At 39.8% G+C, this 206,463-nt stretch overlaps 2 protein-coding genes and 1 long non-coding RNA gene across 8 annotated transcripts; all 3 read right to left on the bottom strand.

The window, feature by feature from the left end:
• Positions 1–7,856: 7,856 nt before the first annotated feature.
• On the bottom strand, positions 7,857–29,446 carry ankrd13d (ankyrin repeat domain 13 family, member D). Of its 2 annotated transcripts, XM_035425412.1 has the most exons (16): positions 28,310–29,445; positions 27,960–28,095; positions 26,975–27,099; positions 26,614–26,659; positions 20,626–20,769; positions 19,786–19,975; positions 15,802–15,868; positions 15,516–15,597; positions 15,270–15,331; positions 12,854–12,984; positions 12,169–12,326; positions 11,191–11,304; positions 10,547–10,719; positions 9,744–9,823; positions 9,230–9,469; positions 7,857–8,500 (listed from the first exon to the last, which is right to left on the bottom strand). In XM_035425412.1, the coding sequence occupies exons 1-16, from the start codon at positions 28,391–28,393 to the stop codon at positions 8,437–8,439; spliced, it is 1,896 nt and encodes a 631-aa protein (XP_035281303.1). In that variant the 5' UTR covers positions 28,394–29,445; the 3' UTR covers positions 7,857–8,436. The 2 variants fall into 2 exon arrangements, with proteins under 2 accessions (XP_035281303.1, XP_035281304.1); XM_035425413.1 differs by lacking the exon at positions 11,191–11,304 and having other exon boundaries at positions 28,310–29,446.
• Positions 29,447–64,340: 34,894 nt separating this feature from the next.
• slc38a4 (solute carrier family 38 member 4) lies at positions 64,341–195,118 on the bottom strand. 5 transcript variants are annotated; one of them, XM_035425415.1, is made up of 18 exons: positions 194,989–195,035; positions 178,129–178,203; positions 177,683–177,768; positions 165,942–166,140; positions 165,444–165,534; positions 139,947–140,062; positions 133,345–133,418; positions 128,392–128,484; positions 103,784–103,865; positions 103,488–103,570; positions 103,343–103,401; positions 86,573–86,821; positions 86,394–86,473; positions 86,202–86,302; positions 84,294–84,418; positions 68,541–68,685; positions 68,214–68,311; positions 64,341–67,821 (listed from the first exon to the last, which is right to left on the bottom strand). In XM_035425415.1, exons 4-18 carry the CDS (start codon positions 166,052–166,054, stop codon positions 67,720–67,722), a joined length of 1,611 nt encoding a protein of 536 aa, XP_035281306.1. In that variant the 5' UTR covers positions 166,055–166,140; positions 177,683–177,768; positions 178,129–178,203; positions 194,989–195,035; the 3' UTR covers positions 64,341–67,719. The 5 variants fall into 5 exon arrangements, 4 of the variants coding, with proteins under 4 accessions (XP_035281306.1, XP_035281308.1, XP_035281307.1 ...); XM_035425417.1 differs by lacking the exon at positions 177,683–177,768 and having other exon boundaries at positions 194,989–195,045; XM_035425416.1 differs by lacking the exons at positions 177,683–177,768; positions 178,129–178,203 and having other exon boundaries at positions 194,989–195,118.
• LOC118231536 lies at positions 96,754–101,549 on the bottom strand. Its single transcript, XR_004766090.1, has 2 exons — positions 98,886–101,549; positions 96,754–97,988 (listed from the first exon to the last, which is right to left on the bottom strand). It is a non-coding gene; the product is annotated as an uncharacterized LOC118231536 (long non-coding RNA).
• Positions 195,119–206,463: the final 11,345 nt, after the last annotated feature.

The following is a 206,463-nucleotide window of genomic DNA, read 5'->3' on the forward strand; positions in this document are numbered from 1 at the left end:
ATCACCTATGTCGGCCAGATGGTAGCGCTATAACAAAGGGTCATGCTTAAAAGGCCATAACTCCCACACCATAAGTCAGATTAACACAAAACTTAATCGACCTATGCATCTGTATGTGCTCTACAGCTACATCTGATATTGGGACCACCTATGTCCGCCATATTGTTTGCCTGCCATTTTGACTTTTTTATTAGTTGCAGCGTGGAAGCGCTGCAGCTCTACATACGCGCCGGGCCATCTAAGTGTTACGACATACCATCTACGTGTTACGACATAGTAACGGCCTTTATGGCAAGCGGCTAGGAGACATCCATGGCGACGCAACTAAGTAATCCGACACCGTTGGGTCTAGTTTGAAAAACTAAATTTTTCCTACAGGGCCTTTTTCAATTTTGGCCCAATCAGCACCAAATCGGATACAGAGCCTCAGGGGAACAACCTACATAAACGCAATATAAATAGGCCCAATCGAATAAACGGTATGGCCGCTGTCAACCAACAAACTTCTTGAACTTCGACGAAGCGTGTCTCTTAGCACAAAATTGGCCATAAGTCATCAATATTTTATACAATCATCATGAAGGTATATGATCATGAGGACAAAACCATTTAAAAATCGCTCCATAGGGGGCGCAATAGTGCCAATGCTTGGACCCCTCCCAATGCTGCTAGCGGCTTTAATTTATCATTAAAACTGCAGGCTTCAAAATGTAAGCCTGTTATTAAAAGTATTGATATCGAAATGAGGCCAACTTACAACAAACAATAGTGGCTATCTTAGCTCACACTAATTAAACACAAAATCTATTCCAAAGCAATGCTGCCCAATGTTTCCTGAATGATTTCAAGTAACTTCACCACGAATGACAAATAAATTAAAGTGCTTGTCATATTTTTAAATGGAAGTGTTTGTAATGGTGTATTGTATACACAATAGACCTACTAATTGTTTGCATGTTGGTAGAAGACCTATGGTCTAGCTAACATTCATTTATAAATGTGGAATTTGCAATGTAGCTACAGTAGCTTAGTTAAAAAGTAGTTAACAGCAGAAATGCTACAGTGGTCAATTTGACTCATGTCACTTTAAGAAAATCGATAAACCTGCCATCATGAAGTCTGTAGTCTATGGCTGCGTCCGAATAGTCAAAAAAAATCACGTCCTATGTCTTTTCCTAACCACTTTTCCTTGACCTCGATGGAAAACGTCATGAGGTTAAGGAAAGATGTGAAGGAGAATTCATAAGGACTTAGGGAAAAGACAATCGCGGTCCTAAGAGAATCCGACTGCACTTACAGTAGGCTACGTAATTATGCGACGGCGGATGTTATTGACGTGAGTCTGGCGTGGTGAAACTACAATGTTCCGAAGATGGACTACTAAAAGCGCATTAGATACTTCGCCCCGTGCGTTCTTGCATTAAATTTAACAATTATTTTCATACAATCATACTAATTGGGATTCATGTCGATAAATATGAGTGGACAGGAAGATGAGCGTGAGCAACCATTCTCAATGTGACAACCATTTCTTTTCACTTTTGTGACTGGTAGCCTATATTCCTTTTTTATTTCAATTCCAACCTTCGTAATGAAGTAATATTTTTCACCGAGTTGTCCACGTTTATATAGCCTGCATGACGCAACACGGTAAGAACACACGGGGCGAAATATCTAAGACGCGCTTTTAGTAGCCTAGTCCATCTTCGGAACATTGTAGTTTTACCACGGCAGACCCACGTCAATAACATCCGCCGTCGCAAAATTACGTAGCATAGTGTAAGTGCAGTCTGGTTCTCTTAGCACCCCGGTTGTCTTTTCCTAAGTCCTTTTGAATTCTCCTTCACATCTCCTTAACCTCATGACGCTTTCCATCGAGGTCAAGGAAAAGTGGTTAGGAAGAGACATAGGCCTACTACGTAATTTTTTGACTATTCGGACGCAGCCATAGGCTCATATTGAACGATCGGATATAATTAGAATACCAATATCGCACAAGGAAATAAAGTTATAAACACTTACTTAAATGGCCATGAATGGTAAAATTGACCATCATTTATATTGCCTGTATGGTTTTTGATAGTTTAAATCGCTGTGTGTGTTTTGTTGTTGCTGCAGCCCGCAGAACAAGCCCCTGGCTGGGCGAAGGCTACAATAGTAGTCTGAGGTTTTAGGGCCTAACTTGCGGTCATGACAGCTGTCCGAGTCATGAATAACGTTTGGTACCAAAAGCTGGTAGCAGGCACCGGTTCCCATACGACCGGTAACGTTACCCAACGTTACCCAAAGGACCGAATCTGTAGGCTACTAATGTCACACTTGCTGTCGACTCGTTAGCAAGCTAACATTACACTCGGTCAAAATGCCGAAAGCGAAACTGTCTAAAGTGTGACTGTATTTTACCAAGAAGGATTCAAACAATGGGATGTGCCTTCACAATAAAAAAAGACATCCTTTAATGTAATCGTTTGCTCATTCTTTTAAAGAAGGTGCTACCGGTTCAGGTTTGAAGTTATCGGTCTAGCAAGGGTATCGTCCAAATATTGTAGCGATCTTGCCTGTGTATAGTGTAAATCTCATAAAAAACACGTTTTCAACGTACAAAAATGCCAAGTTACTAAAAAGTATTGATATCAAAATGACGCCAAGTTACGATACTACAAACAATATAGGCTATCTTGCCTCACCGAAATGACATAAGATGTATCTCAAAGCAATGCTACCCAATATTTCCTCAGTTCTTTCAAGTCACTTGGCCCTGTGTATAAGCATGCACTACATGAACAGGCCAAATATATGTGTGGATGACTCTCTCACAGTCAAGATTGATTGAATAGGTGTGTGTATGTCCAATTTGTATTGGTATGTAGGCCTATGTATTTCGCTGCCCAGGCTTTCTGTTGCGTGAATGATAGTATGTTTCTTGGTACAAGTGTGTTCGTGAATGTGAATGTAAGATGCTGCCAGGGAAATGTCCCCATGCGGATAAAGAAGTTCTCTATGTATGTATGTACAATATGTGTTTCACATGCAGTATTTATTGTACGTAGCAAATATACAATAACTTGCACATGTACTCAAATTCAGTTCAGAAGCAAGTATAAACATGTTTTCTGGCGAAATGTGCTTCCTGTCGTTGCTCAGCAGCAGTTCTGTACATTAATAAATTTATACATTAATTTCAATGTACAATGTTCAATGTGTTCCATGAGGCAATTCGAAATATTTATCTCTTTGATCTGACAGAAAGTTTGCATGACATTGTGAAATGGTAAGATTAGAAAACACAGGGCCAAGTGACTTGAAAGAACTGAGGAAATATTGGGTAGCATTGCTTTGAGATACATCTTATGTCATTTCGGTGAGGCAAGATAGCCTATATTGTTTGTAGTATCGTAACTTGGCGTCATTTTGATATCAATACTTTTTAGTAACTTGGCATTTTTGTACGTTGAAAACGTGTTTTTTATGAGATATCAGTTCTTTTTGCAAAGCGTTTTATTATGAGAGTGAGAAATGCGACCCTGCAAGAAACGGTTGTGGATTATGGCTATCGTTGTGTGAATCTGTACAGTCTGATGAGCGTGTACCGTTCAGCAGTTTCGGTTTGCTATATATGTAAAACAGTAGCTGTGAGAAAGGATGCAGTGACGTAAGCGTAAACGCATCAGAAACGCAGATGGAATATGGTATGTACTCACGGATTTGACGTCCATCCAACGAGCCTTGACTGACAAAGTAATCAACACGCCCATAGAATTATAACTCCCTAGGTCGCAACTTGTGTAGCCTTCTGTCCTGCTCCGTTGTCTGTTATTTCGTGGAGATGCACTGTTAGTGTTTGTAAGGTTTATCCTTCTGTCCTGCTCCATTGTCTGTTATTTCGTGGAGATGCACTTTTAGTGTTCGTAAGGTTTATAAGGCATTTTGATAGGCTAATCTGCAGGTAGGAATCCTCTTCGCCGTTTTGCTAAACTAGAACCGGAAAACATGATAGTGGAGAATAGGAGCAGACGCATATGTCCCAGCAGGCTTTGCATATGAGAGAATAACAACAGTGTGAGAGAAATTAAAATGAAATTACGAAATTCCGTAGTTGAAACAATATGTTTTTAGCAGAATGGGCATGTAGGTGAAGGTTGACATGATCACGGAGTATAGTGCGAAGTAAATGGAGTGACCATGAGCGAGCTTATATTCCTTTTCAAATGGTATATATAACAGTCGGTATTGAACAATAGTTGTTGAAGTGGAGGGTTAAATAACATTGCACACATTATTTGCCTGTAATGTAATGTAATCTATTGCACGAATGTGTTTTTCTCATGTTCAGTGGTAGTAGTTATACTTATGAGTGAATCATGATTTTAAATGTAATGTTTTAATGCGGAGTTGCAGAACGTACATACGTAGTAATTGTGTGTAGCCTATGTGGCTAGATAGAGAACAGGGCGAGGTAACATGAATGTAGAAACGTGGCGTTTGCTGATATTAAGGTTTTGTACGGTAGCCAAGTGAAGAAATATAGTTAGTAGAAATGGCACAGTGGTGAACCGGTGTAACTTTTAAATAAAAGGAATACATTTGCGTCATGAAATGCATATGGGTGGCCGTGAGTGAGTGAGGTTTACCAGTCTGTGACTTCGTTAGCTAATGCCATAGCTATGCAATGCGTGAAATATCATTAGCGAACCTGCCGGTGGTTTTAAAGAAGAACACAAGCCAGTAAGCACAGAAGAGCTTCCGTTGAATCCATATGGCTTAGCAATATTGTAGCCGGTCAATAACTGAACGTACAGACGGTAAGTCATAATGCATATATCTTAGCAATATTGTAGCCGGTTAATAACTGAACGGTGAACGGAGGGTAGATATGGTGCAAAAGCAATAATTAAGAGGTAGTAGACAATTATTAGTGAGGGTCGAAGCAAGTTAAAGAAACGGGTTCCAAGCTGGGCTTGAACATACGACCCTGTGATCCCAAGCCTGTAACCTTACCCACTAGGCCACAGACGGATTAGCTGTTCAACCTGCGGAGTTGCGGAATGTACATAAGTAGTAATTGTTTGTAGCGTATGTGGGTAGATAGAGAACAGGGCGAGGTAACAGGAATGTAGAAATAGAAACGTGGCGTTTGCTGATATGAAAGTTTTGTACGGTAGCCAAGTGAAGAAATATAGTTAATAGAAATGGCACAGTGGTGAACTGGTGTAACTTTTTAATGAAAGGAATACATTTGCCGTGACTTCGTTAGCTAATGCCATAGCTATGCAATGCGTGAAATATCATTAGCAAACCTGCCCGTGGTTTTAAAGATCACAGGCCAGTAAGCACAGAAGAGGTCTCGTTGAATCCATGTGGCTTAGCAATATTGTAGCCGGTTAATAACTGAACGGTGAACGGCGGGTAAATATGGTGCAAAAGCAATAATTGATAAGTAGGCTAGTAGACAATTATTAGTGAGGGTTGAAGCAGGATAAAGAAACGTGTTCCAAGCTGGGCTTGAACCTACGACCCCATGTTCCCAAGACTGTAACCTTACCCACTAGGCCACAGGCGGACTAGCTGTTTGAACGGGAAATGTTTTTCAGAATAAAAATGTATGGGTATTTTGCGTGTGTATGCGCGTTTTTGATTGGGTCGTGTAGGGCAGATTTGGCTGGTGTCAGTGAAATGTCCAATGGGGAGACATGTTGTTAGTGGGATAGGCGGCAGGAAAAATAAGAATGAGAAGAAGAAGAAGAAGGAGAAAACGCAAAATCCCCTTAGTTTGGGGCTTTATTGTGTGGACATGTGAAGTTGTTTATGAATTCTGTCTGTTGAAATGGGGTCAGAATGTACAGAATTTAATGTTTTTAAGGGCTGAGTGTCTGTGGCTGTTGTGGTTATTTCTGTGGGGAACCCTGAAAAGTGCCAAACTCTCGGTGCTGTATAGGTATGGGGGCATGCCCCCGCCAAGGCGTAACTTGGCGGGATGGCATACCTGCCATCCCAATAATTGTGTTAACTTGTTAGCGGTTAACTTGTCCCGCTCCGCGATCGTGTAAATACTCGTTTGTCATTTTAAATGTGTAGCCTGCTAGGAATCGCTTACGTAGAACTAGCAGCCCCTCGGGTTTATGATTTATACCGTCATGTTTCTGTCCTTAGCCACCTAGCCACTACTGCTGTGTTGTATTCCTTGCCTGTCTCCCCTGTTTTGCGCGTGTCTCGCGCTGCTGTTACCCGCTGTATGCAAACTGTCCAACCTTTGTGTGATGTGACGTTAAGGCTGTGTGATTGGTTCGTCTATGGTGCTTCGGTAGCCAATCACGGCGACCCGGGTTTTGATAAACACAGGCTTCGCCCAGCTATGATGGTCAGTCTACGAATTGTTGTTTGGAAGAGATGTTACAAATAAAGCGAAGCTCCCCGGGAGCGATTCGAAAACAGCCAAGCCCGTTTCCGTCTCTGCTTCCTGGCGAAACCGCCACAATATGAACAATACCCATTCCTAGGGTTTGCATGTGAAATGATAAAGAATGCACTTCAGAAATATGAGTTTCCCACTAAGACTATACAACTGTAAAAGCAAGTCTTTTTTTTTTGTGGCAAATATCAGTTAGCTAGCAAGCTAGTTCCACCAAGGGTGGCATCCGCTGAGTTTTAAAACGTGTGCTCTTCCTTATATGTCCATTTTGTGTGTGTATCCTGCAAGGAATTGGCTACTTGCAAGATCTGAACTTGTTATTGGCTGATGTAGCTAAATGTTCAATGGAGGGAATTATTGATTGTGGTACTGGAGCATTAGTGATAATGTAATTGGCAAGAAAACACAAAATCACCCAGGGGCTTTATTGTGTGGACGTTTTAAGTTGTTTGTGAATTATGTCTGTTCACATAGGTCAGAAATTACAGAAACTAACGTTCTTGACGGCTGAGAATCTGTGGTCATTGTGGTTATTATGTCTGTAGGAAACCCTAAAAAGTGCCAGCCTCTCTGTCCTGCATAAGTATGGGGCATGCCCCACCAAGGCATAACTTGACGGATGGCATACCTACCATCCCAATCTACTGTCGGCAGAAACTTAGAGCATCATTACAACGGGCTAAAAAGAGAAAATCCGGAAGAAAGTATTCAGCAACCAAATTAAACTGTTTGAATGTTTTGGTACGTAATATGCTGTCCCAGCACGAATGCTTAACATTTTATAAAACGAATACTAAAGCAAGAAAAGAACAGAAGAGCACACGTTATAATTCCAAGACGTTGGCAGGCTATAACCAAAAGTAGGCTACTGCGCCGCATAACATACAAGTCTGATGCCAAGTTATTATGAAAATAAATCGGTTTGCGGCTGCAGATTTTTAAAAATGGCGGTTGAAATAAAACACTGCTAGTAAGCGACCAATCAGAAATTTTCAGCGCTTGTGCCCCACCCCAAAAGTTCCGGTACTTTTGGAAAGTACTACACCCCGAGCAGGGACTTTTTGGGGGTAAAATAAAGTCCCCGGAACTTAATTTAGACCCTCGTTCCTGCGGTCGAAACGCACTGAGTTCCTCAAAAGGTTCCTAGTTCCGGGGTAAAGTTCCTGCGGTGGAAACGCGGCTTTAGTGACTGACTGAGAGATCAAAGGCAAGAGGAGCTGAAATTGACAGCATTCTATTTATTTATATATTGTTTGTTCTTTTAGGTCACACAACAGAATCCACACAAGGATTTCAGGATTTTTTGAGTTCCTCAAAAGGTTCCTAGTTCCGGGGTAAAGTTCCTGCGGTGGAAATGCAGCTTAACAGTTACAGTTTTGAGAAAACTATAAATGGAAATGCGATGTTGTGACATGCACACAAATACAGATCTGTTACAAAGACACAATTTAAAACATTCAACACATTTAATAACTTTATTTTCCATATCATACATTAGCCAACCAACATACTCTTCAAACATAAGTACGATTTATAATTATGTCAGCATCGTCATCATTATTATCATCTTTTTTAGGTTTAAGGTTAGATTTTTTTTTCACTCAAATTATCAAGACAGCAGGATTGTTATTTTTCAAAAAACAAAACAATGTCATCTTCACTTTTCTCCACCATTCTCTCATTCACTCACTATGTAAAGTAGCGTCTTGTCCGTTGCTGTAGCTGCACCACACTAACGCTCTCACTCCCCCCTCTGGGAAATGATTTCTACATTTCTGTCACTGTGCTGGGACAGACACTATTCAACGCACTTTCTCAGCCTGTGTTTGTGACTATCTTAGTGCGGCGTTTGTCAGATCAGTCAGTACTGTATTGCACCGTCTGCTCTATTGTATCCCTTAATAGAACAAATAATAATTATAATAATTTAACATTTAAGGAAAAAACAAAAAATAAACCAGTTTGTTCCCCTGTTGAAACCACGCCCATACATGCCTCCTCTTCCCACTCCTCTGCATTTTGAGCGGCTACTTCTCTGTGAGTGACAGCTGCAGTATTCTCTCCAGCTCCTCTTCCTCCTCGCGCCTTTTCCTGTTATGGGTCCAATGGAAAATACTTTGTTAGCACAACCTGAAGAAGACTGGGTAGAGAGAGAAGCCTACATAGCATCATTGCTGGATTCTTCTGGCCAAACTGCTGAAATTTTTACCGATTCAACACAGAATGGAAGAATGGACACTGAAAAGCCAACCAGTATTTCTATCCGTTAAACAATGTAACATGGCAATTACTCATGATAAGTATGCTTTACTCATAAAGCATACTTTACACTTTATTACCAATTTCATAAGATGGACACACTCTCAAACAGAAATGGCCATATTTACGTATATACCCCACCCCCCACCCCCCCAGAGTGGATGGAATTAGAGAGATTTGCCTTATTCTGATTGTTGCAGAGAGATTTCAGCTTCCCTGGCAGAGATTACATCACTTTGGCTGGGGTTTCAAGATCACCCGGCAACCCTTTGACGTCTTCCATATAGCATGTGGTAAAACCATACAGCATCCCACAATACCATTTCACCTCAATACCATTTTTCCTTTTAGTGAACTATTGGTCCGACTGAGCTCTGAAGATTCAGAGTCAAATACAGTTTTTTCTGTATTTCACTCTGCAATCACACCTCTTCAGCAAGTTCCACCTCTCTTACCTGCCCACGTCAACACCCTCCGTAACATAGCATACCAGCTTCTCCCCTCTCTCCCCTATTCCTCCTCTTTCTCTTTCTCTCCCTTCCTCCCACATTCCTCACCAACCTGTCCATCTCATCTTGTTCCCTGCAGGAGAGCTCCATGGCAAGGCGCAACTGCTCGTCAAAGCTGCTACTTAGTGCCCCTGAAACCCGGGGCTCGACCAATGAGGTGTAAGCAGGAGGGGAATGAACAGCTGGGTCTGATGGGGACAGCTGCTGGAGTTTGGCAGGCTCTGCTGGTCCCACTAACTCCTCCCGTCCCTCACTGTTAGCCAATGAGAGTGAGAGGGACTCCTGGATTGCCCTATTAGGAAGAACACAGACAGAATGAAAGAGACACAGAGAGGGAGATAAGACTGATGCTGTAGGACAAAAAACCTGGAGGACTGCAGGTTTAACTCTTTATAAAGCTCTTTTAATTACTCAAGTGAAACACACCAAAAGCCTGTAGGCGCTGTGGCCCCCCAGGACTACGGCTTGAAATCCTAGCTGTAGAGACACAGTTAGCTTCCTAACTCGCTGCTGTGTTACACTGAAGTACTTACAGGTCAACACAAACACACCTGGTACACACTCACCTCTCAAGCTGAGAGTCCTCTTCATATAGGTGAGTCTGAGACACAGGGCGGCTGTTAGTAAGAGCCTCCCATATGGTCACCTAATGGGAAAGGCGCAGTGCTGAATTCACTTAAATATTAATTAAAGATACAATGTTTGCTTTCAGAATATCAGGGCAGATTCCCAAAGGGACACATTTATGGGAATCAGAGCTGGCTGAGTTTGGGAATCACAGCTGCATGCGTTTTGGAATCAGAGCAGGCTGCATTTGGGAATCAGAGCAAGATGATCTTGGGAATCACAGAAGGCTAAGTTTGGGAATCAGAGCTGACTGAGGTAGAGACCGCCCTGCAAAGGAAGCTCAGTTGTCCTTTCACCGCATGTAATCAATGATGCTTTTTTTCAGGCCTTTGCAAATGCGTGCTACAAACAAGCCAGCCAACCCTGCTCTTCTAGCCCCACCCCAGACCAATACAATGTGGCAAGCAGCTTTGGAATGTGCGTGCCTGTGTGTGTGTGTGCTGTGCATGTGTGTGTGTGCATGTGCGTGCATATGTACGTGGGTGTGCATACATGTGTGTGCAAGTGTGTGTGTTTGCGTATGTGTAAGCATGTGTGTGTGAAGCCCTTCTCTCCTGGGTGATGAAACAGCCAATAATGCTCTGCCCTGTGGAAATGTGGCGCTGTCATGGACAAGATTTAAATTTGGCCCATGGGGCAAGTCATTGCACCAACAGCTTGTGCTTTGGCGAGAACACCCTGTGGGCCTGCAGGCCCTCGAGGCACAGGGCACAGGTGTGCATGGGGTGGGGCAGGGCCTCACCTGGTCGCTCTCAGTGCCTGCGTCCAGTAGGCTCTGCTGGATGGCAAACTGCAGCAGGTTGTCATCCTCATCCCTCATTGGCTCACTGCGGCCTGGCCCCAGGGTGGTGTAGTCAGGGGGGGGCTCAAAAACGCAGGGGTCCACCTCACACTGCAGGAGAGCTGGGGTCTGCCCTGGAGAGACAGGGTAGAAGTAAGGAAAAAAGAATAAAGAATGGAATTTTAGTACATCGGTCATCACAATAAACGTTACCTTAAGTACAGCACTTAAGAACTACCACAAAGCCTGAGAGCACAGTGTACAGCAGTGTGCTTGTGGGTTGTGGGTTCAAATCCCAGGTGGAGCTCTACCATTGTAACTGTGAGGAAGGTGCATAGCCTGAACTGCTTCCATAAATGTAAAGCTGCAGAAACAGATTTGTAAGTGATAACATTAGTCACTCTAGATAAGGAATATTATTGAATCCCTTATCTGTTATATTCATTATCTAGAAATAGTATTCTCCCTAAGCAAATAAATAGTAGTAAATAAAAAGGAGGATTATAATCATCAGCAGCACTGTAATAGTCATGCACTACAGTAAGTGTTTAAATGGTATCTGGGGTTCATTGGGAGAAACGGTAAGGTGATTAACTGTTGATTACCGGGCTCACTGCTGCCCTCTGGTGTCAGGACAGTAACAGAACTGACAGGCTCATCGCAGCCACACAAGTTACTGAAGGTCACTCGTGCGTTGAGCACATGGAACAGAGGTATCTCTGAAAAAAAAACATAGTTTTTGGTATTCGCCATCAGGTACAGACAAAGACTAGGAGTCCATTTTATATTTTTTAAATTCCATTATTTCATCCAACATACATACTGCAATCAATCTGGAATAATAGTTTAAGCCATACCACCATGCACCCTTCTCCTGCCGAATGGCTGAAGCTAAGTAAGTGTATGCTTGTTTAGTACTTGGATGGGAGACCACCTGGGAAAAATAAGTTGCTGCTGGAAGTGGTGTTGGTGGGCTAGCAGGGGGCACTCTCCCCCCTGGTCAAATAAACCCCAATGCCCCAGTGCAGAGATGGGGATACTGTGCTGTAGGAGATGCTCTCTTTTGGATGAGACATTAAACTGAGGTCCTGACTCACTGTGGTCATTAAAGACCCCATGACACTTGTCGCAAAGAGTAGGGGGTTCCTCTGTGTCCTGGCTAATTTCCCAATCTGGCTCTCTCAAAACTTGCCACCTAATCTTCCCCTGATTTAATTGGCTAAAAAATGTTCTCTCCCTCTCCACCTTAGCTAATGTGTGGTGAGCGTTCTGCCGAAAAATGGCTGCCGTGAATCACCTAGCTGGGTGCTACACATTGGTGGTGGGTGAGGTGAGTTCCCACTCATCACAGTAAAGCACTTCAGAAAAGCGATATATAAATGAAATGACACACATTTTTCACATTTTCCTATCATATCCAAAAATACTGTATTTTTTTCAGATTAATGTTTTTCATTGCATTTAAATGTAATGTTTCTTCTTCAGGTTAGACATTCCTTTGGATGCCGGAAAGTCGCATAGACGAAGCACTGATCCCTAATCACCCCCCCACCCCGCCCCCCCTCAGGCGAGTGCTTGTTCACCTATCTTTACAGGAAAGCCGGGGGGCAGACGTAGTGTGATGAAGTCACGAAGTTTGGCAAAGTGGGCATTCGAAATGGCCATGAGGTCGATGATGGGCGTGACCTGCTCCGCCAGAGACAGAGGATGGACCTCACTGAGCCAGAGGGTTGCTTTGAATCTGTAAACCATGAAAATACTGACAATCACTCTACTGCTGTAAATAACTGAGAGACTGACACTATTGCTGTAAATAACACAGAGACTGACACTCACTCTATGGCTGTAAATACCAGAGAGACGGACACGCTACTTCTGTAAATAACTGTGGGACTGACACGATTGCTGTAAATAACAGAGACTGATACTCACTCTACTGCTGTGTAAGTGACAGAGAGACTGACAGACAAGACAGAATACCTTACTAGAGAGACAAGTTCTCAGTAATTTCAGTATACAGTACCTGTTTTGCTGGTGACAGAAAATTGGAACTTTGTCAAAGACTTCTGTAGTTCACTGGTGAGAGACAGTACGTATGTACTTCACTGATAGGAGACAGTACGTCTATACCTTACTGATGAGAGACAGTACTTGTACTTCTATACTACTGAAATACAGTACTTATGTACTGTACTTCACTGGTGAGAGACAGAACTTCTGTACTGATGAAAGACAGTACTTCTGTACTTCCCTGGAGAGAGACAGTACCTTTGTACTTTGCTGGTTAGCTCGACCGGTCTCCCTATGTCACGGCTGTTAAGGGGGAACTCAGGGTCGAAGTACTCCTCGGCTGTGATAGCGGTGGGATTGTGAGGGCTAGCACACTGCGATATGTGACTCTGCAACACATCAATCAATCAGCATCAATACTGAGAAGAACACACAAGTGGAATGTGCTTAGTTTGAAAAAGACTTAGGAGTAATGGTTGATCACTGCCTTTATGGTTCTAGGTACTGTGCTGTAGCAGTAAAAAAGGCAAACAGGATGCTGGGATATACAGTATAGCCAAAAGCATTGAGTATAAATACAAGAAAGTTATACTTAGTAATACACTTAGAGTATTGTGTGCAGTTCTGCGGGTTGTACTATAAGAAAGACATAGAGGCTTTCAAAAAAGAGCAACCAAATTGATTCCTAGTATGAAAGATAAAAGCTATAAGGAAAGACTTAAGATGCTTAACTTCTTCAAGCTTAGTAAAGAAGACTCAGGGATGATTTGATTGAGGCTTTTAAATATATAAAAGGGATCAACTTAGTGAACTACAAGAAATTCTTCAGGTTGAGTTCTGTTAGTAGAACAAGGGGACGTAAATGGAAATTAGCACAAAAATTCCGTACAGACATCAGGACAAATTTTTTCACGCAGAGAGTAGTCAATGTGTGGAATAGCCTGCCAGGTTACGTAGTAGAGGCAGTTATGTTATTTTAAAGGGAAGTTACGCTCGGGAATTTTGCACAGTTTCAATATAAAAATCTTACCTTTTAATAGTGAACTTATTTGGGGGGGGGGGATACACACAAAAAAGCAATACTAGGTCTTATGGCATGTTTTGGTTAAAAGTATGCCCATTTAATTGAATTGTAACCATGCACTGCTTTCAGCAGCGCACATGTACTCGCCAGCATCCCTTTGAATAGGAATTCAGTAAAATTACAACCCTCTGCATGCACAGTGCATTCTCCCATCACGTGTACAGCCCACATTACTGCCAACACTACCGCACTGTCTGAGCCAAAGGACTACATGCTATCAGGTAAGTTTTGATTATATAACTGGAGTGAATATATTTTATATGATATTTCAGTTAACCGGCAGATAGTACCCTAATGCAAAATACACAGTTTATACCTTGTTAACACCTTCTGCTCGCTAGCTGTTACCATGTGATAGCTTGATTGAGCATGCTAATTGAGGAGTTTTAATTCATCTATTTCCATTCATTCTTTATTGTAAAACATTTATTTTATAAATGAGGTGTTCACTTTAAACCCTAAGGCGTATTCTGACAGCGGTATTCATTCGGTTTATCATTTAGTTTATATTCGCCAATGAAAATAATACAATTTGTCATGTTTTTGTTTACAAAAGTGAATTTTTATTTCATTATGTTTTGTTTTCGTCATGGAAAAAGGGGTCGTAATGAATATTTTTTGTGGACGAAATTAACGCCGTCTGATAAGTAGGCTATTTTTATCACTGTGAAGCGGCATGGAGACGTTGTATAAATATTGGTAATTTTGGACAAGCAGTTAGCTTCTCTTCAAAACTGTCGGTTTTTGGTCACGTAGTGTGCAGCCGACGTCACTTGACACTACTCACAGTATACTGCTCGTCACTAGAACCGCGGGGTCAACGGACCCCTTGGCAGTAAAATGGGATGTATTTTGTTAATGTTTATTCCACATGTCTGTCATTCCTTGACTTTTTCTAAAAACCCGCGCTTCAACTATCAATGTAAATAGAATTCTAACACTCGGAAGACTGTTTTTAGGGGGTTTTTTTAGGTGTTAAGAGAAAAGTCTTTTTTTTTTGGAGGGGTGTCATAGGGAATGTTTGCAATTATGTCTGCTTATGATATAGTGAAAGGTTTGTTTCTATCTGCATATGACATGGTAAATGCAGCCTGAGCTAATAGGGCTATATTTCCATTTTATTCCCGTTATTTCCCGTTAATTCCCATAAATTCCCTTTAATTCCCATGAAAGGTTTCCACCTTGAATATTCCCGGAATTTTGCAACCCTAGTCACACTATGTGAAATTATATAAAATTGCAGTGCCCTCTATGTAGCCTGGGTAGGTACAAAAACATCTGTTCAATACTTTGAACACACCAACTTTAATATTGAAACGTTGAATTGAAACAATAAGGTTTATGCAAAAGTGATTTCTTTGCTAAAAGTCTTTCCTCTAAAGGCTGTTTGTTTTTGATAAACTTCAGGAAATTTTGGAAACATCAACCCAAATTCACATAGATTTCACATGAAATTACCCTTTCTACAAACACACCGATGTCAAATGAAGACAGAAAAAAGGGCAGAGACAGCCATAATGATGACACTACTTACATCATTATGAGGTCAGTACAGAGGGTGGAGTCAGTCATGATGATGACAGCACTCACCCCATTATGAGCGACATGCTGCTCTGCGATTCCCAGAAATGACTGCAGCGGAGTCTTTGAGCCTAGGAGATGAAGATGTAAATGTGATGGTCATTACTGTACACTTCACACAAACTTTCCCATCCAACTTACTAACTTCTCAATTCCTATCAAATTAATCAGCATTTCTAAGCACCAAATTAATATTATTTTAAGGACCAGGTGTTCACCTGTTGATCGCTGATCAGAGATCAACCCACTAGTTACCTTTGCTCCTGGACTTGTCCTGGTCAGAGAGATGCTCTGTTCTGGATCGAGTCACCAGCTCCACATTACTGGCGCTGTACACCTTCACCAACAAAGTAACCCAGGTTACACATCGAATCCCCATGAGAACATAACTCCAGTCAGATAATTACAAATAAGCAATAAAATATACCTCATGGGTGAGGTCCTGTTGGTATTGATGGGAGTTTAGAGCACAGATCCACATTCGCACAAATACTTTATTCAGTTCTTTTTTTCTAGAGAATCTATTTAATCTCACGCTCACCTTGGCCTCATAACCGCTGACCACCTCCGTCTTTTCTGAGCGCCACCCCCAAATACCCGATTTGTTCCTAAAATAAGGAGAGAACACAATCAATTCAAGTGGCTTTCTCTTTCTCTCTCTCCCCCATTCACATCTTTCGCACAGTCCAAAAGACCAACCCTCACCTATACAATGTTCTAGGTCAGGGGTGCACAGTACATTGATCATGATCGACTGGTCGATTGCAGAGGCCATGCTGTTAGATCACCGTGATTTTAAAAAAGGCCTCCAATTCTTCCCCTTGTCATCCCATTTCCCCACGGCTTCTGCCTGACAGACAGGTACGCTTGATGGATGTGAGATGTGGCCTGATGCTGCTCATGTCCATTCATTGTATGGTCACATAAATGTCCAATCTAATTAAAAACACGTTTTCAACGTATAAAAATGCCAAGTTACTCACACTTACAAAGCACTGTCTATAAATCATTAATTCAAACTGGCTAAATCTAGGCATGCCATTAAAAGTATTGATATAAAAATAACACCAAGTTACTGTACTACAAACAATATAGGCCATCTTGCCTCACAGAAATTAAAGAAGCTGTATTCCAAAGCAATGCTACACAATGTCTCCTAAATTGTTTCAAGTCACTTGGCCGTGCGTGTACAAGCATACAGTAGATGAACACGGCAAACAAATGCGTGGATAGGTAACAGTAAAGATTGATTGAATAGGTGCCGATATGTCCGATTTTATGTGTATGTATGTATTTAGCTGTCCAGCCTTTCTGTTCCCTGAATGATTGTATGTTTCTTTGTATAAAAAATAAGCTTTCATGTTTTGATTTGCCAATTTCTCTCAGCTCGTTTAGCTTGTTGCTAATGTTCCGGCAAAAGTTGGTACCAAGCAAGACGTCCTGTGCCTGCGAATCTCACACTGACTGGCAGCCACTGCCATCTACTTGCATCAGCTGGTATCACACTGGCTAACAGAAAAACAGATTCTTGCAGTAACTTGTATCTCATGAAAAACACGTTTTTCAACATACAAGAATGGGGAGTTACTCAGACACAAGGTAGCTAACGTTACACTTGCTGAAAATGCCAAAAGCAGAACTGTCCCGGAGAGATTTAACAGATTGTAGGGCAGTCGTAAGTTGTTTCTCAGCAGCCCTCTCTCTGAGGGCTCAAATGATTTAGGCCTATTTCTGCATAAGCTCCCAAATGAGCCTGTGTCTGTTACTTTCAACATTCCAACACCATCGTCCACTTCCCTTCAGGATCGTCAGACCCCTCATTCTAAGATCAAAACTATACATGACACTGGGGGGGGGGGATTAACAACCTCCTTGCATGTAGTGGAGGCATAGTAACGAATGTTCATTCGCTGTTAACCACGCTCGCAGTGTGAACCCCCCACGGTGTGATATCTTTGGACTGCACCAACTCGGCGCCTAGATAAATGCTGCGTATCCCTATAGAGCACCACTGGCGACAAGCGTGCACCCTCAGTATTTCAAGGCCGCTCCATTCACACCAGCGAATGGAGGAAAGTCTAATTGAATAATTAGCAAATACAATTACAATATCCAACAGGTCTGAAAAACTCAAAGTGAGTGCAAGCTATTAGAATATTACAGTATCGCGTTTCTGAGTTCCCTAGCCTGCACGATTTATAAATAATTCATCTTTTCGTAACCTGAACCAAAAGTTCATGTTTGGTATGGGTATACTTTAACACTCATAACGAAGGTCGGGGTGCAAAGTATATCCCCCTTCCTTGTATTGCTAAATAATGATCAAACTAGATCAAAATTGAATAAATATTCAATATGAAACCCGCCCTACAATGGAAAAGGCGGACGTGATATGAAGGTATGCCCTCCAAACAGCCAGTGACAGCTCAGACCGCTCTCTCCCGGCCAGGCTTTTAAGTCAATGACCACCGAGGCCGCGGCTCTTCTTTTTTCCGGCTTTGAACTTAGCGTATGCTGCCTCAGCTAGGTCTCGGGGATCACTTTCTCCTCCCTCTTTCCTCTCTTCCTCTCCTCCACACTCGTAAGTAAGTACACGTAAGTAACGCCATAATTTGAAGTTCAACCAACTGTATTTATGCGTACATCTGTACGGAGCCAGCAGTTGCAAGACAGCGGCTAGACTGTAAACCTAATTGTATGGTTAAAGAACTTTGTGTTATGAGTCCGAGTGTAACTGATTGTTGTCGGTCTCATAGGCTACGTGCGTAAAATGGTATTAGTTCATAGTGAGTTTCTGTGTAGCGGTACCCAGCAACCTTGCTGAGAGAGCGTTTCACTTAGGAACTATAATACTAATACTGTAACGTCTGACTCGTCACTACATTCTACATTATATGTATGGAATTATATTGTGCTATACTGTGCCAGTATCCTATCCCATATTACAACCAAACTGCTTAACTCAGAATAACAATTATTTGTCATTAAAGCTTATATTTTTGTATATGTGTGTTTGTGTTTCCTCTCTCATGCTGATGCAGTGATCCACCAACAAAGTCAAATAGAGACATTTAAATTTATAAGTGCCGAGGGTCAATACAATAAGTATTGAGGTTGATAAAGCGTGATCTCCAGGTATTCTTGGTTCAGTACTCAGAGTGCTGTGCCATTAACAGGGTAGCTGAGGGTGACTCATAAAATTTAAAATAATACAATAAATTAATTTAAATTTAATAACCCAACTAAGTTCTATCAACCTTATGACAAGATGTATAAGCAATAGTTTAAATGTTGTATTTTTAGTTAGGCAAGCAAGCCAGTGTACTGAGTTTAGAGATTTGCTGCAGTCGGAGGGGGGAATTGAACACAGGTCTCTCGGTCCTATAAAAAGTTCCAAACAAAAGACAATGGGAGTACCCACTAGGCTACGAGGAAAACAGACATCAGAAATGCAAAGTTGTGCTGTTTTGGATGTGCGTAGTTGTATATATGATCATTTTGTTTATATCCAATATTTTTATTGGTTGATGCATGTAAAATGACCAATGGGGAGACATATTCTTTGAGGGCTAGGAGCATTTCTGGCAGGAAAAAGAAGAAGAATGAGAAAATGCAAAATCCCCTTAGTTTGGGCCTTTTTGTGGGGACATGTGAAGTTGTTTATGAATTCTTTCTTTTGAATTGTACAGAATGTACAGAAATGAATGTTTTTAAGGGCTTAGAGTCTGTGACTGTTGCGGTTATTTCTGTGGGGAACCCTGAAAAGTGCCAAACTCTCTATGCTGTATAGGTATGGGGCATGCCCTGCTAAGGCATAACTTGGCCGGATGGCAGGTATTACGTGATAGCAGTATGATAACTTGAATTTTATCTGGGGCAGAGCAGTTGTGGTGACACAATTTAATCAGGTCCATTTCAGGCAGGAAATTTCGCTTTAAATATCCGACAAATAATGGTGTGAATCTAAAAGCTGGGATTTTGTCCAGATATGATATTGGTATAATGATTTTACTTTTATGCCAATACAGGTTTCTCTAAAATGTTATGTTATGTTATGTTTCCCAGAGACCTTGCTGTCCTCAGCCCCACACGGTGTTGTGACCAGGTGCCACAAAGTTCTATAAGGTGTTTTTAAAGCACTTACCTCTCAAAGATGAAGTTCAAGGTGTTGGGGTAGGTGTTCATGTGAGTGTCCAGATGCTTTTAAAGCACCACACAAAGGCCAAGATGAAAGTGTTGACGTACGGCGTTCACGTGAGTACTGATGTTTTTAAATCGCTCACCTCTTGAAGGTGATTTTGCGGGTGTTAAGGTAGGCGTTCAGGTGAGTGTCCAGATGTTTTTAAAGTGCTCACCTCCTGAAGGTAATGCTGCGTGTTAAGGTATGCAAGTGTTAAGGTAGGTGTTGAGATGAGTGTTGAAATGTTTTTAAAGAATTCACTTCTTGAAGGCAATGTTGAGGGTGTCAAGGTGGGTGTTGAGACAGGTGTTGAGGTGAGTATTGGGATGTTTTTAAAGCACTCACCTCTCAAAGGCAATATTGCGGGTGTTGAGGTGGGTGGATACAATGGGGGAGGTCAGGCGCTGGGCGGTGTTCTCCTGGGAGGGCAGCATGGCCGCCAGGAGGGAGGAGGCGTCCCGGGGCGAGAGGGATAGGGGTTCGGTGTACACCACTTGCTTCTCATGGTCCACCTCCATCACCACAGCCCCACTCTCTGGGACAGGAAACATGTGGAGGGGCAATCTATGTCAGCACCCATAAAACCCCCCAAAACCCATCTGAATGCACATTCGCACACAACTCTCAACTCAACCACGGACACTAAATCTTGTCCAGGACTGACCTGATATTGTCTTAAAGTAGATTACAGAAAGGTGCTTGGTAACAACAAAGAACAGAAAGTGATTGGTCATTCTCACATTTACTTTTCTTGTGGGAGTGAAAAAAACAGACTGTGTTTGATATTACCTTTATCCCTCCACGTTTTCTAGTTATCTAGTCACCCCTCCATGGTTTGACACTGTAGAAATTTAGCCAAACTGTGTTGCATCTGCGCAATATGTTTTCCTCTCATCAGCATTGTAAGCTTTGTAGAGAGCTCAGATAACGCACCACTTATGATGTTATCCCCTCATACATGTCTTTCATGCATTCAAACATCATTGGCCTGGAGCAGAATGTCTTCTCACCAGGTGCAAAGTCAACCACGGCTCATTTTCAACCAACCTGAAACCACCTTGCACTGACAAACTCAAGCACTTTCTCTGGTGTTAAAAAAGCCTCTATAGCGAAATGAGTGTGAAAGCACCTGAGTTGAGCTCATCAGGGACGAGGCCCAAAAAGGCACAGTGCTCCATCTCTCACCTCCACCTTTGAAGATGTAGCTGCGGCGGCCCTTGAGCCAGGTCATGTGCTCAAACCCCAGCAGGGTGGTGTCGACACGTAGACAGGACCCACTCTTCCACACCCTGTACACGTCGCTGGGGCACACCTTGGACACCAGCGGTACTGAGGGTGAAATGGGACATGATGTACTTTCTCCTCAATCCTGTATTTCCTTGTGCAGTAAGCCAGATGCTCGATAGTAGTATGGCGTCAATTTAATGCCAATAATTAGCGTGAGTAGATATTCACTACGCGAGCACAGAACCACTTTCACGCGTGGAAATTCCAACACCAAGAGCAGGCCTATTGAACTAGTGGCCCGCGGGCCGGATACGGCACCTTTTGAATTTTTCTATGGCCCGCAAGAGGCTGCCTGCAAATCAGGCGGGCATTTGTGTGATATGATAAATAAAACTAAGGTACATATCTCTGAGCTACTTTGAGACATCTGAACCATAGACTGTATGATCTGAACCAATATGGTATTAGTTATGCCTTTTTAAAGCACCTATGTGCTGTGATTTGCTGCAACAGGATTACACCCGCTCCGCACCTGCCATTCGCTCAGTCAAGCCTCACGTTGCATTCTGGGCTGGCGGGCCACAGAGAAACTCAAATATTCGAAGTTCGAAAACTATTAAAAAATCTTATTATTTTTTTAAAGTTCGAACCTAAATTTGACCATTCGAATATTAGTTTTGGATCCCGCGTTTTGTAATTGACATAAATATACAGGCTTTAATTTCATGCGGCGAATCATGTTTATGCACGCAAAGTTCATTTCCTGTGCTAACGTTACTGGTCAGCTAACAATTAAGGCTAAATAATGTTCCCATAGCAGGCTATGTATCCTTTCTGTTCTGAAGATTAGTTAAACAAACTGAACAGAGTCAGTAATTAGGGGTCCAAGCAGCGAAGCTGGTGGAACCGTATTGTATCTGTTAGGATTATTATTAGGGGTCCAAGCAGCGAAGCTGGTGGAACCCTATTGTATTTGTTAGGATTATTAGGGGTCCAAGCAGCGAAGCTGGTGGAACCCTATTGTATCTGTTAGGATTATTATTATTAGGGGTCCAAGCAGCGAAGCTGGTGGAACCCTATTGTATCTGTTAGGATTATTATTATTATTATTATTATTCTTATTATTTTTCTCCGCTAAAAGTGTCTGAGGCTCAGCAACCATAAGTCCTAGAGCAACCAAATTTGGCAGGTGGGTTCCTATGGCCCCCCACTACTCAGGCACTAAAAATCACCTATGTCGGCCAGATGGTGGCGCTATAACAAAGGGTCATGTTTAAAAGGTCATAACTCCAACACCATACGTTAGATCAACACAAAACTTCATCGACCGATGCATCTGAATGTGCTCTACAACTTTGCCATTGGGAGCACCTATGTCCACCATATTGTTTGCCCGCCATTTGGACTTTTGCCAGTGCCAGCCAGAGTGCATGCTAGGCTACTAAAGGTTTGTTAGTAAAAGCTTTCTGAGAGGATGAATACTTTTCTTTGGCATGGATCCATTTGAAGACAGTATCGGGTGAGTGTGTTTAGTCTTCAAATCTGTCATTATGCTGAGAAATAGCTAAACCATTTCATTGGTAGGTTTTGAGTTTCTGTGCACACGCGCGAAAACACGCTCGTATAATAAAACAATGATGGCAATACATGTATAGTCCGCTTCGTTCCGTTGCTACCATAACATAACAGACTATCTTGTGTCTACAGCTGCAGTTTCTCGCTGCAATTTCTAATGTTGAATATAAACAAAAGACGCAATTTATGCTGTAGTCTGCCAATGTCTAAATAAATAATATGGTACTCCGAGCGCAGGTAGCAGGGGTTGCGAGTTGATATTTCCTTTTTTGCTACTAAAAGTTTGTTAGTAAAAGCTTTTTGAGAGGATGAATCATTACTTTTCATTTGAAGACAATATCGGGTGAGTTTGTTTAGTCTTTGAATCCGTCATTATGCTGAGAGAAATCATATTCTAAATTTAATCTCTAAATTGACTGCAAGCTTAGGGTTGTAACTAGTTAGCTGTTTCGTAGGTGACTTAGTTAATGCACTCGTCTTAACTATTGCTTGTATTTTTGCATAGACTGCGTTGTTGCTGTTCTTGTTTGTGTTAGTGTTAACCAGTTTAACCTACAAGTTCCAAGTTGAACTATGCGGTTGTTCCCTGCACTTGGAACGGTAGTTCTCTCTAGGGTTTTCGACACACTTGTTCCTGATTATGATTATACACTTTGTTATACGTCGCTCTGGATAAGAGCATCTGCCAAATGCCTGTAATGTAATATTCCGTAGCAACAAGATAAACCCGACATTAGCCCTAAAATATGCCAATACAGCAGTGAAAACGCTGCTCACTGAATAACAAAATAAACGAGACAAAGTTTTTTAAAATTATACCATGTCATTATACAGTCAATATCTGGGACTAAGCATTTAATAAATATACAATCTTGCCATTGGTTTTACGCGTAGAGATGTCCCTTTTGTGAATGAGTCGTCATATATTGTCTTGGACAATCCGTTTGTGAAATATACGCGCATTTGTGATAACTGGGTAGGCTACCTTCAAAAACAGCTGTGCGTAATACCACACCTGTTGCTTACGGCGTTGTCGCCCTTTTTAGTACAATTTGGTTTGATTGACAATTCATTTATTCAGTAGGTGAGAGTATAAGCTTTCTAACGATGTATAACATGTCTGATTTTGCTTTTGGAATAGCGTTTTATAGGTCAGCGTAACCGAAAATTTTCTTATCTGCCAATGTCTAAATAAATAATACGCTACTCTGCGCGCAGCACGCAGGTCGCGAGTTGAAATTTCGTCTTTTGTTTCGTTTTTTTTCTCAATGTCGTATTTATCATTTGAAATGCGTATTTATGTGTTATTATTCTATCTGTCTCTGAGGCGCTCTGAAATGTGCATTCTCTGCTAAAATGAGCAATGGATTGGAATATGTGTTTGACGCCTATTTTAGTTGCGGCACGGAAGCGCTGCAGCTCTACATACACGCCGGACCATCTAAATGCTGTTTTATAATTTTGCGTAGTCTGCATAGTTTCCGTTGTGTGCGGCACTCGCGAAGGGCCAAATCATTTGTGCAGCATATTGCACAGGTTGCGCAGGCCACGTAATTAGATTTTGTTACTTACCGTTATAGTTCAAAAGACAACAACACCTTTCATATTTCAAAACCTACTAAATACTGCACCAATGACCACAAAAATGCTCAGCTAGATGTAACTTGTTGCAACGAAGACATTCACCTGACAAAAGCGCTTTTAGTCTCATATTTAACGTTGCCTATCGGTTTTGTGAATCAATTGTTATAAGCTGTTAGTCAGAGCCGTATACCAGTGACCTCATGTCAGCAGTCAACCAATCATCTTATTTACGGCGTATGCGGGCACTGGTTACTAACTACACGCTTTTAATTTCTTGAGCCGTGGTCCGCAACCGTCGCACATGCTGCACATTGCGCACAACCCCTACACAGACCCATTTTTACGTGTACTATGCGGAAGTATAAAACAGCCTTTAGTGTTACCACGTAGTAAAGGCCTTCACGCCTAGCGGCTAGGAGACATCCATGGCGATGCAGTAGATATGTTGGGTGAAGGTATATGATTAAGAGGATAAAACCATTAAAAAATCACTCCATAGGGGGCGCACTTGTGCCAATGCTTGGACCCCTCCCAACGCCACTTGCGGCTTTAATTTAACTTTGATGCGTTAGATCTAATGGCCAGGTCCCACAGTTTACCATTTCCATGCTCTCTGAATGGCCTGAATGGCCTGAAGCCACAGATCTCTTCTTTTACTGTCCTTCACTCTTTGGGGAAGTAAAGAAAATCGTAAACTGAGGTTTTTATTGTTTGACGTGCAAAATACAATGCAGCAGCTTTTAGGCATGGTACCACTAGTTTTTTCCAATTTGGTACTGGCACTTTTATAGCGCTTGCTTTCACCAAAAAGGGGGCATAGTTGTTTGGACGACAGGGAAGTGACGTATGACTGTTCTCATCCATACCACTGAATACATTAGCATAAATCTCCACCTCATCCCCACAACCCTACTCTTGACAAAAAGCAACTCAACTCCGCGTGAGGAGAAAGTGGCTCTTCGTGAGCGAGAAGAAATACTTTGCGAGCGAGTAGAACCAGCTCGCGCGCGGCTCATTAGCCGCGTTTCCAACGCAGGAACTTTCCCCAGGAACTAGGAACCTTTTGAGGAACTCAGTGCGTTTCCACCGCAGGGACCAGGGTCTAAGTTCCGGGGACATTATTTTACCCCCCAAAAAAGTCCCTGCTCGGGGGGTAGTACTTTCCAAAAGTACAGGAACTTTGGGGGTGGGGCTTGCAGCGCTGAACATTTCTGATTGGTCGAGTACTCGCAGCATTTTATTTCAACCCAAAGTACCCGGGACTTTTAGTCCCAGGAACTACTTTTCAAGGAACTAAAAGGTTCCTTCAGCCCATTGTTGTCTGCGTTTCCACTGCGGTCTAAAGACCCGCAAAGATTAGCCAAATTAGTCCACTGACGTATGAAAAAGGGACATCGTCGTCTGTCCATCTGTCTCATGATTTCTTCTGTAACTCCATACTACCACCAAAGTACATTATTTTCCAATAACGGGACAGCCCGGAGGGGTTTATTCCACTTATACAACAGGTTACCAACAATGACTATATATGGTTATTTTAGTAGGCTATTTATTGATTTTTATCCGCGGCCGTTTGGGTATATTATTTTACCGTTGTCAAACAAAACTCTCGTTGGTAGTTCGACTTGGACCGTTGTTATGCAATAAACTGGATATAACAGGGCAATATACAGATTGTAACTGTTTTATATCCTCTCAAACACATTCATTAGCTATGTTTTTATGCGAACATTCACTTTCATGTCTTGACATCCGAGGCAACAGAATGCATTCACATTCGTAACTGGTAACAACATTCATAGCAGAAAACATACACACGTAAACAATTTGCTGTTGAATTGATTAATTCGACTCTCATCGTCATTTCCATATAATCGCAAAGTGACAAGAATAAATAGAATGAAAACTCGGACTACTTTTCAAGGAACCTTTTAGTTCCTTGAAAAGTAGTTCCGGGTACTTTTGGTGGAAACGTGGCTTAAAAGGTTCCTTCAGCCCATTGTTGTCTGCGTTTCCACCGCGGTCTAAAGTCCCGCGAAGATTAGGCAAATTAGCCCACTGACGTATGAAAAAGCGACGTTGTTGTCGGTCCATCTGTGATTTCTATGATTTCTTCTGTAACCCCATACTACCACCGAAGTAGCCTACATTATTTTCTAATAACCGGGACAGCCCAGAGGGGTTTATTCCACTTATATACAACGGGTTACCAACAATGACTATATATGGTTACTTTTGTATTTATTCATTTTTATCGATTTAATCACCTGAAATTGAAATATTCTTCTGCAGCCGTTTGGGCATATTTTACCGTTGTCAAGCAAAACTGTCGTTGGTAGTTGAACTTGGACCGTTGTTATGCAACAAATAGGATATAACAGGCCAATAGTCAGATTGTAACGGTTTTATATATCCTCTCAAACACATTCATTATGTTTTTATGCGAACATTCACTTTCATGTCTTGACATCCGAGGCAACAGAATGCATTCACATTCCACAAATAACTGGCAACAACAGCAGAAAACATACACACGTTGTAAACAATTTGCTGTTGAATAGATTACTTTCTCATCGTCAATTCCATATAGGCTAATCGCAAAATGACAAGAATAGAACGAAAACTCGGACTTGCGTGAAAATTTTAACTTACCCCAAGCTCTCTTTTTCTCTCACACACATACACATACACAAACATAATAATCCCAACTCACACACACACACACACACTCACACTTAGCCCAGCTCACACATACGTATGCATGCACACACGCACATACACACTTACCCCAGCTTGTGAACTCCCACTTCATCTCCACATAGAAATCACGTGCCTGTCAGGTCCATGAGAAGGGAAACAGAAGCAAATCAATACAGTTCATTCACTCGCTAGAACAGTGGTTCTCAAATTCAGTCCTTGGGGACTCCAGTGGATACCGGTTTTTCTTCGAACCACTATTGCAATACCAGAATTTTAACAAGCTGTTAATTGTTCTTAATTACACTTTTAATGTTATTAGGGATTATTTAGTGCTAGAGTTACCTGCGAGGGTCTCACCTGTGCAGTATCAGGGCGATCTGTGAGTGTCTAACCTGTATGATGCACCCATGTCAAACCCAGGTGAATGGGGATCTGTGTGCGGTGTTACCTGTCTCAGTTTGCTGAGCAGCTCTGGGATGCCAGCCAACCTCTCTGTTGCTCTCTTATAGTCCCTGTACTGAAGCACCAGTTGCACCAGCTCTGGGTCCCCAGTGCTCACTGCCTCCTGCAAAACTAGACACACAGCAGGAGTACTTGGGTTTTAGCCCATTCATACCATTTCACATATATTAGGAATACATAGGTTTTAACAAAGTCCAAGCACTACACATATATCAGGAGTACATATGCTTTAACCCACTGAAACCACCAAATACAAACCAGGACTACAGAGGTTTCAACCCATTAATTCAACTAAATACACACTAAAAGAAGACTGTTTTAAGTAACCACTACAATCACTAAATACACAGCAGGAGAAAATGCATTTTAACCTTTAAGTATTGTGGCTGACCCATAATGCATTACTATCCTGCCTAAAGCGAGTACACAAATGCCTGGATGCCACCAGGGGGGTATTTCACAAAGCAGGATTACTGAGTTAGCTGGATAACTGCAGATTAAAACCAAAAACAGCTCTTTTTACTTCAATCCATGTTCCAGATTATGGGAGGATTTTGGGTTTTACTCAGTGAAGTTATCCAGCTAACTCAGTAATCCTGCTTGGTGAAACAGGGCCCCGGGCTCCATCTTTTAGGCATAACATAATTACAAAACGCACGGGAAAAACCCCGCATAGCAGCACAATATAGACATATGTTGTTACACTACAAGTTACAAACCCTACTGACAGCACCCATGTGAGAAAGCGTTTTTTTCAACACAGAGAATCAACAGCCGGTAAAATGAAAACCTACACACGTCATCAACTTTATGTTATTAAATGCGTCTTTTGTCTGATAAATATTTCAGTGTAGCGAGTACGTATTTCACCGACACTTTATTTGCTGAAAATATGCCTGTTGTTTGTTACGCGACCTGCACCCCCACCCCATCACTTGCAACCCACACCCATCCACGCATTTCCCTTTCACCTGTCCAGCCCTGGGAGTTGCTGTGCGTGGGGTCCGCACAGTGCCTCAGCAGCACGCGCGTGGACTCCAGGTGGCCCAAGCACACAGCCAGCTCCAGCGGGGTGCGTCCTCGCGGGTCCAGCCGCTCCACATCTTGCTGCAAAGTGAGTGAGAGTTGGTAAGCGCGGAGCAGCAGTGCGGTACAGGCAGACTGCCTAATGTCTGATAGACCCGAACAGCAACCTGCCCGTTATGCGGTGTCAACTACACCGTATTTCCCACAATGAAGAAATCGCGGTCTTATTAAAGTAGCCTACAGACAGAATGCATCTTCGGCGCAATTATTTTAAATCATTAACCGGCTAACTTACCTGCCTTTTCTGTAGTTCTCGGTCTAGTTCTAGGTATTGGTTGTTCCACACAAGGTAATGTAAAGGAAATTCTTCTTGAGCCATTGCGTATTGCCGTAGGATAACTCACAGTTATGTTGCCGTCCACTCTTCAGTATCGTTAACCGTTAACTGGTTAGCTAATTTAGCTACTGTGTTGATCTGTTTAACTACCAAGTGGGTGTCAACACAAACGATACGGCTTTTCGGATTAACAGCCCTTAAACATGTCGCATTATTAATACCAATGATTTTAAATACTAATGAACGCCCAGGAAATTGATGGTCCGCAGGTGAATCTTTCTGGGTTCCTTGCAGGAAAAACCAACGAGTCGTAACAGGGTTTCACCAACGTTAGCTGCTGGCTAGAATTTAGTTAGCTGGCTAGATAACTCCAATCATTTGTGAGAAATGTTTTGCGATAAATACAGACCGTAATCCTAAAGTATTTAATACATAAATTACGCGTATTTTTTAAATATCCAGCTGAATGTTACACATATCAGTGCGTTCTTTGTTTTAAACTGTTGTCAGAATTGTTGCTACCTAACATTATGTGGCCAATCGTTTCATTATTAACGTTAATCTTATCTAAATCAAGATAGCCAACTGCTTGCCACTCAGCTTCCTCGGGAATGAACGATCATATGCATTTATATTAAAACGGCAGTAGTTCTCGTTTTCTTCCGCGTTTTGGCTTGGTTATAATTATTTCTTAGCATCCCTCTGTTTCTCGCAGTTACTGCTGGGTTTTTTTCTTTCGTCACTGTCAAAATCAAATGCCGGGTCGCGGCCTACTTTCCATTTCACATCCAGGTCACTCGCGTTGGCTCTGCGACCTAGAAGTGCGAATCCGACACCGGGCGCTCTCGATCGGCTGGCCGGTGTCCAAACAGCTTGCAATTCTGTCGAACCTTGGGACCCGTTCTAACTCAGCGGCACAAGTTTTTGATTCTGTGCTTTCGGTATTTCCATCTTCACGCGAAATCTGGACTAAGTAACCCGTTTATATTTCGGACTTCTGCTTATTTTTCAGTAAAATTAAATTATTTATTTAATTTTCACGTCAGTGTGGCTTTAGTTCCAGGTTATGTGAGAGAAACGAGCGAGGGAGGAGGGATGTGCAGTGGAAGAGACTGGGGATTTAGTGATTTCTTCCGTTTCTTAAAATTATTATTTATTTATTTAATAAAGTATTTATTTCAAACGACCGATCCAGGGCGCAACGTTAGTTACAGACAGCTAAATAGTATTTCAAGAACTATTTAGATCAAATGATGGCAGAATTTTGATGGAAGGTACACCATCCCGCCAAGTTATGGCTTGGTGGGGCGGTATTCCCCATAGACATATGTCTAACCATAGACTCTCAGCCCTTAAGAAGATTAATTTATGTATCTTCTGACCTCATGTAAACGGACAAAATTCACAACTTCACACTTCCACACAATAAGGCCGAAAAAGGGGGATTTTGCTTTTTTCCCCTTCATCATTTTCCTGCCGATTACATTATCACAAAGGCTCCATGTACCACAATCAATAATTCTTCCCATTGGACATTTAGCTGCATCTGCCAATTGCAAAATCGGATCAAAGTAGCCAATTGTAGAACATTAGGACTATTGCTGCGTCCATACTAGCCTACGTACTAAATATACTATCATTCAGCGCATTTAGTATGCAAGTAAAAAGTACAACAATTCGCACATACTCTAGGTCATCACAGAAAAGCTCCACTTCCTTACAGCACAGACCAGGGGGTTTCCAAGATGGCTACCGAGTAAGGTCGATATTGCTGAGCTCCTGCACAAAAAACAAAAAATTCCTCATTTGACTAACTTCTGCGACAGCTGAACTAGCTTTTGAAACGGTTGAAAGCAACCTAATGTCGAGTCGCGAAAGAAAAAGAATGCAAAAGTGCAAAAACCACACTCCTGAAGCCCAGCCTGGTAATGCTCTGATAGCCTCGTGCCATGATTATGCTAGCACCATTTCATCAGTAGCATCAGTCTCCATGTCAGAAGAAGAATTTCCTCTGCAACCTGTGACTCTGTCTAAATCCCCAGCCGCAAAAAAGGCTCTTTATGAGATGGAGCATGATGATGATGGAGCATCATCATCTCTACTCTCTCCCAACTTATAAACGAGCGAGCTGACTCAATTAAAAAGTTGGTAAGTGAATACTCTAAGAAAATTGATGAAAACTCACTGAAAATAGAAGGGCTGAAAAAAACACTGGACTTTGCATGCAGTGAAATAAAAGACACACAGAAGAAAATGATGAATTTCGATGCTCGTCTTAAAGAGGAAGAACGCAAAGTGCCTATACTTCAAACGCGTGTGTGCGAGTTGGAGACTTACGCTAGAAGGTGGAATCTGAAGCTCTATGGCGTCGCCGAAAAATCATCCGAAAACGTGAAGGAAAAATCATAGAGCTTTGTCAAAACATTCTCCCAGAGAACAAGGACAAGCTTTCAGTTGCCATCAACGTTGCACATCGCCTCAAGAAATTAACACAAACCAGCTCCAGGCCAAGAGCAATCATCATCATCATCATCACCATCCCTTCATGCGTGATAACAAGCTCCGTTTTGCTGAGGATCTTTCTCAACCTGTCAGGGAGGCCAGATTGAAGATGTGGCCTATGGTAAAGAAGGCACAAAGTGAGGGAAAGTCTGCATACTATGTTGGAGCACGGGCCTTCATCAATGGGCAGGAAATTACTTGAGGTACTATATATGTGAAATAGAAATTCAACCTAGGCTCTGTAGGATCTCATAAAAAACACGTTTTCAACGTACAAAAATGCCAAGTTATTCAAAAGTATTGATATCAAAATGACGCCACGTTACGGTACTAGAAACAATATAGGCTATCTTGCCTCACCGAAATGACATAAGATGTATTTCAAAGCAATGCTACCCAATATTTCCTCAATTCTTTCAAGTCACTTGGCCCTGTGTGTATAAGCATGCACTACATGGACAGGCCAAACATATGTTTGGATGGCTCTCTCACAGTCAAGATTGATTGATGTTTTCTGGAGAAATATGCTTCCTGTAGTTACTCAGCAGCAGTTTTGTACATTAATTTCAATGTGTTCCATGAGGCAATTCTAAATATTTGACTCTTTTATCTGACACAAAGTTTGCATGACATTGTAAAATGGTAAGATTACAAAACACAGGGCCAAGTGACTTGAAAGAATTGAGGAAATATTGGGTAGCAATAACTAGAACCGGAAAACATGATATTGGAGAATAGGAGCAGACGCATATGTCCCAGCAGGCTTTGCATATGAGAAAATAACAACAGTGTGAGAGAAATTAGGATGAAATTATGAAATTGCGTAGTTGAAACAGTATGTTTTTAGCAGAATGGGCATGTAGGTGAAGGTTGACATGATCATGGAGTATAGTGCGAAGTAAATGGAGTAACCATGAGCAAGCTTATATTCCTTATCGAACGGTATATATAACAGTCGCTATAAAGTGTTAGCCGTTAAAGTGGAGGGTTAAGTAACGTGTGAAATCTATTGCACTGCTGTGTTTTTTCATGTTCAGTACTAGTAGTTATAATTATGAGTGAATTTTAAATGATTTTAAATGTAATGTTTTAATGGGGAGTTGCAGAACGTACATACGTAGTAATTGTTTGTATGTGGCTAGATAGAGAACAGGGCGAGGTAACATGAATGTAGAAACGTGGCGCTTGCTGATAAGAAGGTTTTGTGAAGTGAAGAAATGTAGATAGTAGAAATGGCACAGCGGTGAACTGGTGTAACTTTTTAATAAAAGGAATACATTTGCCGTCATGAAATGCATATGGGTGGCCATGAGTGAGTTTGGGTAAAGCAAATATAAGCGTAAGAGAACGTTAAGTGTAAAAGAGAAAATAATCTGCCTGAGGACGAGGCGGGATTCAATCGTTCAACCGGAGGTTTACCAGTCTGTCACTTTGTTAGGGCAGCACCATGACATAGCTATGCAATGCGTGAAATATCATTAGAAAACCTGTCCTTGGTTTTAAAGAAGAACACAGGCGAGTAAGCACAGAAGAGCTCCCGTTGAATCCATATGGCTTTGCAATATTGTAGCCGGTTAACAATTGAACGTGCAGACGGTACGTCATAATACAGTGTATACGTTCGGGGAACGGCTGGTAGATATGGTGCAAAAGCAATAATTGAGGTTAAAGAAAGGCGTTCCTAGCTAGGCTTGAACCTAGGACCCTGTGTTCCCAAGACTGGGACCTTACCCACTAGGCCACAGGCAGACTAGCTGTTTGTACTGAAAATGTTTCAGAGTAAAAAGGTATGGGTATTTTGCGTGTGAATGCAAGTTTTTCATTAGGTCGTGTAGGTGAAGATTTGGCGGGTGTCGATAAAATGTCCAATGGGGAGACATGTTATTAGTGGGATAGGCGGCAGGAAAAATAAGAATGAGAAGAAGAAGAAGAAGGAGAAAACGCAAAATCCCCTTAGTTTGGGGCTTTATTGTGTGGACATGTGAAGTTGTTTATGAAATCTGTCTGTTGAAATGGGGTGAGAATATACAGAATTTAATGTTTTTAAGGGCTGAGTGTCTGTGGCTGTTGTGGTTATTTCTGTGGGGAACCCTGAAAAGTGCCAAACTCTCGGTGCTGTATAGGTATGGGGCATGCCCCCGCCAAGGCGTAACTTGGCGGGATGGCATACCTGCCATCCCAATTACATATTACATTACAGGCATTTGGCAGACGCTGTTATCCAGAGCGACGTACAACAAAGTGTATAACCATAACCAGGAACAAGTGTGACGAAAACCCTAGAGAGAAGTACCGTTCCAAGTGCAGGGAGCAACCGCATAGTTCAACTTGGAAAATGTAGGTTAAACTGATTAACACTAACACAAATAAGAACAGCAACAACGCAGTCTATGCAAAAATACAAGCAATTATTAAGACGAGTGCATTAAGTCACCTACGAAACAGCTACCTAGTTACAACCCTAAGCTTACAGTCAATTTAGAGATTAAATTGAGAATAGTATACGATTTCTCTCAGCATAAACAAACTCACCCGATATTGTCTTCAAATGGATCCATGCCAAAGAAAAGTAATGATTCATCCTCTCAAAAAGCTTTTACTAACAAACTTTTAGTAGCAAAAAACAAAATACCAACTCGCCATCCATGCTACCTACGCGCAGAGTACCGTATTATTTATTCAGACACTGGCAGACTACAGCATAAATTGCGTCTTTTGTTTATATTCAATATTAGTAATTGCAGCGAGAAACTGCAGCTGTAGATACAAGATAGTTCATATTATGGTAGCAACGGAACGAAGCGGACTACATATATATTACCGTCATTGTTTTATTATACCAGCGTGTTTTTGCGTGTTTGCACAGAAACTCAAAACCTATCAATAAAATGGTTTAGCTATTTCTCAGCATAATGACAGATTCAAAGACTAAACAAACTCACCCGATAATGTCTTCAAATGGATCCATGCTCAAGAAAAGTAATTATTCATCCTCTCAAAAAGCTTTTACTAACAAACTTTTGGTAGCCTAGCATACACTCTGGCTGGCACTGTCTTCCATTGCTTCCATTGCTGACGTTCAGACCGTCCCCTCACTGATAAAAACTAGACCCTACGGTGTCGGATTACTTGCGTCGCCATGGATGTCGCTTGCCGTAAAGAAGTTTACTAGATGTCGTAACACTTAGATTTGGAGCTCCAGCTCTTCCACACCCCACCTAATAATAAAGTCCAAATGGCGGGCAAACAATATGGCGGACATAGGTGCTCCCAATGGCAAAGTTGTAGAGCACGTTCAGATGCATCGGTCGATGAAGTTTTGTGTTGATCTGACTTACGGTGTGGGAGTTATGACCTTTTAAACATGACCCTTTGTTATAGCGCCACCATCTGGCCGACATAGGTGATTTGTAGTGCCTGAGTAGTGGGGGGCCTTAGGAACCCACCTACCAAATTTGGTTGGTCTACAACTTATGGTTGCTGAGCCTCAGACATTTTAGCGGAGAAAGCTTCCAAGCCCAAACGAAAAAGTCAAAATGGCGGGCAAACAATATGGCGGACATAGGTAGTGCCAATGGCAAAGTTGTAGAGCACGTTCAGATGTATAGGTCAATTAAGTTTTGTGTTGATCTAACGTATGGTGTGGGAGCTATGGCCTTTTACGCATAACCCTTTGTTATAGCGCCACCATCTGGCCGACATAGGTGATTTTTAGTGCCTTAGTAGTGGGGGGCCATAGGAACCCACCTGCCATATTTGGTTGGTCTACAACTTATGGTTGCTGAGCCTCGGACACTTTTAGCGGAGAAAAATAAGAATAATTAAAGCCGCAAGCGGCGTTGGGAGGGGTCCAAGCATTGGGCATACATGCTTTTTGGCAGTATTGTGGCTGCTATGGAGCGATGTTAAAATGGTTTTTATTGTCATGATCATATATGTTCATCCAACATATGTAGTGAATATCATGATGATTGTAGGAAATATTGATGACTTACGGGCAATTTTGTGGTAAGAGACATGTTTCGTCAATGTTAGAGAAGTGTGTTGGTTGACAGTGGGCATAACGTGTATGTGACTGGGCCTATTTATATTGCGTTTATGTAGGTTGTTCTGCTGAGGCTGTGTCTGTGATTTGGTGCTGAGTGGGGCAAAATTGAAAAAGCCTTGTAGAAAAACCTGTTTTTCAAAAAAGTAAAAGTGGTGGGCAAAGAATATGGTGGACATAGGTGGATACAATGGCAAAGTTGTAGAGCATGTTCAGATGCATAGGTGAATGAAGTTTTGTGTTGATGTGGATTATGGTGTGGGATATATGGGCTTTTTAAGCATGACCATTTGTTATAGTGGCACCATCTGGTCGACATAGGTGATTTATAGTGCTTGGGTAGTGGGGGGCATAGGAAGCCATGTATCAAATGTGGTTGGTGTAGGACGTATGGTTGCTGAGTCTGAGAAACTTTTAGCAAAGAAAAATAAGAATAATTCTAACAGAGACAATAGGGTTTCAGCAGCTTTGCTGCTTGGAGCCCTAATAAGAACTAGATAGTATAGATGGCAGTAATGTTGATTCCCTTTGGAGATGAGGTAGCATGACATGGCTTGTATCCAAGATCTGTAGTTTCATATGATACCACTACTGTCAGGGTAGCTTAAAAATGGGGCTGCTTGAGGTAGACTGTAAAATACAAATGTAGCTAAGTATAAAATGAAGTCTGTACAGTGTGTTAAGAAAGTTTTTGTAAGACAATGTGAGAATGGTAAAGATGTAGTGATTTTTAGTCCAAGAAGTCCAGTTAATGTCGTTAAGGATAATTGCATATTTAAATGTATTATTTAATGTAACCAGTAATAGGAGAAAAGTAATTGTTTATTTGAAAGTGTTTTGGAAAATGACACAGAAAAGACTGGGAATCGCAAATAAAATGGCAAGTGATGAGAAAAACACCAAGTAAAAATGTATGCAAATAAAAAATGTGAAAAGACAAATGAAAATCATGAACAAAATGGCAAGAGATCAGAAAACACCAAGTGAAAATCTATGGAAATAAAACGTGAAAAGGAAAATCACAAAGAAAAAAGGCAAGAGATCACAAAAAGATTAAGTAAATTTTTTAAATTGTAATATAAATAAAGAAAAAAATACAGAGTAAAATCATAAGTAAAATGGCAAGAGCACAAAAACGCAAAGGGAAAATAAATGTAAATGTAATATACAAAATAATGCACATGGGCCATCCAATTATTGGTCATCCCGTATGCTCCTCTCCACAGAATGAGATTGTATTTTTAGCGGTAGCTGACTGGGGGGGGGGGGGGGACACACTTTTTAAAATGAGTTATGAAATAATACCATATAAGATGGGGCACTGGAAATATTTGAATTGGGAAGTACTTTGTGAGAAAGAAATAACAGAATACAGTTCCATGGCTTCAAGTTGTGTCAAACAAATAAGGAAATATATACAGTGGTCTATAGCTTTAATTTGTGTGAAAGAACTGGAAAACATATACAGTGAGTGCTCAATTGGTAGAGTTTGTGAAATAAAAAATATACAGTACTCCACTGGCAACACTTTGTGTAAAATAAATGGGAAAATATACAGTGAGTGCTGCATTGCTACACTTTAAGTGACTGCTGCACAGCCTACTTGTTGCAAAGTGTGCACTGTTTGTTTCAACATCTTATTTTACGGGGCTTTGTGGAAAAATATTCAAATGCACTATAATATGGGAAGGTGTCAGGATTGGGTGCATATGGAGATGCTGAAGTAGGTGTTGTTCCTTGAAGCTGGTTTCGGAGGTCTGTTTTCACCTGAGGATAAAGGAAAGAAAAAAGGAAAACCAGAAAGTGCAGTAATATAAAGAAAATGCGTAATTATTTGTTGTGCTTTTCAAAGTGATGCTCTTACCCTGTTCATCGTCAAGAAATCATGTTGACAGTTCATACTGGAAATGGGGATAAGTAGTGCAATGCATTTACAGAATATAGTGTTGTTTTCCCAAAGATGGTATTTGTTGATATAATTGTGGTGCATATCGATTTTCTATTTTCAAAATGTATCCCAAAATTTCTTCATGATTAGAAGCAATTTTGGGATAGCGCTTCCGATATTGCTTGTGTTGAAAGTGCTATGACTGAAACAGGTATAGATGTAGTCACTTGCCACATCTGTCCAAAATGTAAACAAGTCAGGCAGTTTTCACAGGAGGGGAAAATTGTATGACAGCGTGCTAACCTTGACAAGTCAGCTGTATTGTAATGTTAAGTTATATATATTATTAATTATTATTAATTACATTTATATAGCACTTTTCCAAATGCTCAAAGTGCTTTACAGTGAAGGGGAACTCACCTCACCCACCACCAATGTGTAGCACCCACCTGGGTGATGCACGGCAGCCGATTTGCGCCAGAACGCTCACCACACATTAGCGAAGGTGGAGAGGGAGAGAACATTTATTTAGCCTGAGGATGATTTTTAGTGGCAAGTTTGCGAGAGCCAGATCTGAGATTTGGCCACGACACCAGGGAACCCCCTACTCTTAGCGATAAATGTCATGGGATCTTTAGTGACCACAGAGAGTCAGGACCTCGGTTTAACGTCTCATCCGAAAGACGGCATCTCCTACAGCACAGTGTCCCCGTCACTGCACTGAGGCATTGGGGTTTATTTGTACCAGAGAGAAGATTGCCCCCTGCTGGCCCACCCAACACCACTTCCAGCAGCAACTCAGTATTCCCTGGTGGTCTCCCATCCAAGTACTAACCAAGCCCACACCTGCTTAGCTTCAGCCATTTGGCAGGAGCAGAGTGCATGGAGGTATGGCTGCTGGCAATCCTTACTAGCTAGGGTCCTTACCTGCTTGCTAATAACTTATTTGAAGAGTTGGGTCTTGGAGATTGACAGTGTTTTGTTAAGAACATAGGTAGAGGAACTTATGAGAGTTAAGTTGAATGCATCAGTTATGGAAAAATGTGTGCAGAGGTGTTAATGGTGTTGTCTGTGGGGAAAAGCCAACAACAAATCTTCCTCTGTGCATGATCACGTTCTGAGTGTGCACGGAGAGGAGGGCCTATTCACAGATGGGTCCATTGTCGATGTGTTTGTGAGAGAGAGAGTGAGACAGCGAGAGTGGGGCAAGGAGGGGCTGAGCGAATCAATGTGGTGTGTGCAGCTGTGGAATTTTAAAGTGTAAAAAAATAGAAAATGAATATGTGGTGGGCTGGGACAAATAAATCAATGTATCGGAAAGAGTTCATTGTTTGCTTCAGTTAGCTAATGGCATTGGTCTTGTGTCATAGGCTGCATGAGGCAATAATTTGATTCTGCATTTGTTTTCTGAAATTTGTATTGATTTACTGGAAAACATCAATGACAATACAGTTATGGAAACTGAAATATGTTTGCATTATTTGAATATCAATTTTATAAGCTGTGTTATCTTTGACATAGATATGGTCGATTAAGCTGGCCTTTTCAGTAGTTGCTTGTTTAACAAGTTGGGTGTATCCATGTTGCTGCATGAAATCTTGAACAGTTTGTGTAATGAAGAGATTTTCATTGAAGTCGCCCATTATTATTTTGGTTCCCAAGAATGTGTCACGATGATCAATCAAATGCAGCAGTTTTGTTCTGAAAGTAACCAAACTGTAGGATGGTGGTCTGTAGAGGATGGCAACGTTTGCTTCCAGTGACTTTATGTTGAATGTTAAACATTCAATGTTTAGACATGGCAAATGTCTGATGTTGCAGTCTGCATCATTTTTAAAGTAAACTCCAACACCACCATGCTGCTGTTTCTTCAGTTCCATGAAGATATGTTCAGTGTCATCATGTGCAAGGCACCTTGGTTTGCTGTGAAATGAAAAGGTGTTGAGATGAGTGTCTTGGGTAGAATGTTGTTGTTTTAGCCATGTTTCTGTCACACAAATGACGTCAGCTGCAAAATACCTGTGATCACATTGAATGTCTTCGATATGAGCAGAAAGTCCTTGAACATTGTGCAGAAAAATTCTGTACGTTGTATTGAAGGATTGAAGTGGTGGCTCAATGAATGCAGGCATGTTTTTTATTGAAGTGTGAATTGTGTCATTAGCATATATAGCAGTGGCTTTAAAATCTTCGATGATGAGTCCTTCAAGAGATGTTACATGACTCAGTGCTACATATGCTTGTCCAGAGCTAAACATTTCCTTGAGAGAGACAACAGCTTTCTCCACTGTTAAGCCTTGTACTTTGTGAACAGTGCAAGCCCAAGCTAACTTCAGAGCAAACTGACGTCTCACACCACCACTGTTTGTTATTCTGTCCTCTTCAGGCTCAATTGGTGTGGCTTTTTCCAGTCCAGGTTTGGAAGATGGTTTCTTATTTCGAGCCATTTTTCCGACTTTTTCATTATCAAAGGTGACATATATCCTTGATGGGAAAGTGTCATCATCCTTGTAACATATGTCAGAAACTGTTCCAAAGACTCCATTTGCAAGTCCATCTGAAACATCAATGTTTTTCAGTAACATGACACGTGCATGTATGCCAAGATGCAGTGTATTTACCAAACAAGTATTGTAAACTTTGAGATGGTGTGTCATTTTTCTTTTCAAGCGACCAGTTTTAGCATCCCTGTCAAAATCTTGAGCTTCAATGGAAGTGGTATGAGGGCACATTTTGTCCAACATCTGAAAATTATGAGTGTCAACTTGTTGGTTTGTTGCATAAATGTGAAGATCTTCACTGAATTCTCCTTCTCCTGTCTCACGACTTTTCAGCATGTTGATATCTTCTTGTTGCAGTGGTTGCTTTTTCTTGTGTGTTCTTAAGCGATTTAGCAACTGTGCAAAGTGTGTGTCTTTCTGTCTGAGTATTTCTGTGAGTTCTGTTACAGCAAAATGATTTTGCCATAAATTAACACCACTTGGTTGTGTATACAAGGGTTTTCCTTTGACTGGTGGCAATTGATATAGGTCTCCTTCTGCAATGATAGACACTTTACCAAAAGAGGAATAGTCACCTGTTTGTTTGATCTGTCTTAACCGTCCATGGATATATGTAAGAAGTTTATGATCAACCATTGAAATTTCATCAATAATCAGTATTTAGAGCTTGTTGAGTTTGGCTCTCAAAGTATTAATTTTTTCTTCTGCAAGTGGTTGATATGGTAATGAGACATCTATTCCAATTGAAAAACAATTGTGTATTGTAGCAGCATCAATGTTGTAAGCAGCAACACCAGTTGGAGCAGTGAGTAACACATGCGTGTCATCTGGGTTTTCTGATAGCTCTGATAAGATAACGACATGCTTCATAATTGATTGCTTTTATCAGGTGGGACTTGCCTGTGCCAGCTCCTCCAGTGATGAATACATAAAATGGATCTGGGTTTTCATTGTTGAGTTTTTGTAAACACCACTGGCAAATTTTGTAAAATAACTGCAACTGTTTTTAATTTAGTGACCGTAGCAGACACATTGCAGCGTCCTTTTTCAACCCACAGAACCTAGGTTCAATTGTGAAAGTGTTGGTTTCATCTGGCTGCAGATCGGGAAGAATTTCATCAGTTTCCTCTGTGTTTGTCACATGATTGGTCATTGCTTCCAGACACTGTACACGTTGTAATTCTGATCCTGGGCAAATTAGCGCCCATGCATCTACTGGTGGTCCATCTCTGTTTAGATGTTCTTGAGCCTTGTCAATTCCATCAGCTTCTTTTTCAAACAGTTTCTGGTTTGTGTCAACCAGAAATTGTACAGCCTTAAGTTCAGTGGTCATCATTTTGACAAAGCCTGAGTGATAGAAGTCTTCAAAGGTGTTGAAGTTTGGTGGTTTCAACTCACAATCGTTGTAATGAGGATGGAATAACTGTAGAATACTGTGGAAATATTTCTCAGGATTTTTTGTGCGTGAGAAGCGGGCATAACGCACAATAGCAGTGTCTGTGTGTGTCCTCTTCATTACAAATCCTAAGTCCTTATCCAGTTTTATGGTGTTAGGTGATGACTTGTCTGATTTTGACAGAATTCGGTACTCTGATGCAAAGGTTGCCAAACACATTTCAGGAAATGCTTCTGTTTTTGGTCTTCCTTTGTATTTGTCTGTGATGCTGTTCATCCATATGCTGTCTTTTTCAGTGTTAATACATTTGAGACTTTTCTGAAGAAGATGAAGTGGAAGACTCATTTTGATAGGATGTTCACCAGTTGGAATGAACTGAACCTTTCTTGATCCCCCTTTGAGTCTCATATTTGTTAATCGGTATATGCTCTCTTGTGCAGATACTTCTCGGTTATGAAGATAAACACTGCCAAGTTTCCGTAAGGCTAGTATGGCATCAATATTATTTGAGGCCTCTTTTTGTGCTCGTTGTAGCAATAATCCCATTTCTCTCTCTTGCTTAGATATATAAGATATTATATACACAATGCAAGAGTAGGCATCAACAACATACTGAATATCCATATTTGCATTCCAGCATCTGAGAAGTTGTGTGTTGTACTGATTTACCTAAACTTCGGATGGTTTTCTCTGGAAAACAACATTGTTTTTTTTTTGTCATGCGTATGTATGCAGCTTCAAACAGCTCCTGGGATATAGCCTACCAATAGATGCAAAGAGGGAATCTGCAGAGTCAAAAGATGTGTCAGAATTCATCACAACTTGCCGTACTCTCTCCATAATCTGTCCTGCAAGTTCCATTGAAAGCCTTGGATGATTGATTTGTTGTTGTGGTTCTTTTTGGTTAGGCTCACTATTGTGGTGCATTTGTTCTTCAGAAATTTTATTCCTTGTGATGAAAGTGTTTTTTCATGGTGGCCGCAGGAAGTTAAAGCAGTAAAAGTTTTTTCTGCAGCTCTTTGAATGCCTTTTGCTGTGTTGTTGCACAGTAGAGACAATGTCGTGCATTTCCTTATCATTGACAGGTGGCATTTCACATGTCACATATTGATCAATAAATGCTACAACATCTGCATCATCAGCTTTATCAACTTGAGGTGCATTTTCAACCCAGAATAGACAATGAGTATGAGGTGAACCTCGTTGTTGAAATTCCACTCTGTAGAAGTAGTCAACAATTTTTCCAATTGGTTGAGCTGGTGACATGATGACATCTTTAAGGAAACAACGAAAGTGATAATCAAACATTCTGGCAGCTGTTACGGGATTCTTTCTCAAGAGATCACATCTCTCTGACCAGTCCAGATGATCAGCATTTATATGTTTCCCTTCTAGCCGGAGGAAAATTTCCAATGTCTCTTTCCATCGCATGTCAGCTGAAGAAAATGAGCAAAACCATGTTGGGATTCCAAGTTGTCTGACCATTGCAAAAAGATTTTTCTGAACACTTTGCCAGAAAGCAGGTGTGCCTCTGATAGGTTTCATGAATTTTTATCCCTTGTCAAAACTGAGAATTCTTTGAAGTGAATGTTTGTTCATTAGCATGTCTGATGTAATTTTTCTGCCAGAGTCGTATCCTTTTCTTAGTGCAATAGATACATTTGAGACCACTTGGTTAATCTCAGATAAATATTGTGCATAAAAAATGTAGTCCAGGTTCTTTGCAAATCTCCCATCTGCATTGAGTATCCGGTTATTCAAATATGTACACAAGGTCAACTTTTCTTCCCTAGTATCATTAAAAGTACCGGTTCCTTTGGGGAAAAGAACAGGAAAGCATTTTGATTCATTGCTTTCATTGGTTAATAATCTGACTGGGTTGTTGTTTTGTGCTGGGGCCAAAGACAAAATTCCATCAAAGTGCTGATCCATCACCTCTTGGACAATATCAACAGGTTGTAAACATGTATCATTGAACATTCCATGTTGCTGTGTATCATGTATTGTTTCATCAATGTCTTCATCATCTGGTTTTGTTTCAATGGATTGTTCATCATTAGCGTTTTCTGGATTAACCTCAACACAGGTTTCATTATCAAAAGACATAGCTTCTGTATGTCTGATGTATGTCATCACTTTCATTGGGTTGTTCAATTTTGTTCAGTGGATTAATCCATTCGTTGTTGAAGGTAATATCTTTATACCATGGGTTATGTTGTTTCAAGTATGAGAAAGCTTTATGAATAGCAGCAGTGTTTACATATTGATATTCATAGTGGCCTTTGTATGTTAACTTTCTCTTTAATTTCACACGGATCATTAAATCATCATGCTCTGGTCTTGGAAGTATACTTGCAATCTGAGGGACATTAGATGATACACACGTGACAGGTCCATGAACACCATTTTGTCCCCCTTTTGGTAAAGCAAGCATCTTCATAAAAGGAATGTTTATTGCAATGAAATGTTGTTCCAACGAATTTAAATTCTTCAGCTGTGGTGGAATGGGATCCAAAACCAAATTATTTGCAACACTTTCTGGAGGCATTCTGCCATGAAGAAGTTTTCTGTGACATGTGTAACAAATCCACAGTGTACTATTAGGATCTGTACAGTGTTTTACAGAGGTGCTTTCACATTTCTGAATGTACGTTTCAGTAATGCTTCAGTAACTGGCTAATGAAGCTATAGCATTTCCTCTTTTTCCATATGTGTCTTTTTTTACATTGTATAACTTGATGTTTAAACAGCTGTCGATGGCATACGGAGCATACATATTGGGGACCAGTGCTAACCTTGTCTTTGAATTCCTGAACAATGTAGTCCATTTGTTGTCTTTGTTTCTTTGATCCAATCCTTCTGGTAATATTGTACTGTTTCAGATATTCCTTGTGTTGTTGATCAGTGGCATATTTGTCTATGCTGTATTGTTTTGTCCTTGCACGGTGTTGTTGATCAGTGGCATATTTGTCTATGCTGTATTGTTTTGTAGTTGCACGGTGTTGTTCATCAGTGGCATATTTGTCTATGCTGTATTGTTTTGTACTTGCACGGTGTTGTTCATCAGTGGCATATTTGTCTATGCTGTATTGTTTTGTACTTGCACGGTGTTGTTCATCAGTGGCATATTTGTCTATGCTGTATTGTTTTGTACTTGCACGGTGTTGTTTATCAGTGGCATATTTTTCTATGCTGCACTTCTTATTTGCACGGTGTTGTTCATTAGTGGCATATTTGTGTGCACTGTATTGTTTCACATTTGTCCGGTGTTGGGCATCAGTGCTGTATTTGTTTATGCTGCCTTCTTTGATGGTTTTCTTGTAGGTGTCATCTTCATTGTATCTTTTAATTCCTCTTTTATTTTTTATATTTTTTTATATCTTGGAATTGTTTGTTTATTTCATATTGCTTGTTTTTTCTGTCAAGCTCACGTCGACTTGAAGAACTCCTTATCTGATGTGACTGTGGCCATTCATTGGATTTGTTGCAGAGTTTAGTGCATTGGTCAGAATTGTGTTGCTTCACGTATGTAACTACATTGCCCATTTAGGGGGTACCCTATTTAAAGCCTTATAACTCCAGATGTGAACACCACAGAGACTTGAAAAATGGCTTAAATGAAGCAAGACATTTGTACAATTTACAATACTAACAGAGATTAGTTTATATTCATAATTTTGGAAGAAATAAAGTGCCACAAATGCAATTGTTTTGACAAAAAATCTAAAATAAATTTGCACTTTTTAAGTTTGCAATGAAATACTGAGAGATTGCATATATACAGCAGGTTAAACTATACATGTGCTGGATCAAAAACTTCTTGACCACAAGTTCATAAAGTCTAAGGGTGGATATGTAGAACTACTATAGATGTATGAAGCAAAAACTAAGCAGTGTACCCAGCGTCTCCAAATCTATCCAAAATGTCTAAATTATGCATTGTTGTAAATCACAACATATTCACGTATTTCACTACAAATCAAATGTTTTGACTCAAGAAAATCACTGTTGCATAATTTTCAAATGGGAATTACAAGCTTTCAGTCAGTACAGTGGTCTAAAATAGCTAGGGGTCCAGAAACATATCCAAAATCTCTCCAAAATTAAATAAAATGTCCATTATGAGGCATATAAATGAGCCCCTTATGAAGGTTTAAGATGGAACATTGATATCAGATTTAAAAAATAATGCAAAAATATTGTCACACAATGCGGTACAGTGTAATAAATGTGTAATAATTAACTCTTGTATGTATTTCTATACTCTGTACTCTCGTATGTTTTCTTGTATGGGGATGGGACTACATGAAAACAATTTTCAACCATCCACCACGTTTTGGCAATGTTCCAACTCCCTCGTCATCACTGTTGCATTATCTAGCGGAGCTAATGAGTGAATCAAGTGTAACGTTAGATGAAATTAAATTGACTGGCTGAAATACGTGAAAAAAACTACAATGCGCTTTCGTGCAGGTTACCCGCGCTAACTGTTGGTTGATTCACGTCTCCAACAGCAATCCAAACAGTTATCATGACAAAGCTAGATAACATGGCTTAAAATGATCCACGTTAGAAGTGTTTTATCTGCGTTTTTACTGTCTGGTTAGCTTGCTACTTTGACGCTTGACTAGATTACACACTCGCTTGCAATAACGCTTTGGCTATTGACACAGCATCATATAGTAGCCAATATCATTATCTCAGATAAAAAAACAAATGTGTGATGCATTCAATCACCATTTTATTTTGGCTGGTTATTTATTTGAGAATACAGCGATGTCCTCTGGAAATGTAGATCCTACGCTGCTTATGTGCTCACTGCCACTTCATAAAGGCTTGCTGGCCAGCTAGCTTGCTAAAGTGAACCAAATATGTTAGCTAGCTCGCTCGCTTGATAATAAGGATTGATAAACATAGTGGTCATGTAAACGCATTTAATTAAAAACTTTCACTAAATTTATACATACCTTTATTGCGGCAATTGAATCTGTGCAGACAAGTCTTGCAGTGGAGAATATTGGATAAGGCACGAGTGACTAACGTCTTATTACAGAAGTAGCACGTAAGCTATTTCACACTTGTATTAGAGCTCCCTCTACTGGATAATTCTAGTAAATAGCAATTACAACGTTCCAACAGACAAGTACAGATAAATAATCAATGTTTTTTTTGTTTATTATACTTATTTAAAAATCGGGACACATCGGCTGCATAACTGCCGATCCCGACGTCGTCAAAAAAGTCAAATAATGGCCGATATATCGGCCAAACCGATATATCGGTCGGGCTCTAGTTATTTTATACTTTATTATTTTTATCTATGGTAAACAGACTAATTTTATATGTATTGTGCAATAAATAGCCCTAATGTGTTCCCTTAGATTAACAGTAAAGGCTCTTTCAATAAACAATCAATATCAAGCAACTATATAAGAAGTTAAACACCTTTATTTAAATAACTTTGAAAACATAAATGAGAAAACACAGTATAGCTATTAAACAAATTATAACCACAAATATATAGCTATAGACAAAAATATAGCATGAGCAGATCTTATTAAATTTCACAAAGTATCAATACGAAGGATTCATTTTAAACTATTCACAATTTTGACTTTTAAAAAAATGTTATATCCAAAAGATTTAATAAAATATAATATAAAATAACCATGTACAAATCAATCAATCAATTCAATTAATTTTTATTTGTATAGCGCTTTTAACAAAGGAGCTTTGTCACAAAGCAGCAAATATTATTTACAAAAAAAAGAGTAAAAACAAGTAATATTTTTTACATTTCTTTTTAATGTCTTCTAGCCACTTTGCCATGGTCTCTATGTTCGGGCAGTATATTGTGCCTTTGTACTGGATGTACCCTGTTTCAGCAGTTCTGAATTGAGCACATTTTCTGCATGAATTTACAGTCATGGTCTTACTGAATGACTGGTGGGTTACTCTGCAGCCAGTGCACCGGAGGGTAATCATAAGGTAGTATCGGCCGATGTCCTGAACCGGCCACACCCTCTTATGAATACCACACCCAGGTAGCTGCTGGCCACACACTGGACCACGTAACCTGACATTCCACTGGTCGTAGGGCATCCACACCAGGTGCCTGTGGTTGAAAAGGGGCTCTGTTTTGGGAGCTCGGTTGTAGATCAGGTGGTTGGTACCACAGCTTCAGGTCACTCCGCAGCCTCTGGTATTCTCACAGTGAAGCTGCAATCGTCTTCTGGTCTGCCAACGGGATACCTTGCCTTGTCTCTACGGGGATTGAGCCAGAGGATCAGCTGAAGCAGGCAGAACAGCACAGGGAGTGAACACAGGCAGGGCAGCACAGGGAGTGATCACAGGCAGGACAGCACAGGGACTGATTACAGTGCTGGTGGGAGCAGGTGCAGGACCAGCTGCAGCAGATCCACTTTGATAGTATAGGGCATATGTAGACAGTGTGACAAACACACACATATACATGCACAAATGAACACGCACAAGCACTGTCAGTTGAAAAATAATCCAGGTGGACTGGAAACGTACTAGGAGTAAGAAGGAATACAAATACAATCACACAAAAGACAGCAGCTAATGTAATTTCATAATATGGCACAATGGCTTCAATTATTATATATAAATTAAAACAATATACAGTATGATTCAAAGATAAATTGCATTTAATACAAAACCATGTAATTAAATCGTGTGCACCAACAAACCTGATCAGACTTCTTGGCCAAATTAAGGTTTGGCATTGCAGCAGCATTACGTGTCCCACCAGGTCAAGCTTTTACAAACTGGGAGAGAATGACGTGAGAATATGGGGAAATAAAAAAATTTTTAAAACCTGAAAAGAACCATTCCAAATAAAACATAAAACATTCTAGTTAAGTTTGTTGTCGTGGTAAAAATAAATAAATAAATAAAAAAGTAAAGAGATCATTACCATTTCTAAATTCAATGTTGGCTGTGGGGAGGATATGTGTGAGGTCGCCTCTCTGGGGGCAGAAGGAGCAGGAGCTGCAGCAGGTGATCTGACTTCATTTATATTCAACTCATGTCCCTTAACAGGGAATCACTGTCAGTCCAAGGAATTTTGTCAGTCTATGTTTACTATACAATGCAACTACAGTTTCTATGACTATGTCATTGCTGTCATTGCTCCACAGAAGCAACAGTTTTCTTAACAAAAGTTTATTAAACTAAATGAAAGATCAAGAAATGGAGTGTGGAATCAGTAATCATGATGCGTATGCATGGGTGGATGCAATGAAAACAGTATAGTGTGTGTAGGTGTTGAAGGGTGCAACAACCAAAGAAAAACCAAACAAAATGGAGGTGCCCAGGCATCAGGTCAGAGAATCGGGAGAGGGCCTAGTCAACTACAAGCAGGCCTTTTATGCCTTCTCCCCCATAGGTACAGCTAATCAAGGGCGGAGCCAGTCGCTCAAACTGGCTCCTACGGCACAGGACCTTAAAGAGACAGAACAGGGAGTTACAAACCGGAAGTTCTAGACAAACAGGGAGGGCAGATGGCCAGGGCCGTCACACTAGCTAGACATTAATATAACGTTAGCTACCTAGTCCAGCTAAATTACTATCCGAGATGGCAGAATAAAAGTATATCATCTCTGCTACTATCAAACGACCGTTAACTTGGTTTTCCTCTTGACCATTTAACGATTTAATTTAATTTCTTACCTTGAGAATAACGCAATATTCCGCTGCATTATTGAACGCTGCTGCTGTCATCGGATTCTACCGCGTTTAAAAGCTGCGTTGCCGCATTTGATTGGCAAGAAATGGACGAGCGTGACGAGTCCTGATTGGTAAGAAATGGAGCTGCAGAAAAGGGGAGATTTGATTAGTAAGAAATGGACGGGCTGAACGAGACCCGATTGGTAAGAAATAGACCGGAGAGACAGGGAGATTTGATTGGTAAGAAATGGACAGGGCAGAGCACGCGATTGGAAAGAAATGGAAGTGAAAATGGAACTGGGACCGCGCCATTGGTTTTCGGGAGCTAGACTCTCCTGCTCTCGGTAGCGCTCCTCTTTTGTCGCCAGAGGTGCAGTCTCTCTCTGCCCCGTCTCATTGGTTGCTCTTGCCCCTGAGGTTATGTCCTCACAGTGCTGGGAAAAGTGTCCTCCTGCGCCGTGTCAGCCATTGGTGTTAGTCCCTGGGTGCTAACTGGAGAAGTAGAACTCACTGCGAACCACTGTTGTTGTTTCTGTTTCTTTTTTTGGAGTATTTGATCCACATGTCTGCAAACCACCCTTCTATACCCCAGAATTATCCTGTAGGAAACTGGTCCTGTCTGAGTTTCTAAGACTCCTGGAATCCATCTGGGTCCGTCTCCAAAGTTTTTAGTCAGAATTGTGTCTCCTACTCTGAACGGATGGCCATGTGCACATTTGTCATGGTTTTCTTTTTGTTTGTCCTGCCTGTGTTCAGTCCTTCCTTTTAGATCTGGATGCACTAGGTCCAGTGTGGACCTAAGCTTTCAGCCTAACAACATTTCAGCTGGTGAGAGTATTGTTACGGATTGTGGTGTAATCCTATAGTTGAACAACACTTTGGCTACATTTGTCTCTATACTACCCTCTGCACTTTTCTTCATCATTTCTTTGAAAGTTTGGACTGCTCTCTCGGCCAGCCCGTTTGAGGAAGTATGATATGGAGCTGATGTGACATGTCTAATTCCATTTTTACTTAGGAATTCCTGGAATTCTGTGCTTATAAAACACTGTGCATTGTGTGACACTCAAATTTCAGGTGAACCTTGATTGCTAAAACTAGTGTGCAGGCAATCAATGGTGACTTTGGAGGTAGGTGAGCTGACCAGATAAACGTCCATCCATTTGGAATGGGCATCAATGACTATCAGGAACATCTTGCCCATGAATGGACCCGCATAGTCCCGGTGCAGCCTCTGCCAGGGTTTCTCGGGCCACTCCCAGGGGTGGAGTGGAGCCACTGCTGGCAACTTCCTGTGTTCTTGACATGTGCAACACATTTTGACCAGGGTTTCAATGGTTTCATCTAGTTTTGGCCACCAGAGATAACTACGAGCTAGTGCCTACATGTGTGACACCCCAGGATGACCTTGGTGTAGCTGAGCCATTACAGCCTGTCGCCCTGGTGAGGGAATAATGACACACGCCCCCCATAACACACAACCGTCCTGGACGCTCAGCGTCCAGTTTTTCTCACACTGTATGGTGCAAAGTCCTTTCCCGCCTCTTGTGGCCACCTCCTTAACACATATTCTCTTACCCTAGACAATACACCATCCTCGCTAGTCCATGCTCTAACTTGCTCGGCCCTCACCAGTGCTGTGTCGCTGTCTCCTAGCATCAACACTCGGTCCTCTGGCGCATCCGCAGGAGTCTCTGGCAGTGGCAGGCGGCTCAGGGCATCTGCATTGCTATGGTATTTCCCGGCCTTGTATATGATGACATATTCATAGGCCCCTAGCGTGACGGTCCATCTCTGGATGTGGGGTGAGACCATCTGTGGAACAGCTTTCATTTCATTGAACAAGGACAAGAGAGGTTTGTGATCGGTTACAATTGTAAACCTCCTACTGTATAAATATTTATGGAAGCGTTGGACTCCAAACATTACTGCATGCCCCTCTTTGTCTAGCTGAGAATAGTTACATTCGGCTGGGGCCAGTGACCTGGACATGAATCCAATGGGTTTTTCCAGCCCGTCCTCCATGCTATGCGACAAAACGACACCCACGCCATAGGGTGAGGCATCGCACGAGAGAATTAAGTCCTTCCCTGCATCATGCACAAGTACATCTGCTGACTGCATGAGCAGTTTTGATTTGTCAAATGCTGCTTGCTGCTCTAGCCCCCACTGCCATTTGGTGTCCTTACGTAACAGCGTGTGTAAGGGGGCTAATAGTGTTGACAGATTTGGTAGGAATTTATTGTAGTAGTTGAGGAGTCCAAGGTAAGCTTTTAATTCTGTTACCCCTCTAGGTGCTGGTACATCCGGAATGGCCTTTACCTTATTTTGTAGTGGATGAAGTCCTGTCGCATCCACCTTGTGTCCCAGAAACTCCACCTCCTCATCCATGAACCTGCACTTCTTTCTCTTTAGGCAGAGGCCAGCATCCTCCAGTCTCTGTAGCACCTCTGCCAGTGTCTGGAGATGCTCCTGGTTTGTTCTGCCAGTGAGGAGGATGTCGTCCAACTAGATTGCCATGCGAGGAATCTCTTGGAATAGACTCTCCATGGTTCATTGGAAGATTGCTGGACTAGATGATACTCCATAAGGCAAATGATTATAGGTGAACAGTAGGGCTGCCCCCTAATAGTCGACCAAACCGTTAGTCGATGAGAAGAGTCTTAGTCGACCAAGTTTTCATTAGTCGGTTAGTCGCAGGAAAAAAAACCCCCTCAAACTCCATTCGGGAGCTGCACCTTGTCGTTAAAAAGTTATTAGACTATGTCGGGCAGGAAGTCATCCAAAGTGTGGGATCATTTAGAGCGTGTAAAGAACGACCCCAAGATGATGACATGCAAACTCTGCATGCAAAGATGTATTTGCAACGTAGGTGTTTTTTACTCTCTGTCTCGTAGCTTTAGTTTTTTCCCTGGAGTCCGGTTTGCTGTCGGACTTCCACTCGCCATGTACAAAGCATGCGTGGTAGTAGAACGAATTGAGAACGCTGTAATCTTCTGCACGGCCATCTATTCCACAAATGACACGGAAGTTAGGGCTACGACCATGTACTCTATTTATCTGACTAGATAGCCATTTCAAAGTCAGGGCCACAAACATGAAACGAATCATACACTGCCAACTCATTGCTGCCGTTAAATGTGTTAATGTTACATTTTTATTTGCATTCTGACCTCAGAAAAAAATGTAAAGTTTTCACTCCATGTTGAGGCTACTTCTCCGTAGGCCTGTTTGTTTTTGCACTGATATTTCTCTTTTAAGTGTTTCAGTTTTTCGTATATTTATTTATTCATTTGTTTATATAATTTATATTTATTTAGGTCTTAAAAAGAAACGAACATATTTTTTCAATTTAGTTTTTTAACAAAAGGCTGTTTTTTTATTTATCATTTGTTTTGTGTTTTGTGTTATTGTGTTGGTGTTACAAGTTCATAAGTTGTGTGATGTTATACTGTGTTGAAATACATTAACAAAGTGTTCAGTCTCCTTGCTGGTTGTTCCAACACATTCAGAATCATTACCGCTTTTGCCGTTAGCATTGTCGTTAACAGGCGGCTCGCTTCGTGTGTGCGCTTGTACAATTTATATTTTAAAGGCTCATTATTGCGGTTTTGTATTTCTCTGTAATGTAACACAGTGTTAACAATGTTACTTATTCTTTATCAGCCCTGGAACTCAAACCATTTTCTGATGCCCCAAAAAATATATATTTAAATAATTAAATTAATATCATAAACGTCCGACGACTAGTCGACTAATAGCTTGAACTAACGACTACTAGTCGATTAGGAAAATCTTTGTTTGGGACAGCCCTAGTGAACAGTCCTTTATGGGTATTTACAGTTACATACCTCTTTGATTCCTCATTCAGCAACACCTGCTGGTAGGCATGGCTCATGTCCAACTTTGTGAATTGCTTCCCTCCGGCCAGGTTTGCTAACAAGTCCTCCCTCTTGGGAAAAGGGTACTGTTCCAGTTTCGATGCCCTATTAATAGTTATCTTATAATCCCCACAGAGTCTGACTGAGTTGTCTGGCTTCAAAACGGGCACCAGGGGTGCTGCCCACTCTGCATACTTCACTGGCTCAATGATTTTTTCTTGTAAGAGGCGTTCTAACTCTGCCTCTACTTTGGGCTTCATGGCGTAGGGTAACTGTCTTGGTTTGAAAAATCTAGGCACTGCCTCCTTATCTAAATAGATTTTTGTAGGTGGCCCCTTAAAAGTGCCTAACTCCTCTTTAAAAACCTGTTCATGTTTTCTGAGCACCTCTTGTAGTCTGTGTTGTACTCTCATTCAGCTTGTTGACTGCACCCCACTGTAGTTTCAGCTCCTGAATCCAGCCCCTTCCTAACAGTTTTGGTCCTGCCCCAGTGACCACAACTACCGATAGGTTTTTTAGTTTATCTTTGTGCTGCACTGTCACCTGGGCTACTCCTGGCACCCTTACTCTGTCCCCCATGTATGTTTTTAGCTGGAGTGAACATGGCTTTAATGCTGTGGTCTCTCATCAGCTACACTAGCATTGTGCACTGTTCATGATAGTTACACTGTCTCTACTTCAAACTGCACATTTTTCTCATTCACTTTCATGTTTAATGTGAGGGGGTGTATCTTGGGAATGTCCTTCTCTGTCATATTGTACATGGTGTGTACAATGTACTGATATGATGCGCCCCCTGTGATTTGTGAGTCTGTCTTACTTTTATTCCCCCTCCCTCCTCAGGCTTGGAAATGTCCCTTGTAGGCTTTGCCTTGCACACTCTCTTAATGTGTCCTCTCTTTCCACAATTGTGGCACATTTTCTTTCCCAAAACGGCATTCGTTACCCATGTGCTGTTCACTCCCGCAACAGTAGCACTTCCTGACCTTCTCTCCACCACGAGGTGTAAAATGGCGGCTCCCCGCCACATGGTGCACATTCACTTGCCCCATAGGCTCGCCCCCTTTGCCATGTAAGTCCTCCACATCCTTATTAGCAGTTTTCATGGCTTGAGCTATTGCCAGTGCTCTCTCAAATGTTAAGTCTGTCACTGCCAGCAATTTGCGCTGGATAGCCTCCTTTTTAATCCCACAGACTAGCCTATCTCTCAGCATTTCCTTAAGATTATTACTGTAATTGCAATCGTGTGCTAACTTCCTCCACATGGTCACATACTCAACAACATTCTAATTTTCCCTCTGGTTCCTTGAATTAAACTTGAACCTCTGCACCATTTCACTGGGCTTAGGGTCGAAATGTGCAGTGAGCAGCTCTACTAACTCCTTGTACATTTTTTCACCTGGTTTCTCCGGGCTTAGCAGGCTCCTCATCAAGCTGTAGGTTTGGCTCCCCACCGAACTTAGCACAACAGCGCTTTTCCTTTCCTCTTTGTCAATGCCGTTAGCCACAAAAAATGTGTGAGTATTTCACAGTACTCCTCCCAGGACTGCTGTTGACTCACAAACGGGGAAATACGTCCTACCACACCCGTCATTTTTTGTTCGTCTTATCGTCCGTTTGGCTCCGTTTTTATTCGACAAAAAAGAAAAGCCAAAACAAAAAAATGACGTTCGTCTGCACACAGGATCAAATTACCTTGTTGCCAATATGTAGTAACGTTTCTTCTTCTCTGCTCTTTTCTTACAGGAGACAATACAACGGAACCCCAATACCCCAATACAAGGTAAGTATTGAAGAAGAGGCGCCATCTGCTGGTGAACCTCAGAATAACATTTAGTTTCCATTCACAACAGTTGAGAATGCCTTGTTTGCTTTTGTCAGAAAGAAAAAGCTTGACGGACAACAATAACCAAGGCGGGCGGGGCTTAGCGAAAGGTGAATTTGGGTTGGTGTTGTGTTTGAAAAAATGGTCGGTCAGTGGCAAATACTGGGCTGTTTTTTTTTTATCCCAGTCTGTCACAGCTGATCATCATGAAACTCGGCAAAAATGCAGAGCTTACCCCTTAGACAGTACATTCATTCTAGTGGTCTTTTGCTAACATCTGATGCTGTAAGAAAAAAATAAATAAAAATGCCTGTACCTCTGCAGTTGCTTGACAAGTTGAAATGTAGCAAGCTATGCATTTTGTTAGTCTCCCATTGGATGTATAATCTGTACAATCATGAACTCATATCTGAACAAAATATGACTTCTATCCACCAATCAGTTGTCATAGGCCATTTGACAGGCTAAGCGATGGCTTGATGATCCGGACTTGCATGTATATCGGCCTCTAAGCGAGGGAATACAATGTCAAATTTTGGGGCAGAGACTGAAATTTTTAACTTGTAAGGACACACATTAGATGAGTTCGTACCACTCATCCAATGTGTGTCCTTACAACTTAAAAATTCATAATTGCCACATGGTGCTTGAACCCTGTTAACCTCTTAGTGCACATGCCAAATCTTGCCCATTTAGGGGGTACCCTATTTTAAGCTTTATAACTCCAGATGTGAGTATCACAGGCACTTGGAAAATGGCTGAAATGAAGCAAGACATGTGTACCATTTGCAATACTAGCTTAGATTATTTCTTTCTTAATTATGAATATAAACTAAAGTGCCACTAATGCAATTGTCCAGGCAAATATAAAATCAATTTGCTCTTTTTTGCAATGAAATACTGAGAGATGGCTTAAATGAAGCAAGACATTTGTACAATTTACATTACTAATGCAGATGAGTTTATATTCATAATTTTGGAAGAAATAAAGTGCCACAAATGCAATTGTCTAGACAAAAAATCTTAAATTAATTTGCGCTTTTTTAGTTTGCAATGAAATACTGAGAGATTGCAAATATACAGCAGGTTAAACTATACATGTCCTGGATCAAAAACTCCTTGACCACAAGTGCATCAAATTGAAGAGTGGGTACGCAGAACTACTAAAGATCTATGAATCAAAAAGTAAGCAGTGTACCCGGTGTCTCCAAATCTATCCAAAATGTCTAAATTGTGCATTGCTTTAAATCACAACATAAACATGTATTTCACTACAAATCAACTGTTTGACTTAATAAACTCCCTGTTGCATCATTTTCAAGTGGGAATTACAAGCTTTCTGTCAGCACAGTGGCTTAAAATATGTAGGAGTCCTTAAACATATCCAAAATCTCTCCAAAAATGAATAATATGCTTTTTTTAATTATTAACTCTCGTATGTTTTTCTGTACTCTACAGTATGTGATGTTTTTTTGTATGGGGATAGGATGACATTAAAACAATATTCAACCGTCCACCACATTTTGGCGATGTTCCAGTTGAGGTCATATCCGGTACATACATTAAACACAAACTACAAGCAAACTAACGAATGCTTACGTTAGTGTGAAATATCCTCATACTAAAATACCATGAACCTATTTAAAGACACTAAATTTTAAAAATAACATATATAACGGAAATATTTTCAGCAGTAACACTTCCGTTTGGACGATTAAATCTTACCTGTGTTCAGTAGATAGAGACAGAGACAGAATGAATCCTGTCGCTTCCCAGTTCTGACTTAGCCCAGAAAACAATATATCAGCGAGGTCTATCAGTAAACATATGCCTTAGCCATGCTCAGAATTTCTCAAGAATAATAGTATTTTCCAAGAAATAACGAAAGTCATTGATAAAATTTCGCCAGGTGCAGGGTCTTTTACTGCTACCACATGCGTAACTTTTGGTTACGCTGAGCTATAAAACACTACTCCAAAAGTAAGATTAGACATATTATACATCGTTAGAAAGCTTATTCTGTTACCTATTGGATCGATTAACTGTCGCTCAAGCCAAATTGTACTACAAAGGACGACAACACCGAAAACAACGTGTGATATTACGCACACCTATTTTGGAAGGTACCCAGTCGTCACAAATGAGCGTGTATTTTACAAACGGATTGTCCAAAACAATATATGATTCGTCAGGAAAGGACTCAGTGCGTAAAACCAATGATAAGGTTGTATATTTATTCCATTTTTTGTCGCAGATATTGACAGTAGAATGACATGGTATAATTTTGGAAAAATTCATCTTGTTTATTTCAGTGATCAGTGAGCAGTGTTTTTTACAGCTGTGCTGGCATACCTTCGGCTATTGTTAGCTTTATCTTGTTGTTATGATGGAATACGAATTTTTAGTGGCAAAAGAATGTTTACATGTATGCCCAGATCGACACTATTGTCCAGTGTGTCATGCGTGGGGGTGCAGTTACAGATGAGACTGCAGGGAGGGGGTGCTTGGTAAATACACGACCAGCACGGCAATGGTGGTGCTGCGAAACTCATATTTGGAATAGTTGTCCAGAATCGTCCACTGATAAAGCTAGAACACCGAGTTAGTGTTTTCAACTCATAATTTGGTTGCAGAAGCACAGAAGGTCTGAATTGAGCAATCTAGGCACGCCGGCATGCCGATCACTTTGCGCTATGAGGTTAATTACTGCTTGTAAGTTATATTTCCAATCTGAATTTATATTTGTACTGTAGGTGACTTTTAAAGTGGATTTATTTTGAAATTCTGCATTGGATCATCATGATACTTTCAGAGCGATACTATGACATCGTCCTTTATGTATCCAAGGTGGAATTTACCCATAGAAACAAAAAGGTGTCCTTTAATTCCAATCTGAATTTTGACATACATTAACTGTACGTGATATTTAAAGGGGTTTTATTTTTAAATTCCACATTGGATCATCATGATACTCTCAGAGCAATACTATGACATGGTCCTCTATGAATCCAACATGGAATTTACCTGTAGAGACAAAGTAGTAGTAGTAGTATTTTTTTTATTATTTTTTTTATTCAGTCATCACACACAATACAATAAATATAAACAGTCTAGACAATATAAACAAGTCAACAATCTATGTATTAGGTAGTGACTGAAAAGGCACAGGCAGAAGCATAATGCTTATATATGCCTATCCTACATTCTTTTCAATTTAAGCTACCCTCCAAAAATAAACATAATAACAAAATAAAAATCATTCACAATTGTAACCTTCAAAAATAGCTTTATAAACCATTCTTTTGAAAACCAAAAGCAAATTACACATTCTTACATTTATATTAGCATTATTCAATAATTTAACCCCAACAATAGAAATACATCTCCTTTTAATCGCTTGTTTAGCTTTTTGAACAGTAAACTTACAAACATCTCTCAAATCATATTTGCACTCCTGTATTGAAATAAACCTTTGTACACAGTCTGGGAGTGACTTTGTTTTAGCTCTAAACATGATTTGCATTATTTTATAATATACCAAATCATTAAATTTCATAACATGGGATTTTATAAACATTGGATTAGTGTGATCATAGTAACCAGCCTTATTAATAATACGTATGGCTCGTTTTTGTAGTATGACTATTGAATTTATAGTCGTTTTAAAGGTCGACCCCCACAATTCCACACAGTAAGATATATAAGGAAGTATAAGTAAGCAATAAATTATATACAAGGCCTTATAATTTAATATATCCCTTGATTTATACAGGATTGCTATTGACTTTGAAATCTTTCCTTTAATATAGTCAATATGTTGTTTCCATGTTAATTTATGATCAATCACAACCCCTAAGAATTTTGTCTCAAAAACTCTTTCAATTTCAACATCACAGATTTTTAATTCAATATCCCCATCGATTTCTTTTTGATTACCAAAAACCATGAATTTAGTTTTCTTAATATTGAGAGACAATTTATTAACATCAAACCAAGTTTTGAGAATTTCCAGCTCCCTTTCAATAGCATACAAAAGTTCCTTTAAATTTTTCCCAGAGCAAAATAGATTTGTATCGTCTGCAAAAATGACAAATTTTAACATTTCAGTAAAATTGCAAACATCATAAATATAAAGTAAGAACAGTTTTGGACCAATCACCGATCCCTGGGGTACCCCACAGGTGACCTTCCTAAATCCTGACACAGTCTCCTTAATTTGCACACATTGCTGTCTATTTTCCAAGTAGCTTTCTAGCCAAGAGTAAGCTATACCTCTTATTCCATACTTCTCCCATTTTCTCAATAATTGGCTGTGATCTATAGTATCAAAAGCCTTCTGTAGGTCAATATAAATACCAATAGAACTGTCAGGAATCCTGCCTGATTCTCCTTGTGTTCCGTTTTAGTTTTGTTTATTTATTTTTTTATTTTCTAGTGTGTATTTATTTTTATTTTCAGTTTACTTGTTTTCGCTTGCGGTTGTGTTTTCTGTGTTCGTGTGCTTGGGTGTGCGTTTGTTATTGTTTTTCCCCCTTAGGTTCCTGGTTCCTGTCCACGCCCACGCCCCGCCCCAGTTCCACCGGTTTCCGCATCTGCAATCAAGCCTCCACTTACCTTCCTCACCTGCATCCCATCTTCACTCATTGGCGTTGCTATTTAGTTTCTGTGTGCACCTTTTTTCTTTGCCAGATCGTGCCTCTGATTTTTCGAGTAGCCTTTCCAGCCTTGATTAGTGTTTTTTGTCCTTCCTGGTTTTTGACTTTTGCTTGTTTGTTTCCGACCTCGAGTTTAGCCTGCCTGTGATATTTCTTGCCTTGGTATTTTGACCCTTGCCTGTTTAATCGACCTGCCCCCCGGGTCCCGTTTTTTGTACCTCTGCCCTGTCTACCTGATTTCCCGGATTTTGACCCCAGCCTGTATTTGATTACGAGACTGCTTCTGATTCTGTGCTTCGCTAAATAAATCGCATCTTCTACTAACTCTGGTCCGCTTCTGAGTCCCACCCCAGACCCTGACAAGAACACTAATCATTTTCAACTGCCTTTGTTATTTCTTCTACCATCTCCATTACTGCATATGTAGTAGTTCTATTTTTCCTAAATCCATACTGGTGTTCACTCAATAATTCATATTTACCAATGAAGAGATCCAACTGTTTCACAAATAATTTCTCTAATATTTTTGAAAATTGAGGAAGAATTATCCATGTAGTGCTTATCTCCATTTAAATATTGGTATTACCTTTGCTGATTTCATATTATTAGGAAAAACACCTCTTTGAAAGGACAGATTACATATATAGGTCAGAGGTCTTAAAATAAAATCAATTACTTCGTTAATAATTACCATGTCAATGGAATTTATATCAGTTGATGTTTTGTTTTTGAATTTTCTTACAATTTCAGTTATATCAGTTTCATTTACCCCATAAAGGAACATAGAACTGATATTACCATTTATCAGATTAACAAACAAATCTTTTTTATCATCAGGCACAACAATTTTGCTGGCCAAAGTAGTGCCAACACCCACAAAATAGTCATTGAAATCATCAACAATGCTTTTTATATTGCCCACTGTAGCATCAGAGCTATTTAAAAAATAACTTGGAAATGCAGATTTATAAGATCTATTCCGAATAATATGATTAATTACTTTCCAAGTCCTTTGAATGTTTTTTTTACTCTCCTCTAATATTTTATTGTAGTATTCCTTCTTCTGTAATCTCATAATGAAAATCAATTTATTCTTATACAACTTATATTTTTCTTCACTTTCACTGGTTCTCAATTGTAAACATTTCTTATAAAGTAAATTTTTCTTTTTGCATGCCCTTTGCAGACTTTTTGTCATCCATGGCTTTCCTTTATATTTATCCTTCAACCAGCACTTTCTAATAGGACAATGTTTGATATATAACTCTATGAATGTGAACAAAAATGCATCATAGGCCTGATTAGGATCATCAACATACACCTTATCCCAGTTGTAATTTATGAGGTCCATCTTTAAGGCCTCAATTCTTTCTGGTGTCCTTATTCTTACTAATTTACAAGAAGGCTCACTCACACCAACTGAACATTTAAACTTTAAATTATGTGAAATCACAAAAATAGGAAGATTATCACTGATATCACTTAAAAACAAACCACTTGTTGCTTGGTCATGAACATTAGTAAAAATGTTATCAATAAGTGTGGCACTTTCTTTGGTTATCCTACTAGGTTTATCAATAAGGGGCCAGAGACCAAAACTAAACATTACATTACAAAAGTCTGTTGTTAGTTTATGTTCATTATATTTTAACAAGTCTATATTAAAGTCACCACAAACAAAAAGTGATTTCTTATGACATACTTTCCCAAAAATATCAACTATGGTATTCATAAATTGATCAATGCAAGAACCAGGTGTTCTATATATGCAACTCAAAATTATACTCTTAAATTTAGTAGAATGAATTTCAATTGTCAAACTCTCCATGATATCATTAACAATTGTACTGTCAATTACCTTACACTGAAAATCTTTCTGTACATAAAAGGCAACGCCACCACCCCTTTTATTTATCCGGTTTACATTAAAATTGTCATACCCTTCTAACACAAAATCAGCACCCTTTTCATTTGTTAACCAAGTCTCACTTATGGCAATGACCTGAAATGTATGTTTTAATGATTTTAAATCATCTTTGATTTGAACAAAATTCGTATAGAGGCTTCTGCTATTAAAATGTATGTTTGAAAAACCCTCCAAATTAAGACTATTAAACAGAGTCTCAGAATAATATTCAGAATTTGATTTGTAATCATTATAAAAATGTGCCTCAGGATCAATGTTATTTTCAAAACTAAATGATTTATGTTCAATCAAATTTAGAAAACTTAGATTTAACTCCTCCTCACATTTTTTCTTGTTACATGTATTCTCAACTAAGGAATTTTCATTCTCAGAGAGATCACTACTCTCAGTTTCAGAGATCACTACTCTCAGTTTCTGAGATCACTACTCTCAGTTTCCTTTTGTGTTTCCTTTTAATTTCAATATGAATTTGATCATATATTAACTGTATGCGATATTTGAAGTTTTATTTTGAAATTTCACATTCGATCATCATGATAGTTTCTGAGTAACAAAATGAGATGGTACTCTATGTATCCAACATGGAATTTGTCTGTGGAAACAAAGAGTTTCCTTTAAATTGCAATCCAATGTGGAATTTGAAACTACAACCACTATAAAAATCCCATACAGTTAATATATGTCCTAATTCAGATTGGAAATAAAAGAAAACTGTTTGTTTCCACAAACAAATTCCAATATGGTAAATAGAAGACCAGCTCATAGTAACACTCTGAAAGAATGATGACGCTTCCATGTGGAGGGTCAAAATAAAAACACTTTAAAAAGTACCAACAATTACTATATGGCCAAATTCAGATTGGAATTACAAGGAAACTCTGATCCCCAGACAAATTCCATGTTGGATCTGTTGAGGGCCATCATTCTAATTGGAATTAAAAGGAAACTCGCTTTTACAGACAAATTGCACTTTTGAAAAACAGAGGATCATCTGATAGTATGATCCAGAAAATGATGATCCAATGTGGAATTTAAAATTAAAATACTATAAAAATTACATACATTTAATATAACACAAAATTTCTGATTGGAATTAAGAGGAAGCTCTTTGTTTCTTCTTAATCTGAATTCCACACATAGAATATGACTCACAATGCAAACATAGCCATTTACCTTTAATGTCCTCATAAAACAATCAGTATTGTTATTCCCTGTGTTCATTCACACATTTGGAACAGATCATGACACTGTTCATGTATTTTTACCTGTGTCCCCATTACTTCTTTACACATTTACAGCATGACCTGTGCCTTCTTATTTTTGCCTTCTGTTTCTTGAAAAACAAATGTTAAATAATTAGCTAAAACATAAATGTTATGATGTTATATGTATTGTTTTTAACAGTTGACAAATATAAATAGATAAGTATAAAAAATGAATATACAGATATTTTGAAGTAGTTTATGTTTATTAGTTTACTTTTTAGAAATTAATAGAATATTGTAATTGTGAAGTATTTTCAGTCTAACATTGTATGTCAATGGGAAAAATAAAAGTTACAATGACTATAAATCAAATATTGGTTGTGCTTCTGAGTGGCCTTATAACTATGCAGGTAAAATATCAGATTAAATGCTGCATTTGGTTCACTTGAATTGTTTATTTTAACAGAGTACAAGGCACTCTGTGTCAGAGTAAATATCATTTTAGAATTCAGGAACCAGCAGAGCAAAAAATGTAAGCCAGTGGCAACCAACCTTGTTCCTGAGGATCTGCCATCCTGCAGGATTTAATTTCAACCCTAATTTGGCACACCTGTCTCGTCTAATTAGCAGCTGAACAAGATCACTAGCTGTTGAATGAGGTGTGCTTTGTTAGGGTTAGAGTGAGAACCTACAGGACAGTAGATCTCCAGGAACAGGGCTGGTAAACTAAACCATCCACCAACCCTAAACTAGTATAATAACCAGCGATGACCATCAAAACAAATAGAAACAATCACAGACTAATGGGAAACCCATCTGTAATGGCAGTTGAAGTAAAAACAGTAGAAACCATTACATTGAGTTTTTAGCAAAACAGTATCATCTCACACACAAACCATTACACAAATAACATTACATAACAGTATTATTATGTCATTAATTGTTTCTATATGTTGTATGTTTCGTAAAAGCAATGCAGCACTTGATTTGTGCCTAACACCCCTGCAGCCATAATTGTATTCATTATACAGCACGGCCTCTCCTGTCCTATTGCTTAATTAACATATATCCTGAATAAGATCATATCTAAGATAATGGTCATATCCCGAATATTACAGTAGCGTGTATGTAAACACACTTGTCGATACACCACATACACAATGAATACCTCAATCAAATTGACTTGCTTTTATTTCAATTTTCCCTATACATTAGTGGCCTGGCTTGTTTGTAGCGTAATTAAAATAGCAATAAAAGTAGTATAACTTATAGCAGATTTGAAACAGAAATGGACTGATGGACAACTGCAACACCGGGATAATCCTGCTGCAGGTAAGCTTAACTCTGTATTTTAAAGAGAAATCGACACTGATGGAAGTGACCAGAGGAAAACCTAAACGTTACCAAGAACATACGTTCTCATGTTGCTATGAGGTCCCAGCAACATCAAAAATTACCTGCAGAAGACGTATAGGGGTCTTTCATTTAGAATGAAACGTGAACGTCCAGCAACGTATTTTGGCTAGCTGGGTGGTAACTTGCATTTGGGCATTCAAAAGTGTTCAAAATTGTACAAGGGCATGTTGCATCCAATTCAGAAAGTAGACTGTTTTATGGAATCCTCACTTCCCCAGCAAGGCAGAGGCTGTCAGTGCTGCTGGGTGACTGCACAATTAGGCACTGCCTCCTCTAGGTCACCTGCACAGTGGGACTTGGATGGCTGCAAGACTGGTGGCTGTCTCACTGAACTGGAGCTGTCATATTGCACTCTCACTTGTGTGCATATGGCAAGTGTGTCGCTGAGTCTCCTCTACCCTTAGCATGGGCTTGGAGATGAAGTGATTCTTGTGGGTTTTATCTTCATTACATATTATTCCAGTTACTGAACTGCATAAGCCATCTAGATTCCTTCTTGGCCCAATTCCTTTGATTAGGGATACACAATATGGAATTTCTGAAACCAGAATCAATAACCAATATTTGATTTGGCAGTATGATGCCATTGCCAATACCTCCGTTTTGGAAAAGCACAGATGTCAATTTATGAATGAAAAAATGGGACATTCTATTTGTGTGACAATATATTTCTGCTTGCTTTAATAATTTATTATGAAGAGTATGCATCTAGTGAGTTGAGTCTGTACAGCTTTGCTTCCAAGTTTGGCTGGTAAAAATGATAAAACATTTGATATCAGAGGTCCAGATGATTCTTATTAGGCTACTTTTTGAGCATGAAGTTTTCAGTTGATCAGCAAATACAGATACTACCCGGATATTGTTATGCATCCTCAGGTTTGATGCTAGTTTTTCCATTCACAATGGCAATATGCTAAATATCAATTTTTTACTCTAGCACTACTCTAGTTAAGATATCTCTTATGTTCATCCGTATGACAGCTGCAGTGCCTTTTGTCAGAGTACCTTCAGCCTTCCATCCGTTTCAAATCATTCATGAAATCTCACACTGTAACATTAATTTCATGTCTTTATTGTTCATATTATATTCATATTGAAAGTTTCACTGATACAAAAAACCAACTTTGTTCCAGCAACTATAAAACTCAATTTTAATTGTACAAGAGATAGAACACTAACAATGGCAAGGACAATCACCCGTTGTGATGTTTCACAGTTGGTGTTTTGTCATGTCAGTGTTTCACAGATGACTGATTGCAAGTCATAAGGCAAATTGCTGTATTGTTGAGGGGTATGCAGACACAGATTTTTAATAGGAATAAACCATAGAATACCATGGTGGCAAGCACAATTGCCAACAAAACACTCACTGATAACTGTCTACTGTAGGTATAGCCAACTTTATATTTAACAGTCAAGCGCTTTTTTAAAATATTAAAATGATTTTTTTTAATATTAAAAAAATGTAAATATTATCTTCTCTGGTGAATCAGAACCTAGCCTATTGTCAATGTAACCTATAACAGTACTCCCATATTAAGGTAAAATTCCATTCACAAAAATAATTAACTACTGACTAAACAAGTTGGCTGGTGTGTTTCGGTGTCTCATGTGGACTGGCCTTTACAAACACCAGACTCTTAAGTAAAGCATTCATTCTTTTACATTCTTATATAATTATAACATTTTCAGACTATTATAATGGCACCAGGAAGGCCTGGATATTATCAAACAAGCCATGGCTTCCATCTGCATATTCATGTGGAGAGCTGTGCATGGACACAAAATAAAAAAAGGCCATGCAATTCCACACATCATCAAAAGATTCACATTTTCTTGGCAAATGCCTTTATCCAAGGACACTTTCTCTTGTACTTACTACAAGATCAGTTTACATGACAATAGAGTTATTGTAGCATTTCTGGGTATCATCTTCACTCAAAAGAATAGCAGCTGTACCCCTTTCTCAGATGTGAAACAGCAGTCTGGTCTTCAGGAGACTATCTCAAAAAATTCTGTTTCGCTGTGCTCCCTGTAAAAAGCTGTGGTACAATATGCTGTGGTCTAGCACTTTTCCTGCTGATCACAGCTAGCCAGGCACAGAAAAAATAATCTGCTGTTCTGTATGCTTCAATGTTTTGAATGAATGAATACTGGCATTTAGGATTACACAACTAGACATAGAAGGATGGAGAACAGACAAAATAAAATAACCATATGTAACATACGAAACATGCTTTGAAGGAAAGTGGGATAAAAAATTATGACGCCAAATAAAGAAAAAGGCAATAACACAAATCTAAAAGACCTGTGTGTTGGCAAAGGCTTGTGGAACAACACTATTCTTCACACAATATTTCAACAAGTGTATCATGTGGTCTATATACAGTACATATACAATCGTCAAAAAAGACCATGTATGTAATCCTAAAACATGCACATAATATTAAACCATTTCATTTGAAATATTCATTTGTTTTATGAATATGTAGATCCACAAAAGATCTATAAACATTGTTCATTTTGGCTGGCTCAATTCAGCGCGCAGACCTATTCAGGTTGATATGACACATTTTGTGCAAGATATTTTCCAACACATAAATGGCAAAACAAGATATTGGCTTTCATCTGTGATACATAATTAAATTACTATACAGTGTTGCCTGACATGGAAAACAAGTAATTTCATAAAAATTGTAGGACAATGATATTGTGATAGTGTATCAACAGTTTCGCAAAAAAAGCATGCATTTTGAACAGTAGCCCATTCTGTGGTAACACTGTAAATATTAGGAAACTGCAGCACAGCTATTGCAAGAGGTTCCCTTATCACTGACGTGACCAAGTCTAAACTATTTGATGACAAAACAGGATCTGTCTATACACAACTTAACATTCTGCTTTTATTCTGATGTGTCATATTCTGATTCATTCTGCAGTTTCTGACCTATAAACTCTGCATCCAAACCTGCCAACCCCTCCTATGAACCTAATCTCATAAACACACTTCCAATATCCATCTGCCAGTCTTATCTGCTAAACCAGTCTCCAAACTCCACAATCTAGTCCAAGAAATGTCTATAAATCTTATTTTATTAAATAAATGTTAAATACCTGAAAATGAAGAACCTTGTTGAGTATTCATACACTTAATTGATTTCACTCGCTCACTGTGAGAATTGGCAGCAACCAACATTGGCAAAAAATGAAAATACTTGTCATTCAAAGCCATAGCAGTTTGATGGAATTCACCTGCAGAGAGCCTTTTAATATAGCAATGGAAAAACTGAGAGAGACCCACAGGGGACAAATAACAGACTATCGATCAAACCCTGAGCATTTACAGGCTAAAGGCACACGATGCAATGCCTTGGTCTTGGCAGCTAAATGATTACGCAGTGAGGCAGGTATTTAAGTTTGGTAAAATTATTTTATAAAACTAATAAAATAATTTTAAGAGGGGAACTCTATTGGGATGAAAATATTCAAACTTATATAGATAAAACTGAGTATATAAGAGGTAATGCACAATAGTAGCAATAGATTTCCTCCAGTAAGTTACAGCAGTCCTTCACATGCTTTCTTCCAGAATATTCAAAATGATTATTTAAAAGAAATACTAAAACCTTTGTCTCTAGTAATATATAGATGGCATGTCAGTACTGTGAACCAAGATATGAATACGCACTTTTATACATCTTGTGATGTCACTTTTTTTCTTCATCTGGACTGTACTGGGAGTTTTGTTTAATTCAGCAGTGTGTCCAAAACACCATAAATTTCCAGGTAAAATTTCTGTACACAAGCTGTCCACATAACATTGCCTTCTTTATATTATAATATTTCATATAAAATGGGTGGTTACTCACCACTAGGGTAAAAGTCGATTGTCTTGCATGAATGGAAAAAAATCACCATGCAGGACTAGATAGCCCCTAGAATAATGTTTTCCTAAGTGTGTGTGTGCATGTGTGTGTGTGGTTGTATGTTGGGAAAGGTGAGGGCTGTTCCTTTCCCATAAACACCACCAAATTTGGACATAGTCATTTTGAGCGCCTGGAGCTTAATGCAAAGGCATGTGTAGCAATGCTATATACATTGTTCTCTGATGGGTCAACACACAATCTCTCGCTGTCCTTACTTAACTACACTGTAAGGTAGATTAGAACTAAATCATACACAATAAACCAGTATCTAATAACCAGTTGACCAGTTGAGGCCGAGTCTGTTTTTGATGAGAAATGCACAAATTTCTCCCTAATACTCTTTGACAAGGGAGTTGCTGTGAAAATCCTTACACAAACACAGAAATGCTCATTCACTGGGATCTTTGGGTTGTGAATGGGTACTCCAGAAGGCCCTTGTGTTTGAATGGCTGCTTCCTGACCTTGGTGTCTGGGTCTGTGAGTGCAAGCTGTCTTCTATTCTGAGGGCTCTAGTGACCTCCTGAGCCAGGTGGGTTGTGGATCCAATCCAGGACAATCAGTGAAAGGCTTACAATCATGAAAACCATGCCCACAGCCAGAAAAATGGCAGCCTACGGAAAAGAGAAAGTTATAGCAGCCACAAGGTGCAAATTCCAGAATGGTCACAGTGGTTGACCCCTCAGTAAGTTGCCCACAATGAGTCAGCTGTAAATATGGATACGATGCAGCTAGTAAGGCACATCAATTAATGATAATTGTTCAGCTAACACATGAAGCCATGTAAAATTCAAGGCTTTGGGCAGTGCTACTTTTTACTTCAACTCAAGACTCATGTCTTCACTCAAATGAACAGCTTTTAGAGTGCTAGACTGGGAATTTTACCAGGACCCTGTAATTAACAAACATACTCTCATGAAAATTGCCATGCAATCTTTAATGGAGTTTAAAGTCTCATCTGAATAGCTAGACCAAAAACCATAGATAGCTATAGATGCATACGTACTGATATCTTCTGAGGTGAACGCAAGGGAACAGTGTCAACAAGTCGGAGGTAGAAGGCGGCTGGTAGGATGAATATCAGCATAGTGGCAGCAGAAGACCCTACAGAAAGAAGAAGACCAAAAACATCCATAATTAATTTTCACACACTATACCATGATTACATGATTACAGAAGGATAAAAAATTCAGCACACTATTATCACAAATGATGATACCGCATATTGTGACACCATTATACACTATTATGATGTCACCATTATGATACCATACAATAAATCATCTCATCACACAAATATAAGAATAACACAATCAAGAAAGGAAAATCTCACCAATGAAACCGAATATATCTCGGATAGAGGGGACAAATATCACTAGCAGGTTGTTGAAAACTAGGATTGCGGCAGCGATGAGGATATGTCGAATCCAGCTAAACTCTTGATTTCCAAATGCCAGAGTGATAATCGAGGATCGAATCTGAAAGATAAAAAGATTTCACTTTGTTTTACTCAAAGTTTCAATGATAAGTACATTACAATATTGATTTGTGAATGCCCATGTCAATGGAAAATTGCAGTGCAGTTCATTACCCGTTTCCACAGTTGGACTTTAAGTTTTTTTAAGGACTTTTTAAGTTTAACTTTAAGATTTAAGTACTTTAAATTATGTACTTTTATGTAATTTTTTTTTTAATGTACTTTTCTCAAGCATACAAATACGCTCAAGCCCTGTTTTGGATCTAAACCGAAAGCAGGGCTTGAGCGCACTTGCACGCTTGAGGAACTCATCATCACCTTTATGTTAGGCATAGCAGTCACATTGATACTTTGGGGTTGCTCTGCAAGGTTACTTGACCTGTCTTTGTAGTGCGGAAATTGGTCAGCAATTAGCAGTGGTGATTTAAGCATGGAAATTATAGTGAGGCACACATTATTTTTACAGTTCAGGCATATGCTAGTACTCTTATCCAGACCAAATTACAATAAACACACACAAGTAATACACTTAATACATTCTTGTGATGTATCACTAGCTAACTAGCTTCCTATCTTTTGCAATTTTATTTTTTCCTCACACAAAAATGAGTGGTCATGCCAGCCAATAGTTAGCATTACTTTTTTTAGGATGTCTTTAACCAACAGCTGCTAGGCAGAAGCTCCCCTACAGTAGTTCTTTTGTTTATGGGCCACAACGGCTTGTGAACCAAACTCAACATACATTTTCCAATTGAGCATGTGCAGGAGGATGTTAAGTTCTGCTCATTTTCTGCTGAGGGAAAACAGCTCATTTGATAAAGGTGGTGGTATCCGAGTTAAATAACTGGGCCGAACTTGAAGCTATCATGTTTATCATGTTCCAGATACTGGAACTGATAAAAGTGCAAATCCGTCTGGTTTTAGACCAGGGCATAGCACAACTTCTGCCACAATATTAGTTTTAAATCTATGTTATATGCTATTCACTAGAAGTATGAAACAAACTATAGGTTCAGGCATCAAGACGTTATGTGGGTCTCAGAATGTTAGGGTGTCCTTAAGGATCCTCAAAGATCAGATTTCAAGGGTATTTACTTTGGTTTTCAGGTGGATGATAAACTGTCATTCAAATTGGATATTCAAGAAGAACTTATTTTAAAAATGCAAATATAAGCTTTGCTTCCTCTGTAAAAACAAGGCATGTTTCTCACGGGCTGACAGAAAGCAAATTATTCTTGTCAATTTTGGATTACGGTGATACTATTTACATGCATGGGGCCACCTCAACACTGAGGTCACTAGATGCAGTGTATCACAGTGCCTTAAGATGAATTACTGGAGATAAAATTTTGATGCATCATTGTGACTGACTTCCATTTTATTTCTCCTCACTACTACAGTTTTCAGAGCTCCTCACTACTATAGTTCAACTACAGTGTAGGATATGTAGTGTTTAGGTTTTGGCCTTAAAGAGGGAAACAGTAAATAAGAATGTGGCCTGGCTTCCCCATCACAAGCATCAAAGCAAATGTGATTGGGGCGATTTTAAATTCCACTGATACCCTAATCTATGCTGACAATCTATGGGTCTCACCTCAGAAGAGACAAACCATATGACACAGGACACCATATCGGGGGTTGGAGACCCTGCATGCCTAACATTTCCCATTACTTTTATTTTGAATGCAATCTTTAGGTAGGCCAGTCCTTGCCATAAATTAGTCTGACCCCCCTTCTCTTCTCTCCTAAACCTTAACTCGGCATCACCCAATCAGGGCAAAACATCCTCAAGCCATGCTGGATACGGTATTTAAGATGGCCACTGGAGAAAGTTGTTTGTGTTGCATTTGGTTTCAGAGCCTGGAAGAAGAGTAATAGTAATAGCAATCCACCAAGGTGCAAGCACACCTGGCTTTTAAAGGGAATGGGAGATGACACTCTGATTGGTTTATTTCATGTTACGCCCAAAGAACACCTATGATTAATTAAAAGACCAAGTACAACCCCTTTGAGCCATGAGCCTTACTTTGCGCTCAGATAATCCACCGCTAAACTAGCAAAAGTGGATTTGGACTTGCCCTAAATGCACTTGCGTCATGCGCTTTAGATTGTGTGCTTAGATCGTTAAAATATAGCCCTTAACCCCATAGCGCGCATGCCAAATCTGGCCAATCCTTGCCCATTTAGGGGGTACCCTATTTAAAGCTTTATAACTCCAGATGTGAACACCACAGAGACTTGAAAAATGGCTTAAATGAAGTAAGACATTTGTACCATTTACAATACTAACTTAGATTAGGTTATATTCATAAGTTTGGAAGAAATAAAGTGCCACAAATGCAATTGTCTAGGCAAAAAATCTTAAATGAATTTGCTCTTTTTTAGTTCGCTATGAAATACTGAGAGATTGCACATATACAGCAGGTTAAAGTGTACATGTCCTGGATCAAAAACTCCTTGACCACAAGTTCATAAAATCTAAGGGTGGATATGTAGAACTACTAAGATTTATGAAGCAAAAACTAAGCAGTGTACCCAGCATCTCCAAATCTACCCAAAATGTCTAAATTATGCATTGCTGTAAATTACAACATATTCATGTATTTCACTACAAGTCAACTGTTTTGACTCAAGAAACTCACTGTTGCATAATTTTCAAGTGGGAATTACAAGCTTTTCGTTTGTACAGTGGTCTAAAATAGCTAGGGGTCCAGAAGCATATCCAAAATCTCTACAAAAAGGAATATAATGTTTTTTCTCCATTGTAAAGCATATAAATGATCACCTTAGGAAGATTTAAGATGAAACATTGATATCAGATTTAAATTAATGCAAAAATATTGTCACACAATGCTGTACAGTACCTAAATGTGTAATAATTTATTCTTGTATGTATTTCTATATTCTGTATTCTCGTATGTTTTCTTGTATGGGAATGGGACGACAGGAAAACAATTTTCAACCGTCCACCATGTCCACCAGCAATGTTCAAACTCTCATGTCATCACTGTTCCATGCATCACAAAAGCTACTAGAAAACAACAAATGCTTACACAACAGTGTGAAATATCCTCATTATAAAATACCACTAACCTATTTAAAGACACTCAATTTCAATAATAACGTATATAACCGAAATATTTTGAGCAGTAATACTTACATGGCAATGATGAAATCTTATCTGTTTTCAGTAGATAGAGACAGAGACAGTACATCAATGATACAGTTCTATCCACATCTGTCTTTCTGCAGAAAACGACGTCAGCTAGGTATATCAGCAAAGATATGGCTTAGCTATGCCCAGAAGTCCTCAATAATAATAGTATTTTCGAGAGCCCGACCAATATATCGGCCATTATTTGACTTTTTTGATGACATCGGGATCGGCAGTTATGCAGCCGATGTGTCCCGATTTTTAAATAAGTATAATAAACAAAAACAAAAAAACATTGATTATTTATCTGTACTTGTTTGTTTGAACGTTGTACTTGCTATTTACTAGAATTATCCAGTAGAGGGAGCTCTAATACAAGTGTGAACTGCAGCAGTTGATGCGCTTCTTCTGTAATAAGACCTTTGTCACTCGTGCCTCATCCAGTATTCTCCACTGCAAGACCTGGCTGCACAGATTAAATTGCTGCAATAAAGGTATGTATATTTAGTGAAAGTTTTTAATTAAATGCGTTTATACGACCACTATGTTTATCAATCCTCATTATCAAGCGAGCGAGCTAGCTAACATATTTGGTTCACTTTAGCAATCTAGCTGGCTAGAAGCCTTTATGAAGTGGCAGTGAGCACATAAGGCAGCGTTGGCTCTACATTTCCAGAGGACATAGCTGTATTCTCAAATAAATAACCAGCCAAAATAAAATGGTGATTGAATGCATCACACATTTGTTTTTTTATCTGAGATAATGATATTAGCTACTATATGATGCTGTGTCAATAGCCAACGCGTTATTGCAAGGGATTGTGTCCTCTAGTCACGCGTCATCGTAGCAAGCTAACCAGACAGTAAAAACGCCAATAAAACACTTCTAACATGGATCATTTTAAGCCATGTTATCTAGCTTTGTCGTGATAACATGAGAGAAGGATTGCTGTTGGAGAAGTGAATCAACCAACAGTTAGCGCGAGTGAAAGCGCATTGTAGTTTTTTCACCACCGAATTCTTATGGACAAGCCTCACGTTACGTATTTCATCCAGTAAATTTAGTTTCATCTAACGTTACACTTGATTCACTCATTAGCTCCGCTAGATAAAGTCTTACTCTTTGAGATCATGTAGTAGGAATAAAATAAGAAAATATAATTCATTTAACTTACTGAGAATAAATAATAAGAAATAATGAGGCTATGTCAACAGCGAATGCGTTATTGCAAGTGAGTGTGTGTCAACTAGTCACGCGTCAGAGCGCATTGTAGTTTTTTCACCACCGAATTCTTATGGACAGGGAAGCTCGGTAGATAAAGTCTTACTCCTTGAGATCATGTAGTAGGAATAAAATAAGAAAATATAATTAATTTACTGAAAATAGATACTAAGAAATAATAATAACAAATTAATAACAACATTCATAAAAATACATGTTTGAAACTGGAAAACTGATTTTTTTTAATTATTTTTTTATAGATGGCTGGAAAAGAAAGGAGTAAAAGCAATGTGTGGAGTTATTTTGAATTCACACCACTTGAAGATGGTGTTAATATATATATTTAATTTAATATCATCTTTTACATTTTCTTATCTATCAAAAAGTTGTGTGTTTATTTTTATTTATTTGTTTGCTTAGAAGTTAAATGTTCTCAAATATAGAAACTTTGATTAAATATAAGTTTTTCAAATTGATTTGAAAATGTTGCACTTTTTGACAAAATATCAGTCAAAACATCGGTAATCGGTGGGCTAGGACTCTCCAAAATCGGGATCGGCATCGGACCCAAAAATCTGGCATCGGTCGGGCTCTAGTATTTTCCAAGAAATTACGAAAAATCATTGACAACGTTTAGTTAGGTGCAGCGTCTTTTACTGCCACCACAGAGTGAATGCATAAGTGAATGCGATGGTGAGAAAAATTTTTACGCTGACCTATAAAACGCTATTCCAAAAGCAGAATTAGACATGTTATACATCGTTAGAAAGCTTATACTCTCACCTAGTGAATAAATGAATTGTCAATCAAGCCAGACCATACTAAAAAGGGTGACAACGCCGTAAACAACACATGTGGTATTATGCACAGCTATTTTGGAAGGTACCCAGGCGTCACAAATGCGCATATATTTCACAAACGGATTGTCCAAGACAACCACTCAGTCTCAAAAGCGACATCTCTACGCGTAAAACCAATGGTAAGGTTGTATATTTATTCAATATTTAGGCCCAGATGTCTGGTTTATTTCGTTATTCAGTGAGCAGCGTTTCAATGCTGTATTGGCATATCTTAGGGCTAATGTCGGATTTATCTTGTTGCTATGAGAGAATACAATTTTTGAGTGGCGAAAAAATATTTTTATGAATGCCCAGGTAGACAATATTGTCCATTATGTCATTGGTGGGGGGTGTAGTTGCAGATGAGACTGCAGGGAGGGTGTGTGTGTGTTAACCCTCTGGGGTCGGGAGCTCGGCAAGATTAAATGAACTTTCGTTTCTATTTGGATAATTAGCTTCACGAGTTGTTATCATACAGACGCAACAAAAACATTGACAGAAACCTTAGAATCGCGACTTTCCAATGGGACCATTGACAAATAATATGAATTGTTTTTAAAGTTCTAAATGTGATTAATTAAACCATGTATGCTTCGTTAATCCTTACTCATTACTATGTGAATTTCGCTCAGCAGGAAGTCCGCCCAAATCGCATTCACATGTTAACGACATTATAACTACTCTCCATAGAAGGAGAGTAGGGGAGGGGCGATGCGTGATCCATGTGAGAAATACCAAGCCTGCGAAAGCATGATAGAAGTCAAAGTGTAGCCTAATTCACTTCTTTTGAGGTAAACATTTTGTTTAATTTTGGAAAATGGTCTGTCCGGATGCCGACATTGATGAAGAGTGGTGTCATTTCGAACAGCGAACTGATCCAGCTGAGGATCAACTTCATGAGTAAGTATATTTCTTATGATCATATTGGTAAATGTGTACTGTATTGCAACGTATCTCTGTGTTTGTAGGAATATCCAGCAATATGCGCGTTTGTAAATTCCCACACTACGAACGATTCAAACTATTGCATCTCAGAATTATAGGCTAGGCTCTCTGCGTCTGGTTGTGTGTTAGAAGTAGCAGGTAGACTGTATTTTTTTCGATCATATTGGTAATAAATAGCCCATGCCTGGCGTGTAGTGGCGTGGCTAGGATTCTAAAACTGATGTCCTCGCACAATCGATATTAGCATACTGTAAGTAAATTCGGGAAATAGCAATATAATAACCACTTAGCTAAACAGACCTAGCCTACTTCAGATTGAGGCATTGTTATTGATGAGTTGCGTGTAGCTGAGCTGGAATATCAATGTTTATTTAGTTTAGCTAATGTTGATAGCTTGCATTATTTGTAAATGTGTGCTGTATTACATTCTCTGTGTGTTTGTAGGAATATTCACTAATATGCACGCTCGTAAATTCCCACACTATGAACGATTCTAACCATTGCTTCTCAAAATTATAGGCTACCTCTCTGCGTCTGGTTGTGTTTGTTTGGTTTTTTGTTTGTATATGATGTAACCATGTCACAAGTTTTGTTTTCATTAGTTAGTGGTTTGCCCCTTTTTTGTAAAGCACATTTAATTTTCACCTGTTGAAGGAAATGTGCTATATAAATAAAGTTTGATTTGATGTCACATTTCCTAACAATTTTGTTTTTATCATATTTACAGAGATGCTGATCAGGAAACACAGCCTAGTTAACCACTAGCTAAGAGGCCACGCAAGCGTTGCAAGAGTACACCAGTCTCATCTCATCTTCCATGCGTATAATTTGCTTCAATAAATGTTCTAAAATCAAATGTCTTTGTTTCTGTCTTCTAAATGGCTCACTGAGTATTTGTCTTAGTGGTGGGGAGGCATGCGGCCAGGTGTGAATAGCCTACTTAGCTGGCAGGTCCTCCTACCCAATGCATATTCATTACAGAAAGGCCTTTTGCCCTCCCATTCTCACCTGGTGTTGAAAAATAGTAGTCACAACACTAACTTTTAGCAATTTATTTTACATTTCTCATTGGATTTGCTAAAATATTTTGTCATCTTTTGATACCCAAGACCTTGATGAACACATTTCAGTGACCAAAAATCTTAGTTACAATTGTTTAGTGTGTTTTATTACAACATTCCTGTGCATGTTCAAAACTACTGTTTACAGTTTGTGTGTTTTTAGAGCAATTTGCAATCCACATATGATTATGACCTACTTACTGCTGCCATATTATTGTAGCTGAGTTTGTGCTGAAAACAGAGATATGAAACACTTTGGAATCACTGCATATAAAGGTGATGAACTTTACACAAATGTCAGAGCATGGCACAATCACCAGTGTGCCTCATTTTACCCTCAGACCCCAGAGGGTTAAATGAATGACCAGAGCGACAATGGTGGCCCTGCAAAACTTGGTTCGGTATAGTTGTCGCGTATCGTCTACTAATGAAACTAAAACAAAGCGTTTCTGTTTTTAACTCATACTTTGGTTACAGTAGCACTGAATGTCTGAGTTCAGTAATCTCGGCACGCCGGCGTGCCGACCACTAGGAGCTTTGCGCTAAGAGGTTAATCTCTTCAATCGTAGTAAAAGGAGACTTATTGGGGGATTTAATTGAGGCTTTTAAATTCATAAAGGGGATTAACAAAGTAAACAAGATTATTCTGGTTGAGTTCTGTCAGTACAGTAGAACGAGAGGACATAAATGGAAATTTGCAAAAGGTAAATTCCACACAGACATTAGGAAGCATTTTTCACGCAGAAAGTAGCCAATGTGTGGAATTGCCTGCCAGGTCACATAGTAGGCAGGGGAGTTTCAAGACCAGGCTTGACACACTGTTAAGATACTATCTATTCTGTAGGTAATCAGAGCATTAGGTACAATTTACTTAGGAAAATGGTGAGCATTGTTGGGCTGAATGGGCTGTTCTTGTCGTTATGTTATGCCATGTCATGTCATGTCATATCATGTCAGGTAATACAGGTTATATTTATATTGCATATATTACACATTTCACTACTCATTTGTGCAGGTGGATATTTACTGAATCTATTCAGGTTAAGTCTCTCACTTAAAGGTTTAATGGCGTTGTCCTGTCAGGGGCTTGAGCTGGCTTCTACATGCCTGCCTTATCTTTAAGCTTTAAATCAATCCCATTAACAATCAATAACTCAAACTTTAAAGGTCCAGGGAACTGGATTCAAATTGTGGTCATATTCCTCACTCTTAACATTTCTTTCAAGTTTTTTTTATCCAGTTATAACCATTATATTGTAATTAACACTACTAAATTATTATGACCTGGTCAGCAGACAAGAACGTGGTGGGCATATATCCTGCGCTCATTAACATTCATATCCGTAAGACACATCATTCCTCATGTAAACCATTCCTCATTGCTAGCCAAGTTAGAGTAGATTGTCCCATGCAATAACTTTACACTACGAGACAAAACGAAAGAAAACAACACAAACTAGGTTATATCATCGTGTAGTTAAAACCTGAAGAGTGTTTAGCAGTCTCAAACTCCGGACATTACACCAAAATAAGCAAAGTCTTTGATTCCACATCTATAAGCTTGAAAGCCATTTAATTGTCACTAGCTAACAGTAGGTCTACTCACTAGCCGCATTTCCTCCCAAAGTACCCGGAACTTCTAGTCCCAGGAACTACTTTTCAAGGAACTAAAAGGTTCCTTCAGCCCATTGTTGTCTGTGTTTCCACCGCGGTCTAAAGACCCGTGAAGATTAGGCAAATTAGCCCACTGACGTATGAAAAAGTGGCGTCGTCATTGGTCCATCTGTCGTATGATTTTTATCGACTTAATCACCTGAAATTGAAATATTCTTCCACGGCCGTTTGGGTATATTTTACCATTGTCAAGCAAAACTCTCGTTGGTAGTTTGACTTGGACCGTTGTTATGCAACAAATTGGATATAACAGGCCAATAGTCAGATTGTAACTGTTTTATATATCCTCTCAAACACATTCATTATGTTTTTATGCGGACATTCACTTTCATGTCTTGACATCCGAGGTGACAGAATGCATTCACATTCCACAAATAACTGGTAACAACAGCAGAAAACATGCACACGTCGTAAACAATTTGCTGTTGAATTGATTACTTTGACTCTCATCGTCAATTCCATATAGGCTAATCACAAAATGACAAGAATAAATGAATGAAAACTTGGATTTGTGTGAAAATTTAAATTAATATTGCATTGGTACAGCCACTGTTTGCTTGCTAGCGGAGCAGCGAAGTGTGCCCTCCAGATGCAAACCATGCACCATAAATTAATCCATAGTCTTCCTGGTCTTTTTGTGGAATTGAAGAATCGCAGAGTAAAATTATGGCAGTCTGAAAAAGCAAAAGGGACGATTACTAGAATTAACCTGTTATTTTACCCTGACAAAAAGTGTGGAAGGTGATTTCCAGTTTGCTTTTACTGTATCACCAATGTAAATTATGCAGAACTACCGCATACCTCACATAACTGTATCAAATGTTTTGAGTCAATTATAACGGGCTAACAAAGAAAATCCGGAAGAAAATATTCAGCAACTGAATTAAACCGTTTTAATGTTTTGGTACGTAATATGGTGTCCCAGCACGAATGCTTAACATTTTATAAAATAAATACTAAAGCAAGAAAAGAACAGAAGAGCACACGTTATAATCCTCAATCTTAATTTCTCATCTGTTCCAAGACATTGGCAGGCTATAACCAAAGTAACTAAAGTTTGAATTCAAGTCATTATTATGAAAATAAATCGGTTTGCGGCTGCAGATTTTTTAAAATGGCGGTTGAAATAAAATACTGCGAGTAGTCGACCAATCAGAAATATTCAGTGCTTGCGCCCCACCCCAAAAGTTCCAGTACTTTTGCAAAGTACTACCCATTACATTACATTACAGGCATTTGGCAGACGCTCTTATCCAGAGTGACGTACAACAAAGTGTATAACCATAACCAGGAACAAGTGTGTCGAAAACACTAGAGAGAATGGTAGAGAGAGGTATGTTGGATTTTTGGGTAAAATCATACCTTAAGTTATGTAGGCTACTGTATTGACTACTCATCAATTAAATATTTAGCATCTTTCATTTATATTCTGTGTAACTGTAAAGTTTTTGTCAGCATGTATTAAAAAACATCAATGATGATGAGCCTTGTGTTCAAACAAAGGGGGGATGGTTAGATAGTATTAGCTAGCCAAGCATATAAATTATTAAGGTATGATTTTACCCAAAAATCCAACATACCTGACACAAAATAACAACCGCAAATCCACGTTTCGGTGCCTGGATTCAAGTTGTTTCTGCAAATTGCAGCGATGCATCGCTTCTCTTTTCTTTAGCTTTCGGCAGTATGTAAAAAGATAGCTCCGATTTCTTGTTGAATGTCCATGGACCACTGGTTCTTTGGTAAGTTGTAAGGATCACTGTCGAGTCCAACTGCCTTTAATTTAAGCAGATAATCGTTTGTTTTACTCCCGGTTTTGCAGTTTCCTATACTAAAGGCAGCCATGTGGCAGCGTGTTTTGCCACTCAGTCCCGGCTGAGGGGGCGTATTCCGGTGGGAAAGTGACGTCAATGCATACCCTCTATTCTATAAAAATGTCTACTCTTGCCGGATTTATTATGACAACCAAATAATGCACAAGTTGTGACCGTGTCTGAAATAGCTTACTATGAGTCAACTGCACAAAACACAGTCATTAAAATTATACTAACATTAAACCCATGCAATTTGCACCACTGAAGTGTCATTATCTTTTTAGGAAAACTCAAGCAGGAACATAATCTGAACTGAACACATAAACAGACTTTCTTTCTTCAGTGGCTAGCTTGCTAGCAAGTAACATTACCCTCTCTGCAGCCCAAGTAATAACGCCCAACCCCACCAATTGTATTCAGTTGGAGTGGCAACCTGTGACTGCCGTTGCCTGATGCCTACCCATGGACTGCAAGTGCCTGCTCATTGTAGCAGGTACCTAGATCATGCGCAGTAGGTTGGGGCTATATCTCTGCGCCCACTACAGGCAGACAGCTGGCTGAGAGCTCATTTTAATCAGGAGAATATTTACTCTTCTGTTGTGGAATGTATTGGAATCACCATTTAACTGCAAACAAGACCAGGTTAAAACCCAGTATATGGCTGGACCTAACAGTGTTTCCTCTAGGATTTTTTTCAGCAGCGGGGGGAAAGGGTTTTGTTGTACCTGGGTGGTGCGTGCGTGCCACCGGCATCACAGTGAATATCATTAGGTCATTTAAAAATATGAAATAAAATGACACTTGACTGCAAAACAAATTGTAGAACATATTTATTTACATCTATTTATTCATACATAATGGCTCTTTGACCCACTACTTACAGAGGGCACTGTATATTAGCCTAAGTGACAAAGTTTGCAGCCTGGTTGAGAGCCATGGGTGGAACCTTGTCTTGTCTACCCATTTAGGATCCCAGCCTGATAGTATGTGCTTAGTCTTCGTTTTCTCTCCTCTCTCCTGTCCTCCTCCACTCTCCTCTCCACTCATCTCTTTCTGCCCTCTCTCCTGCTTCACTCTGCTCTCCTGCTCCACTCGCCTCCACTACTCCCGCCTTGTGTACTTGTCTAATAAGGTTACATTTGAGAATGAGCAACGTTAGATAATTCTCTCACATCACAAATATTTGATCACGCAACCAGTAAGAACATTAAAACATTGTAGTAGCCACCACTAACTATACATATTTTAGAAGTAGAAGGCATTTTTTCCCTTCAAAACTTCGGGCGGGGGCACATAGCTAAGAACCTTGAGCCCCTCCCTAGCGAAAGTAACGTTAGAGCGAGACGTAGCCTATATCGACCACCTGAACCTCTAGTGTATTTACTTCGTATTTATTAGAGAGAACTGGACATTGTTACCTATTAAAATGTAGGCCCTGTAAAAATACACATACTAAACTGTCTAAAAGTAAAAAACCAACTTCATACATATATATTTAGTTATATTAATACAGCCTTATTTACTATATCAACTTTAAGACAAGCAAAACGCTCGGAATTATCTAATTGCGACTCATTAAGGCTGTCAAAACTGCCATGAAATTGAGTTCGAATATTAGCTTTTGTAATTCGTTAGAGTTCGAATATATTCAAATATAATTTGCCTATAATTCACAAAAATAAGCTGCTTATTGTCGGGCGCAATATGCACATGACGCTCCCTCTAAACTGGCCTGCGCGTTATTTTCCACAAGTGGGCAGTAGAATAGAGCATAGACATATATACATAGACGCCGCATTGGCCGCTTCGGCCCCTTGCTGCGATACGTCAACGTGGCCGCCATATTGGTCCAGGCAAGACTGGCCTGAAAACAAATAGAAGTAAACGGGGGAGCTGCGGTTTTTCTGGATAAAAAGCACTATAACGTTTACATTTCTCAACTGATTTCAATGAGTCGTTTTTATATTCAAGGGTTTATGAACTACGTGGAGTACAAAAAAAAGTTTTACTTAGAAAAGAGTTACTTAGAATCTCGATAGTTAGGCTATAATCGCTGCTAGACGCTCAAGAGTATCAACATTAGGTTTACATGAACTGAATTACTTACGTGGTGGAAAATAATTCATTGTCATAAGGAATTGCCACAGTTAATTTTAACCTGACGTCTATGTATATATGTCTATGGAATAGAGGACATCGGTGAACTTTCATACTAGGTTACTACATCTGGGGCCTCATTTATAAAACGTATTTTAGATCAACTTTGTGGCGCGTACGTAAAAAATCAAATCACGTCAAAGTAGTTATTTATAAAATTTCAACATGACTCGATTTGACCGTGGAAACGGTTGTGGCTCTACGTCAGGTCTTCACTTCGCGTATGCACGCAAGTTCATTTTATAAAAGAGCCCCCTGCAGTTTCTATAGCCTAATGCGCACATGCATAAAGCACTTTCTCGTGGATGTAATTTGCCGCAACTCGGCATTTATTAATCACAATAATAGGGAAATTATTATTTATAGGAAATCCCTGTTTATTTCGTAACACAAAAACTATTCAAACGGCTAATACCTGTAGCCTAAAACAACATAAATTACTTACTCGGTTTAGTTTAACTTTTTTCATCATCCAATTTTATCAAAATCTTCAGAACAGAAAGGAAACATAGCCTGCCATGGGTACATTATTTAGCCTAAATTGTTAGCTGACCAGACCTGTTGAACGAAGGGAAATAAAGAGACTGGCTCGCGAGGCTAGCTGACCAGTAACATTAGGTGTCCATGGAGCTGAAAGTATCACCGGAGGTTATTGGCAAGGAAAACCAGATGATCCACTTGCTCTGGATCCAGGACAAAACATTTTTTGTTGACAGAGGAAGTAACGTTAGCACAGGAAATTAACTTTGCGTGCATGAACATGATTCGCCGCATGAAATTAAAGCCTGCATATTCATGTTAATTACAAAACGCGGGATCCAAAACTAATATTCGAATGTTCAAATTTAGGTTCAAACTTAAAAAAAAAAAAGACTTTCGAATAGTTTTCGAACTTCGAATATTTTTTGACAGCCCTACGACCCATTGAACCCAATGGTGCAGACGTTGCTTCATAATTTCAAACTGCTTTCCGAACGGCTATGTTGCGTCCTGCGACTTGAGTTACAACTGAATATGTACGGATTCCTGGGCGTGCCGATAGCGACCACCCTTTCTAATATTAACCTCAAATATGCACGACAGGACACTTATACAGTATTCTAGCAAATTTGGGCCACATCTGACTTATTTGCCAGCACTGAAAGAAACCGCGAAATTACTGAAAAAATAACCACTGGGGGATAACAAGGATATTTTTTCCTACATAACTAGGTAGGCTACAGGTTGTTACCGATATTTCGCCTATGTCATATAGGCTATAGTTGCAAATCTGTTTACGTGACCTAGCTAACGTTAGCTGGAACATTATTTCATGATATATTATTAATATTAATAATTAGTTGGCCATGAACATCAATAGAGAATACATTGCGAATGTTTTTTATTTTATTTTTAAATCTATATAACTTAACGTTAGCTAGTTAAATCTACCTTTTTTCTTGTTCTCCGGTAACGTAATCCTGTGCTCTGCCCTGTTTGTCACTCTGCCTGCCCTGTGGAGAAAATGCTGTACTGGCGCTGTTGTTTATTTGGTTGTCATGATGCACGTGATCCGGCCGACCAGTGGTGTAACTTCATCATTCAGTCACTCAGTCACAGACATTCGCGTTTGTAGGGCTGGCCGTCTCTGGGCTGGCCCCGCTGTTGCGGTCCAGCCAAAAACAGGAAGTGAGTCTACATAACAACAAATAAGAGCACGTACTGTAATAACAAGAACAGGCCATTGAGCCCTTCTAGGTGCACTATGTTTTAAGCCAGTACTTGCCCCAACAGAAAGAATTGGAAGATATTTGTCGTAAAATGCCTGTGAGCATGTTAAAATTATGTAATTTAAGGCCAGGCCTTAAATTACAAATTACATAGCCAGGCCCTAGGTACATTTAGAGTAGCAGATAGCAGAAGCAAACACTGCAAACAAGAAATCACATGGAAATACTTTAGTCCAATAATTCAGTGTAACAACCAACATCTCAGTAGACATTGTTGAAGAGAATATTCAGTACTACTTTCTTTATAAGTAGGCAATTTAAATGAATATTTTTAACACTTCAAAGCTGATACCAGATACTAAAATACACCATATGACCAAAAGTATCTGGACACCTCTTGGTCTGGGGCTGTTTTTCATGATTTGGTCTAGGCCCCATAGTTTCAGTGAAGGGAAATATTAATGCCACAGCATACAGTGACATTATGGATGATTCTCTGCTTCCGCAACAGTTTGGGGAAGGCCCTTTCCTGTTTCAGCATTACAATGCCCCTGGGGACACAGTAAGGTCCATATAGAAATGGTTTTGTTGAGAATGGTGCGGAAGAACTTGAGAATGGACTGGCCTGCACACAACCCTGACCACAACCACATCCAAAACCTTTGGGATCAATTGGAAAGCTAACTGCTAGAACCAGACCTAATTGCTCAATCAGTGCCCAACCCCACTAAAGCTCATTTGCCTGAATGGAAGTAAATCGCAGCAGCACAGCTTCAACATCTATTATAAAGCCTTCCCAGAAGAGTGGAGTTTGTTATAGCAGCAAAGGGTGGAACAACTCCACATTAATGCCCATACTTTCGGGTTATGATGTTGAATGTAAGGTTTCCACATACTGTATACAATGTGTTTTAGTTGGTCCGGTTCTGTTAGTGCTTCCCTTGTTCCTAGTACTGAAACACAGGCCTTGTGCATGTATGCGTGCATGCATGTGCACATGTATGTGTGACTGTGTGCATGTGTGTGGTACTCACAGGGAATAGGACAATGGGAACAGTTAGTGTGACAGCAGTCAGCACAGCCAGGCGCACCAGAAGAAGAAGAGTGTCAAACTTATACACCTTGGTGAAGGTGTGCAATAGCTCTGCCTCCACATAATCTGAGAGAATACAGACCAAATTAATGGAAAAATTACATACTTCATAGTTCTTAAGAATGCCAAAATTATGCACAACATACAGTAATGAATGTTTTACAATTAATGATTGAATTATTTAAAAATCTTTCATTAATATTATTAAATATAATTAAATATCACATAATGCTTGGGGTCTTTCTGCATCCAACTGTTTGTCATCATTAGCTGCGTTTCCACCGCAGGAACTTTCCCCAGGAACTAGGAACCTTTTGAGGAACTCAGTGCGTTTCCACTGCAGGAACCAAATTAAGTTCCAGGGATTTTATTTTACCCCCAAAAAAGTCCCTGCTCGGGGGGTAGTACTTTTGAAAAAGTACAGGAACTTTTGGGGTGGGGCGCAAGCGCTGAACATTTCTGATTGGTCGAGTACTCGCAGCATTTTATTTCAACCGCCATTTTTTAAAATCTGCAGCCGCAAACCGATTTATTATTTTCAAAATAACTTGAATTCAAACATTATTATGTTATGCGGCGCAGTAGCCTACTTTTGGTTATAGCCTGCCAGCGTCTACAGATGAGAAATTAAGATTGAGGAGTATTTTGTGTGCTCTTCTGTTCTTTTCTTGCTTTAGCATTAAGTCTGTTTTATAAAATATTAAGCATTCGTGCTGGGACAGCATATTACGTACCGAAACATTCAAACGATTTAATTTGGTTGCTGAATATTTTCATCCGGATTTTCTTTGTTAGCCCGTTATAATTGACACATTTATGTGAGGTATGCGGTAGTTCTGCGTAATTTACATTGGGGATACAGTAAAAGCAAACTGGAAAAAATCACCTTCCACACTTTTAGTCAAGGTAAAATAACAGGTTAATTCTAGTAATCGTCCCTTTTGCTTTTTCAAACTGCCACAATTTTACTCTGCGATTATGCAATTCCACAAAAAGACCAGGAAGACTAGACATATGGACTCTAATTTATGGTGCATGGTTCGCATCTGCAGGGCACGCTTCAAGTATTTAGCTGCTCCGCTAACAGTAACTTTACAAGATGAAAGCAAACGGTGGCTGTTCCACTGCAATATTAATTAAAATTTTCATGCAAGTCTGAGTTTTCATTCTATTTATTCTTGTCATTTTGCGATTATATGGAAATGACGATGAGAGTCAAATTAATCAATTCAACAGCCAAAATTGTTTACGACGTGTGCATGTTTTCTGCTATAAATTTTGTTTATTTGTGGAATGTGAATGCATTCTGTCGCCTCGGATGTCACGACATGAAAGTGAATGTTTGCATAAAAACATAATGAATGTGTTTGAGAGGATATATAAAACAGTTCTGTCTGTTATATCCTGTTTGTTGCATAACAACGGTCCAGTCGAACCACCAACGAGAGTTTTGCTTGACAACGGTAAAATAATATGCCCAATCGGCCACGGAAAAATATTTCCATTTCAGGTGATTAAGTCAATCAATACTAAAGTAACCATATATAGTCATTATTGGTAACCCGTTGTATAAGTGGAATAAACCCCTCCGGGCTGTCCCGTTATTGGAAAATAACGTACTTCGGTGGCAGTATGGAGTTACAGAAGAAATCATAGGACAGATGGACCGACGACGACGTCGCTTTTTTCAGACTTTAGACCGCGGTGGAAACGCAGACAACAGTGGGCTGAAGGAACCTTTTAGTTCCTTGAAAAGTAGTTCCTGGGACTAAAAGTTCCGGGTACTTTGGGTGGAAACGCGGCTATAGTAGAAGGTGAGGTATATTATTGCGTAGTTCAAAGGACTTACCATAAAACATGAGGTATCCAAACAGTGCTGACAGCATGTACATGATCAGCATGGCTAAGATGGACAGGTTGGAGACATTCTGCATCTTCTTCCGGGAACGGCTGAGGAATGGGAGACACACTGTCAGAGACAAACTGCACACCCTGGTAAAATCCATGGCCACTCAGTCAAGTGCAGAGTGTCCGCTCTTACTCTTTCAACTCGCTGTAGATGGGCAGGACCTCTGGGTGGCACACAAATGCAAATGCCAGGATGGGTACAGTGTATGCCGTCTAAACAGAATGACAGAGGAAAAACTGTTAAAAAAAAGAGGGTACAGTTGAGGGTGAGTGGGGATGTTCTCTGCTTGTGCAATTCACCAGACCTCATACCTGTGAGTTGAACACAAAGTACTTGGGCCTACACATGTCCTCATCATCATGGCCGTGAGGCTCATAATAGACATCTGTGGTGTGAGCAGTGGCTGGCAAATGCAGGTCCAGGTGGATAATGGTTTCAGCCCGGGAAAACTCCAAAATGCTGGTTCCGTTATGCAGCGTGGAACTGTTCATGGTCAGGTTGGGAGAGGTGTGATAGAAAAATGGAAGTGGGCAAGGAAGCTGTGTCTTCTTATAAATCAACTGTAAAACAGAATGAAAGAATGGATTAAACACACAGAAGTAACAACTGTCAGACACAACTGCAACTGGGGGGGGGGGGGGGGGTCTCTCAAACAAAAGCAAAGGAGATTTTTGATGCTAATCCTCCAGATCGTAACCACATGATTTCATGACAGAGAACCCCAGGGGTCCCTTCGATCACAAAACATTATGACAAATTTGATGTAATAGCCCTCCGATACAAATGTTTAACAATAAAGTACCTTGACAAAAAGGTAGACCTACAGAAAACTGCACTCTGTGATTGGATTATTCCTAATGCAATACTCTTTTGAACTGGTAGTTTATGTATCTTCTAAAATTCTAAAAATATTTTGTACCCTTGCTTTTTTCACTGAACCAAAATCTTTTCAACGCTGTTGCTACTGAAGTGGTGATTCAACTGGAAGAGTTGCCATTCCAAGGTTAGGAAATGCCTGAACCAGGGATGCAAACTTGTCACCTTTCAGCGAAAATTGGCGTTTTGAATCCAAAATAGGTCATTTGTGTGATTTGTGTAGATCCGGTGAGTTTTTGAAATCGATGGGGTGGGGGTGGACAAAGCTACTGTGACATCACCCATTGACTCTCCGTGGGTCTGGAAAAAACGTTTTGATGCCCGTTTGTGGGCACTGCCATTGTCGTCTATTTGGAGCCAAAACCATAGAGTTCATGGTTCATAGACTGACCCGAACACAGTGTGATTGACAGTCCGGAGCAGAAAAGCCATTGACCTTCAGGCTTACTTCACTTACCCATCATCTAAATTGATTTCTGAATGAACTCGAGGTAAGCTGGCTGTCTGCCGTTATGTTTTATCATTTATTATCAAATGTTTACGGAGCTTAATTTCCATCCGTGACTGTACTGTTATTTAATCGCGTTATATGTATGAAATTAATAATGTAATTATGTTCAGTTATCTTCAATTTATGTTTCTCAGCTAAACATCAGCGAATATGCTAGCTAGCATACCAGCTTGCCAGAGCTAGGTAGGCTAGCCATGGTTAGCTCACACATTAGCAATAAATGTCCCGTAGAACTGCTGTTAACCAAGCAAGTTTTCACCGAAGGTTTTCACCACAATCAGTTAGTAATGAGCCAATAACTGTTACACCACCGCCGTTTGTGGTGTTCTCTCACTGGGTGACGCTAGCTAACCTTTCACAAGTCACGTTAAACAAGTAGAAATTAACACCATCAGCGGTGATTAACAAATCTACCAAGTATTTTAATAATGGATTTGCAGGCGTGAATTTCGAATTATTTGTTTTTTCTTGTACACCATTAAAAGCAATGGAGAAGAGCCAACATCCTAATTGTCAGACCATTGACACCATTTACAGCAAAGTGCTAGTTATTTTTTTTAATGTGAAAGAAAACCACTGGGTGCCCTAGTGATGGACTGCTTTCATCAGCAGTAATAACAAGTGCTAGATTGGTATTGAGTGTAAATGTTATCCAATATGTTTCTGTGAAAATCATAGCCCAAATCATCTAATGTTAGTCAGCTGTCAAAATAGATGTGAAAACACATCACTGGGGTAAAAAAAACATTGAAGAACAAAGCAAGCTTAAAAAAGTCTTAAGAAGACTTAATAAGAGGATGCTTGATGATGACTGCAAGTGTCGAAAATGGTTTTACTAGAGATGTAGCTCTAGCTTTGGTAGCCCTGCCTTCATTAAAGAAGACAAAATATTGTAATTACTTTTTCATTGTTGTGAAATATAAAATGCAAGATTTTAAACTTTACGGTAACATTTTATCTCAGTCATTTGTTTAACAGTCTTCTGTCATTCTTTGCCAGTACTTAGTGTAAACTTGTCCATAGAACGAGACACATCTTTCTGCATCAACAAAGTTGGTGAGGAATGAACAAGTATTGTTTTGTCTTCTGTGTCCATTTTGTAACAATTTTTTGTCTCTGTCCAAGAACTCCTAGTGTATCAATACAGTGTCTGATTTTAAAAATCTGCAGTTTTTGAAAACAATTAATGCGGTAAGTTCCTCAGTAAAGTCTTCAATCACATACAGTTGAGGCCAAATGTTTACATACAATTTTCACAACATTTCATGTTACCATACATTTCCTGTGTTAAGTCAATTAGGGTATCTACTTTATTTCCATAAGAGGTCATTTCCAAATAATAGCTAAGAGACAGATTTATTTCAGCTTTTATGTACTATATTAGATTTTCAGTGGGTCAAAAGTTTACATACACTTTGTTAGTATATGGTGCATTGCCTTTTAATTGCTTAATTTGAATCAAACGCTTGGGGTAGCCTTCTCACAATACTTTGCCAGAATTTTTGCCCATTCCTCCTTGCTCGGACACGCCTTTTCAGTTCAGTCCACAAATTTCTATGGGATTCAGGTCAGGGCTTTGTGATGACCACTCCAATACTTACACTTTGTTGTCTTTAAGCCATTTTGTTCCAACTCTGGAGGTATGCTCAGGATCATTGTCCTGTTGGAAGACCTAGTTGCGACCAAGTTTTAACTTTCTAGCTGATGTCTTGAGGTGTTACTTCAGTGTTTTTAGATAATCCTCCTCCCTCATGATGCCATCTATTTTCTGAAGTGCACCAAGTCCCTTTTCCAGCAAAACGCCTCCACAACATGATACTGCGCACCCCCCCCCCCCCCCCCATGCTTCAAAGTTGGGATGGTGTTCTTTGGATTAAAAGCCACACCCTTTTTCCTCCATTCATGGCGCTGATCATTATGGCCAAACAGTTACATTTTTGTTTCATATGACTAGAGAACACTCCTCCAAAAGGCTAGGTCTTCGTCCTGCTGAGAAATTGCAAAACTATTTTTATTGATAGTATTTGCATTTCTCTGAAAACGCACGAAAACACGCTAGTATAATACGGTAAATATACAGTACTGTGAAAAAATCTTCGGCACCCTAGATTTTTAAATATAATATATAGTATATATTTGGTCTTAGATGTTTATTTTTTGTTTTCTGCATTAGTGTGTCAGTAGAAAAGAGAAAATTTGAGATTTCCAAACATTTTCCAAAAAATGAAAATTTACAGATACATTTTTGTATTTTGTTAAATAAAGTAATATTTTAAGTAATAGACTACTTTTCAGATAAAAACTTGATCAAGGGTCTCTGGGATTACCTGGAGAGCCAGAAGCAAGCGAAACAGCCAAAATCTGCAGAAGAACTGTGGCAAGTTCTCCAAAATGCTTAGAACAACCTACCAGACGATTTTCTTATAAATCTGCAGGACAGTGTACCTAAGAGAATTGATGTAGTTTTAAAGGCGAAGGGTGGTCACACCAAACATTGATTTTATTTAGTTTTTAACTATTGCTCTTATTTTTTCGATATTTGTAACCTTTCATTTCATTATTTTTGAAAGCATCTTAGCTGTACAGCATTTTTTTTTTTACAGGTGCCTAAGACTTTTGCACAGTACTGTATATATAAGCCGCATCGTTCCATTGCTACCATAATGTAACAAACTTTTTTGTGTCTACAGCTGCTGTTTCTCGCTGCAATTACTAATATTGATTATAAACAAAAGACGCAATTTATGCTGTAGTCTGCCAATGTCTAAATAAATAGACATTTAGGCAGTACGCAGGTAGCAGGGATGGCGAGTTGATATTTCGCTTTCTTTCAATGTCCTATTTATTATTTGAAATATGTATGATTCTATTTGTCTCTGAGGGGCTCTGAAATGTGCATTCTCTGCTAAGCTGAGCAATGTATTGTAATATGTGTCTGATGCCTTTTTTTCTCAGGGAAATGCTATCAGCACATCAATGCACTGCCCCGCCTCCAATCCTCAGTTTTGCCATCAACTCTCCCTGCCCCCCTTCCCTCCCCCGTAACTCCAACAGCAGTCAAAAAATATAAGAATAATAAAGTAATATTTTTGTTTTCTTTGTAGTTTTCTTTGTCTATTTTTCAAAAACAATATATACCAATATATACCATTTTTATATACCATTAATAAAAAATAACTTTTATTTATTATTATTTGTGGTATATAGTTCTTGGGTACTATATATATATATATATATATATATATATATATGTATGTATATAGTATTTCAATTGTGCTTTTGGAATAAAAATATATTTCTATCAACATTTTTCAGTCTAGTGTCCTTTCTGGTGCAAGGCTCAGGCGCCAGGCTCTTCATGTACATAATGCCACATGATAAAGCAATGGCAAGTTCAATTGACATGATATTTGGTGTGGGCACTACATACACCCTGGACTTACATTGCAGGGTGTTTTCATTGTGTGACATGTACTTTTGGAAATGCCTTACAAAAAACATTTTTATTTCTGATTATCTAACTCTTAGGAGTAGAATTTGTTTGGTAGATTTGGGTTGCCAAGAAACTTCTGATAAAACTGGTATGTAATACTTGGGGCTTCTTCTTAATGACCATGTAAAAAACTGTAAAAAAAAAGAAAGAAAAACAGCCAAAAACGTTTTACGCCGGGCACCCACCGCACGCGTCGCGTAAGCAGCACGGCGAAGCAGCACGACGCGGCGCGTAGCGTGTCTCCACTGGTTCCGTTTGTGTCGCGCAAAGGCTTGCTTAAAGCTCTATATTCCTAGTAGCTCTCGCAGTCTGCAGTGGGATTACATCGTGTATTTCACGTTTGTTCACGACTGTTGATTATGGGTTAAGTGAATACTTTGGTGAGAGACCCTTTTCAGTTTGTTAATTTGGTAATATTTCGTTAACTCGTAAATACGTAAAAGTAAACGCTTTCAAGAATTACCATAAACTTAAATCGCAACGTAGCCTGCATAACAATCAAACTCAAACTGTATTCATTTATTTGCTTGGTTAACAAGCGTGCCAATTTCATGAAGAATATGTAATGATCATGATAATAATAAATAATCCGTAATCAACCATTGGGAATCCCCGTGTTGTCTTGTCATTCACGTCAAAACATTTATAGGATCAGATTTAGTAAAATCAGCTAATCATGAAAAAGACAGTAACAGTTTAATCTTGAAGGGATATGAACACCACAACGTCATGAACACCGGAAGCTTTGAAGTACAAGTGCAATAAAGGCTTGCTTACAACTTCATTTATAAAATAGGTGCATTTTCATCGGCAAGACCACTAAATAATCTGATTTTTTTAAAAGCTCTGTGGATTATCTGATTTTTATTAACAAGACCCTTTTGAAAGCACGGCGAATGAAGACATCGGAGAAGTCAAATAGGCTGAGCAATGGTTGGTTGAAAACTACATCCCAACACTCGAGCTAACAAACCCCTGCTCGGTGCATTCACTTCTACGTCATTCAATAGGCTACGTCTTTCTGTGGTGTATTTTCAAATTTACCCCACCCCCTCCGCAAAATAGACAGCGAAACTAAGTTTGCCTTTTCCCCAGGTTCCAGTTATTTATTTATTTTTACAAAACGAAAAGGCTTGTATTTTTTTAGCTGCTTATAAAATATCTGGGAGGTAACTAGGGACACATCCCCAGTAATATAAGGATGAAATATAAATCAGAGCATGTATACCTAGCATTTTAGAGCATATTTCTGTGTATAAACAGGCCAACGTGACGCGCGACAAGCCGAAAAAATAGAACAGAAGCGAAAAACTACGCTTCAGTTCGCTTGTGTCGCGCGAGCTTCGCAGCCGGTACGCGACGCGTTCGCATCTGGTGGAGACGACGTCGCCCGCTGCCGTTGTAATAACAGTACATCAACTACGCTTCAGTTACGCGCGTAGTGCGCTCGCGGTCGATACGCGTGCGGTGGGTGCCCGGCTTTAGGGTCCTTAACCCCTTAGCGCTCATGCCAAATCTGGCCAATCCTTGCCCATTTAGGGGGTACCCTATTTAAAGCTTTATAACTCCAGATGTGAACACCACAGAAACTTGAAAAATGGCTTAAATGAAGCAAGACATTTGTACCATTTACAATACTAGCTTAGATTACTTTATATTCATAATTCTGTAAGAAATAAAGTGCCACAAATGCAATTGTCTAGGCAAAATTTTTTAAATGAATTTGTTCTTTTTTAGTTCGCAATGAAATACTGAGAGATTGCATATATACAACAGGTTAAAGTATATATACATGTCCTGGATCAAAAACTTCTTGACCACAAGTTCAAAAATCGAAGGGTGGATATGTAGAACTACTAAAGATCTATGAAAGAAAAACTAAGCAGTGTACCCAGCGTCTCCAAATCTACCCAACATGTCTAAATTATGCATTGCTGTAAATCACAACATACTCTACGAAATACTACGTATTTCACTACAAATCACCTGTTTTTACACAGGAAACTCACTGTTGCATCATTTTCACAAGGGAATTACAAGCTTTCTGTCAGTATAGTGGTCTAAAATAGCTAGGGGTCCAGAAACATAACCAAAATCTTTCCAAAAAGGAATATAATGCTTTTTGTCAATTCCTCCCTTATGCACTCAGCTAGCAAACTAGCCAGTTAAATAATTCAGCCACCTTCTTTCTGACCTGAGATTTTTTTAGTGGTTTTTCAACTTCCCAGGAGAAAAATATTATTGTAGTTAGATAATTTGCCCTTATTGTTACATGTTAACATTAGCTGTAGTGTATTATAATATGATTCCAGGTAAATTTTGTATTCTGTTCTGAGATATAATTAAAATATTTCCTAGTACAAGGGTTCCTTCAGTCATTGCTATTTAATTTTTTAAAAACTAGCTAAGTTTGTTGATTATAACTCGAGTGATTCCACACCTGGTAGTTATTTTTTGTGTTATTTATTTAACACTAAACCTCTTTGCGCATAAACCAAATCTGCCCAATCCTCGCCCATTTAAGGGGTACCTTATTTAAAGCTTTATAACTCCAGATGTGAGCATCACAGAGACCTGGAAAATGAAGCAGGACATTTGTACTTTTTACAATACTAACTGAGATTAGTTTATATTCTTAATTTAGGAAGAAATAAACTGCCACAAGTGCAATTGTCTAGGCAAAAAATCTAAAATGAATTTGCTCTTTTTCAGTAATGCAATGAGAAAGATACTGAGAGATCCCATATATAAAACTGGTTAAACTATACATGTCCTGAATCAAAAACTCCATGACCATAATCTAAGGGTGGATATGCAAAACTCCTAAAAGATCTATGCCGGTTAAACTATACATGTGCTGGATCAAAAACTTCTTGACCACAAGTTCATAAAATCTAAGGGTGGATATGTAGAACTACTACAGATGTATGAAGCAAAAACTAAACCCCTTCTGTCTCGCTACAGAACACAATGTCAGCTGCATGGAGCCCGGGGAAAGGTGTGCATACATTGATTGTCAAAAAGAAAAAAAGATTTAGCCGATCGATTTTGTCCAGCAGGCAAACACATTATATATTTTTCAGGTATTTCTTACACAATGCATGAATGGAAAATAGTATAAAGTGCAGTGAGAAACACTGCGTACCTCTAGGGTCCCCTCGGACCCACAAGTGCTCAGGAAAGCTTTCCCTGTTAGTCCCCCCATAGTTCAGCCCGTCTGTGACCACAGACATGCTGTCAATTGGCTAATTGCGTAAGACGACATTGTACGACTTCCGGTTTGAGGACGGTGTGCACAAGCATTTCCGCTTTCCGACACCGGTCAGTTTATTGACAATACAATGGCTTTCTACACGTGATGTCTTCAAGATCGTCCATGGATAACGATTAATGATGTTCACCGCATCATTCAAGTTGCGACATCAGCACCAAGGAGTAAGTGAGAGAAGGGCTTCAAGATGTACGTCTCCAGTTACATCGATAATTACAAAGGTAAGTTAACTTACTAGCTTAGTAGCTACATAACATAAACAGCCACAGAGGATTAGCTGTCTTGCTAACCAGCTAACTTTGATATCTAACGTTGGATACTTTGACAACAATTTGACTAATATAACAGTTTTAAGTGTGTTGATGCTAACGTGATATTGACCCCAGTATCAGCTAAAGATCAACGTACAGGGAGAGTGAGCGTCCAAGCTACCTGCCATAGGTCTATGAGGAAACATGAGAACCTCACAACCTCAGAGTAGGAAGGAAGATCAGTTGTTCGTCAGTTCCAAGCCAGTTCTATTCCAATTATGTTCTGGGGATTTGATGTGGCTAGGATAGGTTCTGTAACTCTAACATTAACGTCTGAAGTAGGTAACATAAACATTACCTGCCCTGTAGGTAGCATTCAAATATCTAGCCTTCATGAAAACCCCAGAAACTGGTTGTGGCGGCTGTTGTTCTTTTCTGTATGTTCAGTTTCGTTTATCTGCATGCTGTTCAGTATTCACTGTTGTACAAACTATATTTGAATGTAGGTTAGAGTAAATTACACAAAAATACACTAATGTTATATACTACACGGACTTATCTATTTTAATTTCCTTACATTACAATGTTCCAAAAACAGAACAGAAATAGACTATTTTTGTTCTCTTTTTGTGATGACATTGATAACTTGATAAGGTTAAGCCTACTAACATGATTACTCAAAACAATCTGATCAGCTTTCTCATTTCTCTTTATCTGTGTAATATTTAAGATGATGTGTTAGTGTCGGCTATATTATTATAACATGACAACACCTTATTTATTTTTATTTTTTTTAAAGATTGTCCTTGAGGACTCCTCCCCTGTGCAGATGAGTGATGCTGAGTGTTCATGTATGGCTGGTTGCACTGCTGTACCATACCGCACACTACTCTCAGCTGAACATCGCTGCTGTTCCCCCAGTCCTGAGCTGTACAGAGATGGAGCAATGCTGGCAGAAGCCAATAATTATGGTAAGTCTGTGAGCACTATAAAACCACATTTAAGCAAGGATTTGCTATGTGTTTTTACAGTCTTTGTCAGACAGAGCTGAATTAGCATGTGTGCACCCAATAGTTTCTTAAAGACCATTTCAATTATTTTTATTATTAATAGGGTGTGAAGCCAGGCCGGGTCAGTGACATGGTTGTGATGTCTACCAAGCGAAAGCAGAGGACTGTTGCTAATGGTGTACGGTAATTTTGTCTTGTTATTTTATAACCTGTTATACATAACTATGATTGTCTTTCAACGTAAAATTATTCTTTCTAATTTGAATTTTGAAATGAAATTCCACACAGGAGCACACTTTACAAAGCAGTGCGGGGGGAGCTGCCTGATCCTGATGTCCTTAAAGTGGCTGAGGCTTATAAGGACTTTTCAGCAGGCATTGCACCACTCATCACCACCCAATCAGCGCTGATGTCCCACTGGTTGACTCAGCATTTGGGAAAGTTCAGGAAGGCACTACCATCTCCTACCAGCACCCAGTGCCCGTGAGCCTTACCCTTATTTTATTCCATGCCCCTCCACCACCACCTCTACCTCTAGATGGTTACAGGTTGGAGCCTACTAGCTGCCAGTTTGTGTGCAGTCTCCAACAGCAGCTACATCTGCAATCACTAGAAACTAATTTGGATATGGCCAGGAAAATAGAGGTTGCTACAAGGGAGCAGAATGTCTCTGTAGAGTGGCACAGAGTCAGGAGGAATAGGCTCACATCTTCCCGCTTCAGGGAGATTTGCCATGGTCAGAGTTCAGCAGAACACCTTGCTGAGTGAATAAGAAAGGGTGTGGCTCAAACAGCTTTGATGAAGAGGGGCCTGGCATTGGAGAGTGCCAGAAATTGCAAAGTGACACCATGAAATTGAAACAGCAGCACAGCTACTACTGGCAGGTCCAAGGCCAGCTCCTGATTACAGGAATGGAGTGGTGTGATTTTAAAAAAATCAGAAGACATTATAACAAAGAGATGTTTGTAAATCTGCCAAAAATCTTTCATGTGGCCTGCGATAATTAAATTTTTAAAAACATCACCTAATGTGATTCAGCCCCATTGCCTTCTTCAGTGTAATTAAAGAGTTGAAACACAGTATGGTTGTTGCATTTGACTTTATTAGAATAAGCCAGTAGAGTATTTTAACAGATTTTATCCTCTTTACTAAAGAGGACCTTATTTATTCAAAAATCACTTTATAACTCTATAGTCACCTGTCATTTTCTTAAAGCTCTTTGAATTAATTCATAATTACAATCTCATTTATAATAACAACAAACAAAACAGAAATGTAAAATGAGATTCTCCCCCCTTATCTCTAAACAGATAAAAATAACATTAACATCTTGCCATCTCAGATCTACTTTACAATTTGTAGAATGTTTTGGGCATCTGTTTTTTGTACCTATCAATGTTAACAATGCTGACCTGTAAATATTTGGCGGTCACTGCTTTCAACAGACTTAAATACTAACGAGTGATAACTTTGTTATGATCGCAGCCTTAACCCCAGTACAGTCTGCAAGTGCCATTATTCCATTAATGTGTCATTAGGTTGTAACTTCCATGAGTTACAAACCAATGTTTACCTGCCCATGCCTTCACCAGTGGTCCATTCTGGTAGTTTACCAGTAAGCAAGCCACACTGAACAGCTGATCAATGCTTCCACACACTGGTAAGGGTATGACTTTGTCAAAGAGTTTGTTCTCTTTAACCCTCCGGATACACCTCTCGACATGGACTCTCAAGCGGGCAACAGACTGCGTCTGCTGGACATCCTCCAAACACATTTGGATGTTCTTTGAAAGAAAGGCAGGTCGGTAAACCTTGCAGGGAACAAGGGTGTCCACAAGAAAGCCCTTGTCCACCATAATAGCCGTGTCTGCTGTTAGGAGTTTGGAAATGCCAGATAGCTCGAAAATCTCCCGGTCGCTCATAGAACCTGCATACAACGCAGACACAAAGGTGATGGGACCATGGGGTGCAATGCCAATCATGGCCTTGAATGTAGTGTGTGATTTGTATGTTGAAAACACCTCACTCTGGAAAACGAGAGAGGAGGGGGTTTGGCAAAAAATTTCTGTACAGTCAAGTATCACTTGTGTGTCAGGGAATGATAAAAACTCTGGTGGTAATTGAGCTTTGAATTCTTCTGGTGGTGTTCACAGGCGGATGGAACCAAGTAGATGGTACAGAAAGTGCGTCCAGGTTGCAATGATTCTGCTGACTGTGGTGCGGTGAATAGCAAAACGGTTGGCAAGATCCCTGAGAGGCAGGCCCACAGACAAGTGCAACAGAAACAGCAGTAATTCATCTATGGGTGCAAGTTTCTGTGAAAATAAATAACAATAGCCCTTGATATAGTTTCTTGACTTCTTATATAAAGACAAATAGGGTGTTATTATTTACCTGACATGTCTCAACTGCCAAAGCCTGCAGTCTTCATCAGAGGTTTTGCCCAAATAAATCAGCTGACAGATGAAGACTGCAGGCTCTGGCAGGCCTTTGTACAAAATGTGCAATCACTAAAGTAGGTCAAGCATACATAGATGGTAAATGGACTGCATTTTAAATAGCGCTTTTATCCAAAGCGCATTACAATTTATGCCTCTCATTCACCAAAGCAGTTAGGAGTTAGGTGTCTTGCTCAGGGACACTTCGACACGCACAGGGCGGGGATCGAACCAGCAACCCTCCGACTGCCAGACAACCACTCTTATCTCCTGAGCTATGTCGCCCCGATAGATCTCTACAAATGGAGGAACAACTCATCACATTGCCAGCCACCTATAATGGCAGTGCTAATTCAAAACAACACACAATAGGATAGTGCAAAAATGTTAAAAAATATAATTAATATATACAATATAATGAAATATACTGCCTTGATATAGATCAGGGCTGTCAAACTCATTCCATTGTTGGCCGAGTGTATGTAAATTTTTGTTCCAACTCTACCTTAAAACTGATTGAACTGATGAACAGCTGATTTCACAAATTAACTAATCTCTTCAACCAGCTCACCTGTTATAAAGCACGGTTCAACCAGAAACCTGTATGCAGTCTGGCCATGATAGAATGACTCTGACACCCCTGAATAGATATTCCAACTGTGTCGTTATTTTTCTGTTTTATAAAACAGGAGACCAATTGAATTAGACCTATCCACAGTGTTAAGCATGACCTTAATTTCTTTTGTTTTTTGAGACCCTGATTACATAACTTACTGTTGCTCTTAGTTGAGTTGGCTCATTGCTGTTGGCAGAGGCAGCATTGGCACCATCTTAGTTTTTACAGCAGGCTCCAATAGTTGCCAAAAGGCCTGGAAATGCTTGTATGACGCAAATCTTAGAATGAAATGATAATCACTTTAGCCTTTTTTAGATTATGGTTGTTAACTATACGTTACTGAGACTGACACAGACACACACACACACGACTAGACACACATACAGAACTAGACAGACTCTGTCTCTCTCACAGAGAGAGAGAGAGAGAGAGGTTAATTTAATGCTATTCCAAAAAACATGGACCAACCTTGTCTAAAAACGAATGTCTTCGTCTGATCCTGCAAGGCGTTGCAGCCCAATGCGGGACTGCAGCTATGTTTCAAGCTGGTTTTGTAGCTCCTGTATTTTTCTCTTCAATGCTTCGTTCTCATTTGCCAAATCATCTGCCATTACTGAGGTCATCGGAGTAACGCTGTAATCGTGATCAGGCGCTATTTGCACTTCCATCTCGGAGTCGGAGTCAGATGCTGCTAAGTCAGGGGAAGGGCATCTCGGCCGACGTTCCCAAACATTAAGCCTTGGTGCGGGTATGGTATAATCGTTCCAGACAAACAGAGAAGGTACAGCTCCTTTGTTGAGTCTTCTCTGTCCCCCAGCTGTCACAATGAAATCACCTGTATGGAAATGCCTACTATAGAGGCGCATATTTTGAGTGGGATTAAAGTTGTCTCTATGGATCTTAATGAGCCACTGAGCCCATACCTCAGGATCATTTGGAAACCGATGAAAGCTAATCTCTGAGTTGTACCTCGACAAATTAGCACATCAAGGCACACAATGTAGAGATGTTTTCTTCTCTTGCCATTGATATATTAATCGTTTCTCCTTAATCTTAAAAACACTCATGATCGCTACTGCTATCCAGGTCTCCTCGCAATTCTCTTCACGACTACTACAACTAACTAAAACCGGAAACAGTGATGCACACCATGTCATTTCTTACATGCATATAAAAAATGCATGTCTTTTGAGATTTTTTAAGTGGTGTGTTTACACTAAAAAATGCATCCCTCTAATTTTGGCAGGTATCTCAACTCAATTCAGTTTTTTTCCACTAACCGAGGATTCCCCTCATTGCTTATTTCAGAGTGCAACTGATTTTTTTGTCTATAATTAATGAATTCCTGTTTATTGCACATGTATGGATTCACTGCAAACTGTGCAAAGTATAATGACTCAGTCAGTGACCAGGAGGGTACTGTTGCACCCAGTCACTCAGACTTATTTCTTAAACAGTCTGCCCATGCCGTCCTCTCACCCAGTGTGTCACATTAACCAGTTACTGTAATGAGCGTCACAAATCCTACTACTATAATTGGAGAGCGGTTTGTGTATGTGTTTGTGTGTCCCACCACTCCTCCAATCCACATTCCTCCAGTTCCTCCAAACTTGCCCCAAATAAATGTTCAGGGGCCGTCCATTGCATACGGTGTTTTTCATCATTTAATTTTTAATGTTAAATAAGTAATCAGCAGTTTTACTTTTTATTTTGGAATCTGGAACTACTGTCACCCGGAACTACTTTCCACTGTACCAACGGTAAGAGTTACACCACACACCAGAGACGGAACTGAAAATGCTGGACAGGATCCATTAAAGAAAGAGAGTTTTTTTTTTTGAAGAATGTTTGCATCATGCCTAAAAAGAAACGCAAATCACTGTTGGCAATTTGTGATGCCAAACCATAGACCGTATAAAAATACTGGCAAATGCAAGAGGTAGCGAATCTCCAGAGACGTCAGGTAAGAATTCTGAAGTATATTGCTGATCCGCCGTTTGGCGTTAGCATGCTAATAAAGTACCCAGCTAGATAGCTCAGCATTTGTGTTTCATGCTTCTTGCGGTCGGCGCGGTCTGCACGGTGCTGATTCACCGTCTAGAGTCAGCATGCTGACAAAGTACGTAGCTCATCATTCATGTTTCATACTTGCGGTCGCCGCGGTCTTGAACGTCAGGTCGTTTCATAGTTAAGTTATCCGCTTGTTAAGCCATGACGTATCGACCTTCCGATAATACTGTTTCCGGGTCCAAGCCTCTACTGCGTTGGCTGAGGCTCTTGTCTTTTCAACATGCCGTAGTGCTGAGTGCTGAGTCCCTTGTTGCTTGAATAGATCTGAGTCCAAAAAAACTATTCAATTGTCATTCTACTGCTTTCCTTGCGATGAGAAAGAGAAGAGGAAATGGCTGCAGTTGATAATTAAGTTCTTACACAAATGAAGAAAAACAAAGTTGGGCGCCAGTGGGTGCTAACGTTAGCTAGCTGTTTACATCCTACCTGTCCTTATCAGTTCTCATTATTAGTGCACAACCTGTCTACATTACAGTTTATCATTACTGTACACCTGCTGCCATATATTCTTACCACTGTATTATATGTAAGGAATAAACTGCGACGGGCTGTCCCGTTATTGGAAAATAATGGTAGTTTTACTATTTGCACTGTTGTTAAGCAAAAACTGGTCATTCATTCTATGAAACCAACGATTCTATCAAGAAAAAATAGTTCCTTCTTGTTTTATACCATACAATTAGCACCATTTTTTGCCATTACATTATTTAAGAAAACTACATGAAACCATAACTCAGTCAAATTAATCTCCCTAGCTCTGTGTTGCGTTTTAAATGGTGTGGTCGTGCAGTGTAGACAACGTCTTTCTAAGACCCTCTGAAATGGGTTTTGAATGCCAGCCAGCTTTATGATAGGTTCGACGTCACTTGTCACCTAGCCAATATTAAAATTCTTGGTTTTAGGTCAGAATGGTCTCAGCATGCTTGTTATGCCGGCTAGCTAGCTAGCTAACTATTTAATTGTATTCAAAACAGCGGTTAATATAAACACAATCCTTTACAAAGATATGGATGAAAATGCATCCCGTAGCCATGACTTAAATACGGAACGCCTATTCTACTGTCAAAATAAGGGACGATTCCGTATTTTTCCGGATTGTTGGCATTCCTAAATGAAGCCAGTTACTAGAACCGTGATTCTACGTTGCCATTAATTGTGAAATTGGACACTGAAAAGGGGAGGGGACGTAACAACAATTGAAAACCGAAAGAATAATGTTGCTGTTTTAACTGCTTTAGAATGCTGGATTTTGTAGCGCATTGATTTTATTGGAGTTGAAAGAATTTAGACCCTTTTTAACCCTCAATGGTGCCTCACTAAAGAAGTGATCGTGAAAAGGTACACAGGTTCGGGATCTGAAGGAGCGTTTGGATCTGGAAACGGCAATATGTCACGTGTGACGTCAGACTTAACAAGCAGATTGCGGTCAGAGCAGATTGAAGAACCAAGTGCACGTTCTCTCACCACAGCGACACCAGTCATTGCAACGCTGTCTGTGCGGCCCCCGTATGATTCCTCACCATGACAGAAATGATGAGCTTCCTTTCACCTTTGTCAGGCGACAGTTCCCTGTCAGGCTGGCGTTCTCAGTTACCATCAACAAAGGTCAGGGACAAGAAAATGAGCGAGTTGCCATCTACCTTCCTCAGCTTGTGTTCGTTCATGGCCAGCTGTACACAGCCTTCTCCAGGGGAAAGACGGAATAACAGACAATATTGTGTATAAGGAGCTACTATAATTCTGTGTAAGGAGCTGTAATTTGGTATCCTACCCTAATATATATATATATATATATATATATATATCTACTGTCAACAAGCCCTAAAGTTTTGTATGGACAGTTTTCCTTTCTGTTTCTTTTTTACTATTTAACTTATATGTAATACAATATATGTTTCCATCCTTTACCTTATCTGTTTGCACAATTTTGGTGGTGGGGAGGAGGGCAGAAAAAATGTGTATGTGACATATGTGTATATGACAGTTGTGCATGCTTTTTCGGATATGTGCCATGCACCTTTCGTCACATCCCTTCCAAATTCACCATTAATACTGCTTGGAGGTCTGCCCTTTGCACAGGATATTTTTAAGGGGTGGGGCCACACGGTCAAGGGGGATCAGGGGAGGCTGCGGGTGAAAGCAATGGAGAGGGCTGGGGTATAGGGGTAAAAAATCTGGGGTCAGGGGAGGGTCAAGGAAAAAGGTTGCAATGCCTAAAGGGCGCTTTGTTCTAGTAATCACTAATTGTATAATTAGTCAGCTGATTGGGACAGTCAAACACCTACAATAACCTCACAGTGATTTAGATGGTAATTCAGGTTGAAATCACTTTGCGTCATCTATAATTTGGTGCCCTATAATACATGGTTTCTCTGCTTACAATTGCCAAGTTACTTTCACAATAATCACTTTTTGTGCCACAAATAAAATCTGCAGTCACAGTCAGAAAAGAGTCAAATCTACACTCTCGGTATGAAAATGAAAAGTGCAGTAAGATGAGACGACACCAGGGTTTGGAGTAGTAAAAAGCACAAACAGGACTTACCACTCCCAAGAAGAAGACCATACAAGATAATGAGAACCCACTGGTATATCCAAGGTAACCTGGATACAGAGACTCAGTATTAGAGATAATGTGGCTCCCAACCCCCAGTTTTTTCAGAGGAAGGGGCAGTTGTCATGGGCCTTACCAAGGTTTTTGAGGAGAGAGAGCGGCAGGATGATGCACATTGAAACCAAAACCACCAAGTAATTTCCATTTAGGTACCATTCACTGACAAAAAAGGGAGAAGGGTTTGGATATTTAGAAGGGAACAGTACAATCAGTATTTAGTATTTAACCTAAATCTACACTTAAGACTGCAACAGAACTGACCACTGTCAGTGTTATTAATATTAAATTCCAGTTCAAAGCAAAACTATGAGACCAGACAAAATGTGAAAGAAGTGTGTAAATAACCTGGCAGAGCAGAAGCAGAAGACTCACCCAGAGATCTCCTCTAGGCCCAGAAATGCTCGGATAACTTCAGGCAATTCGTACTTCACAATGAAGAGATAGCTTGACATCGCTGTGAAAAAACAAATGCTGTTATATTATGACAATTCACTTTAGTCCAGGGTGTCTCTGTGTTCGTTATACACCGTTTTTTGCATGTCAATTAGTTTTACTAATATTGATACTTTTTACAATGGATGTTACAGTTGTTAACACTTTACCTGAAAGATAAAATTTTATCATAAGATAACGTAAAACAACATAATGATGAGAACAACCCACTCAGCCCAACAATGCTCAACATTTTCCTGACTAAATTAGTGCTCTGATTACCTACAGACTATAATAGCCCTAAGATATGCCAATACAGCAGTGAAAAGGCTGCTCACTGAATAACGAAATAAGACTAATTTTAAAATTATACAATGTCATTCTACTGTCAATATCTGGGACTAAATATGGAATAAATGTACAACCATACCACTGGTTTTACATGTAGAGATGTCCCTTTCAAGACTGAGTAGTCATATATTGTCTTGGACAATCCCTTTGTTTAATATATATGCTCATTTGAGATGCCCTCAAAAATAGCTGTGCGTAATACCACACACGCTGTTTACGGTGTTCTCACCCTTTGTAGTACAATCTGGCTTGATTGACAATGAATCTATCCAATAGGTGACAATATAAGCTTTCTAACAATGTATACATGTCTAATTTTACTTTTGTAATAGCGTTTTATAAACCAAAAGTTGTGAATCATCATCACCGCCTTACACATTCAGTCTGTGGTAGCAGTAACAGACACTGCACCTGGCAAAACATTATCAATTGGTTTAGTCTTATTTTGTTAAATATTAGTATATATGAGGACGTCTGAGCATAGCTAAGCCATATGTTTGCTGACAGACCTAGCTGACATAGTTTTCTACAAGAACAGGAGATGACAGCATTGATTCTCTGTCTCTGTCTCTACCTACTGAACACGGATATCATTTTATCATCGCTATGTACAGTTGAGGCCAAAAGTACATACACCTAGGCTAAAGATATTAAAACTCAGTTTTTCAAAACTCCTCACATTTTACCATACATGTTACCATACATTTCTTTTGGGAAGTCAATTAGGGCATCTAATTTGTTCACAGCAGAGGCAATTTTAAAACAATCGATTGGAGACAGATTTATTTCAGCTTTAATTCACTATATAAGATTACTAATGGGTAAAATTACATACACCAATTTTACTGTCTTTTTAAACAGTCTGGAAGATTCCAGAAATTGATGTAACTACTTTTTAGAAGCTTCTGATTGGCCAATTTTCATAATTAGGAGTTAATTGGGAGTTAATTGGCACCCGTGGCTGTATTTATGGTGCCTACCTTTGGAGCCACTGCCTTTTTGCACTTGATACCGTAGGAAAATCCAAGCAACTCAGTCAAGACCTCAGAAAAATAATTGTGGACCTCCACAAGTCCGGTTCCTCCTTAAGAGCAATTTCCAAACAACTGAATGTACCACAAGCATCTGTACAAACAATTGTATGCAAATATAAAAATCATGGAACCACACAGACACTGCATCGTTCAGGATGGAGGCGCTAATTAGCTCCCAGGGCTATACGAACTTTGGTCTGAAAGGTTCAACTGAACCCCAAGACAAAAGGAACTGGTGAAAGACATTGAGGCATCAGGTACCAAAGTATCTACATCTACCAGAGAATCCTACATCACCATGGCCTGAAAGGCTGTCGCACAAGGAAGAAGCCCCCAATCCAAGACCGGCATAAAAAAGCCAGAATGAAGTTTGCAGGTGATCACCAGGACGAAGACCTAGCTTTTTGGGGGAGTGTTCTCTGGTCAAACGAAACAAAAATGTAACTGTTTGGCCATAATGATCAGCGCTATGCATGGAGGAAAAGGGTGTAGCCTTTAATCCAAAGGACACCATCCCAACTGTGAAGCATGGGGGTGGCAGCATCTTGTTGTGGGGGTGTTTTGCTGGAAAAGGGACTAGTGCACTTCAGAAAATAGATGGCATCATGAAGGAGGATTATCTAGGAATACTGAAGTAACACCTTAAGACATCAGCTATAAAGTTCAAACTTAGTCGCAACTGGGTCTTTCAGCAGGACAATGATCCATACCTCCAAAGTTGTAACAAAATGGCTTAAAGACAACAAAGTGAAGGTATTGGAGTGGCCATCACAATGCCCTCACCTGAATCCTATAGAAAATTTGTTGACTGAACTGAAAAGGCGTGTCCGAGCAAGGAGGAATGGGCAAAAATTCTGGCAAAGTATTGTGAGAAGGCTACCCCAAGCGTTTGATTCAAGTTAAGCAATTAAAAGGCAATGCACCATATACTAACAAAGTGTATGTAAACTTTTGACCCACTGAAACTCTGATATAGTACATAAAAGCTGAAATAAATCTATCTCTTAGCTATTATTTTGAAATGACCTCCGCAAATAAAGTAGATACCCTAATTGACTTTACACAGGAAATGCATGATAACATGAAATGTGTGGAGTTGTGGAAAAATTGAGTTTGAATGTTTTTAGTCTAGGTGTATGTAAACTTTTGGCCTCAACTGTAAGTATTACTGCTCAAAATATTTCGGTTATATACATTATTTTTGAAATTGAGTGACTTTAAATAAGTTAGTAGTATTTTATAATGAGGATATTTCACACTGTAACGTAAGCATTGCTAGTTGCTAGCTTCAGCAGGGTTTGTGTTTCATACACCGGATGTGATGTGAGCTGGAATATTGCCAAAACGTGGTGGACGGTTGAATATTGATTTAATGTCATCCCCTCCCCATTCAAGAAAATATTACATACTGTTTGTATGTACAGAAAAACATACGAGAGTTAATGATTACACATTTAGATACTGTACCACATTGTGTGATAATGTTTCTGCATTATTTTTTAAATCTGATATCAGTGTTCCATCTCAAACCTTCAGAAGGGGCACATTTATGTGCTTTATAATGAACAAAAAGCATTTTATTCATTTTTGGAGAGATTTTGGATATGTTTCTGGACCTCTAGATATTTTAGACCACTGTACTGACACAAAGCTTGTAATATCCCACCTGAAAATGACGCAAAAGTGAGTTTTTTTAATCAAAACAGTTGATTTGTAGTGAAACGCCTGATTATACTGTGATTTACAGCAATGCATAATTTAGACATTTTGGTTAGATTTGGAGACACTCGTTACACTGCTTACATTTTGCTTCATAAATCTTTAGTAGTTCTGCATATCCACCCTTAGATTTTACGCACTTGTGGTCAAGCACTTTTTGATCCAGGACATGTGTAGTTTAACCTCTTTCATATGTGGGATCTCTTTCAGTATTTCATTGCAAACTAAAAAAAGAGTAAATTCATTTTTGATTTTAAAAAAAAATCTTAGTATTGTAAATGGTACAAATGGCCTGCTTCATTTAAGACATTTTTCAAGTCTCTCTAATACTCACATCTGGAGTTATAAAGCTTTAAATAGGGTACCCCTTAAATGAGAAAGGATTGGCAAGATTTGGCATGTGGCAAAGGGGTTAAAAAGCAGGGGGAGGGTTTGATTACGTGGGACATGCTTGATTGCATTAATGTTAACAGTAAAGATTATGATGGCTGTTTTTACAGGTTAAATGTATAGGCTAGTAATGAATACAAAATGCCTAGTTTTATTTTTGTACTGGTGCAAAGAAGTGTCTGTAGGCCTGCTATAGCTGTTTTAAAAATTAAATTGTTTTGAGGACATGTTCCCAATTGCATTTTCCTTGTTTCAGCTATGTTATAGTGATGTGATCCTATGTAAGTACTGTCGCATTCGGTCCAGTTGAACGGTTTCGTCTCAGCCACACCTACCGGTGGAGAAAACACACACACCTTGTTAACTAATCAGCCAAGGTGCTTAAAGGTGTATTTCCACTCCACCAGTAAGCGTGGCCAAGACTAATCCATTCTACCAGACCGGACTGCTAGAAGCGCTTTCTTTTATTCCTTCAGCACTTTACAGAATTAAGCATTGGATTGCTTATTTGGTTATTAAAAACATTAAAATACAGGCAGTCCCCGGGTTCCGAACGTCCGACTTATGGACAACTCGTACTTACGAACGGACTGCCATAAAGCCAACAACCCCTGGCAAAAATTATGGAATCACCACACTTAGAGGATGTTCACCCAGCTTTTTTACTTTGTAGCAAATAAACAAATCACAGATATGACACAAATAATAGTAATAGCTGAATATTCTGGCTTTGTGAAGCATACCTCAAACAAATTAAATAATTTTAATTAATGGCACATTTTTTTCCAGGTCAAGTAGAGGAAAAAATTATGTAATCATCAACAAAAAAATCACAATTAGTACTTTGTTGCTAATCCTCTGGCTTTTATGACAGCCTGAATTCTTTGAGGCATGGACTTCACTAAAGAAAAACAATATTCTCCATAAAGCTGGTTCCAACTTTCTCGAATAGCGGTTGACAGATCAGCTTTGCAGGATGGAGCCTTGTCAGGACCAATTAAAAAAATTTCCACCATAAATTATCAATCGGATTAAGATCCGGACTGTTTGCTGCCATGTCATTGAGTTGATATGCCTTTCCTGAAGAAAAGCTTTAACACTCTTTGCTCTGTGGCAAGGTGCATTATCATCCTGAAAAATGACTTCATCTTCACCAAACCTATTTTCTATTGATGGAATGAGAAATGTGTCCAAAATTTCAATGTACACCTGTGCATTGACTGTTGAGGTAATGATTGCCATCTCCCCTGGTACCTGACATGCAACCCCATATCATAAATGAGTGGGGAAATTTGATTGTTTTCTTCAGGCAGTCATCTTTATATGTTTCATTAGAACGGCACCAGACAAAAGTTCCAGCATCATCTCCTTGGCCAATGCAAATTTGTGATTCATCATTGATTATCACTTTCATTCAATCAGCCACACTCCATGATTGCTTCTCTTTAGCCCACTGTAACCTTGTTTTCTTCTGTTTAGGTGTTAGTGCTGGTTTTCGTTTTGCTTTTCTATATGTAAATCCCATTTCATTCAGCCGATTTCTTACAGTTCTGTCACAAAAATTGACTCCTGTTTCCGCCCATTTGTTTTTCATTTGTTTTGTTGTGCATTTTCTATTTTCAAGGGATATTGCTTTGAGTTTTCTATCCTGACGCTCTGACGTCTTCCTTGGTCTACCCGTATGTTTTCCTTTTATAACCTTCCCATTATTTTTTAACTTGCACCAAATTTTAGACACAGCTGACTGGGAGAACTCACATTTTTTGCCACACTCTGTGTTGGATTTCCTTCTTGAAGGAGTTTTATAATCCTTACCATTTTTTCAATTGACAACTCTCTTGTTGGGGCCATGTTTCCTTTCAATTAGCCAAGTCCAACAGCTCGTTAAGGTCAGTAAAACATCTCTAGGGTTGCTTTTTATCACTTGAGAAATATCTCAAAAATGTGTATATAATACTGTCCTTACATGATGCAGAAAAGCTTGTTCATTCTTTTGTTACTTCAAGATTAGATTACTGCAATGCTCTTTTGTCTGGATGTACAAATTCCTCTCTGAAAGGGCTCCAGCTAATTCAAAATGCAGCAGCTCGTATTCTCATTAGAACAAGGAGATTTGAGCACATCAGCCCATCGCTTCACTGATTGCCAGTTAAATTCCGAATAGACTGTAAGATACTACTTCTTACCTTTAAAGCCTTACATGGGCTTGCCCCTTTATACTGAAATGATTTACTTCTTCCTTATATTCCCTCGCGAACACTCCGTTCGCAGGGTGCAGGCCACCTTGTTATTCCTAGAATAGCTAAAAGTACCATAGGTGGTAGAGCCTTCTCCTATCGTGCTCCCCTCCTGTGGAACAAGTTGCCTGCCCATGTTCGGGGCGCAGACACTATCACCTTATTTAAAGCTAGGCTAAAAACATATCTTTTTAGTTTCTCCTATATTTGAGGGGCAGGAGTGGGTGGCGGGCATAGCTATAGAGTCTCTGGTGGACTGAGCGGTTAGTGCTGTCACTGGATCATCATTGGTAGTGCAATCAATCAATCAATCAAATTTTATTTGTATAGCGTATTTTACAGCAGTTTTCACAATACGCTTTACAGACAACCCTGGCCTAAACCCCCACAGGAGCAAGCCTAAGGCAACAGTGGCAAGGAAAAACTCCCTGTGGCAGATGGGAAGAAACCTTGGAAGGAACCAGGCTCAAGGGGGAAACCCATCCTCCTCTGGTCAGCTCAGGGTGCCGACTGGTGACCAACATGTCAGTCAGTTTTATAAGGTTTATGATGTGGCTCAGATTATGGGTGGGGCCGGGGTGGGGGTGATGGGGAACAGCAGGTGGCGACAGATGTGGGCAGGGTGGAGGCAATGACGAAAGAGGGACTGGACCACAGAGGTGGGGGAGACCAGACGACTCTCGAAGCACTCTCGAGGGTTGGGGCAAGAGCCCCGCCGGCAGCGTGGGGAAGAGGGTAGAAACGGCAATTAGGGAATTTGCAGTATAGCAGACAGTGGGTAAAGTGGCAGTAGTATGTATTGGGGGGACCCCGCCAGGAGTAGTATATGGCTGCACAGCTACTAGGACAGGGATGGAGAGCCCATGCAGTCATGAGGGGTAGACAACCATACCCGCCTATCAAGAGCCAGCCCATGTAAAGTCGGGTCACAGCTGATTGACAAGTGACATTAAGGAAAGGATTGCCACCGACAAAGCTCTATGACTACAGGCTTCTCGCACCCTGTCTCCAGACTACAACTGATTATAAGCCTGAGCATAGAGGTGCGTTTTTAATCTAGATTTAAATATTGAGACTGAGTCTGACTCCTTTATAAATTTTGGAAGCTGGTTCCACAGTCGTGGGGCCCTGTATGAGAAAGCCCTACCACCTTTTAGGTTTTTGTAGATATTCTTGGGACTACCAAGTAGCCTGCGTCTTGGGATCGGAGTGACCTTGTGGGCTTATAAGGTAGGAGCAGGTTAGATATGTACACAGGTGCACGTCCATGCAAAGCTTTAAAAGTCAGGAGCAAAACCTTGAAATCTATCCTATGCTTAATGGGTAGCCAGTGAAGCGACGCTAGTACTGGTGTAATGTGCTCATACTTCTTAGTTCTGGTCAAGATACGAGCAGCTGCATTCTGCACAAGCTGGAGATTCTTTAACGAGTTATTAGGGCAGCCAGAAAGCAGGGCGTTACAGTAATCTAACCTAGACGTAACAAACGCATGGATCAATTTTTCAGCATCCCCAACTGACAGGAAATGTCTCATTTTAGCTATGTTGCGTAGCTGAAAGAAGGCAATTGTGGATATGTTTTTTATATGGGTGTCAAAAGATAGATCTGGATCAATGGTGACACCAAGGTCTTTAACGACCATATTAGGTTCAGCCAAACAACCATCACAGTTTAAGGTGAGAGTAGACAATTTCTCCCTTAATATTTTGGGACCTAAAACCAACATTTCAGTCTTATCTGAATTTAGGAGCAGAAAATTTGAAAGCATCCAAACCTTGATATCTACAATACAGGCCTCTAACCGTGAAAGCGGCAGTGCTTCACCAGGTTTCATTGAAATATAAATCTGAGTATCGTCCACATAACAGTGGAACTCTACGCCATGTGCCCAGATAATATTGCCAAGTGGTAGCATATATAGCGAGAAGAGTACTGGTCCTAGTACTGATCCTTGTGGAATATCGTATTTCATTATTGAGGAGCTGGACTCTTCTTTTAATTAAACTGTTTCCTGTCACATAGGTATGATCCAAACCATGCGAGTGCCTGTCCATGAAGTCCAACACAGGCCTGCAGTCTGTCCAGTAGAATTCCATGATCAATTGTGTCAAAAGCTGCACTCAGGTCGAGGAGTACAAGAACCGACAGAGTTACGGTCGGCTGACAGTAGTAAATCATTTGTAACCTTGATAAGTGCGGTTTCTGTGCTGTGGTGGGGTCTAAACCCTGATTGCTATACTTCAAGGATACCGTTAGAGCTAAGGTATGCACTTAGTTGCTTAGCAACATTTTTCTCCAATAATTTTGATAGAAATGGAAGGTTTGAAATAGGTCAATAATTTTCCAATTTATCAGGTTCTAGGTTTGGTTTCTTCAATAATGGCTTAATAACTGCCACTTTTAGTGACTCAGGTACATATCCTGTGACTAGGGATGTGTTAATGATTTTTAGTATATGCTGGCCTAGTACCGGAAATAGTTCTTTAATTCAATTTGAAGGAATAGGATCGAGTAGAAAGGTTGTCGGTTTTCAGGACATAACTAATTCGGATAACTCGACCATGCTAATGGGTGTAAAACAGTTTAGTACAGCTGTCTGTAAATCTTCCTGTTGTAACCAGGTGCGGGGCTGTTTATTAACATGAACAGGAATAGTGCATGATGGAGACAGTTTGGAAGTCTGGTCTGTAATAGCCTCAGTTTTATAATAAAGTTCATGAAGTCAATGCTGCTAAGATTGGAGGGATAAGTTGAAAAATCTGATGATTGTTTTTTAGTTAATTTATCCACAGTACTAAATAGAAATTTTGGGTTATGTCTGTTTTGTTCAATTAGTTTTGAGAAAAAGGCAGATCTAGCAGAAGCAAGAGCTTGCTTATACTGAAGAAAGCTGTTTTTCCATGCAAGATAAAATACCTCTAGCTTTGTTGACCGCCATTTTCGCTCTAATTTTCTAGTAGACTGCTTCAGGGCCCGGGTGGTATCGTTGTACCATGGAGTGTGGTTTTTCTGACTAGGGTTTCTTCTTTTAAGGGGGGCAACAACATCAAGAGTGTTCCTGAGGGTAAGGGTTAGCTGGTTAGTCAATTGGTCCAGTGCAGTTTCATCAGCATTTTCATCGACCTTTTCTTCTGTGGAGAGGAATGACTCCGGAAGCATATTTATAAACTTTGGAATAACCTCAGGATTTACTGATTGGCTGTAGTAATGTCTAGGCTCTGATACAGGAGGATTGGATGCCTTAATATTAAACGTAATGAGGAAATGATCTGATAGTATAGGGTTATGAGGTGCGACGGTAAGATTTACCACACTAATACCACGGTAGTGAGTAGGCTCACAAACATTCTGTACAAAACCAATGGAATCAATAATAGAGGCAAAAGCTGTTCCTAGGGGGTCACCGTTTTTATCCACATGTATGTTGAAATCACCAACAATTATGACCTTATCTGCTGAAATTGCAAGGTGTGATAAAAACTCAGCAAATTCCCTTAAGAAATCAGAATAAGGCCCAGGTGGCCTGTAAACAGACACAAGAAAAAAGGACTGCCTGCTAGCACTTTTATTAGATAGATCGGGCTGTACACAGTTAGTAATAAGAACTTCAAAAGTGGAGAACATATATCCATGCTTAGGCGCTAGACTCAATAAGGACTGATAAATAGCTGCAATGCCTCCCCCTCTACCTGAGTACCTATGAATCCCACAGGAGACGCTTCATTAATCGCAACATATTCATCAGGTCTTAGCCAAGTTTCAGTCAGACATAATACATTGAGATTATGGTCTATGGTTATTATCAATTCGTTGACAAGATCTGCTTTTGGAGCGAGTGATCTAACATTTAATAGTCCAATTTTTAAGGATGGTTCACTATGATTAGTAGCAACGTGCCGTGTTTTTATGACAATTATATTATCCACATCAATACCACGGTTAGCTTTACGTTTGGCATAGATGCGTGGAACAGACACAGTCTCAATATAACAGATATTAGATTCTAGTTTAAAAGTATTAGTTAAAGGGGCTTTTGAAATACTATTTCTGTTGGCTAGCTCTGAAATGCACCTTGCAGACAGAGGCGTAGGGCCATAGGTCTGGGACAGAGGTATAAAGAAACGAGCAGGCAAACACGTAGGGTTAGAAGCCTGCGGCCTGGCTGGCACCCTGATGGAGTGTCAGGATCTGGCCTTACTAAGACTAGCAGCTATGTTGTTCGATAGGACACGAGAACCTCTCCAGCTCGGGTGGAGTCTGTCTCTCTTCAGTAGGCCAGGCCTTCCCCAGAAATCAGGCCAATTATTAATAAAGCCTATGTCACTAGATGAGCACCACTCCGAAGGCCAGAGATTTAGCGAAGATAGCCTACTGTAGACCTCATCGCTCCTACGAGCTATGAGCAAATTACTTCCCGACACATCTTTTTAGCCACTGCACACACCGATATAAAATTATTTTTGGTGACCTCCGATTGCCTCAATCGGATGTTGTTTGTGCCGATGTGGATAACAATCCTAGAGTATTTACGTTTACTTTTAGCCAGCACTTTTAAATTTGCCTCAATGTGGGTGGCTCTGGCACCAGGAATACACTGTACTATGGTCCCTGGTGTCTCTAATCTCACGTTTCTCAAAATACTATCCCCTATGATCAGGGCTTTCTCAGTAGGTGTGTTACTGAGTGGGGAATATCGGTTGGAAACGCGAGTTGGGTGGTGCTCGGCGGCCCTGGGCCCGCAACTATGTTTCTTTAGTACCGTGATAAAATCGTCCTGCAGCGAGGACACTGGCGGCGGAGAAACACTCGCATCTAAACTAGCATCCGGCTTGGGTAAAAGGGAGTCTAAGAAAGTCTCACTCCTGAATCTGATATAACGTCCGGATGCGCGTCTCTAACTCAGCTATTTTCTGTGCCAATTCTAAATTAAGCTGACACTTAGCACAAGTACCATTACTCGTAAAATTGGCAGCAGAGCTAAGACTAAACATGCAACAAACTGTGCAGGGAATGGAAGCCTTGATGCGCTCTTACCGTATTTTCTTTAGTTGTTCGCTTCGTTCGATTTACAATTTACTTTGGCTAGTAATCCGGAGAAAGTAGTATATGATGCTTACTTAGGTTTTGTTTAAACACAAAAGCCCAAGATCTGTGCTGTGTTAAGCTGAACCGGTCATGGTCTGGTGATGACTGTCTCAAGCCTGCCCTCATGGCTGCGTTGGCCCCTGCCTCTGTTTCCCTTAGCTATGCTGCTATTTTTGTTTTGGCATCGTGATACAAACACCCTTCAGACTCTGTCCACCCCCATCTACCCTTTCCTAGCATTCCCAAATCATCTCGTGCTGCAGTTGCCATGTTGAGCAGATGGATCATGCCGAATAAGAGTAGAGTGAAGTAAGCTATGACAGCCACATTTGTAAAAAAAAAACAGCCCAAAGGCCCAGAAAGAAAATGGATATAGGTTGGTACCACCAAAGCGGAGTTCTTCTGTCAATGTTAAGTTGCCTTGAACTGAAAAGTGTTTCTAATAAACAACATAACGAGTAACATCGGAAAAAAAACATTTAATAATTTAAGATAAATTAAGTGGCATGTTCCATTTTTCTCATGCTGATGTATTGATGTTTGTTAGCTAGCTAGCTCATGTTAAGTTCATAGCCGCATTTTTAATACAGTTTTGACTTTGCTGCTGTAGGTACACTTGGTCAGTCTGCACTGTCCAAATGAAAATAATTGCCTAAGTTTTTTTCAGCATGGTGACACTGCCAGCTCCCATAGACATGCCACTGCATGCTGACAAAATGGACTTACATGGACCAACCCATCTCTTGCAGAGGCTGATTTGACAACAGACTGCCTCAGTAACCTTGTGCTTCCAAGGAGGACTAAACCACTCCTCAGGGATGTAGGTACGCTTGGTCAGCCTGTGCCGTCCAAATGAAAAGAATTACTCTCTTTAAGAACATGAAGCGCATAATCTGTGCATGCAGCATTCTAAATCTTTGTCACACACCACCCGGTGTGAAGATCCCCCACTCTCCCACCAAGTATAAAAGTGACTGTTCTCTCCAAGACCCAACAGCGGCCACCGGAGGTCACTACTTAAGTGAATGGGCAGACAGTAAGACTGAGCAAACTTTCCAGGCAATACCAGTATAGCTTAGTCTGTACTGAGGTTAATGGAAATTTGTGTGTTTCCATTTGTCCTTTCAAATCATTTGCATTGGCGATTTAGCTATAGAACACAACGACACAAGTGGTCTCTCTCTCTCCTTCTCTTTCTCCCCGACGAACTTCCCAACTCTAACGACACCACACTCATAGTATTGTCGGTAGTGGGCAAATAACTAGCTTGGTTGCATGTATCGCTTAAGAGCTGAAGTTACGCTTCCCTCTCTGGCACTATTGGGAGCAATACTCATTCGTAGCTAAGTTATTCAGTCACACTGGTTACACTGTAGATGCATATATATATATAATTTTGCTTTGCTGAACATTCGCTCCATTAACAACAAATCCCCCCTGCTCCATGAACTTATTATCGTCAATAAATTGGACTTTCTTTTTTTGTGTGAGACCTGGCAGCAGCCAGGCGTCTTTTTCTCGTTAAATCAAGCCACGCCCCCAGGTTTTAGCTACTTCTGCAAACCCCGCCACTCTGGAAGGGGTGGTGGCCTCGCAATCATTTTTCATGTTAATTTCACCCCATCCGAAGGTTCTCTCCAGATTTCTGTTACATCTTTTGAATACATTGCATTTAAATTACACAATGTCATTGCTGTTCTTATCTATCGCCCCCCTAAACCAAATCTTTCTGTCTGAATTAACTGAACTACTCTCATCTGCCTGTTCCCTGTCTTCCCGTCTACTGCTACTGGGCGACTTCAACATCCATGTCGACTCCACTCAGTGTACACCTGCCTCTGACCTCAATGTAGTCATGGACTGTTTCAACTAGAGCCCGACCGATATATCGGTTTGGCCGATATATCGGCCGTTATTTGACTTTTTTGACAACATCGGGAGCGGCAGTTATGCCGCCGATGTGTCCCGATTTTTAAATAAGTATAATAAACAAAAAAAAACATTGATTATTTATCTGTACTTGTCTGTTTGAACGTTGTAATTGCCATTTACAAGAATTATCCAGTAGAGGGAGCTCTAATACAAGTGTGAACTGCAGCAGCTGACGCGCTACTTCTGTAATAAGACGTTTGTCACTCATGCCTCATCCAAGATTCTCCACTGCAAGACTTGTCTGCACAGATTCGATTGCCGCAATAAAGGTATGTATATTTAGTTAAAGTTTTTAATTAAATGCGTTTATACGACTACTATGTTTATCAATCCTCATTATCAAGCGAGCGAGCTAGCTAACATATTTGGTTCACTTTAGCAAGCTAGCTGGCTAGCAAGACTTTATGAAGTGGCAGTGAGCACATAAGCAGCGTTGGATCTACATTTCCAGAGGACATCGCTGTATTCTCAAATAAATAACCAGCCAAAATAAAATGGTGATTGAATGCATCACACATTTGTTTTTTTATCTGAGATAATGATATTAGCTACTATATGATGCTGTGTCAATAGCCAACGCGTTATTGCAAGCGAGTGTGCCATCTAGTAACGCGTCACTGTAGCAAGCTAACCAGACAGTAAAAACGCAGATAAAACACTTCTAACGTGGATCATTTTAAGCCACGTTATCTAGCTTTGTCGTGATAACATGAGAGAAGGATTGCTGTTGGAGAAGTGAATCAACCAACACTTAGTGCGGGTAACCTGCACGAAAGCGCATTGTAGTTTTTTTCACCACCAAATTCTTATGGACAAGCCTCACGTTACCCATTTCATCCAGTCAATTTAGTTTCATCTAATGTTACACTTGATTCACTCATTAGCTCCGCTAGATAAAGTCTTACTCTTTGAGATCATGTAGTAGGAATAAAATAAGAAAATAATTCATTTACTGAGAATAGATACTAAGAAATAATAATAACAACAACAATAATATTAATAAAAATACATGTTTGAAACAGGAAAAATGATTTTTTTAAATTAATTTTTTATAGATGGCTGGAAAAGAAAGGAGTAGGGGAGTTATTTTGAATTCACACCACTTGAAGATGGTGTTAATATATAGGCTATATTTAATTTAATATCATTTTTTACATTTTTTTATCTATCAAAAAGTTCTTTGTGTGTTTATTTTTATTTATTTGTTTGCTTATAAGTTAAATGTTCTCAAATATAGAAACTTTGATAAAATATAAGTTTTTCAAATTGATTGAATGCTGCAGCGCGTCTGGTCTACAACCTCCCCAGACATTCCCATGTCACCCCCCTGCTCACTGACCTCCACTGGCTGCCTGTTATGGCTCGCATCAAATTTAAGTCCTTGGTGCTTGCATACCAGGCAGCTAAGGGGTCAGCACCAGGGTACATTCAGAGGATCATCAGACCCTACACACCAGCCAGACCTCTCCGTTCTGCCACCTCTGGACGCTTGGCTCCTCCCCCTCTTCGCGTCTGCACTTCCCGCTCCCGTCTGCTGTCTGTCCTGGCCCCTCGCTGGTGGAATGACCTCCCCGTGACGGTCAGAACAGCAGAGAATCTCACCACTTTCAAACGCAGACTGAAGACTCATCTCTTCAGGCTGCACCTCTCCCCACCCCTCCCTAGCCTATAGTTCAACTCACTGTACCTAGCTAGGATAATTTGATTATGTTAGTGTATCTGGCAGGATTGTTTTTGAATGATTAGGTGTGATTCCAGCGCTAGTTTGTACTTGGTAGGATTCTTGCTTGCTGAACAAGCTTACTCTACAGGGTTGGAGTCCTGATCGATGTGGTCACTTCTGGCACTACGATCCTTACTTCACTCTAGTGTTTCTTTTGCGCCTCTACATCATGAAACCTATGCACTTGTTGTACGTCGCTCTGGATAAGAGCGTCTGCTAAATGCCTATAATGTAATGTAATGTAATGTAATTTGAAAATGTTGCACTTTTTGACAAAATATCGGTCAAAACATTGGTAATCGGTGGGCTAGGACTCTCCAAAATCGGGATCAGCATCGGACCCAAAAATCTGGCATCGGTCGGGCTCTAGTTTCAACCTTACTCAACATGTACACTTCCCCACACACTCAAAGGGCCAAACACTAGACCTTGTCTGTTCTACCGGTGTCAACATCTGAAACCTCACCAGCTCTCTGTTCACTTTGTCTGATCACAGACTGATTAATTTTCTCTTGTCCACCCCTGCCCCTCAGCCCAAACAGTCGCGAACCATATCCTTCAGGACCACCAACTCCATAAACCCTGCCCACTTTACTGCTTCAGTCACATCTGCCCTACCACTTGACCGCACTGTACACTCCCCTGAAGAGTTCGCAATTCAGCTGTCCACCACACTATCCAGTACCCTTAACTCTTTTGCCCCCCTGAAAACTAAGCTGGTCACTTTTGCCACTCCATCCCCCTGGTTTACCCCCGAACTCCGTGCCATGAAACAGACCGGCCGTCGCCTGGAGCACCTCCACAAAAAACTGGTCTCACTGTCCATGCCGAAGCCCACCAACTCCATATTCAGACATACAGAGATGCCCTTATCCCTGCCCGATCCTCTCACTATTCCAACATAATCCAATACTCCAACGGAAACCCCCCCACCCTCTTCTCCACTGTTAACAAACTTCTCAACCCCCCTGTAAATAATACTACATCTGGCTCCCCATCACTCTGCAACTCCTTCCTAGAGTTCTTCCACACCAAAATCACCAACATACACCAAACTCTCACCTCATCCACACCCCCTTTAGATGAACTACTCTGTACTACTGTTGCCACCACAACTTCTCCCCCCCTGGTTTTACCTTTACCCAGATTGACAGTGCTTCACTCACCAAACTAATTTCCTCTGCCAGATCCACCACCTGCTCATTAGATCCTGCCCCCACTGCCCTGATTAAAGCCTGCCTCCCTACTCTCTGCCCTTACTTCACAAAGCTCATTAACCTGTCACTGACCCACTGTGCTGTCCCCTCCATCTTCAAGACTGCTGCCGTCACCCCAATCCTTAAAAAACCTGGCCTGGACCCAAACACCCTCTCCCACTACCGCCCCATCTCCAACCTCCCATTCATGTCCAAACTTCTGGAAAAAGTTATTGCTTCCCAACTCCGTTCATACATGTCCGACAATAACCTCTTTGAGCCCCTTCAGTCCGGCTTCCAACCCCATCACAGCACTGAAACAGCCCTCACCAAAGTGGTAAATGACCTCCTCCTATCCTCTGACTCTGGTGCATATAGCATACTCATCCTCCTGGATCTCTCTGCCGCTTTTGACACAACCAACCACAACATCCTCCTCACCCGTCTGTCTCACCTGGGCATCACTGGCCCATCTCTCAACTGATTTCACTCATACCTCACAAATAGGTCAGAATTCATATCTATCCATGGTCACACCTCCGATCTTGCTACTGTCACACAGGGTGTCCCACAAGGTTCTGTTCTTGGTCCCCTCCTTTTCACCATCTATATGCTTCCTCTTGGCCCCATCCTCTGCAGCTTTGGTCTCAATTTCCACTTCTATGCAGATGACACCCAAATCTATATCAGCTCTACATCCACAAATCAGCCGCCCACTGCCATCATTGAAACCTGTCTGACACACGTCAAATCCTGGATGAAACAAAATTTTCTTAAACTCAACTGTGAAAAAACTGAAATCATTCTCATCGGACCAAAACCCCAGCTCACAAAACTACACAAGTTCTCCCTCACCATTGACGGTACCCCTGTCTCCCCCTCCCCCCTGGTCCGCAACCTCGGTGTCATACTCGATCCATCCCTCTCCTTTGAAAAGCACATCAACAACACTGTCAAGGTTTCATTTTTTCACCTACGCAATATCTCCAGACTCAGACCCTCTCTCACCCATCCAGAAAAACTCATTCACGCTTTCATTTCCAGCAGACAGGCCTACTGCAATGCACTCCTCACTGGTCTTCCCTCCCGTCTCCTACACAAACTGCAATTGGTTCAGAACTCGGCCGCAAGAATACTGTCCCGCACATCCTCCCGGTCTCACATCACCCCTATCTTGAAAGATTTACACTGGCTCCCAATCACATCACGCATCACATTCAAACTCCTCCTCCTAGTTTACAAATCCCAAAATGGCCTCGCACCCACTTACCTCTCTGATCTCCTGCTCCCCTACCAGCCACCCAGACAGTTACGTTCATCCACTGCCGGCCTCCTCACCACCATCCCCTCTCAACGCCGTTCTTTTGGTGACCACGCCTTCTCAGTTGCCGCCCCCAAACTCTGGAATGCCCTCCCCCCTGACATCCGTACCTCTTGACTCACTCACCTCCTTCAAATCACGTCTTAAAACCCACCTCTTTTCCCTAGCTTTCCCTTGATGTTTGTCTTCCCCCTTTTTTTTTGTCTCTGAATTGTATGTTTCATTGTATGTATGTATGTATGTACCACTTATTGTAAAGCGTCTTTGAGTTCATGAAAAGCGCTATATAAAATAAATCTATTATTATTATTATTATTATTATTATTATTATTAAGGCTATATAGTCATTTCCCCGACACTACAATGGGTAATAAAACACGTTTATAATTTAACTGATGATCAAAGGCCATTTTCAAATAATAAAAGCACCTGTTTATACAAATCTTTTGTTTCTGAGAATTATTTACTCACTGACATGTTTGCTGGCTTGCATGACTGACAATAAAAACACAGCAGAGGTGCACTTCTTCAGTCACAATCATCCAAACGCTTTCGATACGCCACCGCCTTTGGAGAATGCTTTTGATAGGACAATGTGTTTTTAACTGAATTATTTACCAATAAAACATGCTTTTGACAGGCCCCCTTTGCTTTTCGACACATCTTGTACTCCAGTCTGCAGATACGGTGCCAATAATCTGACACACTGCCTAATCTTATCCTTCATAATCGACAAAGAAGAGGAGCCTAAAACCTTAGCCTAAAACCAGTATGTTAGCACACTCATTTTCCTGGCTAAAAACATGAAATGCAAAAGATGTCATCAAAGCAGTATGCATTTAGCCTGGAGAAAAACTCATTTGAAAGTGTATGGGAGAGCAGGTTCCATTGTGACACACTTTGTCTTTTACTTGATTACTAAGACACCGCTTGCATAACAAACATAATATTTCATACTGAATATCTTATATCTATCAAACAACTACTGTAATGTTTATTAAACTTGATTGGAAATGTACAAAGTACATTTGACATCAAACAGAACACTTTTGGCATAACAACTGACCCCGCCGTCAGGGCCAAACATTTTTCCTTATTAAATTTGACGTATGGTGAACAAAGCACAAAATTGACACAAAGTCAGTCCGTTGAAACCCTCAGTGAAAGAAGGTGTGCAATGGGGATATGTAGCATAATTTAAAACATGCTAGTTTATTTCTGATCGTTCGAAAACATTGTGTAACAATTGCCCCCATGTCACAACAGATGCCACTCTCCTTTAACGTTATTTGATTTTATGGTATTTAAATGATCATGCTTTCTTAAATGTTTAGCTGTCTTAAGTGTTCATGTAGGCCTATACATATTTATAATGACATTCATTTAGGTTTTTATTTATTTAAAGGGGAATTTCACTTTATAACACTTCTGGGGTCATTTTCACACCTACCCGGGCGACACATTAGCCTAATTAGAAAGACAATATCAGTCATGAGAAACAGGGACGTGTGTTTACAATGAGTCTAACGTGGAGTTTTATGTTGAATGGGCTTCTATTGGATTCTATTGGGGGGAGGGGGGGGGGTTGCTTACACGGGTATATCTAAATATCTAAATATTGAAGCAACCAACCTAAAAACTGTCTGGGGTGCACACAAAAGTGTGTGAAAATGACCCCCGAAGTGTTGTAAAGTGAAATTCCCCTTTAAATAAAGAAAAACCTAAATGCTCTCCTGAATTAGGCATCAAAAAATATTGCACATTTTATCAACATTATTTAATATTGTGGATACATTTACTCTTCCTTCTTCACACCCACACTCAATTTTAATTGAACACATGAGCAGATGTCACTATTTAAACCATCTTTAAACTCAGGTTGTGTAGCCTTTGTTGAAGTTTGTGTTGAAATCAAATGTGGTGGGTATCATTTTTTGTTATGTGTGCTTAGTGGTTAAACCTGATTTTCCTAAATTAAATTTATCATATAATGCCCCTAACATGATGTGAAGAAATGAGCTATGTGTTTGCCTGCAAATGCATTATTCAGATCATTGGCATTTAGGGGTGCAACGAATAATCGACGTAGTCAATGAAAATCGATGACCAAATTAGTTGGTGGCGTCATCGCGTGTGTTCTTCGCGCTGACTCGGAATGCTCTGACAAGACATATAGGCATTACCGCTTACTGGAGTGAAGTGAACAATAACAATAGAAAATGGAAACACCTTCACGACCAAAAACCTCCAAAGTGTGGGAGCATTTCACTCTTAACTCGGCCAAAAAGGTTGTGAACTGCAACATTTGCAAAGCTGGCTTCACCTGGCATGGGAGCACATCAGTTATGCTGGAGCATCTGAAGAGGAGGCACGTTGGCTCTCTGGATGATGAAGACTCATCTCGGTAAGTTAGTTAGCTAGAGTGAGAGCACCTATTATTGACCACCTTTGTTCGACAGACAGGAAAACGTAAACTGATTTACAACTATATGCGAAATAAACAACCTGTACCTAGTTATGTAGGAAAAAATGTCCTTGTTATCCTCCAGTGGTTGTTTTTTCAGTACTTTCGCAATTTTTTTCTGTGCCGGCAAATAAGTCAGAGCTGGTCCAGTGCTAGCTTTTGGTTGCTAAGGGGACGTGTATCAACCACCCCATGTAAACGAATGGAACTTGACATAAATTTGCTAGCATATTGTATAAGTGTCCTGCCTTGCGTATTTGAGGTTAATATGAGAAAGGGTGGTCGCTATCAGCACATCTAAGAATCCGTGCATATTCACTGTTGCAACCCAAGTCGCAGGACGTAAAATAGCCGTTAGGAAAGCAGTTTGAAATTTTGAAGCAACGCCTGCTCCATTGGATTTTAATCGCGATGAGATAATTCCGTGTTGCTTGTCTTAAAATTGACATAGTGAATAGGCTGTATTAATATAACTAAATGTATATGCATGAAGTTAGTTTTTTTTTTACATTTAGACAGTTTATTATCTGTATTTTTACAGGACTTACATTTTAATAGGTAACGATGTCCAGTTCTCTCTGATAATAAGTAAATACACTAGCGGTTAAGGTGGTCGATAAACGTCCCCCCCTCGGGTGGTCGATAATAGGTGCTCTCACTCTAGTTAGCTAGCTAGCTAGCTAATGTTAAAAGCCATGTTACTTCACGTTATGAGCTGTAACGTTTTCTATTTTGAAATAAATTTTCTCTTGATCAATGAATTGTTAATGGCGTTGAACATACAGAGTAGCAAATAATAACCTATTATTCACAACGATTCTGTTCACATTCCAAATGTGCCAGCGATACCCAAAAAGGAAGACCCTCTCAGATGGTGGAGGGAAAATGAGGGGCGTTTTCCCACACTATCAAAGCTGGCAAGATCTTTTCTGTGCATTCCTGCAACATCCACCCTGTCAGAGTGCATCTTCTCTGCAGCGGGGAATATCTGCTCTCAGAAGAGAGCAAGCCTCTCACGAGACCATGTGGAGATGCTGACTTTCCTCCATTTCAATTCAAAAATCTTTTGAATCAGCAGGAAAGTTCATTAAAAGACGTATTTTTGAACGAAGTATTCATCTTTATTGTCCTTATTGTTAGTTAGTACATGCCTAAAACAACTTCAAGCTAAATTTAAAACTGATAGCTAAATAAGAGCCATTGAGTAATTGTGCGATTCATAATCCGAATAGTTGATTATTTGTTTCAATAATCGATAGATTTTTCGACTATCAAAATAGTCTTTAGTTGCAGCCCTTTTGGCATACTTGTTAACCACTTATAGCCCAATTAGACGCTGACATCTAAAAATAGCATACTCTTAAATTATTGCTTTTACCAGTCACTGATTCAAGGTGCACTGCTATAACACACATACAGGTGAAATACGGCCAGTGTATGTACTCACTGATTTCACGGCCATACAACAAGCCTTGATTGACAAAAGAATCAGCAAGCCCGTAGTTAGAGCTCCCTAGGTCGCAACTTGTGTTCCCTTCTGTCCTGCTCCGTTGTCTGTTATTTCGTGGAGATGCACTTTTAGTGTTTGTAAGGTTTATAAGGCATTTTGATAGGCTTATTTGCAGGCAGGAATCCTCTTCGCTGTTTTGCTAAGCTAGAACCGGAAAACTTGATAGTAGAGAATTGAGCTTGTAAGTCAAATTGCCTCCAGGGGGCGTCTGGTTCGTGACGTCACAGCCCAATGTTAAAATCCTATTGACTTTTTAAAAATCATTGATTGTAAAATATCTATAGCGATTAAAAATAAAAGATTTCTCACGTTTTTTTGAGACCGTCATTCTCTGCCGTAGCATGTGCTTGGTTCTATTTATTTCAATCTCTGGAGGGAAAAATAACGGATTTATGTCGATTTACGATATGTTGGTGGTCCTGAACTACACTAAAATCAATGTCGCACGATAAACGTCACAACCACGTGTGCTTCTAAGTCTACCCGCCAAGTGCGGTGCCTTGGCTGCCCCTAACTGCTGGTCTGGGATCAGATTTCCCTTCACAGGTCCTAAATTTAACCATTAGTAGGAGAAGAAAATAACTGACTCTGGACCAGCAGGGCCAACTGCACCCAACACCGGTGGCTAGCTAGCTATACCCACGACAAATGCGGTGTCACAGGTTAGCTTAATGCATTTGTTCAATGGTCAGGACAATAATGTTAAGAAGGGAGAAAATCATTCCAAATACAACCATGTAGAGCAGGTCATATACAGCCAGAGTAGAATAGCGGGTCTGTTAGCGCCAGCATGAAAGATATCGTTTATAAAGTTTCGGTTAGCTAACGTTAACGTTAGGAATGGCTGGATCAGCAGGTAGCTAGCTAGCTGTCAAAGTCAGGTTTATTTGTCATTACAAACCATATGCTGTACAGTACACGATGTAACGAAACTTCGTTTCGCAAGGCTTCGGTGTAACATAGACTTCCAGTCTGCTCACAGCACTTACAAAGGAATACACACATTGTGAAAAATCAGAATCACAGTGCACTTAGACAAGACGGGTGCAGTAGGCAAGAGATAGACCATTTCTAATAAATAGTTTTATTAAAACATAGTAAGTAGTAAATATATTGTCGGTAATTTATCGAAAACCATGCTGGCTAGCTATATTGTTGTTGTGTTGTGATAAAAATATATATGACGTTATATTCCATTTGAAATTACGTCTTAAGTTAGTTAGGTTAGCTTGTACTATTTTATACGGTCTATGGTTGTACTTAATAGATCCCTGAAAGGAAATCATGTTGTCACCACGACCGTACAATTATGATGTGAAATAAACAATATAACTTAATAGTAACAAATCTGTTATTTCCAGTAATTTTAAATTGAAATACGATATCGAAGTGACACTAGAAATAGAAGGGCGCAAGCGTGTTCCAGCTGAGCCGTGACGATGTAAGCGTGCGTCGTGAGCACAGTACCGGTATGTGTAATTCCTAAGCGTACTAAACGTACACAACGTTGTACCTTGTACTTCTCATGGGTCAATCGTGCTGCTGATATTATATTTCATGAGTCATATATGTCATGAGTACCGCATACCAATAGCTAACTGGTTCCCGACTTGTAACTAAAAATATCGCTTATTGAAAATTGCCCCATTCATTTTCCCATTGACAAATTTGCGGGAAAACGAGGGGAGTGGCTTGGTGACGTTTACACTTACAAGCTCTATTGGAGCAGACGCATATGTCCCAGCAGGCTTTGCATATGAGAAAATAACAACAGTGTGAGATAAATTAGGAGAAATGATGAAATTGCGTAGTTGAAACAATATGTTTTTAGCAGAATGGGCATGTAGGTGAAGGTTGACATGATCACAGACTATAGTGTGAAGTAAATGAAGTGACCATGAGCGAGCTTAGTTTCCTTATCGAACGGTATATATAACAGTCTGTATAAACCTTTAATCGTTAAAGTGGAGGGTTAAGTAACATGTGAAATCTATTGCACTGGTGTGCTTTTTTTATGTTCAGTAGTAGTAGTTATAATTATGAGTGAGTCATGATTTTAAATGTAATGTATTAATGGGGAGTTGCAGAACGTACACACGTAGTAATTGTTTGTATGTGGCTAGATAGAGAACAGGGCGAGGTAACATGAATGTAGAAACGTGGCGTTTGCTGATAAGAAGGTTTTGTACGGTAGCCAAGTGAAGAAATATAGTTAGTAGAAATGGCACAGTGGTGAACTGGTGTAACTTTTTAATAAAAGGAATACATTTTTCCGTCATGAAATGCATATGGGTGGCCGTGAGTTTAGGTAAAGCAAATATAAGCGTAAGAAAACGTTAGTGTAAAAGAGGAAATTATCTGCCTGAGGGCGAGGCGGGATTCAATCCTTCAACCGGAGGTTTACCAGTCTTCAATTTACATAGCTTTTAAAAGTAGCTTATGGCTTCCTCCAAGCATAAATTATGGCTTCGCTATTCTGCTGCATACCCAGTTACTTTCGCTTTTTGTTAGCGTGGGAGTGGAAGCTTAGTGCACACTTTATCAATAGTTTATCAGAGCTTGGTTTGTTTATCAGCAACAATTTTATACTGCAGGATAAAAAAGCAGTAGTGATGAAGGGCATGATATTATTGTAAACGGTTTATGATTTGATTACATATTTTTTGGAATTTTACTCTGTGTGAGCTGTCACCATGTTGTGATCAGGTGGTTTACTGCTTACAAGCCTGAATTATAGCAGGCTGACACCCCAGGTGAGTGCAGGTCTGAGCACACAGCAAGGTAAAACCAAGTGGTTTGACTGTTCATACGTGAATTTAGTTTGTGTGGTAAGTAACCATTATGAACACATTTTGTACATAGAAGCTCTCTCCAAAATGACACCATCGACTGAAGTACAATGCTTAGTAGCGTAGTAATGTATGCTTGTTATGCTTCACAGCAAGGCACAATTTAGATAATTTGGATAGATTTGGAGACACTAAGGGACACCCGGGTACACAGATTAATTTAATAGCATGTCACTAAATTAATATCACCCTCAAATTTTGCACTCTACTGGGCAAGGAGATTATGATCCAGGACCTGTATAGTTTTACTTGTTTTATACATGATATTTCATTAAAAGCTAAAGGTGAACAACTTCATTTTTTGCATTTTTGCCAAGATAAAGTACCATTTTGTAGAAACAGAGACTAATCTATTGTACTAATCTAGCTCAGTGTTGTAAATGGTACTTGCTTCATTTAAGCCATTTTCAAGTCACTGCGATGCTCAAATCTGGAGTCATAAAGCCTTAAATTGAACACCACAGAAATGGGCAAGAATTGGCCAGATTTGGCATCTGTGCAAAGGTTAAAGTTTTTTCTGAATGTTGATTTCAGTAGAGAACATATACTTCTTTCACAATGTACTTTAGATGCTACATATATCTCACATCAAATGAAAAATATTCTACTGATATTAGTAAATACTAACAAGTTAACATGCAGTTATGATGATATTATCAGGCTCTTTCAAACCCACCTTCAGTTAAGGTCTTCTATCATCTTCAGTTAATATAATTTATTATTATATTTGGCATTACCTCCTATGTTCTGCAGAGTTATGGACCCAAATGCGGCCATTTTCCCAGGCCAGCCGAAAGCTCTCTCTCCCAGCTTCTCGTAGATCAAAGACCCTGCAGACACATGTTACTGTGTTATGGCATGAACACACTGTTCCAACATTACATTACAGGCATTTGGCAGATGCTCTTATCCAGAGCGACGTACAACAAAGTGTATAACCATAACCAGGAACAAGTATGACGAAAACCCTAGAGAGAAGTACCGGTCCAAGTGCAGGGAACAACCGCGTAGTTCAACTTGGACCCTGAAGGTTAAACTGATTAACACTAACACAACGAGAACGGCAACAACGCAGTCTATGGAAAAAATACAAGCAGTAGTTAAGACAGTTAATGCACCTAAGTCACCTACGAAACAGCTGCCTAGTTACAACCCTAAGCTTACAGTCATTTACAGGGGGGTAGGGAGGGATGGGGAGAGGTGCAGCCTGAAGAGGTGAGTCTTGAAATGGGTCAGTGTCTCAGCTGTTCTGACCTCCACAGGGAGGTCATTCCACCATCGTGGGGCCAGAACAGACAGGAGACGTGTTCTGGAAGTGCAGGTGCGAAGAGGGGGAGGTGCCAGGCGTCCTGAGGTAGCAGAACGGAGGGATCTGGCTGGCATGTAGGGTTTGAATATCTTGTGGAGGTATGCTGGGGCTGATCCCTTGACTGCCTGGTATGCTAGGACCAATGTTTTAAATTTGATGCAACAATAATACTTGCATGGAGAAAGTTCTCCTATATCATTAAAATCAGAATCACTGCCCTGATCTTAGTAGTGCATGTGTGTGTATACATATTTTAATCTCACAGTACAATAAGAGTTGCAGACCGTTTAAAGGCAATTTTGAGGGGTATGTTTTCTCAGGCCTGTGGGGGTCAAATAGGCTTTGGATTTGTATGTCTAAACAGCAGACAATCGTTTGCTCACGTTTTGACAAAGAATAGTCACCTAGTTTGCACATTAAATGAAAAAAATGAACTTTTTGGTTGGGTGGACATACAGTGATGAGTTCCATACACCACATGAGACACCACAAGTGGCTATGGCTTTTTACAAAAAGCTAATAAATCACAAATGGTTGGGCATAAAGTGATGAAACTTGGGTGTGTCTACAGACAGCTCCATCCTGAGGACAATCACAAAGAATATACTCAATTCAGGGTGGGGCTATAGAGCGCAACAATTTTTAAATATGAAAAAATTCACTAAAAATCACAGTTTTTATTTAGACATTTCAAACCTGCTACTCTGACCAGTAATTAATGTCCTTACATACATTGCAATTTTGTTCCTTACGTAAAGTAATCCTGCTTAACATTTCCCACATGCAGAACTTTACATTTGGTTATATTAAATTTCATTTGCCAGATTCTGCCCATTTCTGGATTTTATTTAAATCTTCTTGGATTACTTCAGTAGCTTCCAAACAATTAGATGAGCCTCCCAGTTTTGTATCATTGGCAAATTGGACTAATGTACTTTCCTTGTCCCTGTCAAGGTCATTGATATAAATGAGGAAGGGCAGTGGTCCCAGTACCGATCCTTGTGGGACTCTACTTCTAACAGCTCCCTGCTCAGATAATATCCCTCCTATTACTACTACTCATTAGCCCCTTTTCCACTGCAGGGTCGAACCGTTACCAGGGCCACTCCGTGCCGTTCCGCGCTGCTCAGTACTCGTGGGAACGGTTACAATTTCTGTTTCCACCGCCGGGCTGCTAAAACCAGGACTAGGAAGTATCTAGTGAGGACAGCAAGTGACGCGGTGGATCAGCGACGGTGTCCCGTTGTGAATGTAATATGCGCCCGTTGTTGTCGTCGCGCCCCATACTGTTTTGTTTTTGTTATGTTATATTTTGTTGGCTGACGAAACGGACGAGGATTCTGTGTATTTTGGTCTGTTTTTGGTTTTTTTTTTTTTAGCGTATCCTCCACTGACCATCACTGTTGCATGCATTCAAAAAACTACTAACTAACGCTTACATTACAGTGTGAAATATCCACATTATATAATACCACTAACCTATTTAAAGACTCTCAATCCAAAAATAACGTGTATAACCGAAATATTTTGAGTAGTAATACTTACATAGCAATGATGAAATTTTATCTGTGTTCAGACAGAGACAGTAAATCAATGACAGTTTTATCTGCTTCTGTTTTGCTCCAGAAAACGATGTCAGATAGGTCTATCAGCAAACATATGGCTTAGCTATGCCCAGAAGTCCTCAATAATAATAGTATTTTCCAAGAAATTACGAAAAATCGTTAACAACGTTTCGTTAGGTGCAGCGTCTTAATGTGTAACTGAATGCGACGATAAGAAGATTTTCGGTTACGCTGACCTATAAAACGCTATTCAAAAGCAAAATTAGACATGTTATACATAGTTAGAAAGCTTATACTCTCACCTACTGAATAAATGATTTGTCAATCAAGCCAGACTGTACTAAAAACGGCAACAACGCTGTAAACAATACGTGTGGTATTATGCACAGCTATTTTGAATGTACCCAGGTATCAAAAATGCACGAAATATATTTCATAAGCGGATCCAAGACAATATATGACCACTCGGTCTCAAAAGGGACATCTCTACGCGTAAAACCAATGGTAAGGTTATGTAGCCTATTTATTCAATATTTAGTCCCAGATATTGACTGTATAATTTTTTAAAACTTTGTCCCGTTTATTTCGTTATTCAGTGAGCAGCGTTTTCACTGCTGTATATCTTATGGCTATTGTCGGGTTTATCTTGTTGCTATGATGGAATACGATTTTTGATTGGCATTTTTATTTATATTAGCTTCTCCACTGACCTAGCTTACGGAAGAGGACGTGAAGAGACCATATGCGGAGTCACAAAACTGACGTAATGTGAAACCAATCAGTCAATACATCATTAAGCCTACCTACCTGAACGGTTCTGCTGCACTGAGCACGGTTGTCTAACCATGCCGAAAATATTGTGCTGGGCACGGTTTGTAATCGTTCCGTGCCAAACCGTTTCCAGGTGGAAACACCATTGGAACCCTTCCTCTCCGTGCTCAGAACCGTTCGGCCCTGCAGTGGAAAAGGGGCTTTTGTGTTCTACCCTGTAGCCAGTTCCGAATCCACTCTGAAATGCGTCCTCTAATTCCTACTATCTTCATTTTACCAACAAGTCTCTCATGTGGTACCTTATCAAATGCCTTTTGTTATCCTAAGTAGATAATATCATACACCTTGCTATAATCAAAACACTTGGTAGCTTCTTCAAAGAATACCAGAAGGTTTGTCAGACATGACCTTCCCTTACGAAAACCATGCTGGCTATCCCTTAGGATGTTGCTATCCTCAAGAAATACTTCCAACTTGTCTCTAATGACAGATTCCAGTATTTTACATATGATGCAAGTTACACTTACAGGCCTGTAGTATCCTGGATCAGTACGGTCCCCTTTCTTATATATTGGTATTATATTACCTTGCTTTCAGTCCTCTGGTATTTCTCCAGTTTCTAAGGACTGTCTAAAAATGATCTCAGCTAACTCTTGAGTACTCTTGGGCATATGCCATCAGCGCCTGCTGCCTCATTTGTCTTTAGTTTAAGTAATTCATCCAGTACTTCTATGTAATGCCAAGTTACAAAACAACTATAACCGCCTCAGCAAATAACGAAAGACAAATGGGGGATCAGCAGTCCGTTTTATAAGTTGGAATGTGAAAAATCTGAATGGAACAAAACAACGGCAAAAAATATGTGCTCATCTTAAAACTTTAAAAACTGAAATTGCACTCAATTGCACTTAAGAAAACACACCTGAAAACATACAGACTCGAAATGGGTTCCCTTGAGTGCAGACTTGATTTTAGGGAAAGGATGGTACTAGATCAGGTTAATAGGGAGGGTCAATCAAGTCTGCACTCAAGGGAATGCAGCGGTGTGTAGTTGCAGAAGGGGAATATATTGAAGGGGAAAGGAATTGAAATGTACGTTTTCTTCATTAAACTTGAATTACAGCATTAGACTCATTATTTAATAGCCACACCTCGTATATATATATATATATATATATGTATGTATATATTCATTCATTCAAATGGCTTTATTGGCATGATGTAACACTGTACATATTGCCAAAGCAAGCGTTTCAACATTGAAAAGCTAAACATTAATTAGAAAACACACTACATTAATATATATATATATATACAGTACTGTGCAAAAGTCTTAGGCACCCTAGATTTTTAAATATAATATATAGTATATATTTGGTCTTAGATGTTTATGTTTTGTTTTCTGCATTAGTGTGTCTGTAGAAAAGAGCAAATTTGAGATTTCCAAAAAATGAAATTTCGCAGATACATTTTTGTATTTTGTTAAATAAAGTAATATTTTATGTAATAGACTACTTTTCAGATAAAAACTTGATCAAGGGTCTCTGGGATTACCTGGAGAGTCAGAAGCAAGCGAAACAGCCAAAATCTGCAGAAGAACTGTGGCAAGTTCTCCAAAATGCTTGGAACAACCTACCAGCCGATTTTCTTATAAAACTGCCGGACAGTGTACCTAAGAGAATTGATGTAGTTTTAAAGGCGAAGGGTGGTCACACCAAACATTGATTTTATTTAGTTTTTAACTATTTACTGCTCTTTATATTATTTTTTCAATATTTATAACCTTTCATTTAATTATTTTTGAAAGAATCTTAGCTGTACAGCATTTTTTTTACAGGTGCCTAAGACTTTTGCTCAGTACTGTATATATATATATATATATATATATATATATATATATAGAGAGAGAGAGAGAGAGAGAGAACATTTTATTAGTAAGGTTAACTGAAGTTTGAGATTAAGTGAAAGAACAATGTAAAAACTAGAAGAACTGTAGACCCATGCAGATATATGCCCTGGTCATTTAAATATCCTTCCGTACTTACCTCCCTCCTTTGCAGTCACGAGAAGAAGATGGACCGAATACAGGGAAAGTATGGCCACACCCAAGAGAAGAACCCTACAACACAGAAGAGAAGGACATTGAGGGCTGTATTTCGGAGGCAAAGGTAACACAATGTACCATGGCATTAGTACTTCTGCTATTGTCATCCAACGCAAATGAATACATTTTTCTGCTGCTGGCAATATACATTACAGGCATTTAGCAGACGCTCTTGTCCAGAGCGAATTACACAATTTAAAAAATATATATGTTTCAGATTGCATCCATTTATACAGCTGGATACTGAAGCAATGCAGGTTAAGTACCTTGCTCATTATATTACACTGCCACAATATAGGGAATTGCGATTGTCAACATGCAGCACAAAAAGGGGAGTACCAATAAACAAATTTTATTGCATTTATTGCATTTTAAACCATCCAGACCAACCTTTGACTCAGATGCTGGCGCTCTACTATTTTGATGGCGTGACCAATGTGCACTTATGAATGTTGAACAAATGGGACTGAAGCAATCATCATAAGATTGTCACCATACACCCATCAGACTGAACAAAAACAAGATCTGTTTTGTTAAGTAAATATATCTATAACTATAAGATATGAAAGCATAGGGAATTGGAAAATTATTCATTTTAAGAAGGCTACTCAAAAATAAATACATGCTGACTGCATCTCAAGGACAAGTATGTCTAACATGATGAAACTGCCAGTTCCCTTTGGCCTTGATGCAGTGATATTAAAAGAAAATAAAGCAGCTGTTTTGATCGGCCATAACGAAATCAAACCTCCACAACACCCTTAGGTAATTTATTCCTCTTCTACCAACCTCTTTTGCAACTATGCTGCAGGTGCCCTACCATTTCTTGTCACAAAATGACCTACACTGAGTGGGAGCAACCTTAATTCACCACCACCCTGAGTCAGTGCTATGTTTTACTATTTCCACTGGACTGTGAAATATGGGCCCTAAGCATTCCACAGTTGCTCGGGGGTGGTCTGGACCTCTGACCAGGAGGTTGTGGATCCAAATGCTTCAAGGGATATGGGTTGCGTGATCCCTGAATAGTGCTGAGCAATTAGTGTTTTTTGAGCGCGATTCGATTTCAAAATTATCACGGTTTTTGAATTCTTTTTAAAAAAATTTAGAAATATGAATGTAGCATGAAATAATGACAATTGAAAATCTTTTGGAATATTTTTTACTGAAATGTTAAACACTAATTTTTAAAGAGCTTTAAAACGTTCAATCTATTTTAATCCCTTAGCGCACATGCCAAATCTGGCCTATCCTTGCCCATTTAGGGGGTACCGTCTTTATAGCTTTATAACTCCAGATGTGAGCATCACAGAAACTTAAAAATGGGCTTAAATGAAGCAAGACATACGTACCATTTAAAATACTAACCTAGATGATTTCTTCCTTAATTATGAATATAAACTAAAGTGCCACAAATACAATAATCTAGGAAAAAAATCAATTTGCTCTTTTTTAGTTTGCAATGAAATACTGAGAGATTGCAAGTATACAGCAGGTTAAACTATACATGTGCTGGATCAAAAAACCCCTTGACCACAAGTGCATCAAATCTAAGGGTGGATAGGCAGAACTATCAAAGATCTATGAATCAAAAAGTAAGCAGTGTACCCAGTGTCTCCAAATCTATCCAAAATGCCTAAATTATGCATTGCTGTAAATCACAACATAATCATGTATTTCACTACAAATCAACTGTTTGACTGAAGAAACTGACTGTTGCATCATTTTCAAGTGGGAATTACAAGCTTTCCGTCAGTACAGCGGCTTAAAATATCTAGGGATCCTGAAACATATCTAAAATCTCTCAAAAAATGAATAAAATGCTTTTTGTCCATTATAAAGCATTATATTATATATTATGAACCTTATGAAGGTTTAAGGTTAAACATTGATATCAGATTAAAAATATAATGCAAAAACATTATCACACTGTGGTACAGTACCTAAATGTGTAATCATAAACTCTCGTATGTTTTTCTGTACTCTACAGTATGTGATGTTTTCTTGTATGGGGACGAGACGACATTAAAACAATATTCAACCGTCCACCACATTTTGGCAATGTTCCAGTTGAGGTCATATCCGGTACATATATTAAACACAAACTACAAGCAAACCAATGAAGGCTTACATTACAGTGAAATATCCTCATTCTAAAATACCACTAACCTATTTAAAGACACTCAATTTAAAAAATAACGTATATAACCAAAATATTTTCAGCAGTAACACTTACATTTGGATGATGAAATCTTATCTGTGTTCAGTAGACAGAGACAGAGACAGAATGAATCCCGTCGTCTCCGAATTCTGACTTAGCCCAGAAAACAGTATATCAGCTAGGTCCATCTGCAAACATATGCCTTAGCTATGCTTAGAATTTCTCAAAAATAATAGTATTTTCCAAGAAATAGCGAAAGTCATCAATAAAATTTTGCCAGGTGCAGTGTCTTTTACTGCTACCATAGGCTGAATGCGTAATGCAGCTATAATGAAACAAAACTTTCGGTTACGCTGAAAGTTGTGTTATGTGTGAGTAACTTGGCATTTTTGTATGTTGAAAACGTGTTTTTTATGAGATAATATTTTCCAAGAAATGACGAAAATCATCGATAACATTTTGCTGGGTCCAGTGTCTTTTACAGCTACCAGATAGAGAATGCGTAAGGTGGGGATGATGAAAAAACATTTGGTTATGTTGAGCTATAAAACGCTATTCCAAAAGTAAAATTAGACATATTATACATTGTTAGAAAGCTTATTCTGTCACCTATTGGATCAAGTAACTGTTCATCAAGCCAGATTGTACTACAAAGGACGACAATACCGAAAACAACAAGTGTGGTATTACGCACACTTGGAAGGTACCTAGGCATCACAAATGAGCGTATATTTCACAAACGGATTGTCCAAGACAATATATGACCACAACGTCTGGAAAGGGACATCTCTACGCGTAAAACCAATGGTAAGGTTGTATATTTATTTCCTATTTAGTCGGAGATATTGACAGTAGAATGACATGGTATCATTTTCGAAAAGTTCATCTTGTTTATTTCAGTGTTCAGTGATCAGCGTTTTTCACAGCTGTACTGGCATACCTTCGGCTATTGTTGGCTTTATCCCTTCGCTACAACGGAATACAAATTTTTAGTGGTGAAAGGATGTTTTCATGTATGCCCAAATCGACACTATTGTCCAGTGTGTCATGAGTGGGGGTGTAGTTACAGATGAGACTGCAGGGAGGGGGTGCTTTGTAAATGCACGACCAGCGCAACAATGGTGGTGCTGCGTAACTCCGTATTTGGCATAGTTGTCCTGAATCGTCTACTAATAAAGCTAGTTTGTGTTTTCAACTCATAATTTGGTTGCAGGAGCACAGAATGTCTGAACTGAGCAATCTAGGCACACTGGCATGCCGACCACTAGGGGCTTTGTGCTAAGAGGTTAAAGGCTCCAATGTATGGAGGACCAAAAATGGAAAAATTTAAAATAAATAAATGACTCAATAAATGAATGAATGAATGAATATAAATCAAGAAAAATGTAAAAAATAAGTTAATGTACACAGAAGTTATTTAGTAAATAAAATCTGACATAAATGTGATTTCTGCATTCTGTATTTATTTAATGTATTTATTCATTAATTTCTGTATATATTAATTTCCATATTTATTTCTTGATTCATTTATTTCTGTAATGAGGGGTTGTGGCTTTTACATTACAGCATAGCAATCAAGCCCAGAGTGTAAGAGTAGGATGTCAGCACAGGCAGGTGCGGAGAGTGAGAGTGTACAGTTCAGATCTACAAGAATGATGGCCTGTTGCCCTAAGATCTGTTGCATTATGCCAAGCTCTGCCATTCAACAGTGAACTGCTCTCTCAAAAACCCCAAAAGAGTTGCAATGTTGAGGTAATAACTCTCTACAGCTTCCACTGGCAGTAGCTATGTGAGAAGGGTGACCAACTGATCTGGCGTAATCTGAATTTTTGAGTGAAACCACTAGGGTCAACCACTGTAATGCAGCTAACAGGAACAAATTGTCAAAGCATTCACGTGAAAAAGTAAATAATCAGGACTAGGATTTTCAGTTATGTTATCCAGCCTCAAATCTATGGCTATCTCTTTCCGTAGGCTATAGGCATTAGTGTAGGGGAGATGGGGGAAATATCTAATTACCCTGGGCCACTGCTACCTTCATCTTATGTTTAAAACCTTTAAGACACCAAATGTGACATTAAGACATGAAAGCAAAGATCATGAAAGCAAAGACGTTTTTGAGCAAAATCATATGAAATTGAATACATTAGCTTGTAGCCATGAAAGCAGCTGATGTGATTGTGTGACAGGTAACAAGCTGGAGGGCCATCAAACCATGCAAAACTTGCATGCTATATCAAAACTATGCAATCTGTTAGTCGCTAAAAGACTATTTACAATTAGCCTACATACAGTACTGTGCACTGTGTCAGTAGAAAAGAGCAAATCTGAGATTTCCAAACACAAATTTTCCAAAAAATGAAATTTTGCAGATACATTTTTGTATTTTGTTAAATAAAGTAATATTTTAAGTAATAGACTACTTTTCAGATAAAAACTTAATCAAGGGTCTCTGGGATTACCTGGAGAGCCAGAAGCAAGCAAAACAGCCAAAATCTGCAGAAGAATTGTGCCAAGTTTTCCAAAATGCTTGGAACAACCTACCAGCCGATTTTCTTATAAAACTGCCGAACAGTGTACCTAAGAGAATTGATGTAGTTTTAAGGGTGGTCACACCAAACATTGATTTGATTTTGTTTTTAACTATTTACTGCTCTTTATATTATTTTTTCGATATTTATAACCTTTCATTTCATTATTTTTGAAAGCATCTTAGCTGTACAGCATTTTTTTACAGGTGCCTAAGACTTTTGCACAGTACTGTACATTTAGATTCCTTGACATAAACACACAATACAGCACCTGAAAAATACGGTAAAAAATTTACTTGCATATAGCCTTTAATTTAAAAATGTCCCCCAGAATGTTTATCAAAATCTCTCAGCATCCATTGGAGGACAAAGAGAGGGTAATTCTGAGAATTTAGCCTGGAATATGCAACCAGCTAAAAAAATCTACTGCATTTTGCCTTGCTCTCCCCTACATAAACGTAGTGAAAGCAACCAGGGTTTAAGCCAATACATGTACAGTCGATCGATGCACTCTGGTGTCAATTAACCAATGGAATAAGGTGACACCATGACATACTTTGATTGACATTATCATATGGACAATGAAATTCAAAAATGAATAAATACAGAAATAAATTAACCAATAAATTAATAAATACATAAATAAATATATATAGAAATAAATTAAGAAATAAACATGAAAATATATACAAAACTAAATGAATCAAATAAATAAATATGGAAATAAATGCAGATTTTATCTATTAATTAATTTGTACATTCATTTATTTTTATATTTTTCTTGCATTTATATTGATTTATTCATTAATTTATTGAGTCATTTATTTTTTCCTTTTTAATTTTGCCATTTTTGGTCCTCCATACCAATGTTGTTGCAGCATGTTACTACAACTCATTTACATCAATTATTATCACTTTGGTCTTAAAAATATATATATGAATTTCGGGTGTGTACTTCAGTATAATTAATTTTTTAATTTGTTGACTTTATAATTTATTTCCCTTGCACCATTGCCTCGTTACCAGCCTACTGTTTTCAGTGTTCCTCATGAGACACATTAGCAAGTTAACTCGTAATGTTGACAAACTTATTAGACCAATTTTGAGGCAGATATAACATTCTACTACCAGTTTGTTAGAATTGTTGTTATGCAGTATATGTATATGTGTCGTTGGTTACAGTCACACAGTGCATGTACCCCTTTGGTCCAGCTCAAATATCGTTCAGTGTCGTGTGAGTACTGGGTTTCTGAACAGTTACATCACTTGTCCGTAGGCACAATTGATTATGGTCATTGTAGTTATTGCAATGCTTATTCCTGTGCAAACTGGATTGAGTAGCTGCCTTTTAAAAACCCACTCCCAACTTTGAGAAAAACACTGTTTACCCCACCAAATTAAACCAATTTAAATGATTTAAACAACATTGATCGATTAATTATTTAAACAACAAAATGTCAGTTAATTGCTGAGCACTATCCCTTAATAACTTCAGTAAATTCAGTATTTCACCACACATCTTGGGGAGCCAGAAGAATTAGACACTGCACTGTCTGAGGTAGAACCTTGCAGAAAGTTGTGGTCTGAAATAGACCCCTAACCACACTAGACAAGGAGAAAGGAGCCAGTACCACCCCTTCAAACAAAGTGTTACACTGTGCCCTTCGTAATGCATGTATCTTTATTGCAGGCTTTGTCCCAACCCTAGAAAAAAGGGCAGGCATTTTACTGTGATAGGGTACTGTTCCCATGGATGCAGCAGTGTTGGGGAAGATGGGAGGAGCTACTTATATTGTTTAACCATTTGCTGTATATCTGCACAAAAGTATTTGAAGATTGAGCGCCACTTACACAAACAGAAGGATTCCGGTGTTGGCCATGGCATAGGACAGGCCCAGGATCCCGCTGCCCATGATGGCATTACTAAGATTGAAGACGGACATCCCAAAAGAGGTGTGTCCAGGGTGCTGCTCACAGGGACACAAAAGCAGGAAAATGCTTTACACATCTTTTAAACATTCACGCAGACAAGTACACATACACACACTAGAGGCAGTGTTGCATTTAGCTAATACACAACACAGGCCATTACAAATGTCTATCTCCTATGATGAGCATATTTTCCAAAAAACACAGATCTGCTGATCCGAACAAAGCACACCATTAAACTTGATAAAGGCCAAGTAATAATTGCTCCCTCAATTCAATATGAATAGAGTTGTTTTTTCCACCAGCCAAAAGCATTGAGTATATCTTATACAATATATTTATTGCACCACACATGGAGGTATTATGTGCAGTTCTGAGGACCATACTACAAGAAAGATAGAACAGTAGAAGCTCTGGAAAAAAACCTGACCTGAAAAAGAAGAGCAACCAAATTGATTACTGGTATGAAAGGTCAGGAAAGATGAGGAAAGACTTAAGATGCTTAATAGTAAAAGGAGACTTAGGAGTGATTTGATTGAGGCATTTACATTCATAAAGGTGATCAACAAAGTGAACTACAAGAGATTATTCAGGTTGAGTTCTGTAAGTAGACCGAAGGGAAATAAATGAAAATGTGCAAAAGGTAAATTAAAGTACAGACATTTGGAAGAATCTTTTCATACAGAGATTACTTAATTTGTGGAATAGCCTGCCAGGTCACATGAAATTCTGTGGATTTACAGTGTTAGATACTATTTTGTCTGTAGGGAATCGGAACACTAGGTACAATTTAGTGAGAAAAATGACAAGCATTGTTGGTTGAATGGCTTATTCTCATCATAATGCTATGTTATGTGACATAACCTGATGGCAAAAACAGGCCCACGTGTTAAACGTCCAAATAGAACTTTGTTTCCCTCTGCATGCACATGGCACTGGGAGCATTCCAGAGAAACTACCGTGGAGGTTCTGCTCCTAATCATTTCTGCTTCCACAAATTTGTCCTACAGGGCCTCAAACTTATCCTTACCTATGTTATTGGTTCCTAAGTGAACCATGACCACTGGATCCCTCCCCGCTCAGTCCAGGAGCTTGTCTGCACACTAGGGAGATCACCTACCCTGGCACCAGGCAGACAGCACACCGTACAGAATTCCTTTTTATGCGAACAGACTATGTTGCCTACCCCCCTAATAATTGAGTCCCTTACGATCATTAACTCCTTTGTTTGGGAGAATGTGACTATCTGGGCTCCCAGTGACTCATCAGTCCTCCCAATCTCAGGGCCAAGAGCCAGATCCAATTCCTGAAATGGCAGCACACCACAACCCCTGGAGATGCTGCCCCAGTGTGGTGCGCATGCCCTTTTCGGCATTTGCGCCCTACTGTTGCCCAACCATCTCTGCCTGCTCTGGATTCTCCCCCCTTCCCAGCTATGGCGTGCACACCAGTTCCTTAAAGGACAAGTTACTCAGTTCCTAGAACTTTACCAATTGCGAACTGTGGAGTCCAGCAAGCTGGGCCTCGAGATCAAGAATTTTTCTCTCGTGATGCTCAACCATTCTGCAAAGATGGCAGACAAACTCCACCTGTAAATCCCATTCCAGAAGCACATCATCCTGCAACCCTCCCACAACTTTAGCCACATTTCACATGTGGGTGGCTCTGGACAACTATCAGCAGAAACCAGACAGAAAAAAATAAGGCACTTTAACTATCTAATGTTAAAACAGGTGGTACAGCCTTCTCTCACAGAGCTCCTGCCTTATGGAACAATCTCCCTATGTATGTGCAGCTTTCAGACACACTCTCTGTCTTTAAGTGTATGGTTAAAACTTACCTCTTTAGTCAGTCCTATAGTTAGCCAGTCCTATAATCCTGTAAAATAGTCAAGTATAATCACAGTTTATGAAATTAAACACGGATGTCTGGCCTGGGTAGGGATCTTAGCGTTAAGTGTCAAGCTGGCCTTAACCTTGTCTTCTCTGTTTCTCTTTCCATGGGGCTCCTGCCCCTTACCTCGCCCTGAGTTCAAAGACTGCTCCAGCCTGTTTCCTCAGCTTGAGTCCACAGGAGCACTCCAACCCTGCCCCTCACTCCATGATCATGGACAGCTTCAGCCCTGTTCCTCCCCTGCCCATTCCCTGACGCTACAGCCTAGAGCTACAGATCCATCACTCGGCTCGGCTAAACTGCACTATTCTGAACTATACCATTCGGTCTTCTATTATTCCTGTTTGCTTTCTGCTTAGCTACTGCCTGCTTAACCCATTCTATTTGCTGTGATAGATCTCTTGTAGAATTTCTGCCACATTCCATTCTACTGCTACTTTACAACAGGCTGGCCAGTAGAGGTTGGGCTCCCCCTCTATAGCCAGGTTCCTCTCAAGATTTCTTCCCATTGGGGAGTTTTTTCTCGCCACCGTTTGAGGGTTTTCTCCCCACTGGGAGTTTTTACCTTATGTACTTGGTATTTGGGGGTTCAGGTCTGGTGTTTTCTCTTTGTGCATTTCTTGCCTGGCTACTTTGTAAAGCGTCTTTGTGACAGTTCTCTGTAAAAAGCACTATACAAATAAAATAGTCGATCAAGATGGCGCCGCGGATGGCTGCCTCGGTGTGTTGGTGCGCATTGTTTTGCCTTGTTTTGTTTGTAAATTCAGTGTTTTGCGATAGCATCCGGAACTCTTTCACCAGGGAAGAGCTCATGAATATCAGGGTAACAACTCCTGTGGATTTATTTCCGAACATTCTCATCACATCTGCGGAATTACTGGTCACTTTTGTCAAAGGTACGCTCACCCTTGTTCACGCAGTGAAACGCCGGAGGAGAGGGAAACGTGCCGGTGCGCTCGTGCGTCTCCGCAGACGCGGTCTACGCACTCCGTTACCGGGAATATTTCTATCTAACGTGCGATCGCTGTGCAATAAACTGGACGAACTCCAGCTACTGGTGGATAAAAACAGAGACTTTTCAACATCTTCCGTTTTGTGCTTCACGGAAACTTGGCTGTGTGGATCGATACCGGTCTCTGCGCTGCAGCTGGCAGGCTTTCAGCTATTCAGAGCGGATCGCGACACAGAGCGCTCCGGCAAAATGAAAGGTGGAGGTATTTGTTTTTATACAAACAGTGGCTGGTGTAAAGATGTTACAGTGATTATGCAGCACTGTTCTCCTGTTCTGGAAACTTTTTTCATCAACTGCAAACCCTTCTACTCCCCCCGCGAGTTCGCTTCATTCATTCTGGTCGGTGTTTACATTCCACCGCAAGCCCTCGTGCAGGAGGCACAGCGTACGCTCGCCGACCAGATACTGTGTGTGGAGCGGACAAACCCGGACTCTTTCGTTATCGTCCTCGGCGACTTTAACAAAGGGAATCTCAGCCACGAACTGCCTAAATACCACCAGTTGATTAAATGCCCGACCAGAGAGGAGAACACTTTAGATCACTGCTACAGTACAATCAACCGTGCCTATCACGCCGTCCCCCGCGCTGCACTGGGACACTCTGACCACATCATAGTCCACCTGATTCCTGCATACAGGCAGAAATTAAAACTCTGCAAACCTGTTGTGAGGACATCTAAGAAGTGGACCAGTGAAGCTATGGAGGATCTTCGCACGTGCTTGGACTGCACTGACTGGGATGTTTTCAGGACTGCTACCATCAGTCTGGATGAGTACACAGAGGCTGTGACATCATACATCAGCTTCTGTGAGGACAGCTGTGTACCATCACGCACCAGGGTTATCTACAACAACGACAAACCCTGGTTTACAGCTAAACTCAGACAGCTAAGGCTGGCAAAGGAGGAAGCATTTAGGAGTGGGGACAAGGACCGGTTTAAAGAGTCTAAATACAGGTTTAGCAAGGCGGTGAGAGATGCTAAACGACTGTACTCTGAGAAACTCCAACAGCAGTTCTCAGAAAACAACTCGGCCTCTGTCTGGAAGGGCCTCAGACAGATCACCAACTACAAACCGAAAGCCCCCCACTCCACTAATGACTTGCGCCTGGCCAACGACCTGAATGAGTTTTACTGCCGATTTGAAAGACAATGGGACAGTCCTGACACCATCCCCCGTGAACCCATTCACCAGCTCCAGACCACCAGCTCCTCCTCCCCCATCTCAGCAGGAGCCCGGGCCTCTCTACAATCACCCACCTCAGAGGCCCCCTCCCCCTCCCCTATCACAATGACGACTCTCTCCCTCCTGGAGAGGGATGTTAACAGACTATTCAAGAGACAGAACCCCCGCAAAGCAGCTGGACCAGACTCTGTCTCTCCCTCCACCCTGAAGCACTGTGCCGATCAGCTGTCTCCGGTGTTCACAGACATTTTTAACACCTCACTGGAGACATGCCACGTACCAGCCTGCTTCAAGACCTCTACCATTATCCCCGTCCCCAAAAAAACAAGGACCGCAGGACTCAATGACTACAGACCCGTCGCCCTGACCTCTGTGGTAATGAAGTCTTTTGAGCGCCTTGTACTGTCCCACCTTAAAACCATCACGGACCCACTCCTGGACCCCCTGCAGTTCGCATACAGAGCCAACAGGTCTGTGGACGATGCTGTAAACATGGCCCTCCACTTCATCCTCCAGCACCTGGACACTGCAGGAACCTATGTCAGGATCCTGTTTGTGGACTTCAGCTCCGCCTTCAATACCATCATCCCGGCTCTACTACAGGACAAGCTCTCCCAGCTGCACGTGCCTGACTGCACCTGCAGGTGGATCACCGACTTCCTGTCTGACAGGAAGCAGCACGTGAAGCTGGGGAAACACGTCTCCGACTCCCGGACCATCAGCACCGGCTCCCCTCAAGGCTGCGTCCTTTCTCCTCTACTCTTCTCCCTGTATACCAATAGCTGCACCTCCAGTCATCAGTCAGTCAAGCTCCTGAAGTTTGCAGACGACACCACTCTCATTGGACTCATCTCTGGTGGGGATGAGTCTGCCTACAGGAGAGAGATTGAACATCTGGTGTCCTGGTGCAGCCATAACAACCTGGAGCTCAACGCCCTAAAGACAGTAGAGATGGTAGTGGACTTCAGAAGGAACGCAGCCCCACCCGCCCCCATCACCCTGCATGACTCCCCAGTCGACACTGTGGAGTCCTTCTGCTTCCTGGGCACCATCATCACCCAGGACCTCAAGTGGGAGCTGAACATCACCTCCCTCACCAAGAAGGCTCAGCAGAGGATGTACTTCCTGCGGCAGCTGAAGAAGTTCAACCTGCCAATGACAATGATGGTGCACTTCTACACTGCCATCATTGAGTCCATCCTCACCTCCTCCATCACCATCTGGTACGCTGCTGCCACTGCCAAGGACAAGGGCAGACTGCAGCGTATCATTCGCGCCGCTGAGAGGGTGATTGGCTGCAATCTGCCATCCCTCCAGGACCTGCACACCTCCAGGGCCCTGAGGCGGGCAGGAAAGATTGTGGCCGACCCCTCCCACCCTGGACACAAACTCTTGCAAACACTCCCCTCCGGCAGGAGGCTGCGGTCCATCAGGACCAAAACCTCACGTCATAAGAACAGTTTTTTCCCGACTGCAGCTGGCCTTATCAACAAGGCCCGGGACCCCCACTGATGCCACTGTCACTGTACTGTTATCCTGACCCCCACGGACACCAACAGACAGCACCTGTACTTAAAACCACTTTATCCCCTTGCACTATTGTTATTGTTTTGCACTATGTTTATGTTATGTTATGTTATGTTATGTCTGTTATGTTTTTTACTGCACGTTCATCTTACTCTATTTATCTTATTTTATGTTCACTGTTACGCACCACCTGACCAAAACAAATTCCTTGTATGTGTAAACCTACTTGGCAATAAACCCGATTCTGATTCTGATTCTGATTCTGATAGAATTGAAATTGAAAAATTATGTGAAGCTACCCGAGTGGCTGCTACGTTTCATTCCACTGGACCGCAAACCACTTTCAATCATGCTCACTGTTTACTGGACCACGTACGCTGTTGACTAGATCTGTCTCACAAGCTACTTTCATTTGCAGACACTGTCCATTGGACCTCTCTTGCGGGGTATCAATCTCTCTTGCAGGGTTTCAGTCTCTCTCACAGGGTTTCAATTGTTCTCGCTGGTTAACTGGATCACTTCTGCACAAAAAAAGAAAATTAAATCAAGGAAACCGACCTTGACCTAGGACACCATGTCTATAGGTGCATATACATCAAGGTTTGGTATATGGTGCCTATAAGCACCTGTGACTCAGGCCAGACCACCTCTCTTGTTTCAAGAACACCACCTTTTAAGCCCAAATCTGCATTTTGCAATGCAAAAAAAGCATTAAACACATTTGCTAAAAAGGTGAATTTTGATGTTGAGCAAAAGCATGTAAAACATAACCTATCTAAGAAAGAGAGGGCTTTGTCAAAAAATGGTCAAATAGTAATTAAGAATGGTGACAAAGGTGGTGCAAATGTGGTTTGGGGCAGGGACATGTATATTAAGGAAGCCAGTCAATTGCATGATACTAAAATTTACCAATCTTTGACACACAATCCAACTGAATCCCTTGAATAACTAAAAGACATTCTTACAATGGCTAAAGAAAAAGCTTCAGATAATGAATTTTAGTTTCTGTGTCACTTAATGGATGACTCTGAATAACGTGTTTATCTTCTAGGACTGTGTTTTTAAACCAATAAAAGGCTGTGCTATGGGAGCATGTTTTATGCTGGTTTATATTCAGGAAAATGGGAAGAAGACTGTATTTAATCAATGCAAAAATATGTATTTTGACCACATTACATAGTACAATTTGCATCTTCAATATCAAATTCAAAGAAATGGAAACTATTTTTTTTGTTATCGTGAGTACAAAATTTGAGTTGAAAAAACTGCTTGCACAAATGCCAAATAGCTTGATCGTAACATTTATTGCTAAGAAATGTTTCCCAGCATGCATCAAATTCAGATAAAATTTACTTTGTTTCAAAATACAGCACGAAAGCAGAAAGCATAAGACACATTATTAAAAACAATTGGGATATTATTCAGTGATATGTTGTATTATTCAGTGATATGTTGTTTTGTGAAGAGTCCTACCCTTCAGGATATATTAGTTGCAATCTCCCAGCCACCTCTCGACTTGGTTACGACAACTTGGGTCTTTGAAATGCAACCAGTGCAATCACTGCAGCAATATTGTACAGACACTGTCTTTTTATGGATCCAGTGTCTGATACTGAATACCAAATTAAACATTGAATTAATTGCAAACCCACTTACGTGATTTACAGACTAGAATGTCCGCATTGTTAAGTATTTTACACCGGCCGCACTAACATGCCTGCAAGACCGCTTATAGTATGCTATTCGTATAGGGAATGAGGCCTACCCAATGGCTAGACACTTTAAGGCCTTGCATCAACTAAATATCCAAAATGAACATGCCAATGTAATAAAGGCATTTTAAAAGTATATGAGCAGAGTGCCTTGGTTTCTGTTTTGCTTTTGGACTACACTATATGTTTGAAAAACTGTCTGTATCCAGTGTTTTTGGAGTGTGAAAAGCACATAAAAATGCATGTATATTATTATTATTAGTAGTAGTAGTTGTTGTATGTTTCGAGAACTGTGTAAACAAATAAGATTATTATTAGATGACATTGTAAAAGAAATTATACCCTTGTACTTATTTGGCTAAACTTCATCAGACCCATGGACATACAGCAGATTAATGGGGCAGACATATGTTTGGAAAACATATGACATCTGCATAAGCTTGTAAGACTCAATGGCTGTGTCCCAATACGAAGTCAGCTGCCTTAGAAGGCAGCATTTTCACTATTTTCACAAATTTTCACACTTGTCCTTCGTAGGCAGGTCCCAAACTGAAGTCATCAAAAAATGCGTCCTTGTAAGGTGCCTTATTTGGGTTAAATTTGAAGGCAGCGTCTGATGCATCCTTCTGCTGGAAGGTTATCCCATAGGTCTTTGCGATTTCCTCAGACTTCTCACTTCCGTTAAATTAATGGCAGCTCAAGACAACGAAGCGGTAATGGCGGAGGAGTTCGTTTACAAATGTGAGTATACAGTGAACTTGATTATTTGTTGTAGTTATATCTAAAAGAACATTTAATTATTTATTGCACTGGAATAATGTATTTAACCATCTGAGAGCTTTCCCTGAACTAGCCAGCTAACTTGTTAGCAATTACGTTAGATCACTTACTGTCCAATAGAACAAGCTAGACGAACGTAACGGAACAAAGGTTAAGTTTTTTTTTTTTTTTTTTTTACAGCAAACATGATAATATGGTTAAAAAGGAAAAAAGTAGCTGAACTAGTGGTTAGTTATGTAGTTGGTTGAACGTTAAACTAATTTTGTTTCCCCTTCAGGGACAAAGGAGGCTACAACAACCTTTATAAAGGCTCGCGGGGAGTGCGAGAGGCCAAAAAATGGCGCAAACTGGTTGGTTGTAAGTCAACTTCAACTAATAGTTGACTTACAACCCAAGGGTCCGATTCAAAGCCCTGACCCTTGCCTACACTGCCGCCAACAGGACAGCCCCCATCTACTTGCAGGACATGACTCAATTCTATGTGCCTGCTCGACCACTCCGCTCTGCGGCAGCAGGGCGTCTTGCAACCCCTCCCACCCGCCCAAAGGGATCACAGAGCTTCTCCACCCTAGCTCCCCAGTGGTGGAACAAACTCCCCGTCCCTCTCCGAACCTCCCCCTCACTATCCATCTTCCGCCGTGGCCTGAAGACTCATCTCTTCAGACTATACCTAGAATAACCACCACCACGCTGTGTATATATATATTTTAAAAAAATAAATAAAAAAAACCCTTTTTCCTGTCACTTGTTACATGTTGCCCCATCCCTGCACTTTTTGGTAAATTGTATTTGTCCTAATACTCTAGCTTATTCTTCTGCCTAGTTTGGCTTTGCAGATGTTAGACCAGGATAGTGTTCTTTGTTCTCGGCTAGAAATAGCTTTACAAAATAAGTAATTGTACCTTACTGAACCCGTGTTCAGCAGTTGTCTACGATCATGAAAATGCACTTTTTGTACGTCGCTTTGGATAAAAGCGTCTGCTAAATGAATGTAATGTAATGTAATAAGCAGTGCATTTTGTGGCAGTACTACACTCGCTTTCTCTTCATCCTTATTTATATTTTTGTGTCCCCCCAGCAAGCCAGAAAAAATGCGGCAATTAAAAAAATTAAAAAAACAACAAGGTAATGATTTTTCATTTAGTTTATAGAAAATGTTGCTACATAAATAAAACGTAACACTTGATGAATATTTTTACATCTTTAAAGGGAGCTGGCAGATTAGAATTCTACTGTTATGATTGTATTTGACAGTTAGGCATATAGAAAGGTACTAGGATAATAGAATATTATTTGTGTAATAAAACTGGTACTTAACTGTAGATGCTGTACATTTTAGGAATTTAAATGTCCTCCATCGGGGAGTGGGACCGATAATGGAGAGGTCACTGCAGATAACTGGCCTTGGTTCATCCTTATGGATGAGGTATTAGGACAGAGACATTCCATCTCTCTTCCTGTCCTAGTTTCCTCCATTCCTGAGGATGAGCCAGGGCCATCTTCTGTTGTGACCTCTCCAGTCTCAAACAGACCGAGCAGAAAGAAGCGGAGGGACATCCTTCAGTGGCTGAAGGAAGATACAGAGCAAGAGAGAGAAGAAAGAAGGGAGAAAGTAGTGGAGGAAAGAAGCCAGAGATTGTTCTCTCTTTTAGAAAAACGAATTGATAAATATAATAAATTACATTTTATGAACTCTTCAACTGACTCCTCATTTATTTATATTGCTATAGTTGCTGTAGACATTTTAAATTACTGACAGCAGTTGTAATTTGATACAATTCATAGTTACTGTGGTGATGCAGCAGATTTCTAAGCTGTGTGTAAATAACTATGAGAAGTAGTTGCATAAATAATATTTATTTGCAAAAATCAATTCTAATCTAATCAAATACAGCCCAGCATTAATTATATACATATTTTAAAAACATGTTGATACTGTGATGACATTTTTGATTCAAACATTAATCATAATATTATTTTCGTCATTTAATTAACCTTTTAATGAGCTTATTTATAAATTTGTCAGGATTTGGCAGATTGTGATAGAACCCAAGTGCAGAGCAAAACACTGGGCAGTGGAGGCTTCTGGACACTGGGCGGTGGAGGCTTCTGGACACTGGGTGGTGGGGGCTTCTGTACATTGGGTGGTGGAGGCTTCTGGGCACTGGGCAACAGAAGTTCCTCGACAACGAGCAGTGGAAGCTCCTGGACACTGGGCAGGGCAGGCAGCACCTGCTAGACAAAGGAAGCTCCCCTCTAAGCTCCCGAAAATAGTTGTCCACCATGACGGCCGACGGCATGAGAATCTCCAGGTCAGACGGGAGCCGCTCCGTCGAGGCTAGCGCTTGCTGAATGCCTTCCCTCAAACTGCTCCGGAAAACCTCACACAGAGGCTCCTGGTTCCATCCGCTCTGGGAGGCGAGAACGCGAAATTCGGTCACGTAATCCTCCATATTACGCGACCCCTGGCGTAAGCTGAACTGCTTTATCCCTGCCACCTGCCCAGACAAGGGGGCCTGTCCTGAGGCAGGGCTGGATCCGGAGGGCCCACCAGAGACCACCGGTTTACTCCATAAGGGTAGCATGTTGAACAAAAAAGCAGAGAAAAAAAAAAAAGCCCAAAAAACACACCCGAGGGGGAAAACAAAGAAAAAACTCTGCTGGGTCCAAAGTTGACTGGGTCCTTCTGTCAGGATTTGGCGGGTTGTGATAGGACCCAAGTGCAGAGCAAAACACAGGAGACTTAACCCCTTAGCGCACATGCCAAATCTGGCCAATCTTTGCCTCTTTAGGGGGTACCCTATTTAAAGCATTATAACTCCAGATGTGAACACCACAGAGACTTGAAAAATGCTTTAAATGAAGCAAGACATTTGTACCATTTACAATACTAACACAGATTAGTTTATATTCATAATTTTGGAAGAAATAAAGTGCCTCAGATGCAATTGTCTAGGCAAAAAATCTAAAATGAATTTGCTCTTTTTTAGTTCGCAATGAAATACTGGGAGATTGCTTATATACAGGAGGTTAAAGTATACATGTCCTGGATCAAAAGCTTCTTGGCTACAAGTTCATAAAATCTAAGAGTGGATATGTATAACTACTAAAGATCTATGAAACAAAAACAAAGCACTGTACCCAGCGTCTCCAAATCTAACCAAAATGTCTAAATTATGCATTGCTGTAAATCACAACAAATACACGTATTTCACTGCAAATCAACTGTTTTTACTCAGGAAACTCACTGTTGCATCATTTTCAAGTGGTAATTACAAGCTTTCTGTCAGTACAGTGGTCTAAAATAGCTAGGGGTCCAGAAACATATCCAAAATCTCTCCAAATAATGCTCCAAATAATGGGGTATAATGCTTTTTGCACATTGTAAAGCATATAAATGAGCCCCTTATGAAGGTTTAAGATGAAACATTGATATCAGATTCAAACATAATACAAAAATATTGTCACACAATGCTGTACAGTACCTAAATGTGTAACAACTCTTGTATGTATTTCCCTACTCTGTACTCTCATATGTTTTCTTGTATGGGGATGAGATGATATGAAAACAATTTTCAACTGTTCACCACATTTTGGCAACTTTCCAACACTCTCGTCATCACTGTTGCATGCATCAAAAAAACTATTACACTACTAACGCTTACATTACAGTGTGACATATCCACATTATATAATACCACTAACCTATTTAAAGACACTCAATTTCAAAAATAACGTATATAACCGAAATATTTTGAGAAGTAATACTTACATAGCAATAATTAAATTTTATCTGCGTTCAGTAGATAGAGACAGACAGTAAATGAATGACAGTTCTTTCCGCTTCTGTTTTGCTCCAGAAAACGTTGTCAGATAGGTCTATCAGCAAACACATGGTTTAGCTATGCCCAGAAGTCCTCAATAATAATAGCATTTTCCAAGAAATTACGAAAAACGTTGACAACGTTTCATTAGGTGCAGCATCTTTCACTGCTACCACAGTGAATGCGATGATAAGAAAATTTTCGGTTACGATGACCTATAAAACGCTATTCCAAAAGTAAAATTAGACACGTTATACATAGTTTTCACTGCTGTATTGGCATATCTTAGGGCTAATGTCGGGTTTATCTTATTGCTATGACAGAATACGATTTTTGAGTGGCGAAATAATATTTTTATGAATGCCCAGATATTGTCCATTATGTCATGGGTGGGGGGTGTAGTTGCAGATGAGACTGTAGGGAGGGGGTGCATGTTAAATGAACGACCAGAGCAGAATGGTGGCGCTGCAAAACTCCGTATTCGTAGCTGTCATGTATCGTCTACTAATGAAACTAAAACAAAGCGTTTCTGTTTTTAACTTGTACTTCGGTTGCAGTAACACTGAATGTCTGAGTTCAGCAATCTCGGCACGCCAGCGTGCCGACCACTAGGGGTTAAAGGGTATGTTTAAACAAAACTTTACTTACAGTAAAACGAACAACGAACAAAAGTAATGCCACGACTGGCAATTCCAGTCTTGAACTTGAAACACTGAGGAGCTCGAAAGTACTTGAAAACATAGAGGAACTTGAACATACACCAAACGCAGGAAGCACAACAGTAGGACCCAGTACAGACTAAGGCAAACAAATAACTTATATACACAAGAGGGCTAACAAGACACAGGAGAACACAATGCACAATTAACCCAGAGAGGGGAGGGATAACGAGACACAGGTGAGTATAATGATTGAATAACGAGACTACAATAATGAATAAACCCAGGAGAAAGCAATGAGCCAAACAAACCACAGAATAAAGATGAGAAATGCCGCCATCTGGCGGCCAAAAAAAAAGTAATAACCGGAACAAAAAGGCAGAATCCTGACACAAATTTATGCCCATTTCTCCTTACAGAACTGGTGTAACTCAGTCAGGTTAGTGGGCTTCCTTGCTCTGACATGTTTTTTCAGTTCATCCTACAAATTTTTTATGGGATTCAGGTCAGGGCTTTGTGATGGCCACTCCAATACTTTGTTGCCTTTCAGCCATTTTGTTACTTTGGAAGTATGCTTAGGATCACTCTCCTGCTGGAAGACCCAGTTGTGATAAAATTTTAACTCTCTAGCTGATGTCTTGAGGTGTTGCTTCAGCATTTATAGATAATCCTCCTTCCTCATGATGCCATCTATTTTCTGAAGTGCACTGGTTCCAGCAAAACAACCACACAACATTATGCTGCCACCCCCGTGCTTCACAGTTAGGATGGTGTTCTTCGGATTAAAAGCCTCACCCTTTTTCCTCCATACATAGTGCTGATCATTATGGCCAAACAGTTCAATTTTTGTTTAATCTGACCAGAGAACACTCCTCCAAAAGGCTAGGTCTTTGCCCTGGTGATCACCTGCAAACTTCATTCTGGCTTTTTATGCCAGTCTTTGAGTAAGGGCTTCTTCATTGCGCGACAGCCTTTCAGGCCATGGCAATATAGGATTCTCTTAATGGTGGATGTAGCTACTTTGGCATCTCCTTCACCAGTTCCATTGTTGTTGTCTTGGGGTTCAATTGAACCTTTCGGACCAAAGTTTGTTCAGCCCTGGGAGTTAATTTGTGCCTCCTTTCTGAACAATGCAGTGTTTTATATTTGCATGCAACTGTTTGTACAGATGCTTGTGGTACCTGCAGTCATTTGGAAATTGCTCCTAAGGAGGAACTGGACTTGCTTAGATTTTCCCCTTTTCATGGTATCAAGGACAAAAAGGCAGTGGCTCTAAAGATAGGCCCTTAAATACAGCCACAGGTGCCAATTAACTCCTAATTATGGCAATTGGCCAATCAGAAATTTCTAAAAAATAGTTACATCTATTTCTGGAATCTTCCAGACTGTTTAAAGAGAAAGTCAACTTGGTGTATGTAAACTGGAATTCTGATATAGTGAATTAAAGTTGAAATAAATCTGTCTCTAATCAATTAAAATTACCTCTGATGTGAACAAAGTAGATGCCCGAATTGACTTGCCACAAGAAATGTATGGTAAGAAATGTGCAGAGCTGTGAAAAACTGAGTTTGAATGTCTTTAGCCAAGGTGTATGTAAACGTCTGGCCTCAATTGTAAATGCCCAAAAATTTCCCTTCATGGTCACACACTGCTTGCATTTGAATTGATGCATATCATTTTCTATTTTTATAGCATTGTGCATCAGGCTCTCCAGGGGCTTTGATTCGCACATGGCAACCATCCACGGCACCTACAGCATTGGGTGGTGACCAAGGTGGGCAAACCCCACTCTGATTGTTTCCAGCTCTTGCAAGCCTTACAACTCTGGGGAGTACTGCCTTCAGCTCACCAGCCACTTTGTGGATTACCCTGTGTACTGTTGAGCGGGGCATATCAAAAGGCCTTGACACTACCTGGAAGGAGGTCCCACAGGCCAACCAAAAAGTGAATTCTAGCACTTTGACGGTGTGTGCCCAGCCATGATGTTCTTCCTGGTCCAGGAGGAGGAGCAAAACCTCAAGTGGGGTACAGACCTGAGGCAGCAGTAAGTCCTCAGGCCATCCTCCTGTAGAGGTGGTAAAATTGAATTGAAGAACTATAACTACTGTTACCTTGTAAATTGTATAATAAAAAATATATAAGTATTTATTGCAGCTGTTTTAATTGTTAATTTAATTTACAAATGTATTGTAAATAGTTTGTATTGACCACTTGTAACAGTTTAATTGTAATATACAATTAAAAATGTAATGTAAATGTAAATAAATATAATTTTGTAGTTGAAAAGTGATACTGATGCAATAAATACTGTCTCTATTCAGTCTGGTCTTATTGTAAAGTGCAGTTGATAATTCCAGGGACTAAGATGTTATTTTGCTGATAGTTTACTATAAAAAATATTGTAAAAATTGTAAATAAATAACCATGATCAGCACATTTAAAATCTTTTTTTTCCAGTTTAGTTAATTCAGAGTAAAACCAGCCAGCTAGCTAACATTATAGCTAACTGTTGCTAGAATTAACAACATACCTGCTCGTAGTTGGCAACTAGCATTTTAAGTCGCCAGATCCTCCTCCTCGTCCTCAGTAGTCATCGGTGCTCGGCATTATAATACTCCTCGTTAATTAAATCGAGAATTACAAAAATCGCGGCTACAATGACTGAATCCATGCTTGTAGATGGGTCTCTCTCAGTTGTAAAGTGAATGCCCTCAGCTGTAAGAGCGGTAATTAAGAACAGTAAACACTGATCTCGTCAGGGCACCTGAACTCTCTGTGATCTCATTCTGCCTTTAAAGTGTGTCCCAAATTCGTTTCCTTTTGAGGTTCCTTTACTGTTAGGATAATGCATGCAGAGGGAGCTGCCTTCTAAGGCAGCAGACACCGAGGCAGCTGACTTCGTATTGGGACACAGCCAATATTTTGTTATAGGCCTAAATATTTGTATTTTTAAAGGCATACTGTGCAGAATTTTTTATCTGAAAATATTATTAAATCACTATGCTAAGGCATGTCTGTGATGCACTGGCATTCTCAGTCTTTACACACTTTAGCCCAATTTGTGCGCCTTTTACCTGTATTTGCCAGTATTTGTTATTCTATACACTCTTTTCCGTGTGGGGAGGGGTGGGCGTGGCTACAGAGCTGTTTTGTGTTTGCTGCGATGGCAAATGCTAAGGAGCCAAGGTTACTGTTGTGAAGTCCGATTCATTAAAATTATTCAGTATGTTTGTGTCAGTTTATCTAAATTAATTGTACTTTCGAGTCATTGAGTTGTTCAATTTATTTTCCCAAACTGCAGGGTGCTTCCTACGTGATTCTTTGGTTTGGTTCTGCTGTGTTAAAAAATTTTTTTAAAATAAATCACTTCTGCCGAACATAGGGGAGAGCAGAGAAATAACTAATGGCTTTCGTGTTTGGCTTAATCCTGAAAATATAACTAGAGAAAGATTAATCATTTTTAATACAAACAATCTTGGCTATGATTACATTACAATGAAATTCGATGTCACGTATATATTTTTATATAAATTTTTATTTGAATTATTCTCATTCTTTTTACATAAATAAAAACATTTGCTGTGAAGTCCTACATGTCATTTAATGACCTCAAGGAGTACATCAAGGCAACATCACGGTCCTGCAGATTCCTTCTGTACAACATCAGAAGGATTCGGCCATACCTGACGACACACTCCACCCAGCTGCTCGTCCAGGCTACGGTGACCTCTCGCCTTGATTACTGCAACTCTCTCCTTGCAAGCCTGCCAGCTTGTGCCATACAGCCACTACAGATGATTCAGAATGCCGCTGCCCGACTCATCTAAAACCTTCCCAAATTCTCCCACGTCACTCTACCGGTCTACCGGTCGCTGCCAGGATCCAGTTCAAAGCCCTGACCCTTGCCTATAATGCAGCCAACAGGACAGCCCCCATCTACTTGCAGGACATGATTCGATCCTATGTCCCTGCTTGACCACTCCGCTCTGTGGCAGCAGGGCGCCTTGTAACCCCTCCCACCCGACCAAAGGGATCACAGAGCTTCTCCACCCTAGCTCCCCAGTGGTGGAACAAACTCCCCGTCCCTCTCCGAACCTCCCCCTCACTACCCATCTTCCGCCGTGGCCTGAAGACTCATCTCTTCAGACTATACCTAGACTAACCACCACCACGCTGTATATCTCACTCTAAATCTCCCCCCCCCCCTTTTTCATGACACTTGTTACATGTTGCCCCATGCCCAGCACCTTTTTTGGAAATTTGTATTTGTCCTAATACTGTAGCTTATTCTTCTGCTTAGTTAGGTTTGGAGAGGTTAGGTCTGAATAGTGTTTACTGTGTGAACTAAACTGTGTTCTTGGCTAGAAATAGCTGTACAAAATAAGTATGGTATCTTACTGAACCTGTGTTTAGTAGTTGTCTATGACCATGAAATGCACTTTTTGTATGTCGCTTTGGATAAAAGCGTCTGCCAAATAAATGTAATGTAATGTAATGTAATTGTTTATTATGAATTACAAATAAGACTAATTTAATTGTTACGATTTGTTCGTATTGCATAATTAAGGGCAACGCCATTTCTCAGCACAAGTAAAATAACAGAATTCTATACAGATACATTGGGTTTTGGACAAAGAAATGGTCCATGTGCTAATTTTTTTTTTTTTTACCAAATGTGGCAAGTGTGCCCTAATAACACTGTTTAAAAAGTTCAAATTATCATCAACGTTGCCATTAACGTCATTATAAACATCCCAGTGACACAATTTTCAAAAACCTAAACACATCTTTCCCATTTGTGTTTGTGTTGCTGCTGCTCGCAGCAGCCATTAGTAGGCCTACACTCCTCAAGTCGTTCTTTTTCAGTAAGCTTCTTTTCATACCCGTTAAATCTTTCGCTCGTTGCAGATCTGGTCCCTTCACATCTTCAACATTGCAGCTGCTTTCAGTTTAGGGACTATTGCTTCTGATCACATAGACGGTAGAGGCTCGTAGAGCACGCCCCACTCAAGTGGATCAATGCTGTTGTTGGATAATTGCTAGTACACAGCCCAATGGTGAAAACAGTTCAACAGGAGTAACTGTAGCTTCAGTGAATGGTAAGTTTGCAACCTACCGCGAGCTCATCCAAACTGGGATGGCAGGTATGCCATCCAGCCAAGTTACGCCTTGACAGGGCATGCCTCATACCTATACAGCACTGAGAGTTTGGCACTTTTCAGGGTTCCCCACAGAAATAACCACAACAGCCACAGACTCTCAGCCCTTAAAAAATTTCTGTACATGAACTAATCTTTACATGGAGATGAGTCAGTATGATTCACCAAAAAAATTTGTTTAAAAAAATTGAATCGTTCACAAATGACACACCACTAGCCAAGATACAAAGCGAAATACTGACAAAAGCTGACAGGGCTCGTTCAAAAACTAAAATCAACCTTAGAATGACTTCTCTTAGCATCAGCTGAAGTTTATATTCAGTCTGCACTTTTAGATCTGCAGCTGGTCCTTAATGCAGACAAAACTAAATGTCTAGTGATTTCAAGGGCTCATTTCCACTCCTTGAATGAATTGAAAATTATCACTGTTGATGGAAAGTGTATTGAAAGAGTTTCTTGCTATAAATACCTTGGAATCTGGCTTGATGTTTTAAATTGCATATCGATAAATTAATTAAGAAACTGAGAACAAAGTTGGGGTTCTATTTTAGGAATAAATCTTGTTTTAGTTACAAGATTAAGAGGAGACTCATCACAGCTACTTTTTTTAACCTGTTTTAGATTATGGAGACATACTTTATATGCTTGCTTCCTCTTCTGCTTTACATGCCTTGGATATGGTTTACCATAACGCTTTACGCTTCATTACAGGTGCAAAATTCTTAACCCATCATTGTCTCCTATATGAATGGTCTGGGTTAACTTCTTTACATCTGCGCAAATTGATCCTCTGGTACATATTCATCTACAAAACAATAATTAGTCTACTCCCTTCCTACCTCAGCTGTCTGCTAATTAGAAATTCACATAGTTATCACCTCCGTTCTAGGGACGTGATGCTCTTTAAAGAGCCTCGTCCCACTACTGAATTTGGTAAGATGGCTTTCAGATATTTTGCACCTTATAGTTGGAACAATCTGCAAAAGAATTTTAAACTTGACAAATTAATTTCAATCGTGGACTTTAAACATGAAATTCATGACTCTGTGACTGAAGTATGCTCCTGCTTTTAACCTCTTCTCTACTTTTAATTATTGTTACACCTCTGTCTCATTCCCCATTAGGGCTGCAACTATCGACTATTTTGATAGTCAAAAAATCTATCGATTATTGAAACGAATAATCGATTATTCGGATTATGAATCGCACAATTACTCAATGACTCTTATTTAGCTATCAGCTATTTAGCTTGAGGTTGTTTTAGGCATGTGCTAACTAACAATAAAGACAATACTTCATTCAAAAATGTCTTTTAATGAACTTTCCTGCTGATACAAAAGATAAATAAAAATTCCAATATCCATTTTTTCTGTCAAAATTTAAAACCAAGAATAAACAATGTAGCAGCAATAAAAATTAACAAACCTACAGCAGTTTTCCCTTAATCAAATAAATCAAACAATCCATCCAAATTTAAAAGAAATAAACACAAGGGCGAGGATAGAAAAGTGCATTCTGTGCTTTGTGCATTCTGTGGTCTACACTTTGTTGCAACTACATTAGGCTACATGTCAATCAGTTTTGTATTGAAATGGAGGAAAGTCAGCATCTCCACATGGTCTCGTGAGAGGCTTGCTCTCTTTTGAGAGCAGATATTCCCCGCTGCAGAGAAGATGCACTCTGACAGGGTGGATGTTGCAGGAATGCATGGAAAAGATCTTGCCAGCTTTGTGGTGGAAAAGCGTGGAAAAACGCCCCTCATTTTCCCTCCACCATCTGTGAGGGTCTTCCTTTTTGGATATTGCTGTCACATTTGGAATGTGAACAGGATCGTTGTGAATAATAGGTTATTATTTGCTACTCTGTATGTTCAACGCCATTAACAATTCATTGATCAAGAGAAAATGTATTTCAAAATAGAAAACATTACAGCTCATAACGTGAAGTAACATGGCTTTTAACATTAGCTAGCTAGCTAGCTAACTAGAGTGAGAGCACCTATTATCGACCACCCGATGGGGGGGACGTGTGTCGACCACCTTAACCGCTAGTGTATTTACTTCGTATTTATCAGAGAGAACTGGACATCGTTACCTATTAAAATGTAAGTCCTGTAAAAATACACATAATAAACTGTCTAAATGTAAAAAAAACTAACTTCATGCATATACATTTAGTTGTATTAATACAGCCTATTCACTATGTCAACTTTAAGACAAGCAATATGTTCGGAATTATCTCATCGCGACCCATTAAATCCAGTGGCGCAGGCGTTGCTTCAAATTTTCAAACTGCTTTCCTAATGGCTACTATTTTACATCCTGCGACTTGGGTTACAACATTGAATATGTACGGATTCTTAGATGTGCTGACAAGGACACTTATACAGTATGCTAGCAAATTTATGTCAAGTTCCATTCCTTTACATGGGGTGGTCGATACACGTCCCCTTAGCAACCAAAAGCTAGCACTGCACCACCTCTGACTTATTTGCTGGCACAGAAAAAAATTGCGAAAGTACTGAAAAAATAACCACTAGAGGATAACAAGGACATTTTTTCCTACATAACTAGGTACAGGTTGTTACCTATATTTCGCATATAGTTGCAAATCAGTTTACGTTTTCCTGTATGTCGAACAAAGGTGGTCAATAATAGGTGCTCTCACTCTAGCTAACTAACTTACCGAGATGAGTCTTCATCATCCAGAGAGCCAACGTGCCTCCTCTTCAGATGCTCCAGCATAACTGATGTGCTCCCATGCCAGGCACGGTCAGCTTTGCAAGTGTTGCAGTTCACAACCTTTTTGGCCGAGTTAAGAGTGAAATGCACCCACACTTTGGAGGTTTTTGGTCGTGAAGGTGTTGCCATTACGCTATTGTTCACTTCACTCCAGTAAGCGGTAATGCCTATATGTCTTGTCAGAGCATTCCGAGTCAGCGCGAAAAACACACGCGATGACGTCACCAAATAATCGACAATTAAATTCGTTGGCAACTAATTTGGTCATCGATATTAGTCGACTACGTCGATTATTTGTTGCACCCCTATTCCCCATTTGATGTTGGTACATTTTGTTAGGTGTAAGTCTTGTTGGGTGACTTTGTGCTTCATGTCAGGTCCCCCTTGCAAAAGAGATTTCAACCTCAATGGGGTTTTCCTGGTTAAATAATGGTTAAATAAATAAAAAATAAATAAAAAGTTCACCAAGTGGATGAAAAGCGACAAGGAGTTGGCCTGTTATCTGTTGGACCTATAAGTAATGTTACTTTTAGCTAGTTACTTTACACAGCTGGATGCGTGAGGTTGGCTTTTGCATCAAATTCTGTTCTTCTATCATGATGTCTTTCCCCCATATGAGAACTGCTGTTATTGTTCATAGTTGCAACTTAGCTAGCTTGGTAATTCACCTGCATTTATTTCAATTAGGCGAAATTATCACTATAATGTTACATGTAGCCAACTTCACTAACAAAGACAACAAAGTTGCTAAAAATTTTGAAAAAGCACTTTACAAGTATATTAGCTAGCTATGATAGACCTATGGCCTGCTAATGTTACTTATTCTATGCACGATTCCTTGTTTACATCCCAATTCTTACAAAATGTCCAGGGGGGTATCTCAGGAAGTAGGATTGCTAAGTTAGCAGGATAACTGAACAGAGTAAAATCCACAACAGTTGTTTTTACTTCAGTCCATGTTCCAGATTTGGGAGATTTCTGAGATTTACTCAGTGCAGTTATCCAGTCAACTCAGTAATCATGCTTTGTGAAACAGGGCAGAGAATAGCTAAATATCAACTGAGGAAAAACAAAAATAGCTGCACCGGCACACTACCATACAATGTTCCCATGCGCTAAGAGGTGCGCTCAGTGTAAAGATCGTCATAACTTCATAATTGAGTGTTACAGTTCGTAGTCCAAAAACACAGAAGTGAGTTCGTATTTTTGAGGAAAGGGTTCCTTTGTCAGATTTACAATGCTTTTTTCCTCCATAGGAATTTCATTTTCATTTTCATTTTTTCATTGAAAATAAGGCCTATGGTTAATGTAAATCTAAGAGAGTTTCACGTTTTGTTCTACGAGATAAATTACACCCATTAATATCTCAACTGTGAATTTCAACACCATTTTGTATTTTAGAAAAGTAAGTTGCTAACAAGTTATTGAAACCACAACAACGGTCGCAATCTGGCTGCCGCCACTGAAGTTTCCATACTAGCCCGCCTGTAGGCGACAACCGTTAGTTTCAATATAGTAATGTGTTATCAACTTACTTTTTAAAAGCACATAACAGATTCAGTTATTAGTTGGTGTAATTTATCTTGTAGAACAAAACGTGAAGCTTTCTTAGGATTACGTTAACCACAGACATTATGTTCTGCAAAAAACAAAATCCCTATGGGGAAAAAAAAGCATTGGAAATCTGCTGAGGGAACCTATGGTGGAAGAAACTTCCAAGTTGGCCAACAAAAAGACGTAATTTCTGTAACACTCTAATACTGTTACCATCTATGTGGAATCATTCATGTTGCTAAAAATGCTTTTGTTAATATCCCTGACCACCTCACCTTTTCACTCAACATTTTGCTTGTGTCCTCAACAGAGCTGTGGGTGAGGTTGAGGACTAAGGAGTGGGGTTTACAAACGCAGAGTCTACAAGGACCGCACAATTCTACATAGTATACCTTGAATCTGCATTTATTTATTCATCCCCCCCTTTTCTCTAGTGTAAATGGTTCTATTTTTCTTGGTAAAAATGTCTGTAAATGTGAATGTATTAAGCTGCTAGAAAAATGTCCCCATGGGGATAATGAAGTATTCAATCTATTTATCTATTGTGAGGCAGGCTCACGTGGTAAACAGACAGAACAAAACAACAGAGGTAAGTTTGGCTTACCGCCTTTTATTTGTCCAAAAGACCAAAACAATAAAAATCTTCAAAAAAAAAAAAAAAATACGAGCCAAACTGGCAAGCCAACCTTGAAAGAAAAAAGAAACCAAAACCACACCGGCACATGCACCCACCCACCACGTCATGCATTCGCCGGCTCCCAACACATCTGTTCTTGGCCTGGGAGCCAGGTCTCTTATAGAGGGTATGCACATGATGTCACAGTAGGTGGAAGTCACTGTGGTTACACCTACTGAGTGGCAGAAAGACTACTGAGTGATAGCATTAGAGTTCAGCTTGAATGCCGTGAAAACACAAAAAACACATCTAAAATGGGAAAGAGCTGTTGTGCGATTGACTGTACAAATAGATTCAACAAGAAATCGGAGCTGTCTTGTTTACAGACTGCCGAAAGCTAAAGAAAAGAGAAGCAAATGGATCGCTGCAATTCCCAGAAACAACTGGATTTTTGGGTAAAATCATACCTTAATAATTTATATGCTTGGCTAGCTAATACTAAGGTATGATTTTACCCAAAAATCCAACATACCTGACACAAAATAACAACCGCAAATCCACATTTCGGTGCCTGGATTCAAGTTGTTTCTGCGAATTGCAGCGATGCATTTGCTTCTCTTTTCTTTAGCTTTCGGCAGTCTGTAAAAAGATAGCTCCGATTTCTTGTTGAATGTCCATGGACCAGTTTTGCAGTTTATACTAAAGGCAGCCATGTGGCAGCATGTTTTGCCACTCAGTCGTGACTGAGGGGGCGTATTCTGGTGGGAAAGTGACGTCAATGCATATCCTCTATAGAACCCATAATTAGGCAATAGGCCACAGCTGATGTGATAAGTTGTGTAAGTCACTCTGGATAACAGTGTCTGCTAAATGCCTGTAATCTAATATAACAATGAATCACAGCTGCAACCGTACTTGTCTGTAGGGCCAGTGCTGCCCCCTGGTGGACAGCACCCCAATTCCCTTCATGGCACCATGCTATTTATGTAAAATATCAATTTCTTCAATCTGTATTTCAGTCATACATATAGATGAACTTGTACATTTTGTAAAATTAACTACTTGACAACCAAGCATAAATAAATCCTTTCTATTGTGTAAGTTTTCATCAGCCATTTAAAACATTCATTTAAATGATGTCTTCTTCCATGAGGAAATTTTTTTATGGTAGTCTGTAGTCTGGATGACCACATTCTCTTCAGATGGTAAGATGAAAAAACACAGGGCCAAGTTACATCAAATAATTCAGGAAACACTGGGTAGCACTGCTTTGGAATAGAACAGGTTTAATTTATGTGAGCTAAGTTAGCCAATGTTGTTTGTTGTAACTTGGCCTCATTTTGATAGAAGTACTTTCAATGGCAGGCCTAGATTTTGAAAGTTTTAATTAATAACTTATAGACAGTGCTTTGTTTGTGTGAGTCACTTGTCAGTTGTGTATGCTGAAAACATGTTTTTGTTGAGATGTAACAAACAGTACAAGAAGAAATGAGAAGTAATAGATAATTATGCAAATATAAATGTATGAGAGATATGCAATCGGCAGGAAGGAGGATAAAATGCAAAATCATCCAAGTTTGGGGCTTCATTGTATGGATGTGTGAAGTTGTTTGTGCATTCTTTCTGTTTACATGTGTTCAGAAGGTACAGATGTTAATGCTCTTAAGGGCTAGGGTTTGTGATCATTGTGGTTATTTCCGTAGGAAACCCTGAAAAGCACCAAACTCTCAATGCTGTATAGGCATGGGACATGCCCAACCAAGGCATAACTTGGTGGATGGCACACCTGCCATCCCAATTCAAAATAATTAGCAAATGGCAGAAAATCCATGTATATATTAATCAACATGTTAGGCCACCATTTACTATTGTCTGGTTGCCTTTGTTTACTGTAAACCTACTTCTTTAATAAAAATTACTAATGTATTATTTTACTTTCATGTTCATCTTCAACTAACTTCTAACTAACACATATACAATAAACAAGCTAAATTATTGGTTAAAGCCTCTTACTCCTTGTAATCTTTTATTCTGTTTCAGAGGGTAGGTGGTTAGCTATCATTTATTAAACACACGTGGGCGACATAGCTCAGGCGGTAAGAGCGGTTGTCTGGCAGTCGGAGGGTTGCTGGTTCGATCCCCCGCCCTGGGTGTGTCGAAGTGTCCCTGAGCAAGACACCTAACCCCTAATTGCTCTGGTGAATGAGAGGCATCAATTATAAAGCGCTTTGGATAAAAGCGCTATATAAATGCAGTCCATTTACACGCTAATTAATCCTGCTATGTTACAATCTAAATCAGGCATGGTATGTAGCCGTTTTGATAAGTAGCTAGACATTTATCCAGTAAGAAAAATGAGTCAGCTAGCTAGTTACCTTTGACTACTGTACATGACATAAGTGTTCCAAATAAATACAGAAACCATACTGTCCATTTGGGTAGCCAAAGTTAGATGAATGATTTCCCAGCTGGATAACTATATTTCATAATAGGATTTGGTCCTAAAATTCTATGGAGACACTGTGATGTTTGACTTAAAAGTGGTTTGGGTAGTGGAATATGCATTGAGGTGTTGCGCAGATCAAGCAGTGCCTGGTGCTCAAAAATTTCTATACACCCCTGAATATAGACAAACTTCCTGAAAATTGCAGTGCTCAAGCAAAAAACCAATAGCTGGGTGCTGAATGACAGTTAACATCATTAATTATTTTCCACAAAATCCTTCCTTTACAATATGACATTATTAATGAAACTTACGTATTCCGCATATTCTTCAAACTTTTTCTTTTTCAGAATTCCATTCGTGAGAAATTTCTGACTCTCAGCGTCATCTTCATCACAGAATTGACTGAAACAAGGCAACAAATTAAGTATCAATATTCACAGAAAAACATTTACAATGTCTGTGTTTATAGTTGTTAATGAGATTGTGAAAGAACTTGTATGAGTGACTGGGTATTTGTGAGACACTTTAGTCTGTATTCAATTGGCATTAGTCCATCTGACTTACTTGCTCAGTGTTACTTTTTCAATCCAAACACATTGTTTGTTTAATCATTATATTTCAGTAAACGTGTTTTTGAAGAAACAGATATCACTGTCACTTAATTATAAATCAAATATATGGATAAATGCTGTTTGAATCCAAGCCTTTATGCATGTTGAACAGAGTCAGGCACAATGGCTTTGCATTCTGTTACGAGGCCAAGGCTGGTGGAATAACACCCAGATCAACAAGCCATTCCCTGTTCTCACCTGTTGATTGTGGCCTTTTCTGAGTCGATGGGCTCAGTGAACTGTTCATCCAGGCTGTCAGTGCTGTCATCATCTGCCTGAGTGCTGACCCTCTGGAGCTCCATGTGATCCATTTCTATGTGTGTGTGTGTTTGTTGTGGGGACAATGGCTGGAATTTCTGACACCTTGTTCCTGTATTATTCCTCAGGGACAAAAGTTCTGTAAACAGAGAATAGTAAAGACTTACTATCTCATAGATTACCCTAGCTGGATAGCTGATGGTAGACACACTAAACAGGTGATTATAATGCCCTCTGGGATGCTCCACCAAAGGTGCCCAGCCTTGGGCATGTGGCTCTAAAAGACCCTATTGTCCATTCCCCCTTTACTCAAGCAGCACATTAGTTAATCACATAGAAGATAATACCTAGGGTCGACATATCTAGTTCACATTTGACATGCACTGCTGACATTAATACTGATTTACATTTGCTGAAGCAGTTTACTATCTTGTTACAGTACACAACGGCTTTGCCTAAAATATGTATTGAACTAGCAATATTCTGGTTCCTAGCCAGGCTCTGTAAGCAACATGCCATATTTCATGTTAGTTCATTTCTAATGTGAACATAACAAATATTCAGCTGCCATTTTTATTATTACTGCAGCTATCCTGGTGCATTTAACACTTCTTATAACTCTCTTTTCCTCTATCTTTAAAAGGACCGTAAGGACCCAATCTGGTATAATAACAAACTCAATGCATTTTATGTGAATTAAAGAAAATATTATGGATGCACTGATATGAACATTTCTGAACAATACTGATTATTTGGGGGAAACATCGGCCGATGCCAATACCGATTGTTTGGTGGTTCTGCTTCCATACGTTTTATGAATAATTTAAAATCTTGACATTCTAATAAACAGAGTTTAATTACACAACTTTAAAGTAATGCAAACATTTATTTTTTATGACATTTATTCACATTCATCCAACTTAAAATGCATTCTTCCAACTGAAGCGTATTCCTGAAATATCAGTGTTTCCCCTAGAATTTTTTTCAGGCCGGGTGGTACACACTGAAAAAACCCCTAAAGAGACATGGCACACAGGGTGGCATATTGATGAGGTCGAACGGTGCAGCAGGCAGTCTCCAATTTATATTTGCTTTCAAATTTCTGTTTGCTCTGTATATTCAAGACTTAAAATGATTATAAGGAAAGGACAAATTAATACACTGCACTCACTGCATAAAAATAACCAGTGTAACCTCTGCCACAATAAAGACTCCACAATTGCATGTAGAGCATATTTAACCATGTGACAAATGCACATTTGAGAGTTCAGTGGTGCAAAAACAATAGGCACTGGTCTGCAGAGATGTGGAAAAGTGATATGGTCAGATGAGTCATCCTTCACCATATTCTCACAAGTGGGGGAGTGCATGTGGCGTACACAAGTGGGTGAGTGCATGTGTGGTGTACACCAAGCCCAAATGCTTGACCCCTACAGTGAGGGGGTCCGCTGATCTGTTATGCTGTGGGGGGCATTTTCCTGGCATGGTTTGGGTCCACTGGTCCCCTTAGTGGGAAGGGTCACAGCAAATCAATACAAAGTTATTCTCAGGGATCACCTTTATCCTATGATGAAACATTTCTATCCTGATGGGGGTGGTCTCTCTTAACCCCTTAGCTCACAAGCCAAATCTTGCCAATCCTTGCCCATTTAGGGGGTACCCTATTTAAAGCTTTATAACTCCAGATGTGAACACCACAGAGACTTGAAAAATGGCTTAAATGAAGCAAGCCATTTGTACAATGTACAATACTAATGCTGATTAGTATATATTCATAATTTTGGAAGAAATAAAGTGCCACAAATGCAATTGTCTAGATCTAAAATCTAAAATGAATTTGCACTTTTTTAGTTTGCAATGAAATACTGAGAGATTGCATGTATACAGAAGGTTAAACTATACATGTGCTGGATCAAAAACTTCTTGATCACAAGTTCATAAAATCTAAAGGTGGATATGTAGAACTACTATAGAAGCAAAAACTAAGCAGTGTACCCAGCGTCTCCAAATCTATCCAAAATGTCTAAATTATGCATTGCTGTAAAGCACAACATATTCAGGTATTTCACTACAAATCAACTGTTTTGACTCAAGAAACTCACTGTTGCATCATTTTCAAGTGGGAATTACAAGCTTTCAGTCAGTACAGTGGTCTAAAATATCTAGGGGTACAGAAGCATATCCAAAATCTCTCCAAAATTGAATAAAATGCTTTTTTTCCATTATAGAGCATATAAATGAACCCCTTATGAAGGTTTAAGATGAAACATTGCAATCAGATTATAAAAATAATTCAAAAATATGTTTTGGCAATGTTCCAACTCTCACATCATCACTGTTGCATGCTTCACAAAAGCTATTACACTACTAACTAATGCTTACATTACAGTGTGAAATATCCACATAATATAACACCACTAACCTATTTAAAGACAATCAATTTCAAAAATAACGTATATAACCAAAATATTTTGAGCAGTAATACTTACATAGCAATGATGAAATCTTATGTATGTTCAGTAGATGGAGACAGAGACAGAAAATGATGTCAGCTAGGTCTATCAGCAAACATATGGCTTAGCTATGCCCAGAAGTCCTCAATAATAATAGTACTCCTCAAGAAATTGCGAAAAATCTTTGACCACGTTTCGTTAGGTGCAGCGTCTTTTACTGCTACCACAGAGTAAATGCGTAAGTGAATGCAATGATAAGAAAATTTTCGGATACGCTGACCTATAAAACGTTATTCCAAAAGCAAAATTAGATATGTTATACATCGTTAGAAAGCTTATACTCTCACCTACTGAATAAATGAGAATTGTCAATCAAGCCAGACTGTACAAAAAGGGCGACAACACCGTAAACAACAAGTGTGGTATTACGCACAGCTATTTTGCAAGGTACCCAGGCATCACAAATGTGCGTATATTTCCCAAACGGATTGTGCAAGACAATATATGGCCACTCAGTCTCAAAAGGGACATCTCTACGCGTAAAACCAACGGTAAGGAGCGTTTTTACTGCTGCATTGGCATATCTTAGGGCTATTGTCGGGTTTATCTTGTTGCTATGACGGAATATGATTTTTTAGTGGTGAAAGAATATTTTTTTATGAATGCCAAGATAGACAATATTGTCTATTATGTCATGGGTGGGGGGTGTAGTTGTAAATGAGACTGCAGGGACTGCAGTCTCATCTGAACAACCAGAGCGACAATGGTGGCGCTGCAAAACTCGGCGTATTCAGCATAGTTGTACGAATGAAACTAAAACAACTCGTTCGGTTTTTAACTCATACTTTGGTTGCAGTAGCACTGAATGCCTGAGTTCAGTAATCTCGGCACACTGGTGTGCCAACCACTAGGGGCTTTGTGCTAAGAGGTTAAAGGATGATAATTCGCCATCCACAGGGCACTGAATGGTTTGATAAGTACAAAAATGTTGTGAATCATATGCTATGGCCTTGGCAGTCACTACATCTCAACTAAATTGAATACTTATGGGAGATTTTGAACCGATGTGTTAGACAGCGCTCTCCACCACCATCATCAAAACACCAAATAAAGGAATATCTTTTGGAAGAATGGTGTTCCATATCCAGAGACTTGGAGAATCTATGCCAAGGAGCATTGAAGTTGTTCTGGCAGCTCGTGGTGGCCCCATTTAAAAAAGGACCAGGCATCTTCTATATGCGGTATCAGATACATTCTGTTCCAGTGCGCAGTAGTTTGATCAGCTAAATCACGGAGATATGCCTGATCTACGAAGTGTTTCATAGTGCGCCTGTAAATTATAATGGGGGGTTGTTTAACGGAAAGAGAAGTACAAATACAGCCTATGGCACAGTGGTCACTATGATGTTGTGAGAAAACAGCAGATTGATATTTAGTAGGGAAATTGGTAAGGATCACATCAAGTAATGTAGCAGAGTCAGGGGACTTGAAATTATACTGGTGGGAGAGGAGACTATTTGAAAGAGATTAAGGGCATCAAACTGTTGTAAAACCAAGTCTGGAGGATTAAGCATATCCCAATTCAAGTCTCCAAGAAGGACAAATTAATTGGAAATGTGGGGGGCCATGAGTTCACTTAATGCTGTAAGAGCGCAGGCAGGAGCAGCAGGAGGTCTATAATAGCCACCAACTGACAGGAAAAAATAATTAGAAAGTTCTATGCTCAAAAGAAGGAAATCAAATTGCTTTGCTATAGACACAATAACAGAGCATTGCAAATGATCTTTTACATAATTCCACCCCCTCTAGAGGATCGATCCTGACGGAAAATATTAAATCCATTAACGTGAACTTCAGTATTACTGACAGATTTTCTTAGCCACGTTTCAGATAAAACTAGTACATTGGGTTTTGACGTGTGCATCCATGCTTTCACCAAGTCAAGTTTCGGTAATAGGCTTTGAATGTTAACATGCAAAAAGCCCAGAGATTTACGGCTACAGAATTCATCAAATGATAAACCAGATAATGCATGATGAGGGGCGGGGTAATCCAAACCCGGACCCGAAGTAATATGTACATTCCCAGAGATCATCAGCATGAGAATAATTTGTTCACGACAGCGAACAGTTTGAATGTCATATACATGCGAAGGTCTAACACTATCGGCCTTTTTGGATGGCGACAGCTGTCGTGTCGATAAACTGATTCATAATCAAGCATGAGCATAGCGGCGTATAATAGAAAGCCTTCCAATACAACTGCCCCAGTTACAATGTTAAAGAAAAAGTTACAGCGTCTCTAGATGAGGGGAAGCAGTCCATTGTAATCCCGGGGACGTTTGTGTTTGATTCAATCTGTTTGTGTTTGATCCATTACAATAGCCAAATGCAGCAACACAGGTAACAAAGTGGTAATTCATGAATAGAAGTAACAGCCAATGAGGCAATGCTGATCTCAAATGAATTAATAAATATATTTATATATATAAGTTCCAAGACTCACCCGTGGCAGTAAAAGCTTACACGGCACCGAAAATCACTTTGGTGCATAAGACACCTTTGTCTGGTCTGATAAAAGGTTCAAAAAGGAACGCAATGAGTGCAGGAGACGCAATGTAAAATGAGTCCCGCATCAGGCATATCTGGAGGAAAACTTTGAGGTTCATAGCCACCGAATTCTGCCTCCGCCACGCAGGGTTACCTTATTCTGAGTTCCCTGTAGGACAGGTGTTGATAGCAGGGCCGAAACACCGGCACATCAATTTCAGGATACGGCAGCACAGGTAGCTGCCGCCCAGGACTGCATACAGTTCAATTGCGCACTGGGATCCCAGGGGGACAGATGATTATAGTACATCCGATCGCACGCACATCCAGTGCAGGCCGGGCAGGTGGTCGCTGCCCAGGTCAGCATACAGAGCTATCCTGCTCAATTTTCCCAGTGGGTTAGATGTTGATAGTAGGGCTAGATGGCAGGCCCGTCAAATTGCTGCGCGAAGACCACCCGCAAAAATGACGGCCTGAGAGCTGTCAGGTATGATTCAAGTCGTAAGGACAAAGTAGATATATTACTTTAAACTTGGTTAAAAAAGCAGTAAAAGTCGATTTTTAAAAACGGCAATAGAGAAGCCGACAGACCAGGTTTTCAACGTAATTAAAAAGGACAAGCTGCAAAAGTAAAGATTCACTCTGGGATTAACAAACAGACAGCAACTTCACACAGCTTCACACAGCTCTTGCATGCAGGCCATCTTGTTATGTAATAGCATTGTAATACTAGCTACTTATATATTCTGCTATTTACTGTTACATGTATTGGAATATATAACCATTGTTTTACAGGCAATGCAAAACCTGCATTTATTCTCAACCTGTGTTTGGTACATTGAGATTCAATTCTCTGAACACACATCTATATGGTTTTACATATAGCAAAGCGAAAGTGCTAAACAGTACATGTTCATCAGACTGTACAAATTCACACAATGCCGTAATCCACAACCGTTTCTTAAAGGGTTACGTCACATTTTTACATCCAGGTCCGCTCCGCATCACAAATCATGTCCTCAACTTGGCCCCCCCAAAATCTTGCTCTGCCTCCCAATCAAACCAGTCTACATCTGGCACTGCCTAAGGCTGTATGCGTGTACACATACTTCTCATAATCTACATTTATATGCATTACTGTTCTCACATTCTCATAACAAAATCTTTGCAAAAAGAAATCTCATAAAAAACACGTTTTCAACGTACAAAAATGCCAAGTTACTCTCACATACAAAGCACTGTCTATAACTCATTCATTCAAACTGGCTAAATCTAGTCCTGTCATTGAAAGTATTGATATCAAAATTCACACATCAAAGTGTCAAATACCTCAAATTGTCTCATGCAAGACATTTAAACTAATGTACAAAACTGCTGGTGAATACCTACAGAAAGCATATTCCTCCAGAAAACATATGTTTATACTTGGTTGTCAAGTTCATTTCACTAAATATACAAGTTCTTGTATATTTGCTGCTTACAATAAATACTGCATGTAAAATAAATACTGTACATACATACATACAATACTTCATTATCCCCATGGAGACATTTCCCTTGCAGCATGTAACATTCACACTTACAAACAGACATTTATACCAAGAAACATACAATCATTCACGCAACAGAAAGGTTGACCAGCTAAATACATACATACCAATACAAATTGGACATATTGATGCCTATTCAATCAATCTTGACTCTTAAAGGACGGAGTGTAGCACAGTGGGTAAGGAACTAGACTTGTAACCGAAAGGTCGCAGGTTCGATTCCCGGGTAGGACACTGCCGTTGTACCCTTGAGCAAGGTACTTAACCTGCATTGCTTCAGTATATATCCAGCTGCATAAATGGATGCAATGTAAAATGCTATGTAAAATAGTTGTGTAAGTCGCTCTGGATAAGAGCGTCTGCTAAATGCCTGTAATGTAATGTAATGTAATGTTAAAAACCCACCCACACATATGTTTGGCCTTTCCATGTCCTATATGCTTATACACACAGGGCCAAGTGACTTGACACAATTTAAGTCACTGCTTTGGAATACAGCTTCTTTAATTTCCATGAGGCAACATAGCCTATATTGTTTGTAGTACAGTAACTTGGCATCATTTTTATATCAATACTTTTAACAGTAGGCCTAGATTTTGCCACTTTGAATGAATGAGTTATAGACAGTGCTTTTTATGTGTGAGTAACTTGGCATTTTTGTACGTTGAAAACGTGTTTTTTATGAGATAATATTTTCCAAGAAATGATGAAAATCATCGATAACATTTTGCTGGGTCCAGTGTCTTACAGCTACCAGAGAGAGAATACGTAAGGTGGGGATGATGAGAGAAAGCATTCGGTTATGTTGAGCTATAAAACGCTATTCCATGGGAATGGAATAGGGACGGAGTGTGGCACAGTGGGTAAGGAACTGCGCTTGTAACCGAAAGGTCGTAGGTTCGAATCCCGGGTAAGGACACTGCCGTTGTACCCTTGAGCAAGGTACTTAACCTGCATTGCTTCAGTATATATCCAGCTGTATAAATGGATACAATGTAAAAAGTGCTATGTAAAAAGTTGTGTAAGTCGCTCTGGATAAGAGCGTCTGCTAAATGCCTGCAATGTAATGTAATGTAATGTAATGTAAATTCCAAAATAATAGACATGTTATACATCATTAGAAAGCTTATTCTGTCACCTATTGATACATGAATCAAGCCATGAATCAAGCCAGATTGTTCTACAAAGGGTGACAACACCGTAAACTGCATGCGTGGTATTACGTGCAACTATTTTGGAAGGTACCATTGTGTCACAAATGAACATATATTTGACAAACGGATTGTCCAAGACAATATATGACTACTCAGTCTCAAAAGGGACATATCTATGTGTAAAACCAATGGTAAGCTTGTATATTTATTTATTTTATCTATTTATTTTAGAAAGATTTGTCGTGTTTATTTCGTTATTTAGTGAGCAGCATTTTCAATGCTGTTTTGGTATATCTTAGGGTTATTGTTGAGTTTATCTTGTTGCTATGACAGAATACAATGTTTTAGTGGTGAAAGAATATTTTTATGAATGCCCAGACGGACATTATTGTCCAGTGTGTCATGGGTGGAGGGTGTAGTTGCAGATGAGACTGCAGGGAGGGGTTGCTGGGTGTGCAGACCATTCGGGGGCCAGCGCAAAGGGGTCAAGCCATGCCATTGTTTTGAATGATGGACTTGTGTCTTATAATTTTAACAGTATTGTCACAACAAATTTGATCCGGGCTGCAAAAATGATCTGGGTGAGGTAATGATATTCTAAAACAGCTGTTATATCCATTGTGACGTACTTACAAGCTTTGTTACAGCGTCCGTAGCTATGCTGGACTAGGTAAAATTAACTTGATTAACTTAATTAACGAATTAACTTAAGTGGTGTAAGTAGACGTTTTAACAATGAGTTAGCTGCTCCGCTAGCCAGCGCTGCTCTACTATCAACACAATGCACACAGCACTCATATGCTGATATGCACTTATAGCTAGCCACCACTGTAGCGTTTTCAGTAATATGGGAGCATGCAGCTGAAATCCTCTATGGAATGCAGCCTCACAGCGATCTTATCTACAATCAGTAGGCAGTGTAGCGCTTCACTTCGAGGTGCTTATGCCGGCTCTTACAGATCGTTTCCAGCCAAAACTGTCATGGTTCGGTGTTTCTGTTTCTGTTTTTCCTTTCTGTGCTGCCACATGGCGGCACTTTTTGTTTTGTATTTCTGTTCGTTCCCTCATTGGTTTCCCCTGTGTTAATTGTATTATTTTCTATTATTCAATCATTGTTTCTGTTCATGTCTCGTTATCCCATCCCTCTCTTGTTTATGTATTGAGTTCACCTGTGTCTGGTTTATTTAAGTCCTTTGTTTCCCCGACTCGGGTGCTGGTTCCTTGTGTTTCCGATTGTGTTTCTGGTAAATGGACTGCATTTATATAGCGCTTTTATCCAAAGCGCTTTACAATTGATGCCTCTCATTCGCCAGAGCAGTTAGGGGTTAGGGGTAAGGTGTCTTGCTCAAGGACACTTCGACATGCCCAGGGCGGGGTTTGAACCGGCAACCCTCCGACTGCCAGACAATCGGTCTTACCTCCTGAGCTATGTCGCCCCTCGTTTCTGCCTGTGTGTTTCCGCCTGTGTACGTTTCTGCTAGTCTGTTCTACCCATGTTCTGCCTGCTTGTTTTTGCCTTCCTGTGTTCTGCCCTGTGTTTTTTTTTTTTTTGGATTTTGTAAGTTTCACTGTTTTCTTTTTGGAGAATTTTTGTGTTCTTGAAAGTTGCCCTGCGTGGCCTCTTTTGTTCCCTGCTTTTTGTTATTAAAGACTTTGTTTGGATTCGCCATTTTGGAGTTTGAGTTTTTCACTCTGCGTTTGGGTCCTGGTCCCGTACTTGTGACACCAAACCACTACAAAGAGAGACAACTTATTATTTACTTTTTTTTTTTGTCAGTGACATTTTTTTCTGACGTGTATGATGGCAATCGCGACCACAACGCTATTTTTTATTATCATCATTATTATTATTATTATTATTTTCTGCTAAAAACATTTAATTCATATCCAGGGAGATAGCCAACTACTTACAAGTTAAATGACACGTGTAGCCATTTACTAATACGATCGCATTGTAGGCTGGAAAATAACCAGTAAAACCAGACCACACCCACTGATAGTATATTCAGTATAACACTGCCCTGTTAGCAGGTGCATCACATGCTTTACGCTGTGCACTGCTTGTCTGTGGTCCTGAAAATACCAATAATCACAAGCCACGTCCAGTGTGCCACACGCCATGCCATTGACTGCGCCCCTGCACCATGCAACATTGATTCTGCAAAATAGAGCCCTATGTGTTTTATGGTATTATTTGTTCAGAATGAGGAGGTAGACATGTGGACAAAATCAGGTGCATGTATGTCAAATGGGGAAGAAAAAGAAGAAGAAATCTAGAAAAAACAACAGAGGTCCTACACGCTCACTGCTGGGCCCCCTAGTAAGTATGCAAGACAACAGGGAGTGGGTATCTGAAGTAACTGTAATAACTATTTTTTAACCATCCTATGTTGAAACCAAATGAATAAGTCTTAAAATGAAGACATACATCAGAAAGAAAATCTATACTATGAATGAAACGTCAGAAATATCAAGTGAGAAGCTGTAGACTGGGCATGTGGTCTTCTAGTATAATTTAAGTTACTATGTTTCCAGTTTTGTTGAATATTTATTTCAATAGAGAACATATATTCATACACAATAATTAAACACAGCAGACTGTTCCCTTGATTTAAAAATCTCATTTTGATGAAGCATGTACTATTAAACTTTTTGTTAAAATGTTAGCATGGTCACTGGGATGGAAAGCTACCTTTAAGTGCAAGGCACTTGTGTACAACAGAACTTATTTTCATTTGAAAATTAAAATGGTCACTTGAATGTTTTACATTAAATTAGAAAAAGATCATTGAATAAATGTGACTATTTTGACTTTTTGTGTTAAATCACAAATAATAATTTTGATTAAAAACTATGTCATACATTGAAAATGAACGTGCATTCAGAAATTATTCTTCCTGTCCTTTTTGCTTTTCTTTAAGTCCCAAATAACACCCAAAGAGCACTGTACAGACCACTGCATCCTGGAAAAAATTACTACAAATCCCCACAGTCTCAACCTGGTCTAAAGAGGAGAAATTATCATGTTTCTTCATAGGTTTTCACTTTGACTGGTTAATAATTTCACAGTAAAACGGTAAATCACTTTTGCATGTTTTGCACTGTGTGACTGCTTCATGATGGTCTGTCTTTCAAGATTATCTCCTTGATAGCACATCTGACAACTGTGTTTGAGTCGTATGCGACTGCTGGAAACTTGAACACAATGAGGATGAACCAGCAGAACCAGGCAACATGTGTAACCCAGTGTATCAACACTGTCTACAGACAGAATAATAGTCTACAGTTTTACAACACCAAGGAATACTCTGTATAAGTGTTACTAAGACTCTGTATAAATTGCCAAAACCTTCATTAGCTGTGCACAAACGTATCTAACCTCCGTGAGCAATAAAACTGTTTAATTCAGTTAAACTGCATTTTTTATCTAAATGACATAAAACAATTAAACTTAATAAATAAACTAGATGTGTATTATATTTAGATGGTTTTCGTAATAAAAATATTGTGCTGTAAAGACAATACTTTGACAAAGAGACCCTAAAATCTGAAGCACAATTTACCAAACATCATGTGTATATTCTGATAGGTACTGCATGCAATCTTCCAAGAAGGTTGTAAAGCTTAAATAGTCCTGAATACAAAATATGCACAACATCCAAAAAGCCGTACAAAACTGATTTCCTGTAACAGATTTATACAGCACATTTGTTTCTCAGGAAACACAATTAGTTCAGCAACCTGCACAGGACTTTACCCTAAAACACAATATGCATGCATCAGAGTGCATGACGGCCCAAACAATCATTGTGTACAAAAATGATCAGCCAGTCATTTTTCCATTCCACACATGACAAAGTATCAGAAAAGAAGCACCCAACCCCCTGATCCAGAATGCAGTGCTCTTGATTTGCCAATGCTTCCACCTGCCCTTAAGTTAACCAATTGTTCTGAATAATAGAGAAATGGTATTACCTCCTGTGGTGGTGATGGGTGCTGAACGAGGACAGAAGTGGAAGTGATTGAGAGGGAGGGATGGCTGCTTCTTTTCCACTGACACTCTGACAGATGAGGTGGAATGGATTTTAGGTCAAGGGGGAGGGGTCAGAGGGGAGGGCAACCTCTCAGCCAATTGCAGTGTTGGCTGCCATCTACCATATCCTATTGCATTATGCAAGAAAGGAGGAGCACAGTGATTTTTGAAATTCTGCCAACAGTGCGCACACATCGCAAACGCCGTTGCATCATGGCCTGTTTGTTCTGTGCTGGACCTGGGGTCACAGGCAACAACGTCAATGCCATTGGCTGGCCCAGCCCAGGGTGACTTGGCCTGGCCCTTTTAAATGTTCCTGTGTACACCGTGTTCTGCCAATTACAACTGGCCCATGTCAGTGAGGGCTGTGACGGTAGGGGCCAATCACCTCTCTCGATGATGCTCTTCCTCCACTCAATTGTTTGTCACCAAACAAGACCAGGATACCAATGACAGCATAGCCCTGCTTTAACAAGAAAGGTTGTGGCATTATGGGGACGTGCAAATTCACCTGCCACCTTATCTCAGTGCAATTCACACTTAAAAAAAACACCCTATGACTTGATCAGTTTAGAAAAAAAGAAATGGCTGAAACTAATTCCCTGCACCTAAAACAACAGTTGAACTCGGCAGCAAAAATTATATCATTCAAATAATAGAAACTGACATAAACAACCACAGTACAAGGAAATACAAATGAAACATCAAACCACAATGTGGCATTTATCAAACCACATGGCTCACTGTATGAAAAGTATCTATAAATACAAAAGTAAATCCTTGACTACCCCCAGAATACGGACATAAAGAGATTACAATGTCAGACATGAGAAAAAGTTCTTTTCAGTTATTTCCTCTAAAATAACACATTCTATTGACCATATAATTTAGGCTCCCAGTAAAACCAGCTGTCGACATTCATCTCTCTTTCACGTGTCTCCTTAAGACTGAACATCATCTAGTTCTCAGCACGCAATCACAAACCACACTTGAGAACCAGGCCGAGGTCAAAAATCCACCCGGGACATCAAAGAAAGGAACCCTACCCTCATACACGAGTGTAGAATTGCTCATCTTGGAGACAAAATACTATATCAAGCAGGCCAGTGCAATTCATATCACCTTTTAATGGATTTTATTTCCAACTGCTGTACCTTATTACATCCAACAGAAGTAAAAAATTTGGCTGAAGTGGAGACTTTTGTCTGTGGACAGTAGAGTTTCTGTCATGGTGGGAAGATTTCTGTCTAAAGCATGCTGACTTCACACTGAAATGCAGTGTTTCTGATCTGAGGCCATAGCCAATTCTCCTAAAGCTGACTGTGACAGGACAAAACATGCTCCAGAACTCCCTAATGCATAAACAATTGTTAGCTCACTATGTAGACACTACTTAGCCACCACTCAAAACATTTACGTACATCTACAAAATGGAGCATTTCTCTTTAGTGGTAAAATACTCTAATCTCAGTCCAAGAGTTTTACAAGACATTAAGAAAGTGAGAGCCACATTATTATAGCATTATTTTGCATAAACCCAACCAACAACCAGACTGTCTCTGATACCAGACCAGAAAGACACTAGGCTATAAGTGAACAAACCACTGAAAAGTTATTCAAATATTACCCTTCAACTCAAAGATCTGAATTTAATATAACTCACAAAATCTGAGCCACAGATTAGTAGCAAATATACAGTTTTTCATTCCAGCAAATGTCAGCCGCAAAAGAAAATAATAAAAAATTTGTTCAGACATACTTGCATGGAAGCTTGACTGCCTTGGAGAGTAAGACCAAGTGTGGTGACTTGGCTGGAAAATGCAGGAGACCGTTGTTGTAGCAGAGGAAATATAAAAACAACCAGCTGCCACATAGCAACTGTGGCTTGGATTGCGAGACTAGCTGTGATGTTTAAGCTAGTCTGATACATGTTAAATAAAGCTTGCCTGGATAGCCAAACCTGTGGGAAAAATTTGTGAGGTGCTCTTGGGTACACAGGAGAGGGAATGTCCCAGAATATAGACTGTTTTGCAACCATGTCCCACAGAAGTGAGACATTCCACATGCCTCTGCTCTCACAGCCATTTCCCATAGATCTGTTGCATCCACGATGTTTTTGGTACAAATGTGGCATGCCATGTTTGGTCAGTGTGGCTGCGGCGTCAGCATGGAAGGTCCAACCGTGTCTGGGGTGATTGTAGCAGGAAGGTGAACCCTGAGTAGCACATTCCTTTCTGTCTCTGCATGTGATCTCACTCCTGGATCATCAATGAGCAAACATTTCTACCAAGTGACACTTGTGTGTGCTCATCCTGCACATGCAGACCACCCATTTGCTCTGCAGGTGGAACCATGATGTTACGGCTTCTGCTTTCAAATTACTGACCAGTCACAGAATTCATGGCCCGGCAACAAGTTATGACACACAGATTTTATAAATGAGTAAGACTGTATTCAACAAAATTGTATTCAATAATACAAAATATCTTTGTTCTGACTAATTTCCAACCTGTGAGCCCAGGTTAATCCATATGACACTGTGCATTATACAACTCTCCAAATTTCACCCTCCAAAGAAGGTATGTATGGAGATGGGATTTCAGCTGTTAAATTCACTGCCTGTTAAAAAGCAAACAATTGTGTAAAAATCTACTGGTTGGTTGAAAAGAATGAAACGTCACCCACTGGAAAAAAATAGGTGACATTCAATTGTCTCACCAATCCTATGCAAAAACAAGAAGTTGTAATTATTTTGGTTGCCGCTGTGCATTAACTCCTAACTACAGCTAAGCTACAGTGAGCTCCATAGCACAAATACACATTTTTTTCTTTATTTGGCTCTGTACTCCTCAATATTAGATTTGTAATCAAGCAATGCACACACAGTTAAAGTGCAGATTCTCAGATTTTATTAAAGGGATTTTAAAAAATATATTTTGGTTTCAACATGTAGAAATTACAGCACTTTTTACACATAGTCCCCCCATTTCTGTAACGGTGAAACATAAAGATGCATAAAGATCTGAAAGAATAAGATATTCTGCACTTTTACCATGTATGAATTGTTTAATCCCAAATCTAAAATTGTGGAGTGCAGAGCCAAATCAAGAAAAAATATGTCTTTGTCCCAAACATTATGAAGCTCTCCATAGATAGATATGCTAGCAATCTAGTAGCAATTTCATTTAAATATATAACTGACAGCAGTAATTAATGGGGTCCAAGCAACATGCGGCAATTATGAATTTTTAAGCATATATATATACTGGAGCAATGCAGGTTAAGTACCTTGCTCAAGAGTACAATGGCAGTGTCCTACCAGGAAATCGAACCTGCGACCTTTAGGTTACAAGACCGACTCCTTAGCCATTATACTACATTTTCAGTGGGTCAAAAGTTTACATACAATTTGCTAGTATTTGTTGGCATTGCCTTTTAATTTCTTAGCTTCAATCAAATGCTTGGGGTAGCCTTCCACAAGCTTCTCACGATACTTTGCCGGAATTTTTATCCATTCCTCCTGACAGAACTGGTGTAACTCAGTCAGGTTTGTGGGCCTCCTTGCTTGGACACATTTTTCAGTTCAGTCCACAAATTTTATATGGGATCCAGGTCAAGGCTTTCTGATGGCCACTCCAATACTTTCACTTTGTTGTCTTTAAGCCATTTTGTTACAACTTTGGAGGTATGCTTAGGATCACTGTCCTGCAGGAAGACCCGGTTGCAACCAAGTTTTAACTTTCTAGCTGATGTCTTGAGGTGTTGCTTCAGTATTTCCAGATAATCCTCCTTCCTCATGATGCCATCTATGATGCACCAGTCCCCTTTTCAGCAAAACACCACCACAACATGATGCTGCCACCCCCATGCTTCACAGTTGGGATGGAGTTCTTCGGATTACAAACCTCACCCTTTTCTCCTCCATACATAGCGCTGATCATTATGGCCAAACAGTTCAATTTTTGTTTAATCTGACCAGAGAACACTCCTCCAAAAGGCTAGGTCTTTGTCCTGGTGATCACCTGCAAACTTCATTCTGGCTCTTTCATGCCAGTCTTGGAGTAGGGGCTTCTTCCATGCGACAGCCTTTCAGGTCATGGCAATGTAGGATTCTCTTAATGGTGAATGTTAGATACTTTGGTACCTAATAACTCCAACTCCTTCACCAGTTCCTTTGTTGCTGTCTTTGGGTTCAGTTGAACCTTTCAGACCAAATGTTCATTCAGCCCTGGGAGTTAATTTGTGCCTCCTTCCTGAACTGTGTGACTGTGTGGTCCCAAGATTTTTATTGTTTGTACCGATGCTCGTGGTACCTTCAGTTGTTTGGAAATTGCTCCTAAGGAGGAACCGGACTTGTGAAGGTCCACAGTTATTTTTTTCTTGGCTGAGTTGCTTGGATTTTCCTATGGTATTAAGTGCAAAAAGGCAGTGGCTCTAAAGGTAGGCCCTTAAATACAATACAGCCACAGGTACCAATTACAGTAACTCTCAATTAACCATTAAATTTGCCAATCAGAATGTTCTAAAAAGTCATTACATCAATTTCTGGAATCTTCCATGCTGTTTAAAGAGACAGTCAACTTGGAACTTTTTACCGACTAGAAATCTGATATACTGAAATAAATCTGTCTGTAGTCAATTGTTTTAAAATGACCTCTGATGTCAACAAAGTAGATGCCCTAACTGACTTGCCAAATGAAATGTATGGTAACATGAATTGTGCAGAGTTGTGAAAAACTGAGTTTGAATATATTTAGCCTAAGTGTATGTACACTTTTGTCCTTAATTGTAGCTATTGCATAATAGCCACAGGAATCTTTATATATGTGCTAAATAAATCTGATTCAGTGTCGGTGGATTAACATTATTATAAAACTCACAGTCACTTCAGTAAAAGGTTTGTGCTGATATCATTTAAAGTGAAAGCCACATTTCTTCTCGTACAACAAACAGATGGGAACATGTTTTTTCCATCAGTTTGTTGTAGCCTATTACAGAATCTTTTCACGTGGTTATACGTATTCAAAGGTATTTCAAACAAACACTTTGCTTTGACTATGCAGAGAAATTCCCGTCCAGACTAACTTTGCAGTGGTGCATTTTTGTTTTATGATTTACGTGCCGAGTTTGGGCTTATGGAATGGGGAGATTAACAGCAAAAACGTAAACAAATCGGCAACAGAATAGACTGGCGTCAGTTTAAATATACAAAGAGCAAATACAGAAAGTCAATTTTGGTCATCAAAGACATTTCAAAACTGAACAGTGATTCTATCTGTGCCTTTGCACTCTTTTATTTTTAAAGGTAGAAGTTCCGAAGTGGCAATATTGAGCGCAGATACAGCACCTTGGAGCAGACATCGGAGTGCTTCATACTCGTTGTGGTGTTCATTTGTGAATGAAGTTTTGTTTTACGTTTTATTAACAGCCTACACTTTTCCTCACTTAGTTCTGGTTTTGGAAATGGAAAAATCACATCCTCCAAGTCTTTGGATAACGAGTATTTTGCGAGTTCCCCAAGTCTACCATTTGATCATTATCATAATAAGCTAACCGCTAGCCTGTAACTAAAAAAGCTTGACAGAGGGCCACTGCCTAGTAATGGTTGCTAGATTAGGACTGGACTATCACCGCTCGGAAGAGGGGTTTAGCGATGAGGGGGATAATGGTTGTGTCACACGTCATGACTACCCTGGAAGGGACAGAAGAGCTGGACACAGGGAGAAGCGGAAATTCCAGATATCTCCAGCGTTTTATTGCTTTTTGGTAGCGAGAGAGAGCAATCCGAACAAACACAAATGAAAAACCTTCGCTCGTCACCCTCACCTGGATCTGGGCAAAAACAATAAACTAAAACAACAAAGAAAAATAAATGAAATTATGTTTGCTTTTCAGCTTCCTTCGTGGTACATGCTCTCTCTCACCGTCGTAGGGGATCCCCAGTCTCAGATGCCTACTGTGGAAAGGAGCACACTTTTAAATCCCGGACTGATTCGTAACATCATCCAGGTGTGTGCCTAATTAACCAATAGGTGTGGTCCTCTAATTGCTCTGAATTCCTCCTGCAAACCTGTCCCTACCACAGGTTACCTAATGTTTCTTATTAAAAAGTACAATATACAATGTTTTTGGTGGTTGAAATAAGGTTTTTGAATACAAATAATAAAAGACACAATTACTTAATATTTGTATTTTATTTTCCGTTTTACATCAAAGTAATAATCCATTAGTCAGGTGACCCTTGTAGCATTTGCCCGCCCTGCCATATTGCCAGCACGTCACTGCCTAGGATTAGTTCACAGAAGATGGTTTTGTCAAAAATCCTAAATGCTGGAAAATTTTAAATGGTTGGTGTTGTTGTTCTTGAGGCAAAATTGTTCATCTGATTGAGTACAATGTAAGGATGTAAATCATATGATTTGCCATTAACTACAGCCAAAGATTGACTCTTTGAAAACCTGCACATTTGCTATACTCGTAATGAGGTGCTTTGTCAGCCATGCAGGTTTCAACTATCTAAAAGGAAAATGTGATTTGTGAATTTTTCCATTTTCAAATTTATTGAGCTCCATAGTGCCACCTTGTGGCTTGACTGGACCACTTCTTTAGGGCTGTCCTCAGAATAGGCTTACCAAGTTTCATTACTTTGTGTTTAACTGTCTTTATTAGCTTCTTTTTAAATAGCCACACCCACCATGCAAATTCATTGGATTACTGAAAGCACTTTTTGAAGCATACCAACTTTGTTTACATAAATTTTGAAGAGATTTGCAAGCAACATTTCAAATTTTGTGCACATCAAACCATCTAGATGTTGTTTAGTGTCTTTTTACTTTACTCAAAATTGTGGTAAATCCATAATCCTAGGCTAATAGGTCCTTGAGGCAAATTTATTCTGTCTGTAAGAGATCTTGTGACATTAGTTACTGGTCCTTAAGTCAAATGTAGCAGGACTTATTCTAGTTAAATTAGTGGAAATTCAGTTGACTGTGATAGTGCCACCACGGGGCCAACTCAGCACCAAATTTGAGTAGTACTGGACTGGAGGTACAGTCTATCAATGCATGTGAATCAACCGTGAAAGTCATAAAGTGGGGGGAGAAAATAATAAATAATTCAAAATGGCTGCCAAACCAAGGTGGTGGTGACCAAATCATACAAGGACATAACAATACTGAAATGATTATTCAGGTTGGCAGGTTTGAAATATCTACGAAAAAACTGTGATTTTTTGTGAATTTATTTATTTAAAAAAGATCAAGCTCTTTAATCGGGCCAATTCTGTGTGGCTGTCCTCAGGATTAAGCTATCAATAGATCCACCAATTTTCACCTCTTTGTCAAACCTGATGCACCCTTAATGTGGCAAAGTTGTTCACTGTGAGGAACCCGTTTTTAGAACCTGTTTATTCATCAACACAATCTAAACTCAGGTTAGTACTACAATTTTAAAAAGCTAAACTTTGTGTGCAGAAAGATGCACAATATGCAGAAAGATGCACCATATCAAGCATTTGCTCTGAACAGGTTTTTCCTCTCCTCTCATAATGATCGCAAACATGGCTGACCGTAACTATTATGCAACTTCTGGAAATGATTGTGTTTTGTCATAAGTGGCAAGGATGACACATTTATTTTCTAAAAGCCTACTTCTGCCCTGTGGGCAGGCAGGGGTGGACATGTCTCCTTGTAACAGCAGCACAGTGAGGGGTCAAGGGTTGCTGTGGCCATGTGTGAGCTAATCCCCTGGGCCCCTTGCTCCCCCAGTCTTATCAGCAGGTATTGATCTGTGAGCTTGTTGTTCCCACACTTAGCTGATGGAAGCTGAGAGGGTTACAGGGAATCATATCTGATGAGGACAGTCAAGGAAAATAAAGACTTTGGCCTTGACAGTGAAAGTGGGTGATAGTTAGAGGTAGGGGCCAGATGTGGGGCTGGCTGGTGTGGGATGGGGGCAGGGTGATGTGTGCAGGTGTGTTTGACATACAAGGTGCTGTGCAATCAGCCAATGAGCTGAACAAAATCAAATGCGAGCACCCCCAAGCCAATAAAATGCACTGGATGAGTACTCAGTCAAATGGCGATATTTACTAATTGACCCAGGTAGTCCTGAACAATGAAGACAAAACTTTGCACCCTTTGAATACTGCAGCACAGTAGATGGTTGTGGTAAGTTCAACAGTAGTCCACTGACTTAAATCCAATTTTCTTGCATTGGACTGTAAATGACATTTGTTTACTGCTTCATTTTTCAAATATGCTAGGTTCAGGCAGCAACTTACATTACAATTGTAACCAGTGTGCATGTACTTCATTACTCAGGTTGTTATCAGGCATTTCATTTTAACTGACCCTATGGGAGGCAAGTCATTACAAATCTTCCTGAACATAGCCTGATCTAGTTATCCCCATCAATTATACCATGTGTCCTAGAGGCTTCCTTTGCCAGCAAGATGGAAAAATACTTACAGTGTAAACACTCTACATTTACAACTATTTAAGTACAAAAAATAACTCTATGGAAACAGCTGTTGGCTACTCATACTCAGGGCAAGTACTGAAAGGAAAAACATTTAAGAGTTAATCTACTGAAATCGCGTAAGTTTAAAATGGTCTCTTCCTCACAGCTGAAGAATACTCTAGGAGCAGGTTCTTGGGTGAGTTAAGTATTGAAGGCTATGGGAGCTAAAATGTTTGTTAATATGGCCTGGTATCAGTTTCTTCCAGGCTGGAACCATATTGTTATTGTTATTAGAATGCAAGCTCCAGAAGGAAACTGGAACCGTATTGTTTGTTGTTCTAGTATTAGTATTCAGCCTTCTTCCCTTTTCCAGAAAAATGGCCGGAAGTCTTTTCAAACATTTGGCATTGTACATCAACACAAAACCACACCCTCATGGCCAGTTTGATGAAAAAATCCTGAAGGGGGTGCTGCAAGAAGCATTCAGATTCAGGCTATAACATTTTAGCAATTTGTCGTAGAGAGACAAAAGCAGTACTGCCAGATCCGACACCTCAAGCCAAACCAAAAAAGAAATTAAAGCCGCAAGCGACGTTGGGAGGGGTCCAAGCATTGGCACTATTGCGCCCCCTACAGAGCGATTGTAAAATGGTTTTGTCCTCATAATTATATACCTTCACCCAACATATCTACTGAATATGATGATGATTGATTATAGAGCAATTTGAACCACTTAGCGGACATGCCAAACCTAGCCAATCCTTGCCCATTTAGGGGGTACCCTATTTAAAGCTTTATAACCCCAGATGTGAACACCACAGAGACTTGAACAACGGCTTAAATTAACCAAGACATTTGTACCATTTACAATACTAGTTTAGATTAATTTATATTCATAATTTTGGAAGAAATAAAGTGCCACAAATGCAATTGTGTAGACAAAATATCTAAAATGAATGTGCTCTTTTTTAGTTTGTAGTGAAATACTGGGAGATTGCATATATACAGAAGGTTAAAGTATACATGTCTTGGATCAAAAACTTCTTGAGCACAAGTTCATAAAATCTAAGGGTGGATATGTAGAACTACTAAAGATCTATGAAGCAAAAACAAAGCACTGTACCCAGCGTCTCCAGATCTACCCAAAATGTCTAAATTATGCATTGCTGTAAATCACAACAAATTCACGTATTTCACTACAAATCAAATGTTTTTTCTCAAGAAACTCACTGTTGCATCATTATCAAGTGGTAAATACAAGCTTTCTGTCAGTACAGTGGTCTAAAATAGCTAGGGGTCCAGAAACATATCCAAAATCTCTCCAAAAAGGTTTTTTGTCCATTGTAAAGCATATAAATGAGCCCCTTATGAAGGTTTAAGATGAAACATTGATATCAGACTTAAAGGAGTACCATGGTGATTTTCACACTTTCTTGGTTTTATGTGCTATTTGCACAAGAGGCATTGAAGAAACACAGTGAGCAAAGTATTAAATATGTCCGTTCTGTATTTTTGGAGAAATATGCATTTTAAATTCATCGTCCTATTTTCAACCGGTTGAGAAAGTTGTCATTTTGCTACGTCACGAATACAGTAACCACTCCCATTTCCACGCCCCGTAAAGAAATCTGACAGGACACACCGTCCTGCTGTTCAGACAATGCAAATATTTGACTAACGTTAGGTTCACTTAAATTAGAGTGCCTTTAGATTATTTCTGGTTATATTCATTTAGCTAGGTAGCTAACGTTAGCTAGCTAGGAGGTTTGCTTTCATAAGGCAATGTTATCGATAACGTTAGCTTGCTAGTTTGCTTTTATGAGGACGTTATAGTTGTGCTTTTATCTTAACTTGGCTAGCTAGATGGCAAAAATTATAATTGGATATAAGTCAACGTCCTTACCTTAGCTATCTATCGATACTTGATATACTACTAAGCTAGCTAGCTTGTGAAAATTCAGTCTCCCAAAGAGAGCGCGTATCATGGGGGTAGCTATGGTAACGGGGCACGGTCTGTCAATCATAGCTAACTGACAGTTCTCATTACCACGCCCAGACGGTTCGGGTGAATTTTTATAGTGGGAATTTAGGCTTAGAAAAATACGTTTTAAAGTACATTGAAATGACTGAAGAATAAAAAAATTATGTACATTTGTTTTGTTGTTGCCTGAAGACAACTGGGAAGTGTCATGTTCAACCACCATGGTACTCCTTTAAACATAATGCAAAATATTGTCACACAATGCTGCACAGTACCTAAATGCTTAGTAATTAACTCTTGTATGTATTTCTATACTCTGTACTCTCGTATGTTTTCTTGTATGGGGATGGGATGATATAAAAACAATTTTCAACCGTCCACCACATTTTGGCAATGTTCCAACACTCTCCTCATCACTGTTGCATGCATCACAAATACAATTACACTACTAACTAACGCTTACATTACAGTGTGAAATATCCACATTATATAATACCACTAACCTATTTAAAGAAACTCAATTTAAAAAATAACGTATATAACCGAAATATCTTGAGCAGTAATACTTACTGAATGAATACAATGATGAAATGTAATCTGGTAATAGGTCTGTCAGCAAACATATGGCTTTGGTATGCCCAGAAGTCCTCATTAATAATAGTACTCTCCAAGAAATTACGAAAAATCGTTGATAACGTTTCGTTAGGTGCAGCGTGTTTTACTGCTACGACAGAGTGAATGCGATAAGAAAATTTTTGGTTACGCTGACCTATAAAATGCTATTCCAAAAGCAAAATCAGACATGTTATACATCATTAGAAAGCTTATACTCTCACCTACTGAATAAATGAATTGTCAATCAAGCCAGACTGTATTAAAAAGGGCAACAATGCCATGAACAACTGGTGTGGTATTACGTATGGCTATTTTGGAAGGTACCCAGGCATCACAAATGCGCGTATATTTCACAAACGGATTGTCCAAGACAATATATGACCACTCAGTTTCAAAAGGGACATCTCTATGCGTAAAACCAATGGTAAAGTTGTATATTTATTCAATATTTAGTCCCAAATATTGACTGTGGAATGACATGGAATAAATTTTTTAAAACTTTGTCTCCGTTTATTTCGTTATTTAATGACCAGCGTTTCAGTGCTGTATTGGCATATCTTAGGGCTAATGTCGGGTTTATCTTGTTGCTATGACAGAATACATTTTCTCTCAGCATAATGACAGATTCAAAGACTAAACAAACTCACCCGATATTGTCTTCAAATGGATCCATGCCAAAGAAAAGTAATGATTCATCCTCTCAAAAAGCTTTCACTAACAATCTTTTAGTAGCAAAAAAACGAAATATGAACTCGCTATCCCTGCTACCTGCATGCTGCGCGCAGATTAGCTCACCGTATTATTTATTTAGACATTGGCAGACTACAGTATAAATTGCGTCTTTTGTTTATATTCAATATTAGTAATTGAAGCGAGAAACTGCAGCTGTAAACACAAGAAGGTTTGTTATATTATGGTAGCAACAGAACGAAGCGGACTATATATATAATTACCGTCATTGTTTTATTATACCAGCATGTTTTCGCGCATTTGCAGAGAAACTCAAACACTATCAATAAAATGGTAAAGCTGTTTCTCAGCATAATGACGGAGTTGAAGACTAAACATGCTCACCCGATATTGTCTTCAAATGGATCCATGCCAAAGAAAAGTAATGATTCATCCTCTCAAAAAGCTTTCACTAACAATCTTTTAGTAGCAAAAAAACGAAATATGAACTTGCTATCCCTGCTACCTGCGTGCTGCGCGCAGAGTAGCTTACCGTATTATTTATTTAGACATTGGCAGACTACAGTATAAATTGCGTCTTTTGTTTATATTCAATATTAGTAATTGAAGCGAGAAACTGCAGCTGTAAACACAAGAAAGTTTGTTACATTATGGTAGCAACAGAACGAAGCGGACTATATATATAATTACCGTCATTGTTTTATTATACCAGCGTATTTTCGCGCATTTGCAGAGAAACTCAAATACTATCAATAAAATGGTTTAGCTGTTTCTCAGCATAATGATGGATTTGAAGACTAAACATGCTCACCCGATATTGTCTTCAAATGGATCCATGCCAAAGAAAAGTAATTATTCATCCTGTCAAAAAGATTTTACTAACAAACGTTTAGTGGCATACACTCTGGCTGGCACTGTCTTTCATTGATTCCTCGACGTTCAGACCCTCCCCTCACTGATAAAAAGTAGACCCGACAGTGTCGGATTACTTAGTTGCGTCGCCATGGATGTCTCCTCGCCACTTGCCATAAAGGAACTTAGATGGCATGTCATAACACTTAGATGTAGAGCTAAAAAGTGGCAGGCAAACAATATGCCGGAGGTGGTCACAATAGCAAAGTTGTACAGCACATTCAGGTGCATAGGTCTACGTTTTGGTATGATTTGACTTATGGTGTGGGAGATATAGCCTTTTAAGCATGTGTTATAGCGCCACCATCTGGCTGATCATCTGGCCGACATAGGTGATTTGTAGTGCCTGAGTAGTGGGGGGCCATAGGAACCCACCTACCAAATTTGGTTGGTCTAGGACTTATGGTTGCTGAGCCTCAGATACTTTTAGCGGAGAAAAATAAGAATAATTAAAGCTGCAAGCGGCGTTGGGAGGGGTCCAAGCATTGGCAGTATTGTGCCCCCTATGGAGCGATTTTAAAATGGTTTTGTCCTCATGATCATATACCTTCACCCAACATATCCACTGAATATCATGATGATTGTATGAAATATTGATGACTTATGACCAATTTTGTGCTAAGAAACGCTGTCGGATTACTTAGTTGCGTCACCATGGATGTGTGCGTATCAACCAAATTCGTTCGACAGACAGGAAACGTAAACTGATTTGACTATATATGAAAAAATAGGCGAAATATCGGTAACAATCTGGACCTGGTTATGTAGGAAAAATGTCCTCGTTATCCTCCAGTGGTTTTTTTTTTTTAAGTACTTTCGCGATTTTTTAATGTGCAGGCAAATAACTCACGAGGTGGTCCAGCGCTAGCTTTTGGTTGCTAAGGGGACGTGTATCGACCACCCCATATACACTCACCGGCCACTTCATTAGGTGACAGGAATGGCACCCGGTGTGGTCTTCTGCTGCTGTAGCCCATCTGCTTCAAGGTTTGACGTAGTGTGCATTCAGAGATGCTCTTCTGCATACCTCGGTTGTAACGAGTGGTTATTCGAGTTACTGTTGCCTTTCTATCAGCTCGAACCAGTCTGGCTATTCTCTGACCTCTGGCATCAACAAGGCATTTTCGCCCAGAGAACTGCATTCTTTGTAAACCCTAGAGATGGTTTTGCGTGAAAATCCCAGTAGATCAGTAGTTTCTGAAATACTCAAACCAGCCTGTCTGGCACCAACAACCATGCCACGTTCAAAGTCACTTAAATCACCTTTCTTCCCCATTCTGATGATTGGTTTGAACTTCAGCAGATCGTCTTGACCATGTCTACGTGCCTAAATGCATTGAGTTGCTGCCACGTGATTGGCTGATTAGATATTTGCGTTAACGGGTGCAGTTTGCGGTTGAACCTAATGGCCTAATGAAGTGGCCGGTGAGTGTAAATGAATGGAACTTAAATTTGCTAGTATACTGTATAAGTGTCCTGTCTTGCGTATTTGAGGTTAATATGAGAAAGGGTGGTCGCTATCAGCATGTCTAGGAATCCGTACATATTCACTGTTGTAATTCAAGTCGCAGGACGCAAAATAGCCGTTAGGAAAGCAGTTTGAAATTATGAAGCAACGTCTGTGCCATTGGCTTTAATGGGTCACGATGAGATAATTCCGAGAGTGTTGCTTGTCTTAAAGTTGATATAGTAAATAAGGCTGTATTAATATAACTAAATGTACATGTATGAAGTCGTTTTTTTTTACATTTAGACAATTTATTATGTGTATTTTTACGGGACTTACATTTAAATGGGTAACAATGTCCAGTTCTCTCGAATAAATACGAAGTAAATACACTAGCGGTTAGGGTGGTCGATAATAGGTGCTCTCACTCTTGTTGCTCCTCCGTCGTGGAGTCTCTAGCTGTTTTATTGAAGAATTTCGTCAGTTTAGGCAAACTTTCCTTAAAGTGGGTATCTTCCTTCTTCCTCTTTCTCTTCTCAAATCCACTTTGAAAACGCTTCATGGTAACAAAGATAGTGACTCTCTGCCTCTGATGGCAACTCAAATTTCTACATCATTGATTAGGCGCAAATGTAGGAAGGTCAAGGTGGAATAGTCCATTAAATGTGAAATGTGGGTGATAATAAATATTGGCAAATATAGATATTTAATTGGACAGGCCCACATTTACATGTAGATAGATTTATTTTTATCTATTACAGATTATCATTCGTTTGGAGTGACAAGAAAGGAAAAATGTTTTATAAATTTTAAAAAAAGGAAACAAATTCACAAGGCCCCTTTGGCGGACGAGGACCCAAGCAATTGCCTACCTATGACCTATGGTAAAACCACCTATGTGCGGGAGACACATTTCCCTGGCTTTTACATTTGACCTAAAAGTACCGAACGTCGGAAAATTCTAATACCGAACCGTTTGTTTTTTTTAAGTACCTATAAGGTGCTGAAGTTTCGGTATACCGTACAACACTACGTCAGACACATATTCCAATCCATTGCTCAGCTTAGCAGAGAATACACATTTCATAATGTGTATTCTCTCATAATGACATAATGGACAATATTGTCTATCTGGGCATTCATAAAAATATTTTTTCACCACTCAAAAATCATAGCAACAAGACAAACCTGACAATAGCCCTAAGATATGTCAATACAGCAGTGAAAATGCTGCTCAGTGAACAACTAAATAAACAAGACAACGTTTTCAAAAATTATACCATGTCATTCTACAGTCAGTATCTGGGACTAAATATTGAATAGATACCCAACCTTTACCATTGGTTTTATTTAATTATTGGTTGTGACAAGTATCTGTACAGTATTTATGGTTTTCATTTCTGCTCTGCTGATTTATGTACATGTGTTGAGGATATATTTTTGATGAATGCTATCACAATGTTTTTGATGAATGTTATCAAGGATTTTTTTTATATTTCATCGAGGACCATGTTGCAAACAAGTGTTGAAGATGCATGCATTCTTTAAAATAAAAATCATTTAAATTTTGCATTTGTTTGACTTGAAACTTGTATTAAGGGACTGAAATATTTGCAAAACACCATAAGCAAAGAGCATTTTATCAGCTTTACAAAACATTGTTGTTGTTGTTGTTTTTTTTGTTTTTTTTTTTGTTTTTCTTTTCTTTGGTTGGTCTTCATTTAAATCTTTTGGGGTTGCTCACCAGTTTATTTTATTGTATTTTATTTCTTTGAGGAAATTCAAGACTTTTACTTAAGTAGTATTGTGATGGGTGATTTTTAACTTTTACTCGAGCAATTTTCCTGTAAGATATATGTACTTGTACTGAATTATGATTACTTTTTACACCACAAAGAACACACGCCACAAATTGTTGGTTGGTGATTTCATTAGTATTTTTCCCGGTGGCTGTTCAAACATACACAAACGTCCATACTGCACCATGTAAGCAATGACTCTGCGTAGCCCTATTTTTATAGCCAAGGACATTCTTTGCATTAGCAACTATTTTTGTATTTGCCCGTTCGAAAGGTTTAAACTCATAACGTATATTATTTGTAACTGTGCGACTACTCTAAAAATAAATAAGTAACATCGATAGAAAGATTGATTTATTTATCCTTCGCATAACTTCTCCCTTGTTTTCGGAGAACAAGGTTTACACCGCATGCAATTATCACTGCCATACTTTCCATTGTACTGGCTATGGCGACATTAACTATGTACATTTGGAATTCTCAACCGACAAATTAGTTTTACCAAGTAAAACCCGCGAAATGTCGCCCATAATCAACAAAAACAGAGCTCACCCTCGAAGACTCTTTCAACCCCTAGCCTTATAGCAAATGCCCAGAACATGGCGTCAGGCCAGCTACTTCTGCTGAGAAAATATGTAGGAAACATGTATGCGACCTCCACGATATGTTGTGGTTTAAGTTTTCCTTTTACACAATTGTTATGAGTATATGAAATGTGTGTTCGATCTGAATCCATACCAAAATTATTTTTAGTTGTAGTGTCTGAAATTTGTTCGTAGTAACACACACCTACGGCTAATCTCTTTTCTTAGTTACATTGTGGTCTGTTTTCGAATGGTTAAAACGTTTTCAAAAAGTTCCCATTATGTCTAACGATGATAATCTGGTTAGCTACACCTTAACAGTTCAACCGTCTGCCTAAATATGCAAATATTAAAATACAATATTTTTTAATAATAATAAGGAAGTCTATATCTGCTTTGAACTCAGTTCAACAAGCTGGTTATGTCCAAATAATATTTGTATGCAAACTGTCTAATAGAAAGCTGAATTGTACCATTTCAGGCGGTATCATTACTACTTTTTTCCCCTGTAAATATATTAATTAAATGTTAACATACAATCTCAAATATGAAGCAAAGTCTTCAACAAACGGTAGGTCGGCGAATGTCGCCTACTGTAAGCACAGTTGCCGTTTCGTCATTGAGCTTGTGAACAAGCCGTGGGAGAACACATTTATTGTCTACTTAAGGCGGATTTTCTTTATTCAGAAGGATTTTCAACTAGCGTTCGCTATCACACCACAAAGCAGATTTCACAGAAGAAGCTTACATAGTGACCCACCTTAGAACTTTAAATCGACAGGGCGCGAGGCAAGCAGGGCGTGCAGACGGGGCTTGGACTAGAAGCGATAAACTTACGCTTCCTATTTAACGCAGTGAATTACAGTGGAATTTTCCACCATGTGACGACGACCTTCGCTGCGCATCACGTTTCATCCAATCGTTACGCCGGGCACCCACCGCACGCGTCGCGTATGCGTCGCGTAAACAGCAGGGCGAAGCAGCACGGCGCGACGCGTAGGGTGTCTCCACTGGTTCCGTTTGTGTCGCGCAAAGGCTTGCGTAAAAGCTATATATTCCTAGTAGCTCTCGCAGTCTGCAGTGGGCTTTTACATCGTGCATTTCACGTTTGTTCACGACTGTTGATTATGGGTTAAGTGAATACTTTGGTGAGAGACCTTTTTCAGTTTGTTAATTTGGTAATATTTCGTTAACTCGTAAATAGCCTACGTGAGAAAGTAAACGCTTTCAAGAAGTACCATAAACTTAAATCGCAACGTAGCCTGCATAACAATCAATCTCAAACTGTATTAATTTATTTGCTTGGTTAACAAGCGTGCCAATTTCATGAAGAATATGTAATGATCATAATAATAATAAATAATCCGTAATCAACCATTGGGAATTCCCGTGTTGTCTTGCCATTCACGTCAAAACATTTATAGGATCAGATTTAGTAAAATCAGCTAATCATGAAAAAGTCAGTAACAGTTTTAATCTTGAAGGGATATGAACACCACAACGCCATGAACACCGGAAGCTTTGAAGTACAAGTGCAATAAAGGCTTGCTTACAACTTCATTTATAAAATAGGTGCATTTTCATCGGCAAGACCACTAAATAATCTGATTTTTTTAAAGCTCTGTGGATTATCTGATTTTTATTAACAAGCCCTTTTTGAAAGCACGGCGAACGAAGACATCGGAGAAGTCAAATAGGCTGAGCAATGGTTGGTTAAAAACTATCTTCCAATACTCGAGCTAACAAACCGCTGCTCGGTGCATTCCCTTCTACGTCACTCAATAGCCTACGTCTTTCTGTGGTGTATTTTCAAATTTACCCCACCCTCTCCGCAAAATAAGACAGCGAAACTAAGTTTGCCTTTCCCCCAGGTTCCAGTTATTTATTTATTTTTACAAAACGAAAAGGCTTGTATTTTTTTTAGCTGCTTAAAAAATATCTGGGAGGTAACTAGGGACACACCCCCAGTAATATAAGAATGAAATATAAATCAGAGCATGTATACCTAGCATTTTAGAGCATATTTCTGTGTATAAACAGGCCAACGTGACGCGCGACAAGCCGAAAAAATAGAACAGAAGCGAAAAACTACGCTTCAGTTCGCTTGTGTCGCGCGAGCTTCGCAGCCGGTACGCGACGCGTTCGCATCTGGTGGAGACGACGTCGCCCGCTGCCGTTGTAATAACAGTACTTCAACTACGCTTCAGTTACGCGCGTAGTGCGCTCGCGGCCGATACGCGTGCGGTGGGTGCCCGGCTTTACACCCCGCTAACCCACTCAACCATTTGGAATACGAATTTTTGGGGGTCCAAGCAGCGAAGCTGGTGGAACCCTATTGTATCTGTTAGGATTATTATTAGGGGTCCAAGCAGCGAAGCTGGTGGAACCCTATTGTATCTATTAGGATTATTCGGGGTCCAAGCAGCGAAACTGGTGGAACTCTCTTGTATCTGTTAGGATTATTATTATTAGGGGTCCAAGCAGCGAAGCTGGTGGAACCCTATTGTATCTGTGAGGATTATTAGGGTTCCAAGCAGCGAAGCTGGTGGAACCCTATTGTATCTGTGAGGATTATTAGGGTTCCAAGCAGCGAAGCTGGTGGTACCCTATTCTATCTGTTAGGATTATTATTATTAGATTATTATTGCCTTTGGCAATCACACTACTATTATTGCACATATTTAGTCTGATTGCTTTAGGCAATCACACTACTATTATCTCACATATTCTTTTTTATTAGTGTGGTTGCCTTAGGCAAACACACTATTATTATTGCACATATTTAGGGGTCCTACGAAATAGGAACCCTATTGTTTTTGTTAGTATTATTATTAGGGGTCCTACAAAGTAGGAACCCTATTGTTTTTGTTATTATTATTATTATTATTATTATTGGGGCCAAGCACCGAAGGTGCAGGGCACCTATTGTAATCGTTAGTATTATTATTATACTTTCTGCAATGGGAGTCTATGGCAGCCCATAGAACCCATTGGTGGTTTTTTATGAAATTTGGCACATTGATAGTGGACAGTCCAATGTATCCATGCATCGAATTTGGGGTCAATCCATCCAACTCTGTAGCGCCACCAACAGGCCAAACTTCAAGGTACATTTTTGCTTATAACTTTTGAACTGTTTGTCCTAGGGTTGTGCGGATTGTTTCCCCTGAATCCCTGGGTCATGCCGATTCCAATGCACACATTGTTGTTAAAACGCGTCATAATAGATTTGAATTATTCGAAAAACATACTAGTCCTAGGGCATTGATCCGATCACCACCAAATTTGGTAGGTATCATCTACAGATGGTGCTGACTACAAGTTATTCACAGAATTTTGATTGATCAAATGATATGGCCACTATTAGCGAATGAAAATTGAGCAGGGCGTGGCCTTTAACATAAAGGTGTGTAAATTCTGAACGGTTTGACCGAACACCACGAAACATCGTAGGCATATCAGCAGCCATATGTGGAGGATAACCTTTCATTTTTGGCCTGATCAAACAAAATGGTGGTGCTAGAGAGCTCATTTTCTGTTTTGGCATAACCGCTAAGCCAAGTTTTTCGAAACTCGGCATATTGGTATTGGGGCACTCCAGATGGACGGGGAGCAAATATGAAGCCGGCAGGCCATAAGGTGGCGCTATTATGAGCAAAAAGGTGTTTTTCTTCGATAATTTTGAACAAGCATATCTCCGGCCCCATTTGAGCTACAGTCATGACATTTTGCACATATGTGCAACTCGTCAAGGGTAACAAGGACCCATAAGCCCCGCCCATTTGATATTCGACATTTTTGAAAAATGCTTCAAATGCTTTCTGCCATGGAAGTCTATGGCAGCCCCTATAACCGACCGACCGGTCGGTTTTTTCAAAACGTTGCAGAATGGTAGAGGGTTATGCCGTTCACCCTGCGATGGACTGGTGCCTTGTTCAGGGGTTGTTCTGGTTGCTTGTCCGCCTGGTGCCACTGTCGTGCTTGGCCCCTTCATTGCTGCTCGCAGCTATATTTAGTATACGCAGCTATATTTAGTATATATTTAGCTACGAAGTAGGAACCCTATTGTTTTTGTTAATAATAATAATAATAATAATAATAATAATAATAATACTATTATTTTCCTGGAAATGGTCAAATAACTCAACAAGTCCTTGACCAAAAATGATATAAATTACCAGGTCGAAACTAGAGACCATGAGTAACTATGCCAGAAAGAACAACACCATCCTGGGTCTCATCTCCAACAACGATGAGACCGCCTACAGAGAGGAGGTCAGCGTCTTGGCAACATGGTGCCAGGACAATAACCTCTCTCTCAATGTCTGCAAGACTAAGGAGATGATCGTGGACTTCAGGAAGCGACGGGGCGGGGGGGGGGGGGGGGGCACGCCCCCATTCACATCGACGGAGCTGAAGTGGAGAGAGTCTCCTGCTTCAAGTTCCTCGGGGTGGTCATAAATGATGACCTCACCTGGTCCAGGCAATCAGACGCAGCAGTGAAAACTGCCCAAAAGCGCCTATACTTCCTGAGGAGACTCAAGAAGTTTGGCATGTCTGCCAAAACCCTCATCAATTTCTACAGGTGCACCATTGAGAGCATCCTCACTGGCTGCATTACTGCCTGGTACGGCAGCTGCTCCGCTGCTGACCGCAAAGCCCTCCAGAGGGTAGTGAAGACAGCGGAGCGCATCATTGGCTGCCACCTCCCCTCTGTGCAAGGCATCTACCACACGATGCCTTAGGAAAGCACAGAAAATCATAAAAGACTTCAGCCACCCAGGCTATGGTCTGTTCTCGCTGCTGCCGTCTGGTAGACGCTACCGGAGCATCCGGGCGCGGACGACCAGACTCACAAACAGTTTTTTCTACCCAGGCCATCAGGCTTCTCAACCAGCAACATTAATCTCAGGGATCACATTGATCACATGACCTCCTATGTATGCTCCTTCACTTCCTATGTACGTTCAAGGTACATTATCACAATCTTATGCACATATTCATCAGCACTCCTGCACTTTATATGTTTAATATTTAAATATTTAATACTCCAATTCTCACTGTCCATATCCCCCATCTGTACAGGCTGGTACTGCTGCTAATATTTAATATTATGTTTAATATTATGTATATTGATATTTTTTGATATTTTTGCTCTGCTTCTACGTAGTTGCTGCCTGCCATGTCATAAGAATTTCTTTGCTCAGAATGACCTTGTGTTATACTGTGCACTTGACAAATAAAAAGACTTTGACTTTGACTTGAATGACCATGATTCGTCCATAGGTGGCGCTATAGTAACCGATTCAAAAAGCAAATTTCAAAATGCTGGCATTTCCACCCCGTTTGATGAAAATTCATGAAACCAGGTGTACTTGTGTCATTCCTCATGAGGAACAAATATGCTTCAAGAACCCATAAAGTCCGCCATGATGGATTTTTCTGCAGATTGAAAATTTGGCAAAAGCTATAAAAAGTTTCTTCTAATAAACCGTAAGTCTGATTGGTCCGAAATTGCCCAGGCACGTGTATGGTGCATGTCTCCCTATAGGGTGTTAACAGCTAAGAGATCCATTCCAAAATGGCGGAGACACTGGTATAAAAAAATAAAAAAAATTTGGCCATGAATTTCACTTGCTTATAACATTTTACAACAATAATCTAGGGACAAGGGTCATGCATGAAAAGGCCATAACTCCCACACCATAAGTCAGATCAACACAAAACTTCATCGACCTATGCATCTGAACGCGCTCTACAACTTTGCCATTGGGACCACCTATGTCCGCCATATGGTTTGCCCACCATTTGGACTTTTTTATTTGTTGCGGCACAGAAGCGCTGCAGCTCTATATCTAAGTGTTACGACATCTAGTAAACTCCTTTACGGCAAGCGGCTAGGAGACATCCATGGTGACGCAACTAAGTCATCCGATACCGTTGGGTATAGTTTTTATCAGTGAGGTGAGGGTCTGAATGTCGGCGGGGAAGCAATGGAATACAGTGCCAGAGTGCATTCTACTAAAAGTTTTGTAGTTTGAAAACTACTCGAAAATTTTTTTTATTTTTAAGTTCGAACCTAAATTTGAGCATTCAAATATTAGTTCTGGATCCCGCAATTCTGATTCCACGTTTTGTACTTAACATAAATATACAGGCTTTAATTTCATGCTGCGAATCATGTTCATGCAGGCAAAGTTCATTTCCTGTGCTAACGTTACTGGTCAGCTAACAATTTAGCTAAATAATGTTCCCATGGCAGGCTGTTTTCTTTCTGTTCTGAAAATTTTGATAAAATTGGATGATAAAAGAAGTTTAACAAACTAAACCGAGTAAGTAATTTATGTTGTTTTAGGCTACAGGTATTAGCCGTTTGAATAGTTTATGTGTTAAGAAATAAACAGGGATTTCCTATAAACAATCATTTCCCTATTATTGTGATTAATAAATGCCGAGTTGTGGCAAATTGCATCCACGAGAAAGTGCTTCATTTGCACATTCATTTCCGCATTAGGCTATAGAAACTGCAGGAGGCTCATTTATAAAATGAACTTGCGTGCATACGTCAAGTGAAGTTCTGACGTAGAGTCACATCCGTTTCCACGGTCAAATCGAGTCATGTTTAAATTTTATAAATCACTACTTTGACGTGATTTTCTACGTACACGCCACACAGTTGATCTAAAATATGTTTTATAAATGAGGCCCCAGATGTAGTATTCTAGTTTGAAAGTTCACCGATATCCTCTATTCTACTGCCCGCTTGTGGAAAATAACACGCAGGCCAATTTAGAGGGAGCGTCACATGCATATTGCGCCCGACTATATTTTTGTTAATTATAGGCAAATGATATTCGAATATATTCGAACGCTAACTAATTACAAAAGCTAATATTCAAACTCAATTTCATGGCACTTTTGACAGCCTTATTGTTCACATGTGGATTTACTACGTTTGGGTATAGCTACCAGACCTATGCTATAGCTAGCTATAATGACAAATATGGGTGAGTGAACCTTGTGAAATTTGATGTCATATGTTCATCTACTAGTTGTGTAGCTAGCTTGCTACCTGCCGTAGCACATGCAAAAATCACTTGGTTCTTTCCCATATTTGTCTCATCATCATCTAGCGTAGCTGTTTCGAGTTCAGTTCGTCAAATTTACACCCACACTTCACACAAGGTTCCCCTTCCCACATACACTACCGATCAAAAGTAAAATAAAATCAGCCTTTCCTGAGTATAAAACATCAGTTTCACCCCATTCACGCCAACATTTTCTAAAAATGTGTTTTCACTTTGTCATTATGGGGTATTGTGTGTAGATTGATGGCAAAAATGTAATTTAATCCATTTTGTTAGTTTTCAATGAATGATGAAAACATAAAAATGTCTTAGTGATTCCAAACTTTTGAAAGGTAGTAGTATTAAGCTACTATGCACAATATTAACAAAAATATGTTCCACATTATTTGAGACAAACAATTGAATAAATCATAACACAGAACAACATTGTAATATTAAAATAAATGTTTTATTATGATGTAATTCTTGTAGGATTTCAATCAACAGTAGCCAAAGAATGATTAGTTTAGGCCAGGGGTGTCACTCATCGAGGGCCGAGTATATGCAGGTTTTTGTTTCAACCAATGCCATACACCAGCTGATTTCACTAATTAGTGAAATCAGATAGTATATGGCATTGGTTAAAACAAAAACCTGCGTACACTCGGCCCTCGATGGAATGAGCTTGACACCCCCTGATTTAAGCTTTTTACGGCACCATCCTGTCCTGGAAGTCTAGCTGGCCTGCTTCAGAGACAAAGTAGTACACAAATCTCTCAGGCGCTGCCATGGCCCCCACCAGCTCTGTTGGGGCAGTCTTCAATCCCCCTCATACCACCCTGGGGCTCTGCAGCTTCCCTCAACCAGTGCTCATCATCCATGGGCCTGGTGAGCATGTTGTGCAGTATGCATGCTGGCATCACCAGGCTGTCAACCTTCGCTGGTTTCATTTGTATGGAACGGTAGAAGATCCTCCATCTGGAGGCAAGAATGCCAAAAGCCTTCTCTGCCGACATGCAGGCCCTGGAAAGCCTATACACTGTGTACATAATTATTATGCAAGTCCATATTCTAATGAAATAGCATCTTCAAGAGCATTTTATTAAACTGAAAACCATATTAACCTCATTATTCACTTAGTGTAAACATTTTCAGGTGACTTAATTGCTTTATTGAGAGAGGGTGTGGCTTAAAGTGAGGAATGCCTTAAATTCAGGTGTGCATAATTATTAGGCAGCTTTTTGCTGCTGGGAAAATGGGGCGAAAAAGAGACCTGACAGATGATGAAAAGGCAAAAATAGTTAACTGGCTTTCAGAGGGATACAAAACACTTGAAATTGCAAAGATGTTGAGTCATGATCATCACACAATCAAGAGATTTGTGAGTGTGAGTCCACAGGGACACCAAAAACGCGTTGAGAAGAAAATACACAAATTTACCACAAGAGACTTGAGAAGAATTAAACAGGAAGTATCCAGGAACCCTTTGGCCTCAAGTCCCATCATCTTCCAGAACTGCAACCTTCTTGAACTCTGCAGAAGCACAAGGTACAAAGTGCTTCACATGATTGGCAAGGTCAGAAAGGCAAAACACCAGCCTCCCTTAAATAATAAACACAAGCAAAAGCGTCAAGAATGGGCAAAACAATACATGAAGACAGATTTTTCAAAGGTGTTGTGGACGGATGAGATAAGAGTGACACTGGATGGACCTGATGGGTGGGCCCATGGCTGGATTGCTGACCGACATCGCACACCAGTTCGACTGAAACGCCAGCAAGGTGGGGGAGTGATAATGATATGGGCTGGTATTATCAACAGTGAATTGGTTGGACCATTTCGAGTGGAAGATGGATTGAAAATGAACTCCAAAAACTACTGCCAGTTTCTGGAGGCCACCTTCCTCAAGCAGTGGTACCAGAAGAAGCCAGCATCATTCAAAAGGTCCATGATAGTAATGCAAGATAATGCTCCATCCCATGCATCCCAGTACACCAGAGATTGGCTGGCCAAAGGGTTCAAAGATGGTAAAATGATGACTTGGCCGCCTTGCTCACCTGATATGAACCCAATTGAAAACCTGTGGGCCCTCTTTAAGAGGGATATTTACAGCCAAGGGAAGCAGCACACATCTGAACAGCCTGTGGGCATCTCTCTTGGCTGCTTCAGCTAAAATTGGGCGCAATCCCATTAAAAAACTGATAGAATCAGTGGATATGGGACTAATACAAGTGTCGCTCTGGATAAGAGCGTCTGCCAAATGCCTGTAATGTAATGTATTGTAATGTTAGAAAAGAAAGGTGGCTATATTGGCAAACGTATTTCCAAGAGTAAAAATGTTTTTGTTAAACTACTGAATTTGTTGCTTTATTTCATAAATGAGCATCGTATTAGTTCTGGCAGGCCACGAGAGTCAAGCCACTCCGGCAGAATGAGCTGATGCTCAGCTGAGTGATGTTCACCTATCACAGTACATTCACATAACAGGGCGGTCTACTTAAACAGCCTCCCTCTACTCATTCGGCTGCCCCTCCTGCATGCAAGCTTGCTGCACGTTGCTTTGTAAATCAGCGCTTCTTCCTGCAATCCAGTTACTGCACGCTGCCAGTCTAAACCATGTCTGCTCGCAACATGCTCGCTGCGAGTCTGAGCTCAGTCTACGCACTATGAGGAAAGTCTTGCTATTTATTTGCATTGTTCCTTACCTCTAAGCTCTATAGCTGCAGCATGCAGGCGATCCATTTGGGGCCAGCCACGAAAAGTGTTGTTTTAAACGACAATGTTCCAGATATTGAGGATATCGATGTGCTGTCTTCACTGCTACCTGGCCAGGGAGCTTCATTCAAGGAGCACTGCTTTGCGGCGGCCGCCGATCCTCCATGGAGGACACCATGTTCAAGCCTGGAAACTGCTGCCACGTCCATGTCTGCTAGCTGCAGATTCTAGCCGGACTTAATTGAATGAAATTCGCTCGTGTACTCATGTTCAAACTCCAGCCACATTTTCTATGATGCTTATTTAATATAAGTGGCACCATATCTGAAGAGTGGAGGGTCCAAGGTTTTCAAAACACCCCCATATCATTGAGACAACATGTCCAGGGGAGGCAGCAGAGCATGATATATGTTATGCTGTCAGAAAGCAATTGGGACTTAATTGAATGAAATTTGTCTATGTACTGCATGTTCAAACCCCAGCCACATTTTCTATGATGCTTATTTGATATAAGTGACACCATATCTGAAGAGTGGAGGGTCCAAGGTTTTCAAAACACCCCCATATCATTGATACAACATGTCCAGGGGAGCTAGCAGAGCCTGATATACACGATCAATTGACCTATACTAGCAGTAGAGAGGAATACACTGTTTAGTTGAACCACAACATTTTCTATCAAATGTTCTATCATGTTTATTTGATATCTTTGACATCATATCAATTTAGTGAAGGGTTGTATGCAGTAAATATCCATTGTTAATTTAAGTCTTAACAGATAACTTTTCGTCTGACTCTGGAATGTGGGTCCAAATGTTATTTATTTAGAGTTGAATTAGCACTGGACATTTTATTGTGTACTTACAAACCCATTCCACATAGCTTGCTGGCTAATTGTTATAGGATAAACTATTATCTAGAGTTGTTAGAACACCAGAGTGGTAACATGACCTATTAATTATGACAGATGTGCTGGAATCAGTTTTATATTCTCCTAAAAAAAAGATCATGGTATTTCATAATGGAATGGCAGGTATGCCATCCTGCCAAGTTATGCCTTGGCGGGGGCATTTAGACTTACTGCACTTCCAAGAATCAACATGGCAGAAATATTTTTTAAAAAGCTTTATAAAAATACATTGCCTTTACATGTAAACTTCACTCCAGAAACGTAATTGGGATTGTAATTATAACGAAGGAGTATTTTTACATGTCAAAACGTCGCTAGTTTTGAAAATAAGCTTTGAGATACGTGTTTCTCGCTTTCGCGCAGGCAGACTTTTATTTTGAACGATTTCCGACGAATCTGCCGTACTGTCGCTCACGATCGCTCATTTCACGGTACTAATTTCTTTCTAGCCAGCTTTTCAGTTTAAAATTATTGTGGTTAAGTTCAGTTTAATTCGTTCAAAATCAAAACACGACTTGCAAGAAAACATTGGTAGGTAGCTAACAAGCAAAGCTAGCCTTACAATCAAGGTTTGACGCTAACAATCCTACTCGTTAGCTAGCAATGCATTTATTACTTTCTAGCCAGCTTGCCAGGTTAAAATTAACTGTGGCTATTCCTTATGACCATTGGCCTAGGAACCGGGGGGGACGGGTGGGACGTGTCCCCCCCAATGTTTGTAAAGAATCTAATTGTCCCCCGCCCCCCGCCCCCCCAATCATAACTGATCCTTCTCCCATGTAAAGCTTTCAATAAAGGCTGCAACAACAATAAAAGATGACTTCAAAATTATGCGGAAAGGACTGTAACGGCTGTAAACATAACGTGAATTATTGACTCCCCTCTTCACACAGTAGCAGTGGTTTACCCCAATAGAGCTTGTAAGTGTAAACGTCACCAAGCCACTCCCCTCGTTTTCCCGCAAATTTGTCAATGGGAAAATGAATGGGGCAATTTTCAATAAGCGATATTTTTAGTTACAAGTCGGGAACCAGTTAGCTATTGGTATGCGGTACTCATGACATATATGACTCATGAAATATAATATCAGCAGCACGATTGACCCATGAGAAGTACAAGGTACAACGTTGTGTACATTTAGTACGCTTAGGAACTACACATACCGGTACTGTGCTCACGACGCACGCTTATATCGTCACGGCTCAGCTGGAACACGCTTGCGACCTTCTATTTCTAGTGTCACTTCGATATCGTATTTCAATTTAAAATTACTGGAAATAACAGATTTGTTACTATTAAGTTATATTGTTTATTTCACATCATAATTGTGCGGTCGTGATGACAACGTGATTTCCTTTCAGGGATCTATAAAGTACAACCATAGACTATATAAAAGAGTACAAGCTAACCTAACTTACTTAAGACGTAATTTCAAATGGAATATAACGTCATATATATTTTTATCACAACACAACAACAATATAGCTAGCCAGCATGGTTTTCGACAAATTACCGACAATATATTTACTACTTACTATGTTTT

Source organism: Anguilla anguilla, chromosome 7 (genome assembly GCF_013347855.1).
Source record: "Anguilla anguilla isolate fAngAng1 chromosome 7, fAngAng1.pri, whole genome shotgun sequence".
NCBI classification, from domain to species: Eukaryota; Metazoa; Chordata; class Actinopteri; order Anguilliformes; family Anguillidae; genus Anguilla; species Anguilla anguilla.

Excerpts from the sequence above, each read along its gene's own strand:
- ankrd13d (XM_035425412.1), bottom strand. The coding sequence starts at position 28,393 with ATGGCTCAAGAAGAATTTCCTTTACATTACCTTGTGTGGAACAACCAA. Across the intron at positions 19,976-20,625 it reads CTACATCTTCAAAGGTGGAG|AGAGTGGGGCTGTGGTGATG; the intron begins GTGAGAGATGGA and ends TTCCTGTCCCAG. Across the intron at positions 9,824-10,546 it reads CAGGCACTGAGAGCGACCAG|GTGACCATATGGGAGGCTCT; the intron begins GTGAGGCCCTGC and ends CTTTCCCATTAG.
- slc38a4 (XM_035425414.1), bottom strand. The coding sequence starts at position 194,380 with ATGGATTCAGATCGAACACACATTTCATATACTCATAACAATTGTGTA. Across the intron at positions 86,822-103,342 it reads TGGTCTTCTTCTTGGGAGTG|TTGATTTATAAGAAGACACA; the intron begins GTAAGTCCTGTT and ends TCTGTTTTACAG. Across the intron at positions 86,303-86,393 it reads ATCTACAGCGAGTTGAAAGA|CCGTTCCCGGAAGAAGATGC; the intron begins GTAAGAGCGGAC and ends CCCATTCCTCAG.